General features: G+C 38.6%; 7 protein-coding genes, 3 long non-coding RNA genes and 3 other non-coding genes across 26 annotated transcripts; 6 read left to right on the top strand and 7 right to left on the bottom strand.

The window, feature by feature from the left end:
* Positions 1 to 3,623: 3,623 nt before the first annotated feature.
* cartl (cocaine- and amphetamine-regulated transcript-like) lies at positions 3,624 to 6,625 on the top strand. Its single transcript, XM_023285367.3, has 3 exons — positions 3,624 to 3,932; positions 5,650 to 5,727; positions 6,279 to 6,625. The coding sequence occupies exons 1-3, from the start codon at positions 3,792 to 3,794 to the stop codon at positions 6,384 to 6,386; spliced, it is 327 nt and encodes a 108-aa protein (XP_023141135.2). The 5' UTR covers positions 3,624 to 3,791; the 3' UTR covers positions 6,387 to 6,625.
* A 21,111-nt stretch (positions 6,626 to 27,736) lies between these two features.
* On the bottom strand, positions 27,737 to 27,818 carry trnas-gcu (transfer RNA serine (anticodon GCU)). Its single transcript has one exon. It is a non-coding gene; the product is annotated as a tRNA-Ser (tRNA).
* A 544-nt stretch (positions 27,819 to 28,362) lies between these two features.
* On the bottom strand, positions 28,363 to 28,444 carry trnas-gcu (transfer RNA serine (anticodon GCU)). The gene has a single exon. It is a non-coding gene; the product is annotated as a tRNA-Ser (tRNA).
* Positions 28,445 to 31,949: 3,505 nt separating this feature from the next.
* trnas-gcu (transfer RNA serine (anticodon GCU)) lies at positions 31,950 to 32,031 on the top strand. Its single transcript has one exon. It is a non-coding gene; the product is annotated as a tRNA-Ser (tRNA).
* A 21,712-nt stretch (positions 32,032 to 53,743) lies between these two features.
* On the top strand, positions 53,744 to 55,391 carry cart3 (cocaine- and amphetamine-regulated transcript 3). Its single transcript, XM_023285366.3, has 3 exons — positions 53,744 to 53,979; positions 54,596 to 54,679; positions 54,780 to 55,391. Exons 1-3 carry the CDS (start codon positions 53,791 to 53,793, stop codon positions 54,885 to 54,887), a joined length of 381 nt encoding a protein of 126 aa, XP_023141134.2. The 5' UTR covers positions 53,744 to 53,790; the 3' UTR covers positions 54,888 to 55,391.
* A 10,647-nt stretch (positions 55,392 to 66,038) lies between these two features.
* LOC129347464 (uncharacterized) lies at positions 66,039 to 69,152 on the bottom strand. The gene is made up of 2 exons (XR_008599584.1): positions 67,932 to 69,152; positions 66,039 to 67,812 (listed from the first exon to the last, which is right to left on the bottom strand). It is a non-coding gene; the product is annotated as an uncharacterized LOC129347464 (long non-coding RNA).
* Positions 69,153 to 74,836: 5,684 nt separating this feature from the next.
* On the bottom strand, positions 74,837 to 79,327 carry cdkn2aip (CDKN2A interacting protein). 2 transcript variants are annotated; one of them, XM_023285360.3, is made up of 4 exons: positions 79,173 to 79,327; positions 78,097 to 78,346; positions 77,883 to 78,001; positions 74,837 to 76,849 (listed from the first exon to the last, which is right to left on the bottom strand). In XM_023285360.3, exons 2-4 carry the CDS (start codon positions 78,342 to 78,344, stop codon positions 76,260 to 76,262), a joined length of 957 nt encoding a protein of 318 aa, XP_023141128.2. In that variant the 5' UTR covers positions 78,345 to 78,346; positions 79,173 to 79,327; the 3' UTR covers positions 74,837 to 76,259. The 2 variants fall into 2 exon arrangements, with proteins under 2 accessions (XP_023141128.2, XP_035811023.2); XM_035955130.2 differs by having other exon boundaries at positions 79,155 to 79,203.
* A 173-nt stretch (positions 79,328 to 79,500) lies between these two features.
* tubgcp4 (tubulin, gamma complex associated protein 4) lies at positions 79,501 to 92,688 on the top strand. The gene is made up of 18 exons (XM_023285358.3): positions 79,501 to 79,683; positions 80,351 to 80,479; positions 81,029 to 81,151; positions 81,228 to 81,281; positions 81,418 to 81,474; positions 81,671 to 81,750; positions 84,823 to 85,024; positions 85,120 to 85,285; positions 85,368 to 85,492; positions 85,600 to 85,650; positions 85,729 to 85,834; positions 86,897 to 87,004; positions 88,766 to 88,910; positions 89,008 to 89,185; positions 91,135 to 91,269; positions 91,358 to 91,474; positions 91,560 to 91,699; positions 91,810 to 92,688. The coding sequence occupies exons 1-18, from the start codon at positions 79,606 to 79,608 to the stop codon at positions 91,814 to 91,816; spliced, it is 2,001 nt and encodes a 666-aa protein (XP_023141126.2). The 5' UTR covers positions 79,501 to 79,605; the 3' UTR covers positions 91,817 to 92,688.
* A 541-nt stretch (positions 92,689 to 93,229) lies between these two features.
* On the bottom strand, positions 93,230 to 136,716 carry tp53bp1 (tumor protein p53 binding protein, 1). Of its 5 annotated transcripts, none has more exons than XM_055010379.1 (29): positions 136,551 to 136,715; positions 132,863 to 133,107; positions 130,583 to 130,661; positions 130,410 to 130,494; positions 130,256 to 130,323; positions 129,131 to 129,238; positions 128,181 to 128,226; positions 127,934 to 128,100; positions 126,286 to 126,412; positions 126,097 to 126,191; positions 124,059 to 124,243; positions 121,560 to 122,583; positions 120,706 to 120,822; positions 120,431 to 120,622; positions 119,821 to 119,887; positions 117,878 to 117,967; positions 113,333 to 113,609; positions 111,322 to 111,390; positions 111,082 to 111,234; positions 108,589 to 108,809; positions 108,147 to 108,317; positions 106,347 to 106,744; positions 105,532 to 105,723; positions 104,056 to 104,235; positions 103,165 to 103,353; positions 101,247 to 101,341; positions 99,941 to 100,137; positions 93,650 to 93,786; positions 93,230 to 93,555 (listed from the first exon to the last, which is right to left on the bottom strand). In XM_055010379.1, the coding sequence occupies exons 2-29, from the start codon at positions 133,040 to 133,042 to the stop codon at positions 93,371 to 93,373; spliced, it is 5,094 nt and encodes a 1,697-aa protein (XP_054866354.1). In that variant the 5' UTR covers positions 133,043 to 133,107; positions 136,551 to 136,715; the 3' UTR covers positions 93,230 to 93,370. The 5 variants fall into 5 exon arrangements, with proteins under 5 accessions (XP_054866354.1, XP_054866348.1, XP_054866356.1 ...); XM_055010373.1 differs by having other exon boundaries at positions 117,878 to 117,970; positions 136,551 to 136,713; XM_055010381.1 differs by lacking the exon at positions 111,322 to 111,390 and having other exon boundaries at positions 117,878 to 117,970; positions 136,551 to 136,716.
* Positions 136,717 to 141,639: 4,923 nt separating this feature from the next.
* Positions 141,640 to 214,054, top strand: map1aa (microtubule-associated protein 1Aa). The gene is made up of 7 exons (XM_023292904.3): positions 141,640 to 141,825; positions 142,941 to 143,042; positions 200,487 to 200,569; positions 202,555 to 202,695; positions 202,798 to 209,689; positions 209,793 to 210,019; positions 211,289 to 214,054. Exons 1-7 carry the CDS (start codon positions 141,675 to 141,677, stop codon positions 211,442 to 211,444), a joined length of 7,752 nt encoding a protein of 2,583 aa, XP_023148672.3. The 5' UTR covers positions 141,640 to 141,674; the 3' UTR covers positions 211,445 to 214,054.
* LOC111583699 (uncharacterized) lies at positions 175,245 to 196,710 on the bottom strand. Its single transcript, XR_002747447.3, has 4 exons — positions 196,562 to 196,710; positions 192,355 to 192,391; positions 192,141 to 192,266; positions 175,245 to 176,640 (listed from the first exon to the last, which is right to left on the bottom strand). It is a non-coding gene; the product is annotated as an uncharacterized LOC111583699 (long non-coding RNA).
* Positions 214,055 to 220,210: 6,156 nt separating the features above from the next.
* Positions 220,211 to 262,995, bottom strand: ppip5k1a (diphosphoinositol pentakisphosphate kinase 1a). 9 transcript variants are annotated; one of them, XM_023273612.3, is made up of 32 exons: positions 262,842 to 262,995; positions 256,439 to 256,971; positions 254,541 to 254,736; positions 254,115 to 254,205; positions 253,913 to 253,998; positions 252,990 to 253,144; positions 251,662 to 251,763; positions 250,412 to 250,573; positions 250,191 to 250,312; positions 250,000 to 250,101; positions 249,716 to 249,802; positions 249,550 to 249,625; positions 249,318 to 249,427; positions 248,553 to 248,638; positions 248,324 to 248,449; positions 245,685 to 245,806; positions 244,740 to 244,922; positions 242,966 to 243,107; positions 242,557 to 242,780; positions 241,949 to 242,076; positions 241,724 to 241,838; positions 241,518 to 241,625; positions 240,092 to 240,220; positions 239,870 to 240,010; positions 239,435 to 239,528; positions 237,310 to 237,435; positions 234,483 to 234,545; positions 229,267 to 229,326; positions 227,249 to 227,428; positions 223,514 to 223,651; positions 223,309 to 223,422; positions 220,211 to 222,352 (listed from the first exon to the last, which is right to left on the bottom strand). In XM_023273612.3, the coding sequence occupies exons 2-32, from the start codon at positions 256,580 to 256,582 to the stop codon at positions 221,721 to 221,723; spliced, it is 4,344 nt and encodes a 1,447-aa protein (XP_023129380.3). In that variant the 5' UTR covers positions 256,583 to 256,971; positions 262,842 to 262,995; the 3' UTR covers positions 220,211 to 221,720. The 9 variants fall into 9 exon arrangements, with proteins under 9 accessions (XP_023129380.3, XP_054866082.1, XP_054866086.1 ...); XM_055010107.1 differs by lacking the exon at positions 229,267 to 229,326; XM_055010111.1 differs by lacking the exon at positions 234,483 to 234,545.
* On the top strand, positions 256,885 to 260,356 carry LOC129348777 (uncharacterized). Its single transcript, XR_008601471.1, has 2 exons — positions 256,885 to 257,002; positions 259,988 to 260,356. It is a non-coding gene; the product is annotated as an uncharacterized LOC129348777 (long non-coding RNA).
* Positions 262,996 to 274,324: the final 11,329 nt, after the last annotated feature.

Genomic DNA, 274,324 nt, shown 5'->3' with positions numbered 1-274,324 from the left:
GCCTTTTTATCCACTGACATGTAGTCAAAAATTTAAAGGGGGTCAAAATGAAGTCCTTGTGCCTCCAATGGTCGACATAGATCAATTGCATTCATTTACAGAAAAATAATCTGAGTTCCAGATAAAACTATATTTAAAATATTTTGTTTGATTTTGTTGAAATATTGGAGTCTAAATTTTGTTTTTGTTTTTTTTATATCTATACAGAGGACATTTTATTAGATGCCTCTTTTTGTCACTAAATCCATTTCTACCAGGTTTTTAGGAATAAAATGTTCCAAAAGTCAGACTTGGAAAGATATAAACAAATGTCTCTGTAAAAATGTTTTGTAATGTATAGACAGGAATAAAACTGGAAACTGTATGTATGGTGTATTTAAAAATGGAGATTTCTGATTCAGATAGTGAGAAAACAGCTTTTAAAGCCCTGTATTGTAAAATTCTATATATATTTTCTATTGGGAACTCATTACAGGCGTTTGTTTTTGACAAAAGGATATTATTATGAAACTTCCCCAGTTGACACATATTTTTTGAGTTCCAATTTTTTTTATGATGTCTAAATATGCAAATGAGTCATTAATATGTCATTAATTATGTGCTAATTTGCTACAAAGTGCAGTAAATTAACACTTAAATGTGTGTTTTGAAAGTTTTACTTCTGGTTGTTCTAAAAGTAAACATGTCAAAAAACAACTGAAAATTGACCATGGACATGAAAAATTCCATAAAACCCGTCTTATTTAAGTCGTAAAGCTGCTCAGTAACTTGTAAATCCTTTCATTAATAAACATCTTATAGTTGCATAAAACAGCTGCAGTGAGCTGCTTTCAGCTGCTTCTTGTTCTGTGCAGTTTTTATTAGTTCATAGAGGACATCAGTGATTTCTGATCCTCTGAAGTGTGTCGACTGACTGCAGCTGATATTTTAAACTCTGCCGTCAGGCTTCAGTGATCTGCAGAGTTTCACTTTCCTCCAATCAGCTTCTTCAGCTTCTGCTTATTGATCAGTTCCTGATTTCTAAGATTCCCCACAAACACTCCGAGGAAGTTTCAACAATCGCTGCTGCTCTCGAGAACATTTAAGCTCAAAATCTTCAACGTTTAATAAATGTGAACGTCGTGTAACAGACCAGGAGACTTCATATCTGAATAAATCACCAAATGTTCTAATAATACATCATTCATTTCATCAGGGACCTCCGTCTTTAATCTTTTAACGGCTCAGATTTCAAACACAACATTTCAGATTCTTATTAATCACTTGTTGGGTTCTCAGTGGATTTATGTCTCTGTTTAATTTAAATAATCCTCATTAAAATGTGTCTAAAATGCTATTGTGAGCTCAAAACTGGAAATAAATGATATGAATCTGTTTGCCTCTTACAAATTCACTTCTTCCACTGGAGTCAGAATCAATTAATAGATTTGATGTCAGCTTTTAATTATTCACCAACTATTTTATCAAAGGATTAATCAGTTTGAGTAATTGTATTTAAATTCTAATCATTAAACCCTCACATGTAGCATAAATCAGCTGGAAATAACGTCATAGTCAAAGATTTTCTGCACTTATCAAACACAGTTGTGTGTTGTCAACTATTAAAGTAATTTTGATTGTAAATTAGTGTTAATTAGTGTTAATAATCAGTTTGAATAATATTTCTTTTGAAAAAAATAGAATGAAAAGCAGACAAAGTGTATCATGTTTTTGAGAATTTGATTTACAGTTTACTATATTTTATATTAATACAATAAAAAAAACTTTCAGTTTGAGTCGAATAATTAGAAATATGATTGATGTTTTCAATTGAACCTGGATTTCAATAAACTTGAACCGAAAAAAGTTTAAAATTAAATTGAAATGGAATACAGTTTTAAGTCAAGTCAAATTCAAATTATTGCCATAAATTCAGATTTCGTTGCCAATTATTCAAGCTGAGCAATAAAAACTCAAATCTAAATTCTTCAAATTCAGTTTCTGGTGGCACAGTTTTCAGCTGATATTTTGCAGCCATCACAGTAATAATGCTGTTTTGCTCTTGTATTGACTGTTAGTGGAGATTCATTTCTTCATGCTACTGTTGCATGAGGAAAACAGAAAGGACGATTCAAACTGGGCAAACAGCAAAAATTTTATTTACATTTTATGCAAAAACAGGCTTAGAGGGTGTTAGCAGGTGGAACAAACAGGAACCAGGAAAAACGAAACAAGAATGAAGATCAAACGTGTGAGAAAGAGGCGACTTTACAGGCAATAAAAGGATGATGGAATGTATAAATACCAGGTGGAAGTGATGGACGGTAACTTCGATGAACAGCATTAGTGATGTAGAAATTTGTGTTAATAGTTTTTTTAGTTTCATGGCCTCTTAACTTCTTATGAGTGATTGCAATTGACTACAGCTGGAGACTCCTCTGGGCCAATTTAAATGGAGCCCATTTGATCCACTGGTTGGACTTAAACACTACAGTAGGAAAGTCTGAGGAGCTCAGCAAAGATCAGAAAGAGCAAATCCTTGACTGAAACAAGTCAAGAAAGTCACTCAGAGCCATTTCAAAGCAGCTTCAGATCTCCAAATCATCTGTGCCAACAAAACTCAATCAACAAACTATCACCTTCTGCTGAGGGACCATTGGTCAGGATGGTCAAGAGTCTACCAAGAATCACCAAAAAGCAGCTCTGCAATGAATTAGGAGCTGCTGGAACACAGCTGTTAGTGTCCACAGTGTTTTACATCAACATGAGGAAGGAACTTCTTCCTCTAGAAGCCGAACCTTAAAGCTTCACTGAAGTTTGCTGCTGATCACATGGACAAAGAAAAGACCTTCTGGAGGAAAGTTCTGTGGTCAGATGGAACAAAAACTGAGCCATTTGTTTACAATGACCAGAAATATGTTTGAATGATAAATGTTGACACCTTTAACCCCAAGAACACCAAACCTACCATCAAGCATGGCGGTGGCAGTATCATGCTCTGGGGCTGTTCTGCCCCCAGTGGAACTGGAGCTTTACACAAAGTAAATGGAATAATGAAGAAGGAGGATTATCTCCACATTACTCAGGAAAGCCTAAAATTATGAACCAGAAGGTTGATTTGGGCACAGTTGGGTGTTTCAACAAGACAACGAGCCCAAAGACATATTAAAAGTGGTATATTAAAAAGAACAGACAGTTAAGGAAAAGCTAAAGCTAACTCCACTCAATATATTTTGTTGATGGAAACTAATTTCATGAGACGCTGCCATAACTCAAGAACACTGCAACATTTTTGGTGTTGTTGTTGAGCTCGATCATTATTTTTTAGAGTGTATTTGATGTCACATTTTACCAATTCCGCCTGTAATAAAGTGATCTCAGGATAGATGTTTTGAAATGGGCTCATCATTTTTTTCTTCTGTATCTTCTGGTAACGAGGTTGGTGTTTTTAGAACTGAGTCAATTTGGAAGCTGAGACACTGGATTAATTCTGTATAGTCTACCATTTTGCCAGCACTTGTTATAAATGAATAAGATCTGAATGCTGGTAGGTTTATCGTGCACTGATGCCAGACTCTCCTCGTGCACGTCGGTCCTCGGGGCCTCCGGGCGGGGCTTCAGACCCGCTATAAGAGAGCAGAAGGTCCGGGAGGTGCAGGGAGAAGCTCCTGCTGCGACCCTCCGCTCCTCCAGCCCTCATCTGCTACCTCCTGCAGGGACCTCCGCCCTTCTGCACCAGGACCTCCAACTTCCTCCACCGGGACCTCCGCCCTCCTCCGCCCTCCTCCGCCCTCCTCCACCGGACCAGCACCATGGAGAGCTCCGGGTCGCTCCTCGGGCTGCTGCTGCGGCTGCTCGGCCTGCTGTCGGTTTTGTGTCACGATCAAGTTTCTCAGGAGGTTTCCGAGGAGTTTGGAGAAGATAAACCAGAAGCAGCTGCAGACAGAGATCTGGTAAGTTTGTGGAGGAATCTTTGATGCTTCTGGATCCTAAAGTCGAAAGTTTTGTAGCGTTTATATCTTCATATTAGTCAGAAACCTGCTGGAAAAATCGTTATAAACCCTCCGATTTTGTCTGCAAAGTCCGTTGTGTGCATGTGTTTACAGGCCTGTGCATGACTTTTTTTAAAATTGATCTGGATTAACTACACTAAAAGTTTTTGAGTGCATCTTTTAAAAAGAAAAATACATGCAAATTGCAGGAAACACAAAAAAAATGTTCAACAAATTTTGGAAACTGCTCATTTTTGCATGTAGTCAATCTGAGTCTGGTTTTGTTTGATGCAGCTTTTTAAGTGCATCCTGGCTGTTAAATTTAGATTATTTTCAACATTTCCTAACCTCTTAAACCCCCACAGCATCATTTTAACTCCTAGTCAATGTGTCAGAGTTTCCAAATTTGTCTGACTTAATTTATGGAAAATTGTATAAAATGATGCACAAAGTATTTCCAGTTTGATGGAATATTGCAGCACCAAAAACTGCAGCATGTTGGGTTTTAACATTTCCTAGAAGCAAGAATACATAAGTTGTATTATCATACAATGTCTTCTCTAAATCAAAAGGAAGTCATTTTTTAAAAAAACGTTTGCTTTATGTTAATAGAATCCCTTTTAGCTGCAGCTTTGCAGAAGCTTTTCTTCCACACGAACACTGACAACTTTATAATCCAACAATGAAGCACAGAACATTACAAAATAAACCAGAAAGCTCCTGTCGATGCAATAATCTAGATTTATGAACATCATTTAAGGAGTCAGAGCACAAATACTTTTCTGATTTTTTTATCTTGACAGTTTACACTTACTGAAATGAGTCATCTCCAGTTGATTAATGACATAAAGACACATTGTTTTGCATGAAAATAGGGCATTATCTCATTAAATTTGCATTAATTTACAGAATATTAATCTGAAGTTGAAATAAAAACAGCTTTAAAATCTTTTGTTTGACTTTGTTGAGATATTGGAGTCTAAGTTTCCAATATTTTAGATGTCATTTTTTTTGTCACTAAATCCATTTCTACTACATTTTTAGGAGTAAAATGTTCAAAAAATCTGACTTTGGATGACATATGAACAAACCTCTGTGAAAATCCAGTTTTATTCCTGTCTATATTCTCAACAAAGTGTGTGTGTGGTGTACGTAAAAGTGAAGATTTCTGATTCAGATAGCGAGAAAACAGCTTTTAAAGCACTGTATTGTAAAAATTTTATATGTATTAATTGGAAACTCGTTACAGGTATTAATATAGAATTTCAAAAGAAGGATATTATTATGAAACTTCCCCAGTTGACACCTGTCTTCTGAGTTCCAATTTTTCTTTTAAATGTTTAAATAAGCAAATTAAGTCACTAATATGACATTATGTGTTTATTTGCTACAAAATGAAGGAAAATAAACACTTAAGTGTGTGATTTGGATTCTTTCTAAAAGTAAACATGTTATGGATGCAAAGCACCCCAAAAACAACAGAAAATTGGCCAGTGCATAAAAAAATTGTTTTTACTGTAGTATTTATCATTGTTATCATTTATATTTTTGGTCTCACTTCATGTTAATCCTTTAAACCCTCTTTAAGTCTACATATAGGATTGTGTTTATTCAGTTAACACGAGCAGATATTCTTCTTTTATCTAACTTTTGTATGATTTTTATTTCTTCTTTGCAGTTGGAGGCGCTGGAGGCTCTGCTGGGTCGGACGCAGAACCGAGTTCCCTCCACAGAGAAGCGAGGCAGCATTCCTCTGGTGACCGTCCTCACTTTAACATTACAGCAGCGCAGCTTTAATTCAGCCGTTTGTAAGACCAGTCAGAGCTGTGTGTTGCCAGCATCCCTCCAGTGCTGTTTAATTAAAGCCGTTAGTAAGAGATACCTGCCTCTAATTAAAAGATAACAAGAAAATGCAGTCGACAGCGTTTCACTCAGTGGAATTAACAGACTAATCAAAAATACTGCAATTAGCTGAAGGAGGGAAAGTTAAAAAAGCTGTGAATATAAATCAGCCCGTTAGCCACAGATTGAGCTAATGAACAGGATTTAATTAATTCTCTCTGCCTTGTTTTCATTCTCATTATTTCTGTTAAATCAGCCTGACAGCATTAATAGAAATAATTACACTCATTAATCAGAGTAAATGAAGCCGTGTGAAGGACTGTGCTGGTGTTTGCTCCATAATTTGGGGGAAAATTAAGAATTATGACGCTCTGTATTTTCATTTTTTACAACATTAGCACCAGATATTCTTTTATAAATGATTGTAGGTGTACTGAATAGATATAATTCCTCTTTTTTCCTCAGTGTGGGATGGGCGACCGCTGTGCCATGAAGTTCGGTCCTCGCATCGGGAAGCTCTGCGACTGCGGAAGAGCAGCAAACTGCAACTCCTACCTGCTGAAATGCATCTGAACCCCGGATTACTTCTGTTTTTCTCTTCTGCAGGAACAAACATCCTCCAGCAGGCAGCACAGCTTCCATAAACCAGCTCCACCCCTCAGTCACTGTCTGTGTCTAACATCATCATTCATCTTTTATTATTATTACTGTTGTTGCCTGAGGACAAGCATGAATTTTATACTGCTGACAGTTGTGGTGATGCTCTGTGGCATGTGGATGTTTCATGTTCAATAAACAGATACGTAAACTTAGATCTGTGTTATTGGATTCATTCACTCTACATTTCAAGTTTCAAGGTTTCAACTGGAATTTTATTACAGCTTCTTGTTGATGTTTGATATTTTGGCCATTAGTCCTCCAGTGGGATCATTTTTTATAATACTAGGTTTGAAAAGAGTGCAGTAATACAAATTAAATTGGTCATAATCTAGTCTGAAGCTGCAAAACATTCTTCTCAAGTCACACAAACATCATACGAGTGTCAGAAAATTCCATGAACGAATGAATTATTGTTTTTATTTTGGATATGTGAGAAAAAAAAAGCCACAAAATGAATCAAAATATTCAAAGCAACAAAACAAAATGAAACGCAACAAAAATAAAACAAAACAACAAATATTAACCCAACATATCTGAAAAGTGGAGCTTATTTACTCCTACCCCTTCTCTGCCTGGACCATCAGTCCCTCAGCACCCTCAGATATTATTTATAAATAATAGAAATATCATCCAGGGGAAAAAAACATAATTTTGAGTTTCTTGGTTTTTTTTTTGTTTTTTGTTTTTTTTTTACATAAATGAAGTGTTCGGGTAGTAAAGAACATATTGCAAAGATTTTTTTAACTTAATTTTATTAATATTTTATAACACGTGCACTGTAGTGCACAATATTGTGTCATTGATGTTGAATGTGAAACATTAACAAAGTAAATAAGCTGATCATGAAAATAGCTCATCTGGAATCTTCCATTTAATAAAACATGTATGAACATATTTGTTTTAAAACACACATTAACCTCTTGATGCCTGAATTTATTTAGTTTATTAAATAAAAAATATTTTTATGTGTTGTTTAAGCTTTCGAGCTCACGCTAAAATAAATGTAGGTTGTTAATTTATCGATTACACAAAGAACAGATATATAATAATAATAGCAGATATATAATAATTAGGTCCCAATCCGACAAGTCCTACAAGAAGCCAGTGCTTGCAAAAGCCTCCGAGGTACGTATTGAATATGCACAAACCGGCATTGGGGGAATGAATACTATCTCACTGCAGTCTGAATGAAAGTGGTATGTTGCAAATTTGCAACATTAGGCATCAAGGGGTTAAAACTTCATAGACACTTCAGAAAAACAATTCACATTGACTTTGCACCAGCCAAAAGGGTGTGTGGCAATGGGCGTGATCAGTCACAAGAAGGTGTGTAACTCCCTGATGGCTTCATGAAATACCACAGAACTTTGGGCCAAGGTTGGTCATAGGCTAATAAAGAACTGATGAAATGTCCACACCCACTGGTTGAAGAGGGGCAATAGTCTTAGTCATTCACAATAACACACCTAACTACTCATATGGCTTCATTGGATACTTCATCAGATACCATCAATGAGGTGTCTTCACTGATGGCATCTGATGAAGCAACTGAAGATCTGATCTTATAGACACGATCTGGTGTCATGGAGTCAGCTATGACCTGGACTGTGTTCAAGCTGCAACCTGAATCCTGCAGGAGGCGTTGGCTGGTGAAGAAGGACAGATCGTGAATTATTTTTTCATCGATATACTGCTGGAAGTAGCGCTGTGGGCTCCAGTCTCTGCAGCTTATAAGGCCACCATCATCTGCCACTCTATAGTCCTCCAACACAGGCGTGAATCTAAATGAAAGACAAACCACACAAACACGTTAGAATTCACTTAGACTCATCTCATCCCTGTTGGTTATCCTTCCATTTTTGCTCTATTTAAAACCATCCCCACGTGTTTTTTGGCCCGTAGAGGACGATGGTGCACTTCAGCTGGCCTTGAGTCTTGGTTAACTTAACTTGGGTCCTCACTGCTCTCACCCTCTCTTCATTTACACTTGTGCCAATCAGTTTACAAACCCTGGCAGAATTAGTAAAATATGTACCATTCTTTAATGAAAACATGAATGATCAGAGCAAATATTATTCAGTGATAATAAATAACTTTTTCTCACCACTAATCCTAAATGAAAGAAAAATTTTGCCATTTTCTAAAACAAAGTACAATATTTCACAAATTTTGCCAGGATATGTAAATTTATGAGCAAAACTGCATATTCTACATCCAGTTACAAATCTACAAACACGGAACAGTAAAACTACTGTTCTGATTGGACATGAGACAGTTTGACTTGTTATTCAGAGGATGTTTGCATGAACTCCTTCATTACAGTGTCCAGGATGTGTGCTCAGCTGTGTAAATGAAAGCTCTTCAGTGAAACCAGAGTCTGTCACATGGCAAAATGCTTTTTGTTCTTCTACAATAGATCAGCAGGTACTTCAGGTGACTGCTGGGCCACTAAAGATCAGCTACTGTTACACAATAAACACATTTAGAAGTCTGCACATCTGCTATTCTGACACAAAAAATCATTTCTGATTGAAAGCCAGACACTTGCAAATGGTATTTCAGTTCACTTTTTGTTCTCCACCAACTCCTGGGAGATGGATTTTTGTCTTTAGCTACTAGATGTTCCACTAATCTCACCAGTTAACTCCATCCATAAGTCCATCTGCAGGTAGTATTTGTATGAATCTACTTAAACTGAAAAGAAACTGTCTCAAAACCAAATCAATGATCTTGAAGAGGTTTAAAAGTTGTATAGTCCTCAGCTTACTATATTCAAGAAATCCATAAAGACACATCGTTTCAAGATTGCCTGTAACTCATACGTTTCTTCTTCTTCTCTACTACTTTTTTTACTTTCTCCTTCCATTCCACTAAACATATAACAGAAATGTTCTTTATTTTCTGCTCTGCTACATTTATCTGACAGCTTTAGAAATTTTTAAGATGATAATTTCCACCATATAGCAATTTATTTCTCTCCTACAAACTTCTCGCGTGGTTTTATTTCAATAAAATTATCCAATTTATCACCAAAAATCAAAGATTAAAGAACAACTGAACACAGATTTAAGTATCAGAACTAATTTTTCACTCTTTCTTTTGTCATTAATTATGTTTGGAGCCTCAGATTTATCTTCTGTCTGTATATAAAACTGGATATAAAGTAGTTCAAACTGCAGTAGCTACAACAGTAACCTGCTGCTGATGCACTGATTCTTCAGTGATAATGATATAATAATGTTAGATATAATAATATATCAATCACAGGGACTGAATCAAGACTTTCACTTTAATACTTTAACTATAACATGTTAATTCTTGTGTTCATGCAGGACTTTGATTTATTGGTACTTTTACATCATCAAAGGATCTGAATATTTCTTCCACCACCAGTGGCAGTTCAGACACTAAAGCAGAGTATTTTATCCATTCAAAAGGTAAAAGTAGTCACATAATCTCCTGCATGGACTTTTATTTGAGCTCTTTTTAAACCAAAGCCCTCCTTTGGAGCTTCTGTGTCCGACTGATGTCATTGCAGGTATTTGGTTTTTATTGCTGATGGAAACCAGCCACTGGGTCATTGCTGCTGGAGATGGAGCCAAATGCAATCAGTTTACAAAACCCGACGTCAAACAGGATGAATTTACCTTTTAGAAAGCAAACAAACAAACACGAGTCAGCGTGAGAGAGAAGCATGTGAGGAGACAGATTCAAAGCCGGGAGGCGATGGAGATGTTTTGCACTTCAGCTTGAATGATTTTAGAAACTGACCTTTTCTTAAAGTTTTACTCCGAGGTTGTACATCCTGCTGCTGCTCACATTCAACCACAGCTCACATGAATTAAGTCCATTCAGTGTTTTTACTGGATTTTACCACAAACTGTGACAAATGAAAGAAAAGTGTCTAGCTGTGACCAAACCCATGTTTGTTCCAAACGAACAAATATTTCTAAAAAGCAGATATGACTCTCTGACACATGTGGCCCACAGCAGCAGATACAAGCTTTTCATTTATCCTCAGAGTCTTAATCTGCAGAACCATAAAACACTGAGCAGCTCATTTAAGGTCCTTTGGCTGCTTCTGGCTGTGGAGAAAAGCTGTTGTACAAAGAGCAGCGTAATGTTTCCCTCCTTCAACGCCTCAAGCAGTTCAGTCTGTAATTAAAAAAAAAGAACAAGTCAATAGTAAATGAAAAACAACTTCACCTCAGGATTCTGCTTGGCTCGAGCCTTGTTGTTTGTTAATTTGTTTGCATTTGCTTGTTGCAAAAATGATACCAAGTGTTTTCTAGGACAGTAATAATCCCTAATATGTGCGTTTAATGGAAATATCCGATAAAATATTTGATATTTATATTGATAAACTACAGCTAGAAACATGTTTGCATTTCAGAAAACAAATGTAGTCTATATTTGAAAAGCATAAAAAACAAATGCATGCAGTATTAACTACATAATCTATTTAGCTTTAACATTATTGGATTTATTATGGGGCATTTTTAAGATGCATCCAAATCAGTTCAGCAGAAACACGACACTAAGAAACAAGCAATGCAGTGCAATAGTGTACATACAGTAGATAGATATTTACAGACTGTCTGTAAATATCTATCTACTTGCAGACCAGCCTGGTACTATTTTACTACATTATTGTACTATGCATTGCACTGCATTGCTTGTTTCTTAGTGTCTTGTTTCTTAGTGTCTTTGTCGTTTTTATTTTTTCCCACTGTGCCTTGCATGTTTGCACCGGGGTCTGAGAGAAACGTCATTTTAATCCCGTCTATTTCCTGTACATATGGCAGAATTGACAATAAAGTTGACTTTGAGAAACAGTTATTGTTTTGTTATTCCACACATTCTTGGTTTTTGTCAAAAAATAACACTTGCATTACTCACACTGCAACTCAGCAGATGTTCTGCTGATAATGTCTAATGTAGCCTCAAGATGTTTAGCCTCTTTAATAGAAGGTTGACAGTTGAATTCCACATTTATGTTGTGTAACTTCTAGAGTTTTGAGAGCAGGAATCAAACTCAGTATCAATTATTCCGTTACACAATTTCTATCTGACGTTTACTAAATTTAGCAAACTGAAGCTTTCATAAGCTGCTAAGCAAAACAGCAAAAATCAGCAAAACTCCTGCTTGTATTGAATTCACAAATGGTGCCTTTCTTTGCTTTTCATTAGTTTTTTTCTTCCTTTGAAAGTGACGTCATTGATCTTTAATGTGGGAGGAGAGAGTCGCTTTAAATTCCTCGTATTGTTAAAAACATCAATATCCATACAGGCCTGTAATCCTCCACCTCTGCAGTTTTTAAAACTATTGTCTGATCAACTGTATTGTCTTTACTGCTGCTGTCCTCAGAAGCCCTGCGATGCTTCTAACTGCGGTGTTTTATTTTACAAGTCTGGGTTCTTAACTAAAGAAGTCAGAGTCTATTAAGCACACTGACTCCATCCATCCATTATCTATACACCGCTTAATCCTCACTAGGTGCTAACCACTACGCCACTGTGCAGCCCGCACACTGACTCTTTCATGTTTATTTTGGGTGTTTTGACGTCATAGAGTGGCTCACCTGATCTTTCTCTTTTTACTGCTGTTGAAAATCTGTCATTATTAAACCAGCTGTGACCACCAACAGACAGATGTTCAGGCAACACAGACAGAATGTTCTTGTTTCCCATCTACACGCATTAAAAAAATAGATTTAAAGATACTAAACTGGCTGTTGTAGTAGCTCATTAGAAGCATTAAAACAAACACAACTCACACCAACGTTCCCCCCTTTTCCCCTTTACCAAACAATGGTATGGTCTCTAATGCCAAATCAAAACAAATTTCTGCACAATAATGTCAATTAATTAAAAACATAAAACACTAAAATAAGTGAATGTCTAAGTATTCTACTCATGCAAATCAGCATTTAGCTTCTGTGGATAGGTCTCAGTTAGCCAGAACATCTGGACGCTGCAATTTTATCCGACTCTTCTTTGCAAAATTGTTCAAGCTCCGCCAGGTTGCATAGGGATTGTGAGTAAACAGCTCTTTTCAAGTCCAGACACAAATTCTGAGTTAGATTGAGGTCTAAGTTCAGACTTGGCGACTCTAGAACATTCACTTTATTTTTAAACCATTTCTGTATAACTTTGTCTCGGTGGAAAACAAATCTTCTCCCAAATCCAGATCCAATTCTCTTGCAGACTGCATCAGGTTGTCCTCTGGGATTTCTCTATGCTTTGCTGCATTCATTTTACCTTCTACCTTTCAGAGTCTTTTACCAAGAAAATTCCGTACATCATGATGCTGCCACCGCCTTGCTTCATATCATGATGCTGCCACCACCATGCTTCACATCCTGATGCTGCCACCACCATGTTTCACATCTTGATGTTGCCACCACCATGCTTCACATCATGATGTTGCCACCACCATGCTCTATATCATGATGCTGCCACCGCCTTGCTTCATATCATGATGCTACCACCACCATGCTTCACATCCTGATGCTGCCACCACCATGTTTCACATCTTGATGTTGCCACCACCATGCTCTATATCATGATGCTGCCACCACCATGCTTCATATCATGATGCTACCACCACCGTGATTCACATCTTGATGTTGCCACCACCATGCTCTATATCATGATGCTGCCACCACCATGCTCTATATCATGATGCTGCCACCACCATGCTCTATATCAGGGGTCACTAACTGGCGGACCGTGGTCCGGATCCAGACCCAGATGCCGCCTTATACAGACCGGACCTGTAATGAGTAAACTGTAACGGGATTTTAAATTTGACCGGTCGCTTCTGTTTTACCGGCACAGCTTTCCCAGTGTTTATGGCATTAGTTATCAGCTCAGGAAACACACAGACCAATTACGTATGAGTTCAGTCATCGCATATGACGCTACTCAGCCAATGAAGTCTCTGCATTGCAGCTGCTAAACATCACAGCTCTGCATTCAGAAAACAGTTGAGAGGTGAGGGACAGACAAAAAAGGAAAATGAATAAAGCGACACCGAGAGGGAAATAGTCCTGCACATGCTGACCATGTTTGGCTCAACATACAGCTGGAGGCACCTTTCTCAACTATGAACATAACAAACATGACAAAACTGAATATGGTTCCAGACTGACCAATGAGCTCCAAATGTGTTTGAGAACGACCCTGACACCATTCAGACCACAATACACAATTCAAAAAGTAGTGGCAGGGCAAACTGCAGCTCAGTTCTCCCATTAAGCAGCAGGGATATAAGGGGAGTAACAAGACAGGAAAAAAAATGTAAAAGTGTTCAATTGTTTACATTTTTTGAGATTTAGGTATTGTTAAAGATGTATATAAGCTGGTTCGGGTTGTTTAGTCATTATTTTTTCAAGTTCTGCACTTAATTTTAAGATGTACAGTTATATCAAAAGTTAATTGTTAATAAATGTTGTCAAAATGTTTTTAAACCGTACTGAATTTATTTGATTTGATGGTCAGTTATTGATTACATGCACATGCTAATAAAACTTCTAGGTTACATCAACATATATCACTAGACTTTATCATATTCCGGACCTTTGCTTTAATACGTTTTCTCTGACTGGACCTCTTTGAATTTTAGTTGAACACCCCTGCTCTATATCATGATGCTGCCACCACCATGCTTCACATGATGCTGCCACCACCATGCTCTATATCATGATGCTGCCACCGCCTTGCTTCATATCATGATGCTACCACCACCATGCTTCACATCCTGATGCTGCCACCACCATGTTTCACATCTTGATGTTGCCACCACCATGCTCTATATCATGATGCTGCCACCACCATGCTTCATATCATGATGCTACCACCACCATGCTTCACATCATGATGCTGCCACCACCATGCTTCACATCATGATGCTGCCACCACCATGCTTCACGTCATGATGCTGCCACCACTGTGCTTCACATCATGATACTGCCACCACCATGCTTCACATCATGATGCTGCCACCACCGTGCTTCACATCATGATGCTGCCATCACCAAGCTTCATGTCATGATGCTGCCACCACCGTGCTTGACATCCTGATGCTGCCACCACCATGTTTACATCCTGATGCTGCCACCACCATGTTTCACATCTTGATGTTGCCACCACCATGCTCTATATCATGATGCTGCCACCACCATGCTTCATATCATGATGCTGCCACCACCATGCTTCACATCATGATGCTGCCACCACCATGCTTCACATCATGATGCTGCCACCACCATGCTTCACGTCATGATGCTGCCACCACTGTGCTTCACATCATGATACTGCCACCACCATGCTTCACATCATGATGCTGCCACCACCGTGCTTCACATCATGATGCTGCCATCACCAAGCTTCATGTCATGATGCTGCCACCACCGTGCTTGACATCCTGATGCTGCCACCACCATGTTTACATCCTGATGCTGCCACCACCATGCTTCACATCATGATGCTGCCACCACCATGCTTCACATTGTTTTTGTTTACTTAAATTTTGAAAGTAACTACAAAATGTCAGTTTTATGTGACATTTTTTCTGTACATCACCTTAATTGTTCCAAAGAAGATCAAATGTTTTGTTGTTCTAATTAAAAGACCACAGTTTTTATGTATTTTTAGCTTGACTACAGAAATTGATTATCCCACCTGGGTTTGTCAGTTCAAACCAAACAGGATGATAAAAAGCAATTTATGAAACTTCTGGACATTTAAACATTATTCACATCCAAAAGTGATCAGTAGGGATTTCTTTTGATCGCTTTCGGGTTGATATTGATCAGTGCAAGCGTCCTTTGTGAAAGATGGCATGTTTTAATGGTTCCCGCGAGATATAGAGATGTATGAAGCAATTATTGCTACAGGCTTTACATCACATTTACAACCTCTGATGTGAAAACAAAGACAGATGGAGTCATTCAGCGTTTGCCCAGAGGTGATGTTTGGAGATTCAGCTGTTAACCTTTAACCCTGTGATAAAACGGGCTGTAGGACTGATGCCGATGCTGTTGGCCTCCAATCTAACTGCATCACTTCTCATACGATTGATCAGAGATTTGCAAAATCCCCAAAGTGAGCTGCAGTGTCGTGTCAACAGCATAATCAAGCCGCCCTGGTGATGGAAAATCAGTGAGTCAATGCTGTACAAGTGTTAGCTTAAAATAAAAAAAATCACACTTCTAGCTCTTAGCAACTAATCCAAACTCTCACTGCAGCAAATTGACTCCTGCAGCCATTTATTTTCTGCACTATGATGTAGAGACACATTCATTTTAATCATTTTAGCTTGCTTTGAATGAGTTTTTATGATTAAATGTTGAAAAGAATGTAAGTCTGGAGAAGCACAATATGCTCAGTGATATAAAGTTAGTTCATAATTGAACAATGCATATAGACAGTGTTGGTTCTTCACATACAAATGACTTAACTCAGCTTGAACTGATTTTTTTTTTACCATTAGGGAGCATCGGAACAAGCTGTAAACACGACACTAACATGTTATCACCTTATAATGAGATGAACAAAGTGTTAGCAAACCATCGCCTATTAAATCCAACAGACAGCAGCATTCGTTTAGAGATGAGTGTCTGACTACACGACAAATGTAAATTCATTATTGTTTCCGTCTGAACAAACTCCAGAGGGAAATATGTGGTTCTTTAGCAGGTCGATCCTCCACCATGTTCACCAACTAGCTGCTAACTTTGTGTTTCTGCCATCTAGTGTTAAACAAGCAAAATGTAACGTAGTTCCACAGCATAATGTGTAAAAACTGCATTGGTCCACTGCATAAAACAGATTACTCTCACAATAAATGCTAGCATGCCTACATTTTTTGGCCATTTTTTTTCTACTGACAGAGTTAACATGACATGAAACATGAGTTTTATTTCACTTTGCACATTAGAAAAGCAACATTAACAAGTTAAACTAACACAGGACTTTCACTAAGGAGAGCAGAGTTCCAACCACAAGTGGATCTATTCTTTTATTATTTTATCATAATTTTATACTCTGCTGCATTTTCAGTTACTGTTTTCTTTTGCTTTTTGTCGCTGTTGTCTGTCGTTTTCAGTCGCTGTTTACTTACTCGTTTGACTGTTTACTGAGTCTCTGTTTTACCACTGTTTTCTGCTGTGTTCAGTTTATGCTTTATTTGTAGCTTTCTATATTTTTCAGTCACCGTTTTCCATAAATTTTCACTCGCTGTTTACTTTGTCTTCTGTTGCTGTTTCCTGGTGTTTTCAGTCACTGTTTCATTTTGTTTAGAGTTGTTGTTTGCTTTGTTTCATGCCACAAAACTACTTCGGTGTAGTTTGGGCACCAAACCGGTTAGTTACTTCTAGAAGGAGACCCTGTTTTGCGTTAGAATACACTTGAACACTTTCCACAAAGCTTCAGTTGTTTTCTAGGTTGCAAGGGTAATTAGTCTAACCACAAGAATAATCTCCAAAAGATACAAGCTTCTTTTGAAAGAATATTTTTGTGAAAATAATATATTTTGAACTGTGGACTAACTTAATAGCTTTTATAGATTCTTCTAAAATTAGGCTGTCACATAATATACAATGGCTTTATGAGAGTGTTTTTGTCAAAAACAGCCGCCTGTTGGTGCTAGAAATCAAGGTATTGAGCGAAAAGAGCAAACAAAGCAGCGAAATTGCGGGTCATAAATCAAAATAATGAGCTCAAAGCCACTAAAACACTCTGTAGATTTGGGTAATAACTCAAGTGGCCAATGTCACATTAGTCACTCGATCCGTTGTTGACATGAAAATATCGATTAGACTTAAATTTGCTTTTCTGAGAACGTGTGGGTTGAACTGCGAGCTGTGTAGTCGGGAGGAGACTAGAAGAACGACTAAAGAAAAATAAAACATTCTTGATCAGGACAATAAATGCAGTGTTTCTCAATTTGCAGTACACAGTAGAGCAAGTTATCATCAAGTTGTTGAAGGACACATTCAGCTTGGTGAAACATCTCTCTAGAGTTGGTCTGCAAAGAGGTGTGGAAAATGTAAGTGTAAATAGTTTATATCTGTAACATTCAACATACTACACTGAAGACATTTCTGACTTCTCTCTACTTCTAGTTATGGTTGTGTTGTTTCTATGGCGATGCAGGGCTTCACATTCCAGTAAAAAATGAGCCTACATTGTAATATAAATGTGACAGGAGCTAAAAACACCTACGAACTGCTGCTTGGATTGTAGACAGTTACAGTACGAAGGTGACATTACTTCATGGATCCATTATAATGTTCTCAGTGCATGCAATGATTTAATTACAGACGCACCAATTACCATAATCTGCGATAAGCTTCTCCTTTTCCTTAATGTTGCTTTAAACTTAGTGATCCACCAGTGCAGCCATGTCGCTGCACACAACACTAATTACTTCACTCAACACTTTTTTTTTTTTTTTTTTTTTAAAAATCAAAACACTGGCAGACAGAAAATGACATTTTTCTCCCGTGAAAAGTGTCATTCAATACTATGGATCCTGGGATGAATGGAGGAGGATGAGTCATGGAGGCAGAAGAATGTTTACATGTGATACAGAAACACTAATGACATTCGGCTGTTAGCACACACTGACTCATGATGACAGGTGATTTTTTTTTCTCCAATTAATTTTGTTCATTACAGTAAGATGAAAGCATCGCTCACCAGATATCACACCATAATTACAAAGCACAATAATAAACAATAACTTTATTGATAAATCTGCCCCTCAAGTAAAAGTCTGTGTGGCCTAATTGGAGATGCGGATGTGATTTATTATTCAAGCAGGTTATCAGTTTGCGAAACCAGACATCCACTTGTAGCAGCTGATAATGGTGTCACCTGAAATCTCGATGAATACATAATGGATATCTCAGGATTTTATCTGCATACAGGACTTTTTTTGCAGCTTTTCAGTGAAGTTTCAGGCACTACTGACAGAAATTTTAAAAGGAAAACCACCCACAAAATGAAAAGAATTGAGAATTTGAAGAAAACTACTTTTTAACAAGAGATTAGGGTTTTATTTATTCAAGAATAAGACACATTTTTGTTCACCAAATGGGCAGAAAGTACAGGAAAATGCACTGATTTCTGTATTTCTGCACAAACTGTTGTCACCTCTGGAAAAACTCTTGCTTATATGCATGTTATGTTCATTCTTGGGGTTGACTGATTTGGGTTTTTCAGGACCGATAGAGCTTAGAGCAGGGGTCACCAACCTGTTTGAACCTGAGAGCAACTTCAAGAATACTGAGTAGTACAAAGGGCACCTTGTTTGATACAAACTTCCTCAATAGCAAACTTGCGCCATCATCTTTAAACAATAATAATAATGAAGATAATATGTAAAAAGACTGTCTGATCACATCTATGTTAATTATTACTTACAATAATTATTAACGATTTCCACAACAATGACGGTAGGAAACACACACACACACACACACACACACACACACACACACACACACACACACACACACACACACACACACACACACATATATGGAAATCTGTTCCAATATTTAAAAGTCAGAGGTATCCCATCTCTGAAACTTTGGTAAATATCTTTCTTGGCAGTTTTGTATGAATCAGCATATTTGCAGCATTTTGTTCAAAATCACACCAGTTACATTTCTGTGCAAATTGTCACTTCTAACATTTTTAGGAAATCATTAACTGTCATCAAATCATGCTTCATTTGTGCAAACCACTACCTTTGTAATATTTTGAACAATTCATGAACTCTGTCCCATATTTGTACAAATTATCAGTTATGTAAGAAAAAAAATCAACTCTTTCACATTTGAAATGAATCCTATCACATTAGTACTAATCACCAGCATTTTTCACCAGCATTGCAACATTTTTAACAGATCATAACAACAAATCATTACGTTTTTAACAAATTATTTTTCAGATTTTTATGTAATGGCACGGTGTTTTGAATGACAACATATGTTACCTCTTTCTCTGTAAATGTGTATTAGTGGGAAGCCTGGCATTGCAGAGCTTATCATGTCTTACCTTTACCTTGCAGCTCACGGTTCAGATGGTTCAGTTTCCCAGTGATGTCCGTTGAAAATACAAGGTCAAGAATTCACTCAGTGTCCTCAAGCAGCAAGGTGTCTTCCCCTTTGGATTGCATCAACTCTTTGATTTTGGCCAACAGTGACAAAAAAACGCTGCAAAACTGGTCTCCTGCTGATCCATGGGGTTTCTGTGTGTAGTAACAGGTCACCATGTTCAGCTAACAGCTCCTCCAGCAGCACCTTCAATGTCCTGGTTGTTTGGCTTTGGAGCCATTTATGATCTTCACGACACGAGTCATCACATGATCAAATCCGGCCACTTTTGTACATACATATGTCCTGCTGGTGAATGATGCAGTGGTAATGTAGGAATGTTGGGAAGTCTGGATCACCTCTGCATCGTACAATGAAGCCTGCATGCCGACCCGTCATGGAGGGAGCCCCGTCAGTCGTTTTTCTGTCCATAGTGCGCATCCAGTCTATGTGCGCTAGCAGGTGGCTAGTTAGCATGGAAGCTTTGTAGCGGCTAAGTAGCGTCTCTCCACATTGTGCCGCTTTGCCGACGCAATAGTCGCCCCGCTAATAGGACACATACATTTATCTTTCACTGTCGTGAAAAAGAACTCTTCCTCCCAGTCATCGTGAAAATAGTGTTTTCTCTTTCACTTCTCTGTCATTATTTGGGGGTAAAAACCACATCTAGCTTCCCAAAGTGTCTACGTCCGGATGCTTCAGCAGTGACGTGGTGGTTTGACATGCGCAGTGAACTTTGACTCGGACAAGGTCAAAGTTAATTTACACCGAAGACATTTTTGTTTTTTAAAAAAATAAATTATAATAAATATTGTAATTTAAAATCTGCATTAATGTAAGTATTTTTGATTTAAAAAGAACAGCAACTATAATTTTTTATAAGGAATTTTATGGTGACTAGTGTTATTTTTAGAACGTGTGTCTGGGGCAACTCACATGGTCTCTGCGGGCAACCACGCGCCCACGGGCACCGTGTTGGTTAGCCCTGACTTAGAGTAAGTCGGGGAGAACAGCAACTAATACTTGAAACAGATACGTATTTGCAGTGAAAATCAAAATCTGTATAAAAAATATATAGAATACATCCCCTTTGTGCTCTACAAGTTGGGTCTTTTTCCACATTGTAAGCTGATCCGTTCCAACCCCACAGTGTTTGGAATAGCATCCCCATCTTCCAGGCATGATACCCGATTTTCCTGACTGGAATTATGAATGGATGGCTGGTTTTATATCTTTGGGAATCAAGGGAAAGAAAGACCTGACTGGCTCTACAGGCAGCCGAAAAACAAAACGTTCACGTCCGTCCTACATTTCTGCCCTCTGATTGGTTCCTTTGTCTCAACCAGCTGTATCCTTCTCTACCTCCACTTCTTCCTCCTCGTAATTCTCTTTCTCATTATCATTCATGCCATTTCTGTGATCTCCCTCCTTTCTTGGTCCTTCCTGGTGTTTTACTTCATGATGCTTAATATTCTCATTGTTATATGGGTCATCTCCTTCCTCTTCCACCCCCTCTCTCTTCTGCCAGCCAGCCACGTCCTCCTGGGCCTCATCTCCCTCTTGGTACTGGTCTTTCAGATTGTCTTCTTGTTGATGTTGAAAATTTAGTAACACAAAACTTCATTGGAAAGTCTATTTATGTTATACATGCCTATTTTAGTATTTTTTAAATGGTTAGATAATTTGATTTTTCTTTACTTTCAGTCAAAAATTTCAACTTCCCTCCCCTACCTTAGCTTGTCTGGACAATATCAAGATTGGTAATTAAAAAATACCTTTGATTGTAGAGAAAAAGCTAATTCCCTTACTCAGTAGAGGTTTTGGTTGAACATAATTTCATTAGAAGTTGTCAGAACTGATTTCTATTGAACTCTATTCCTTCGTCAACATTTAGAGATTATGTCACCTGGATTTTAGCAGCTCGAATTAAAAAGGAAGCTGTTTAAAGAGATGCTCATGGACAACGGGTCAGGGAAAAACTACATTTTTTCTTTTCAAAAGTGAGGAAAACATGAGTCCTGTGTTTCAAAGATGCTGCTCTGAAAGCTGTGAAGTGTTTCTACACAGATGTGTAATTTTTAAGGTTAAACATTAAATATAGTCTTCTTCACTGCATCTGTATTTCCTCTGAACACTCATGTAACAGGTGAAGGAAACACTGAACTTTACAAATGTAAAATTCTGCCTAATTTAGTCTCTACATCACATTAACGCTCCAGACATTCAGAAAAAATGAACAGTAACTCCATTCAGATTCTGTGGGCCGTGAAGCTTATGAAAAGGATCCATCACGCATATCTGTGGGCAAAATCTAAAATGAGTTTTTGTATATTCGATATGAACAGTTGGAGTATTGAACTAACACAGTACCACAAATGGAAATCCATTAGAATGAGATGTAATTTAAATAGAACTCAAGGCGTCTAACCTTCATTTTCATTTTTAGACCTTATACACTTTGGTTGAGTGTGTTTTATGGATGGATGAACACTGCATCAGAGCTGTGAACAAGAATGGAGACGCAATTACTGCGAGTTCCCGAGTGCACTGCGCAGATTGCAAATAATTTTACTGGGATGCCAATAAACTGCAGGGAAGGAGAACACGATCTGAGTGTGCCACCAACATCACTGCACAGAGCAGAGGGTGACAATGAGGAGATTACTGGAGAGAATAAAGCAACAGAAGAATCAGAAGAATGGCTGTCTGGACTCTCTGTAGAGGGATTATGAAGTCAAAACATAAAAATACTGCACTGCAAAAAGTGTTGCTGACATAAAGTACTATTTCGAATGAATCTCATTTATCTTTCTGGTATGAAGATGGCAGTTAATTTTTATGGATTCTATCTTTATAAAGTTAGATTTTGACCCCTTTAAACTGGTGTTCTAATGTCAGCGAATGTGTAAAAACGATCTCTACTGCTCCTTCAGCAATAAGGATCATTATGATGTCCAATTTTTTTCTAAATTTTCTGCTGAAATTCTTGTTGCCACTGTTTTCTTTAAGCAGGTCTAATTACAAAGTCATGTTTTACATTTAACACCAAGAACAACAAACCTACCATCAAGCTGTCAGTGTCCACAGTGTTTTACATCAAGAGGAAGAAGGAAGTTCTTCCTCTAGAGCAGAACCTTAAAACTCCACCAAAGTTTGCTGCTGATCACATGTACAAAGGAAATGTGTTCTGGAGGAAAGTTCTGTGGTCAGATGGAACAAAAACTGAGCAGCAATATGTTTGGAGGAGAGAAGGTGAGGTCTTTAACCCCAAGAACACCAAACCTACCAAGCATGGAGGTGGCAGTATCATGCTCTGGGTGTTTTACACAAAGTAAATGGAATCATTAAGGAGGAGGATTACCTCCACATTCTGCGCGAAAAACCAAAGATCATGAGCCAGAAGGTTGATTTGGACACAGTTAGTAGGTCCAGCAAGACAATGAGCCCAAACACACATCAAAGTAGTAAAGAAATGGCTAAATCAGGCTAGAATTAGGGTTTTAGACTGGTCTCCCAAGAGCACCACCCTTCCATTAAGCATGCTGGTGGCAGTATCATGCTCTGGGGTTGTTTTCATGCTTTACAAAAAGTAAATGAAATAATGAAGAAGGAGGATTATCCCCACATTGTTCAGGAAAACCTAAAATCATCAGCCAGAAGGTTGAGTCTTTGAAGCAGTCAGTTGAGTTTTCCAACAAGACGAGGACCCCAAACACACATCAAAAGTGGTACAGAAATGGTTAAATTGTGGTAGAATTAAGGTTTTAGCCTGGTCTACCATCAAGAACCAAATGAAGAAACAAGTCTGTCAGAAAGACAACACATTTAGTTGAACTGCACCATTTTTTTTTCAAGAGGAGGTCAAAGATAAAACCAGAAGTTTGTAGACGGAAACCAAAAGCACTTAGTTGAGGTGAAAAGGGCCAAAGCCAAAGTACATATAATTATATATTGTCATTACACTATGCATATTTCTGACCCAGCAGATATTATCGAGATATTATCCAGACCTGTGATAAATCTATGCAAAAACCATGGTTTATTTGTATGACAAAGATTCATGCGTTTCAATGATTTCATCATAAAAAAAAATTAACAGTTCTAGGAGTCACTGGAAACTCAAGACTGTCATGATGTGCATGATCTTTACGTAAACTTTTGTTCTTGACTGTACATCTAACTCAAAAAAAGTGACTTAACATTATCTGTTAGCTTAATTTGGATAAACTTTACTTAATTCTATGTTACCAGCCGAAACAGTTATACTAAGTTGATCCAACAGTTCTCCTTTTTCAGTGTATATTACCACTGAGAGATTTTTATGGCTGAGATAGTCATCCATCTCCACTTTGCAGACACAATTTGTTTGTAAAGCTCCATTGTTTTTTTTGTTTTTTTTTTTTTTTAAATCGACATAAGCATGACCAAGAATATTTAGATAATCCACTAATCTCCCTTAATTGAATCTCCTACCTTTATAAAGTCTCATTGTCTTGGGTACATCTGACTTAATTTCTACCCAAGAAATATCCAACAAAAACTGCTGACGGAGAAATCTGTGTGTTGATCAGAGTGCAGAGGTGTTGTTTGTGAAAAGACACATTGCTGTTGAGTTTTCAGAACAAATTCTATACACGTCCAGCCAATATTAAATCTCTTGTCTGTGTCAACATTCCCACCTCAGGGCTGTTTTTACGTCAGCCAGCAATGATTGGTTTTCCAGAGCTGAAGAGGGCAGTAACTATAGTGACGGAGACAGAGGAGTTACAGCAACTAGGAGTCTGGTGGAGGGTTGGACGTCGTCAGTGGTTTTATTTTGAATACTGTCACTGCTGGAAGTTCTGCATTGCAATTATAAGATGACAAAGGTGACAGGACTGGCTCAGTGTTGAAGGCATTCTGTAAGAAAGAAATCACAAAGAGCAAGTGTCCATCGAAGGTATTTATTGCAATGTACTGAGACGAAATGAGGTTACATCCAAACTTTATACATGGTCTCCTTCCTCTAACAGCAAAGAGAAACAGACAGCCTTAGTGACTCTTACAAGTTTTGAAACTTTGTCTATTGATAAACTGGGTCTGAGTGAACTGATTTAAACAGAAGGAGATCCAAACAAGCTGACTGTGCAAGAAGCAGACCAGAGACAGCTATAAAATACAGCATAAATGAATTAATTAATCACTGCATATGGATAATGATGTAAGAAATTAATATAAAATACCCAAAACATCCAGAGACAGAGAAAAAGAGTTCAAATCTGAGGGAGGAACACCTTCAGTCAGCTGATCTGAGACAGAGAATGTAACTTTACAGATAGTTTAAACACAAAATATTCTGGCTTTTAAGCTTCATTTGGGACATGCATATAATTTGAAACTGCATGGAAAAACCAATTTTCTGTAGTTTGAGAAAGAAAGATAAGCGACGTCTATCAGCTTGTATAAAATCTGACTGTTCTGAGAAAAGCTCTAATCAGCACCAGTCAGTGAAAATGCTTGTATGGTCACATTAAAGCTGTGTTGAGCCTTTAAATCAAGTTTTTTACAGTCCAAAAAATGCGCAAAATTCTTTCTGTTTTGTATATATATTTTTGAGCAAATGATTTGAGGGTTTTAAATGTGTCAATTGGCAGGAAAACTGCTTTTGCAGGCTTTAAAAGGAGACAAAAGCACACCGAATGAATTCATAGCATTTGATTGTGTTTGTTTTTTGGAAATTTGCTGTACTTGAACTGAGAAGTACCTTTGACAGCTGTATTTAGTTGGAATATGCACAGAAAAGCCCTTTCCTACTATAGAAAACTTCTCCCAAAGCATAACCTTCAGCAGAACAGAGTTTCTCCTGCTTACTGATCCTCATCTGACAGGATGAGATTGACTAGTTATTCCTTCACGCTTTGTATTGTTGCCTGGGTCCAAATGTAGCTTTTTGTTTATTTTTCTCTCATATTTTTCCTCCATAATGTCCTGAGTTTAGTTCAGTTTTGACAGCAGTTTAGATTGTTGGTGAATAGGAGGCCAATTTGCGACACTTTCAATTAGATTTGACTGTGAGCTCTGTGGGTTTAGTTTAGGCTGCATCTGATTCACTATACAGAAGCAACAACCCCTTCCTGGTGCAGACTATTGGCTTATTTGCAAACACTGAATGACCTAAAGTTCATTTAAGTGTCTGGTGAGTTAAGCTGCTCCTTAAAATGAGCCACAGAAAGCAGAACGTCTTCCTTAAACATCCCTGAAGACCAGGAGATGGCGCTGTTTCTTCACAAATGTCCAGTTTACACCACAGCAGGCATTAATCATCTGATCAGCGGGCTATAATCTGGAGAATCAGTGGAAACAGGATTGTGGACAAACAGTCTGAAACCAACAAGCAGCAGGAGGTTTGTTCCACCAGCAGGTGATTTCACTAATTAGCTCCCAATCTGTGTTTGAACACTTGTTTGTGAGTTAAATCAGATGTGAAAAGTGTCGGTTTTACATAAAACCTGCAGATTCACAGCAGTCAGTGGCCTTCAGTCTGAATCTGTATTTACCTCTGGGATGACTCACGTTAGTCACGAACAGTAGTGCTGCTGTACTTCAGTTGTGAGGTTCTGTACCTGAGTGTTTCCATTTTATGACACTTTATACTTCTGCTTTATAACATTTCAATGGTAAATATTCTACTTCTTGCTTCACTACTACTGCACTTTATAAATTAAGATTTCTGCAAATAAAACTTGGAGAAAATATGATTAGAATTACATCATAAATGAACAAGTATATACACTACGGTTTGGGGTCACCCAGAGAGTTCATGTTTTCCATGAAAACTCACACTTTTATTCATGTGCTAACATAACTGCACAAAGGTTTTCTAATCATCAATGAGCCTTTCAACACCATTAGCTAACACAATGTAGCATTAGAACACAGGAGTGATGGTTGCTGGAAATGTTCCTCTGTACCTCTATGGAGATATTCCATTAAAAATCAGCTGTTTCCAGCTAGAATAGTCATTTACCACATTAACAATATATTTCTGATTAATTCACTGTTTTCATTGAAAAAAAGTGCTTTCTTTCAAAATAAGGACATTTCCAAGTGATCCCAAACTTTTAAACGGTAGTGTATACAGAGAAAATTAACTTGATGACAGGAAAGAAAGACATTTTTATTTCAAAATTTATAGTTCAGTACCTCTGTTTAGTTTGATGTTATTTCTTTCATTCATAGATCCGGATATTTTTTAAAATTTAGATTTTTCTGGAAATTTTTAAAAGTTAAAGAACACAAATTAGTCTTAATTGAAAATCATTCCCAGTGAAGGCCTCATGAAGCGGGTTAACATGATGATCAGTGTGCAGAGCTGACTTCAGGTATAAGAATATAGTTATGAACACAATTTTACATGCACTTCTAAAGAACATACATATCATTGCAGTCTCAAGTTTCCAATGATGCCTACAGCTCTTAATTTTCCACAATGGAATCACTGAAGAACAGAATTTTCATAGATTAGTTATAGTTCTCCTGGGACAAAATCTGCTGAATCAAAAACATACATGCAACAATTTAAATGATCAGTTTTTTTGTGATGTAGAAAGTTGTGTCGACCAGCAATAAATCAATGACAGAACCAAAATGTGTCTGTTTATTTGTGACAAAGACTCATGTGTTTCAATGATTCCGTCATAGAAAATTCAGTGTTACAGGAGTCACTGGAAACACATGTTATGACCCAGCCACTAGGGTCACCCCAGTATAACAACCAGATGGCATTGGTCAGGTAAAGCAAATTATTGCTCAGTGGCAATGTGAACATAAAAGTGATCAAACAAAGGAAAACAGAGCTGGTGGATGTTACGAAAATCAAAGAACCTAATAAAACCAAACAAAGGCTAACAGAGTTCTCAACCTAGCTAAAGAAAAACAGAACTGATAAGTTCCTTAGCCAAACCTAAACACAATAGCAACACAACTTACAATTTCATTTAGCAGACACTTTTATCCAAAGCGACGTATATCTGAGAGCAGATACAACACAAGGTAGGTAGGCAGAGGACATTGCGCCTAAAGCTCCTACCTGGACAACTGTGCCCTGAACGGGGTTTAAATCTCCTGTGACAAAGTCATGTGCGCTGAACAATGAACTGCTCAAAACTTCCAGCTCGACGAGGATGGGATTCGAACCCACGCGTGCAGAGCACAATGGATTAGCAGTCCATCGCCTTAACCACTCGGCCACCTCGTCAGCTACCAACAAAACATACCAACACAACCAGATGTCATTGGTTAGGTGAAGCAATTTATTGCTCAGTGATAAAATGATACTAAAAGTTATCAAACAAAAAGGAAAACAGGGTGGATGTCGCGAAAATCAAAGAACCAAATAAAACCTAACGAAGGCTAACAGAGTTCTCAACCTAACTTAAGAAAAACAGAACAGTTACATTCCTTAGCCAAACGTAAGCACAACAGCAACACAACTTACAATTTCATTTAGCACACGCTTTTATCCAAAGCAACATACATTTGAGAGTAGATACAACCAGATGTCAACATATTATATAAGATGTTTTTTTTATATATATATATATATATATATATATATATATATATACACACACACACACACATATTAAGCTGTATTTATTATACAGTCTATGATACAACACAAGGTAGGGTAGGCAGGGCAACACTAAGCCTGAGGATCCTCACTGTGGCCTGACCAGGGTTTGAATCTCCTGTGACAAAGTCATGGGTGCTAAATACTGAACTGCTCAAAACTTCCAGCTCGACGAGGATGGGATTCGAACCCACGCGTGCAGAGCACAATGGATTAGCAGTCCATCGCCTTAACCACTCGGCCACCTCGTCAGCTACCAACACACCCCACTAACACCCACACCAGACAACAGAAATCTGTGCCGAGTGCACGGAGCTGACCAAATACAACTGGTGCCTCAAACACACGTTACCAACAACACATGTTCCGTGAATCACCACCGCTCAGTGGCTACAGGACACACACAGGACACGAGTAGCTCCTCACCGAACTAGCAGCTGCTAACAGAAGCTTTACTTCCGGGTAGCCGTCCCTCTGCTTCCGGGGTCACGTTAAACCCCAGCCGCCCTGGCTGAAAGTTTGGCTGTAGATTTATAGCAGGTGTGGTGATGGCTGGGGTCTTGTGGGAGGAAGAGTTGTAGATATTCCATTAAAAATCTGCCGTTTCCAGCTAGAATATTCATTTACCACATTGACAATGTCTAGATTGTATTTCTGGTTAATTTAATGCTATCTTCATTAAAAAAAAACGTTTTTCTTTCAAAAATAAGGACATTTCTAAGTGACCCCACACTTTTGAACAGTGGTGTATATAAATTATTAGTTAGGCAACTTGTTACAGTGTTTTCTTTAAAGAGGCTGAAAATTTCAAGGTCCTGCTTGCAAAATAACAATATTTGTTGCTTTATCTTTGAACGCATTCTTGTTTTTTAAAATATATTTTCAATAATTTTTTGGTTTAAAACTAATAACACTCAGAATTTTTGCAAAACAAACTTGTGAAATTCCACAGATGCATAAAACTTACTCAGATCCACTTAACTATTTGATTAAATTGCTATTTCTGTTTTTTTTTTCACATTCCCTATGGAGACTTGGGGGGAATCACTGCACTATGCCGCCAATGTTAACACTAACTTAATATGACTGTATTAATCCCCAGAGGAAGTTGTTACAGCAGCATGGATGTTCAATAAAGGTGTGAGAAAACACAGGGTTATAAAATGAAGGTCAAATAAAGTAAAATAAAATAAGTAAAATTAAATTAAATTTTCTTGGATGTGCAAATGGCATAAGAAGGTGCAGATGAGCTTATAGATATAATGAATGACGTTTAGAATGCAAAGTGTCCAGTATGTAAAGTGCTGTGATGAAACCAACCATTTGTGGAAGAAGAAAGCAGCTGAGGTTCTGTGAGTTTGTGGTTCTGGAGCTTTCTATCACGCCAAATGGTCCTCATTGTCATTTTGACCCATGACAGCTGGGCAAACTTTAACATGAAATTCACTGAAAAATCCAGAGCAGCCACTAAAATGAACTCTGTAGTGAGACTTCTCGCTCCTACGTCATAAAAATAGTTTTGGAAAACAACAATTTGAAACATACTCAACACGTAGTTGGTGGAGAAAGTTTTCACAAAGTGCAATTTGGACTGTATTTGGCTGGATACAGTATGAAAATAGGTCTAAATAATCAGCAAAATGTTCGTACTGGTACTTTTGACAGCCGTTATATAAAAAAGAAAGACAGGTGACAAATATGTTTTGAAAATCTTTTTAAAACCGCAACAGAAAGTTGTCACCTTGACATTAGAAAATGTAAATGTCAGTGTTTCTCCTGTCAAAGCTGCAGCTACCTGGTGAGCTTTTGTAAGAATTTCTTACATTCAGCAGCAATAATCATCACATGGGTCCATCTGACTAATAACTGGTTTATTCTGAGACTACAGGATGTGTTTTCTGGAGACTTCAACCTGCGTTTCCTCACATGAAGCTCTCATGTTGCTGCAGGTGACACGCTCCGACATGACTAATGTTATATCAGGAGATTAAAGCTGCTCGCTGCTGACCTTTGGGCCGCGCTGATTTCCCTAACCGAGACATTACTCAGGTTTGACTGTCAAACAGAAACACATTACTCCAGTCCGGCAGCAAACAGAGAAAACCTGAGTGACTAATGTGAGTCATTACAGCAGCTCTAATAACAGCTGCTGTCCAGGATTAATTATTCAGGCACTCTAATTAGTTTTGGCTGCCTGTTGGACGGCGTCCTTTTTGTGTTTTTATGCGTTAGTGTAAAAGATAGGAGGAGAATAAATGTTTAAATGACTCATGAAGAGAGAACAGATGATTGCGGAGCCTCTTACTGTCCTGTCACATTACTACACCACCTGCTTGGACTGAATTATGTTATTTATTAAAATTAAATCCTGTATGAAGATTAATTGGTCATGTACTGATGGCTACAAAGACCGAATACACTTGACCAGATGTTTGTGGACACTCAAACATTACTTTCTTCAAACAAACATTCACATTTTAGATCTTAAAAACTCCACCAGCTGCTGAATGTGTCTCCAGTGAATAAATAAATAAATTCTGTGGTGCTGAAAGAGTAAAATGCTGCCAACTGTTTGCAACCTGTTGCTTTTACTGTTTAAATTATATGTTGACAGTTAATAAGGAGTCCATAGATCCCCTGTTTAATGCAGATTATATATGTGCTTTCTGTGCATCTCTGCGGGTTCATCCTAGTTGTGTAGATTTAGCTCATTTGAATCACAGTTATTCTAGGCAAGACTAAAACTCATTGCATTTACTTTCTCTTTTCCCATTTGCACTTAATGGACCACCCTCTCCATCAGACTTTATAGGAGCAACTGCTGAGTCTGCTAATTATCTGGGGTAATCGGCCTGAATTATTTTGGGAAAATTGTGATTGGATTTGTGGTACATACGTTATTTTGAAGACAAGCTTTAGTTGTCTAAAGTCATTAGATCCCATCAAACACGTAGCTCTCACACAAAAAGTACAGCATACATTTTTTAAGTTGCATGAATTAGATGCACTGTACAACCTTTATTCTACATTGCAGTGCTTGCACTTTGCTAATGGGATTGTTTCATAGTGCAGTTTCAATTAAAACTGATAATTCAGTCACTGCCAAACTCGTTCTTTGTACATCAGAGCTAATACCATTTTAAACAAGTTCAGGTGAATCCAGCGCAGGTGGTTTAAGCTATATAGAAAAACAACTGTGGGCAGACTTTCAGCAGTGTCTACTGCATGTGTCAACAAAAGCTTTACATGCACTTGGAAATATGATTTATATCATGACAGTCTTGTGTTACGTCCTCTGGTGGTGATGTGGTTGGTAATGGACTTGTCCAGCCTCTGTGTGAGGAGATGGAGACTGTACTGATCACAGCTGGCTGAAGACCGAGCTCCAGACCTTCCGACCCGTCGGATCAGACCACAACCACAACTCTTCCTCCCACAAGACCCCAGCCATCACCACACCTGCTATAAATCTACAGCCAAACTTTCAGCCAGGGCGGCTGGGATTTAACGTGACCAGTTCACCCCGGAAGCAGAGGGACGGCTACCCGGAAGTAAAGCTTCTGTTAGCAGCTGCTAGTTCGGTGAGGAGCTACTCGTGTCCTGTGTGTGTCCTGTAGCCACTGAGCGGTGGTGATTCACGGAACATGTGTTGTTGGTAACGTGTGTTTGAAGCACCAGTTTCATGTAGTCAGCTCCGTGCACTCGGCACAGATTTCTGTTGTCTGGTGTGGGTGTTAGTGGGGTGTGTTGGTAGCTGACGAGGTGGCCGAGTGGTTAAGGCGATGGACTGCTAATCCATTGTGCTCTGCACGCGTGGGTTCGAATCCCATCCTCGTCGAGCTGGAAGTTTTGAGCAGTTCAGTATTTAGCACCCATGACTTTGTCACAGGAGAGTCAAACCCTGGTCAGGCCACAGTGAGGACCCTCAGGCTTAGTGTTGCCCTGCCTACCCTACCTTGTGTTGTATCATAGACTGTATAATAAATACAGCTTAATATGTGTCGAATTGTAGGTTTTGAGCAGTTCAGTGTTTAGCAACTGTTTGACTTGACAGATATACATCGCTTTGGATTAAAGTGTCTGCTAAATGAAATTGTAAGTTGTGTTGCCATTGTGTTTAGGTTTGGCTAAGGAACTTATCTGTTCCGTTTTTCTTTAGTTAGGTTGAGAACTCTGTTTGCTTTTGTTTGGTTTTATTAGGTTCTATATTTTAAAAAAAATATCCGGATCTATGAATGAAAGAAATAATATCAAACTAAACAGAGGTACTGAACTATAAATTTTGAAATAAAAATGTGTTTCTTTCCTGTCACCAAATTAATTTTCTCTGTGTACACTACCGTTTAAAAGTTTGGGGTCACTTGGAAATGTCCTTATTTTGAAAGAATAGCAGTTTTTTTTTGAATGAAGATAACAGTGAATTAATCAGAAATATATTGTTAATGTGGTAAATGACTATTGTAGCTGGAAACGGCTGATTTTTAATGGAATATCTCCATAGGGGTACAGAGGAACATTTCCAGCAACCATCACTCCTGTGTTCTAATGCAACATTGTGTTTGCTAATGGTGCTGAAAGGCTCATTGATGATTAGAAAACCCTTGTGCAATTATGTTAGCACATGACTAAAGGTGTGAGTTTTCATGTAAAGCATGAAACTGTCTGGATGACCCCAAACTTTGACATTAAAGAGTTTTCTCTTTTTGTAAATTCCTGTAAAAAAAAAAAGCCTAATTATACTGAGCAAGATTCATTCCTAAAAAGCAATAAAAAGGTGGTAGATACCATTTATTATTGGCACTCTAAGGTTTAGTCTTGATTTATGTTTTACAGTTGCAGAAAAATAACAATAAAAAAACATTATGAACAATGTGTCAATAAATAAATAGATAAATATACAGCCAAGCAGAGTAAAGAAAAAAGCACGTCGTCACCCAGTTCTTCAGCCACGAAATCAATGAGCTGTGTCACATTTAATTAGCAGGAACAAACCAAAACCAATGAAATATGTTTTAACGGCGCTGGTGTTCTAGTTTTTATGGGAGTAAAGTCTCTTTATGGCTGCAGCATTCGGATCCTTTTCACACTAAGGTTGATTACAGCCACAGATGACAGTAACTGGGTGACCTGAGAGGAAGATCAGTGTTTTGATCCATCCTGTGACATTTTGGATACCTGGAAGATTAAATATAAAACGCTCTCCAAACCTGCTGCACAACCTTCTACTCTCTCTGTGATGGATGAAACCTCTGAGGATCACCAGGAGCAGAAACAACCATCAGAGACGTTTAGGAGGCCGAACGAGCTAAAAGTGGAAAAGTGAACTTGGCTCAATCTCTGCTAAGTGTTTCCATTGTCTGAATGGAGAAATGCGTCAGCACATTTCCTCAGCTGAGATTACAGCTGGAAGCACTTTTGTCATAGAAAAGTCTATCAGCTGAGCTCAAGGGCTTCTATGCATTTTCTCACCAATCAGAAATAAAACTACTACTTCTTAACTGCAGGGAGAAAAATCTGAGTGCAACATTCGTTTGACATTTTGGCGATTGTCGTCTGTATGGAAGCATCTGCTGGTCACCAGTGATTAGATAAACCTGAGACTTGCTTTATTTCTACAAACTAATTGTCATGATCATTTTTAAACACACTGTTTATCTGCATGTCAGTGCAGAGATAAATCTTATCAAATCTCTGATCAGCAGCACCACTGTCAGATATTTTTAAGTATTATACACATACAGGCAGCAGCAACAAGGTGTTTCTGCTTGTTTAAAGGCTTACAACATCATGATTTACATCCAATTCTATACAGGACACAACAGTATTTGCTAAATCTGCCGGCACAATTTGCCTTTTTAACTGGAACAATGGTCTTTTTCCAAACTTTAATCTGGCATTTCTGTTGGAAGCGGTCAGTATTTTACTGCAAATGTACAGGAAAATGTGTTAAAGTGTGTTTATAATATTAACATTAGTCAGGTTAATCTCCCCAATTTACAAAAGTGAAGCATCTTAGCCTTATTATTTATTCAAACCAGGTAAAGTTGCATTCTATATATAGTTTTGTGGAATTTTTATTCTGAATATTTAAACTCTAAAGGTGACTTCACACCATAAATAACACTATAAGGTCTTAACCCCAATATATGCGCTTTATGCTAATTAGGTTAATTTGGAACAATGGCCTCTTTCCAAACTTTAACCCGGCACTTCTGTTTGCTCAACATATAATCTGTTCCCGAGCTTTAATGTGCCATAGCTGCCATGTGCAGATATTGCAAAAAGTGACAAACATGTTGGTTGTAACTGAATGTAACATCGTGGAGTGCAGCACACAGCTCTCAGTATTTTACTGTAAATGTACAAGAAAATGTGTAAAAGTGTGGCTATAATATTTAAGTTAGTCAGGTTTATCTCCTTAATTTAGAAAACTGTAGGGTCTTAGCCTTATTATTCATTTAAAACAGGTAATATATATCCTGGGAATACAATGAAGCTTAAGCATGTCAAATAGGACATAAAGTATTATGGAATCATCTGCATTTTTTGTCCTGTTCATTGTATTCTTCAGGTAATATACCTTTAGTGGTACTAGGCATTAAAATCAACAAGAAATTGAAGAAAACAAGGGAGGTCTAATAATTTCTTCCATGACTGTATATTTTGAATCTTGAATATTTAAACACTTAAAGTGAATTGACACCATAAATAACACTATAAGATCTTAACCCCAATATATAAATTTGTTATGTTGATTTGGAACAATGGTCTTTTCCAAACTTTAACCCAGCACTTCTGTTTTCCATAATTATAATCTGTCCTCAGCGATAAACATCCAATAGATGCCATGTGAAGATGTGTCAAAAAGTGACAAATATGCTGGTTGTACTTGAATGTAACATCAGAGTTGTGTGGTACACACCATGTCACCAAACAGCACAATGACTACTGTAACGCTATAAATAGTCCGACTGACTGATTACAAGTTTGTAGACACCTGTGATGCTAATTAGAGGACACACCTTGATTGAACATGTCCCTGTGGTCACATTATTTTCAGTCTTTTCTAGGGGTACCATCATTTTTGTCCAGGCCTGTTTGATGAGTTTATTTTTTAAATAATTCCGTTAAACCACGATTCAAAAGCAATGTCTGATTTTCATTGGTTAATTTTCATAGAATTTTTATTTATTATTACTTGTGTCAGATTTAAATTATTTCTGTGACCATTGTGGGTTTTTCTTTCATTAACTGAGGGGTACCAACAATTTTGTCCACGTGTGTATATATATAAACGAAACGATGCCATGGTGAATGTGTGTCGTTCTCAGAGCTAAAGGCAGTCCAATGAATTATTAGAGTGTGTGACTATTTTCTTTTTGGATGGGCAGTGTATTATAGTGAGCTCCTCCCTTCAGGCTGAGCAGCAGCTTCTTTGTCCTTCAGTCCGTTAAAGTTTCACACAACAAGTTGGCCAAAGGCTGCCTGTAATATTCATTTTAATCATTATCTATTTATGCTACAGTTTTAGGACATTTTCTCCATCGCAAGTCCTTAAACAACAAGTTGGCAGAGTTATGTAAGATGCTTGTTCAATATTTATTTGTTTCCTCATTTATTTCAAATGAAGATAAAAAAGAATGAAGGAAACGTGTCTGTCGGTGGCAGTCTTGGTGAAATGAAATAATTCTAATGTATAATCATGTATATTTTTCTAGGGTTATAATTTCAGTTCAAAATTAGTGCATTTATAATTAATAATATTTTAGGGTCTCACACTGTAATAAATTACTGTATAAAAAATACAGCCAGATTCCAATATATGGTTGAATACTGTGAAATTTGATGATTTTTAGACCAGATTATTCAGCTAAGATTAATATTAATAACTTTACACTGATGCCCTGAGATAAGCCATTTTTCTCTTTTTCTTTTTTGACATTAAGTTGTTTTTTTGTTTAGAAAATACAATTAACAGACTACAATTTGTCACACATTGCTGCCTTTGAATAATGTTCCTGATCTATCAAATGTGACTTGCCTTTCCTTCTTCCTGTATTGTTTAGGTGTGTCAACAGTATTATTTTTATTTTTATTTATATATGTATATATATATATATATATATATATATAGAGAGAGAGAGAGAGAGAGAGAGAGAGAGAGAGAGAGAGAGAGAGAGAGAGAGAGAGAGAGAGAGAGAGAGAGAGAGAGAGAGAGAGAGAGAGAGAGAGAGAGAGAGAGAGAGAGAGAGAGAGAGAGAGAGAGAGAGAGAGAGATAGATATTTGCATTTTTAAATGTTAAGCAAAGTTGGAAGATCTCAATTTTGGATTATAAATATTAAAGACACATTTACTATTTATGGTCTTGTCTTTAATTCACAGTAAAACATGCTGTAATTTACAGTCAACTACATATAAAGTCCACATTTTATTGTAAACTTTAAATAATCCTGCGGTAAATATACACAGTAATTAACAGTTTAAATAAATTACATCATTATTTGTTTGTTATTTATATGATTTTACAGTAATTTTACAGGAAAATATGTTAAAGTGTAGATATTTAAATTATTCAGGTTAATCTCAGTAATTTAGAAAATTGAAGCATCTTAGCCTTATTATGTATCCCAACTATATAAAGTTGCATTCTTTATATATTTTTGAAAATTTTTTAACCAGAATATTTAAACTATTGAGGGAAATTCACACCATAAATAACATTATAAGGTCTTAATCCTAATATATAAACTTGTTAGGGTTAATTTGTAAAGATAAAAACACAAGAAATCACAAAGCTGCTGTTTTAAATGTTCTATATAAACAACTTTACTTGATATGAGTGTGGATTTGCAGTGAATGTGGCTGACAGATGCAGTACAAGTCCAAGACTAATTTCCTTGGGAACAGTGATTTTCTCTTACGTCTCTTGTGCCTCGAACATACATTTTTGTGTTTATTGCAGCAGCTTCTCTGTCAGGAATCAAAGCTCAGATGGTGTTTTGTCCCTCAAAATGCTCTCCATGTAAACTTCAAATATTTGGTAGGATTTATTCAGCCTCTTTTTTGAATTATTTTGTTCTCAACTGTCTAAGAAAATTCAATTAATCTTAGAAACAGCAGCATTGGTTGTGGCTAACGGATTCGTTTTCTCTGCAGACTGTCTGACCCGACACACCAGGAGCTGAGCAGGTTTCCAAAAATCAAGCAGTCTTTAAAAAACCGTGAAATGAACACAGAATCTGAAATTCAAATTGAACGCTGCATTCATTACACGGTACAAACTGTGTGCCTCGTTGTCAGATATTTTATGTGTAAATGTTTCACGTTATTATTGGGGTGGGAAAAGTGGAAAACATGCTGGGATTAATGAATGGTAAGCAGCTAAAAAAGTGCTCCGAACTATTATTTTCCAATTTATGTTTGTGTTGCCTAAGCAGCTGGTCCAATTAAGATTTATTTTTATCCTTCAGCAGCTACATGAAAATGTGGAATCTGTGAGATATTTTCTTGTGTTTTGGATTCTTTTATGATCTTAAAAACAATCTGTGCTCAGTGATTATCAGTAGTTTGTGATTGTAATAGCACCACATCTTCATTTAGTGGCTTGGGGATGACAAAGAAATCTTAATTATACCATTTAAGCAGATTAAGTCCTTCACTGGCATCACTTTAAGAATGTTCTCATCCAATGAATGTGTAAGTCCAAACAGAGTTCAGCCTGTATTTCACTGAAGGATGCCATTATTGCCTCCCAGAGCTGCTGTTTCCATGTTTGCAAACAGAGATGTGTCCTCTCAGGTTTTTAAAAGTAATCAGCGCAAGAAGGCGACCAAATAAAAAGCAACAGGTGGCCATATATATTTACCAGAATCAATTAAATGTGATCATGCTGACTTGTTAAAATCTTGTTAGACATATTTGCACAAATAAGAAATAACAAATGAAGCAACATTAGTGTTTGTTGGTCATTTTCTTCCCTAACTGGCAATCTAGATCGAATATTCATTCTCAACTCACTGACTGAAACCAATTAAAAACAGGAACTGAAAAAAAATGAAAGCAATGACTAAAAAGGATTAAAAAGAGCAAATGAAAAACACTGAAAACAACTGTAAACAACAATTGAAAACAGCTGAAAAAGACTGAAAACAGTAACTGAAAATAACTGAAAACAGTAACTGAAAACAGTGACTTAAAACAAGCTAAAACAGCAACTGAAAACAGTGACTAAAAATGACAGAAAACAGAGACTAAAAACAAATTTTAGACTTAAAATAACTGATAACAGTTTCTGAAAACAGTGACTGAAAATGACTGAAATACGCAAATGAAAACTACTACATACTACATCTAAAAATGACTAAAAACAACTGAAAACAGCACCTGAAATCAACTGAAAGCTGTGACAGAAAATGACTGAGCACAGCTTCTAAAAACAACTGAAAAAAGCAGCTGAAAATGACTGAAAACAACAACTGAAAACTGCAACTGATTAAAAGCAACTGGAAACAACAACTGAAAATTAATGAAAAAAGCGACTGAAAACATCTGAAAAGAGTGATTGAAAGCAGGGTCTCAAAACAGCAACAACAAATGATCAAAAACAGCGATTGAAGTCAATGATAGAAAACATCATCAGCATCAGAAAACGACTGAAAACACTGACTGAAAATGACTGAACACAGCCTCTGAAAAGAATAGATTCACTTGGGGCTCAAACTCTCCAAAGAAAACACAAAACAGTGACTTAAAACAAGTAAAAACAGCAACTGCAAACAGTGAAAGAAAATGACTAAAAACACCACGACAGAAAACAGCAACCAAATACAAAACATTTAAAAATGATTAAAACAGCAACAGAAAACAACAGCTGAAAATGAATGAAAACAGCAATAGAAAACATGTGAAAACAGTGATTGAAAGCAGGGTCTCATAACAGCAACTGAAATCAACGATGGAAAACAACTGAAATAAAGCTGCAAATGAAAACAACTGAGCACTGTTTTTTAAGAAGTGACAACTGAAATGAATGAAAACAACTTTATTGTGAAAGTAATACATTTTGCCCTGTGGACTAACATAGCTATTACATATTTTGGTGTGCTGCTGTGTTTAAAGGTCAAATAAAGCCAGAAAAGATATACATTTGTGTAGAAAATTCATGCTTTTAATTCTGTTTTTAATCTCAAAGTGCCTTGGTTTTACTTTCTGACCCCCTTCCAGATGTCCTGACCTCCACTGTTTAATTTCATATGTAGCACTGTGAAGATCAGTAGATGCATCACTGAAGTGTTGCAAGATAAATATAAATGCCCGTTTGCTTTATATTGACTAAAAATGCTGCAGTTTCACCATCATCGATGCTGCTTCTGTTGATAAAGTTAATAGAAAGTCAGCACAGTGGAGTAATTATGTTGAAAATGGTTGAAAATCTGCTTTCTCAGAGGTTGAATGAATATTTTTCCTGTCAGTAACTGAGACAGCGGTTCATGTAAATGCCTCTCTGTGTTAAACATCATAAAAATGAGTGCGTCAGTCTGTACGACTCTGCAGCCCGTTTAGCTCTCTTCTTCCATGTGACCTCCCTTGTCACTTCGCGTTGCCACATTACGGCCGTGAAAAGCCTGGAATAGTTCAGACATTATTGATTTTTTTTTTCATTTCTCATCGTCAGTGGCGAGGAATGACTTTGTATCTACTGTCGACAATGACAGAAACTTCAGATTGGAATTGATTTAAGTCGCATGTCGAGCCCAGGTGAATTTAAGACACTGCAGAGATTAAATTGTTCATCTGTTAGTGATGGAACATGACTTTATCCATCAATAATATTGAATCTAATTCTGAAGCTTTGTTTCAGTCATGGAGGCAGAAACTGTATCTGACACATCTACTGCTGAGTTTAACACAAAATTTGATGTTTTAACTAAAAAAAAAAAAAAAACACGTACGATTAATATAAATTTAAACATTGACAGCAACTGCATTTTCATTGTGAAAATTTGTTTTTTTTGTCAAAACAATTGTTTTTGGCAAGCACAAGATGATCTCAATCAACAATATGAAATTCATTCAGTTCCAGTCAAAAGTTCGACTCATTCAAGGGTTGTTTTTCTTCACTTTGACTATATTCTGCAACATAGAACAAAACTGTAGACAACAAAATATGAAATAAGTCACATGTAGTAAGCAAAAAACTAAACTACACTAAGCAAAATATCTCCTGAATTAATGGTAGCTTTGCAGCATCTTAACCAGTTTCATGAGATTATGACCTGTACTGGTTTCCAGTTAACAGGTGACCCTCGTTAGAGTCAGCTGGTGAGACAGCTCACCGCCTTAATGACACCAACGGTTATGTTGTGTTCAGGTGCTTCATCAGGTTCAGTGTCACTAGTTGAGATGATTATGGTGACCTACTGACCTTTTCAATGGAGCCACCAACAGCTGAGATTTTTTTAACTGGTGGATTAAATGTGGTAACAATAAAGACACCTCCTTCAGGATAATTTATTAAAAAAATACTGATAATTCGTTAACTTTTCCTTTTGCACCATCATCACATGACAATAATTTGCCCAATATGTTGGTTTATGACTAAAACCTGCAAAACTAGCCTCAGCTGTACTTTTGTTTTGAGCTCATTTGCTAATGCTACCATGTTAGCATCTTGCACAGAAGTACCACAATACTTCAGTACAACATTTCATAGCTGCATTTTGCTTCCAGTTATGTTCTAACTACAATCGGGCTGTGGTGGTCGGCACATTTCCTCTCATATTGAACACAGTGAAACACAGGTTAATTTTTACAGGAAGCAGCAGCTACTTGCACATTGCGCTGTCAGTTAACATCGAGTACAGTGGACAGACAGATACGCACAAATCATGAACTGACCTTTAGAATATTAGTGTTGATTAGACTCCCTTGTGGATGTGCACACGGACACCACAGATGCTCAGTTGTGGCTATTAGTCAAGTCAACTTTACCAAAGTGCTTGATAAGCTCAAAATAAAACAAAATCTATGAAGAAAATACACTACCAATAACATATGTCAAAGTGTCAAAGCTCAACTTCAATTAAAAACTAGAGAGTGCATCCACTGATCAGGCATAACATTATAACCACCTGCCTGGTATTGTGTTAGTCCCCTTTATGTGGTCAAACTGCTCTGAACTACTTGGCCTGGACCAGAGAACCCCTCAGGGTGTCTTACTGGGTCTGGCACCAGGACGTTGGCAGTGGATCCTTTGGGTTCTCTGGATTGTGCAGTGGGGCCTCTGGGAATCAAACTTGTTCCACTGAATCCTGTTGATACTTGATCAGAATGAGATCTAGGAAGTTTGGAGGTCAAATCAACGTCTTGGGCAATTGTCATGTTCCTCAAGATGTTCCTGATTGTTTGATGTTTTTTGCGATGTGGTGGGGAGCATTTTCCTGTGGGGGTAGGCCAGTGATATTTGGGATTTCCATTTGCATGAAAGAGTGTGTTCTGGGACAACATTTATTTTGATGTCTCAGTCTCATCAACACAGATGCCAGAATCCAAAGTTTTCCAGCAGAACACCACATAGTACCAATATGATCAATGGTCACTTCACCTGTCAGTGGTCATAATGTTGTGACCCATTGGTGTATACATCTCCAGTATGCACTTAAAGGTATCAAGAGACTGAACAGTTCTAACTTGAACAGGTAAGTGATTCCACAGACTGCGTGCAGCCACAGAAAAGGCTTGGTTGCATCAGTTTCTGAGTCTGGATCTGGGAACTTCAAGGACCATCTGACTGGCTGACCTCAGCGCTAAGAAAGGAGCATGGATGTGTAAAAGCTCAGGTAAATAAGACAGTGCCAACCCATTTAACACCTGAAAACTATAGACTACTACACTACTTTTATAGCTTAATAGGGGGACTTTGTTTCATATCATACACTGCATGCCACTGACAAGAACACTATTGCCTTTGTAGCATGTTTGTGCTGCAAGCTGATGTTTGTGGTTCTGTCTGTGTGGACTTTGACAGACTTGTATAGATGACAAAATCTGCGTCACACAGACTCTAGCAGACCCTCATGTACTCGCTGTCTTAGAGAGTACAATGCTGGCCTCAGGCTTCACTTGTGCGTCATCTTCTCAAGTCTGGGAGACTCTGAGCAGACACCTCCACAGATGTCTCCACAGATGTCCCCACAGATGTCCACATGCAGCTCACATATTCGATCCGTGCAGACTGTCCGCTGTCCGCTGGGAAGCAGGTCATATCTCTTACTGCTGTGCATGCACACTACTGCTGAGCATGTGCACTAATGTACAAGTAGCACAGTCTACATGGACATATATCTTGGGTTGCATGCACAGATTATAGATGTTACAAAGACCACATAAATTTTCATCCCTATTGACTAAAGGGTTGTGGTCGCCAGGGGGCATTGGTGAGAATGTAAGACAAGGTGTTCCCTTTTTCTCTTTATTTGTAACAGAGGTTACACATATGCCAGCATCTGTTTGTGTGTGGTTCCATAAACAAGAAATAAATAGGAAGAAGTAAATAATAAGTATGCAGTATCACGACACTCTCTGACTCTACATTGCCATGACACTACAAACCAAAGAAATCAAACCACACAGCCCAACTGGCCATCTGCAGCAACAAAGGAAAACTACGCAAACATGTAACAGCAACTATCATTATAAACTTAAACAAAGAGCATATTCAACCTACCTGTAAAATGCACACACACTGATTCAAAGTGACAACCAGCACATCAAATATATATGTGAACAGTCTTAACAAATACTCTCCTCTGATTCAGAGGCTCTGAATCTTCCACGAACACGGAATGAGAGTTCTCCTCTGCAGAGTGTAGTGGCCGCTGATTGGCTAATTGCTTAATTGTCTATTTAGCTTGCCTGGTCCTGTCATCCAATAATAGTACAAAATTTTTGCAGACTCAAAAGCAGAACACCTCCATTATGGTAGGGTCAGCAGGAGTGTTTATGAGTGTAAGGGGTGCTGCCACGTTCAACACTGAGCTCTTGGGCATACGATGACTAGAAGGGGCTCTCCAACTCATTTTACATTGACAAAGGTTAGTTTAAAGATGTCAACTTTATGCAAGTGAGGAAGAGGCACCAAGACGGCCAGTTATTTGAAACACATCACAATGCTCCCAGAATGCACTGCATTGTTTACATAGCAAATATATAGGAAGTGTACAAAGGATGGAGTCTGTGGACAAGTAACATTAATGGCAGTTTACAAGACATCTATGCACCCGAGCATCATACACTGAGCAGCCACAACATGATGACCACGGACAGATGAAGTGAATAACATCGATCATCTGATATAATACAATGTTCTGCTGGGAAAACTTCAGTCCTGACATTCATGTGGATGTTTGACATGTACCACCCACCTAAACATTGTAGGTCAAGCAACCCTCCAACCCCCACCCCCCATGGCAACTATTTATTTTATTTATTTAACCTTTATTTTACCAGGTAAGTTAGTTGAGAACTAGTTCTCATTTTTGGTAACAACCTGGTCAAGAGGCAGCACACAACAAGATGAACAACGGGTTACATATACAGCAAATCAGACAGGATTACAAAAGCAAAATACACAAAGACTTTTAAAAAAAAAAAAAACAAAGGCTAAAAAGGACTGTTAAAATAGAAAGGCTAAAAAAAGGCTAAAAACAGGTGCAGTGGTCCTGAAGTATTACTCTAGCTGATTGTTTAAATGACAAGAGTGATATGTATGAGGAGAATTTTAGGGACTTTTGTAGAGAGTTCCAGTCGTTACCAGCAGAAAACTGAAATGAGGATCGACCGAGAGTGGTACCAAAGCAACAGCAGTCCTTGATGTCAGTTTCCACCCTCAGCAGGACAATGCACCCTGAAACACCACAAAACCTGCTCAGGAGTGTCCCAGGGAGCACGACAGAGCTAAGATGTTCATCCGGGTTCCACACTCCCCAGATCCAAATCTTATTGAACATCTGTGGGATGTGTCAGGATAAGTCTGATCTAGTTCGGTCCCACCCTGCAACCCACAGGATCCACAGAATTCACTGCCACCATCCCGGTGACACAGGACATCCCCAGAGGTCCTGGTTTCATGCCCCACTGGGTCAGAGGAGTTTCAGCAGCATAAAGGAGACCACCACAATATTAGGAAAAATGGTCATAATGTTACGCCTGATCGGTGTATAATAACAATTATGCATCCATGGTGTCTTTATTGGTCCATGTTCAAGTGAACCATGTTGAATAATCAAGACTTTAGAGTCAAGCAACTAAAAGTTTATTTTCGAAGTTTGCAACTTCAGTTGAATGAGCTGGAATAATATTTAGTTCTGTTATTAAAATAATTAATTACTTTTCTGTTGATTGACTAATGGATTCATGAGCTGATCGCTTCATCATTACTGCTGACAGATTGATGCAAACAAACAAATTACACAAATGTTAAGTCATTTGTTTCACGAGAACAAAATAAAACTCTGACATCAGCGTACTCCTTTAAAGACTAGATTATATGTGTGCGTTCCTGCTTGAGTGTCTTTGCACATTACTGTATGACTGCATGTGTTTCTGCACGTGGCCTTGCATTTGTGCAAACACACACACACACACACACATACAGACACACATGCAGAGGAGCAGCAGACATGAGGAAGATTCTTATCATTGCTGCAGAAACTGTCACCGGACTGTTTCTGTACACTGCAATTACAGACCAGAGAACAGTGTACATTATTTAAGGACAAATGCACGCCGAGTAGGCAGACAGGAGCAGAAAGGTCCCAAACCCACAACCCTTAATTACCTCACAGTGACGCACACGAGGGAATCTGAAGGATGCTGGGCTGACAGACTGAACTTGTCCAAGTGTATGTTATTTACCGATCCAGTGAACTCAGAGCTGCGTCTTTTGTCCGCTGGGTTCAAAAGGAAAGGGTGGAGTTCGGTGCTTTGCCTCATGAATACTGCATTATTCACACTGTGTCATTATTATTTCTCTCCTTTGATATTCTGCTCTTTAATATTCTTTTCTTTCAGTTCAAAAAAGTTGAAATATTAATCCCGGCGAGGGCAGATCAAAGCCGCTCCATCATCCCTTTAACACGCTTGAAATATTCTGCAACATGACAGACAGTTTAAAACTGACTTCTGCAGCCCACGCTGGAAACATCCTGTCTTCAGAGCACCGGGCAGCCTGTTAGGGACTTAGCATTATGATTTAATGGTGGGAACTGACAGCTTTTTGCATTAATCATCTCCTTCACCTACATAGGTTTGCAACAGATGCTTTTTCCTCCCCTAAGAGCTAATGATACGGATTATGTCAAATAAGGAGACATATGAAAAGACAAAATACACATCTGACAGAGCAAGTGAGGGGATTCATTGTGACAGGAGGCAATCAGCAGCTGCTTGAGCGCATAAATTGTGCCTGAGGGGATTCTGCAAAGCTGGTTACAAGCAAATAAAGAACCAGCGAAGGAGGGGAGCGGGGAGAGGTGAGAAAATGTGTTGGGGCGTGTTGTGGTCTTGAAAATTGGGCTTTTATTTTAGGATGACCTGCGCTTCTTGCTCCAGGACGCTCCAGATCCGACGTGTTCTTTCAGTCAAGTCTAATTGGGCCGGTGTTGTTGGCTGTTCAAGGTCAGTGATACAGAAAATTGAAAAGCTGCTGACTGTCTGTCAGACAATAATGACAGCGGTGTGAACGGAGGAGCTGCCTCCTGCTGCGTTAAACACACCTCGTCACACCTGGATGCTCTGCTGATTGACTCGTGGAAGCTTCCCTCCGATGCTGCAATTTATCTGCAATCAATGTCATAAGTGGCTCAGAGCGACTCCAAGAGGTCACACCTGTAATCAATACAGAAACCTGCTTATAACGGACTGCGAGGGTTATTGTTTTATCCTGAACTAATCTTCGCATCCATCCATCTTCTAACACACAAGGTTTGGGTTGCAGGAGCAGCAGTGATAAGTTTGATTCATGCTTCTGTGTGTAATCTAGATTGTAGGTGTCATGACGTGTACCTCACCTGAACTGTGATTGATTTCCTGGGTAGGAATAAGCCATGTTGACACTACATATTGATTTGTGCCAAGATAATCCTCCTGTGAACCAAAATGTGATGCGTATCAGGCCTATAATTCAAACTCAGGCGCCAGTGTTGCTCTAATGTGGACATGTTGTTTACTTGGTTTCATTACTATCAGTTCATGTATAGACCTAGCTGGTTCCAACATCTTCTCCCTTTTCTGCATTACAGTTATTATGGAAAACCTTAACTGCTGCTGAACATTTATTTGCTTCAATTCCAACATGATCTGCTCCGTTTCAGTTTCTATTGTTTGACATAAATGATGAAAATCAACACAGTAGCACAGAAACGCCACCATTAACTGGTTATTAGGAGGTGTAATTGCAGAGTGGCACAGACACACTAGGGTACAAGTGTACAGTGTAGGATAACTGAGTAATCTGCAGTTAAATATAGATTCAACATTGGGTTATTAATATCTTTCTGTCCAACTTGCCACCATATTTGTTAAATCCTGGTTCTAACTGTTAGAGTAAGATGACTATAGGATCTCTTTAAACCTTCAATATCTGATTTGTTGGTCACTTGGGAGAGGTAAAAACAAGCTGAAGACACAACTGGGGGGATACTGAGGTTGCTAAAGTAGCAAACATTTCCCTATTTCATGTTGACACGACTGTCATTTGTAGTTATGTTAGTTTTAAGTCTAAAGTCACTTTACTTTTGTTTCTGCTTTGGTCTCCACCGATCCCTGAGGGAACCGATCAGTCGCTACATTAAAACCAACTGCCCGATATTAAATGCTCCCACATTTCACCTGTTGGGCTGTGAATGCAGGACCTCTGGAGGAGTCCTGCAATGTCTGGGACCATCATGGATCACATGGATGTTCAATCAGATCGGACTCTGAGGAGTTTGGGGAGTGGATCAGCTGTTGGAGCTCCATGTTTGGGTCCATAAGAAATTTATGAAAGGTTTTTATGGTGTAGTGGGTTCCATTGTGCTGTTTGGAGGGTGCTGTTGGTTTTGGGAGGTGTGGTTTGTCTGCAACAGTGTTTAGGTGGGTGGTACATATCAGACTAACGCCCACTTGAAAGCCAGGAACCAAGATTTCCCAACAGGCCACTGTATTCTAGCAATAATCAATGTTGCTCACTTCATCTATCAGCGGTTTTAATATGGTTGCTGATTGGTGTTTGGGGTCCTTTAGCTGCTAAATTCTAAATTCAATGTCTACTAGTTAGCTAGCAGATAACTTTTTAACTGATTATTATAAGTAACTTTGTCACAAGTGACTCTTTTAATATTGCACATGGTTATCTGATTCATTTTCACTGATATAAATATAAAGGATTGCAGCTGTAATGTGGATAATCACACATCGGTGGTTACTCAATCCACCAGTATCTCAGAAGGTCCATAACAAAACAATATGAAATATTAATTTTACAACTTTTTCTTGGTTGCTAGAAACTAATGAGAAAATATAACTCATAACAGCCTTAGCAGCATTTTTCAGCTCTACAAGAGACGTAGCAACATTCTTTTGTCTTTTAAAATATAAGATTCTATCAGTTAGTAACATTTTTTAATAAGACATGGTAACAGGGATTTATACAAATTAAACTAAAGTTATGCAATCAGTAATACATTAATCATTTAATAAAGCATTAGCCATTATTAAGACTGATTTTTTGGCTCCATATTACCATGTACCTTCTGGAAAAATGACTGTAGGTGCTCCGTTGATGATCATGATGTTAACTTCTATTGTAATCCCAAATATATTTTAAACAGTCGCTTGTAACTGATCTAAAAAAAACAAAACATTAATGAATGATTTATTAGCATCTATATATATTTAACAGATGGACTCCATTAGTTACATCTTCTAAACTTATGTCATTGAACTGTTGCAGTTTTGACTGCAGTGACTTAAAACCTCTTCCATACGACCCAAAACACACCCACAAAATTGACAAAAAAAATCATGCAAAACTACTTAAATTTTATCAAAATGAGTCAAAAGTGTCCAAAGGGAGATAAAAACATGCAAAAAATGATTCAAAATCTTCCCAAAATAACACACCATTTCCCAAAATGAAATAAGAATGGTCCATTGACTCAAAATATGTCCATAATGGCTCTAAATTTGTCAATAATGACTTGAAAATTGTATAAAAATTACTCAGTAGTGTCCAATGTGAGATAAACCTGTCCATAATTGTTTGAAATCCTTGCCAAAATAACTAGCCTTGCCTAAAACAGCTCAAAAACTGTCCACTGACTCAAAATATGTCCATCAAGACTAAAAATTTGTCAATAAGGACTTGAAAATTGTACAAAAAATACAATTTTGAGTCACCAGCAGGTATTTGATTGACAGTATGTCTTTGCACTGGTTTGCAACCTAAAGTAGTTTGCATTGTCAGATTGAGCATAATTGAGTTACTTTAAAGCCCATCAAATGATTGTTTATGTTATTCTGTCTGTTCAACACCTGGAATGTCTGACTGTTCTTGAGTTACTCTGAGGTTCACTTAATTAATTTAATGTTAGCAAAACTACATGGAGCTCAGGTTGAAGAGGAGATGATCCCATGAAAGCAGACGACAGTTACATCGATGACTCACTCAGTCATGAAATTAGCCATGACAGCCGCTGGCAGAGTCAAACCCAAAGTGCCGGTTTGCGATTTAAAAACATGACTTTATATCACATTTGCTCGGCACCAGTACAGTAATGATGCTCATTAATCATGGTCTTATTTCACACTGATGACTTGTGAGACTCGAGATGCAGCAATTAGTGATGAGTCACTGCTGGAGTTAACACTCTACCTCAGTACCGAGTCTGATGACCAATCAGAAAGCACCAATGGGGAGCCATAGCGATGTGTGAGAGAGTTAGATGGATACAGAAAAGCTTTGACGTGACGCTCTTATGTCACCTTCTTTCAATCCTTCCCTGCTCCTCAGATCTCCATTTGAGGTGTTTTCCGGAGAGGAGATGCTTTTCACTAACAAGACGGCTCAGCGCCAGTCGGATTGCTGCGTGATTAAGGCTGTGAATGGAGACTCCGGCAGTCTGCCCTCCGTCTTTCCTTTGACATAAAACTCCCAATTTACCCAAAACAAACTTCTTTTTTGGAGGGGAACCAAACTAGAGCTAGTTGTTCTTCCGGGACGAACCGCTGCAACACAACAGAGGAGGAGATATATTATATAATCAGCATTTAGCCGCATGAGAAAGAAAAGAATCACTTAAGCTGGATCATCCCTACCTGAACAGACAGAAACGCCTCATTATGCCACCAAGGCCTATTTGTATGATTTTTCCTTTTTTCACCAGGCATCATTGCACACAGCTTTTTCAACTCTTTCTTTCTTTCTTTCTTTCTTTCTTTCTTTCTTTCTTTCTTTCTTTCTTTCTTTCTTTCTTTCGCACAGCATTCGGGCCAAAGCAAGCCAGGCTATTTTTAGCTCATGAATATTTGACATTTTAGAGATATGAGGCCATGATCAAAGGTTTTTATCTAGAGAACTGGGTGGGCGGTCAGGAGGGGACCAGAGAGGGAACAACAACAACATTTGACTTAATATAAGAAGAAGTAATGAGAGCTCAGCACTTAAATATATAAGTAATACACAAACACTGATTAATTGGATGCTTTCTGAATGCAAAATTAGACTCAATGTCAATTAATGTACCAAGTATAATAAATGTACACATCAGAGACACAGAGCAGTGTATAAACCACCAAAAATTAAAGGAAAAAGCAGAGAAATTGTTTTCATCCAGAACACAATGACTTAATTGGTGGTTTCATGCTGTTGTGTGTCACATGCTATGACATGACCTTCATAATCAGAGGATCTAGAATCAGCTTGTTAGACAGAGCTCTACATCACAGTTATCATTAAGTACAAGTCAAGGACTATCTTTCTGAAGGATGGTGTTTACCCCTTCAGCTGGGTTCACATAAGTGGAGAATCCATTACGAGGAGGATGCTATATCTTCCATGGTGGTGACTCTGGAGGGTGGTGTATCTGGATTATATCTGTAAATACACAAAGTGAATTTACAGATCTAGGGATACATGTAACTGATTTTTGGGATTTTCACATAAACGAAAATCACAAACTTGCCTCAAAATCCTTTAGCTGGGCTTGTAGCTGAATGCTAACATCATAATGCGGTCACAATAACGGTGCTAAAATGTTTAGCTGTTCAGGGAAAGAGGGCCAGTGTCCTACAACCACCATCTTTAGTGTTATTGAATTCTCCCATTGATTTTTATTAAGGATGCTCTAAATGAAGAGAATCTCCCTTATAGTATCATTGTGTAACTACTGTTTGCTAATTAGCACTAAAGCACAGCTGAGGCTGATGGGAATGGTGTTCGTTTGGCAGGTATTTGTTCATGAACTAAAGAATCAGAGTAACTGATTTTTTTAGGAAATGGTACTTCAGAGGAAATTCAAAGATTACTGCAATTCAGACTTAGAGGAACATAAACATCTCTCGCAATTTTCATGGCAATCGAACGGTTAGAAATATCCAGAGCAATTTCATGTTTTCCATGAAAATTCACACTTTTCAACCTGAGGAGGCATAACTTGGAGTACCAGCTGTTCCATGTTGGAACAGCTGCACTGTGGGGGTGTAGCTAGCAATGGTCACCATGACAAAGACTTCTGTGACACTTAATGACCTCTGTCCAGAGCTCATGTGTTTACAACAAGCCAATAGTGACAGGACAGCATTCCTAAATCTCAGTAGCATATGAACTGAAAACAGTATGAATTTATGTTATCAATTAATCAAACACTTATCAATAAAGCTGCCAGTTATTGTTTGACAATGATTAAAAATTTTCATCCCTAACATCCTGTTGTATTGAGCCTTCCTTTTACAAACATCTGTGTGACAGTAAATATTCATATTATGTCTGTATCATTCATATATAACCTCATATCTATATCTTATATCTATTAGCATAGCATGTTCATTGCACCTGTACAGTATATTTATAACATCCCAGTAATCTGTATGTCTACACCCTTTCATATATATCCCTATAATATTGTCTATGTTCATTGCACCTCCAGCTACATATTACAATCTGTAAATATGTGCATAGCATTGCAATAGTTGGTGCATTATGTCTATAACACACCATTCGTATTTCATTGTTATAATATATTAAGCTTCATTCACCTGTATATCTTTGTACATTTTGTAAATTTTGCACTTGCTGACTTTTGCACTTCTGGTTAGATGCTAAACTACATTTTGCTACCTGTACTTGTACATGTGTAATGACAATAAAGTTAAATCTAATCTAACCTAAGGCCCCTTTTGGCCAAGATATCTTTCAATTTTGGTTAAGACATTTCACTAAATTGCATCAAATGTCACCTCCATTGTGACGCTATAAGAAAGGTCAGTGGATAACTCCTCTGGGGACCATGAATGTCATTCCTAAATGTCATGGCCATCCATCCAGAGGTTGCTGACATATTTTCTACGGACCATCAGAGGACAGATCAGTAGATGTTTTATGAGTAATCAGAAATAACAAGGAAATTACACTTTAGAGAGAAAAAATTACAATACTTGTTAGATAGACTGCAAACATGCAAGACAAATGTGGATGATGAGAAATGCCTCTGGAGCACACTGCATACTCCAGCTTTAACATATTTATCTGTGTTTAAATGTTAGTGTTGCGTTCACAGCTTGTTGTAATGTCTTCAGATGTCCAAAACCAAAATCAGTGAACATGAGTTTAAAACATATACAAGAAAAACTGTATAAAGAGGAGATAAGATGATCCTTTACTGGTCCCACAGCGTAATGTTGATATTTTAAAGATGCTTTCACTTGTACAAATGTTGCTACTGAACAGATTTAATGAGCAGAAAATAATGATAAGACCCATTTTTGATCTCACTCTTACTGTTTTTCTCCCACCAGTTTGTGGTTTCTTGGTTTTTACAAAACTCTGCACAGTATGTATTTCAAATTACACCATTTATCAGACAATTGCAAATATAATTTATTCTTCTAAATGTTTGTTATTCATGCTTGAGAGCCCACAATCACCTAATGACCACAGAAACCAGCAGAGAAACACAGTGAGGAAGTGGCTCCTGAACAACTGTCAGGGATCCGGCACAAAGACTAATGAACTCGTGGTTGTGAATGAAGCCGGCTGGTTGTTGTGAATGAAATGTTAAATTGGCGTCTCTGTCATTAAAACCGGGGGAAGAGGGAGACATGAGTCATGCAGCTTGGAGCACAATCAAAGCTTCCTGCTCCTCCATCTCCATCTCTTCTGATGGACCCCAAACAGGCGATGATCAATGCAGCGAACTGGGATAAACTCAAGCACAGGATCAACAGCAACAATGGCAGCAGCAACAGCAGCCCATATTCTGAGCAAACACTCATCCGCTGCATTCAGTGGTTGCATAAGAGATGAAATGATATCATACAGTGGCCGCAGGTTATAGGACATGCTGGGTGGATTAAAAAGCATTTTGTGAAGCTGTTTACTTGTTATTTTCACAGTAAAATGTGGGATTTTACTCAGCATTTACAGTGTAGTTCTATCTGTTCGATTGGAAGAGAGGTTTATGTTCTCATTCCTGATTTCCGGCTTCTGTTTCTGTTAGTCATTTATCCTTGGGACCAATTTCAAAGTAATTATTCTTTTAATTTACAGGTTAATTGTGACACAATTAGAGCCTAACTGCACAGACAAACACAATGACATACCTTGTTGTGACTCAGCACCATGCTGTGTGTTACAGCACACAAATTAAAAGCACATTTTTATCCAAATATGCGTAAAAATGTTGCACAAAAAGGACCAGACTCCTTTCAGTATGATATTGATTACTGCTGATAATCAAAACTCAGCTCATCTGTTGGATCTTTATTCCACTCACATCAGATTGAAGGTGAATTATTAAAGTTACAGCAACTTTCAAAGTCAAGAAATTGTGTTTTCTTCACCATTTGTGGGATAAAAGACTGACTGAGTCACCAGGTTTAAATAATGGAGGCGCCAAATGTCATTCTGAGGTAATAATAGAAAAGAAACAGTCTGCATTGCTTTATATTGATCCAGTGTTGTTTGACTTGCTGCATAACTGAAGCACAGTTCTCCTAAATGAAGGCAACTGGTGATTAACTTAGAACTAAACTGTAGATGCAAACACCAAAGTCTAATGGGCTAATAAATAGAAATAATACTCTTCTTATAGGTAAGGAGTAATCCATTACTGCCAGTAACGACTCCAAGCTGCTGCTATTGTTGTTGACTTTTTGATGCATATTTTGCCCAGCAACTTTTACAGGATGACTCACCCAACGCGGCTGTTACGCATGACAAACAGCAAAAAAACAGAAAATCAAAGGATAAGGTGGGGCGAGCAGATGGTTCGGACGCAGATAAAAAGGTGTTTGGTGCGGAGGGAGTGACTATTGGAGAGAAAGCAGAGGGGAAGGCCACACATGCTGCCGCGCACCGGGACCATGCATAGCTCCAGGCTGATCAGCGGGGCGCTTCTCTGCGCGCTGCTGGTGCTCTCCAGCGTCGCTGGAGCCGAGATGTTGGACAGCGAGTCCGAGGAGGAGCTGAGCCCCAGAGCCCTGCGGGACTTCTACCCCAAAGGTCCGAACCTGACCAGCGAGAAGCAGCTGGTAAGGTCAAGTTTGGCATTTTTGTGTCTGCACGCAGAAAGGCGATGTAACTTTCGTTATTTTATCAAGTCAATTTGTAATTTCTGATGCTTTTTACGTCCTTAAAACGAATCAAATTCTATTCAAAAACTATTGCATTTGAGTTTTTCTGTCATACAACTTCCAGCTGGTGCAATTAATCACATAATTATTCTCTTTTCCCCGTTCAGTTTGTGTCATTTTAGACAAAATATCACTTTTACGCATGACTATATTGTGCAAATAATCTTTAAATACTCTAATACCCAACAGTTTACAAATGCATTTTCTTATAAGCTATAATCACTTTGCATGTTTGATACATATGACGATTTTTCTGTTATTTAACTTCTAGCTGGTGTAATTGCCTACACATTTACCATCTTTTTCATCAATTTGCGTAATTTTAGACACTATCACTTTTACGCATGGATGTATTTAGTCAAAAATCGTTAAATATGTGAATTCCTAGATGCCTTTTCTTATTATAAGCTATAATCACTTTGTATTTTCGACACATGTGCCGTAACAATAGGTATTACATGTTTCTATGCCTATTGCTGAGCTGTTCCTTGTTTCCAATTCTGCTTTCTGGCAGCTCGGAGCTCTCCAAGAAGTTCTGGAAAAGCTGCAGGCTAAACGACTGCCTTTATGGGAAAAGAAATTCGGCCAAGTCCCAACGGTAGAGCGCACACTTAAACACGTTTCATTGACTGAGATTTTTTCGGTGCATGTAGTGGCGGGTGGAAGTTAAACCTCTGCTTTACGCTTCTCTCCCTCAGTGTGATGTCGGGGAGCAGTGCGCCGTGAGAAAAGGCGCTCGGATCGGGAAGATGTGCGACTGTCCCCGGGGAGCCTTCTGCAACTTCTTCCTGCTGAAGTGCTTATGAGCCTGAATGTAGCATTGAGATGTGGAAAAATGAAAAACTCTCACTCGATTCCTTTGTAATTACTGTCATATTTTTTATGATACAGCTGAGGAGGAGGTGGGGTGACTGCAACCAGCACGAAAAAGAACTATAGTAGTTCTATGGTGTATATTTTGGAAAAGTATATTATATCACAGAAAAGCTGTATGTTGCTTTAAGGATGCTGATGAGCAGGAGATGAGAACACCGTAAATATTCAGAACCACTTTATGTCTGTAAAAAACCCCACTTTGGATCATTGTTGTGAGAAATAACCTACTAACTGCACGATACAACTCACCCGAGGACCACAAACACACTGTAAACCTCCTAACAGCAATATTATGGGAATATTATAGTGATTCTTCGTCTGGCTGGATCCAACCTGTCTTTGGAACTTGAAATATTTTGTTTCCGATGAATGTTTTGTGTATGAATAATAATAACAATGGTAATAATAAACTGTGGATCATGTTGTTTTGTAAAGCAGTGGAGTGGCTGCATGTTCTTCTGAAACACGCATGTTTAGCTTTTCATTAATGATTTAGAGGCGTCAGTGTTTGGACAGTGATGTTTGCACTCCGTCACACCTCCAGGCTACTGCACAGAACACAATAGAGAGGATTAAAACTAAATTCAGCTGCAGATGAAGCAGAGATCGACTGTCGCTGCACCAACACTCTGATCCTCCCATTGATTATCAGTGGAGCAGCTCTTATGTTGCTGATGACGTTAGAGACACAGATGTAAACAATCTAGTGGCCTCATATCTAAACATATCCACACAAATTTGGCAGTTTCAGGATGTAACTGTGCACAAACTGTACACCTGAGTTTACGGTTTGTGCACGACACTGTGCAAAGGCTTGAGTATATGGAATTAAAACCTGAAGTAGAAAGCTTCCAAAAATGATACCATGAATGAGTTTTACCAATTGGTGAAGTGCAGAAAAAAGAACAAATCTAAACGAAATTAATTATTTTTGCATTTAAAACAGCACCAGATCTCCTCAGTGCGCAGTTTTTAAGGTACCTGGCAGGTTAGTTGTGAAGTTCTTCTATGGGATCCCAGACTGACGTCAAAATGATGAGATCAGAGCTGTGTAGTGGTCAGAAACAGACGGATGAAGCCTCCATGATGTCAGCCATAGGTGTCCTGAACAGCAGTTTTGAAGTTCAGTGTGGTGTCTTTGGCAGTCTCCACCTCAGCAGGACCAGACTCCTTACAACTTCTGGTTGATTTAAAAAAAAAAAAACACAAAAGCAAAGAGTTGCAGCGAGAGTAGAGTTGATGTGGCTATGATCTGTTCTATTACATCCACCTGTCATGGTAATTATGCAGAACTTTAAGCCTTAATACAATTCTAACTGGTGAGTTATTTATAAATTCACCACCAGTACTGTTGTCGTCACTAAAAAATACAGCTATAGTGACTAAAACCATTCATTATTTCAGGCTGTAAACATGTTTATTCCTGCTGTAAAGTTGGACATTTTAATATGGGAGTCTATGGGGACTGACTCATTTTTGGAACCAGCCTCAAGAGGCCATTCGAGGAACTGCAGATCTGCATTGGCTTCATTTTCATTTTTTAACCTCGAAGGTTACAATTTGGTTGTTCAGCGTTTCAAAGAAATTAAACCATGTGAAGGATATTGATAAAGCAGGTTTTAAAACAATAAAAGTTGACTGAAATGCTAAAACAAGATAAAAGCTTGTAATACCAGAACAATAAAAAATAAATAAGCCAAGTCATCTATACATTGTAGTCTCAAGGTGGCGATAACTGTTTATTTAAATTATGATGTGTCCTCTATCATATAAAAATACCATATGGACATAATAACAAGGTAAAAACTTGATTTTCATCAGAGGGGTGTTTTTAGATTAGGATTTTACTGACAAAACATGATACAATCATAGAATAAGATAGCTAAACATCAAACTAACAGAAAAAGTAATAACTCCTCAACCTTTACCATGATTAAAATGCTGTTTACCTATTATTGCACCTATAAGAATTATTCAGTAACTACAAATAACATTGAGAATGACTGCTAATACTTCTGCTATTTAACCTAAGTAAATTTTGGACTTATAAAGGACCATTTTTAGTGCATACTCCTTTATCCATCAGCATCACGTATGAGAAATAAAATGCTAACCGGTAAAGAGATGTTTGATGTTTGAAGTGATCTGTCTCAATCTGAAAAGTCAGCTTTTTTGAAAGCCAACATGGCTCAGTTCAAAAATTTATCTCAAAACAGAACTTATCATTTCTCTGGTATGATTTCCTCAACTGATGGTTTGTTCTTGCTGTGTTTCGTAGAGAGAAACTAACATCTCATCTGTTCAGGATTTAAATTAATGCCTCTGCAGCAAATAAAATAACATAATGTCTTGGTTCTAACTTATGACATTTAAGGAATGTATAAAAATAAGACATGTCTTTCTGATTCATCTAAAAGTCAGGAGAAATTTGTAGCTTTGTGCGGTATATCTCACCTTTAATCACATTTAATCATTTAGGTACATCCTCCTTCATAGCCATCTTACAGCTTCACAGTACATTGACTTGTTGACTTAGTTTCACAGTTTTTAGTTAATTTTGGCTCATAGACAAACAAAATAAGAGCTGGAAGGGGTTAATCGCTTACTGTATTTAACTAATAAATGCTTGATAATGTGGCCACTGAATGAAATAATCAACTTATGTTCATTCTAATTATATTTTTCTTGACTTCCCACTGATGATGTCAAATTTTGCGCTTTCTTTGTTCATATTCCACATCACTGTACTCATCTCATGTCCACCTTTTCTCTCTGTTAGCTGTCATCAATAATGCAGACAGCTGACTTTTTCGTGTCTGTTTTTTTTGCTTGGTTGTGTAGAAGTCAACATGCAGTGATCAGATTACCTGCTCACTTTTTCATGTTTGTCCTCTTATTTCCTGGAGAAGCTAGTATTAATATTTCATTGACTCTCAGACAGAACAGAAAGGCAGATCTACTTCACTAAGGTCTGTTTTTAGTGTTAAGAACACTCATTGGAAATTATTTCTTAGAGAGCATCATGATATTATCTCAAGTGATCACGCATGAATTAAAAAAACCATAGTTGTTTGGTTTTACTTAGAAAATGTCACCTCACTAGCTGACACGTTTATTCACCAGTCAAACACTTTTCAAACAATAAATCAAATGTGAAAGAGTCTTACTGGTTGAAGACATGTTCAGATACTTTAAGTAAAAGTACTTTTACAGCAATGTAAAAGAACTCCTTCATGCCTGAAAATCCTGCTTATGCAAAAATAATTAGCATTAGCAGCAAAGTCCAGATTTAATCCCTGTGACTGATACATTAGAAGAAGAAGCCTTTATTTGTCACAAATACATTTTTACAGCACTGTGAAATGTTGTTTTCATATATCCCAATGAGGTCAACCATGGTACAGCGCCCCTGGAGCAGGAAGGGTTAAGGGCGTTGCTCAAGGGCCCAATCGGGGTTTCAACCTCTGACCTTCTGATCAGTAGCCCAGAAACTTAACCATTGCACCACCACTGCCCCTTTATTTACATTTTTTTAAATTCTATATTCTTTATTATTATATCTGACATTATTAGATTATGAATAGTGAAGCATCAGTATATCAGCAGCAGGTTACTGTTGGAGCTCCAGCTATTTTTTAACCAGTTTATATCCAGTTTTATATACAGAGACAGCAGATAAACCTGAGGCCTTCAAATTAATTTGAGAAGAAACAAGAAAATCCAAAGTTCTTACTCACAAATTTGTTTCATTTGAAGTAATTGAAATGAAACCACGTGAGAAGTTTAGAGGGATAAATCATTAAATGACACTCAAAAAAGTGCTTAAACACAAATCTGTTTTCAGTTTTTCCTCTAATCTTTGATTTTTGCTGAGATTTTGGACCATTTCATTGAAATGAAGCCATGTGAGAAATTTAAAAGCTCATTATTCAATTCAAATCAATTTTATTCATATAGCACAGATTCACAGCACTTAGCATAGTAACATACAGACCTTATGAATTATAAACAGAGAACAGAAACCCCAACAATTCAAAGTTGCCTTCGGATTCCCTATGAGCAACAGTGGAAAGGAACAAAAATACTCCTAGAACTAGAATAATGAGGGGAAAACACCTCAGACAGAACCAATTAGAGGCCTGGCAGGGTTACAACTGCCTAGATTTCACAAGAAAAAGAAACAAAACAAAGTGGTAAAAGTACATACACAGACAGTTCAAAAGTTTGGGGTCACCCAGACAATTTTATGTTTTCCATGAAAACTCACACTTTTATTCATGTGCTAACATAACTGCACAAGGGTTTTCTAATCATCAGTTAGTCTTTCAACACCATTAGCTAACACAATGCAGCATTAGAACACAGGAGTGATGGTTGCTGGAAATGTTCCTCTGTACTCCTATGGAGATATTCCATTAAAAATCAGCTGTTTCCAGCTACAATAGTCATTTACCACATTAACAATGTCTACACTGGATTTATGATTCATTTAAGGTGATCTTCATTGAAAAAAAACTGCTCTTCTTTCAAAAATATGGACATTTCTAAGTGACCCTAAACTTTTGCACGGTATATATTGTACTTCATAAACATGTAAATAATCTGTGGCTGTTGCTGTCATTTGTAGCGCTCATAAACTGCATTGTGTTTCTGATAGAGTTAAACCTGAACATTATGAAGGAATTTTTGATGGGATTTACTCCAAGAATGTTGGAATAGACTGCACTGTTTTTTGGGGGTTTTTTTTAGCAAGGTGTGGCTCAAACTATGACTGAAGGGATATAAATAAAATCTCTCTACTTTACATTGACCATTGTGTCAAATCCACATCTTTGAAGTAAGTTGGGGAGTCAAAAGTACAATACTTCCCTCTGAATGGCAGTGGAGTGGTGGAAGAAGCAGCATAAATTAGACATACTAGAGGAAAGTATCTTCAAATTGCACTTCACTGCTGTACTTGTGTAAATACACTTAGTTACTTTGCACTACTGGTCTAGATTAAACTAACTATCAAGGCATCGTGGGCCTCAAGAGAATGAATCTTAATTATTTTTGTGCCCTTCTGCACAAGAAACCTAGCAACTATAACTGAGAACATTCATGCTCCACAGACCCTGAAGCTCTGCGGCGCTCATTGACCTTTCCTCTAGTGCTGCCATCAGACAAACTCGTACAGCTCTCATGGCTGGATTACCAAGCGATCTGTCACAGAAATTCTCCTCCATAATTATAGAAATCATATTAATTATGCTGACCTTTGCTCTATGACCACCACTGGGCAAAATCCTCCTCTTGTTCATGCAGTTAAAAATGTGAATTTTCATTTCCATTTGTTGCCGGTTTTTGAGTTCCCCCCTCACCTTCCTCTGAACAAGCAATCAGCTTTACACACACAGTAACTAATGGTTGTATTGCCGTCAAATTTTCTGAGAATATTCGTCATCCTAAAGAGGCTGAATCATTTTCACTTTGATCATTCTGTGGTCTGACGTCTAATACCACTTTGAACCCCTCATGTCGCTATTTTGTTAAATTTCCAAATGAAAAAACCTCCGTAGCTCCACAACTGTGAGAACAAAATGAAAAACCTTGAGCTCTGTTGATAAGAAAGACGTGGAAGAAATATTTAAATCCCATAACTTTGTGTCCCCATAACAGGGGAGACTGGAAAAACTCACTTATTCATCAATTAACTGGAATCCTAACATCTTTAATGCAAATAGACTGTATATAATGCACATGATACCACGTATTAGTTTGTGGAACACCTTTTTAAAGCCTCAGATTTGGAGTTTGGCTGTCACCATTTTAATTTTTTCCAAACCATACACTGATTAGTTGTCCATTTTCCACTAAATAGGACCATAAATGACAAAATGAACAGCATTCTGTATTGAAGGAGACTTGAAACTAGCAATTAAGACCATAAACATAATAGGAAAATGATTACTGAGGAAATAAGCTGCTGTTATTAGAATTATTTAGTGAATCTGAATAGAAAAGTTTAGCGAAGCATTAGAAACAGCAACAGAATGAGAATTTTTGTAGGACTTTGTATTACTCACATCTATTACTCAACTAATATCTTGTTAATTTATTTTTTAGTGACTTATGTTTATAATTTGCTTATGCCAACATGAATGCCATGTACAAGTAAAACACAAGCACTTATATCAGCTTTTTTATATACCAATGAAATCAATTTTAAAAATCTGTAATGGTTGTTCCAAGCTATCCGTTTTAACTGGTGATATATAGGTTAGGATTTAATTCCAGTTCTATGTGTTATTGTGTAGCCCTCTAACAGACTATACTACTAGTTGTAAGTGGTGGCCATATTTCAGTCTGGTGGCTAAAAACACCCCAAATTTAGTTTATTCAATAAGATCTGAGACCAAAAAAGTCTAAATTCTCTGATTCCAGTGTTTAAATTTGAGTATTTTCAGGTTTTGTTCCTCCTCTATAATAGTAAGCTGAATATCTTTGTGTTATGGGCAAAAGAAGATGTCATTTTTTTGGGCTCTGGAAAAATAACTTTTTCACCATTTTCTGACATTCTATAGACCAAACCTCTAATCGACTAATTGGTAACACACCAGAGAGATTAATCGACAATTGACATGAATGTCGCGGTCTCACCAACATGCTCCCATTAGATAAATCGCTTCATGTCCATGTGAGGTAATTACTTGTGTGCAACAGGGTCAAATCTAATTCCCAAAAGAAAAATGTAAGTTTTGAATCCATGAAGAAGGAAGCCGTCTAGAAATTTAGCTTTTGTTTTGCATGCAGTTGAATGGATCGAGAAACAAGGCCAGGACAGTCAAAACCATTCACTGTAAACAAGACTGTTCATCTTACTTCCTGAACTGCAGTATTTTCTGCAGACAGTGAGGATTTCTTATTGATTCCTCTGGGAATTACCTCCAATTCCGATACTGATTGCATGTGTGGATAAGAGCTTCTCCTTCTTCACACACCGAGACGGTTCCAACCTGCAGCGATTACCCATCGAGGGGAACGTTTGTTTGTTTGTTTGTGAGTGATAATTTGACAGAAAGACAGATGAAGATGGAAGCGGTTGGAGAGAAAGAGGCAGAGGATGATTGAGAGAATGACTGATGGAGATGCTGACCAGCTGATGAATGATACAGTCTGAATCAGAGACTACTCCCCCAGAATGACATTGTTGGGCGTAAAGTGCTCGATACATCAACACCAGGCAATGCTGGCAGCCACAAGTTGATTTATAATGTGTGAACGCTGACATGTGAACACCTGATCTGGTTCTGTCCTTGTTGCGTGTCACTACAAACCTCAGGTCATGTAGCGGCTCTGATTAATAGCATCATGTGTGGCAATCGAAGTCCACCACCCATGTGAATGTCGGTCATATTGAACACCCAAACAACTTCAAAATCATCACCCCACAGTCTTTTCAATTCATGGGAGTTTGTTTTCTAATTTAGATGCACATATTTCAGCATTTTAGCTAAACATTCAGTATCATGGTTCTTTAATTTCCTTTAGTCTTACTTTTACTTTTTAACCAAACAGAGCCTGCCAACGCAGCAAAGAATAACCTACAGGGAGTCTAACTTCAAGGTTCTTGTCTTCCAATTTCTCAAACAAACAGTATCCTTCAGGGAACCTTCAGATAGTGCACCTTGGAGGTTAGTTTTTGCTGGTTCCGTGAACAAATGGTTTAGGTAGGGTTTCCTGAGGGTTTGGCAAACAGTAACCTTCAGGAAAAGTTCCTTAAAGATTGTTTGTTTGCTGGTTCCCTAAACAACCAAACAATAATCTTTGAGGAACCTTTAGGGAGCATGACTTAAATGTTACTGTTTGCTGATTCTCTGAACATAAAAACAATAATCTTCAGGGGAACATTGGAGATCATTCATGGAATGTTCCCTGAAACTTTTTCAAACATTAATCTTTAGGGAACTTTTAGGGAGCATTACCTGAATGTTACAGTTTGCTGGTTCCCTGAACAAAAAAACAGTAATCTTCAGGGAACTTTCAGAGAATGTTTATTGATCGTTATCTGAAGTTTTGGGAAATGATAACCTTCAGGGAACATTCCTTGGAAGTTACGGTTTGCTGGTTCCCTGAACAAACAAACTATAAGCTTCAGGGAACCTTCAGGGAATGTTCATGGAATAGTCTCTGAAGGTTTTACTCAACAGTAACCTTCAAGGAACCTTTAGGGGAAATTTCTTGAAGGTTACTGTTTGCCGGTTCCCTGAAGCTTCTTAAAATTGGCAAACAGTAACCTTCAAGGAACTTTCTTTGAAGGTTACTATTTTCTGGTTCTCTGAACAAACAAATAGTAACCTTCAGAGAACATTCAAGGAACATTCATAGGATGCTCTCTGAAGAGTTTGACACATAGTAACCTTCAAGGAGTGCTTCTTGAGGGTAACTCATTGCTGGTTCCTTGAACAAACAATCATCAGGGGACAGTAAAGGAATATTCCTTTAACGTTATAAAAATAGTAACCTTCAGAAAACATTCCTTGAAAGTTACTGTTTGCCGATTCCCATAACAAACAAACTGTCATCTTCAGAGAACTTTTAAGGAACATTCATGAAATGAAAGATGTAGCAAACAATAACCTTTGGGGAACCTTAAGGAAATGTTCCATGAATGTTACGATTTGCTGGTTCCCCAAACAAACAAACACCCATCTTCAGGCAACGTTCATGGAATATTCCCTGAAGTTTTGACAAACAGTAACATTCTCAACACCCAGTGGTAATTTCACTGGAGACGCAGTTGCAAAGTTTTAGTGTTCAGTTTGTCAACTTTTACCTTGATGTGACTCTCGACAGCGTTTGTGTGTCTGTAGTATCTGTGGTGAAACTTTTCTCCATGTTTCAAGCAGCAAAGCTTTCAGTTCATCTGCACAACAGCACAGATGAGCTGACATTTAAATTCATTAACAGCATCCAACAGGTGTTTTGTGGGATTTAGACCAAGTCTGTAGGCGGAACAAGACTTTCTGTTGGGATAATTATTCTTCTCAGCCTCTGGTATGTTAAAGATCACCAGCCTACTGAAATGTTCTGTCATTTGAAGTTTTTTTTTTGTTGGTTTGTTTCCTCAAGTTTGCATCTAAAATTCCTCTGAAACTGCCCCAGACTTTGACTTCTTCACCTCCATACTGTACCGTATCTTTAGGGAAGTCTTTCTCTACACAAGTTCTCCACCAACATTTGTTTAAATTACAAATTCTCCAGAAGTTTAAGACACTGTGCATGTTCTTTGCATACTTAATCCAAACTGTCTCATTCTTTCTGTTTATGAACAGTTTCTGTTGTATCATCCTCTTTCTGTATCCAAACTCATTGATCTCTGAAGAGTCTTTCTTGATTTTATTCACAATTATTTGGTGTAATTTTCTTCTTGTCTTTCTGGTTCTGTCTTCTTTCATCAGTCATGACTCTTCAATTTTTTAATCAACCAGTTTCAAGACAGTTTATATATTAAATCAGTTACCTCTAAGTCTACTCAGATATCTCAAGCAGAGTAACAACAATTGGAGTTAATTGTTGCTATTTAATAGTTAATGTTTATGCTTTAAGAAACAATTCTATCAATTTAGTTGTAGTCAGTGGTGGAAAATAACTAAGTCCACCATTGAAGCATTTGTACTTTTTATGATTATTTCCATTTTATGCTTTGCTTTCCTTCCACTCCACTAAATTTTAGAGGAAAATATTGTGCTTTCTACTCCACTACATTTATCTGACCGTTTTAGTTACTTTAGATGTACATATTTGACACAATGGTTATTATAGCGGGCTTTTAAAATATAACACATACAGATTAAACCGGTGATTTCCAACATTTTTGGCTTCTTCCAGTGAAGCAGTATGAAGTCAGGTTCACATTTCAGATGTCTATGAGTTACTAGCAGCTCCACCAAGTGATTTTTCCCTCTAAAATGCTCACTTTTCAATAAATCCACACATGATCCAATATCTCAGCAGAAATTAAACATTAGAGATGCCTTCCTTTCTCTCCAGTCAATCGTGTTTTGAGCTCTACCTGCTGTAAATGGATATGAAGTAGTTCAACCTGCAGCAGCTCCAACAGTAACATGCTGCTGACACACTGATGCTTCAATATTAGTAACACAATGATGGCAGATATAACAATATATCGGTTACAGAGACTGAACTAGGACTTTTGCTGGTAATATTTATGCACTTTTACTCAAGTAAGATATTCTATGCAAGGCTTCTACTTGAATGGAGCATTTCTTGGTACTTTTACTTAAGTAAAAGATCTAAAAACTTGTTTTGCCACTAAGTTAAGTAGAAATTACTGGCTTCGAGTAAACTGTATTTGTGTTGTTTATTGTTAGGAAGATCCACATGCAGAGCTTTTGTGCAGAGAGGTGGATGTGAACCACACATCATTTTATTTTTCTGTTTACTGTATTTACTCCAGTGGCTACAAGAAAATCTCCTTTTTAAAGTTAAGTTTACTTGTCTGATTAAAGCTAGTGATGGTCCTCTGATACCCGAGGCTTCGACACATGCGCTGTAGCTCATGAAGCAAACGTATCGAGCCACTGTGCCGAGGCGTGGTTTGGTCACGTGACTCGTGACGTTTGAATCACTTCAGTGACGTTTGAAGCACTCAACTGCTTCGAATCATCTGATTGGTTCGGTTTGTTATGTGAATCACTCAGCGGGATCGAGTGTTCCGGGATAGGAGATCCCTATTTAGTGTTGTTCATTTGAATTGTTTTTCGCAGAATAGATTGTTTTTTTTGCTGTTGTTTTTGCTTTGAGAGTTAGTAGTATGTCAGATTTCGTATTTCGTAGAGAATAGATAGATAGATAGATAGATAGATAGATAGATAGATAGATAGATAGATAGATATATATATATATATATATATATATATTCCCAACTCACCACCCCCATGCCACAACACCTGGCACAGAACCTTGTCAGGTGCTTAGCTGACAGACTACAAACCAAAGAAAAGAACAGTTCACTGACTGTTGCTACACTTGTGGCTCTGCAGTTCAAAACTTTTGGATTCACCAATCAGAGTGGCAGCCAGTGTGAAAGAACGTTTAATAACAGAATGCACAACAATTAACATAAAGAATACCAAGCAGCAGTCATCTACGTCACAAGCACCACCACAGCCTCGTCCTCCACCACCAGCAGCACCTTCCACAGGTATTCTTTTTCTCTTCTGAATAGGGAATGACTGACATTTCTGGTGATGATGATGATGATCTTCAATATTTTTCAGTTCAACTGTGGAGCCTATTAGACGAAGACGCAAGTAGAGCCTGGCAAATGCAAAGCGCCACAGCGAATGCAATTGTAGAAAGAACGGCAGACCCACTGGCTTACTGGGCAACCCACAAAACTGTTTACCCAAACTTGTACAATGGAGCCAAACATTTCCTGTGTACCTCAGCCTCATCTGTGCCGTGTGAACAGGTTTTTTTTTTTCTAAGGCTGGGGAGATAGTGAGTAAAAGAAGGAACTGCTTGAGTCCCAAACAATGTTCCCTGTAATTTTTCATGAGTCTGAGCAAACACACAAACTCCCTGAGCGTCCCTTGGACCACTGTGAGCAACATCAGACGTGTGCACTGTGGTCACACCAGCATCACATCCATTCAAGTTACATGGTTCATTAAAAGAATCAAATTACAGCATTTACATTTCTGTTAAAACACTTTGTCAACAGGAGCCAGTTGAAGGCTGCAGTGATTTTAGTGACACTACAATGTATAAGAGTGAAGTTATTGAATATTTGTCTCTCTTTACTGTTGCAGTGGTTTTGCAAATTGCAGACGGACCCTGTTCACTCCATAGACACCAATGTTATTCCTGTAGCTTGAAAGACAGCTACTTTTGATAAAACTGGGCTTGTAGCACATTGTCTGCCTTGCAACAATGGGAAAGAGGCACCGTTTATGTTTTGACAACCTATATCTAATGAGTTATTGATGCTGGAAGTCCGAATCTGTGAATATCTTTCCAACTTTACTGAACTTGGGGCCACTACCACCTAAGGAGTGATATATTTAATTTGAAAAAAGCATTTAGCCATACTTAAAGCTTTAAGTGCTTTATTAACACGGAACTAAAAATTTTGTATTGTTTTATTATCACAGGTTCTGTCTGAAAAGAGGTGGCATCATTTTAAACAGTGAAATCAAACTAATAAAATGTAATGACCAACCAGTGAGCAATACTGGATTCTGCAAAAACATAAACAACTTTTTTAAAAATCTAAATCTTATCTTAACACAGTTAATGTATTAACTTATTTTTGTGTGTATGCATGTATTTATTGATTTATTTAGTACTGTTAACATATCAGAGTTCTGAGTGAATTTTTCTTAAGATAGGCAAAGGCCATTTATTGATTACATATAGGCTGTTAAATGTTTATTAAAAACTAAAAAGCATTTAAAAAAAACAACTTAGGCATTTATTGAGTCACTAAAATACTGTAGAGTACAGACCACATCAGCATGATTATAAGCATCCTCTGGTAAATTAACAACCAGATACTGATGTCTCTCACCATATGGACTTCAGGAGATGACTGGGGGATGATAAACTGTGACCTACTGGTTGGGTTCTCTCTGTTCTCATGTTTCTTACATGTTTGTCCCCTGACAGCCGGGTCCTAATGTTTTTTGAGCAACACACCATACTATGACGTTTTTACAATGATGGTTCTACTATGGAACCAGTTTGACATGTTCAGGTGTTCTTTGTGTGAAAACTCAGAGATTTCAGGTATCAGAAGGTGGTTTTCAACTTTCTTTGTTAACTTTCTGCTTCAACTTTAAACTAAATTTCCTTCACTAACCCAGCCCTCTGGACTTCCAGGAAGCTGTGTTCCTATTGGCTGTCCAGGTGGCTGTGTTCCTATTGGCTGTCCAGGTGGCTGCTTGGTGTTATCAGGAACACCTGAGCACCTTCACTAACCCAGCCCTCTGGACTTCCAGTAAGCTGTGTTCCTATTGGCTGTCCAGGTGGCTGCTTGGTGTTATCAGGAACACCTGAGCAGCTCAGTGTCTTCCTGCTTTATTTAGCTGCAGTCAAACATTTCCTCTGCTTCTCTTCACCAGTGAACTGGGTTTGGCTCCTTTGCTTTAGGTTGTTCTTTAGGCGTTGGCTTGCAGCTTCCAGCAGTAAAATCGTCTTTAATGTGTTTCTTGGTGTGTTTTAGGGCTTTGTACTGGATAGTTGTCTTGGTAAATGTGGTTCTTTAGCCACAGTGAGCACATGGTGCTAATGTGTGTAGTGATTAGTGGATTTGGTCCAGCTGAGTTGTGTCTTTATCTTGGCTGTAGTGAGTCTTCAGAGGTTTTTGGTCAGACACATTCTGTATTCTTGTTTATGAACCAACGTTGGTTGTCCAGAAGGTAAGAGTTCCTGTCCTGATTCTCTGTTCTCAGAGGTTCTCTGGTAGGCTGCAGGAGACTTTAGTGTTTGTGTTGTGCTAGTTTGGTTTTTGTATGGTTTCATTTGGACGACTATCTTGAGGCCCCTCCATGTGGTTTAGTGAGGTTTTCTGGAACAGTTCTACAAAGCAACCTGCAGCAGAAGAGACTTTGAGAGTTTTTAGGAAGTTCTGGAGACCAGACTTTAGAGCAGCAGAAACATTTGTCAGCAGTTTGAGCAGGAGAAGGTGAGCTTCAGAGTAGAAATGAGACAGAAACCTTCTTGACCCGTGTGGTGAGGTCCTGTACCAAGAGTTTGAGCAGGTTGTGAAGAGTCTGTAGTTCTTTGGTCTGAAAGTACAAGAAGAATCGACTCATTAAAGGAGAAAACAGGAGATATTGTTGGTTCTTCTGTCGCTCTGCAGTTTCCAGTTTCCTTAGACTGAATATCAAGTTTATATTTTAAATGATTTCCCATGTGAGCCCAAGAAGACTTCAATAAACTCCCTCCATCCCCTGGACACAACATATTTTATTACCATGTTAAATCTTTTTTTTTTTTTTTTTTTTTTAAATTGTTTTTGAGTTTTAATCATAGTTTTTTCTCTTTGCTTGTTTAGTTTTGTCATCTGTGTAAAAGGTGCTAAACAAATAAAGTTGAATTGATAAACTGAATAATTGACTAACTCATGATTGTGACAACAGAAGTATTTTAATTGTGATTTAAGGGTTTATTTCATTTTTAAGGTTGGGGTTAAAATCTTGACAGAAAAAGAAGATTAAAGAAATAAACTACATAACAAAAAGCAATTAAATCAAACAAAAAAAATAATACAATAAAACTTTTAAAAAGTTTTATTGTTAAAAAGATTTAAGAAATTTAAGATGTAATTTTCTAATTAAACATTTAATTTTTAAATTAAATGTTTTGTCTTTTTAAAGGTTTAATAATCTAATTAAATGTTTTGCATTTTTTTAAATGTTTAATATTCTTGTTTAATTTTATTTTTTAAATGTTTAATTATGGAAAATATTTTATCTGTAATTTTTAATATTTGTATTTTAAAAATTTTGTTTAATTTCATAATGACATGTATTGTATGTTGTTGAATTATCTAATTCAATATTTTGTCTGTTTAATAGTTAAACATTAAATACAATTAAATTATATGTACATATACCACCTTTTAATGTTTATTTTTCTTTTTAAATGCTTCATTGTATTTTCTGTTTAATTCCTATTTGAAGTTTTATTGTCTTTATGATGTAATTTTCTAATTAAACATTTAATTTTTTAATTAAATGTTTTGTCTTTTTAAGGGTTTAATAATCTGATTAAATGTTTTGCATTTTTGAAAATGTTTAACATTCTTCTTGTTTAATTGTATTTTTTAAATGTTTAATGATGGAAAATACTTTATCTGTAATTTCTAATATTTGTATTTTAAAAATTTTGTTTAATTTCATACTGACATGTATTGTATCGTGTTGAATGATCTCATTCCATATTTTGTCTGTTTAATAGAGTTAAACATTAAATTACATTAAATTATATTAAACAGACAAAATATGGAATGAGATCATTCAACACGATACAATACATGTCAGTATGAAATTAAACAAAATTTTTAAAATACAAATATTAGAAATTACAGATAAAGTATTTTCCATCATTAAACATTTAAAAAATACAATTAAACAAGAAGAATGTTAAACATTTTCAAAAATGCAAAACATTTAATCAGATTATTAGAACCTTAAAAAGACAAAACACGGGTGCCCATATAGCTCAACAGGTTAAGCGGGTGACCAATGTACAGGGGCTGGTCCCTGACGCAGCGTCCCGGGTTCGAGTCCCACTAGTGGCCCTTTGTAACAAGTCTTCCCCCGACTCTTCTCCCCCGTTTTCTGTTTGTCTCTCACTACACCTATCCAATAAAAGACAAAACATTTAATTAAAAAATTAAATGTTTAATTAGAAAATTATATCTTAAAGACAATAAAAGTTCAAATAGGAATTACACTGAAAATACAATGAAGGATTTAAAAAGAAAATTAAACATTAAAAGGTGGTAAAATATTTAAAAAGAAAAACCTTAAAGATTTAATCGAAACATTAACAGACTGTGTGAAGGTTCAAACTAACAGAGAACTACTCAGGAACTTAGAAAGTATCAGTCCTTGGACTGTCTGGAAGTTCAATCTAACAGAGAACTACTGTGGGACTTAGAAAATTTCAGCCCTCAGACAGTGTGAAAGCTCAGGTCCTGAGGACTCGGGAGGTCTGGAGGCTTTGAAAGTCTTGGAACTGAGGGTTCCACCCTCCAGCACAAAGGCTAAAGTCCAACCTCCTGAGAAAAACGATCGAGTTGAGACTCAAGTTAAAAAAAACTCGAAAATGGCAAAAAAAAATAGATGATAAATGCGCAAAAAAAAAAAAAAAAAGTATTGCGCGCAGCTTAGAGGGAACAGTGGTCCCAAAACTGTTGATAAATTATTTCTCAATAAAACCTCATAACCAGTTACATAAGCACACCCTCTTTATTGACCTCTTTACCAATAAACCCCAAGACATATACTTTGCCAAAATCCATAATAATCCATAAAATCTTCATTTGCACCAGCCCCATGTGAAAATGACATCAGTCTGTATTTGTAGAGCACCGTTTAAATGTTTCATAACACAGAATATAAGCAAAGAGTATATAGGGATACAGACAAACATGGGAAATAAGAAACGTGCTCTTCAATAGTTATTGTCATTATTATTACTAGTAATATTATTTTTGTGTCCACTACAACCCATACAATCATCTAGTGTAGTCAAACAGGAATGTGTGCATGGCGAATCAAATCCAAAACAATCCATGAACCAACGACCACGTCTTGATTGCACTTCATATTATTGACCACTAGATGTCCTACTCGAGCACTGTGTGTCATTGAGGCCTCGAGTAATGAACCATGTTTTGAATGAAGTGTCGAAGCTTCAACAAAGCCTCGATCAGCCATCACTAATTAAAGCAAGCAGCCTGTTAAAAAGACACTGTTTACAAAAGTCGTCACCTGAGTTTCTTGCTTGCGGAGGCCATTTTGTCCTGGAGTTTAAAGAGGAGCCGCCTCTGGAGAAGTTATTTTATTGGTTCACTGAGTGGGCGGGACATGAAGGATCTGTCCTGATTGGCCGGTTTAAACTTAATCTTTCCCTATATATATGTGCATGAACGTACTAGGAGAGAACAATGCAGAACCAGAATCAGAAATACTTTTTTGAGGGGAAATTGCTTATGTTACAGCTGCTCCTTTTCAAAGTCTAAGAAATTTAATCAGTACAAAAAAATATGTAGATAAACATAAGTAGAAAATATGTTCTAAAATATGAACATAAGTAGAAAAATGACATTAAATATAAGCATAAGTAGAAAAATATGTCTTAAAATATCAACATAAGTCCAAAAACATGCGCTAAAATAAAAACATAAGTAGAAAAATATGTCCTAAAATATGAACAATAGTAGAAAAATATGTCCTAGAACATGAACATAAATAGAAAATATGTCCTAAAATATAAACAACAGTGGAAAAACATGTCCTAAAATGTGAACATAAATAGAAAAATGTGTCCTAAGATATGAAAAACAGTAGAAAGATATGTAAAATATGAACACAAATAGAAAAATATATCCTAAAATATAAAAAATAGTAGAAAAAGACTAAGCATAAAATGTAAAATGTGCATTGTTCCAAGAAAAATAAAATTAGAAGCAATTTGTGAGTTTTTTTTTTCTCTTCCTCTTTTTTCTTCTCACTTTTCATTTAAAAATTACAAATAAGTAGCTTCCGATGTTCAGGCATTTGTTTTTTTTTTTTAAATAATAATGTTTGACCTCCAGATTCACTAGTCCTTGCAACATTTATTATCTAACATCTTTAAAACTACAAAAGACAAGCAAAAAAATACCAAAAAGTAAATGTTTAATCAAACATACCACAGAGATCTGTTAACACCTTCTCACTGACAAGTTTTTGTGGAATTTTAATATTCAGTAGACCCAAATGATTACGGCAGAAGAATTCAACAGTCAAAATGCAAGTACGAGGCTTCATTTGAAAGGTAATAAATTCTAGTTTCTGAAAATGTATTTGTTTCTCAAATGGTTAACTAGCAACAAGATGGCTGCTAAGAGGTCAGGTTCCCTAAAATATTCCACAAGATGCAACAAAATGCACCAGAAAGACCAACAGAATCACAAAGCACCACACAAAGAACTGATGTACTTTCAATGTTTTTAATGACTTAAATTACTTTGAGTGGTTTAAAATCAATAACAGCCTTCCAAAACTTAGAGTAAAACATTTGATATAAACACTGCACTCTAGTGGTGCTTCTTGAGATTTTACACTAAAATAAACTCAATTAAATGTTTATCTGCTGTATGTTTAGGTGTGAAAACATACAAATGCTGCATATGAACCACAACTAATGGCAGCAGGGTTAATGTTAATAATAATATTTATCCTATTTGTGACTTTCTGACATAGCTCAGCCCGTTTGAATCATCCTCTGCATCATATCAGAGCTCATATTCACATTTCTAATGAAGCAGAAACAACACAGTGTGTTCATGTGAGTTCAGTTGGCTCCGCTGTGCTGATGAGGCCTGAAGGCGACGTCCTGCTTATATAAACAGCAGGTCAAAGGAGGGACGAGTTCAAGCATGAATGTCACTCAAATCACTGAGAGTTCATAATTATGTGATGCAGCGCTGCTAAAATCTAACTGACCGTCTCTAATGAGCAGCTGACTCATTGTCTGAACTAATGAGAGGCCACATGTGGCACAATTCAACATGAGGACTCCACATTTAAAATAACTGTATTTGTCAGAAATTGTCAAATGAGATCATTAAATTGGTGATGGAGAGAACCACTGGCTGATATACAAAAATCTATTAAGCTGCAACAGGTAGAAACCAAAAAGCACACAAGGAGGATCTGTTTTATACAAAATTCCCTGTGAAGAAAAAAAATCAGTTAATACATAGTAATTTTCTGGTAGTTGGGCACCAAAATATGTACAAATATTGGCTAAATTTGCCCCAACTAGGTGCTTTTAGTAGCTGTCCTAAAACTACTGGTTGTATCTTTGACCTTCCTTTTGACAGAATTGGTCCAGTTCATCTGAATTTGTTGTCTTTCTGACATAGATTTGTTTCTTTAGTCCACAGGTTCTTGATAGAGTTTAAGTCAGGACTTTGAGGAGACCAGTCTAAACCTTAATTCCAGCCTGATTTATCCATTTCTTTACCACTTTTTTACGCACTTTTGTGTAGCTGGGGTCATCGTCTTGTTGAAACAACCAGCTGCATCCAAGATCATTCTTTTGGCTGATAATTTCAGGTTTTCCTTAAGAATGTGAGGGTAATCTTCCTCCTTCATTATTCCATTTACGTTGTGTAAAGCTCCAGTTACACAGACCATGATACTGCCACCACCATGCTTGATGGTAGGTTTGGTGTTCTTGGGGTTAAAGACCTCACCTTCTCTCCTCCAAACATATTTCTGCTTGGTTTTTGTTTCTAACCACACTTTCCCGCTGTAGTGTTTGTGATAAAGATGTATGTCTTTCAATGATTCCATCATAGCAAATGAGTTCTAGGAGTCATTGGAAACTTAACACTGCCATGATACATAGAGATACATGGTCTCTACAAGTGCATGTAAACTTTACTTCACAACTGTACATAATGCTTTTATTCAAGACTTTTAGATTTTATATTTTATCACTATTATTTGTATTTTGTTTCATTGTATTTCATTTTTTTTGTTGAAATAAACCACTTTGAGTTGCACTTACTGTGATGCAATGCATTATTATTACTTAAACTGATGTGTAACACTGTTTTTGTGTGCCATTTCTATCTCAGCTGACTGAGATACAACTAAAAGATGGACTCTCTGAATATAAGTATGTAAACAGCAAAACAAACTTGGCTAAACCCTTTTATAATGTACATAACTGCAATCCAGACGGCCTCATAATTGTAGGCTTAAAAACCATCAAAAAGAATATTTGGTCTAGTGACTGTCTAAAATGAGTAATAAAACAAATGAAGCAAATGCAGGCTTCAGCTTATCCAACAATAAATTAAGAAGCTGGTTTCAGTCCCTTTTTGTTTTTCTCCTGATGCACTGATGTCCCTGTCAACAGTTAAACATTGTAAACTGTCCATTATCACCGTTTATTATATTTTTTCCCCATTCTGTAGCGCCATCTAGTGGGCATTAGGTGCACTTATCACCTATGAGTTTATCAGCTTCCAAATAAGGCCTTTACAGTCAACCTGCATTGACTAAAAGGGAATTAACTTTGTTTCTTCCCCCAGAAAAGGGCCTTGGATGCTTTTAAAAATCAGTTTAGAAATGAGAAAAAAAACTTTTCTTTGTTAAATTTACTTTATTTAAAAATATATAGAAACAGGACCACTAGTGTAAACGTAACATGGAACAGTGTAGATACTCAACACTTTAATGCAACTTCAACCCAGATTGGATAACCAAAAAAAAAAAAAAAAAAAAAGAAGAAACACAAATCACACTTCACAGCAGCACTTTACCCTCAAACACATCAGAAATGTACACACTGATTCAGTTAACCAATTAATATGAACACCCCAGTATTTTAAACAAAGTGTGGTTGTCAGTGTTTCTTAATCGGTCGAATTATAGAATGAAAAAAAAAAAGCAGTAGCATTTAGTTCTTCTGTGTACAGTAAAATGACTACTGTAACCGGCCAGCTTCTCTCTGAATAAACTAAGAAAAAAACCTTCATTCCTTGTAGTATTACTTTGATCAGCCATCATAGTAACCATGTTAAGAGAAGTTTTTTTTTTTTTTAAACTTAGAGACATTTTAAGTTATTTAATTCTGACTAAATACTCATAAAAAAAGACAGTTAAACTTGAGTGGCACCAAATTACTTCAGCGAGGTTCAGTCCTGCTCTAAAACAACTAAAGTGCAGGTCATTAGGGAATGCAGTTACAAGCTTTAACGAGAAACAACCCGAAAATTCAAGGGTTAATGGGAACAATTCGAAAAAAAATATCAATATCTGATATTTATGCTTCAAAAAAATTCCATGACAAAATGAATTCTGGATTTAAGCTTTCTAATCTGCTGTTTTTATGTTCTCAGCTGGTATAAACACTAAAGTCGAGCCTGTTGTGTTCAGAAAAAAGTTATTGTATTAGTTTAGACTGCTTAAGGGCTTAGCAAAACTGTAAAAAACAAGTTCCCTTGTAAGTCAACAGCTGAAATCCAAAATATAAGTCAACTCATGTGAGGACAAAATAAAATAGGTCACGGCAGGAAAGAGCGAAACTATAACTACGCTACTCCTAATAAGAGGTAACAGCCGAAACACACATTTGTTAATTTTGTCGGAACAAATAGCCACATCATAATAATGCAAAATGTTCTCCAATGTGGCTTTTTTATTGTTACCATTCCTTATTTTGGCTGTTCAACTGTTTTTCTTCCAGGCAGTAGAGCTGCTTGACTTGAAAATGATGGCACACATGCTCCAACTCCACACTTTGCTGTCTATGAAACTCTGTAAAACTGAAATGAACAGTGTAATAAATTTTTTGCAGATTTAAAGACTAACTTTGTTTTCCTGTTGTGTTGATCTAGCACAGATCTAGGGATACCAGAGTATTGAGGGAAATGAATCATGACGGTTAATGCACTACGTTACGCAATGAATCTCAGGTTTGATGGTCAGCTGCATAACAGACTGGTCCCGACGCTCATGAATGCCTTCAGTAGCTCTTGTTGATGCTCCAGCAGTCCGGCTTCTCTACGAGGAACCGTCTTCCAGCTGCTCTGCCTGAAAAGGGTAGCTGAGCGCTGGAGGAAAGCCCTGACTCCGAGGCTGCTCGTCCAGCAGCATCAAATCCTCCACGTCCTTCCCTTTGTACCTCCGCCTGCAGATCTTTACAGTCACTTTTCGCCCCTGAAAGACTTTGAGGGCCTCTTTGGAAGCCATGGCTCTGGCGGCAGACTCGTCGCGGCCGTATCCGGTGCCCATGTAGACAGTCTGACAGCGGATTTCGCACACGTGGCCTTCCTTCTGAGTGCGACCTGCTGGGAGGCCTGTGATGTCCTTCAGCGGCACAAACACGCAGGACAGGGTTTGCTTACATGACTCCACGCAGCTGCGGAGGATTTCAAAATGGTCCAAGTTGGGGCCGAAGCCGCCCGCCGACACCAGCTTCCACGCCACGGCCTTGTAGAGGCGGTTGAAGAAGGGCTGCTGCTCTGCTGGAGCTTGAGGAGGAGGTCCCGACTTCTGAGTCACAGCCCGGGCGTTCGTCCTTCCAGCAGGCCGACCGTCGAGCTCATTAGGTCCAAGTTTGGCTCTTTTCGCACAGCTGTCAGCGTCGCTCTCTGCAGGTGACAAAAACAGCAAATGACATCTAATGAGGAAACAGACTCAAGCCTCGTGTGTGTGTGTGCAAAAAAAATATAATAATATGTAGAAGTAATTACAGTGAACCCCTGCTGCAATAGGAAACAGCACTGAAAGGTTTTGTTGGCTGTCGAGTTGCTTTTCAAGGCTATTCAAGGTAACCGGATTTTGGTATTTCACTCATAATCTATCTATATACAATACAATAAATGTATTTTTATTACGTATTATGCATTATTATGTATATATATTATTTATCCCATCCCAAATTTTTTAGGACAATTATTTATGCTTTAATGAGGGATTTGTTAATATGTTACATGGAAGTTAGTTCAACTGCACTGTAATTTTTAAGGCAGAAATGTGTTGCAATTTGTGACTTCATCACATTGAAAGTAGGGCTGCAACTTACAGTTATTCTCATTGTCAAGAAATCTGCCAATTGTTTTCTTGATAAACTGATTAGTTGTGTAGTCTATAAAATTTAAGAAAACTAAGAAAAATATTAATTGGTGTTTCTAAAAGCCCAAAATGATGTCCTCAAATGTCTTCCTTTGTCAATAATCTAAATATATTCCGTTTACTGACATTAAGGATTGAAGAAACCAAAAAATACTGAACTTGACCAAACTGGAATCATATGATTAAGGTTTTTTTTCTTAAAAAGACATCAAACTGATCATAATAACAGCTGACAAATTAGTGATTAATCAACTAATCATTGCAGCTGCAAGTGAAATATGATTCTAATAGTGTCTGTCTCCCTACATTTACATATCAAAGAAAAGAAAATATTTCAAATACCTTTTAGCGTAATGTTAGTTAGTAAATAAATCACCAAAGTTCTATTTCTTTTTTTTAATCACTGTGTATTCCCAGGTAGCTAAAATTGTATGGTAGTTGTCATGACTTTCCCAATGTAATTTAGTGAATTTAAAAAAAGCAACTGTGAAAAAGACATCATGAACAAATTGTGAATGTGACTTGACTGTAAATGTGTTTTTGCATTACCAGCTGCGCTCTGCTTTCCTCTTGTCATGATTTCTTTCATCGTTTTGTGAACAGGAGCATCTTGGACAACTATCCCCTCACCCATCTCGGTGATCTTGTCCATCACAGCCTGTGGATAGCTGAAGGGATGCAGAGAACAACGGTTAATATTCATCTGAGGACTTCGCTCTTGGCATTCTTTGGTTTTTCATTCTGCTAGATCGGTGTGTCCTACCTGCAGCCGAGGAATACATGATTGACCCAGACCATGGACAGAGACAGCAGCCGGTCCAGACTGCTGCTGGGGACCCCCACCTTCACGGTGGGAAACGCCTCCATGTTCCTCAGGATGAACTCTCTGCGAGCGACCCACTGCTTGTTGGTCTCGCAGTAGGTCCTGAATGTGTCGACCCACTGGGCCAGTTCTGGGTTCTGGCCCAGGTACTCTGAAACTATGTCGTCTCCGCTCCTCTCCCCCGCCATCCCTGCAATAAAACACAACATATACGGTTAAAAGAACAAAGTAAAGCTCTGCACTTTATTTATTTAGCATTGGCAGCTTGTATTAAGTCTGCAGTAGACTTCATATGGCTGTGTAGCTCCACCATAGATAGATAGATAGATAGATAGATAGATAGATAGATAGATAGATAGATAGATAGATAGATAGATAGATAGATAGACACGTAAAGTTTGTAAATAAAAAATATAAAAAATTATCAATATTAACGGAAATTACACATTTTATGTTAACAAAATTTTCGTCTATATCGCCTAGTCCTATTACAACATTTAACCATTCATACAAAAACGTACCTAATTTCACACAAACAATAGTTACAGTTCATAAAACACTGCATAATCGATCAGCAGTTTGTCTAGAACTAAAAACAAGTAATAAGACTGCAATTTTAAACAGTAGAAAAGCAGCTATAATCAGATCAGCAATTCTGGTAAGTAAGAGCTAATACCACATACTAATAGCAACAGACAGGCGCAAAAAATATTTTAAAATGATAAAACTCAATAACAAATACGTTAACGTTTTACACTGCGTGCGTTTTTTCAAACTTGCCTGGCTGTAGTCGCACGTTAATTAAGCTAACTAGTAAATGTTTACCCCTGACAAACTGACTCTGGTAACTAACGTTAAGTTAAACCAAAAAGCAAGTCGAGTCGCAATAGCCACACCATAAGACAAGCTAATAATTACAACACGGCATCAAGCTTGATCATAATGACAACAACTAGCAACCATTTGCTTGCACAGTTTGTATTAAGTAATTATTTCACCTAGTGACTACGACATACCAAGCTGTCTCCGTTGCGATGTGTTGCTAGCTAGCTACATGACCGACTGATGACGCAAAATTGGCGACGCTTCCTTTTTGCGGGAGATACTACATTTCCCATGAGCATACTAAAAGGTTGTTATGCTAAACGAGCGCTTATTTATGCTTTCATATCACTCATAACTCATTTAGGCCCCCCATAAGAATACATCACTTTAATAAAGCCCATTAGTCCATAAAAATCGAACTATAGAACATTTTTGATAGTTTAAAATGCAAGTAGACGTTATAAGTGAAAACTACGTAGCGCAAGGATGTAGTAGCATCCATCCCGTGATGCTTTGCGTGCTGACGTCGAACCCAGCGACAGTCCGGGCGGCAGTTTGTTTTGGTGGATGAATGAGGAGCTCGCAGCTTCGTTTACAGTTTTAATCAACTGGGGGTGAATTAACATGATTCACGAACTGTTACTGGCTTTGAGTGGATACCCAGGAACCATTTTCACCTGGAACAAACGGACAGGTTTGCAGGTAAAACCGAAATGCACCTCAGCTCCTTGATACGGTAACGGTTCTGATTCAACACAGACATGCTAGCTTAAAATTTTTTGCATTTGTATTTTTATCTCCATCATTATTATTTCTAAACGAACCTAAGTGGCTTTGTTGGCTGCACAGTTACATGTTTTTGCTAGCATTATTTAGCTTAACGAAACAGATTGAAATTGTCAAACTGTTCGTAGATTATATCAGATTTTTTAATACTTGTAACTAATGTCTCCCCGACGTTAGCCATGTTTTTCGCATCTTTTTTTCTATTTGTCTGTCTAGCCATTCAATCCATATATCTGTGTTGATCAGACACGTTGCAAAATGTACGAGATGTAGCCATTAAACAATGAAATTATCGAAGATGCCTGAACCACTGATCATGGTAGTACACACCTGTGCAAGTCAGTGTCTGCCCTAAAAAATAAAAGTCAGACCACATGCTGGCTTCACCTAAACAGTTCTACGTCGTTAATCCTGACTAAATTAGTTTCAGCAGTAAAGTCAGAATACAGGACATGTTTTAACTTGTGCAGTAATGTCACCTTTAAGCATTAAAGGCATGTGGTGTTTAAGCGATTTCCAATCAGGGATTAATAGAGTATTTCTAATTCTGTTTCTTTTTCAAAATGCTGTCTCTCACTCACAGGTGTCCCAGGACCTGCCCTTTCTTCACCCCAGTGAGACCAGTGTCCTCAACCGGCTCTGTAAACTGGGCTCAGATTACATACGCTTTACAGAGTTCATAGAACAACACACTGGACATGTTCATCCACAAGTGAGTCCTAACGCCTCATAAGAACATTTTACACAAATTAACCCTCTGAACCCGAAGTATTTTCTGGCCATTTTTTGCTCAGGTCACATTTTTACTCACTGTGGGCTCATTTTTCACTGCAAATAAAGTCCTGCACCTCCCTGTAAGCGGCACAACCAGGACTAGAAATAGAGAGAACTTAAAATGGCTGCTGTGCTGTAACATAAGATTATAACGCCATAGATCAACAATGAGGAAAAAAAATATTATGTCAGTTTTTTTTTTAATTATTTGTTTTGCAGATTGTTCCCATACTAGTCTCCTCACTGCTCTGTGTAAACACAGCCTGCAGTTTAGTCAGAGTCCCTGAATTTTTGTTTCATTATGTATTTATATACATAAATTAAAAATACAGTTTTTTGCAATAGAACTCAATAAAAACCAATCATAAATCTTCCAGTGGCTTCTTTTCAGCTTTGACATTTTTTTTTGCTTTGTTTGTGAGTCTTGATTAAATTTACAAACAATATTTTTTAAATCATACATGAATATTCTCAATCTGTTCTGTAGGAGCATCACACCAACCAGCCCAACCAGACTGGACTTCATGGAATTTACTTGCGAGCTTTCTGTACAGGCCTGGACTCCATGCTGCAGCCCTACAGACAAGCCCTGCTGGACCTCGAACAAGAGGTAAAATGGTGATACAACCAGCAAAAATGAGCAGAGTAGCATGTGAGATGATACTAAGGTAATTTGTGTGTTTCAGTTCCTTGGAGACCCACATCTGACAATATCCCATGTGAATTATAAGCTCGATCAGGTAAAGAATTGACAAAACTTCTAAAACGATCATTTTAAGATTAAGTTTTTTACTGAAAACATCATGAAGTTACTCTCTTTGGAATATTTTTAAGCCTCAATTTGTTTAACGCTGTATTTTTTTTTTTTTTTTAAAGTTCCAGTTGCTATTTCCCTCTGTGATGGTGGTTGTGGAGACGATAAAGTCACAAAAGGTAAGGTTAGTTTTTAGAAGTGGTTCACCAGATGGCTGTACAATGAAGCAAGATTAATATGTTAGCGAGGTATAGAAAAATGAAATTTATAGACTTTTGGACAGATAGTTTGTTATTGTACATCAGGCAACAAAAGGTTTTGTCCTATGAAAGTAATTAGCACCACATGCTAACAGAGCTGTCTGCGTTGTTTTAGATCCACGGCTGTCAGATCCTGGAGACGGTGTACAAGCACAGCTGTGGGGGGCTTCCTCCTGTTCGCATGGCTTTAGAAAAGTAAGTCTCCTCTTTTTGGAGTTTCAGAGTTGTGTTTATATAATTTTTAGATATTTCAATAAAGAATTTCAAATGCTTTACTGCATTTTGTACTATTTATGCTTCAGCTTTTTTGCATACTATCTTATACTACAATGCATGTCATAGAGAAATCCTACAATTTTACAATTTTGTTTAGCAGATGCTCTTATCCAAAGTGCCGTACATCTGAGAGCAGATGCAATACAAGCAATGATCTAGTCAGGAGCAAACAACCTGGATAAGCACCATAAAACAAGTTCAAATTCTTATTATCTATCCTGTCACATACCTCTGTATTGATTGCCACTCATCCTGGGCATGGTAATCGTAGGAGCTGCAGGATAAATCCGTTGGACTTCTCTTGTAGGCTGTTGAAGATGTTTCACCTCACATTCAAGAGGCTTCTTCAGTTCTAAGTGACTTATGGGGAGTTACAGAGTTTATAATCTCTCCAGGTCACATGACTGATGGCTGATTAACAACTCGCATGCTTCAAGGTGTGATTGTTGTGAAACCAGAGGGTCCACCCCACCAACGACACCAATCATGGTGATGAAGCTGCTAGTTTACACAACAAAGGATGTGAATCTGCTAAGTCAGGAGTGAGTCAAGATGTTAACAATGGAGAAACTTTCTGTGGAGAGATCTAATCACTGCTTGATAAGAGATGTGGCAAACCCCCTCCTCTGTCTAGAGATGGCTGTTCCAGTTTTCTTTACTCCTCTCTCAAACCATCTGCCCTCTCTGTTCAAAATGTGGACATTGCTGTCCTCAAAGGAATGTCTTTTATCCTTCAGATGCAGATGAACTGCTGAGTCTTGTCCTGAGGAGATGCTCTCCTGTGTGAAGCTGTTGTTTAGTCTCTCCTGTGTACAAATCAGTGCACCCTTTACTGCTTTGACTGCATTTACAATGTTGCTCCACTTGTGTGTTGGTGTTTTATCCTTGGGGTGAACCCGTCTCTGTCTTAGAGTGTTGCTGGGTCTGAAGTGCACCAGGATGTTATGTTTGGAGAAAATCCTCCTGAGTTTTTCGGAGACTCCAGCTACATGTGGTATAACAAGGCTGTTCCTCCTGTTTTCTGTGCTCTGTGTTGTGGAATTGCGTTTCCAACATCTTTGTGTAGATTTGATGGATAGCCACAGTTTCTCAGTGATTTTCTAATGTGTGTGTGTTCCTTCTTCTTTCCCTCTGTGTTGAAAGGAACATTCTCAGCCCAGTGCTTTCAATTCAATTCAGTTTTATTTATATAGCGCCAATTACAGGTCAGATAGTCTGAAGACGCTTTACAAAACACATATGCCTGAACCTATAAATGAAGAGCTTTAAGGTTCTGATGACCTCCAGTTTATGTTCCAGTGGATTTAAAAAAAAAAAACCATTTATACTGACAAATAAGAAAATAGCAATTGGCATCTGTATGAGGACTCTCAGCTGTTACATCCTAACAGTTTTGATGTACGGATGTTTATGCGACCCATGAACGGGGGCTATAGTCCCCGATGCAGCGGCCTGGGTTTGGTTCCAGCTCACAGCCCTTTGCTGCTGGTCATCCTCCCCATTCTTCTCCCCTATTTTCCTGTCTGCCTCTCAACTTAACATGACAAATAAAGCCAAAAATGGCCAAAAAATAAATCAAACAAATCACTGCAGCAGAGATGCGGTTTTACAGATGCATGCTATGTATATCTTGTATGGACAGAATAAACAATGAAGACATTTTAAAATTACTAAACACAAATTATATGCTATTGAACAAAATTAGGAAACGAGAATCAACATTTTCTGTACACATAAGGAAAGAGACGTTGGAATATATCGTCACAGCTGGAAAAATGAATGGAAGGAGAGGCTGAGGCAGACAGAATGAAAATGATAGACGGACTGATATCATGGCTACACATGGAACAGGCAACAGTCACAATTCAGATAGCAAAAGATTAGATGGAGGGAAATGATCGCCTACGCTGAATGGCACTTGATTGATTGTTTGAGTGAATGGTGGCAATCAAACAGCACATATTGGTCTGTATGTGAAGGTTTCCTGTAGACTTCAGTGTTGAGGCCTTCATTCTTCTCAACAAGCACCGCGCAGTCCAAAAAAAGGCAGCTGGCCATCATTCATGTCTTCCCAAGTGAGCTTGATGTTGCTGTCCACTGAGCTGATGTGCTCTGTGAAGGCTTCTACTTCTTGGGCTTTGATGTTGACCAAAGTGTGAAAAAACAGTATGAATTCAGTGGATTTTGGGATGCATTTCCTGCATGATCAGACTTGGCTTTCATTGATTTGCACCATTTTCCTCAATTGCTGAATAAATCTTAACAAAAGAAAATAAGGGCTTAGTTTTAGGGCTGAGAAGATTTACAACAAAGGTAAAAAAAACAAATCACAGTTTGCATTATTCACTTCAGCTCTTTGGCTTTTTCAAGTTTGCATACAAAAATCTAAATAAATCTCAACTGTGTCCATATCTCTATGACTACCACAGAGATGACTAGAAAGAAACAGCTGAGTAAAGAAACAGGAGTACAGATACAAATACCTGATAAGTATAGTAAAAATTTATTCTGATGAGTGACTATCTAGTAATCATGTTTATTTTGTGTTACAGTGCACCAATGAAACTGTGATCTTTTTTGTACAAATTTGATCTTGCTTCAGAACTTTTGGCCTGTAGTGTATTTGAAATAGGTGGTGATCAGGCAGAGATCCAGCAGGGTGCATATCTGGTTGGGGGTGAGGTCGGTTCTGCCTTGCAGGAGGCATTTTCTGACAGTTTCCACTGCCTCTGATGTAGGAATACGTGAAGAATGATGTGACATCAAATGAAACCATGCATTCATTCTGGGCTAGTTTCACTCTCTGAATGTTGTTTGCGAAATCAGTGGAGTTCTGTATGTGTTGCATGGTTTTACCTACAAGCGGTGCCAGACGTTTTGCAATTTTATAGGTGACCGAGTTGATGCTGTTGATGAAGGGTCCCTCCTTGTGCACACCAAGGTACAAAATACTATATTTGTGTTAATTTTTTTGTGTTTTTTCGTCTGCAGGATTTTGGCTGTGTGCCACGGTGTGATGTACAAGCAGCTAGCGGCTTGGATGTTGCACGGTTTGCTGCTGGACCAGAGCGAGGAGTTTTTCGTGAAGCAGGGTCCCAGTGCAGGAGGAGCTGGAGCCAACCAGGAGGAGGAGGAGGAAGATCTGGGGCTGGGAGGTCTGAGTGGGAAACAGCTCAGAGAGTTACAGGACCTGGTGAGAGCTGCGGTTTAAACACAGGCCTGCACCCATCTCTGGACAAGAGCTCAGGGATTGTTTTTGTAATATTTGTGATTGCGTTTGTCGTGCAGAGGCTGATCGAGGAGGAGAACATGCTGGCTCCGTCTCTGCAGCAGTTCTCCCTGCGAACAGAGATGCTGCCTTCTTACATCCCCATCAGAGTGGCTGAGAAGATCCTCTTTGTTGGAGAATCTGTTCAGATGTTTGAAAACCACAACCACAGCCCGTCTAGAGCTGGTATTTCCTGCTGATCTAAGAGAAGTCTGGTTGTGGCCTTACTTTAAAACAATAAAGCACAATATTGTTCTGTTAATTTTAGGCTCCATACTGAAGCACCAGGAGGACCTGTTTGCTGCTGAGCTGCATAGACTCAAACAGCAGCCGCTTTTCAGTCTGGTGGATTTTGAAAATATGATTGATCGTATCAGGAGCACAGTAGCAGAGGTGAACTCTCATTCTTTTTTCATTCAGCAGCTAAATAAGGATCAGTGTGAGCTACAATGAACACTGCTGCAAAAATTCATTCCTTGTAATATTTTACTGACTTGCAGCATCTCTGGACGTTGATGGTGGAAGAGTCGGATCTGCTGGAGCAGCTGAAGGTTTGTACTCCTCACACCTGGTTCTGCTTCATAAATCAGTGGAACGTGAACTGGACTGATGGTTGTGTTTTCCTCCAGATCATTAAAGATTTCTACTTGTTGGGTCGTGGAGAGCTCTACCAGGTTTTCATTGATCTTGCACAGCAGATGCTGAAGACGCCTCCAACAGCCGTCACTGAACACGGTAAATATCAACATGCAGATACTAAGATCTCTGTAACAGATGTTTGGGGGTTTTTTGCATCATGATGGAGAATTGATGCAGTGTTCATTTCATGCTACATATAAACATATAAAAGAATAGTGTAATTGATGTTTGATCAACCAGAAATAAAGGCATCCACAGCTGAGATGAGACTTGGTTTCATCTCACTGAATCACTGTGTTACTGTTAACCTCGTTGTGGTTGTTTATTAAAAGACAAATGTAAGAATTGTTTTCTGAGTGTAATAATACTTTGATTTCATATTACTTAGTGAAAAAATTCTGAGTCATAGACTTAAACAGTGACTCACATTGTTGAAAAGTAAAGCAAAAATTGAGATACAGCAGGTTTAAGACTGTGCTGCTAATAAGATACTGGTTTCATTGGCTTGCTTTTTGTGGTTGAATGATATAAAATTGGAAATTCATCCTGTGGTTCTTTTTTGCAGTCAAATTTAACCCTTTGATGCCTGAATTTATTTACAATTATTTAGAAAAAAAAATTTGTGTTTTTACTTTCAAGCTGATGCTAAATTAAGTGGAGAATGTTAATTTGTCTACAGCACATAGAAGAGATGTATAATAATATTAATGTAGGTCCCACTGTGATTGGTCCTACGAGAAACCCGTGCTTGCAAAAGGTTCCGGGGTACGTACTGAATGTGCACACGGCGGCACTGGGGGAATGGATACGCTGTCTCTGCTGCAGTCTGAATGCAAGCGGTATGATGCGAATTTGTGACGATCAGCATTAAAGGGTTAAAAATGCAAACCTGCTGAATTTACATAAACATTTGAATTGTCTCTGTTTGCTTGAGTAGACCTGCATGTAATTTGAATATAATTTGAGTAATAAATGCAGTAACGAAATGCAGTACAGAAGGAAACTTTTCAATAGAAAATAAAAAAAATTGTGGACATAACAAATTTTTTTGCAGAAGCAGCATCTTGAAAGATTATTTTTTTAAATCATTAAAGTGTCATCTTATGTCTTGCCAGTGAGCTACATGTTTGATGTCGTGTGTTTGTTTTTTTTCCTCAGATGTAAATGTGGCCTTTCAGCAGGCAGCTCATAAGGTTCTACTGGACGACGACAACCTGCTGCCTCTGCTGCACCTCACAGTCGACTACCAGGGCAAAGACAGCAAAGGTGAGTTCACATGTTCACACTGGAAAGTTCATTTAGGTGACTGAAGGTTTCTTTTGTACTTGGTATAACTCTTCTTTTTCTTGTGCTCAGCTCCAATCTTTGACTTTATGATCAAACTATTTAAAAATCAGTAGAGCAGCGACCGGCTACTCAGCAACTCATCACTCCTAAAGATGTACCCTTCCATTTACTGTTCATTCTGACAATAGAAACTGACTTTGACTTCACACCAAATCTTCTGACTTTATCTGAATAGTTATTATACACGTCACTCAAGAGAAATTCACTAAACATCAATTGAAATTATTATTGAAGTTATTTTTTAACATAAACACATACCATTTTTCTATTTATTGCTCTGGAAACGTGAGAATTTGCAGCCGTAAAGTAACAAAACACTCTGATGTGAAACTAGTGGTGCATGTTTCACTATTTTATTTAGCGTGAAACGACATTTAGCAGTAGCATTAAAGTTTATGAGTAATTGTTTAATTAACTAAATCAAATCAAAACAAGGCTGTGGGTACAAGCGGCCGAAATGAGCTTCCTCTGCAGGGCGGCTGGTCTCGAGATAAGGTGAGAAGCTCGACATCCGGAGGGAGTTCAGAGTAGAGAAGCTGCTCCTAAGCATCTAAAGGTGCCATTTGAGGTGGTTTGAACATCTGATTTTTATGCCTCCGAGGAGACTTCCTTTGGAGGTTTTCCGAGCACGTCCACCTGGGAGGAGACCTCAGGGTAGACCCAGAACTTGCTGGAGGGATTATATATCTCATCTGGCCTGGGAACGCCTCGGGATCCTCCAGGAAGAGCTATAAAGCATTGCTGGGGGGAGGGACGTCTAGAACGAACTGCTTCGTCTGCCGCCTCCACGACCCAACCCCGGATAAGCAGAGGAAACTGGATGGATGGATGGATGGATGGATGGAAATCAAAAAATGTTCCTCCTCTTGATGTTGAGCTCAAAAATAATATTCAGATTTTGAAACTAGAGTGTTTCTCAAGTTGTTTAGTGGGAGTTTAAAGTTGTTGGTGGCCAGCTACAATTGTAAGTGTTAAGATGTGATGTCACAATTACTTTGCGGGTATCTGTAAGTCACCACAACTAATTGAGAGGCCTGTGTTACAAAGCAGGATTTGAGGTTAGGGGAGTAACTTAAGTGCAACTCTGTTTTTTCAGGAGTACGACAGTGATTTGCTTCTTACTGGAGTACACCACCATGATAAGGATTTTATTAGAAGCTTCGTTTCTAAAGCACTTTTCATAGTCATAGTTACAAAGTGCTTCACAAGACAAGAAAATAAAACAGACAAGTCAGAAAAATCATCAGGTTTTGAAACACAGTTGTTGTCTACAAACTAACAGCAATGGAAAGAGTAAGAATGTTTTTGAATTTCAATTAAATGTATTTTCAAGGAAGTTAAACCTCAAGTAAAATCAGAATGATCTCTCCAGTATAAGTATGCTGTATGAAGGGACAGTGACCAGATTTCCTTGCATAGATTGCTGCTCAGACATGACTGGAGGATATTTCAGGCACCATCTCTGACATATTCACTATGTTCCTGCAGAAGGGAGATCAATTTTAATGAAAACAAATGCTTCAGATGAGTCCAGTTTAGTTGGTGAATCCTCCTCGCATGCTGATGGATGATTATCTGACTGGTTCAGCGCTGCTCACTGAATGAGGCCCATTATTCACCCTGACGGCTCATTCTCCTTATCTCTGTAATTGGAAAGGACGATAATTGATTATTTTCCAGATGCGTCGGGCCCCAGAGACGGAGCCACTCCTCCACAGGACACTTCCCCTCGAGAGGTTCCTCCCACCGGCTGGGCGGCTCTCGGTCTCACCTACAAGGTCCAGTGGCCGCTGCACATCCTCTTCACTCCTGCCGTCCTGGAGAAGTGCGTTCATCTTCTCTCCTTGTTCAAGCTTTTATTCTTGTATTTAGAGCACACCTGGTCACATCCTGTCCTCCTGTTTGTCCTCCGCTGTGTTCAGGTACAACGTTGTGTTCAGGTACCTGCTGAGTGTTCGGAGGGTTCAGTCGCAGCTGCAGCACTGTTGGGCTCTACAGATGCAGAGGAAACACTTAAAATCCAGCCAGACAGATGCTGTGAAGTGGAGGCTACGCAACCACATGGCCTTCCTGATTGACAACCTGCAGTACTACTTGCAGGTAACAGTGCTTAAAATACATACTCAAAACTACAAGGACACTCCATTATCCAAGCTGTGCCTCTCATTAACACATGCAATTCACAGAGGTAAACACCATTTTTTGGGAAAATAAAAGTACATACCAGATAATTTTTCAATAATATAGTCAATGTACAGAGATTTAGTGCAGTTTTTACAGGATTTTCAGAATCCTTCAAGAATTTTCTCTTAATCTGGATGGGGAAAAAAAACTACTGCGTGTTTTTCTTTCAGATTTTTCTTACCAGTTTTTCCAAGTTCCAAATCCAAAAAATAGTCATTGGCAGTTGAAAGTGACATTTCTGGTCTACTTTTTGTTGGTTATGGTAAAATCAGTAAGAATGAAAATACAATATTTGTGGAAATAATAGTAATACAGAAGAGTATGCCTGCTAAAAAATGTGTTTGGACTTCTACAATTTAAGCAATCAACGTGTGACACTGGGATTATTTAAAAAAAGGTGAGACATAGCTTAATAATAAAATAATATTTGTTAAGGTCAAGTAAGATAATTTTAAGTAAAAATGCATACCTATAACATGCTAATCAGGTACATTCCAAAACATTTTACATAATTGCATTTATGTGCCAAATGTGATTATTTTTAGCTTGTTTTTATGTTTTCTAATTCATTTTATTGATTCATGATTTATTTAAAAACACCTTATGAATTTTTTTTAAGTTGCTATTAACAGAATCACTGGATTACTTTTATCAAGGTTGCTGTTGAGAATTGAGGTTTCACTGCCGATGATGGTTAAAAATTACGTGAAGAATTACTGATGTTTTGTGTGTTAAACAGTCAACGTAATGGTTGTTTCCAGGGACGACTGCTGTAGCGTTGAAGGCCTTCAATAATGCGACAAAGAATCAAATAGGGAAACATGATATTGGATTTTCTCTGAAATATATATAATGTGATGTGTTGATATTCTCCAACAACGTATTCAACCAGATACCAACATATTTTTTCCATTTATTTGTAGAATTAATATAAAGGTGTGTCTACTTTTATTGCAATGGCCGATTGGCAGATGCAGACATAAAATATAATGATTTCAAATGTTCACATTCATTGGACAAAATAATAAAACTACTTTGTCTTGCATGTAAAGCATTAATGTTTATGTAGCAATATCAAACTAAACTGTAAAGCTTTTTAGTCTAACAGACATCTGCAAGTTACAAGTTATTTGGAGCCAATGTTGATGTTTAGTTTTAAGACATTATGATAATAAGGCCAGAATCGTGCATCCCTTGTCCTTCTTCTTAGCCTTTCTTTCATAGATTTTAAGACTATGGGTGTATCTAGATCCTTCAATGGACTGCACTACTGTTCAAAAGTTTGGGGTCACCCAGACAATTTCATGTTTTACATGAAAACTCACACTTTTATTCATGTGCTAACACAACTGCACAAGGGTTTTCTAATCATCAATGAGCCTTTCAACACCATTAGCTAACACAATGTAGCATTAGAACACAGGAGTGATGGTTGCTGGAAATGTTCCTCTGTACCCCTATGGAGATATTCCATTAAAAATCAGCTGTTTCCAGCTAGAATAGTCATTTACCACATAAACAAGGTCTAGACTGTATTTCTGATTAATTTAATGTTATCTTCATTAAAAAAATGCTTTCCTTTCAAAAATATGGACATTTCTAAGTGACCCCAAACATTTGAACAGTAGTGTATGTGTGGGAGCAGAAATCAAACTTGTGTAAATGTACAACTTCACAACTCCTGATAGGTGTAAACCCTGTAAACTATGCACTTGTATGTGTGGCTTTAGAAATCTCATATCTGCACGTTTGCAGGTTCATGCATCTGACACCAGATATGGTTTCATGCATTTATCTTTTAATCGTGTACAGTTTAAATTCAAGCCTGTGAACTTGATTTGTGTCATTTATTTTCTTGTCTCCAGGTGGATGTACTCGAGTCTCAGTTCTCTCAGCTGCTGCAGCAGATCAACTCCACCAGAGACTTTGAGAGCATCAGATTGGCCCACGATCACTTCCTCAGTAACCTGCTGGCCCAGTCCTTCATCCTCCTGAAGCCGGTATGAACCACTAACGGAGCTTAATTTGCAGCTAAACCTCATCCTGACTATTAATAAGAAAATCCTCGATAAATGCTTCTCTCCTCAGGTGTTCCACTGCCTGAACGAGATCCTGGAGCTCTGCCTCAACTTCTGCTCTCTGGTCAGTCAGACTGTAGCTGCTCTGGATGAGAGAGGAACTGCTCAGCTGGACATCCTGGTCAAGGTAGCGGTCAATGACACTTTCATATATTTATCTGATGTTAGGGAATGGAAAGTCATCTTCAATAATACTGCCTCTGAAATTTCAGGGCTTCAGACGCCAGTCGTCCCTCCTGTTCAAAATCCTTTCGAGTGTGAGGAACCATCAGATAAACTCTGATCTGGCTCAGCTGTTACTGCGACTGGACTACAACAAATACTACACACAAGCTGGAGGCACGCTGGGCAGGTAGGACACAGTGCAATCACACACACTGGTATCTTTTAAGTTATTTCTGCAAACCTGAGATAGTCGTTAAGATGTGCTATAGCTAATATAAAAATAATCTTTCTTTTCAGTGTTTAAGAAGATCACAAAGGATTAAGATTCGGCCGTCAGTGCTGAACTGAACAGAAGAAACTCTCCTAACTTTTGCCTTCAACAAATTACAGCTAGTGTGGCATGCCTGGTTAAAACAATCTTTAAAGACTTAGAACACCCAAATTACAAACAATATTTTCTGACTTTACTGTATTGGTATCCAGTTATGTGCAGAGACGATCTAATATCTGTCTGTGAACAAGCTTCAGTTTGTAGAGCTCACAGCACTTCAAAATAACTGGAAATGTTTACTAAAAGAACGGTTATTTGCTTTCTTGCTGAAGTAAATGAGAACAGAGATACCACACTCATGTCTGAGAGATACTTAGCTCAGTTTAGTATAAACACCTTTCAACAGAGCCGGCTAGGCTAACTGTTTCTACAGCTGTAACCATTAATAAATTAGTTGTCAACTCTTAAAATAAGAACCAACTATTTTGATAATGGATTGACCAATGTCAGTCATTTTTTAACAACAGAGTCGTCTTAAATTCAAATATCTTCTGGTTTCTTTCATTTTTTATGACAGTTAAGTAAAGATTTTTGAGGGTTTTTTTTTTCGCAATTTTCTTACAACTGATCAATTAATTTAAAACTTAACAATGAACATAATCCTCAGTTGCAGCTTTACCTGTTTTCAGACTTTATGGTTACATGAAGCTGGTGTCAATTTTCTCATCTGACTCTACCAGAAAGTGCATAAAATGTCTCATGACTTTTTTTAAGTTCTGAAATAGCTACTGGAAATGTTACCATGTGTGGTACTGTAGGTCAGAATGATTTAAATCTACTTTATGAAACAAACCTCAGATTACAGTTTCTGCACAGACAAAATGCTGTACAATTTAAGATTTAAATTTTTAAAAAATAATTCACTATCAGTGCTGTGAATTATTCAAAAAAAAATCACTCACTTCTGCAATTTGAGGCTGAAAGCAGAATTCTCAGGTCATTTGTGCTAATTTGTTTTAAAAGGCATGACTTCTGCAAACAGTGATAGAAACAATCATGTTTGCGTTCTCACTGGGCCTTAACTGTGTCCTTCCCCAACATGTTTTGGAAGAAAACATCTTTGCTTTGACTCCCCAAGGTTAGTTCATTAGACGCTACTGACCTTGTTGTCTATGCTAGCAGCTGTTGTGCAATTAAATCCTACATTTTCTGATTGCTGCTGCTGCCTACATGTGCAGAAGGCATTATTTGAGTGAATGGCCCTGTGATGTCATTTCCAGGTGTGAGATCGCTGTTCTTTTAAAACACCACTAGAATTAAATGGGAAAACCTTGCTTGTAGTTTGGGTGAGCTGCCCCTTTGCCTGTGAAACTCCTTGTATATACTGTAAATATTCTAACCTTAAAGCATGTAACATTTTCTGTCAACAAAATAAACCAACATCTGTTAAAATGAAACAAGGATCACAATTTATTATCCCATAAAAACAGACAGGATAAAGTTATATACAGCAGAGGCATGCAACAGAAGTAACGCTCAACATTTAACTTGGTCGAAGGCATTTTGCACATTGTGGAGTCTGATTGATTATGAGGAGTAGTCGTGGCGATACTGAGGCTTGCTATGGAAACCGAGGCGCTCCCCGCAGATGATGCTCTGGATGAGCCACTCGGGAGACACTAGAGGGACTTCCTGTGATGTCACGCTTTTCTCTACCAATGGCGGACAGGCAGCTTCTGTCACCACGATGTCATATTTGCCAGCAGGAATGTCTACAGATGGAGGAGAAAACGGATTGTGAGTAATTATTTTGTGTAATGTTTCTACAGTGAGCATTATTTGGATGTGATGTTGTGGATTGTGTACCAGAGCTGTCCTTTTCTGCCTGGAAGTGCCGGACAGAAGAACCTCCTCCTAAAGTGATCAGCTGGGCCCAAAGCTCCACCGGCTTCTCAAACACCAGAAGGACTCGCAGGGTCTTGAACGGGCTGCAGCGAGGATGCCTGAAGAAAAAAATAATCGGAAATGAAGAAGCAGCAAGTCAAGTTCCATTCTGCAAGAGACTTCCTTGATTCTAACAGACTGGTAGGAAGTTCCAGTTATTGATTCTCACATGACTGAAGGTGTGAATGGTGGTGAAGCTACCTGGGTTTGGATGTTAGGACTGCATCAGAAGTGGCGTCATGAACCCTCTACTGTTTAGAGATGACAGCTCCAGTTTATCATAGACAGCTTCCTACAGTTCTCTCTCAAACCATCTGTCTTCTCTGTCCAGAATCTGGACATTGCTGCCCTCAAAGTAGAGTCCTTTATATGCAGACTGAACGCTGCACATCTCTCAGCTGATTTCATGAAGAGCCATTTGGGGTAGCCACACGTTAGAAGTATATTTTTTGATGTTGTGTCCTTTTGTCTGCAGGACATTGTGTGACCGACCGACCGACCCACCCACACACATACATACAACCACACACACACACATGCATACAACCATACATACATACATACATACATACAACCAACCACACATACAACACAACCACACATAAATACATACAACCAACCACACGTACAACCAACCACACATACATACATACATACATACATACAACCAACCACACATACATACATACATACATACATACAACCACACACATACATACATACATACATACAACCACACATACATACATACATACATACAACCGCACATACATACATACATGCAACCAACCACACATACATACATACGACCAACCACACAACCACACATACATACATACATACATACATACATACATACATACATACATACATACATACAACCACACATACATACATACATACATACATACATACATACATACATACATACATACATACATACATACAACCACACAAATACATACATACAACCACACACATACAACCACACACACACATACAATCACACATACAACCACACATACATACATACATACAACCAACCACACATACAACCAACCACACATACATACAACCACACACATACATACAACCACACACATACAACCACACATACATACATACATACAACCAACCACACAACCACACATACATACATACATACATACGTCCAACCACACATACATACATATGACCAACCACGCAACCACACACACATACATACAACCACACACATACATACAACCACACACATACATACAACCACACATACATACATACATACATACATACATACATACAACCACACACATACATACATACATACATACGACCAACCACACAACCACACATACATACATACATACATACATACATACATACATACATACAACCGCACATACATACATACATGCAACCAACCACACATACATACATACGACCAACCACACAACCACACAACCACACATACATACATACATACATACATACATACATACATACATACAACCACACATACATACATACATACATACATACATACATACATACATACATACATACAACCACACAAATACATACATACAACCACACACATACAACCACACACACACATACAATCACACATACAACCACACATACATACATACATACAACCAACCACACATACAACCAACCACACATACATACAACCACACACATACATACAACCACACACATACAACCACACATACATACATACATACAACCAACCACACAACCACACATACATACATACATACATACGTCCAACCACACATACATACATACGACCACACACATACATACAACCACACACATACATACAACCACACACATACATACAACCACACATACATACAACCACACACATACAACCACATACATACATACAACCACACACATACATACAACCACACACATACATACAACCACACACATACATACAACCACACACATACATACAACCACACATACATACAACCACACACATACATACAAACATACATACAACCACACACATGCATACAACCACACACACACACACACACATACATACAACCACACACATACATACATACAACCACACACACACACACACACACACATACATACAACCACACATACATACAACCACACATACATACAACCACACACATACATACAACCACACACATACATACAACCACACACACACACACACACATACATACAACCACACACATACATACATACAACCACACACACACACACACACACACACACATACATACAACCACACATACATACAACCACACACATACATACAACCACACACATACATACAACCACACATACAAGCACACATACATACATACAACCAACCACACAACCGCACATACATACATACTACATACATAGAACCAACCACACATAGAACCAACCACATGTACAACCACACAACTACACATACATACATACATACAACCAACCACACAACCACACATACATACATACGTCCAATCACACATACATACAACCAACCACACATACATACAACCACACATACATACAACCACACACATGCATACATACATACATACAACCACACATACAACCACACATAGATACATACATACAACCAACCACACATACAACCAACCACACATACAACCAACCACACATACAACCAACCACACATACATACATACAACCAACCACACATAGATACATACATACAACCACACAAATACATACAACCACACAAATACATACAACCACATACATACATACAACCAACCACACATACAACCACACATACAACCACATACATACATACAACCACACAAATACATACATGCAACCACACACATACAACCACACACACACATACAATCACACATACAACCACACATACATACATACAACCACATACATACATACATACTACATACATAGAACCAACCACACATAGAACCAACCACATGTACAACCACACAACCACACATACATGCAACCAACCACACATACATACAACCAACCACACATACATACATACGTCCAACCACACATACATACATGCAACCAACCACACATACATACAACCACACATACATACATACAACCACACACATGCATACATACATACATACAACCACACATACAACCACACATAGATACATACATACAACCAACCACACATACAACCACACATACAACCACATACATACATACAACCACACAAATACATACATACAACCACACACACACATAAAATCACACATACAATCACACATACATACATACAACCAACCACACATACAACCAACCACACACATACATACATACATACAACCACACATACAACCAACCACACACATACATACATACATACAACCACACATACAACCACACATACATACACACACACAACCAACCACACATACAACCACACACATACATACAACCACACACATACATACATACATACAACCAACCACACATACAACCAACCACACATACATACAACCACACACATACATACACACATACAACCACACATACATACATACAACCAACCACACAACCACACATACATACATACAACCAACCACACATACAACCAACCACACATACATACATACGTCCAACCACACATACATACATGCAACCAACCACACATACATACATACAACCACACATACATACATACGACCAACCACGCAACCACACATACATACATACAACCACACACATACATACAACCACACACATGCATACATACATACAACCACACATACATACATACATACAACCACACATACAACCACACATAGATACATACATACATACAACCACACAAATACATACATACAACCAACCACACATACAACCACACATACATACATACAACCAACCACACATACAACCAACCACACATACATACATACATACAACCACACATACAACCACACATAGATACATACATACATACAACCACACAAATACATACATACAACCAACCACACATACAACCACACACACATACATACATACAACCAACCACACATACAACCAACCACACATACATACAACCACACACATACATACATACAACCACACACATACATACACACATACAACCACACATACAACCACACATACATACATACAACCACACAAATACATACATACAACCAACCACACATACATACAACCACACACATACATACATACATACATACAACCAACCACACATAGAACCAACCACACATACATACATACAACCAACCACACATACAACCAACCACACATACATACAACCACACACATACATACACACATACAACCACACATACATACATACAACCAACCACACATACAACCAACCACACATACATACATACGTCCAACCACACATACATACATGCAACCAACCACACATACATACATACAACCACACATACATACATACGACCAACCACGCAACCACACATACATACATACAACCACACACATACATACAACCACACACATACATACAACCACACACATGCATACATACATACATACAACCACACATACAACCACACATCGATACATACATACGTACAACGACACAAATACATACATACAACCAACCACACATACAACCACACATACATACATACAACCAACCACACATACATACAACCACACACATACATACATACAACCACACACATACATACATACAACCAACCACACATACAACCACACACACACACACATACAACCACACACACACACAACCACACACACACATACAACCACACATACATACATCCAACCACACATACAACCACACACACACATACAACCACACATACATACAACCAACCACACATACAACCACACATACATACATACAACCAACCACACATACAACCACACATACATACATACAACCAACCACACATACAACCACACATACATACATACATACAACCAAACATACATACAACCAAACATACATACAAAAGCAGGTGTTGGTCTGAATGTCAAGGTTACCTGTTACAGTTAAATGTTGACACTTCAGGCCTCCATGCTGTTCAAAAAACACCGCACAGAGAGGGGAGGAATAAGCTGAGCTTTATCAGAATCCTACAGCCATCAAACTGAGAATGTCCTCAAATGAAAAGCATACACATCTTAAAAAAGCCCTTATTCTTATCCAAACTGGTCCTTCATTACCTCAGTATACAGATTTAGATAGAGGGGAAAAGAAGAACAGACAGAACAACATTGCCATTCTGTATGTAAGCTGAAGTGTCTCAGAAACACAGGATTCTATCCAAAGACAAAATACCAAACCCTTCCAGCAACACTCAGACACAAAAACTGCTTCACCCCAAACTCAAAATGAATGACACTGTACATTGCTGCCCAGTGCAGTGAGTACACAGACCTAAATATATATAGGAGAGACAAAAACAACCACTCAGTACAGGAGAGCAGCTCCTAAGAACAAGACTCAGTCCACCTGCATCTAATGGATAAAGGACTTTGAGGATGGTTTGACAGGAGTGAAGGAAGCCATCTATGATAAACTGGAACAACCTTCTCTTAAAAGCAGAAGGGATCGATGACACCACTTGTAAGATACTTACAACGCAGTCCTGACATCTCCTTCCAGGCACTATTCACACACTGACTCATGTAACTTGGGGGTGAGATTAAAGATGTGAAACATCTGTGAAGTTCTCGGTCAGCTAGGTCATGAGAATCCTCAGTGCTTCACTAGAAGTTTTTTTTCATTCTTAAAGACAGTCATTCACCTCTTATCCAAGAGGCTTCCTTATTTCTGATGGTTGTTTTAGGTAGGTGTCATCATCCCCAACTGTCATGACTCAAGGTGTGAACAGTGGTGAAACTGCCTGGGTATGGATGTCAGGACTTTATTGTAACAGTTTTAAAACCGTTCACACCTTGAGTCATGAGAGTTGAGGGTGACAATAAATACATGGAATCCTCATCAGCCATAGAAGTCAGCAAGTCTCTTAGGTGAGGGGCCTTCAACAACCAAAACGTAACTCTACTAAAACACCTAGGATCACCATGACCTGGATGACTGAGAATCTACACAGAGAAAAGTGGTTGTTGCTTCAAAGTACTGGTCACCATCATGATAATGAATCCATACCTCACATCAAACCTGAGGTGAAGCTTCAGACTCACCACTCTACGATGGCATCGTCCGGCCCGATGCCGGCAGGCAGCAGGTAGTTCCTGTAGTTGAGCAGCTTGTTGTCTTTGCAGCAGTCTCTCACCCATATATGCGACACGCACGGCACTCCGCTGGCCAAACACAGCAGATACTTCCTGGTACGGCAGTGCTGGTCTGCAATGAGGAGGCTCTGGTACGCTGCTTTACACTGGAGGGAAGCAAACACGGACAGCTGAGTACAGACCTGCACTATTCTTCTATTGTAGCTTCAGCTGTGCCTTTACATGATATTAGTCACTGTGGATATGTGCACTGAAATAGGACCTCTGTATAGCTTTAGAAAAACAAAGACTCATCTCCACATACAGGTTAATAAATACAACTGAGGGCTGAAAAATGAAGTGAGATTAGTGGGTTAGCAGGTATGTTGAGTCCAAAGTCAGAGTTTTCAGCAGCATGAAGGTGGCTCTCGTTTAATCTGCTAGCTCTCCATGGCAACTGATGCTGTGGAGCTAACCTGGTTTCGGATTTAAATTGGCTTAAATTTACAGGTTTGGAGCTGCATGTTACTAAAACCAATGGACGAAACCGCAAAGTTACAGTATCCCACGCTGTATTCATTGCGTTGCGTAGATCACTGATTGGAAAATTGATTAGTGTATTAGTATTGATTACAAAGAATATTCAATCTGTAACATTAATTTCACTTTGATATGGTAACAAATTAAAGCAATTTCCTGCATTATGGGACAGCGTCAGACCTAAATGCACTTCAATACAACATCATGTTTAAATATATGAAGTTTAACAGTTTTCTTGTGCAGCTGCCTGTTAGAAATGATCAGCTGCACATTTACCAGTTCTCTACCAGCATGCCTGTCTTGGATCACAGCAGCAATTTCCAGGAACAGCACTTTTTATCATAAATGTTCTATTTCTCATTGTTCTCCATTAAAACAACTTGTTGACTGAAGGAGCTGCACACAATCATTTCATTCTGGGTGTAAGAAGAATCAAATGATGCGCTAAATGTCCTCTTTTATGTGAGTCTGAAGCAGAAAGTCTGAGTAAATGAAGAAAGAAGATAACCCTCCTCGTGATACCAGGGTTTTTAGTTGTTGTCGAACTGACTTACTCAAAGAAAGCCTGGCTATGTCTAACTCGCTTCATATTACAGCCCATCTAACTTTGCAGCTTCTACAGTTTATGTAGCTAATGTTGAAATGGCCCAGAAAGAGTCAGTTCTAAATACAGGGGGGACAATGTAGGCATTAATCTTGGATTCTGTATTTATGTTGTGATGTCTGTGGTGCTCACCTGTTCTTCATTGAAGTCCGGCAGGATGAAGCCTCCTCCTGCTTGCAGCTGGGATTCTGTGTACGATTTATTATATGGACCCGTCTGCACGTAATCTGTTGGAAATAAATCATAAATAATTATCAGAGCTATTAAAGGAACCAGGAAGGACGGCTTTAACTGTCTTAGCATGCTGCATTGCAATTATTTCAGGTTTCGATCATGCAGAGATAAATGTTAGCGTTTGTGCTTTTCCAGCAAATGTGTTGCATCTCTAACATTGAAAACTGCAATGATTAATTGATTAGTTGAGAATTAACAAACTTTTCTCTGATTCCTGCTTCTTAAATATGAATATTTTCTGGTTTCTTCCCTCCTCTATAATGGTACAGTGAATATCTTTAGGTTGTGGGCAAAACAAGACATTTGTCATCTTGAGTTTTGGGAAACAGTGATCAACATTTATCACCATATTCTGAAGAAGATGTCTGAGAATAAAAATAACCGTTAACTGTAACCCTAATGTTCTGTGTATGGTGAGGCAGACTCAGCATGTCTTATAAGGACTCAAAGGGTTAAACTTACAAACTACGGAATATCAACCAATGAAAAGGAATTTCTGACTGTTCACAGTTAAACCTCTTACATTTGTAATTCTCCTTGTACAATCTATTTTTCACTTTCTATATGATACCCAATATTAAATCTAAATCTCAAACAACCCAGCAGAGTGTTCTGTGTTTTTCCAAATTACTAACAATTCCAGCAACTTTCATGTATCACATGTAGCATCAAGAATATTAGCAGCGCTGGTGCCGATTACCAAATTTCTGGTTAATATGGCATCCCAACTTCACACAGTTTCACAATTTAAGGAGAAACAGCATTGCTCACTGTTTGAATGTAAAAGAAATTCAAATTTCCAGGATAAATTCTAAGAAACTCCTCATGCAACACTGGTATTTACACTACTGTTCAAAAGTTTGGGGTCACTTTGAAATGTCCTTATTTTTGAAAGAAAAGTAGTTTTTTCAATGAAGATAACATTAAATGAATCAGAAATACAGTCTAGACATTATTAATGTGGTAAATGACTATTGTAGCTGGAAACAGCTGATTTTTAATGGAATATCTCCATAGGGGTACAGAGGAACATTTCCAGCAACCATCACTCCTGTGTTCTAATGCTACATTGTGTTAGCTAATGGTGTTGAAAGGCTCATTGATGGTTAGAAAACCCTTGTGCAATTATGTTAGCACATGACTAAAAGTGTGAGTTCTCATGGAAAACATGAAATAGTCTGGGTGACCCTAAACTTTTGAATGGTAGTGTATATGAAAGTATACCAATCTGTTTTCACTTTGACATTAGAGTCTTTTTTTGATAAATTTTCCTGTCAAAAATGCCTTATTATACTGAGCATGATTCATTCCTGAAAATCAATTGTAAAAAAGGTGGTAAATACCTTTACTGGCACATAGTCTTGATTTTACAGTTACAGTAAAATAATAAAAAACATTATAAACAACATCCATAAATAAATATACAGTCGTGCAGAGTAAAGAAAAAACCTGTCATTACCCAGTTCTTCAGTCAGACGTGTTAATTTTCTACTCTGGGACAGAAATCAATGAACTGTGCCACATTTAATTAGCAGGAAGAAACCAAAACCAATGAAATACATTTTGACGGCGCTGGTGTTCTAGTTTTTATGGGAGGAAAGTCTCTTTATAGCCGCAGCATTTGGATCTTTTTCACACTGAGGTTAATTACAGCAAAAGTGTGAGTTTTTATGGAAACATGAAATTGTCTGGGTGACCCCAAACTACTGAACAGTAGTTTATGTGATCCAGATTAAACCTGTTAATTAAATTCCAATCAGAACATCACAAACATTAAGTCCTAATTGTAAAGCTCTTGTTCTACCATCTTCCTCACCTTCCTCATCATCGCTCGTGAGCTTGTTGGTCAGCCGGTCGACCTCAGACGAAGCCGTCAGCATGAAAGCGAAGCCCATGAACAGAGACGTGTTCTGGGGCAGCGGACCGTGAGACTCTGACACGTCACAGGACCGACCCGGTACGTCGGTACCGCTGCCAGAGGTGTTACACACTCCGACCCGCTGGGCTGTGGACACAAACACGCACATATGTGGTAAAACAGAAACTGCTGCAATGGGAGGAAGTTGTTAAAAAAAAGGACTAGTTCACCCAAATCACAAATGTAATCATATTAAACTTTATGGACCCATGCAGACAGGATCACTGAAGTTGTTTGTATGACAGAGGGAAATAGTTTTGTGATTTGGCTGAACTAATCTTTTGAGCATCAGTCATGCACTAAACTGGATAAATCCACTTTTCATCTTCCCTCCACCTGTGGACCAACACCATGACAACATAGGTGGCACATTAATCATTACCAAGTCAGCCTCAGCAGCAGCAGCAGCAGCAGCAGCAGGATGGACTCAGGCCACATGGACGTCAAAATGTCTTAGTCATGCTCAGTACAAAAATCACACAATTTCACACATGAAATCATCACTTTATCAAACTGCTTAGAAAACTCTTAAAAATCAATTCAAAAAAGCACAATGACATTCGGGGTAAAAACATTTAAAAATGTGATTTCTTCTAAAATAATTCCTCTATAAAAGATCAAAAATAAAGTGCTACAACTCCCAACTAGTCCACTCACACCAGTCTGCATTCAAACATAACGACTTCAACTATATTGCAAACCCTGAACTCATGAAGCTAAAACCAAACTTTCGCCCTCCCACCCCACTGTTCAGACCCAGTCATGGTCCCGGTGTTCAGGACTCCATACCGGCTCTGGCTCCGCCCCCCCTGCGGCCTCTTTTAGCCGCCGACCGGTTGTCATCGGAGCCCAGCAGCTTCCTCTTGCCAGAGGGTCCGGGGGTCCGAGGGCTGCTGGAGGAGCTTCTGTTGGGGGTGTTCTGACCTCCGGGGGTCCCTCTGCGCCTCCTCTTCCCCTCCACCAAGTTATCTGAAAATGAAGTGAAATAAGACAGAAAATATATAAAATGTCATATAGGAAAAAATCTACAGAATATACAAGAGCAATACACAAAGCTGTAAATGACAGAAGAAGGTGCTGATAAGTTTACAGATATAATGAATGCGTTTAGAATATAAAGTGTCCAGTATGTAAAGCGGTTTAATGACCTTAGTTTACATTAGAGTTTTTGTCAATCTGTTCGAACAAAATGCAGCCACACCCACGACTTCTTTGACATGATGTCAGTTAGTTAGGAGCCGATTCTGAATAAATGTTGATGTAAACTTTAAATAAGTTGGACATAGTAGTTTTGTGGAATTTCTATGATATTTCTAAACACAGTTTTTATCCGAAATGTTTTTATACTAATTGCTTGCTTTTATAGACTCATATTGCTAATGTTTTACACTGTTTATGATGATGTTCTACATTGTCTATGATGATGGAAAAATAATGGATGAGGGAGGTATGAAGGAGTGGAAAAGTACTAGGTGAAAAGTTGTAATGGAGACTATGTTCCACAGATAAGAACAACTGCTGAGGTTTCATCCTTCCCCACAAAGAGGAACCATCTTCATGGCTGTGGGGCTCAGAGCACAGCTTCCAAAAATAAGACAAATGACATGAAACAAAACCAAAAAAAAAACAATTAGATAAAAAAGTTACAAAGCGACAAAAAATGGACAAACGAAAAAAATTAGACAGAAAAATTATGCAAATGACAAAAGCGAGAAACAAAGCAAAAAAGTAGACAACACAAGCGAGACAAAAAACTACAAAACAACACAAACGATACACAAAACAACAAATAAAGCGAAACACAAAATGACAAAAACGAGAAACAAACGACAAAAGTCAGTCTGTCAAAAAAACAAAACAAAATATTACAAAAATGAGACCCAAAATGACAAAAGAACAATGAACAATCTAGTATTTTACTTTATGATCAAAATTTTTTAAAAATTAAAAAAGAAAATTATTTAAAATTTACAGTTTTACAATTTGCAGTTAATGTCTTCTCTGTAATTTTTACATTTTTTAAAGTCACCTCGTGGGCCGCATTGGACCCTCTGGCGGGCCACTTTTGGCCCACGGGCCGCATGTTTGACACCTCTGCATTAGACGCTACTGGACTTTTGTGAGAATCATCCATCTCTCTCTCCTTGTTCCCTCTCAGTTCTAATCAAGTATTCCAACTTTTCATCACTTATTTAAAGTTTCAGCTCCTGATTAAAAAAAATAAAGTATGTGTGAAATCTGAGTCAAAATGTGTTTTGGTCTCACCCAGACTGATGTCGGAGGCCTTAGCTAGCGGGGTGGAGGGTTCGTAGGGCCCGAGGCTGTGCTGCTCCCTCAGCTTGTTTCCCTGCTCCAGTGACAGGATGATGGAGGTCCGGTTGTACCACTGCTTCTGACCCTCCTTCTCCACGTTGTAGAACAGCTCCTGGCCCTCCGTTTTATGGCCCTTCACAACACCTGCATACACAAAACAGACATCGACAGAGCTTTAAGAAACAATATCTGTATGCAACACAGAGAACAAGCACTCTGCTGGTAGAAAAATCCACCTTATTTCAGGGTTTTTTCCCCCAACTATTTTGTCATCACACACCTGTCTGAGTGAATTGCAGCCGCCTGACTAGTGTGTACAGCATCATGTATGTGATGTGTTTGGGGAATATTGGTAAATTGTTGTGTCCAGTGTTTCCTCTAGGATTTTTTCCTGCAGTGGCAGGACTGTGGGAGGAAGCCAGAGTACCTGGAGAAAACCCACGCATGCACAGGGAGAACATGAAGACTCCTTGCAGAAAGATCCCAGGCCCCGGATCTTCTAGCTGCAAGGCCACAGTGCTAACCGCCGAGCCACTGTGCAGCCTGCATGCAAGACTAATTAATAATAAGCCATGCTGAACCAAAAACAGGTGTGAAGGTGCGATCAAATCATGTACTGGTGCAACCAACTGGGAGAGTTGGTGTTAGTCTTGTAGTCTGAAGTCTTGTGATATTTCTATCAGTGTGGAAACTACTGAGAATCTGAGATCCAAACCTCTGCTGAGATCTTATTCTGGATGTAGTTTCATCTTTCCTCCCCTCCTCACCTATACTGAAGTACTCGTCCTCCAGCAGAGCCGTGACCTCCGTCTCCAGTGGGATCGGATCACACAGCAGGACGTCCTTCCCGGCCACCTCGCACTCGTAGCCGTCGTCGAACCGCAGGCGGAACCTCCCCTCGCCGGCGTCCTTCATGATGCGGCCCGAGTAGAAGTAGCCGTTGGACGACCACTTGGCCACCACCCGCAGGCCCACAAAGCTGCTGCCGGCCGAGCTCGCCTCCTCCGGAGACGACCTGAGGGAGTCGGAGTGGCTCGGCAGCTCATGGTCCGTGGGGCTGACGGGGAGGCGAGGAGGCAGCATCCGGCTGTAGGGTTCATCCTCTGAGTAGGACTGAGGCTGACCGTGAGTAGCGAACCTCTGCAGAGGGCCACAACCAGCTCCCCTTAGAGAGAGAAACAGTCTGTTTACACACAGAAACACTGATGTGCAGAACTGTTTTACCTCTTATATGCTCAAAGATGGAAGATTATTTTATTCTATGTTATCAAATCATTCTATCCCAAACATTAAAGCTAAAATGTAAGTTTATTCACACTTTCCTATTTAAATATGGGTTGGAATTTTTGGCTTGTCTATAAGGGGTTCAATTTAATCAGTAAATATTCTTCAGTTTAACAACAACCAGTCTGGTGGTTTGTTTTGCTCAATACTTCGGTTCTTTAGGCAATTTCAATAAATATGAATAGAGTTTCTGCTGCTACAGATCCTTAAACTGAGCACGTACTGGATTCTGCATATCAAATAACTTATTTAGAACTTTATCTACCATGTAAAAATAACATATTTAAATCTATTTTTTTCAAGCTGCAGTACAGTGCCAGATTTTCCCAGTTATCTCTGAGTACTAAACTAGTCCCTGATGAAAGTGCTTGTACATTTGCAGTGTGTTTTTGTGCTTTATATTAAAAAACAATATTTTTTCAAGACAAAAACACAGAAAATTTAGAGAGTTGAGCTTATAAAATGTGAGAATTTTTTTTGCATTTTTGTGTTTTACACGACTGTAAATTAATCACATTTGGGATTTGGGCTGATGTTTGAAGTAAAAAAGCAACATAAAGACAAACATTTGGTTCTGTTTAGACTGCTGGCAAATCGGATCAGATTCTTCTGTTAGATTTTGAGGACAAAAAGTCATATTTTTTAAAGTGATCATATTAGATTTGTATGGGCTGCAGTCTCCAGGTCGATTGTTTGGTAGATCTTTGTCGTGGTAACGACACTGACATCATGAAAGATCGTGATCCTGTCAGCTCTGCCCAGAAGCATGACTGTTCAGCGACTCTCCCGGTCGCAGAACTTCGGTCGCTCTCGACTTGACATCTGAACTTGCTACACGACCACAACCAATCCACTTGAAAGACATTTTGAAATCCAATTTGAGCTGCCAGAGTATGTTGTCTTGGATGCATCTGTAGAAATCTGATTGGAAGCACACCTCAAACCACCAGTGTGTTTGAAACTGACTAGCAAAAACTGCATTTCATATGTTTTTTTCCAGATGTGTCAAAGACAGGTCTTCACTGGCAGTCTGGCAGCCTTTGAACTCTGGGAAATTAACTTCTAAGAACCAAAGAGCAAACTTACCAACTGACAAACACAATCAACAAATAAGATCACAGCTAGAATTATACATTAGTTGCAGGTCTAAGTGAGACGATTAGTGATCAGAATATTAGTGAAAAGAGGAAAAGTAAAGTGAGTAGTGTGGATTGAAGCTGGTTTTTAGTATTTTTGCCGTCCGTGGTTTCTTTGAGCACAGCATGAGCCTCAGGGAGACTCACCTGGACAGGGAGGAGCGGGACGGGGGTCGGCCCCTTCGAGCTCTTCCTCTGGTGGTCGGCAGGACGAACCCCCGGGACCCCAGGGTGCCGTAGCCTCTGTTCACTGTGACCACTGACCCTGCCCTGTGACCCCTGTGACCCCTCTGTTGATGCCCACCTCCCCTTCTGGGACTGCAGACACACAGAGGGGACGAACGGAGCCGGTCAGGCTGCACAGGCACTGATCTGGAGTCAGTCTTTAAGTGAAAAGAGCTCTAGTGACTCCAGACCGATGCCTGTGACAACATGCACCTGAAGCAGGCAGGAATCAGTGAATCACTGAGAAATTAGGGTGTTAGAAAGTCAAAGAAGGCGAAGGAGGGACACATGAATCAGCACGCAGCAGCACAGAGAGCTGAGGCAGAGAGGCTGGAAGAACCAGGGAGGGTCTGACCGACGGTACCTCATGGATTTGGCTCCTCTTCTGGTCGGGATGATGAACTCGGGCCTGCTGAGGCCGGTGCTGCTGCTGGTTCCACTGGAACTGTGCTGCAGGCTGGACGCCTTCGACGACAGAGAGCTGATGTCACCGAGGTCACCGGAGGTCAACGAGCTGCTTCCTGTGCGGCACGGCGAGATGTCGCTGTCCAAGACCTGACAGTCCACCACCGGCTCCTCGCTCTCCTGGCACCAGCAGAACAGGACACAGACATTCTTTTCATATGTGTAAATACCTCTATATAGTTTTTTAAATTTTATTTATCTGTATTACTACCATTACCTTTATTTTATTTTTTAATTCTAAAGAAATCTCTTCTTCTTGCTATAGTTATTTTATTCTTCTCTTTCCATATTCCTACGGTGACACCAACAGCCGAATCCAAATTCCTTGTATGTAGCCATTAAAGCTGACTCTGGTGATAAATATGGAGATTCACAACTTTCTCACGAAGTTACACATCATCTATAGACATTAGTTCAACCATAATTATCAGGAATAAGATAGTTCAACAACATTAGCAGCTCTGTGAGGCTATAAAGTTTGTAAGGAAAAGAAAACTGATCAATAACACTAAATATTGTATAAAATTACTTTTTTGATCAGGTGACAATCACCAAAGTTTAATAAGGACCAGGCTGTTGAACTAAACATATTAACTCTATGAAACCCAAGCAGTTTTTAGGTGTTTTTCATTTTTTCCTTACTGTGGGCTCATTTGTCACTGCAATATAAAGTCCTGCATCTCTGTGGAAACAGAACAACCATGACTACAAGTAGAGAGAATCAGAAATGTCTTCTGTGCAGGAGGACACAGTTATAATACCATACACCCTAAAAAACCTGCAGTCAACATGTATGACGCTTTTCCCAAGTATCCCCAGGTGATACCAACAATCTCTATGTACTATTTTCTCCAGCTCAGTGCAGACAAGACTGAAGTGATTGTATTTGGCCCCAAAAATGAAAGGTCAAAGATCAGGCCTCACCTTGACTCCATGTCACTAGAAGTTACAAATCAAGTCAGAAACCTCGCTGTCATTATTGACTCAGACCTGTTACTAAATCTGCCTATTACCACCTGAAGAACATCGCTAGAATCAAGGGTTTCCTGTCTAGAGAAGATGCAGAAACATTTGTTCATGCATTCATTTCCAGTAGGTTAGATTATGGTGTTTGTACAGGTCTTAACAAGAAATCGATCAAGCAGCTGCAGCTGATCCAGAACACTGCTGCCAGAGTCCGAACTAACACCAGGAAACCGGACTATAGTACACCGGTCCTCAGATCACTACACTGGATTCCTGTTAGTCAAAGGATAGAGTTCAAAATCTGACTCCTGGTCTACAAACCACTGAATGGTCTTGCACCAAAATACATCCTGGACTTATTAGCTCCATATGAAGCATCCAGAGCCCTCAGGTAGTCAGGGACAGGTTTACTGTGAGTTCCCAGAACCAGAACCAGAACCAAGCCTAGAGAAGCAGCATTCAGCTATTATGCTCCTCACCTGTGGAACAAACTTCCTGAACACCTGAGATCTGCTCAAACTGTCGGTTCTCGTAAATCAGGACTGAAAACCAGATAGTTTACTGTAGCTTTCTTTTACATTATAAAGCTATTTTCTTGACTTTCAATGCACTTTTATTTTTTATTTCTATTATTTTAATGTCTTAATGTCTACCATAAATCATCTTTATAATTAATTTAAAGTTCTGTGATGCATTTCTTTGCCGTTGTAAAGCACCTTGAATTGCCTTATGAATAAATTGCGCTATACAAATAAACTTGCCTTGCTGTTTACATTTCTAATTTGTTTCCATACGTGTCTGTTCTGGGTAAACACTGCCTGCAGTCTGGCTGAAAAGTCCGTGAATTTTGTCCCACATGGTCACTCATACCTTCTCAGTTGTGCCGATGACACTAAATCTTTATATATTGGGTGCAAACGGATTAATTTTAACAGATTTGAAATGAGAGAATATGAGAAAATAAAGAGATATTGATGAATTATCACAATTTTAAGCTTAGGTTTGCTAAATAAAAAAAAAATACACTATATTTCTGGTAACTGATTGAAAAATGAATGGAGGAGAATTCAGATAAAAAGCAGGCACATAATCCATCATATTATGTAACAGAGATGGAGTGAGTCTGAACTGCTCTGATTTAGGAAATTGTTTAAAAAGTTCATTTTCCAACACATTAATTCACTGAGATCAGAATCCACCTTTAAATTCCTTTCAGTGTGCATATTTACACTGAGCTTCCAGTTTATTAGTTCCACTGAGGAGAAGATAATGCAATCTTAAACAACAGCCTTGTGATAAATCCTCTTTTAATGAGGCTCCAGTTTGTGTTGCTGCTGAACGGATTTAGTTTGTACAATGAGACGTTTCTAATGTTTTCACAAACTACAGCCTCTAAAACCTCCAGTCAGAGCACACAGTCCGTTACCTCGGTGACTTTTCGATCCACCTCTTTGCCGTCCTCATAATAAACGTCCGTGATGATCCGTGTGACGGTGGTTCGGACTTCCTGGATGGTTCGTACGTGTCTGCGATGCGTCGGCACTGTGGTTCTCCTGAAGGATGGAGACTCTGGTTCTCCCTTTAAAGACAAAATCAGAGAGTGTCAGCCGGACGTTTGTCTCAGACTCGAGCTGTAATTCTTCCATGCATTCCCGACTCTGCGTACCCGGCCAGCTGGGGAGCGAAACCCCGGAGCATCGAAGCTGGTCTGCTGGGAAACTGTCCGCTGACGTAGCTGAGACACACAGGACAGAGATCAGCACCACCAAGACAAGTTTCAGACCGCAGCCTCATGCAGCATGCTGGATCACAGTTGCTTCTTCTCTTAAGGCAAGGCACTGAGTTTTATACAGCGCATTTAAAACAAAAGGAAGTTGTTTTTTTCTACTTCAAAGTCTGGATGTTTATGATAATCTGGTGATTCTGGGCTAAAATCACAAGCAGTCTTTATTGCTAAATCCAGTTGCAAAGCACATTTGATTAGGTCATCCACTGCAGCCTTAGTACACAAGCAGCGATGTCTGTAGCAGTTTACCAATCTGAACCCCTCATCTATTAATCCCATTTTAGGGTCAACTGGAGATACACTAAACGTTCAAAAGTTTGAAATGGTGTAAATCACATCGTTTGTAGAGCAGAGCAGCTCCATTGTGTACAATGCTGGTAGCACTATTTGCAGCACATGTAGCAGAGCTGAGCTAGGCTAAGCACATGGTAGTGTGTAGACAAGTGGTGTCTTTGGGGTAAGTTCCAACTAGTTTGTGCACTACATTCCTGAAAGGTTAATAAACAATAACTGCAGCATTTCATATTCTCAGTAAACTTTTACGTATGTCCACTACCGTTCAAAAGTTTGGGGTCACTTAAACATGTCCATATTTTTGAAAGACAAGCTTTTTTTTCAATGAAGAGAACATTAAATAAATCAGAAATATAGTCTAGATATTGTTAATGTGGTAAATGACTATTCTAGCTGGAAACAGCTGATTTTTAATGGAATATCTCCATAGAGGTACAGAGGAACATTTCCAGCAACCATCACTCCTGTGTTCTAATGCTACATTGTGTTAGCTAATGGTGTTGAAAGGCTAATTGATGATTAGAAAACACTTGTGCAGTTATATTAGCACATGAATGAAAATGTGAGTTTTCATGGAAAACATGATATACTCTGGGTGACCCCAAACTTTTGAACGGTTGTGAATCTGCTTTGGTTTTTGGACTGTGGTCATTTGCAATCCTTAACCCTTTGATGCACAACATGGGTCACAAGTGACCCAAATCCAGTGGAAAAGGGGTATCTCCCGACCCACACCGCACATCAAAGGGTTAATCTCCCTGATAGTGGGTCTAACATGGAGTCATGGGACTGACAAAACCTTGATGTGGTTCCTTGACAACAAAAACACATCTTTTTTCTTGCAAATTTATCTATTTATAATCTAAGAGAATAGTGAGTTATTCTTTGTGAGAGTTTCTCTTGTAAATTTACCTCTTTATCTCATAAATTCAGATTTTTGATTAAATACGTCTGGCTGTCTAATTTTATTTACCGGCAGTGGCACTAAAATAAACAAAAACATTTTAAAAATGTAATTAAAATACTGGATGATCACTATTAAGGGGTTAATGGGAAAAAAATTTATACATTTTCTGATGCTGTTGAAAATAAAATCCAGAGGTTTTACTCTAAAATGTGTCCTGATGTTGACTGTGTGAGTTCACGAGCTTAAACACAGGCATTAGTGCATCAAATATCCTAAACATTTTAATTATAAGACATCTGACAACATAATCAATGGTTATTTAGAAAGATTTTGTGCTCTTTCACAACCTGCAACTCTATAATCTGTAATTCTGTAACAGAACATCATCAAACTGCATATATTTGATGTTATGACGTGGTTATTCATGCAAAGAAATTGATTTAGTGAGATCAAGTTCCACTGAAATATAGACACATTTCAACAATATTTTGCTAAGTGTGAGCTTCAGCTATTATTTCAGTGTTTTCAACCAAATAAAAGAAGGTACTGCGGCTACAAAGCAGCTGCCGGCTTTCTGACATTCAGTACGTCTGAGCACAACAGATGCACAAATTTAATTTCCACCTCTACACTGGTGTTGTTAATCCTTTCTGTTCTGGCAGCACCAGATGTGTTCAGTGACTCACAAACCTTGTTGGACGGAGTGGAGGTGATGGTGTTGTCGAAGGCCTGCTGGGAAACCACCTTCTGCCTGCTGTCTGTGCTGTGAGGGGGTGTGGGCTCCGGAGCTCCAGGAGGTCCTCGCCTCTCCTCAGTCGGCTCAGTGGGGGTGACGGTGTCCTTGAGGTTCTGCTGCGGTGCTGAAGATACTTCCTGCTGTGAAGGCTCTGATTGGCTGTTCGGGAGGCTGTTGCAGCCCAGCGAGGATGCCTGAGAGCTCCTCTGAGGGGAGCCAAACAGTTCCCCCCTGGAAAACATGCACAGATGGAAAGCAAAACAAATATGCAACATCAATATTAGAAGCTAAAACCATATTTAAATTAATTAATTCATCATGGGTTTCTATTGTACCTGATACTTAAACTGAGGAAAGTTAAGTCAGATCTGGTGTAAACTCCTTTAATGTCTCTGTAAGGTGAAAATCCATTTTAATTATTCTGCCAAGGAACGCAGCGGAGTTATGTGACAATCGGTCTGTCTGTCTGTCTGTCTGTTAGCAACATTACTCAAAAACAGACTAACAGATTTGGATGAAATTTTCAGGGAAAGTCAGAAATGAAACAAGGGTTTTGGCAGTGATGCAGCTTATAGCCTTGATTCACAGATTTGTGAAAGATTTCTGTATCATTGTGAGATAGCGGCACAGCGTCACTGTAACTATGACGAGTGAACGCTACATCAGCTGCCTGCTGACGATCACATGATTGTGATCCAACTACAAATTGACTGCTGTGGACTTATCGGGACTTATCTGTCGGAAATTATATAAGGCACAACCGATTAAATTGTGGGGGTGTTTCCGAGTCCCATCAATTCCTGCCACCCGCTATATATTTAGGTCACACAATTCGGGATCCATCCATGATGTACACATGCATAACACACACTGTGCTCAGCGCAAGGTCATTTTGTTTGTGGGTACATCTATATTAAATGGCCACATTCTATGGTGCCATGATTTCTGATCATAAATAACTAATAAACAAATGCTGCATTTCTACAAAAAAATGCTGCATTCTGACAATGCCATATGAGGGAATGAGCAGCCTTGGTGGAGTACTGCGCTCTCTGAGTGCTGTTCTTGTTGTGTTTTGTGGTTGTTGTAAGCTCAGAGGTTTGAAAGTTATGAAGACTTCCGCCATTCCTCAGGTCCCCTCACGACTAAAGAGACTCCAAGTGTGACCACTGCTTCCAGGTGAGTCAGGTGACATTTGTTTACAGTCTGGATCTGCTTTCGCTAACTTTGAAATGTCTCAGCCATGAGAAAAGCACGACAAATCTTCTGCTGTTGGCTGCAAGAGTGAACACAAGCGTGTTCATGCACTACCAGCATCTGAGAACTGAACACCCAGAAAATAACTTGTATTTTTGATGGTAATGTCACAAGGACATTCTTAGTGTTAGCACGTTGTACGGCTAATGTGGCTAACGTTAGCATTAGTTTTGATGTTTTGCTCACAGGTCAAAGATCTGTGGAAACAGTAACACTGAGGGACATTTAATTTAAACCAATAAACAAGGACTGGGTGGGTAACCGTGTTTTCATGTCGCCTGTTGTGCTTAAGTTCAACCTAAACTCAGCTGCTGTTCACATCTGTTAGCTTCTCTCCTGCTCTCTGTGCTCACATAAACTGTGTTTTAATACAGTCGAATTCTCAACAAAACTGTTTACATAGTCTTCTATTTCTGTCATCAAATAAGGAAATCAGTATGAAATAGTGACTGAAATGCAGCTCATTAACACTATTTTTCACTTCATGGTCATTTCTAAGCTGCTACTCTATACCACTAAACTACTGATTTTATAACCGGAATGCTGTCTGCCAAACTCAGCAAATACACGAGTTAAAAACAACAGCTCTGGTTTGAATTCAGGGAGACTTTCATGTCAAATGATCACTCAGAGAGAAAGGTAAAAGTGACAGAAAGTTCTGTATGTCAGCTGCTAAGGTAAACTGATTTTCTCTGCATTGTTAATTAGATGCAGAGAGAGTTTTCTTCCTGAAAGGGTCCGGGAAAGCAACAGTTCAGCTGAATTTAAAGCTACAGACACTAAAACACCATGTGTAGAACAGGACTAAAACCAGAGATTATACAGTCATTGTGAAATTAACCATCTTCACAGTATTTTGAGCAGAAAATTTAAAAGACACACTGTGGGGACAAGTGAGACTTTAATTAATTTGCTCATAAATTATAATTCGCATAATTCGTGACTTTTACTGGCCACTGTACTTTCGAAAGCACCACTATCAGGCTAATTTTTTACATATTTCCACACTTGTGATAATGTTCATATGGTGAAAACAATTCTATATAAAATAAATGTGAATAAACAGTGTGGCTACATGCTTTGCACTACTACCAACGAGCAAACAGCATCATCCTTTCAACTATGAAGAGACTTCGGCAGCAGAGGTCATTCAGTAAAACGAGCAGAACAAGTGGAACAACACCTCACCACTCCTCACATCTCAGGAGAATACGCAATGAGAACAAAAAATAGCCAGAATTTAAAAGTAGGTCTCGCTCTCTCTCACACACACATGCAGTGTTACCCAGGAAGGCCTATTTCTGTCTACTAAAATACATTACAACAGGGGAGAGCTATTCATACCTTCCCAGGTCAAACATGAGAAGCAACAGCGAGAACAGCCGGAGGAAAACGTATGTAGCATGAAGAAAGTTAACATTAACCCCTGTGGAGAATATTATCATTGTAGTAACTTTTTAATTAGGTAAGGGGGACACAGCAGGGTCAACATAGACACTATCATGTGTTATTAACATGCATACATTTGTCACTTCTTCTGTTTTAGTTAGCTGTAGATCACAGAATGTAGTTCCTTCGTTGTCAGTTTTTATTTAATATTTAGAATATAGTCTAAAGTCTGCATTTTCATATTTTGCACAAATAACCATCCCATCTCATGCAGCGAGCAGCTCTTCGCTTTCTTTTGAAGCGTCTTACTGACAGCGTGTGACCTGTCAGCTGGCAGATTTTGACAGTCGGCACATACGCCACACCCAGTAGAGCCGCCGGGCCAGCCAAGCTGTAATGGCATGTCTTGCTGAGCCCAACGGACTTGACCGCCCCGCCAAGCACAGCGCGACCCCTGCCGTCCTATTTCCTCTGGAGTAGAGTGGCCTGGGCGTGCCGGCTGTCAAAATATCCCCGCTGACACGTCAACTAGCTGTCTGTGAGACGCTTCTGAAGAAGGCGAGAGCTGCTCGCCGAAACTGTCGAGGTAAAAAGCAACATCTTTATTTTCACCTTGTGTCTGAACAAAAGAACTTAAAATTTACAAAATTAAGTTTTTAAAAGCAAACAGTGCAAGTTAACCATATCAGGCACTAAAAAAGAGAGCACTGAGCTGCTGCAACTATGTGCGCAACCATCTTTCAAATGTGTAAATGAATCTCTGGTTTTTAGAGACTATAAACACCATGTAACAGACATGAAGGCATCAGAAGAAAAACCTGCTGTATGCTCACAGCAGCGTCGTCCTGCTTCTGTTAGCTTTGTAACCTCAGACATGAAGACATGATGAACATTTTTGAGCCTGCACTTAATTTCATTGCACTGGTTGCAATGACTTTAAAGATAGTGAATTGAATTGAACTGAACTGAATTGGACTGAATTGACACAACCAGGGACAACATTTGTCTAAAATGTGTCTGGTTCTTCTCCAGTCCTGTCACACACCGCTGGTATGTTCTACTGGAGACCTGATGTGATTAAGAACTTATCGCCAAACATCTGTGTTTTCTGTGGCATATTTCCACAGGATAAGTTTGTGTTTTACGCAAATGTACTAACATTTCTCCCAGATATGAAGATGTAGGCTACAACATATTTACATCTGAGCCTGCCTAAATGCAGAGAAATGTTCCGAAGAGCAGGCCGTCATACCATCTAATCATACTTTTGCAGTTTTGATCAATTTCGTGTTCTTGTGAATATGTCTCTGTGTGGTGCAGCGACTTCAACCTCCTGAATTTGCACCCAAAGTGTTTTCCAAACTTTCAATGTTACTTGTCAATGCAACTTCTATAATGCTCATGTGGGACAGAGGCGGTAAAAACGTGCAGAGAAAACATAAAAAAATGTAAATAAAATGTAAAAGCTGATCCCAACTCACAGAGATCAATTCACAAGAGACTAATATTATCACTGGACCTCTGTTTTGGTGAAATAAAGCAAGTTGCAGTTGATTTTTTCACATTACCAATTACAGACACGGCAGATTAGCAAAGGATTAAAACCAAATGTGACCTTTTTAATTATTGCAAATCCCATCAGGCACAGAAAATGCTAATCAGATGCAAACTGGCCTCATGACGCTGCAAGAAACTACAGGAAGGTTTCAAATGAAAAACCTTCCAGTGTATCTGTGACGGTGATGAATCGTCCAGTCACAGCCACATTCTGAATCAGTTCTCTGTAAGATGGTTTCATATCCAGTATTACAGCAGCAGCTGCAGTCCTGTACAGTAACAGCACACGTTGTTACCTGACAGGTGTAGAGTTGCCTCCAGGCTGACTGTCCTCCTCCGCCTCCTGCTGCCGGTGAACCTGCCTGACCCGACTGAACACCGACGGGCTGCTGCGACATCAAACACAAGAGCAGTGAATCAGCTGGAGTCAGAGAGGCGAAAAAGAACTGACGGTGCAATAAACTGAATCTAACAGGAGCCACAGATGCACCTCACTAGAGGGAAGTTTAGTTATTGAATTAGTTTGAAGTCTTTTTTGCAGAAAAAGGAACTCCGTGTGGCTGCACCAGTTTTAAAAACTAAAGAAATGGGCTTTAGTTGAGAAAATAAAGCATCTTTTAATCAGAAATACACAAAACTAATATCAAACTTCTGCACAACAAGAGGCTCTTGGATTTTTTATTTCCAGTAACTGCTCTCAGTGTAACGATATTATGCAAATGTCTGCACTAAGACACCAATATCTAATCAGATCATCTGCTCCCCATGTACCTGTAGTGTAAGAATGACATTCCTGCTATGTAGTTTTTGCACTTTTGTTCACAAATAAATGTGTTTCTGAGAAATCTGTCTGATCCCATTAATGCAAATGTACCCAACAGGGTGCAAACACTTACAACTTTATTTAGATCATCTACTCCATACGACTGTAGGGTAAACATACACTACCGTTCAAAAGTTTGGGGTCACCCAGACAATTTCATATTTCCATGAAAACTCACACTTTTATCCATGTGCTAACATAACTGTACAAAGGTTTTCTAATCATCAATTAGCCTTTCAACATCATTAGCTAACACAATGTAGCATTAGAACACAGGAGTGATGGTTGCTGGAAATGTTCCTCTGTACCCCTATGGAGATATTCCATTAAAAATCAGCTGTTTCCAGCTAGAATAGTCATTTACCACATTAACAATGTCTAGACTGGATTTATGATTAATATAATGTTACTTTCATTTTTATATTTCAACAATTAGGACACTTCTAAATGACCCCAAACTTTTGAACGGTAGCAAACATTTCTACAACATATTTTTCATCAGAAGATTGAAGCATGAAGCATCCTGCACACCATTCAACATTGATTGTATTGTCTTACATAGATCTTTTATCATCTTAACCACACAACTGTTATTTTGTCTTTTTTAACGGGTTCAAAGCTATTTTCACCATCCCATGTTTTGTCAGTTGCTTGTAAAGCACCTTAACGTGCATTTTATTTGTTTGAAAAATGATATATAAATAAAGTTTAATAGATTGATGCACCACTGTGGCAGGACATAAACATTTTAAAAATCGATGAGCTTTAAATTGAGTCATCAATGACTTACGGTGTTAATATTAGGGCCATTATTAGATATGAACATTTCTGCAAGTTCCTATTTCATATTTCTGTAAATTCAGCTGCAGGAAACAGCCGACTTTCACTTTGCCCTGTTGTCCATAGACTCATGAGTGTGCAACAAAAAATTAGACCACAAGTGCTAACAGAATCACAGAAAGAGGCAAATGATTGCGTGACTTTTTAAAAATTTAAATAACATCAAATCGTTTTGTTTCCCTAAGAATTGGAGATTGTCTATAAAATGTCAAAAAAAACCAAAACAAAACAGAAAATACTCAAATTTAACAAGCTGGAATTAGACCGTTTTAACATTTCTTCTTGAAAGCTCAAACGATTATCTGGTTAATTGGGGACAAATTTAATAGGAGGCAAACTACTTGATTAAGCTTTTAAGTGTTTTCTAGTTCACAAACAGTGGAACAACAACACTGTTTTTAAAAAGTCTCAAACTAATTTGGCATTTCTGGACTGCAGTTTCTTGTAACTCATGAACAACATGCACACAAATACCGCTATATGTGCAGCAAGCAACAGGAGGCAGCAGCACATGTATGAAATAATTCAGTTAATGAGCATGAAGAGATTAAAGATCACAGTTTAAAGATCATTTACCTGCTTACAGCCTTGGAAACAGTAGTAACCTTGACAACAGATCCATCCTCTTCTGATAGTGTTGGCTCTGAAGAAAGAAATGTATAAAAGTCAGCGTGATGAGAGCAACGTCTCCATGGATATCAGTACATGACCACAGTAGGACTGATCCAGTGTGATTGTAGAATGTCTATGCACCTTACATAGTTCTACTACAACTGTGTTTTTGCTACCTGTCTGAATCACTTTAAATCACTGTGCCTTGAAATGTGTAAATACTGTATATTGACCTTTGGGTTCACATTTAGTATCTGTACAGATATTAAAACCAGAAGTTTTTTTGTTTATAGTACTGTAGAGCATGTCCTTTAGAGTATATACTAATGTTTAATGTTAACCGTGTTACTAACCTGCCTTTTTTGTTGTATGTAAGCTGCTGAATACTTGAATTTCCCTCAGGATTGATAACGTATCTATCTATCTATCTATCTATCTATCTATCTATCTATCTATCTATTATCTATCTATCTATCTATCCATCCATCCATCCATCCATCCATCCATCCATCCAGTCACTCCCAGGAAGATGCAAAGGCCACAGGTTTTGTGTGAGCGTCAAACATGTTCTTACTCTGCAGGCTGAAGTGCTCTGAGCTGCCCTCTTCCACAGGAGTCACCAGCTTCATCCTCAGACTCAGCTTCCCGTCTCCCTTCTCAGCCGAGTCCTCCACACTCTCCCCCGACACGATGTCACTGGCAGCCATCGCCACATCCGCAGAGACGTCGGCCGCCACGTCGGACTTCTCGGAGAAGGAGGTGATCTCTGGGTGAAGAGAAAAACGCAGAAGCTCAGCAGCAGATCTTGCTGCACTACCTGGCTGACAGGTTTCTGGTAGAAGAACTCACCGATGGGAGTGCTGTGTCTCAGCGTCTGCTTCAGCTGGTTGATCAGAGGAGGCGTGGCGCCGACAGCAGGACCAATCAACTCGCCTTCTTTAGGGAGGGTGAAGTGGAAGGAGATTTCTGTAGAAGGAAAGCAGAACTGGAATCAGATTAAAGAGTTTTTCTTTCTAAAACCAGATGTCAACTCACAAACAAGTGTTTCTAACTTCTCTGACTTTCCACACTAATTTTTGGGCAGCTGATGAACGATCTATCTCACACCGACATCCATCTATCTTACACAAGTACAGCTGTGACGGTCACTACTTCTGTATTTAATAGGTTTTATTTATATTGGAGTAGCAATTTCAGTAAATTTTTTTAGTCTGCTGCTTGACTGCTACTGTTGGATTTAGTCTTGACACATGCAGATGAGAAGCAGAAGTGGATCTAGTCAGTCCCAGGGACCATTTATTGTTGTTGAATTACAGATAAGTTGGAATAAAATGAAAAAGCTTTAAACGAAAGAGTCTTTAAGAAGGCCTAGTTCCCTGATACAGCCACACGGTCAAAAAATTGTTTGCCTTCCTCAGGTCCAGCTAAATATTTTCTTAAATTCTATGTATTTGATTCCACTACAACTAATGCTGCTACTGTAAGAGACTGCAAACAGAATTTCATTGTATTTTTATGTACAATGATAATAAAGGCAACTTTAAAAGAGTTTTCACCTCTCATATTGATTTATCAGTAGAACTTTAAGGTGCCTGAAAAGGCATAGCTAGAGCATACATACATAATTCTGTATTAATGTGAATGTTTTCTTAGGTTGGGAACTTTTCCTTTAAAGATCTAACACCAACCCGCTAAGTTCTTACCTCCTGAACTGTCACTCAGACTCTTTTCTTTGAGTTCTTCTGCTTCACGTCCCGCCTTCTCCATCTGCAGCAGCCTATCAGGAGCCTCGTCCACCTCCTTCCCCTGAACCTGGGACTCGTGGCCGTTGGTGGAGATGGACTCTTTGACTGGCTGGTTGGACGCCAGCGGCGCGTCTTTTTGATGAAGCTGAGAGTCTCTCTCGCTGTCCGTTACCACGATGACACTGTCCTCCCCCCTGACCTCACTGTCCTCCTCCTCCATGGGCTCCGGAGACAGCAGCTGACTCTGGGACAGAGCCAGAGCCATTCCTGAGGTGTTCTCCTCCTCCATCACCACCTCCTCCTCCTGCTCCTCCATCATGTCTTTGTCTCTCTGGCTGTTACTGACCACCGAACGCTGCTGTGACTCTACAGACGGACTCTTTGCACTCACAGAGCTCTTCACCACATCCACAGCAGATGTCTGGTAGATCATGGACTGTGAAGGTAGGCTGCAGGGCGTCTCCTGCACACAGCTGTTAACAGTTAAACCAGAGGAGTCCAGCTTTGGCTGAGAGCAGGACACCACGGCAGCAGAACCCGCCTCCCTGCTGTCACTCTTAGCGGCTTTTACATTCACGTTTTGTACATTCAGAGTCTGTTTGTGCTGTTCGATCTCGGCACTTTTGCTGTGGTGCTTTGGTGATGCAGCAGAGGTGGAAGCTTTGGAGCTGGTGGCAGCTTGTGATTCCGAGGGGATGGCGTTGCTCTCCTGTTTCTGATCGCGACACGAACTCACGGAGTCGCTGGCGTCGACGTTGGGCTTCTCCTCCAGCTCTTCTATCTGCGTGGCCTGACTGTCCTCCTCAACTTGCTCTGAGGTCCGCTGATGTTGGCTGCTGTTCTGCGTATTCACAGAGAGCTGCAAAGGCAAAGTGAATTTAGCCGACTCCATGAGCTGAGACTGAGTTTCACAAGGCAAAGATGCTGACTTCCTGTCCGACTGCTGTGGTGCCTCCTGGCTCTGCGTCGGTACGAACACGTCCTGAAAGAACACAGAAACAAACCAGTGAAAATCGGAAACTAAAGCTGAATCCAAGGAAAAGATTCTGTATGAATTCTACACATTATGTGTTCTACAATTTGGGTGCATTATCCATCATGCCACATCCATACATGTCAAATGTGTACATAGTCTTTATTATGTTTTTATCCTTATTACTCCACCAAGGAATGCGGCGGAGTTATGTGACGATTGGCGTACATTTGTCTGTTTGTCTGTCTGTGCATAACAATACTCAAAAACAGACAAACAGATTTAGATGAAATTTTCAGGGAAGGTCAGAAATGAAACAAGGACCACCTCATTAGATTTTGGCAGTGATGCGGCTTATAGTCTGGATCCACGGATTTGGTAAAGATTTCTGTATCATTGTGAGATAGCGGCACGGCGTCACTGTAACCATGACAACAAGTGAACACTACGTCAGCTGCCTGCTGACGATCACATGATTGCGATCTTACTACAAATCGACCAACCGTCAGAAATGATACAAGAAACGATTAAACTGTGGGGGTGTTTCTGAGTCTCATCAATTCCTGCCACCCGCTACATATTTAGGTCACGCGATTCGGTATCTGTACATAACGCACACATGCATAACACACACCTGTGCTCAGCGCAAGGTCATTTTGTTTGTTGCTGTGATTTCTGATCATCAATAACTAATAAATAAAAAAAATGCCGCATTTCTGACAATGCCATATAGGGGAATGAACAGCCTTGGTGGAGTACTGAGCTCACTGAATGCTTTTCTATTTGCACTTCATGTTTCTTGTCTTGCTTTTAATGTTTTCATTTGTACCAAGCTGCTGTAACTATGAGGCTTTAATTAAGTTTATCTTGTTTTATAACAGATAAATTAATGGTTTACCTTAAAAAAAAATAAAAATTTAAACTGATCAACGTTTAAAAATTGAAGATACTGCACTGTAGTACCACTTAAACAGTAACTATATAGTACACAATATATATATATATTATAAAAACATGCACCCACTTTGCTTGGAAAACAGCTGCGACTGATCTGAATATTAAATAAAGCTTCAGGAGTAATAAACAGTTAAGGCAATTATTCATCAAAAAACATCATGTAGTTCAGTTTAATCATAATAATTTGTCAAAAGGTGCATCAAAGCCCTCAACATCTTCAACAAAATCTTAAAATATTCGCTGTTGATTGCTATCAAATCATCAGAAACCGGTATTTACAATCTTATTAATTAAACTGGCAGACAATGAATCAACAACACGATTTGCTGCCATTTTCTGATTAACATCAAAACTGATCTTTCTAGATTGAAACAACAAGAAAAGTGGCCTTGGACAACTGACAATCTCTGTTTCCAGTACCTCATAGACTAGATAATTAATACATTAATTTATCAACGGTGAGCTGCAGCCCGACAAATATCATTAATAAACCAGCCGGTTACACTGAAAAAGAATGAGGTACGTACATGAGAGAACTCAGGCTGGGAGGGTATGGAGAGACTTCCCTTCAATGCAAAACCAGGGGAATTCTGGGATACGGGAGTGGAGGCAGATGGGAGGGGCTTAGAGGCAGCCTCGGTCTCCATTGGTTCGTCCTTTTCTGACGCTCGCTCATCTGGAGGCAGCGAAGTGTCCATCGGTTCATCAGCACCTGAAGAAGCACAAGAAATTTTTAATCTTTATAGCGCTTCTAATGTAATGTTTTCAACAGTTTATTCTCCTTACAGATATTCTAGTACAACGTTGTAAACACAGTTTTTATCCTACAGCTCTTTAAATGCAACATTTTAACCGTTTCTTCTTTTTATAGCTCTCTTCTATCGCAGCAGCATCTTTTGACAGTTTTTTCTCAATATAGCTCTTCAAATGCAACACTTCAGCATCATTTTTACCTTCATAGCTCCTCTAATACAACATTTTTAACACAGTTTTTTGGGTACATCTCTTCCACTACAACAACCTCAAACATCATACAGCACTGTTTCTCTCCATACAACTCAACAACAAAATCAAACAGCTTTTTGTCTTCATAGCTCTTCCATTGCAAGAACATCTTTTAACAGTTATTTTATATCCCTATATCTCTTCCACTGCAGCATTTTCACCATGTTTTTTTTCTATATAGTTCTTCCATTGCAACACTTTTAACACTATCTCTTCCCCTTATATTTCAATGCAACATCTCTTAAAGACTATTTTCTCTTAGCAACCTTCACATGCAACAAAATTCACACAACACTGCTTTTCTCTCCAAAGCTCTTCAAGTGTAAAAACATCATGCAGCGCTGTTTGTCTCCGTACAGCTCAACAACAAAAGCTAACACTGTTTTTGTCTTCATAGCTCTTTCATTGCAAGTTCATCTTTTAACAGTTATTTTATCCTTAGAGCAGCTCTTCCAGTGCAACATTTTAAACATTGTTTCTTCTCCTAATAGCTCTTTCAGTGGAATAACCTTTCGAACATTGCTTTTCTCTTTATATCTCTTCCAGTGCAACAACCTCAAACATCACACAGCACTACACATATTGTGGGGATGCTCTGTTCTTAAACCCTTTTGGGACAGTGTTCATGGCACTCGGAAAAATCCTGTGAATTCCTGTGATACTGAATTCACTTGCATGTCATTATTTTGGGGGGATATGGACACAAGCTTACCTAAAGATGACCAGTATCTAATAAAAATCTTCATGGCAGCGAGTAAAAAGGCTGTAACAAGGCGATGGCTTTGTGGGGAGCCTCCTACTATCGACCAATGGGCAGCAATAATCACAAACATCCAGTGTACGGAACGCAAGACTTTCAGTTTAAGACTCCAAAAGGATAAACACGATGCTCTCTGGGAAAAATGGGACACGTACCTCACAACAAGAGGTGATAACCCACCTTGTTTCTGATTTATGGTCTATAAAAACAATATTATTATCTTATGGACTCCTGTACTGTGCTCCAGTCCTCTGTACCGTTGCTGCTCTCAGTACCGTTACACATTTGCTAATGTATTTGTATCATGTTTAGCTGTTTGTAAAAAAAAAAAAATGTTCTTTGAAAAAAATGGAAAAATAAAGTTTAAAAAAAAACAAAAAACAAACATCATTCAGCACTGGTTGTCTCCATACAGCTCAACAACAAAAGCGAACACAGTTTTTTGTCTTAATAGCACTTCTAGACCAACAACACACTATACCACTGATCTCTCACAATAACAGAAATGCAGTTCTACTATTCTGTATAAAAGTACAATTCTAAATGCCATATGTGTCAGTTCAGTTGGGTATATCATCAATCATATCATACCTGTAAATGTGAAAGGTATAAACAGGATTTATGATATCTTCATTTTCAGCTTTACAGCACTTTCCTTTTTCTTGTCTTGTTTCTTCCATACCTCATTTGTATGTAGCTGTTGTAACATGTAAATATATCCAGTAAGGGATAAATAAGTTTGACCTCATCATCTTTCAGCTCCATTCTCTGACTGACTGATTTAAAGTCAGCTGGTTTACCGTGTTCGTTCTCTGGTGCGGTCGGAGAGCTGGGAACAATCAGAGGGGTGTGGTGGAAGTTGTCTGGGGTGGGGGCAATGCAATCGACAGAACTCCTGGAAAAACAATGAGAGGAAAAACAACATCAGGTGTTTTTCTCGTGTTGTGTTTGTGGCTAAATGAAAAGTGTGGAAGCAGCGTGTGACTCACTGGGACAGACTCTCCTGCACCAGTGTTCCCTGTCCGGACAGATGCAGCAGTCGGAGGGAGTTGGCCGGCGTCGCTGTTGGGTGACCCTGTTGCTCCGGCTCTGATACTGTGCTGTCGACTGCAGCACCTGAAGGCAGCACAGAGGAAACACACGAGACGGTCACGTGAGGGGATAACGGAACACGGTTGGAACAGTGTTTTCTTACATTTAGACTTCACTAAATTTAAATTTCTGGTTACCTGAGTGGGAGATTCATGGCCGATATTTGACATTTTTTTGATTATCTGTATTTTTATTGACTGATTACTGCTAAAATAAATGTTTGTCATTACTTTGTGGTCTCAGAAATGTCTCTCAAAGAGAAACAGCAGCTGTTGCCACAAACCAGGAAATTAGCTCCTCTCACAGTGGCTAATGCTATGCTAACAGCTAGCAGGTAAGTTAGAAGGCAGCTGCAGAATATCCTGAAACAGAGTCTTCTCACATCACATCTCTTAACACATAAACTCACACTTCACCTTTGTAATAACTAAAAGAACCTTCAAAATCAACACCTTGTACTATTCTATCAACTAAAAGCCACTGGTTTCAGTGTTTTTTGTGTGGTAAGGAAATGTGCTTGCAGAGACTTGCTTCAGCTTAGTCAAAATCTGAATGATTTAGTATGAAACGGCAGCTGAATGAGCAATTACATTTGAAAAGTCTGCCCACTTTGTGCATTGATGTGCTGGCTGGACTCTATGCAAGCCAATACTTCAGAGCCAGCAGAGAAAAGTTAAAAAAAACAACCTTTTAATGCAAGAAATGGCCAAATCCACACTTATTCTCTCTCGTTTGATATCCTGTCAACGCTAAAGAAAGATTCTGCTTGATAAATGACTCTTGGGTCTTGGATTTTTAAGCTTCTCACACAGAAATGCATTGAACCAGCAAGTTATTCAAATCATTCTACCACAAATGTTTTCTTATTAAGGACATCGAGGAAATTAACAGCATACATCTCATTCTTATAATTGCAGATTCCTTCATTTCTTCCTCAGTGAATGAATGCGCAACTACAAAGACAAGTAAAGGGTGTTCCTAAAGTCTCATTAACTAGAATTTTTTTGCCTCCATGGATTAAATATGGCTTTGTCGAAAGAAGAAAGAGTTGAACTGGTACTTCTCAGTGGATGTGAAGGATGGACATATTGAAAGATACTGATTTCTATCTTTCAATATGTCCATCCTTCACATCCACTGAGAAGTACCAGTTTAACTCTTTCTTCTTTCGACAATGTATTTTTGCCTGAGTCCAGACTTTTGGGACACTCAGTAGAATGGAAAAAAGCAACGCACAGAAAACAATAATAAAACCTAAAAAATAAGAGCAACCCACCTACTGAAGATTAGGTAACGGTTTCAAATAAAAAGAATGACTCTGCTTGTAATATTGCATCTGTTTGGTTAGGAATGAAGCAGATTTTACATTGTAATGAAAAAAGTGGGGGGAAAGGGGGGTTACCTGGATAGTCGGAAACCAAATTTAAAACCAAAAAACACAGAAGTACACTTCAGAAAATCAGCGACATTGATATGAAAGTGTGTGTATTGAAGGTAAGGGGTTAAAACACAAGCATGATGAAGTCCCCATGTGCATGAACGTACCGGTCTTGTCACCGTCGAACAGATCCTCCTGTGACGACAGGATCTCACAGTCCTGGTTCTGCTCGTCAGAGTTCTGGAGGCTCTGTGAGTGCAGCAGAACCTGGACACTCAGCTGCCGACCCGACTGACCCAGAGACTCTGAGGAGCTGCTGGAACTGACCTCCGACCTGCAGGAGAACAGAGACATTAGTACGAGACAAGAACGCTCATCTTTAGTCAATGTTTAAAACAGTACATGTGTCTGTACCTCACTGCTTTGTTGTCCTGACTCTCTGAAGGCCTGATGTTCGGCTCTGCTCAGGAAGAAGAAAAAGTGGAAGCTAGATCAACATTTTTTTGTATTATTTTTTCATTGATGTCTCTTGTAATTGTGGGAACATTTTTATTTTTTTTTTGGACATGCATGCATTTAACCAGCAGTCTCGCAAAACACGGTCATTCAGAGGTGGAAAAGCAGGTAGAAAAATGAAGTGCTGTTGTTTCCATTGGTTGGTCAATGTGTGCTAATCGGACCAAATTCTCATTGCTCAGACAGTCATGGAGTTTCCTTTATAAGAATATATTCATAAGAAAAGCACTTCATCAACAGCCTTCCAGGACTAATTCCTGATTTTTTGTGGCAGAAGGAACAGACTAACTGTGAACACCCCCATGTTTTCCCAACTTTAAACTCGCCCAACCTGATGGAGACTACTGGTCAAACATATAAAGCATTTACTGAAGGTTTACTCAGAGTAGGCTGCACATTAACTGACAGCAAAAATAGCAGTTTGTATCTCACAGCTCAACAACCAACATGACAGATCATCCAGAAACAGCAGCTAACTTGTCTGTTTTATTCCTCAATGGTTTTTGTGCTGGAGTCACTTTTCTGTTTCATGATTCAATATGCAGCAAATATGAACTGTTTATTTATAATTAATTTAGGTGCACTCAGTTCACTTTAGCTTATTTAGTTCATCTAGAAATGACATGGCCAATTGTTTTCCTGTAACCAATCGATTGGGTGAAGAATTGGTGCGATTTCAGTTGACAGTTATTTTCTTTGGTTTACTACAAGCCCTAGAAACAAGGCTGTCTGCAGCCCTTTAATGTGAATTTCATGCTCTCTGTATCATCTCAGATTAGATCACATAACGTCAGACATCAGGTAAAATAAAACTAAACCACAGCATCTATAAATTAAAGTCTTGGTACCTAACTTGCTGCATTTCGCGCTGTCTGACTGAGGGACGACGTCTTCTCTCTGACTGTTCAGGTCTTGACTTTGAGAGAGCTCCAGAAATCCAAACTGAGAAGATCCTCCTGAAACACACACACATGCAGACGCTGTTAAACTTAGTGACACAAATGTTGGTATTCAGTCAGGAGAATCGTGGCTGAACCCTCCCACTCTGACTCTTCTCCTTTTAAGGTCTTCAATCCTTCATACGCCTCCTCTTCACTCAGATCAAAACATTATAAATAATCTCATTAACACATCACAGTCCTCTCCACTCTGTAATATTTAAACACTGCGTCATGTAAATATCCAGTCCAGTCGAGCCTATCTAGATTTAGAATTAGACAGACTTTACTAATCCCCAGAGGGAAATTCTGTTGATACAGCAGCTGGGTATTTAACAACAAGACGACACAGAATATTAGGGTCAGGTATAAAGTGAAGGTAACATAAAATAAAATAAGATAAAAGAAAAGAAAGAAAAAATGTAACAATACATACAAGAATATACAAGAGTGATATAGAAATGTGCAAATGAGGATGTGCTTTATTTTTCTATTTATTTTAACAATAATCATTCTTTTACAGTTAGCTGTAAAATTACATTATGTTTACTGTATTTAAATCTAAGAAAAAAATTATATAATTTTATAGATATTTGCAATAATTTAAAAAAAGTTTCCTAAGGATTGAAAAATGGTAAAATTAATAAATACATTTTAAAAATTGTTATTTTACAGCGTGTTTTTCAAAATTTTTTAAATAACACTGATACATTTTATTTATAGGCGCCTTTCAGAACACCCAAGGACATCATACAAAGTGAAAAAATTTAAAGCACATTTACAATATAAAATATATATATATTATTTTTGTTTGTTTGTTTGTTACTCGACTGATTCTATTAATATTTTGTGCTGCCCAAATAGTATTTTATTTTTCTAGTGTACATATGTTTCTTCTTTTACCTCCTGTTCTTAGTTTGTTGTCCTTTTCTGTTTAACTCTGACACCTGCCCTAATAAAACTCACTGCACATCCACACTTTGCCATGTATTTAACAGTACTGCACTGGAAGCAATATGTGAGAAGACAGCTCACCTTCAGACTGAACACAGTGTGTCGTAGAATCAGCTCCAGAATCCATCTCAGCATCCTCTGGTACACACCTGAAAAACAAAGAGAAAACACTTAATCAACACTTTATCAGACCCTCAGTACCATAAATCTGCAGAAATGTTTCCTCCAAACTCACTTCTTCTTGTTCGGAGGAGGGCAGATGTCTAAAACTTGACTCTCCTCCTGGAATGCTGAGCTGGGGTTGGTCGCTGCAAGGACATCTGAATGTAAAACACAGAAACATTTTAGATTGTTTTTACAAAAATAAAAGGAAAAGGGACATACTGGTGATTTTAGTGAAGCACTGACCAGGTTCAGCCTGGTCGTTGCTCTCTGATTGGCTGTCAGTCTGAGAGCATCTGCTTCCCAACGGTGATGAGATCAGCTCCTGGAAGAGTAAAAAAATAAAAATCACAAACTTCACAAAGCAACAAACTGTAAATTTTATTAGATTTAATACACAAATGAAGAGAATTGTTAGATTGGGGAATACATTTTTTTTTCTCAGGATGTCTGGGTGGTTTGTATTGGCCAACAAAAAATACATTCACTCACAAAAACATCAATCTTTGTTAAAGAGGGTAGTTTAGCATCTCTGCTTCATCATTAGCAGGTAGAACAACATTTAAATTCCACTGCTAAGCAAGAAGAAAAATTAAAAAGATTCACGTATGCAGGGTTTTGTGATTTTTGGATGGGTGTGGATGGACCTGTGGAGAGGTTATGCGCATTGTGCAGGAGTAAAATCTCAAATAAATCCTGTCATTTAGCAGCGGTGGACTGGAACTAAGCACTACGTGAATATAATTTTGTTCTACCTAATCAAAAAGCACCTCATGGACCAGAGCTGTACGTTGAGCTACACAACGACACCTCCATCTTCTGTAAACTGTTAAATTAACTTAGCTTAGTATAGTTAGTTTCAGTTGTTAAATATAATAATACTATGAAAAGCAACTTTCATGTAGCACCGGCTGCTCAGTTTACTTAAAATTTAAATATAAAATAAAAAAACTAAATAAGAAAAGAGTCATTTCATGCCAACCCATCTTGGCCCTCCCAGTTGAGGTCATGGATTTTTATTGAAAAAAAAAATCATGCAAAAAATTCTACAAAAACCATACAATCTTTCAAAATCCCACAGATCTACTCCAAATATGGTCTGACTTATGATTTTTTTTTTAACTTAATATCCCAGAAACCTCAAGAAAAAGTTGAAACTTGTAATCATGTCAGTAGCTTATGCTGAATTTTTTTCCCCAGACATTAAAATAATAGAAATCTATGATTTATCATCAAAATAAACCATCTTTAATTTTCAAAAAATCATATCTACATTAATTTTCACTCAATTCCAACCAAATTTTTGTTGTGGGTAAAAACTACTTTTTTGTGGTACGGTACTTGTTGAGTTATTTAGTCATTAGTTCTTTCTTTAGCAATTCTTACCTGAAAAAATACTGTTAAAATGTCCTAAAAAGTGGATTTTCCCGCACAAGGTTCATTTTAAACTTGTGGCAGTCAGTTTTTGATGCAGCATCAAACATCATTTAGATACAACAAAACAAGTTGTTTCTACTGACAACAAAAACTGGGTTGGAATTGAGTGAATACTAGTGGAGATATGAATTTTTGAAAAGCAAACATTGTTTGTTTTGATGATAAATTATATATATATATAAAATTTCTGTTAAAAAAAAAAACAACATAAGCTATTGATGACATTACATGAAGTTGCAACTTTTTCTGTTGGAACTTGTTTCTGGAATATTGCACTTTGAGATTTTTCCTACATGAAAAAGGCATTACAAATAAAATGTAGTATTATTATTATTATTATTATTCAGTAAAAAAAAAAATCTGCCAAATCCTGTGAAAAATAAACTGGTTTAAACATGCTTTAAAAGAATCACTGAAGCTCTAAAAATTTAACACAGAGGGCTTATTTTCAAAAATTCGTAACTCAAAGTATTTGGAGTAGAGCCGTGTGATTTTGAAAGATTCTATGGTTTAAGTAGACAATTTTGCATGATTATTTTTCAAGAAAATCCACGACCTCAACTGAGAGGTGAGTTGGCATGGAATGACTCAAAAATACCAACGTTAAAGCAGTGAATATAAATAACAAAATAAGCAAGTATAAATAAAAAGATATTGCATGTAGTGGAGTAGATGGTAGAAAAAGAGGTTTGGTTATAAATGTTTAACAACACCTGCATCTGCGATATCCTTTGGGGAGACTAAGCCCTCATTTTTGCTGAAAAAAAGAATGAATATCCAATTTTCAGATGTATTTTTTTAAATTTATGTCTGAAATTGGATGAAATGGAGCTTATACAAGAACATATCAGTACTGGTAACTTAACTATGTATAATATAATTAGAAATCATCAAAAGAGCCTATTTCTTCTGTCGTAGTACTATGTTGCTTTACTTGAGGAGTTTTTGGGTTGTTTTTGCAGGACTTTAGCCTGTACTGGTTTGTTTACTTCCTGCACCATGATCAGTAACTTTCAATTTGTTTCTCTCATATGACCAACATACATAACATCTGGGGTAAAGCTGGATGGTGATCAGTGTGCAGCTTACCAGCACCGGGCTGCGGGCGGTGGGCTGCAGGCTGGACAGGCGGCGGGCCAGCAGCGCTCGGTAGCTGCTCTCGGGATCGTCCTCCAGGGCGACGCTGTCCGGCTGGGAGTCCTCCACGATCAGACACGGGTTCTCTGGCTGAGGCAGGCTGGAGTCCAGTTCATTTTCACTGGGATCCATGAGGTCGGACCGAGGACTGGGGGTGGCGAGCTGCTGCTGCTGCTAGCTGTCCGGGCTGCTGTTAGCTGTCCGGGTAACAAGGAGAGAACGAGCCGGTTATTGTTACCTGGAGCTAGCCGCTGTTAGCATGTTAGCTAAAGTTAAAGGTTAGCATGCTAACGCTCCGCCCAATAACAGAGAGTGATGCTGCCGGTTGCTGCCCGATGAAGAGCTCTGAAGAAACCTCATCGCACTCCCGGTGCCGTATAAATTTACGTATAAGCCAGATAATTAGTCTGGTATTGATTAAAATATCGATTCTCTACATAAATGCAGCTACAGTCCGTTTCTCACAAACACACCCACTTCTGCCCACTTCCCTTTCTCGCGGCAAAACTTGTTGGAAGCGATATGATTGGTCCAGCTGAGCAGTGACGTCACAAAGTAGCGCCCATAGACTGTATGGTAGCGACGATTAGTTTGGTGGTTGTAGAAATCTTTAAAATTTAACTTATTGGTTATTCTGTATGTAATAAATATATAATTAACATGATACAATAATATAATACATTTCTATTTATATCATTTTGAAGGGTTTTAACCTTGATATTCAAATTACACAGGAAAAAGTAGAATAAACAATACTGTAAAGCTTTAACATTAATATTAATATAAGAAACTATAATAAATAATACTCTAGGGTCTTAATCTTATGTTTAAACTTGTTACGTAAATTTACTTTTATCTCAGCAGTAGTTGCATGTGCTGTATAAATAATGCTGACTGGACTCACCTTGATTATTAAAGTTTTACTTCTTAATAATTTTACTCATATTTAATATTATTGACAAATTGGTTTGGCATTACTTCGACTGTAGTCTTTTTGTTTTAACTTTATCCTAACTTGTTGTTATTTTGCCCTCTGGGTATCCTGATTTTGCAACGTCTGAGAAAACTCATTTTGAGGAAGCAGCCATTAAACACATGCATTTTAACTGAAATCTAGATGCACAAAATGCAGCAAAAATGCAGCAAAATTAATACCTAAATGTGTATTGCAGCTGTTTTCTTCCCGTTAGTGTGAAATAAATTATGGAAGCAAGATTTCACTCTTTTTGAGTTACATGTACTTCATTTGAATATTTCCATTCTCTGCTAGTTTGTACTTCTACTCCACTACAATTTGGAGACTCCTCTATATTCATTTGATAAATTCATTAACTTTAAATATTAAGATAAATAATACAAACATGATTGAAAGATAAATTAGGATGTATTGTTATTATTAGATGAAAATAAAAACATTATTCATCCAAAAGGGAACATGACAAACTAGCCAGAAGTAAATGAATTTGTTGAAATCAGCTTCATTTTTACTAGCTGCAACATTAAAGTGATTAATACATTAATTCATGAATAATTATGATTCAGTTGTGCAACATACTTTATTCTGAAATTATCCACTTTCACTTTTAATTTAGACCCTAGCACTTTTAAATGCATGATTTCTACTTGTAACAGAGAGTTTCTGCACTGGGGATTTATTCATTTTACTTCAGAACTGTGCAGTAGCGCTACTGCTGGGTTAATATATAGGATCCAGTTATTATAATTACATATAATTATATAATTACAGAATTTCCCTCTGGGGATTAACAAAGTCAATCTAAGTCAATTATTGTTAAATACTAATTCTATACTAAGCTAGATATTAAACATATAATGAACTTTACATAAAAGCAATTCATTTCATTAAAAATCTGTACTCTGTCATTTTAATTTTTGTAATTAAATTTTATTCACAGTTTGTAAATGTACATAGATACAGTACCATGTTACAGGTTTTGCTTCATATTCTTTCATTTTAAATACTGTACATGTCCTTCTGATACCTTGGACAAGAACACATAAATTGTAATTTCTTTCATGTAATATGTTTTACATGTGGCCTGTAATCCTGCTGAAAGCTGTATTTGGTGTAAATGCACCAACTACTGAGATCTTCTTGTGTTTTTGAGGAAGCTTCAAGGTTCCACGTTCTACATCCCGCAGTGATAAATGGTGTGAAAGACGGAAATCTGGGCCATGTCGTCCCTCAGTGGGATCTCTGAGACCTTCACTGGTCCTTGTGGGGCTTTCAGGGACTCCAGCAAAACAAGATATAGGTTAACTTTTTCACTCTATCCTCCCTGAGCTCAGAGTTTGTCTGCACAGACTATACCTCACTGTCTTTACCTCCACACTCCTGCATATTACCAGAGATCTGATTTCTACATTTTATTGTCATCATGGTTAATTTTAGAGACAGATTTTGAGAAAATTGGAAACTTGGAAGCAAGCCTGACAGCTTGGAGGTAATTAAAGCCACTCCATTCATCATGTGCTGTGTAAATATTCTGTTGAGTCCCTTCATTTTCTCCTCTTCAGTGTGGAAGATGTGCTCTGGAATCACCACAGATATTAATCTCCATCATTACCTGTGAGCAGGTGCAGATTCCGACTGATTAAAACTGCACAGAGACACATTTTGCGACTGGCTCTTAATCTCCTGCTGCGAGCTCACAGTTTTTGAAGATTAATCGACGGCCTTTCAAATATTAACACGACTTTGTCATTGTGGTTTGACAACCTCAGTTTCCATGGAGACGCCACATTTCCAGTAACGCCGCAGTCGGTAGCTAATATGGATCACAGAGGTGCTTTTGGCAGAGAAAGTACAAAAAAGAAACCAATCATGTGACTGATTGAGGGAAGCTGAGCTGCACATCTGGGCTTTTGGTGGAACAGCTGGAGGTTTGACTCCTCACCTCTGGACTCACCTGGATAGGAGAGTCAGCAGGAAATGCACCTATAAATACATTTTAGAGAAGCTTTAGAGGGATGCTTTGGGTGTCAGGTGACATCCTGGGGGAAATATAAGAAGGGAGAGGCAGAAAAAGGTCACTTTAGGTCACTAAAAACTTCATTTAGAAAGATAGAAGCTGCAGGCTGTGTGCAGAATCTAAAAATCATAGATTTTTTAATCTATTTTTGTGTTTGTATCTGCTCTTTCTCCAAGTCAGCTCAAGGTGCATCCTGCCAGAGAGGAGCTCTGGGCCTGGTCACAGCTCTGATTTACAGGAAAGCAGCAGCAGCAGCAGAAACACTGACCGGCATTTCAATGTGGAAACACCAAACTGGAGACATCCTGCTTGGCAACGGCGCATCTAAGAACACAGGATCCTGCTATACAGAGCCGGGTGTGCAGCTCTCAGCGGCTAATTATGACAATAAAAAAGAGGTAAAGGATGCTGAGAGATACGGATGCTGGCGGGCTTCATCCTCCCATGCAGCCGCCCTGACCGCCTGCCACCGCAAACTTCAGCGTCACGTCGTCATTTCTGCGGGTCGAGCTGACACCCACATGAAGAAATGCGCAGCCACAACCCAAAATGTCTAATCTGAGCCACCTCTGCCGGAGCTGAGACTCACAGACCGCTGCCGGATTCTCTGCTCTTTATGCGCGCAAAAACAAACAAAGAGCCTTTACCTTTCAGATCGGTGCGTCCTGCTCTGCTCCTGTCCTCCAATTTGTCTCACTGTCCCGCTGCTTGCGATAACAGCGCGTCCAACATCGCTCGGTCCTGCCTTGCCTCTGTTTTGCTGGGAGTCGGGGTGTGGGATACACACGCATGGCACGTAAAGATGCAAAGGCATTTTTCAATGTAGATCTCATGCTCAGCTGCTCACACAGACTCACACACGGCGAGGAGGCTTCACACTCTGCACATTCAGACACAAATGCCAAAAAAATGCAAGCTTTTTCCACATTTAGCTCTTGTTTAGAAGCATTTTTGCAAGTTTTCAGTGTTTCCAAGCACATTTGCAACTGAGTTTTGTCCAATTTATGGTGTAACTGGACGTCTTTGCAGATCCAATTAATCTAATTATATTGGAACTTTTAAAAAAATGATAAAAACAAATGGAAATCAAGACACAAATACACGTATGTTGCAATTTTGCACCAACAAATTTTAAAGTAAATATAATCATGCATGTTCTGTCTGTAGAAATTAAGCTTTATTAAAAGAAATCTGAATCTTTGCTCTCCTTTAGCACCACATACAGTCACTTTACTCAGAAGTATTCTTGCACAACATGAAAATCTTCTAAAATGAAAAATATTGGTGGCAATTTTTTTATGATACACAGTGCTTTATATAATGTAAAACACAAAAACACTTGTTTTCCTTCATTTTCCTCTCTGTTTCCCAGTTTCAAGTCTGGAATCAGACAATTTATGTATGATTAAAGTGCATTTTTTTGGATTTTTACCTGAAGTATGTGCATACTTTTTTGTTTGAGCATTAAATTCGGGGCATAAAGGTTCTTGTAAAGGAAATTTTGAGCTTTAAATACTGACTTTCCTGCATTCTAGTGATCCTTTTATGCACAGAATCTTTACCTTCGCTTCATGGGTTTCTATTTTGCATCTATGATTGATGCTATAGTTTATTTTTCAAAATAAAAGTCCCTTGCTTCTTTCATATTTATATTTATATGCTGATATTTCCATAAATTTTTATTTAACCAGAGATTAATTGCAATATTTACAACATTTTGCTGGACAATACATAATCATTACATTTTTACATGCTCTCTGTCCATAACTTTTTTTGTTGCTTTTATTACATTTCTTTGTCTTTATACCTTCCATTTTCTCCTTTCACATTCTTTTGCATCTTAAATAGCACCAAAACACATTCTATCTTTAATTGTTAACTGTATTTCTAAAGAAAGCTGATTTAATTTGCAGTATAATTGCAAAATGACTGAACTTACTGAAGTGTTCTTGGTTTGCCAGCAGCACAGATGTAATAAATGGACTAAATCCTGCTCCTGTAGCCCCGTTTGCTCCCAGCAGAGGCCAGCAGAAGCTCTGGAGTGTTTGACACACTGAACTGCTGACTCACTCCTGATAACACACATCTGCCTGAGCAGAGATTTACTGAGAGAGCAGCCAAATTAAACCTCACAGAGATCCATCACCAGGCAGGAGACGTCAGCACCGCTTCTGGACTGCAAATACATGCCCAGAAAAACAGCTTTTTAAGGATTAGAAACCAGAATTGTCATAATAAAATGACTGTTTCTCATGATTTTATTAAGCCAAGAGTGTAAAAATTGTTTTATCCAACTGCATTTATAAAGTAAGATGCTGAATTCTGTGTTGTGACCTTCCAGAGGAGGTCAGAGCATCAGATTCTGTTGAAAAGCATCTTTTAAAGCTTGCATCTATGCAGATTTTATGTAGTTTCATGTAATTTACAGACTTTTTTATTGTATTTTCTTCTGTTTTATTGATGTAAAAGACTTTGAGTTGCACTTGCTGTATGAACTGTGCTATACTTTATTATTTAAAGGTTCAACAAAGAGATTTCTGTATTGCATTTGTTTCTTTATTGTCAGGAGAAGTTGCAGCTTCCATGCAGAGATTCTCCAAAAACGTTTCAATAAAGTAAAAGTAGGTCAAGTGAAATATAATCTTAATTCTTTGCTTTGGAGCAGTTCAACACTTTTAATCTAGACAAGTAAAAACAGAAAAGACTAGTTGCCTTTCATACATTTTAAGAAAAATGAGAGCAGTACTTGTGACTATCATCCATTCAGTACTAATTTGCATTGTAACCGATAAATACATCCTCATTCATCACTTTTCTCAGAATAATTTGTCAGTTTTTTGACATTAACTCAAAATATCGAGCCAGTTATAAAATAAAAACAAGTTACCTAGCCCCGTTTTTCTTGTCCAGATTGTCCAACCAGCTCCAGTGTCATACACTTAAACCCTAATTTATTCAAAGCCAAGCCACATTTTGGCTTTATAGTGATATTTTTAATTGACCAGTAAGGTTTCTTCTGGCTGGAAATGACACAAACGGTTGACAGAGGACAGAAAAACGTGTTAGGTATTTAAATGATACATTTTAACTATTTTATGTTGTTTTTTTAAACATTTTTACTAAAAATGCCATGCTCTCAGTAATCAATAGTAACTAGAAACCCAGCAGGGTTCAGAGTTTATATCTCTGTGTCCCCCCAGCTGCTTATTTCACACCAGCAGATGTTCAGACATAAAAAGTGTTTGTGTTTCCTCCGAGTCTGTCTGCTGCCTCTTTCTGTTTCCCTTGCTCAGGTTTGGATGTTTGCCCAGAAAGCAGCGATATCTGCAGTGCAGGACACACATCATTCACCCCGCAGCCTTTTATAATAGAGTCCTGTGAAGTCTGAAGGGCAATATGAGCTTTACAAAGAGACACTTTATAGCATCAGTTCCTCATTCATTCATGTCATCTAAATAAAATTGCCAAAAAGAGAAGAACACAAAATAAATAAATAAAAATCTGGCAAAAAAAAATACAAAAATCTGGCAATAAAGGTGACAAAAAATAGGTTGAAATGGTGAACTACTGCAACATTCGAAAACCGTAAAAATAACTGCAAATATCTGAAAAATATGGATATTTTATCCATTTTTAAATACAGTAAAATTGGGTACTTTTATGAACACAGAATGAATGAATGAATGAATGAATGAATGAATAATTATTTGTGAAAATACAGATTTCTGATGTGGATGTTATTTATAATTTGGCCTTTTTTATAGTTAACAGGTAAATGATTTTTTTTTCTGTGATTGTCCTAGGAAAGATCAGTAATTTAACAAAATAGAGAATATATGTAAAACAACATTTAAAAATTTGATTTACCACTTTTCAACCGTGATTAAACAGAATTTTCCTTTCAAATGATGGCAAATATCTTCAAAATAATGATATTTTTGCTGATTTAAATACATTAATGGCACAGTCAAATGTAAATGAATGAGCTATCATTATGAAAATATTCATTTTTGATGTTATATAATGTACAGTTTTGTTCCGTTTTTGCTTGTTTGTTGGGAAAATTTGTAACATAATAGTTGAAAATTATTCACCATTTTCTATCCTGATTATACATATTGTATTACATAATGGCAAATATATGTAAAAAAATCCTATTCTGCAGATTTGCATTTTAAAAATGTGTAATTTAATGATCAAACATTGTAAAAGAATGAATTATCATTTTTATCAAACTACAAATTTCTGATGTGGATGTTGTTTACAGATTTGTCCTGTTTTTTTGTTTTTATTTTTTTCTTATAGTTAACTTGCAAATTAATCTTTATTTTCTCAGATTTTATCAGGTACCATGTGTAATTTAACAAAACAGTCAAAAATTGTAAAATAGCGGTAAATTGTTGAGAAATTACAAATAAAAACTGTGAAGTAACATTATTTTTTTTACAGTGTGCTGCCATGTACAGAGGAAAGAACATTGCATTCTTTTTCTAAAACAGCTTCTTCTGACTGGAGTATTTCTGGGCAACATATGAGCTTCTTTGCAATGTGAAATTATGATTTCTGATCTGGTGAAGATGCCTTGTGCTTTGAGCCTGTTGTCTCTGGTGAAACCTGACTAAAGTAATTAAATTAGAAAACATTAGGTTGTCTGTATTTGTCTGTACAGTTTCCACAAAAAAGAGAAAACACCAGAATACATTACAGCTACAGTTCCAAATCCACTAAAGAGGTAAATATCTAAGAACAGACCACTGATATTTGTTCTTTTTTTCAGCATTTTTGACCATTGTAGTACTAAAACTCAAACACATCTTAATATTGCATTTGTTAGGGATATTTTCAGATGTGGTTAACTCAGAATAAACCTGCTGTGGGTCTTCATGGTGACAGAAAAACAGGATTGTTCAGGCTTTAATTGCACATCATACTGGTAATGATAGTACATGATAAGAGCATCCATTTAATGCTCTTTTTTTTATCTGTTCTGGAATGTGTATAACATGTGTAAGACATGGCTTAGGCTATAAGAAAGACATAAAATATCAGCACACACTTCCTTTAAGAAGGCTAATAGATTTCATTGTTCTTACACCATCTCGTTTCTTGTCATTGTGATGCCACCTTGTATCTTTTTTTTGTTGCAGAACGAGCTCATTGTAGAGTCTGGTGCAGCCTAAAATAACTGTTTTTCTGCTGTGACTGTGAACCTTTGTTGTCAGTGCACAGATGAAGCTCTGTTTTGTTCACGTTGGGAACAAAGAGGCGTCAGTTTGGTAATCAAAGCACATTGCCTGGTACTTGCTGTGACACCGATATAAATAGAACCTTTGTGTGTATTTCCAGCCTCCTTTTGTCTGGAAGTTTAATATAAAACACATGGAGGGAGACTGGAAGTGGCTCTGATTACACTCAGTAACCCCCCAAAGTTTAAAAACACTCATTTGGTTTCATCACACACTGACAGCGAATGTGTGGATGTTTTATCATGTGAACAATATAATAAATAATATCCCCAATTCCCATCAGTGTACCTTTCATACAGGAAATATGATCAACATAAATTCTCGTATTCCTCTTTTCCTTTTACCCAATAAAACGCTGTGACATCATATAGCCACATAACTTGCCATCCAATCAAACGTCCACGCTTTGCCAAGCCACGCCCCCGACTCCTCCCACCAGCATCCTGCACTGTCATGGTGCCTGCTCCGGATGCAGTTGTCATGGAGATGGAAAAGGGCTCAGCGTCCGCTGGTGGCACTGTTACCATGGAGATCCCCATCTCAGCGGCCGCCTGTGAGCAGCGAGCAGAGCCAGAGGAGCAGCATGGACAGCAGAGGAACTACCGCATGCTCATAGTGATCGGAGAGGTTTCCACCAGCCATCACCTGGAAGCTGCCAGGAAACAGATCTCACAAGGTGAGCCGGCCGAGCGGCGGTCAGAGGAGGAGGATCAGGCTGCAGCTGTAAACATCCTGGTGGTAAATTCAACCTAAACAGGAGCTGTTTTACTGTTTCTATCCTCCAAACTGTCTTTAAATCTTCACTCTGGGGTGTAAAAACAAGCCGATCGCTCAGTAACTGTCAAATCTGGAAATGCAATTTGATCAGAAACAGGCTTCAGTTTCTTATTTGCCATCAAACAGTGGAAAAAGTTTTGTTACTCATCTTTCAGTAAAGTAAAAGAGCAAATAATATCGTCTAAAAACAGGTATAATACAGTATTATCAGCAAAAGTAGTAATTGTGCAGAATGGCTGTTTTCTGGTTTATGTTGAATAATGCAAATATTTTCCTGATTAAACGCCATGTCAATGTGGAGTAAGTTCTAGATATTTTGCACACTATTACATGGTGCTACATCAAGTTTTATACACTCAGCACAAGTTTTGCATGTACAAATCTTAATCTAGTACAATATGTGACCCTAAAATGTGTGTGAGTATTGGTAAAATAAAAAGGAGAAGAGTCAGTTAAAGTACCTAAATGTGCATCTGTAAGTGTTAGATTCCACTTCTGTGGCTAATGTTATGATACTGCAGGTGCTACATGTACAAGTAAATATCTTGGTTTCACAACTTTAATTTAAGAAAGCTATAATTAGCAAATGCAGAATGGCTCCTTTCTGTCCTACATTAGAGCATGTACAGCATATTATTGCAGATTAATACATGTAAGCTGCATTTTATGCTTGCAGTTTGTCAATGCAAAGGCAGTTCTAGATGCACTATTAAGTGATGCTACATGAAGTTTTATAGGCTCAGCACAAGTTGAAGGAAGCTCAGCACTGTGGAAGGAATATGCTAACCAGTTATATCATTATGATTTCCATTTGTCACTAGACTATTTTTCTACATCTGCTGCATCTAAATTCTTAGTTTTTTCATTTCTTATTGATTTTTTTAGTGTAAAACTAGCCAGAAATGACTTTGTTCCTTATTTTCACTGTCAGATGATAAAATAAACATCTGTGCATCATCTTTTTTTTTTTTTTTTTAATATGTATTTTTAATGTCATCTTCTCTCTTGGAACAGGTTTGCGCTCCTGGAACATTGATCTGACTGTTTTCGACCTGAACAAGGAGCTGCAGCTGTTTGAGACGCGACACACGGCTCAGTTTTCATCGCAGCTCAAAGGTCAGCCTGAGTTTTTATAGAAATTTGTTCAGCAGCGGTTATTCAGTGGCGTTTGTGTGGCATGTGTGGTTTCCACTTTTATCGACCTTTATTGTTGTGATGCTCGGCTGGTAGCTGCCGTCTCTGAGCTGTGATGGTATCAGGAGTTGAATTTGTTGCTCCTTCTGCACGTAGACGCTCAGTTTGACGTGAAGATTCCAGTTCTTCCCTCTTTTGATCGCTTTTCTGCACATGTGCAACCGATGCAGCTCTTATTGACCAGGCTGCATGTCAGGATCGATGAGACCGATTGCTGCCTGCTGGGGGAGACGTAAGATCAGGAGATGGATGGCGACAGTGTTGATGTAGATCTGACTGGGATGTTTGTGGTTGTCACACTCGTGTACAGAAGCTATGGCAGATTCAGCATCTCATTGTGGCTTTGTAGGGTCAGAGGAGCAGCTCAGAGGAGACTGGATGGAAATGAGTGTTCAAGGATTGTAAAAAAGCCGTCAGACCTCAGTGTGCATCCGTCCTCCCACACAGTGTTTAGAAGAACTACACAGATGAGTTGAACAGGACTCAAAATTGCAGCAACAGAGGCTGAGAAATGTTGATTTTTGGTCTGCACAGTTCTTCAAGTTCTACAAAACGTGACCCGACATCAACACATTTAATTATACGACTTGCACGGTTAAATGGTCATGACTTCCCACTGTTGAGCGAGCTGCTCCACATGATGAGTATGTCGCTGGATAAAAGGCGACTGATGGCTACTGAAAGAGTGAACGTTGCAGTATTCCATTGAGGTTTTAAAGGATTAGTTTGATGTCAGAAAAGTTACAGTCAAGTCCATAAATATTTGACACAATTTTCAGCATTTGGGCTCTGTACACCACCACAATGGATTTGAACTGAAACAATCCAGATGTCCTTTAAGTGCAGACTTTCAGCTTTAACTTGAGGGTACTTACGTCCAAATCAGGTGAACGCTGTAGGAATTACAACATATTTTAAGGGACCAAAACTAATCGGACAGCTGGCTGCTCGGCTGTTCCATGGCCAGGTGTGTGTTATTCCCTCAGTATTTCATTTACAAGGAGCAGATAAAAGGTCTAGAGTTCATTTCAAGTGTGGTATTTGGAATCAGGTGAAATAATGTCTTCTGATTCCCTACAATCTTGGTGACATCTAGATTTATCTGCTAGCCAAAGACTCATTCATCCCTGTGAAATGTATCTTTAAAATATAGTCACACATGTCAGAGTCATCATCGTACACTCAGTACATATGATTATTTCTTCAGCATATACACTAAAAGCCACTTTTACAAACATTTTAATTGACATCTTGGCACAATTCTAACAAGAAAAGCACACCAAATCTGCTCAATTGTTTGATTTCCGACGGATGAAATCTTTTAAAAAGTTGTAGTCTGCAGCAGTGGATTTGTAGTAGGATCACAATCATGTGATTGTCAGCAGACAGCTAACATAGAGTTCACTTGTAGTCAGCGTTACAGCGGCCATTTAATATGTAATATGATGTACCCACAAACAAAATGACCTTGCACTGAGCACAGGTGTGTGTTATGCATGTGTACATTATGTACGGATACCGAATCATCTGACCTAAATATGTAGCAGGTGGTGGGAATTGATGGGAGTCAGAAACACCCTCACAATTTAATCAGTTGTTCCTTGTATCACTTCCGATGGATAAGTCCTGATAAGTCCACAGTGGTGGATTTGTAGTAGGATAACAATCATGTGATCATCAGCAGGCAGCAGACGTAGTGTTCACTTGTCATAGTTACAGTGATGCCATGCTGCTATCTTGCCATGATACAGAAATCTTTAACAAATCCATAGATCCAGACTTTAAGCCGCATCACTGTCAAAATCTAATCACTTGGTCCTTGTGTCATTTCTGACCTTCCCTGAAAATTTCATCCAAATCCATCAGTCCGTTTTTGAGTAATGTTGCTAACAGACAGAGAAACAGACAAACAAACGGACAAACCAATGCTGATTGTCACATAATTCTGTTGAGGCTCCGCCTCCTTGGCAGAGTAATAACCCTCACCTACCCCAGATCTGTCTTTAGGTTTGACTTAGATTTAAGATCAGATAAGATCAACTTTATTGATCCCTCACTGGGGAACTTTACATGTTACAGCAGCTGGATACAGATGAGGCAAAAGGAAGCACAAGAATTACAAAAAGTACAACAGGACTAAAAAATAAAGATGTAATAATAAAAAAAGAGCAGAGACAATATACCAGGCATGATGAATCTACATATGGATAAGTACAGGTATGACTTGATGAGTTTACATATAGACATCCACATCCTAGTGCCAACCATGTGTGTGTTAGGAAAAGTTTGCACCTCAAATAATTCTCCAAAATCTGAATTCAAATACACATATTGCATCATAGACGTTCAGAAAAATACATTATTTGCTTTTAAGAATTAAATCAAACAATATGTAACCTCTTAACCAGAATAATACCTGTAAAACTAAAGCTACAGAGTGTCTTTATTTAGCTTTAAGTTAAGCTATAGAGTGTCTTCGTTTGATTTGATTTTAAGTTCTTTCTTCCATTGTTTCCTGTGTTTATGCTAAGCTAAAGCTACAGGTGCACTAAAAACAATCTTATTTTAAAACTTGTGCTACGTTTACGTCTGAGAAGCTTCCTTTAAAGTTAGCTCGGAGATCAAAATTTTGCTGTCTGTGACTTGCAAGTTATTTGAAGCCTCTCAGTCAGGCACGGCTCTGCATAATGTGACGTTAGGTCAGTCAGTCGATGATAATAAACTCAGGATGCAGAAACTCACAGCCTCGCATTTCACCGACATGTTTCCCTCTGGAGACGTGCAGCTGGAAGCAGGAATATTTAACAACTTCTCTGAAATAAAAACAGCCCTTAGAGCCTGATTTTTTTTCACCCTCATTGTCCTGCTGGGTTTTAGCTTCATGAATAATCCAACAACAAGTTTTAATTATTCTTTTCTGATAAATAACAATTATCACCAACAGGCTTTTCTTCTGTCTCACCTCCGGCAGAGATTCAGTCTTTCCCCCAGACGATATGCTTATTATTATTTTTCGCTTATCTCCCTTGTGGTCTTGTTTCTTTCCTTTCTGATGTGATGGTTTTACAGAAAGAAGCTCAGTGCTGCCACAGATCAAGATTTTTAGACCCTGTGAGCAATTTTAGACGTTTATGAACTTTATTATTATGATTTTTAGTATTTTAAGGTTTTACTATTATGTAATAATAAAGTTTATTTACAGAGGATGTTTCTTTAAGTTATAAGATAAGATCAGATAAGATTTTATTAATCCTGAAGGAAATTCTAGTCCCAGATATTTCGTCTAATTCTAATTAGAACATTTAAAATGTTCTAATTAATAACATTTCAAATCCTCTCAATTAATCTGGATACTGTCTTCTGTCTGCAGTAACCTGAAATGTAATTTAAATGAGATGCCTGCAGTCGGAGCAGCCCAGTTTCAGCAGACAAGATGTATGTCCAGGTTCTAAATTCACTTTAACAGAGAGTCTGTGGGGGTTTACATGCAAGTATTTGCATGACAAAGATGTTACGTGTGCAAAGAGTCGTCGTGGCAGAATGAGGGAATAATCTGGGCTTCCGGGACGTCGTGATATCCAAGCAGGCTGATTCAGTTCAAAGAAAAACAGAAAAGGAAATCAGTTTAAAGCTCAGTTTACATGGCTGAATACAAGACTAACTGTAAAAATGTGGAGCCTAAAATAAAACCTTCAGAAATACGTTTATAATATGATAAATCCTATTACTGCTGACGTGCTCTACTGGAGAGATTTTCACAGTAACTTAGTTATTGCAGCACACATGAACAATTGTTTTGATTTCCGGCCTTGATCTGATTTATTGGTGTTTCTGTGTTCATGTATTCATGGTAAAAATAACCTCAGAAAAAAAAATTGAGGATGAAAACCATTTCTGCAGTATAGGTGATATTGTTAAGGCTTAGAAGAGGTTAATTAAAACAGTAGTTTTTAATAAACATCACTCAAAATGGCAACAATGATACTAATGATGTTTTTGGGGACTATTTTAGCTGCATTTATGGCAGCGGAGTCTAAATAATCTACAATGTCTGTGCTTTATTCTTTAAAATAACAAAAAAGTGAAGTTTCAGTTGAATATTGGTCATTTTATCTGATTTTCCTGCCTTATTTTGATTTGTTGGTCTTTTTGTGTGTATGTACTCACAGTAAAAATGGTCTCAGAAATTAAAAAACAGATGATGAAAACCATTTTAAGTGCAGAAAGTGAAAAACTCTGCAGTACAAGTGACATTTTTAATTGATAAAACTGTTTATTAGAGTGGCTGGAAACAACATTTTCACAAAACAGTTATGTTTATATATACATGTTATACATGTATATATATATATATATATATATATATATATATATATATATATATATATATATATATATATATATATATATATATATATATATATATATATATATATATATATATATGCACAAACACACACACACACACACACACACATTAGTTAAAATAATTAAAACAGGTGGACACTAGTTTTTTTGGAAATGTTATTCATAATGCAAACAGTGGAATTACGTTGTTGTCGGGGACAATTTTTAGTGGTGGATTAATACACATTTGATGCTCTAGTGAGTAGCAGGAAGACATAAGTGAGTGTAAATAAACATCAGTGTCTGTGTTCACAGCACTTTTTTCAATATAGCAAGAAAAAAGTAGTTTTTCTCTTATATTAGTTATTTTAAGTGATTTTTTTTTCTATTAATCTACTTTATTGGTGTTTTTGAGAGCATGTGATCATGGTAAAAACTACCTCAAGTATAAAAAAAACAGACGAAACTCGTTTCTAAAGCAAAAAGCGAGAAATTCAGCAGTACAGCTGACATTTTTTCATGTATAAACACTGTTAATTAAAACAGCTGGAAACTATTTTTTCACAAACATTATTCAGAACACAAACAGCTGGAATAATGTTGTTGTTAGGGACTACTATTAGTGGTGGATTAATACACATATGGTGTTCTAGTGAGTTTTTGTGGCAGCAGGACGACGTACATGTACAATCTACAGTGTCTGTGTTCATGGTAGTGCAGTCTTATTCTGGAAAATAAGCAAAAAGTGGGGCGTTTTTCAAAAATTAGCCATTTTTGTCGATATTTCTGCTTTAATTCTGATTTACTGGATTGTAATGAGCATGTAAACACAATAAATGGTGTGCAGAAAGTCTGAAACTCTGCAGGAGAGCTGGAATGTTGCACACATTTGCATGATGTTCTGCCTGATCGGCTCCACTCAGACTTTATTGATTACTTTGTCTTTGATTGCTGCTTCTAAAGGCTCAGTCTGCCGCTCTGCTCACACTGATTGAAATCTTATCCAGCTGCAGTCACTGCAGTAAAGGACAGGAAGACATGGAGGTATCACATGTACACGCAGGGACGAGTTGGCAACATAAAGCCCACACAAACACACAAACACAGCCATGTTTCCATCATAATATACTGACTTACATTCACTAAACATAACTTCTGTTCATCTAACACATAACTGAACCTTAAACCACCTAATATGTTAATTATTTACAGTTTAGATATTGTTTTTCGTCCACTAAAGGAAGGTAAATCCTTACATTGTGACTCTGCAAACACATCTACGTCCCCACAACATGAGTAATACAGCAACACACACACACACACACACACACACACACACACAGAGGATTATATTTCAGTAATTTACAGGATTTGTCTAGACGGTCTATGAAAGAAAATCAACCTGCTGAGATCTGAGTAATTTATTATGGAGATTATTAATGCATGCAGTCTTTCACAGAGCTACATTATGACACATTAGAGAACCTAGTCTGCTGCATTCTAGGTTTTTACTCATAAAATTACAATATTAAAGTGGTTTAAAATTAGAACTTTTATTAACCCCTGTTTATGCTTTATTGGTTTATTTTCTTCATAGCACTGAAAAATGAAGGGATTTTAACCCATTGGTGCATATTTATCATCTGTTTATTCTTTGTGTCTCATTTAAAAATTGGTCAGATCCTATAAAAAAAAGCAAAAAAAAGAAAAATTCTTTGCTGCTCAGAGTAAATGTGAAAGTTTTGTATGATAAAAATTCAGAGACTTTTTGGCTGAACTGCAGGCGGTGTTTCCACAGTGCAGAGAGGAGAGGAAAATAAAATATAAATAAAATATACTGGATCAGTACAAAAATGCAGAATGGCTCAGAAATACTAAACAGAGGAGCAAGTTGTTGGAGATACATTCAGCATGGTGAAACATCTTTCTACAGCTGATGCAGAGAGAAAAACGCCTGGTTAGCTGAGGTTATAAAAATGTAAACAGTAAAATATCTGTGACAAAAAACAAAGAAAACAAGCAAATGTACATTGTACATGCTGATCCTAGTTTTTTTTTTGTAAATGAAATTATGCAAGAAATGTAACTTTTGGTTTTACTCTTTTAGGATTTGCAGCATTATTATTAGTTCACACTTAATAGATTATTGATTAAGGAATGCTAAACGAGGGCTGCTTTAATCATGAACTGATGCATATTAGATGGATTTCAGTTTCATAAAACTGCATTTAACTACCATGTATGTGCTCAGCTTCTCATAAAGCAAAACAGCATCTGTTATAAGAGAACTATAATACAGTTTTTTTTTTAAAAACATGCAAAAATTTGCTCATTTTCTGTATCAATTAATAGTGAAAATGTCTTTATTTATGTAAAAAAGAACACAAAATTAAGACACCAGATGACACTCCAAAATATAATAGAATACATTTGGATTTAATTATGTTTATGTCCTTATTTGTGCCTCGTCTGCAACAGTTAATGGCATAAACGTCTTTATTTATGTAAAGAGAAACCCAAAATTGAGGCACCAGGTGACGATCCAAAATATAATAGAATACAAATGGATCTAATTGTGTCTTTTTGCTAAAGATTCAGTGGTTGTTTGTGCTCATAATTCATATTTTGAGATTACAGTGCTGAAGAAAAACACACACACTTGTCTGAGGCGTCTAAAAAAAAAAGTTTTTATTTATGTAAAGAAAACTCCAAATCAAGGCACTGAATCACAATTCAAGATATGATGGAATGCATATGGATTTAATTATGTTTAGGTCCTTATTTGTGCCTTTTCTGCATCAATCAATGGTATAAATGTCTTTATTTTTGTAAAGAACAACCCAAAGTTGAGGCAATAGGTGATAATTCAAAACATAAAGGAATACAAATGGATGAAATTATGTTTTTACCAAAGATTCAGTGGTTGTTTGTGCTGGTAGTTCATATTTTGAGATTACTGTGCTGAAGAAAAACACTCACGCTTGTCTGAGGCATCGAGAAGATCTAAAAACTTGCTTCTTAAGACGACTAGAAACTGTAGTATTTTAACAAGCGCTACTTGAAATAGAAACAGTAGAAGTAGTTGCATTTGTTGGCAGCTATTTTCAGCTGTGGATTAACACACATTTGCTGCTCCAGTGAATATCTATGGCAGCAGGACGATTCATAAATAAAATACAGTCAGTGTGTTCATGGTAGTAAAAGATGCATGTCAGCTTTAGACTATAATATGAAAATGAAGGGTTTTTTTAGGATTATTGTGATGATTGGTCTTATTGATATGAGATGTTTGAGTAAAAATAAGTGAACAGAGGAGAAGGTGGATGTGAAGAGAGAAGAAGCTCAATAACTGAAAAGGTGCCATTAAAGCACTCGTCGTCCATTTACAGATATTAAAACCCTTTTCCAAGAAACGTCTCTGCAGCCTGACTGGATTCATCCTCGAGCCTTGAGGAGGATGAGGTGGGATGAAGAAACCCGCCTGTGCTGCTCGCTGCCTCTCAAAGGTCACATTGGAAAATTGATCAGATCCAGGCAGTAGAAAAAAACAAAGGGCACCTTCAAATCGAAGGTCAGAGCTTTTAACCCTCCTCCTCTTCCTCCTCACGAGGCTTTAGAGTCGCCCTCCCGGTTCGTGTTTACCTTTCAGGAGAATCTCTGGCAGCAGCCTGGCGAGGTGTTTGCAGGATTTTCTTCCTCGGTGTGTGTGTTGTGAATATTAAAACACAGCTGCTGCACAGTCATCATGGCTGCTCAGAGGAAAATCTACCAGCAGAAGGACTCAGTTGGTCCAAACAGCTTCAGCTTAGATGAGAAAATGGCTTTCATGCTTTTATGAATTGAATGAAACGATCATGTTTGTTATTTTCAGACTAACTTAATTTTGTAATCATAACAGCAGCAAGGCTCTCTGAAATATTTATACAGATATTTATGGTTCCCAGAGGATGAACTCGATGATTCTTGGTTTTCCTTTGACATTTCCAGTAGTGACACCACGAGGTCGACATCTGTAGCTGTGAGTAGGACTGAGACACACAGCTGAACAATTCATCATGAAATGTTTCATTTCTGGTACTCTCCATATTTATTTGTTGAATAAAGAAATGCCTTTCTTATTTATTGATTTATTTATTTATGCATTTGCAATTTGCATGGTGAATTTATTCAACATTTTTGTTGAATAAATCATTAAAGAAATAAACCTCAGTGAAATTAAATTAAATTAATTAAATACGTGTGTGTGTGTGTATATATATATATATATATATATATATATATATATATATATATATATATATACACACACACGTATCTAATATTTAAAAATAAGTGGGGAAAAAAATGTAAAAGAAAAAAGAAAAAAATCCGTAAAAATACAGATTTTGGAAGACAAAACTTTTTAGTTTGAATCTGAAGCATTTAAATGAAACTATCAAATTATTTTTTAATTTCTATTAATGAAGAGTCTATTGCTAATACATGTTACAGTTGTTTTACCATCCAGGCCTGATTGTCAGTGAAATATGTCAGTAACTTCTCGATCGACGCCATTAAATTTGCTGCATATTTTCACTTCCCTGTCAGGATGAAACGAAATGGATTTGATGCTTCTCATCTGGCGCCATCTCTGTCAGCGTGATCATGTTGACATTAGCATTTAGATGGTGAGATACGAGTCTTATTTCTTCTATTTGACATAGATCTGCACGTAAAAAATGAACAATCTTTCCAGACAGACGGATTTAGATGCAGGATGTATGATCATTCCAAGAAACCTCTCCGGGACGAGGCGTGCAATCAGTCTGTAAGCTGCAGAAATTGAGACAGTTTTTCATCAGCATCTGATTAGAGCAGAAATATGTGTTGCAGGGAAATAACATCATCCTCTGGTAGCGTCTCCCGGCAGACTCGAGGAAATGCTCCGGCAGCCAAGATGGCAGTGACCTCCCTGATGGGTGGCATATGTGCTGAAGGACAGCCAGAGCCCTCGAGCCTCTCAGGCCGGTCGGAAGGCCCTGATCTGTCTCCCCGGAGCTACAGCAGCCGCAGGACTGACACAAACATGCACTGTGTGGGAAGAAAAGGCTTTAAGAGCTGAGAGGAGCAGCTGATGTCGTCTGACAAAGGTTTAACCGAGCGGCGGTTAAAGATAAAACCCTCCAACAAACACCGTAGATGTGTAGATTAGTGGAAAATGCTTTGGAATTTAGAATAAACACCAGGATTTTGGTTGTTAAATTAATGCTATTTTACCGAAGATGCAATTTCAAATCACTGCCAGAACCCAGATTAAACAAATACTGGATTTCAGTGGCAACCAGCATCATCTAATATATGAGTTTCCATTATATTTCTTGTTCCTGTATTGGTTAATGTTGGAAATATCTTAATGAAGCTGTAAAAGTATGTAAATAAAACTGCTTTCAGTACCTGGAAGTGGGAAGTCAGACCACAAAAAAGGTCATTTTCAACTAAAGGCAGAATAAAACAAGAAAAGCACTCAGAGAACGCAGTACTCCTTCAAGGCTGCTCTATCGTATCATTTCTGAGGGCTGAAATCTTGAAAAAATTTGTGGCAGAAATCCCGACACTATAGAATGCTGCCATTTAATATAGATGTACCCACAAACAAAATGACCTTGCGCTGAGCACAGGTGTGTGTTATGCATGTGTATGTTATGTATGGATACTGAATTGTATGACCTGAATATGTAGCAGGCGGCGGGAATTGATGGGACTCAGAAACACCCCCACAGTTTAATCAATTGTTCCTTGTATAATTCCCAACGAATAAGTCCTGATAAGTCCTCAACAGTCGATTTGTAGTAGGATCACAATCATGTGATCATCAGCAGGCAGCTGATGTAGTGTTCACTTGTTGCCATAGTTACAGTGACGCCATGCCGCTCTCTCGTAATAACACAGAAATCTTTAACAAATACGTGGATCCAGACTATAAGTCGCATCGCTGCCAAAATCTAATCATTCGGTCCTTGTGTCATTTCTGACCTTCACTGAAAATTTCATCCAAATCCGTCTGTGAGTAATGTTGCTAATAGATGGACAAACCAATGCTGATCGTCACACAACTCTGCCGAGGCTCCGCCTTCTTGGTGGAGTAAAAACAGGTATTTTAACTTAGATGACATTTAAAACCACTCCAATCATGCAGGGAGACATCCAGCAACAAAACAGAATTCAAAGAGGCTCAAACATATGTTGGATTTCAGGCTTAAATTTTTTGCAACTAGCATCATCTAGAATATCTGTTTCTCTTATACTTCCTGTTCTGTTATGTTAGGGTTGGAAACAGATTAAATAAACTGTATAATACTGCTTTTATTATTCAGAAGTGGGAAGTCAGACCTCAAATGAAGAAAATTTGTTGACTAAATGCAAAAGGTGCATACAGAGGAGCAAATTGCTGGAAGATACATTCAGCACGAAGAAACATCTTCTGACTTTCATCAGCGGGGAATAAAAAAACAAGGCTGCCTCCAGATTTGCTTTGCCACTTGCCTTGTTGCTTCTGAAAAGATAAATTGTTCATTTAACTGAAGAAATAGATGAGGAGAAGAGCTGTAGTTATATAATACAAGGTTGAGAAACATTACTCAAGTAGGTAATCTGACTTGTAGTGGTGTTTTCCTTGTTGAAAATTGAAAATTCTGACTTCAAATGTGCCACTGAGTGCAGCATTTTAAACTGGGAGGCCAGAATCTCCTCGTTGCTGGTAGCAAATTTAAATTTAAATGTGACTCAGTGTAACTGAAAACTCAACACTCACATACTGTATTGACTTCTAAACTAAATAATGTAGCTCTGCTGTAAAACATACCCTGATTTATTTTGCATTTTCTTCATAATCATAATTTACAAAATGAACATCATTTTGTATTAAAGGAGGCTTGAAACTAGCAACTGAGACCATAAACTCCTGAGAAAAATGATTACTGAGGTAACAGATCAGTTGAGAAGTAGAGTCATTTTCTCATAGACTTCTATACAACCAGACTTTTGGAGGCATCGCCCCCTGCTGGCTGTTGGAGAGAAAGCAGGTTTAAGGCACTTAGCTTCACCTGTTCCACCTTAAGGCTGAACTATGAAACAAGTTCGACATAGCCGGGCTGTCTTTGTGTAAGTCAGCTCAACAAAAACTAAAGCTTCAGTCAGAGTTAATGGACATCACAAAGGTATTCATCAACTTTCTGTGCTAACTCTGGTTTTCTGCTTCAGATTCTGTGCGCGTTCACATAAAAGGAGGCGTTTAACGCTTCATTTGATTCTTCTTCCACACAAAATGAACCGATTGTGTACACCTTCTTTAGTCAACAGGTTGTTTTAATGGAGAACTATGAGGAATATGAAAATTTATGATGGTAAAAAGCTGCTTCTGCAAATGATACAAGACAGGAATGCTGGTAGAAAACTGGCAAACGTGCGTAATGTATTTATTTACAGCTGCACATTAAAGCTGTGAAACTTTAAACTGCCTATTTAAACATGATGTTGCATTGAAGTGCATTTAGGTCTGACTCTGTCCCAGAATTCAGGATATTATTGTAATTTTTGGCCAAATCAAAGTGGAATTAATATTACTGATTGAATATTCTCTGTAATAAATGCTAGTAAACTAATCAATGTTCCAATCTGAGTTATATCAGCTGCAGTCCCAGCAGTTTAAACGGACCAAACATAAAAACATATTTATGCTATTTCTGCATCACCAACTAAATACATACGTTTCCATGGCAACACGATACATATAGTGTGCAATAGTGTAATTGTGTGATTTCATTCATTGGTTTTTAGTAACGTACAGATCAACGTTGGCAAATAAAACCATTTCCCTCAGCTGACAATCTGTATCGTTCTTAAATAATTGTCAGGAATAGCTTTGGTTAAAGGGAGACGCTTCTTACAAACAATTTAAATCTGAAACCAGGTTGGCTCCACTGCATCAGTTACCATGGAGATATGGCAGGTTAAAAGAGAACCATCTTCATGATCCTGAAAATCCCTCACTAAACTAGTAATCTCGCCGCCCACAAGAGGCTGAACTCTTTCAGAAATGCAAAAGAAGAAGAGCAACCGGTGGATCTGTTGTTTTTTTTGTTTTTTTGTTTGTTTGTTTTTTTTTACAGCAAAAGCATGTTAATTTTAACTATGTAAAGCCTGAACCATCAAAAAATAGCCATAAAATTAAATTTTTTTGGAGCTGAGATGCTTATTAGCCCTTTTAACAAAATCCACAAAAAACAAAAGAAAAAATTGCCATATCATTTCGTTTATGATATTTTTTTTGTATCACATCTGATGCATTGGGCAGTTTTTGCTCACAACAATGTTGATTTTCTAAACAAAAAGTAGTTTTGTTCTATTTATTTAACTCTTTATCATGTTGATGAGATAGAGGTCTCAGAAACTCATGTAGTAAATATGAATATCAAATAGTTAAATAGGGTTAAGATTAAATGAGTCAAATGGTAAATACTATCTTTTGTACCATGTAAGAAAATAAATTGCCTACTCTAAGCATGTTATGTGCTGATATATGTAATTTGGACCCCACACAGATTAGCCCAATACCTCCCCAGTCACAATGAATATCGCTACATATATAGAGTAGTTTTGACTAATTTTGAAAAATAAATGAGCGTTAACAGTGTAAAAAAAAAAGGGCTATATTTAATTCAAACAGCTATATTGCATCTAAAACCCTCTGAGGCCTCATTTTAGCTGCTTAAAGACACTCCCAGACTCCCCATGGAGGCGTTCAGTATCGACACGCCGTCGAGCCTCTTACGTCATGATGAAATGGAAATAATAGAACATGCAGGCGATCGGTGCATCCATCACTGTACGTCCATTAGTGTCTCAGTGGTCAGCGTCACATCTCACTGTTTCCTGACTGACTGATGAGGCTCAGGGACAGTCTGGCAACATGAGAGATCACTTTCCATCCCGAGAGAGGAGGAAGATGAGGAGGAGGAGAAAGAGGAGGACGGCAGTAATGGTCTCCATGAATGCAGCTGTCGCCCACACGGTGCAATTAATAAAGACTCAGTGGACCCACAGTGGAGACTGATAGCTGGTAAACAGGAGCTGGTGGCATCACAGAGCCTCGGGGGAAGTCTGGTCAATAGAAGGCGATACAGGGAGTGTAGGAACACATAAATACTGAATAACTGAGTTTTAAAGCCACACATTCATCCTGCTGCTGGTACACTGTAAACATTTTTCTCTGTAATGTTATGAATAATTATTTGGTCCTTTCCTCTTTTTCCTTTTGTATGAATGTAGATGGACATATTGGTGCATATTTATTATAAATCATGTTCACTAATGTTATTATGTTGTTGTTGTTATAATTGTTTATAAATGGTAGTATTTTGAAAAAGCAGGATGAATAGATTTACAATCATTTGTGTGAGGAGAAGGGGTTGGATTAGATAAGCTTCAACTTCTTCCCACTCCTTTTATAGCAAGTTATTCATTCCTTATCTTGTTCTTTTATGTCGAAATATTCAAAATAAACTTTCCAAAAAAAATCCAAAAATAAAAAATGTACTGTTCCTTTACAGATTTCCCCTGTTTTGCAAAGTTACAATCAATGATAATGGCAAAAGCATAGAAAAAAATTATTAATTTGCACGACAAAATTTTAAATCTTCACATCAAATATCTGTATTTTTACAAATGTTAGTTAGGACTTTTACAAAATTTGACCATAAAATTACACTACAGATTTTAATTTTTTTTTTTTTACTGCTTTGAAATTAGAAAAAGAAAAAGTGTGTATATTAAGGACTGAAAAATTTCAACAAAAAAAAAAATACTGCTATTTTACAGATTTTCTCTGTTTTGGTAAATTACATTTAATATCTGATAAAATCACAGAAAAAATGTCAGTATTATGTGCTAGCTGTCAAAAACATCAAAAATTGCAAATGTCAACAAAAAAATCTGAATTTTTAATTTGCTCTTTAACACTTAACTGTAAAATTACATTCCTTTTTTTACTGCATATAAATCAGAAAAAAATAATGCTATTTTACTGATATTTGCTGTTATTTGAAAGACAAAAAATATAAGTTAAGGACTGAAAAATGGTAAATAATTTCTAAATTGTTCATTCATACATTTTCCCTATTTTGTTAAATCACATATATCTAGGGAGAAGAAACAACAGTTTTCACAGCAGAAGAGGACATGACGCATCACAAAAAGAACATGCATGTTGTTTGTTGCCCTTTAGACTGAGCCCAGAAAAACACACGTGATATAGTGCAGGATTTCTGGAGATTTTAGGACTTCCTACTGTGTTTGAGCACCATCAGTGAAAGACCAAAGGCTGGTAGCTATAACATAAATTACAGCTTTTTTACTGATGAATTATAAAGATGGTAATAACAGAGAAACATCTTGTAAAGCTTCTACTCATACCAAACATTACGTTTAAGCACCACTTGTTTTCCTGGTGCATTAACAGTCAGCATAGTTGTTGTGCAGACAGTCTGTTTGGTCGCAAAGTTTGAGCTGCACTGACCCTCACTGACTTGGATGGAGGACTTAAATAACGTCATGGGTTCCCTTGCAAACGTAGGAAACATGAATTGGCCTTTACAAGCATTGCAGAAGCGGTGGGAGCAGTATATCATCATACAGGGAGACTACTTCGACAGGAATGGTGGCCAAATTTAACATCTTTTACACTTTTTTTGGTCGCATCTTGTAGCAGTATCAGAAGTGGGAGTGTCTTGGATGCCTAGTTTGTTCAACTGTTTCTTCAACTGTTCAAAAGTTTGGGTCACCCAGACAATATCATGTTTTCCATGAAAACTCACACTTTTATTCATGGCTAACATAACTGCACAAGGGTTTTCTAATCATCAATTATCCTTTCAACACCATTAGCTAACACAATGTAGCATTAGAACACAGGAGTGATGGTTGCTGGAAATGTTCCTCTGTACCTCTATGGAGATATTCCATTAAAAATCAGCTGTTTCCAGCTAGAATAGTCATTTAACACATTAACAATGTCTAGACTGTATTTCTGATTAATTTGGTGTTATTTTTATTGAAAAACAAAATACTATTCTTTCAAAAATGAGGACATTTCCAAGTGACATAGTGTATGTGTAGTAGGCTTTTGCTTCCGTTCGGCAGCTGAGTGAGAGAAGTGGAATTGATGAGTTTCAGGTTGACGTCATCTCTAAAATGAAAGAAAATGCAGCTTTATTAATGGCAACAATATTGTTGATTGTACATCCTGGTGGAGTCACAGGTCGGCCCAGCTGGTAATCATAGAGTCGGAGGTTACTTCACCCATAAACAAGGGTCATGACTCCAATTTTGGGGCATAACTGTGTACTATGAAGCCTTATATCAGTGTCCACATCGACTCAAATGTTGGTTATCATTTCTTTGCAAGCAGAGGAAAGCTTCTGTCGTTCCAGAGCCATTAGTCCGTCCATAAATACAGGGGGTCCTTGACTTAAATCGGAATTCCGTTCCTACAGCGTGACTCAATTTTCGCTGTAAGTCGGAACTCACATCCTTTGACGTATGTGGTGTACAACCTGCAAATGTAAAACAAAGCCGTCTTCCTAGTATAGCACTGCATGACGATGTATTCACCTGCTCTGTTCACCAACTAGTTCCCGTGCAAAATTTGTTTTAATGTCGCAAACGGCATTTGTTGGAATGATGGAACAAGACTTTCTTAATAAATTTAAGGGGCATGGCGACATAACCACGAAACTCCGTAGGCCGAGAACGTCGTAAACCGAGGACCTGGTGTACAGGTGGCAGAAGCAGGAAATATGGCTTTGAATCGTTGATGACGTCATGCACGCCGTTGGAGACTTAAGATGTGTCCTTCTTCTGCGAAGGGATAATGAACATCTGTGGACCGTTGAAGTTAAAGGAGAACGTGATGAAAAATAACGACGAACAATTTCCTTTTGTGGCATTTCCTGGACTTTCTGAAGCAACCGTTGAGAAAACAATACCTCTGATCACTGCAAGGTTTTCATGTGGGAGTTCATAAAGCAGCAGCCTGTGAATGAAGGCAGCATCACACGTGACACGCTACTCGATTTCCCTACAAACACACAACGCCGGGGCCGAGTGGGTGTTCGGGGAGCGTGACGGACGAAGCAGCAGGCCGAAGCCGACAGCAGCAGACGGAGATGAGTGATGGCTGCAACGGAGGAGGGCTTGTCCGGGGAGGCGAGCAGCGATATTAAACACCCGTCACACGTGCGCGCGCACACATGCACGCAGGTATTACACCGTCTGCTTCCACATTCGACTCACGTGCACACAGCAGAAAGGCTGGCAGGGCAGACAGAGAGGGGAAAAGGGCAGCGTAAACAACATTCAGAGCAGAGGATGCATCATGAGTGGCAGTAATATAATACTGCGGTGTCAGCAAGTGTACGTCCTGTGTGTGACAACTGCGTTACTATATTATTAAATACTCTCACGGCTCATCTCATGGCCTTTTTTTATGCTCTCTTCTATATAATCTGTAAAGGTTTCCCTCGAGGATGCTGAAACAACAAACAGGGCTGGTTATGAGTTTCTCCTGGAAAACAGCGATCTGTTTCCGCATTGATTTCTGGGATTGAACGTGCAGCAAATCACAGCTCTGAAAGGCAACACAGGCAGGAAACTGACCGAGAGGAAAACCTCCAGGGACGGAGCGCAATTTGCGACGATGTCAGCCACCTAATGAGTAGTTTGAGTTTTAATGGCACACCTTGAAAATCTCCATCCTCGGTAAACAGCGTCGATGGTGGGCGCGGTTCGGGAGAACGTGCGCTGATTAATAATTCAGCCGTTATTGATCGGCCCCTCGGCCTCTCTGCAGTCAGGGATGTACATCAACGCTGAGCTGAGTCTTTCATCACCCTCCCACATGCTGACACACATGTTTTATATGAGCTAAACTGCCATTTCAATGCAAACTACACACATTGCAATAAATATAAAGATGACGTAGTTTGGTTTTTGAGTATTTGAGCATCTGTTAATTGAAAGACAGATGACAGTAATGTGAAAGCCGAGCGCCTACAGGGATGTTTGTAATGTCCTTGGGGTGGAGGACGAATACAATGTGTTACCAGTTAATTAGGTATAGCGGTCCTGCAGGGAAGTCCATCTTTTAGAAGCTTATAAGGTTCAGTTTATGTTGAGGGAAAAGTGTGGTCACAGAGGAGCTGGTTAAAGCCGTAGTCACCAGGTTTTATTACGTTGCAGTGTTTCTAATATTCCATCCAACACATTTACAGTACACACGGAAGGGAGAAGTGAAGTAATAATTACCATACATTTTAAGAATGCCAAAATCAAGCTTATTTTTTTCTTTTTGGTCCCAGATTTGATTTTAGTAATTAAATATTTTGCACCTGCCAATACAGAGACTCAATCCCTTCTCCTGAATAATACAGATTTCGAGTATTGTAAATGAACTGTAGTACCTGGTAGTATATTTTGAGATTTGGTATTAAAGTATAAAATTAATTACCAAATATTTATGTAATATTTAGTGTACTAGTTGTTTAATACTGTCATGCTCAAAGGAGGTGGGCAATTTATTGTTGGCAAGATGAGAGCATTGTGGGGGTTAAGCTAGTGAAGGGGCACCATGACAAAGTACTCTGTGGTGCTTAATGACTTCCAGCCAGTTTGCACGTGTTAAATCAAGCCAGGATCAGCTAGCATAATGTTTTTAAATACCAGTGGCAAATATGAGAGCTGCCCTTGTGTATCCATGGCTTGAAATAACAAAATCAACACAATGCAAAAGTCCAGCATATTCAATTTGGAATACAAATTAAGCACATTTTGATTGATAATGTAAAATTTATTAGGAAAGTGTGGTCACAGAGGAACTTGTTAAAGCTGTAGTCACCAGGTTTTATCACACTGAAGTATTTCTAATATCCCATCCACCACATTTACAGTACACACAGTAAGGCCAGGTTAAGTAATAATTACCATAGATTAAGGATGTCCCAGTCAAGGTTGTTTTATTGCCCTGGATCCGATTCGAGTTAGATAATATTTAGTATCTGCCCAAGCAGAGTCCCAATCCAGTTTCCTAGATAATACACACTTATTGTAAATTAGCTTGAGCACCTAGTAGTATAATTTGGTTTTGAATAGTTTAAGTATCAAAGTATAAAGTTAGGATCAGGCCGATCAAGTTTTTTTGGCTCAGATTTCAGATACTACTACTAATTACTTAATTACTGCCAATCTGATACCATTTTCCAAGATAATATGCATGTAGTAGTATTGTAGAGCAGCTGTAGTACCTGGTTGTGTCATCAGGTGGAACCTCTTACTGCTTTTTTGCTGTAGGAGACCGGAGTCACTAGAACTACACAGTTCATGTTGGCAAGCAGAGAGCATTGTGGGAGTTTAGGTAGTGAAGGGGCACCATGACAAAGTATTCTGTGGTGCTTAATGGCCTCCAGCCAATGCGTGTGTGTTAAATATGACAGCTTCCTTTGCATATTGTGTTTAAATCAATCAAAATCATGTTTTAAATAGCAAAATCAGCACAAAGCAACAGTCCAGTGTACTCAGTGTGGAATGCAAGTTAATCAAATCTTGATTGATGATGCCAGATTTTTAGGAAAGTTTTTATATTTATGTCTTGGTTTTATGTTTGTGCCGGTACTGAGCTGTTTAAAATTGCATGATCAGCCCCAAGATTAGGATCTGGAAATCCCTACTATAAATATCAGTTTGTCATCTTATGTGGGTTGCAGTAATGTATGTATCGTCTAATGCTAGTTTTAGAAGATAGCATACCAAGGTACAACTATATGTTTCAGTTCTCAAGCCATCCCAAACATGTAATCTCTCCAGAACGTCCTGGATCTGCCCCGGAGTCTCCTCCTATGGGTCGGTGATCAAGATGCATTTAATACAGACGCCTGAACCGCAACAACTGGTCTTTTCATTTCAGCAGAACCTCTGAACCCTGAGAGCCTCCTGAATGACTGAATACCTCACCTTATCTTTTGGAGTGAGCTTTGACAACCATTAGAGGAAACTCATTTCAGACCAAATTATCCGCCTCACAATAACACTAAACTGAGAAAAGCAGCAAATTTTAGCTTGTTAGAAAGTCAAACTAGTAACTGTTCTGCAGTTTTGCTCAACATAATTACGCTAATTAATTATAATGGCATCTGTGCAGGTTAAGACAATAATTTACTTTGCTTCAATGGAGCTGATGGATGAAATGTTCAGTTTTTAGACAGCAGCTTTTAAGGAGACAATGGCCACGTGTACTTTAATGGACTTTTTTGGTTTACAGTGAAATTCAAAGACACAAAGAGCTGTGAGCATGTTCCAGTTTGCTGCATTACATGAAAACCACAGCTAAGCTTGTAATTTTTGATTTAAAGCCTCAATATACTTATGTTATTGGTGTTCATTTTGCAGTGTTTGGGAGAAATATCATTAAAAGAACCCTGTGGACTTTTTTTAACACTAGTATCGCACTGGAGCAAGTTGATAATGTTTGAATGATCCAGTTTCACTATCTGACCAAATGACATGAACAGATGTTAAAAAATATATAGGAAGAAGAAGACTTGGATGCAAACAAAGATTTTAAATATTCAAGTGATCGAGGTTGCAAATATTTCATGAGGATGGAAATGCATTCAGGATGTAAACAGAAATGTGTTTGTTTACCAGAAAACTCCGCCGGGAACCTTTAAAAGAAACAAGGGATCACAGTATCCCCATGAACTCTGGGGAATCTGTTATTTTCTACTAAACCACAGCTGGGATTCCAGCTAAATGCTGCCACTAATGACAATGTAAACTGCTGCAAGCATGTTTACATAGTTTTAGTTTACCATGTTACACTCACATTCACACCTACAGACAATTTAGAGTTGCCATTTAACCTCAGCATGTTTTTGGACTGTGGGAGGAAGCCAGAGTACTGGGAGAAAACCCAACATGCACAGGAGAACATGTACAGAAAGATCCCAAGCCAGGATGCAAACCGGGGATCTTCAAGGAGATTTAAGCCTTAATTGTACTGACTGGTGGCTGCTTAATTGTTTTTATTACACTACTTTTTAGTCCACTGGGGTCTGGTTGAAGAACTTTTTACCATGCATGGTATGCAGAAGGTTGCATCTACATTGTCTGTACTAGTGCTCTCGTAGTGTTGTCACCGTGTGACCGCAAATGTTGAAGGAATGGTTCCTGTGGACTCTTGCAGACTTGGATGGTCAGCAAAATTTACATCATATGGACAAAGCCCCTCCAAAGTCCTGCAGCAACTACTTTAATTACAGCTCTTTCAATGATGACTTACAAAGGTGTGGATAGATGAAAATCTCCTTCTACAGTCTTTGCTCATAGCAAACTTTTTACTCCATCAAGGAACAGTGGAGTTATGTGACAATCAGTGTATTTGTGTCCATCTGTCTGTTAGCAACGTTACTCAAAAACGGATTAACAGGTTTAGACAAAATTTTCAGGGAAGGTCAGAAATGACACAAGGCCCAAGTGATTAGATTTTGGCAGTGATTCAGCTTATAGTCTGGATCCATGGATTTGTTAAGATTTCTCTATCACTACGAGATAGCGGCACTGTAACCATGACAACTGAACACTACATCAGCTGCCTGTCGATGATCACATGATTGTGATCCTACTACAAATCCACTGCTGTGGATTTATCGGGACTTGTCTGTCGGAAATGCTACAAGGAACAATTGATTAAATTGCGGGGGTGTTTCTGAGTCCCATCAATTCCTGCCGCCCGCTACGTATTTAGCTCACGCGATTCGATATCCGTACAAAATGTACACATGTATAACACACGCCTGTGCTCAGCGCAAGGTGATTTCGTTTGTGGGTTCATCTATATTAAATGGCCACATTCTATTGTGCCATGATTTCTGCCACGAATTTTTTCAAGATTTCAGCCATCAGAAATGATACGACTGAGCAGCCTTGGTGGAGTACTGCACTCTCTGAGTGCTTGTCTTGTTTTTAAAGTGCTGCTTGTTTTTCTGTACTGTTCTCTTTGCGTGTTTGCACCATTGGACGGTCAAACATTTAAGAATTTTGTGCTGCATGTGGACACAGAAAGCATGAAATAATGATAATTCATGGCTTCAAATGTAATGTAATGTCTTGGCAGTCTATCCAATAGTAGAAAACAAAGTACAAAAGACGCTGGTGCTGGAGGAAGAATCAGGATGTTTGTCTCACTTCACTAATTTCGGCCTCCTCATCTCCGGAAATCAATCCTGGTGCATCATCACAAAGGACGTATCAGTTTCTAAAATGCATCTCAGGGACAGAAGATCAGGTGTTTGATCAGTTTAGGCTTTTCTGACATAAAAGAAGCGCAAACTAAAATGCAAGATGTGTGTACATAATATTTAGTACGATTCAAGACTTGTTCTGTAAACCTTCCTCCACTGGATGTTTTCAGATCTGCAGTGGAAAGTTTGACTGAAATGACCACAGTGAGTCAGTTTTCATGTGTTAATGTTCCTCTGGGATCTAATCAGACAACACCTTCTTATTTTAGGATGTTTAAAATGCAAATTGCAGCTCCTCCAAAAGAGCAAAGCCTCCATGTATCTCTGCTCCCTCGGGCCTCTTTAACTAGAAGAGGGTGTTGTCTACAGCAGCTTTTGTATTTTAAACGCCTCTGCAGGAGCCTGTTAGTGGACGTGTGTTGCAGCAGCACTGATGCAGCATCTTCTCAGATGACCGTCGGTTTCCTTTAAATGTCAGGCAGCTGTTAGCGGCCGCGCCCTTCTTCCAGCTTCTCCCTGAATGTCTCGGATATTCCAGCCTCCTTCCTCCTGACGTCGCCTCACACACGGCAGCCGGGCAGGTCACATGGCTGCTCACTGTTTGTGTTTCTGAGGAGGTTTTCATGACGGGAGGCTTTAAACCTCTATTGTTTGAGCTCTGTGGTTCATTTAAAGGGCAGCAGTTCAGTTCACTGAGCCTGAGGGCAGCCTGGACGTGAGACGACGCCTGTAAACTCTCTGTAGCACCTTTTTAATAAAGAGAATCCATGAAATAATCATCTGCAATAGACGCCCTCCTCTACAGGTATCATCAGTCTGGTGGAAATGATGGAAAAATCACTCTGACCTGTCAAATTTTTCCAGAACCTGCACCAGCCAGTGCTCAATTTGGTAAACCTTTTCCTTCATCTCACTTCACTGACTTTAGATGCTTCAGTCGACTCTTCTCATCACATTTTAGTCCCAATCAGCAGAGATGCGAGACGAGAGGTGTCATGGCAACATGTATTTACCAAGGTGAGACATCCTGACCTTGTTTAAAGTAACGGAAATTAAATATGACTTGTTTCAAAGCTGCATCGCCAGTGCTTTATTTTCTTATAACTGTATTTTATGATCTCTGTCAGATGAGCTGAGCAGAATGTCATCAGAATCAGGAAGCTTTGTTGTTTTGTACCAAACAGTGCAACCAGATTGCCTTGCAACATTTAAAAAAACACTCTTTTATGCACTCACATTTAAACATAAATAGTAGGATTTTAAAAAACAACAACAACATAATAATAATAAGCAGAATGTCTCAAAAAGGCACAGATGTCACACATTTCATATTTCTTTAGACAGCTGCAGTATGAAGTTTTAAAATGTTCAAGCACACAAAATAGTATATTATAGTGTATTATAGTAGTATTGTGTGCATATACACTACCACTCAAAAGTTAAGGTCACTTAGAAATGTCTTTATTTTTGAAAGAAAATTAGTTTTTTTTTTCAATGAAGATAACATTAAATTAATCAGAAATCCAGTCTAGACATTGTTAATGTGGTAAATGACTATTCTATCTGGAAACGGCTGATTTTTAATGGAATATCTACATAGAGGTACAGAGGAACATTTCCAGCAACCATCACTCCTGTGTTCTAATGCTACATTGTGTTAGCTAATGGTGTTGAAAGGCTGATTGATGATTAGAAAACCCTTGTGGCATTATGCTAGCACATGAATAAAAGTGTGAGTTTTCATGGAAAACATGGCAACCCCAAACTTCTGAACAGTAGTGTAAAGACTACGCTAGGGCAATAGTAATAATAGTAACAAGAAAAGGACTCAGAGAGCGCAGTACTCCCCCAAGGCTGCTTAGTCGTATCATTTCCGATGGATGAAATCTTGAAAAAATTTGTGGCAGAAATCGTGGCACCATATAACGTGTCCATTTAATACAGATGTATCCACAAACAAAATGACCTTGCGTTGAGCATATGTGTGTGTTATGCATGTGTACGTAATGTAGGGATACCAAATCATGTGACCTAAATATGTAGCGGGTGGCAGGAATTGATGAGACTCAGAAATACCCCCACAATTTAATCAATTGTTTCTTGTATCATTTCCGATCGATAAGTCCCAATAAGTCCACAATGGTTGATTTGTAGTAGGATCACAATCATGTGATTGTCAGCAGGCAGCTGACGTAGTGTTCACTTGTTGTCATAGTTACAGTGACGCTGTGCTGCTATCTGGCAATGATAAAGAAATCTTTAACAAATCCATGGATCCAGACTATAAGCTGCATCACTGCCAAAATCTAATCAGTTGGTCCTTGAGTCATTTCTGACCTTCCCTGAAAATTTCATCCAAATCCGTTAGTCTGTTTTTGAGTAATGTTGCCAACAGACAGACAGACAGACAGACAGACAGACAGACAGACAGACAGACAGACAGACAGACAGACAGACGCCGATCATCACATAACTCCGTCGAGGATCCACCTCCTTGGCTGATTAATAAGTGCAATAAGCCTATGCCCTGAAGCACACTAATTATAAGTTACTTATGTATTACTTATTTATAGCTAAGGCAACAATAACTCATTTTTTGACAGGTGCTTTTGAGATATTCCAGCATTTGCAGCTTTCATTCAACAGATATTGCTAAAATTTTATCAGAAGTTGCTTCGGTTCATGTAAAATAAAGTGAAAAGTTCACCAGATACAATCCTGACACAATAACTGCAGCTTAAACAGCTGAAACTAACATTGCTGATGCAATGTCACATCATCTCCTATCAGTCACATGTGATGCAACCTGTAAGAAATATTGCCATAAACTGAGGCAATTCGGAGGACAAATGCAGTTTTAAGAGGTTAAACTATTTCTTTGAGCACATAGAGCACAAGTCACATCTACGATCTACAAAGTGTTTCCTATCCTGGTATAAAATGTGGTGAATTTTAGGTCTTTTTCACACTAAATAAACATTTCTGTTCCTTAATTTAATCTGATCTCTCAAAATTCACCTCATACTGACAAAACGGAGAAATTCACAAAGCGACAAGTACTTCTGACTATTATAGTTTTATGAATATGCACTAAATGTCAATGCAGAAGGATCCTTGAAGTATTTTTCACAATCTGAAGAGACCCTGGGAGGTGAATCTTAGAGTCAGCAGCATCGTATTTAGCTTTGTGCACATTTTATTTCTGTGTCAAAGAAATTAATTTGTCTGTGTGATCCGAAGCAGCACAGATGTTATTTATGAGAAAAAGAAACGTTTCGACTAACTTTTGTCTGACTGAATCTCTGACATCCGGCTTTCTGAATTAGCATCAGTGTCTGAGTGAGTCAAATGTTATGATTCAGAGTTTGCAGAGGGTCAGAGTCTATTTCAGTTCATCTCAGTTCCACCCAGCAGCTGCTGTTTGAGTCACAGCTGTTTGAAAAGTCCCTCCACAGCTCACACAGTCCCTCTGCTTCCTACTGATAAAACCCGACTGGAGATATATTTATTCATCTAACTACATTTGTGCATCGTCCATCTACTCAGCAAACCCTGAGGATGTGTTTCGATGACAAGCAGGTTTCTGGAGGAGAAAAATCTGCTAAAACAAACATTTTTAAAATTAACTTTGACACAAGTACCTTACATTCAGTGATAATTATTATGATGGATGATGATGTCTCATTCAGGAGACAGCGACGGTTTCTGAATGAGACATTTCTGCAGCAACTATTGTTGTTATTTGTCACCTTAGTTTCATTTCAGATGAGGGCAAAAGTACAAGAAAAAAATTGTGGATTTCCGTAACATTAAAAAATCAACAGTAATGGCAAATATCTGTAGAATAATGACATTTTTTAAAGATTTTTTTTACAATCACATAATGTAAAGGAACAAATTACTATTTGTAAAAATACAGATTTTAGATGTGAACAATATGTACGAAACAGCAAATCTGCAAAATAACAGTTTAAAATTATTATTAACCACTTTTAATATAAATATAAAAATCATAATAATAATTTTGCTGCTCTAAATACAGTAAAAATAAGAGTAATTTTAAAATTAAAAAATACAAAAATGCAGATTTTATTATGTCAACATTATTTACAGCTTGTTTTTATTTTTACCGTTAACCTCTAAATAATTTTTAAAAAATTTTCCAAGTTAATATCAACAAATTAACGAAACAGGGAAAATCTGTAAAATAACAGGAAATTCCTTAAAAAAATAGAGTTAAAAACAGTCTTAAAAACTTCCATTCTTTACAGTGTAAGCTATAAGAAAATTTGTTTTAAAAACTTTATACTTAGGTAATAACTCATTGTGCATATCTGCATGAGTTTTTGCACATTATATTGTGATAACTTTTAGTGTAATAATGCTGAGAACAGATGAATTGAGAAAAATGATCATTTGATGATTTGATGATTTGATGAAGTTCTCCTTCATCCATGTTGAGTCATGGAAACATTCTGCTGTTATTGATCACAGTGGAGGATATTGTGATAAATCATGAATCCATGGAGGCTTCAGAGTCACTTTGACTGATGAATAAGAAAACAACAAACTCATTCTTCCTTCTGTGCAGCTCTGTGCGTTTTAAAATCCTTACATGTGAATTCAAACTCATCACAGAATCATCCACTGTGTTCAAGAACAGCAGAATCTCACCATGTCTGAACCAAAGCATAAAGGAGTGAACACAGAATGAGCAGAAAGTCTCATTCTGGCTGCAGGATTTTACAAATGCAGAGGTCATGAGTCACTAATCAGAGCTCAACTGCAGGTGGTTAAAGCCAAATATATTTTTAGACTTCAGATATCATGTAAATCCTGGAATATTTGTCTAATGTAAATGTTGTCTACTCGCTGGTTGGTTCAAAGGATATTTTAAAGACATTTTTCACACATCCAAGGATATAATTGTGGTAAAGATACAGAAAATTCCTGTAGTTTATCTTGTGTTTTGGCCTCAAAATAGTCAAATATGAGCCTAAAACCAATCATGTGTCCAGTTGAGAATAAAAACAGTCGAATACAAGAAGAAAAGCTCAAAGTGTTAGACAACTTTATTAATACCCAGAGGGGAAATTAAATTGTTACAGCAGCATGGATATTCAGTAAAGGAGTAAACAATAAGACAACACAGAATATTAGGGAATAAAATGAAAATAAAACAAAAAAAAAATAAAGTGAAATCAGATAAAAATATATAGAACACTTAATATAGAAAAAAATCTACAGAATATACAAGAGTGACGAGGGTACTTTTTAATTTTAGTTTTTTGTTTGTCTTTTAAAGTTTTTTTTAAAGAGTATACAGAAATGTGTCTAGTATAAATGTGTGTACAGCTCAAACTCGATTGTTGAAGCCAAAAATCACCCAAATTATACCAAGGCTACAGCTGCTGTGCCCTTATTGTGTAACAACGTTTAATTTTAATTAAGAAACATGAAAATCTGACATTTCAGTTTTTGGCTTTAACTAGTCAAATGTCAGAAATAAACACTCATAAAATAGAATTGCATATGCAGTTATTCCGTGTAAACTTAGGTTGTCAAAGCCAATATTGAGGCTATGACTTCTGCATCCTTAATGTAATTAATCAGATGTAAACAATCAGTTTCCTTAATTTATCTGTTCTCTACACATTGTTTCCTCATTCAAATGAGAGTTCAATGTAATGACAAGATAAATAGTATTTTGTTGAATTTTTATAAGATGGTGGCTTTTCTACATCCATTTCTGCTGGAAATGTCCTTATTTACATGAAGGAGAACACAAATTTCATGCATCAGGTGACAATTCAACTCATAGTTGAGTATATATGATTTTCCACAACAGATTCAGTGGTTCAGTGAGATTATAATTCATGTTTTAAAGTTAAAAAATAAAAGAAAGGGGCATCATTCCCCTTGAAATCTCCGTCCGTGTAAAGTGGGTCGTGGTTTTACTTCAGGAGATAACACAGGGAGGAAACTGTGAATGCAGCTAGGTCACTTTGCATCGGAGCTGCAGTGTCCGACGGGTCCATGAACGCCTCCTGAGCAGCAGCTAGTCGGTGTAGGTGTAGAAGAGCAGCAGGCCGATCAGCTCCATCCTCCTCCTGCAGCAGCAGCAGCAGCATCCCGCCCTCCCTCCATCCATCACCCGCTGAAGGAGCCCTCAATCCCCGCAGACAAGGCGGCGGATCTCTCCGCTTCTCGGTCGCTCCGGGGTTTTTTCTTTTCCTTCTTCTGCTGAACATCCATCCAGACAGAAAAAAGGCAGGCGGAGGCTGGTTTCAGATTGTGACTGACTGGTGGGCTGAGCCGGTTTTATAACAGCAGCGGCTGCAGACGGTGGAGGAATCTGAGCGCATCCACGGAGGAATTTACTTCGACAGTTCGTGAACGTGGAGGACACGCTGCGTGTTTTAAGAGGCCGTGGACTGCCGCGTGGAACGTGAGTAAAAGCGACCACCCAGATCATCCATCTGCAGCATTAATGCATCATCTGCATTCACTTGTTTACATGAAATCCGAGCAGCAAACAGCAGCTGCATGCGGATGGTGCATTTTAGTCTCATTCTGGCTGCAGGATTTTACAAACGCAGAGGTCATGAGTCAGGAATTAGAGCTCAAATGACAAAGGAGTCTCAAACATCTTCATATGCCATCTAGGTCCTAAAATATCTGTCTAATGTAAATGCTGCTTACTTGTTAGTTGGTCTAAATACTATTTTAAAGACATTTTTCTCACATCCAGGGATATAATTCCAGAAGCAACACCGAAAACCCCTCTATTTTATTTTATTTTGTGGCTTGAAATAGTCAAATGTGAGAATAATGCCATCTACGTGGGCAGTTATGAATAGAAACAGTCAAATACAAGAAGAAAAGCTGAAAGGGTACAGCTCAAGCTCGATTTTTAAAGCCAAAAATCAACAAAATTATACTGAGGCTACAGCTTCTGTGCTATTATTGTGAAATAATGTTTAATTCTAATTTAGAAATGCTAAAATCCTACATTTTATTTCAGCTGTTGGCTTTAACTAGTCAAATGTAAGAAATACACACTCATAAAATTGAATTATATATGCAATAATTCAGTGTAAACTCAGGTTGTCAAAGCCAAAATCCACCAAAGCAATACTGAGGCCATGACTTCTGCACCCTTAATGTAAAATAATGTTTAACTCTAGTGGAGAAACACAAAAATCTTGTATTTTATTTCATTTTTTGGCCTTAACTAGTCAAATTTGAGAAGAAACACTATTCAATAACTATTTATGTGGGCAAATGTGCAACTTAAGCTGTAAAAGATTTACAATAATGCGACAGTTTCTATTTTTAATGTATGGCACTATTCAATTCTGGTAGAGGAACACAAAAATCCTGTATTTTATTCGATGTTTTGGCCTTAACTAGCAAAATTTGAGAGGAAATACTAAGTGAAAACTAATTCTGTGTGCAAAACTGCAATGTAAAGGTTAAGAAAACCAAAATTCACCAAAGCAACACTGAAGATATAGTGGAGAGACATGGAGAGACATAGGAAATCTTTATGTTTAATAAAATCTTTTGGCCTAAAATAGTCAGATATGAGAATTAAGACTCAAAAATGTAATTCTGTGTGCAATTGTACAATATAAACATGGTCTGTCTAAGTGAAAATTCACCAAAAACAATAGATATTCCACGACTTCTATGTATTTATTGTATCACATTGTTTAATTCTGGTAGAAAAACAACAAAAACGCTGATGTTTCATTTAAGTTTTTGGCCAAAAATAGTCAATTTTGAGAGTAAACACTCAAAAAATCTAATTGCGTGTGCATCTGTGCAATGTAAACTCAAGCTACATGCACAACAGCATTTAGGCTACTGTTATTGTGTCTTTGTTGTTTAATTATGGTAGAAAAATGTTAAATCCTTACATTTTATTTCATTTTTTGATCAAAAATAGTCAGATATGAGATGAAAGACTTTAAAAATACTGATTATGTACATTTGTACATTACAAAGTCAAGATTCAGCAAAACAACATTGAGGCTACAGTTTCTATGTTTAATTGTATATCATTGTTTAATTCTTGTACAAAAATGCTAAATCCTTACATTTTATTTAATTTATTTGATGAAAAATAGTCAGATATGAGAAGAAAGAATCCAAAACTACTGATTATATGTGCAGTTGTACATTCAAAACTCAGGTTTATAAAGTCAAAATTCACCAAAATAACATTAAGGCTACAGTTTCTATGTTTAATTCTTGTAGAAAAATACAAAAATCCTTACATTTTATTTTATTTTAGACCAAAAATGGTCAAGTTAGAAAAGAAAGACTCAAAAATACCACCATATGTGCAGTTGTACAGCACAAACTGAGGTTGTCAGGGTAAAAATTCACTAAAACGATGCTGAGGCTGTGGCTTCTATGTATTTTTCGGATGGCATAGATCAATTCTGGTAGAGCAACACAAAAACCTGGATATTATATGTAAATTTTTGACTTAAAATAGTCAAATTTTAGAAGAAAGACTCAAAAATGTCACTATATGTGCAGTTGTACAGCACAAATGCATGTGTACAAAGTCAAAATTATTCAAAACAACATGGAGGCTCAGTTTATATGTTTAATTCCCTTACATTTTGTTTCATTTTTGACCTGAAATAGTCAAATTTGACAAGAAAGACTCAAAAAATGTCATCATGTGTGCAGTTGTACAACACAAATTTCGGCTTTCAAGATTAAAATTCACCAAAACGATGCTGAGGCTGTGGCTTCTGGGTATTTTTTGGATGACATTGCTCAATTTGAGTAGAGCAACACAAAAATCTGGATATTTTATTACAATTTTTTGATGTAAAATAGTCCAATTTGAGAAGAAAGACTCAAAAAATGTCACTATATGTGCAGTTTTACAATACAAAGCTGGTTAAATTCACTAAACAATGCTTAGTCTGTGGATTTTTTGGTTATTTGTCATATTATTCTACAAGAAAATAGTATTTTATAGTGATTTTGGCGCAGGCCTTCAGCCTTTCTCAGTGCAAACAGCCAGAGTGACTCATGTTGTCGACAGTTTATGATCATTTCTCAGCTGCTCTCGGTGCAGTCGAGTAAATTCGGGTGACCTGATTTTTTAAGGTGGGAAAAACATCAGCGGATCTTCTGACCTGAAGGCAGCAGCTGAGCGTCGACTCTGGTCAGCAGCTGATGGGAAAACTGTGGATTAGACTTCACTCTCCGAATAACCCCCAAGTTATGCAACAGACGAGACAAAAAGAACGTCTAAAAATAGGAAGGTACAGGCAGACGAGCTGACAGCTGATTTAATCCAGAAACAGGCAAGGAAGAGGAGGGTTATTACTCAGAGTAATGGGGTATTTACATAACAGAAATTAGAGCTTTTCTGAGGATTCTGGTAAAGATCACGCATATTTTTAGCAGTGTAATACATTAGTCGACATATTTACACTAGATTAATAATTGAGGTCTTTTATCCGGCAAAAATGCCAGTATTTAAAATACCAAAGTATAGTACTAAAGTACTAAAGTATTTAAAATGTGATTATTAGGGCTTTGCTGTGAATTATTCCACCTGCATCAATTTTTCATTGTCAGTTATTTTCTTCATGGATCGATTAGATCTTGGTGTCAAAGATATTCAGAATATCGGCCTTTTCTTTCTTTAAAAAAATGACTCAAACCATTTAACTTGATTTTAGAATAGCTGATGATTAATTTAGTACTTAATTTAGCTTTATCATCTAAAGACAGCAACTAGCAGTGTTTTATTATTATTACTTCCAATATTACTGATTAATCATTTCACCGTCAGAAAATAGTCAGAAATGTTATAATATTCCAGACACTCAAGGTGACGTCTTCAGTAGAGCCGAAACATTTTATCAATTAATCAACTAGTCAGTCAGTAAATGCAAAAAATAACTGTCAGTATTTTTTATAGTCAAATCAGTGTAATTTATACAGCATATTTAACTGTTTTCCAATAGAGAAATTAGATTAATGGGACAAATTTACCTGTCAAGTTTAAAAATTAAAGTTAAGACCTTACAGTAGCATTTATTGTTAAAAAGAAATACCTCAATAATTATTAATTGAGTAGTTTTTAAGGCAAAAATACCAAAAACAAATGTTGTTTCTGGCTTCTAAAATGTGAATATTTGCTGGACTAAAAAAAAATTTATCTGTGATAGCATCATGAATATCTTTTAGTTTTTTGCTGCTGGTCAGACAAACCAAATAATCTGAAGGTCGGGTTGCCATGACAATTATTTTCCAAATTAACTGATTTCTCATTTACTCTATAACATGTCAGCAAACAGTGAAAAATAACAGTGCAGACTTTCAAGGTTTATTTTGAAATAATATCTTTATTTTTCATGTGAATCGTAAAATATTGATCTAATCTAAATGTTGTCTGCTTGCTGGTTTGTCTAAATTATATTTTAAAGTCATTTCTACATATCCAGGGATATATAATTCTGATAGAGACACAAAAAAATCCACATATTGAATTTTATTTCTTTTGGCTTAAAACAGGTAGATGCAAGAATAAAACCCATCGTGTGTGCAGTTGTGAATAAAAATAGTCAAATCTGAGAGTAAAATCTAATTATATGTGCAGTTTTACAGTGAAAATTCAGGTTGTTAAAGCCTAAATTTACTGAAAATATACAGAGGATATGGCAGTATTGTTTTACAAAGGTTCATTTTTCATGTATTTCATATTAATGTTGTCTACTTGCTGGATTGTCTAAATTATCTAAAGTCATTTCCACATATTGAGGAATATAATTATGGTAGAAACAGAGAAAATCCTAATATTGTGTTTTTTTGGGGGGGGGGTTTGGCTTAAAACAGTCAAATATAAGAATAAAATCAATTATGTGTGCAGTCGTGAAAAATTCACTCAAAAAATCTAACAATGTGCAGTTTTACAGTGAAACTCAGGCTGTTAATGCCAAAACTGACCAAAACTCTACTGATGCTATAGCAGTACAGTTTTACAAAGGTTAATTTCTCACAATATGTGAAGGAAGTACATAAATTGTGATATTTGAGAAATTGGAAGTAGTGAATGTTTGATATTTTTGCTTGGAAAATGATGAAATGACGTTTAACTTGCTCTCGATTGATCGACTGAACTCATTTTAATCGCACAGAAGAAGCAGTTTGTATCGAAAAAGATGCAAAGTTCCATCTGTAGTCAGGTTATAAGTGTGTCATCTGTGAAGTGGTTCTCTTGTCTGCATCCCTGACTGTCTTTGAAACGACCTTGAGCTTCGTGTTTCACACTGAAGAGCTGAAGGTCAAACAGGAGAGCGGAGCAGCTCGAGGAGTGAAGGTCGCCGTTTCATAACCGACTGAATGAGATCAGGTTCTGGTCTTTGTATTAGCAGAGTCTCCGGCAGACAGAACCTGCTTGCCTTCCCCTCTGTAGTGTTGCTGTGTGAACTCCCAGCATGCCTCGGGGTGGGCGAGGCGGCGTGCTGAGCTTGCAGGACGAGGCGGGGTGTGGAGAGTCGCTGCTGCTGCTGCTGTGATGGAGGTGTGGCTGCTGTTACATGAAGGAAAAGAAGGAGCTCAGCGCCTTTCAACAGCAGATGCCGTTTGTCCTCAGTTTCCGCTCCTGTAGGTTTCGCTGTCGGTGTTTCGGAATCAGCGTGTCTTTCTTTAGCTGCTGTTTCGCTCCGGCGTTCAACAGTTCAACAGAAATCTGCTGAGACCAATTTGTACGCCCACAAGACGCCTTCAAAACACCAGAATGCTCTGCAGCCAGAGGAGGGCAAGACTTGCTTTGTGGCTTTACAAACTGCACAGATCTGCCAAACCTGCATGGAACCAACAGCACAGGGACGGTTGTTGTAGGCAATTATTAGGGCTGTAGTCTCCAGGTCAACTGGTCGATTGTTGGTGGATTTACTGTCATTAAAACAATTTCTCATAGATTGGATGATCCCTGTTGTTGCTTTAATCAGGAGAAAATCCCAACATCAACAATCTTCCGGGATTAATCCATTAGCTTTAACAACAGGAGGAACACCCCCATGTTTGTACAACTTGAAGTCACCCAACCTTAATGGAGATTACAACATCTATCGTTTACTGTAACAAATCAACATAAAAAGCTAGCGTTTGCAGCATATTAAATCATTCGAACCTGATTATTTTCCACTTAAATGCTATTAACAGACTCAGAACAGACCAGCTGCACATATTTTTATGATTTCTGATAACAGAACTGAATCAACTGGTGATTCAGCACAAGAACTGTACAAACAGCTACTGGCAGAGTATGCAAAATGTAGCTTTTTGGACATCATGCAGCCACATTGATGACTTTATTGACAGGGTGTCAGTCAGTTTGGAGCTGACAGCGACTAAAGGGTCATCAATCCATCCGTTATCTACACCACTTAATCCTCATTAGGGTCGCTGTCCCACCTGATTTAAGGCAGGGAACACCTTGGACAGGTCACCAGTCTATCACAGGGCTACATACAGAGACAAACAATCACACTCACATTCACACCTATGAACAATTTAGAGTCACCAATTAACCTCAGCATGTTTTTGGACTGTTGGAGGAAGCTGGAGAACCTGGAGAAAACCCACACATGTACAGGAAGAACGTACAAACGCCATGCAGAATGATCCCGGGAAGGCGGGGATCTTGTAGCTGCAAGGCGATAGTGCTAACCACAAAGCCACTGTGGAGCCACTAAAGGTTCAGTAAACATTAAATAAGCTGGACCAATCAGTCTCATTAGGTTGGGCCAGTTCAAAATTGTGAAAACGTGGAGATGTTCACAGGTTCCTCCTGCCAAAAACAATGAATGGATTAATCCTGGAAGGTTATTGATGTAGAACTATTCTACTTCTGAATCGAACACTGGCGACTGCCTGATTTTCCAACCAATGAGAATTTAGTAGATAGGTAAGTTATTGACAACTCAACATGGACATTATAGCATGTTCTTGTTATTTTTCTCACAATTTTTAGACCAACAATCTTTAAACTTAAGAATATTTGACAGATTTAGCAATGATGAAGAGTCTAATTAATTTGCAGCACCGATTTACTCCTTCCATTAGCCAGCCTCTATTTAGCTTGCCAGTGCTGTAATGTAATATGTTTGACCTTCAGTGGTCTAACTGATGGTATAAGCCTGCAATTTCTGCAGCATAATCTCCTCCTCTTCCACGGTCAGCATATTACTGTTTTCAGAATATCCTTTGCTACAGGAAACAACAACAACCTCCAAGCAGCAACTTGCACATGGAAAGTCGTGTGAGAAGTCAGGCCTATTTTGTTATTTAGGTGACTCAGGCAATTTAATGACAGTTCTTGCTTTCCTGTGAGCAAACGTTCCTCCAGAACAATCCCCCCATCACTATTTTAAGGGGACACCACCCCTGCATCCTGGGCTTAGCTCCGTCTAAGATGATTATGATTGGTTTAAAAAGATGAAACAAGCCAGAATTTTTTCCTGAATGGTAATGAGGTGCAGTCAGACCATTCTACAGCACAGACACAGCACTGTGAAGATAGATCTGGCCACGTAAGACTAAACTGGGTGTAGTTATATACATTTAGCACATTTATGGCCACACCCACGCATGAAGCAAAGCATCTAAAGATCAAAACCAGCCGCGAATGAGCTGCACTCATGCTGGGTGACATTTTTCTACTCACCACAACACCAGATGGTAATTACCTTAACTATCCAAAAGGTGGAAATATATATTTATTTACATGTGCTGTTTACATTTTCAGTCAACAGCTTACAGTTGAGTGTCACAGACAAGGTGGGGAGGTGATAGACAGACTAAGACGTTTTTTTCATCCGTTTTTTGTCTATAAGAAATATATATAATAACATAAGCATCGATGGGTAACTGTACATACTGTCTGTACGATACTGGGATTAATCCATACAGATCCATTGAGGCAAAAAGGAGGAGCATTCTAAACTGATTTCACTATCGAATGCTGCAGACTGTTTACCGTGTCTGGAAGTGAGAAGATTCTTTGTTGGCAGTGAAAATTGGTTTCTGCCGCTGCTAACAAGATCTACTTCTCGGTTACCTGAGGCAGGATTTTCCTTTCAGCAGGTGACAAGTGAAAGAGGTGAAATATCTCATTTTGACGCCATGCAGCTGTAAGATAAGGTGGAGGGCTTAATGGCATTTATTGAAACTCTTCCCATCTTGCAGCAGGCCGGATGCCGCCAGACTGACTGTGGTTGGAGAGCAGCTCGGTTTAGTGCTTGGTCATGCTGTGAGCTGCAGCTACGCTCATATCTGCACACTGCTGCCTTTAAAAGATCACCTTCACGTCGACACGGACACCTCCAAATGAAGCACAGCATAAACGCTCATTGAAGTAGAGTCTTTAAGTGTTTTAAAGTGTTTTGAAATTATGGCAGAATTACGACAACTTAATTAGCAAAATATGAAATTATGCAAATTAGGAATTAGCAGAATTAAATTAGTTAAATTGAGTAAAGCTGCTAGAAAGTCTTAAATTAAATGTGAGCACGTATATTTATGAACATAGGACCAAAAGGTTTCAGTAGATAATTTAGCTATAGAGGTCATACTCAGACAACCCATCATGAATTAACATCACATCTTTCCCTGAGGAGTTATTTGCTGTTTCTCAGATGACGGATGACAAAATACCAGAAATTTAGTAGCTGATGTTAATACAACTCTCACCTTCAAGAAAATAAAACATCTGTAAATATAACTTGAGAGTAAATCAGTCAACAAAGGAAACGGAATCCGAAGCTGCAATGTTAAAGATGAATTGAGCCCAATTTAACAGAAGTAAAAAGAACAGGCTGCTTCATATAACTGAGACCACGTTTCCAAGCTAACGGATGTTTTCAATATCGCTACAACTACTGCACTGTAATTGACATCAGCCGCTTCTGAGCCTGAAATGAAGTATACAAGGTGCGATAAAAAAGTTCAGAGACAATGCCTATAAAAGTCAAAAACCAACTGTGATTTAAAACTGGCCAACCACGCTGAAGGACTGTCCTCGTGCAGCGACACACAGCTCCCAGCGCTCCTGCAACACTTTGGAAGTTGCTCTATATTTACATGTGCAGCACCATCAGTAATGAGAGCAGAATCTCCTAAACTGTGTGTCAAAACAACAGGTTTACAACTTGAATTTCACTTTCGACAAGAACAAGAAGTCACGGGGAGCAAAAAGAAACTATAATTATGACGCTTAGAAGTTGCACGTGACCATGACGCACCACCAACAGAATTGGATTTTTTTGATGACCAGTCATTCCCTGGAACTTTGAAACTTTCCACTTAAACATATATAAGCCTAACTGGCCCAAAGAGAGTAAATCAGGATCCTGTACAGTCAGGATTAATGGAATTACGTTGCCTGACGATCAGATGAATGTGGGAGCTCATGTTTCATTTGCCTGCTTCCGTTTAAACAGTGTCAGAACCGTTTATCTAACATTTGATACAATGACTGTTCAGAGCAGCGCTGAGTAATGTTTGTAAACAACCAAGATGGCTGACACAGACGTGAAACAGACTTTTGAATACACGATTGTGCCAGTATGAATAATAAGTACACCTATAATAAAACCGGGCACTACATTTGCTGCTCTGATTGGTTGTAGGTCTATCCAAATGTTCGGAGGTATTTTGGTCTGTGCCTGCTGATCACACCCCTGGGAAATTGAAAATGAACTAAGAAGTAATGAACTCACTCGCTTTTGTCCATCACTGCCAGGCTTGGAATTATTCTCCAAGAGCTTGGAATTAATGTTGGGCTTTAGATAAATTGGAGAGATCAGGATTGGGGCCGATCAGGGCAATTTCTAACTGATAGGTATTGGCAGCAATCTAAGCCCAATTATTGTTTATGTTCGCTGTCACACAGGTGTTGTAAATGTGATTAATTTTCTTAATATCAGCAGCATTGTCAATCAATTATTAATTCATGACACAAACTGGGCAAAATGGCTGTGCTGATATTGTTGTTTAGTAAACCCCATAGGCCATTAAAAATGTCATTCGGTTAGAGCAACATGGCCACAGTTAATCTCAGCTCAACTTAAACACATGAGCTCTGGGTGGAGGTCATTAAGCATCACATGAGTCTTTGTCATGATGGTCTTTTACTAGCTAAACCCCCACAATGCTCTCTGTTTTCCAACATGGAACTGCCTGAAGTCTGAGTGACCACCTCCTCTGGTTGATACAGTGACTAGAAAAGCACACAGAGAGTGCAGTACTTCTCCAAGGCTGTTCATTCCACCATATGGCATTGTCAGAAATGCAGCATTTTTTTTGAGAAATGCAGCACTTGTTAATTAGTTACTGATGATCAGAAATCACGGCAACATAGAATGGAGCCATTTAATATAGATGCACCCACAAACAAAATGACCTTACGCTGAGCACAGGTGTGTGTTATGCATGTGTACATTATGTACGGATACCGAATTGTGAGACTTACACATGTAGTGGGCGGCGGGAATTGATGGGACTCAGAAACACCCCCACATCCTTATATCATTTCCAACGATTAAGTCCCGATACGTCAGCAACGGTCCATTTGTAGTAGGATCGCAATCATGTGATCGTCAGCAGGCAGCTGATATAGTGTTCACTTGTTGTCGTAGTTACAGTGACGCTGTGCCGCTATCTCGCAGTGATACAGAAATCTTTATCAAATCCGTGGATCCAGACTATAAGCTGCATCATCAGTTGGTCCTTGTGTCATTTCTGACCTTCCCTGAAAATTTCATCCAAATCTGTTAATATGTCCTTGAGTAATGTTGCGAACATTCAGACAGACAGACAGACGGACAAACGCCGATCGTTACATAACAATAATAATAATGAACAGTGAGAGGCTTCACCTGGTGGTGCATCCAGGTACTACAGCTAATCTATAAGGCTAAAAGCATGCATGATCTGGTGAAATGGTATCGAATCAGCAGACTTCATTAATTTTTGGCTCAATATAATTTCAAATACTACCAAACTACTCAAATAAAGCCAAAATAAATGACATTATTAAACATCTTTGGTTATATAAGCTGAAATTAAACCTCTGTACAGTAAATCCTTCATTACTGGACCTTTATATGAGCCAGTCAGCCACACAGCCAGGCAGCTTTTAATATAATGAAGACTGCTGCTGTTGGGCCACAGGCTCTAATTCAGCCCTTTGATTATTTCCCTCGGCGCTCACCTGAAAACTGCATCAGTGTTAATACACATGGCAGCAAAAGCAGCAGGTACAAATCACCTGCATGTCACACTCACGTCCCTCTAAGGAAATGTTCACTGGAGTGCTTTTTTATAACACTCTGTCCCTGTAGCTTTGACTCATGATTCACTTTAATATTTCATTCCCTGTGGTTACTGTATTACATCGGTGCTCCGCTCTCGTCTTCGTTTACGTGCTCTGCACAGACTGACGGACGACGGGTAAAGTGATGAATCAGGACAAAACAGTGATTTACTGATCAGTCATGTTCCCTCTAAAACTGCAAATTGCTCCACGACAAAATGGCTCTTTAAAAACACTTCATGTATTTCCCAAGTTCCCCCTCATGGTGAAGATTTTATCCATCGTGTGCTTTTAAAATATGGCACTCTGTTAAAAAATCAAAGCTTAGAGAAAAACGAATAACTGCTTTGTGAATCAGAATAACAGTTTTTTCCTCTCAATCATGTCCAATCTACCGTCCCTGTATATAAAACTGGATGTTAAGTTGTTAAAGCCTGCAGCAGCTACAAGCTAACATGATGCTGACACGCTGAAGCTTCACTATCAGTCAGAGGAAGCAAACTGTGGTTTATCTGGGTTTATCAAACATCATCTATTAATTAACTTGTACACAAACTGATTTATAACTTTGTGACCCCAATTTATGCTGACACACGAGGGACACAAACTGGAGCTTAAGGTTTTTCAAAGTCACCAAGATTGATCCCAACAGAGCTGCAAAGATTAATCAGATAGTCAGCGACTATTCTGATAATCCAGTAATTGGTTTGTGTACATTTTTAAAGACCTTCTCTGGCAAAAAACCCCAAACATTTCTTTGTCCATATGGCACATTTTATATACCAGAAGACACATCATGAGCAAAATTAGCAGTCAGCACCATGACTGAGCATTTCTACTTTGAAACTGCAGTATACTAATCGATGACAGACTTCCATGATTTCATACATAATTAACCAAAGGAACCAACTAGAGATGCAACGATTAATCTTATTCGATTAGTTGCTGGTAAAAATTTAACTAATTAAAAATGTATTGACCAGCAAGTCAGAAGACAGACATGTACGTAAAAAATGTATAGTAGATTAGTTGTAGTTCTTGCTTTTTGACAGTGAAAACGACGAGAAGAGGAGGTCACTCACGTTATCGGTAAGCAGAGAGCATTGTGGAATTTTAGCTAGCAACTGGCACAATGACACAGACTTCTGTGGTGGTTAATGGGTTCCGCCTTAGAGCTCTTATACACTATCATTCAAAAGTTTGGGGTCACCCAGACAATTTCATGTTTTCCATGAAAACTCACACTTTTATCCATGTGCTAACATAACTGCACAAGGGTTTTCTAATCATCAATTAGCCTTTCAACACCATTAGCTAACACAATGTAGCATTAGAACACAGGAGTGATGGTTGCTGGAAATGTTCCTGGAAATGTTTAGACTGTATTTCTGGTTAATTTAATGCTATCCTCATTGAAAAAAAATGCTTTTCTTTCAAAAATAAGGACATTTCTAAGTGACCCCAAACTTTTGAATGGTACTGTATATAAAACACAAAATGAGCAATAGTCTATTAACACAACGTTCTTATAGCCGAGTAGCTATTGAAATCAAGACACTTTTGCGGTGATAAAAAATAGCTCGGTGTGCATATGGAATAACATCCACTAGACTTTATATGTCTTAGCAATGAACTGAATATTCAATGATAACGCTGCCCACTATTGGTGAAGAAAATTGTTTAATATTTGCATACCTAGAACCTGTCAACTTGCACGGTGGAGCTTTCTGTATAATTATCACTCCAATATTACAATTTGCCGTTACATAGCATCGAGTGGTTTTACAGTGTCATAGGTGAGCTTGTGTGCTACAGCTGCAGTGACAGGTGGAGGGTTGAGTAAAAAGAGAGGCAGTAACTTCATAGATCTGCACAATCTAGAGCAAGCAACAGTATAAAGTTACATGTAAGACATTTTAAGGTGATAAGAAACAGTTTTCATGGACAAAACTTAAAGAAATGCAACTTTGATACACAGAAATGAGTATATAGGGGTTTAAATCAATGGCTGGAGAGCGACTTTAAGCGAAAAAAGTTGAAATTTATTACTCCAGCTTCTTAAATACAAATATTTTATGGTTGTTGTATTCTTCTCTGACAGTAAATTGAATACCTTTGTGGAGATTTGAGGGAACCGGGTTGGATTTTGGGAAACTCTGATCAACAGTGGAAATAATCAGTTACAGTCCAACTGGAAAACATAAATGCTTTCACTAAAGCTGTTTGGGAATCCATCAAAGTGTTGTTGAGATATTTCATTGCTGGTTTGTTGATTTCATAGACTGACTAACAGTTGCATAGCGAGGATGGCAACAGTGTAAGCAGCAGCAGCTTTGGACCTCTGAATACATTATAAACTGATTAGGTCTGACAGTGACAGAGTGTTTCTATAACACAAAGTAATAATTACCACTTTTATGTGCTAATAATTACAGCATGATAGTAAGTCCACTCATCATCCTCCCATCCAGCTCTGACTAATAACCTCTCAGATGCTCTGACTGGTCACCACCAGCCGGCAGCTCATTGCTTTTGTTATTTAGGGACAGAATCATTCATCAGCCTTCAGAATGAACCAACTCAGAGGTTATAAACAAAAGCTGCTGCCAGCCGAGAAGCAGCGACCTGCCAGACAATTTAGCAGCAGTTAATTGGTTTGTTCTTTGGAGCTTCTGAGGCGGAAAAAGTCTTTAATGGCTGGACATTTTGTTGGTGGAAATTTTGAAAACAACCTGAACTCCTGCCGGATAAACAGAAAGATGAGTTGCAGTTGGCAAAATGTCAACGTGAAAACAGCATCACGGGCACTGGAAAAAACTAATTACTGAACAATTTACTGGGATTTTACACATACCTAGTAAAATCACTGGGAAAGATAATTTAAAAGTTAACTATGAAAAAATAAAATACAATCAGGCCAATAATGTAAATATCATCCACATTAAAAATGATATTTTGACAAAAGGTAATTCTTTAGCAACATTTGACCATGAATTATACTATTTTTGACTGCATTTAAATCAGCAATAAAATGATTATTTTAGAAAAAAATTGCTGGCTACTGAAAGAAAAATTATGCATATTAAGGCATATTGCAATAAAAAAAAATGGTAATTTTTTTTTGTCATTTTGTTGTTAAACTGTTATTGTGCAGATTGTACCTGTTTGTTGAATTACAGATATCTAGTAAAATCACAGAAAAAAATAATCTAAATTTACATGCTGACTGGAAAAGAAACAGACAAACTGTGTATGATGACTACATTAAAAATATATATTTCAATAAATGATATTATTATTATTTACAGTATGTGAATGGTTAATATAAAAATGAATGGAAAATGGTTAATAGTTCAATCAGTTTCCCCTTTGTTAAATTGCAGATAATATCAAGTAAAGTCCCAGAGAAAAATATTAATTTATGTGTTAATTTGTATAGATACATTTTTAAAAAAGGAAACAAAAGATGAACAGGCCAAAACTGTGCATAATGTTCACATGAAAAATCTGTATTTTTGTATTTTTATTATTAACATTTGCATTTTACAATGTGACACCCCCTAATTTGACTATTTAAATATTTTTAAAAAATCTATAATTATTTTGAAGATGTTTGCTGATATTTTCAAATTTTATCTTTTTTTATATAGTTTTTTAACATGACAGTATTTATACAGTGCATAATATAGTATACCATAATGTTTTTAACCTAATTGTTGGTACCCTTGCTGTCAGAGTTTCACAGTTTGTTTTTTTTACTGGATGATTTTTCACAGTGTGGCACATCAACTACTAAATGGAGCCACATCTTACACTCTCACAGTGGAATAAGCCTTTACATATCAGTGGTGATTTTTTTTCCCTGTGTGATTTCTCAGCAGTGCAAACGATGAAGCACCACAGCCAACACTTTCCTGCTGTATTTTTAACCCCTGTGGCTCCGAACTGAGTGACATATATGGGCCACGATCCACTTTGGTTAATAAACACCATATGAACACACAGCTGACATCTCTGCTGGCCTGATGTGGCGTTTCAGAGCGTGAAACTGTGGCCTTTACTTGGCAGTGAGTTGGCAGAAAACGTGCCGCTGAACAGAGCGGCTGCAGAAAGTCGCTTCCCACCATGCACCGGGGCAGGAGGAGTGTGTAGGCTGCAGCTCTGGATTTATTCTGTCATGCTGTAAACACCCACTCACTGCCACAGCTCAGATTTTCAAGTGAAGGGAAGCTTTTCTTCTGCACCATCTTATATTGCAGAGTGAAACTACTTCCTCCAGGATGTGTCTGCAGCAGAGAGGCTGCGAGTTTAAAAATATGAATATACGAGGCTTCATAGCTGCTCATACAATATGGATGATCTTAAAAAGTGTTGACAGAATTCAGCACAATGTTGGAATATTTTCAGGAAGATCTGAGGAAATAGGAAACATCCTCAACTAATAACAGATGCAAAGAAAATCCACAAATCCACACAAGCTTGTAGCTGATTTTCTTTCCATGTTCAAGCATTTCTGGGCCTTTTTTGCTCCTGTCACCGTCTTTTAATCATTGTGGGCTCATAATTTACTACAATATAAAGTCCTGCACCTCTATGGGAACAGAGGAACCGTGACTAGAAGAAGAGAAAAGTCTAAAATGTCTTCACAGTTAGAATCATTAAAAGGAGGAAAATGAAAGTTGAGTAGTTTTTAAAAATTGAGAAAACTTGAAATTCACATGTACAACATTTTGTGCCCACATGTGTTACCAATACTGGAAAAAAATAGTGTCTCTACAAATCCTAGATATTTTACAAGTTGTATTTTTTCATTTGTTCCCACATTTGCCTCCTCTCTGCTCTGTGGAAACGCTGCAGCTCAGCAGAATAGTTGATGAGTTTTTGTCACGAGACTGTTGGTCGCAGCTGAGTCACTTATGGAGAAAAAGCAGCGGAAAAACGTTTTCTTTTTGTCACAAATACATCACAACACTGTGGTATTCAATAAATCTATTAAATCCCTGTCACGATCAGTCGTCAAGCCACTAATTTATTCTAATTGCTTTCAATTGCACCGAGGTATGTAGAAGTTGCCAATTTAAAAAAAAAAAAAAAAAGACAGAGAATAAAGTGATTTCAATGAAATTTTAAGCTTAGATTTGAGTAATTTTCCCGACAGATCACACAAGAGTCTTTCAGGAATCATGACAAAGTTCAAAACCTGACCATTTTTTCTATTTTGACAGTTTCTGGCTCTGATATATGGTGTAATTTTTGGCAGTTTTTTTTCAAAGATTTAAACAACATTTTCCTAAATGTTTGGTTTCATTTGCAGTAACTAAAATGGCAAGACAGAGGAAACTGGCCATAAAGTTAAACAGCATGATTTTGTTCTTAAGCTTCTCAAAGCAAGCAAAATTATTCAGGCTTTGCTGTACTTTTCCTGTTATTTTTTTTCACCCTACGATGGCAGGTTTGGGATTCTGAAGAAAAAAAAAAACACTGATAAGTACAGAAAGCTTGAAAAATAATGTTACAATTTTCCCATTTACACATTCTGAAATCTGAGAACAATCACAGAAATGAAAGTGCAAACAAGCCAAATAAAGACACAATAAATGAGTACAGGAGGTCCTCAGTTTACCGCGTCCTCAACCTACGGTGTTTCAGTTGGAACGCCGTAGGTTCTGACTAGTAGGCGAGTGGAGCAAACGAATACGTCACAAGTCGTCACGCATCTGAAAACTGTATGTACAGTAGTGGCGCAGCGCTGTAAGACGGCCTTGCTTACATTTTCATCAGTATTTTCCTACCGAGTTGTGCTTCAGTGTGAGCTAAGGACTGTTTTCATTACTGTAGCTGTACAAGTAAACTGATTGATATCATGATGCACGTAACTGCTTTGTTTACATTTTCACCAGAGTTCTGGCTTAAGGCGAAAATCGACTTACGTCACACCGTAGGAACGGAACTCCCTGTAATTCAGAGTAATTCCTAGCCTGCCGTTATTCTGGAACCTTTCAGTCGTTAATAACGGCCACAAACCAAAATGCTTCCGGATACAAGTGGACAAACCTGCAGTAAAACCAATGAGAGCAAAAAAATCTGCAACGTAGCGCAGAACAATGAACAAATATATCATTCGGTTCTTAAAAGTAGCGATGCAAAATCACAAAATCTGACAAGTTTGTAGCAGATTATCTTTAAATTATAATAAAAAAGCTTATAAATAAAGAAAACATGAAATATTTCACTTTCATTTTCCCAGAGACACTCAACCTGCAACTGAAAGCGACTGAAGAAAGACATGTTAAGAAGTTAGAGAAGACAAATTAAATCTATCTTAATTCTTAACCTGGCACTGGCAAATAAATGCAAATTAGCTTGGAACCTTTCGGTACATTCAGTTCCATTTTCAATATATATTGTTGAGTTTTTAAAAATACCAACACGAAACCTCAAACTCAGAGATGTTTATAGCTCATTAACCTCCCAAATAATAATTTTAAAAACTTAGAAATAAAGAAAACATGAACTACAGCATTACAGTTTCCCAGAATTACTGAAAATCACTAATAAGCAACAAAAATAAGCACCAATAAGCTGAAGAAATAGCCAAGAAGTGACCAGATTTGAAGCTATTCTTTCACTCCATCACATCCACCAGCTGTTCTCCAGATGTTACTACGGAAACAACACAGCGATGATAAAGCAGCAACACCACAATCTGATTCTCCTCCAGCCTCAGTTAATGTGCAGTTATTAGAGCTGCTCGGCATGATAACAGTGTGGATGATGAGTGGGAGCACGAGTGGCTTTACAGGAGATTGTCCTTGGACGCTTTGGAAACAGGAAAGAGCAGAGCGAGGCGTTAATGGGCTTCTCAGACATGCAGAGCATTTTTATTAGCAGGCTGGAGTGGAAGCGTTGTGTTGCTCGCGGGGAGGAACCGTCGGTCGAGTCTGCAGGAGACGGCTGCTAATTTTATCGTTACACATTATTAGTATTAACCGGAATAATCAAACTCCTACGTGGTTCTTGGTCATCAAATTACCTGGATTCCTGAGACACACTCCGTTTTCAGCTTCTATTTCATTAAAATGATGTTCCACCTTCAACATAAGTAGTAATCCTGCAGCTGTCATAGAAAATATTTAGTTTTTAGTCTGCAACAAATAGTCAATTAATCAAATAGCCAATCAGAAAACACCATCTGTGCAACTATCATGATAATAAATTGATCATTTTTAAGGGAAACAGTCAGTAGTCCACTGGTTGCAGCTTCTACAGAGTGAACATTTGAGCTTTTCTTGTTTTGTTTTGTTTTTTTAGCACCATTAAGAGAATATTTACATCTGAAGACCTTGAAGTCGAACATTTTTCATTTACCAAACACCAACCTCATTGATTTACTGAGAAAATATGTAAAAGTTGTAAAATAGCATTTGGCTAATTTTGCTCCATTTATGGTCACATTCATTAATGTTCAATAAACCAGTAAATGAAGAGGTTTCAGCCTTAAACTGGCTAAAATGTGATTTGTCACGCAGCATAAAGTGGTCATAGGTCTAAACTGAAGCTTTTCCTTTTGTCTTGGTGGAGATTTGGTTTGGATTTTTTTCTGCAGAGGAAGTTTTAACCAGCCCCAAAAGCACAAAAATGAACGGAAAGAATGGAAAATAACACTTTTAAAAATCAGAGTAAGAAATAAGATGGAAAACGAATGAATTTCTGTCAAATACAGCAACACAGACTCAGTCACCCCTTAAACACCTTTTTTGAGAAACCTTTACATCTGCCTGTCTGTCTGTTGGCAAGATTATTCAAAAACTACTGAAGCACATTTCGTCAAACTTGGTGGAGAGTCGAAGTCTGAACACTGGAAGAACTGGTTAAATTCTGGTGCAGGTTTGGAGCACTTTCATTAAAACTGTGAGGTAGAAGATTGTCCTTGGTGGAGGACTGAGCGCTCTGAGTGCTTGTCCAGGTTTTATGATTATTTTTATGGCATTTCTTTCATTTGACCATTGAGACAGAGAGAAGAGTCTGACAGGCAGCAGTGGTTTAATGTTAGGTACATTAACCTGGTCGCCTCCACTAGACTCCATCTTTGGGTTTTAGGTGCTAATAATTCAAGCTACCTGCGAATATCGAAATTTAAACTTCACTGGATTCAAAAAGATTTGAAGAAAGAAAGAGTCTGAGGAGAATTTAGGTTTAAAAACACGCTTTCAGATCAGACGAACCTGAACCTGTTCTGCAGAAGCCTATAGTAAATACATTCTATTGGAAAACACTGGCACAGATCCTTCCTTTTATTTGTACTACTTCCGATTCCAGCTGCTCTTTTCATGATATAAATACCTGAAATAACCTCTTCATCCTGGAGGTTCTTGTAGAGTAAAACCGCAATAAGTAATTTTAATTTTTTTAAGAAAAAAATGTCTAAATGTTCTCATTCTGGCTTCTGAAATGTGAATATTTTCCAGTTTCTTCCCTCTTCTATAACAGTAAACTGAATATCTTTGGGTTGTGGACAACGTGAGAGATTTTATGGCATGTTCTTGGGCTTTGGGAATCATTTTTCATCATTTTCTGACATTTAATAGACAAAACAACTAATTAATTAATAAATACCTTTCAAACCAGATGGCAGATTTGGAATTCAGAAGAAAAAAATGCTTATGAAGACAGAGAGTTTGAAAAACAATATTACAATTTTCACAGTATTACTGAGACAAAAAACTGAAACTGAAATCTGAGAACAACCAGAGGAATGAAAGTGCAAACAAGCCAAATAAAAACAGAGTAATTCATAGCAGTTCCTATCCTGGCGTTAGTCTGGTACATTTCAGTTTCCAGGATGCGTTCATAACAGGCTCAAACCAAAATGCTTCAGGTGGACAAACCTGCAGTAAAAGCAATGGGCGCAACAAAATCTGCAACGTAGCGCAGAACGACGGACACATGTATCATTCAGTTCTTAAAAGTAGTGACGCAAAATCATATAATCCGACAAGTTTGTCGCAGATTAAATAATAAAAATAATACTTTTTAAAAGCGTGTTAATAAAGAAAACATGAAATATAAGATTCGCTTTCCCAGGGATAGCCAGCAAAAAAAATCTGAAACTAAAATTGACTAAGGTAAAAAAAAATTCATTTAGCAGACACTTTTATCCAAAGCGACGTACATTTGAGAGTAGATACAACACAAGCAAGGATCTAGTCAGGAGAAAACAACCTGGATGAATTAATAAGATTATAAGATATTTTGTTTCCCCAACACATTCAGTAGCTTCAGTCTTTTCTTCTCTAATGTTAGAACCAAACCTAACTAATGCTTTTTGATCAGGACGAGGAGGTTTATTGTATTTCTAAATACCCACAGAGTGCAGGGTTGGGCTTGTGTTTGTATTTTCAAGTGGAAATTAGAACAGAAAGGGTTTAATGGAATTATTATTGTGGCAAGGAACGTGTCAGAGTTATGTGACAGTCGGCGTTGGCTTGTCTGTCTGTCTGTCTGTTACCAACATTATTCAAAAACAGATTAATGTTGTATATATTGTAAATAAAGGTGCTGTAACAATGTAAATTTCCCCTGGAGTGGGGAGAAATAAAGAACTTTATCTTTATCTTATCTTATCTTATCTTAATGGATCTGGATGAAATTTTCAGGGAAGGTCAGAAATGACACAAGGACCAAGTGATTAGATTTTGGCAGTGATGCAGCTTATAGTCTGGATCCATTGATTTGTTAAAAATTTCTGTATTATTGTGAGATAGCAGCACGGCGTCACTGTAACCATGACAACAAGTGAAAACTATCAGCTGCCTGCTGATGATCACATGATTGTGATCCTACTACAAATCCACCCCTGCAGACCACAAATTTTCTAAAGATTTCATCCGTCAGAAATGATACAACAACTGAGCAGCGTTGGTGGAGTACTGCGCTCTCTGAATGCTTTTCTTGTTCTGGATTTCTGTTGGATAAAAGAGTTCTCACCTGTTTCTCCATCCTGGCGGGACGACATAAAGGTTGTAGAAACAGCTCAGCCCACTTTGTCTTTGAGATTCCTCCTCTGGTGTCACGCAGCAGCTCAGATTAATGCGGCGATCTACCGGTTAGAGGCTGGAAGAAATGAGATAATGATGGATGATAACTGTGTGGTCGGTCAGCTGGAAACATGAATGTTATTAGAAAAAAGCCATGGACTGACTTTTTGTCCTTAATCTTTGTGGCCATTAGTTTCCCTGCTGAAAGAAAAGATAACAGAGACTTCAGATAAGAGTTGTTGCAGACAGACTTAATCAACCTTCGCTGTTAAACTCATCATTTTCCTGACATAAAATGAAGCTAAATTATACAAGATTTGGCTGAACTTCTAGTCTGCTGAGCTCCTAAACTGAACCAGAGGGAGAGGAAGATGGGAAAGTGGTGAGCAGACAGTGAAACAAGACATCAGCACAAAAAGAGAACAGAACATCGTGTTCCCTCCGATTGCTTCATTTAAATGCCACGTTTAAACAGCAGCTTGTGCAACATTAAAGTAAATGTCTCTGCTTATACAAAGTCTCCGAGGAGGGCGACACCTGAGCGGCTGCCAGGCTTTAATAACACAGCAGATTAAAGAATGAGGCGCGTTATTAGTGAGATTTGACTCCTGGATTTGTTAGAGGTTCCAGTTAAATGCCATCAATCAACACTGTGAGCTGCAGAACGTCTCTAAAAGTCTCTCAGTCTTACAAAAATGTTATTTTCTAGAAATACAAGATGAGTTGGTGTGAAGATCTCGTGTACATATGAGTGATTTCCCCAAAAGCCTCTGGGTTGTTCGAGGGTTTTGGATTAGAGACATGAAATGGTGAAACCATCTCATATTTCACAAGAGAGAAGCAAAGATATTGTACATCAGTTTCCCAGTTAAATCATTCAGATTTATCGTACAGCTCCCTATAGGGGAATCGACAGAAAACTGGTGCTTTAAATCAAAAGAAATACCACAATTCAGCCCAGAATTATTGATTTATAGTGATTATTTAATCTACCAAAAGGTTTCTTCTGCCTGGAAATGTTATAAATAAGTGACAGACGACAGTAAGACTCTGTGGTAGAGATAGTAATGATAAATTTGACTAGTTTTTACTAAAAATCTCATGTCCAAAATCATTTAGACCCTGCAGAAAATGCAGATTCTGTAACATTGTTCAGTCCAAGTGCACCTTAAATTACATCTCATGTTAATACTGTAGTTCCTTTATTTAACCTCACACCTCTGCACTGTTTTAGGACCATATGTACATTGATATCATTACGATATTTTACCTTTTCTTCTTTTTCCCAGCATATTTTATTTTTAACCATTTTAACCACCACATGGCTGCTACTGCTTTTGTACAGTGTTTGCTACCGTTCCACATCTAACTGCTTTTAATTGACCGCAGGGGGACAAATAAAGTTTTTTACTGAGTCCAGACCTGAATCCAAATGAAAATCTGTGGAGGAACTAAAGACCAGAGTGATGATTAGGAAGCTTTAACCTTAAAAACCTGGAGATTATCAGAAAAACAGCAAAAAAAAAAAAAAATCCTAGTGGATACATGCAGAAGATTGATTAACAATTATAAATGAAAATACTGAAAAACATACATAGAAACAGTTCAAACTCATCTCCTGCACAAGGTCTTGCTGCCTTTTGTTACTTGTTGATGTCATTTCCAGTCAGAAGAAGCATATTGTTCATATCAATGCCAAATTTTGATTTATAGTGATTTTTTCATTTGGTTTCTTCTGTCTGTAGATGTTATAAATAAGTGACAGAAGATAATAAGACATTGTGGTAGAGATGTCAGCAATAAATTTGAACAATTTCTACATTTTTACTAAAAATCTAATGCCCAGAATCATTCACACCCTGGAAAATGTTGCAAATTCTGGAGAAAATCCAGTTTTTATAACGTCGTTCGATCAATCTGCACCTTAAATTACACCTCAGGTAAAGAAAACTTGCATCTCTGTACCGTTTTAGGACCATATGTACATTGATATCTGTACCCTATTTTGCTTCATGTTCTTTTTCCAGCATATTCTATTTTATTTTATACTATTTTAACCACCACATGGCTGCTAGGACTATTCTACAGCTGTTGCTTCTGTTCTGCGCCTAACTGCTTTTAATTGACCACATGGGCACAAATACAGTTTATTTTTTTAAATTGTAGATAGTCTTGGTGATCTCCACCATGTTCCACAGCGTTCTACTACACTTTAAACTGAGAAAAGCTGATGCAGTAGTTCTCCAGTCAGTTACTTGTCCATCCAACCAAAGAGTTCAGTGAGTTTTTATTACATGAGACCATCACAGACGCAGAGTTGCGCATTGCAGTTGCTTACAAGACGAGGAGAAGCTATAAAATCATAGATAAGTGGTTTGAAGAGCCACTCAGTGTTCTTGCCAAAGTGCAAAGGAGAATAAAGAAGTACAAAGAGTTCCTCTCTGTTGAAACCTCAAAGGGCTGCTGGGAAGACAAGAGCGATCCATGAGCTGCAAAGAATGTTAGAGGCCAGGAAGAATCCAAGAATCAGCAGCAAGATGATGAATGGGACCAGTGCTGGTTATACCGTCTCAATCAGACACTGAAGAAGGCTTGCGTCTAAATAGGACATCACAGTACAGACACTCAAAAGCTCAACTGGACTACAGAGAAAGCATCAAAGAAAGTCATCACTTCTGTGGTTGGTTGGATGAAAATTGAGTTTTTTGGACATAGAGATGAAAGAAAGGAGAAGATTTCAACTCCAAGAAAAACTATCCAAATCATCAAACATGGTGAAAATGAGATGCTTTGGGGGACAGAAAATACATTTTTTCATAATCATAGTCTCTAATGTGTCCATGATAAGCACCAACATTGATCCTAATGCTTCATTATTTTATTTTTTTTAATAAAAACTCACACTTTGGAACTGAGAGGACCATAAAGACCTTATATATTATTATTATTTTCCACTTTCATAGAGTAAGAATTTTTAAGCAACATCAGTCCTGGTCATAACAACCAAACATTTTTTCCCTTTTAGAATATCAACCCGTTAAATGCCAGTTTGTTTACATAATGCCTCTATTGTTTTTTATAGAAAAAAAAATAAAGAATTAAGTTATTTCGTAATCATAGTATCTAATGTGTCTATGATAAGCCCCAACATTGATCCTAATGCATTATTTTTTTTTTTTTTTTTTTAATTAAAACCCACACTTTGGAAGACAAAAGAAGCTGAAGATGTCAAAAGCACAGCCATAAAAATCCTATTTATTATTATTATTATTATTATTATTATTATTATTATTATTATTATTATTATTATTATTATTATTAACCATTTCTAAGCATCAGTCCTGATCATGACTACCAAATATTTATTCACTTGTAGAATGCCAACCCTATAAATCCCAGTTTGTTTACATAATGCCACTATTGTTTTTTTAAAAATAAAAATACATAAAGAATAGAGTTTTTTTTCCATACACCAAATGCAGAGATAAAGGAAAGAAGAAACATTCGACCCCTAGAACACAATCACTTCGATCAAACATGGTGCTATACAGGTTTACTGTTTGTCAGAGTAAACAGCATCACGGGAAAAGAAAACTACATGAAGATTGTGGAGGAAAACATCGAGCAGTCTGCAAAAAAATAAAAACGTGTCCTTGAGCTTCCAACAAGACAAAGATCTGAAACACACAGTCATGTTGTGAAAAAACATAAAACTGAAAAAAATGTCAACAAGTTGAGTCCAGACCTGAATCCAAATAAGAATCTGTGGAGGAACTAAATACCAGAGTCATGAGGAGGAAGTTTTAAGATCAAAAACCTGGAGATGATGACAAAGGTAGCAAAAAAAATCCCAGTGGATGCATGCAGAAGATTTATCATAAGAAGAGTTCGACTGATGTAGTGGCAACTAAATGCTTTGACTGAGACTAATATTGGTAAAAATACTCAAAAACACACATAGAAACAGTTCAAATTCATCTCTAGCATGAGGTCTTACTGTCTTTTGTTATTTGTTAATGTAATTTCCAGCCAGAAGAAGCACATTGGTTGAATAAAAAGTGACTATAAATAAAAATATGGCATCAATATGAACAATTTTGGATGTAACTTTACTGTAAGTTGAGTAATTTCCATTGCAGCCGTCAGATTGTGTGATTTCAGTAAATATTAGACCTGAAATGGTGAAACAGTCCAACATTTCAGAGGAGAGGGGCCCGTTAATGCATTTGTATTTACTTTACAATCTGCAGGATACTATTGCTGTAAATCAAAAACTACTATATGTACAGCATGTTAACAAAACTTCAGCCAAAAACGGTTAATGCTACATGCATCTCTAGATAAAATAATCCAGGTAGTTAGTCCTCCTACCTTCAGATCAGTCCAGGAGTCTAACATCTTCAGAAATGGCTCCAACAATCAACAATATTCCATTAATTAGCTTTTTTTTGGCAGCATTTCCCCAAAGGTAATGCTGACAGCCTGTGCAGATATTTAATTAACCCAGTTATTAACTGTTGTCAGCATTGTTGGTAAAACTCAGCTCCAGTTTGTGTGACTTTGTGTTTGAGCAAACACAGCTGCCGGTGGCTCACAATCACACAGAGCCAATCAGCCGACAGCGTTAGGTCTGTACAATACCTGTAGTGGTTTGGATTAAAGCCATAAAACTCACAAAGAAAGTACTGAAACATGCAGCCAAATGTTTGACTTTCTTGAGGCTGACAGGAGAAAATATAAGATATATGTATAATCCTGGCTTTCTTGGTAGTTAATGAGCTTCTGTGAGTGAAAAAAGCAAACAAAAAAGGTCAATATTGTCTCAGTTTGTTCCACCAGCTCTTGTTTATTCATTAAAAATACAGTGTTCATGCTGCACGCAGTAAATAAAGTCCTTTGCTGTGGTGTTTTTGCATTCAAACATTCACCCACTGGTTCATCTCGACTGGTTAGATCAGAAGCTGAGCAAATGCAGCTTGTTAACCTGTTTCAGAGTGAAAAAAAAAAACTTGGACCTCAGTGTGTTTAATCACTAAACAAGCTGTTGGTTTGCACAGATTTCCTGCAGTTTTACTGTAAAAAAACCCAAAGGGCTGGTGGGAAGACAAAAGTGACCCCTGAGCTTCAAATACTGTCAGAGGCCAAGAAGAATCCAATGATTATCCTGATAAATGTGAGCAACATGTCAATCAGACACCGAAAAAGGCTGGTTTCCATTGAAACAGACCAAGAAGGACTTCACTTCTCCAAGACAGACACACAGAAGCTCTGCTGGACAATAAAAATAAGCTTTTGGTCACCAGTTCTTTGATTGGGTGAGAAGAAAATGGATTTTTTGGACACAGAGGTGAAAAAAGGGGGAAATGTCCAACCAAAAACCACATAAAAAGTTTAATATTGTGTCCCTTTATTCCGCCAGCTCTTGTTTATTCATTAAAAATACAGTGTTCATGCTGCACGCAGTAAATAAAGTCCTTTGCCGTGGTTCCTCTCTACTGGTTAGATCAGCAGCTGAGCAAATGCAGCTTGTTAACCTGTTCCAGAGTGAAAAAAAACCTGGACTTCAGGGTGTTTAATCACCGAACAAGCTGTTGGTTTGCATTTGTTGGTTTGCACAGATTTCCTGCTAAAACTGCATCACTGCAAAGGTGCACCCTGTATCTGCAAATTGTTTATGACAGATTCGCCGACCTGACATTCAACCCCTGAGTATTAACTCATTTTTTCACCCCTTCTGTGCTCCGTCAGCAGCGATAAATGGCCCGTGTCAGCTGCTTCACATTCCTAAAGGTGGAGAAGCAACATCTTTCATGCTAAATATAGATTCGTGCATGCTCATAAAGCTGCTGCTGCTTCGGCCCTCTGCCTCCCTGTACGATGCGATGCTGCCTGGATGCCGCTCTCATGCAGCCTCCCCTCCCTCCCTCCCTCCCTCCCTCCCTCCCGCAGAAATGCTGCAATGCGTCTCCCTCAGCCAAGACTGGGTCAGTGTAACTCGGCTAGCAGCAGCAGCCGGCGAGGCGTCCCCATAGCAACAGCCAATCAGGCTCATGGCTTCAGATTTCTTTATTTTTTTGTGCATTATTGTATATGATAAGAGCAGGCTTAAGCTCGTCATGGGGGCTTCAGTTAGTGGACGTGGAGAGATGAGAAGTCTAGTGAGCAGAACGGGAGGCTGGGCGGGGCTCACGATGCTCTGACATACGTTCTGGGTTATTTTTGAGACAAATGCTGGAAGACATGAAGATGTATTATCAGGAAATTAATCTGTATGAGGCGTAGTGCAGCAAGAGTTGGGTCTGGACTGAAATATTCCATCTTATATTGGATTGGATCCTCTTACAACTTTAGTGATCCAAACTCTTCATCCAGCTCCATCATCGGCTCAGAATGTCTTCAGGTTTATGATCCAGCAGAAATAATTACTTTCCCATCAGCCTCAGCTGGGCTATAAATGCCATCATGCAAAACTAAGATTGCTTTGTGATAATGTCAGCAAGCGGTGTCAGGGGTCTCATTTTTCACTGCGATATGAAGTCCTGTACCTCTACAGATGCCATGGGTAGAAGTAGAGAGAACTCAAACATGTCTTCTGTTCAGTGTGACAGACTTAGAATGCCATATAAAGAGGGAAATAGTGACTCCCCATGCTGTAGATGCTTTACTATTTACATTTTTACAAGCTCTACTCTGCACATCAACTCTACAAAGATGTTTCACCATGCACATTGTATCTTCCAACAACTTGCTCCTCTGTTTACCATTTTTGATCCATGCTGCATTTATGTTATTGATCCAGTATGCTATATTTTGCTCTCTGCTTTGTGTAAACACTGGCTGCAGTTCAGCTGCAAAGCCTCTGCATGGTTGTCACATATCTGTTTAGTTAGTTATGGCCTCTAATTTGCAGAGGAGCCCAGATTATGTTGTGTTTTTAACAGAATCTGTTGTGGACAGGCTTATTTTTGGCAAAAACACCTGTAGAATTAAGTGATTTTGATTTGATATCAAGATCTCAAGCTCAGATTTGGGTGTTTTTCCTGATGTGTCTCACATGATAAGCTCAAGTCTGAACGAATCTCTCTGCTTTTACAGTTTCTGTCTCTGATAAATGTGTAATTTTGGCGATTTAATTAAGATATCATGCACGTTTTGGGATTCGGATGGTTAAAGCACCACTGTGCCAAACTGCAACTAAAGCCTGCAGTTTCCACCAATAAATGGTACAGATGAACTACTGGTTACTGTTACAGTGGAATAAACAGGACTATGAGGAATAGGGGAGCAACAATATGTAATTTTGAAGAACAGCAAATTGAAATATACTATATAATCTAAATATTTTAAAAAATAGTGCAAGAAAATGGTGCCAACAGTCTTTTTCTTGCAGTGCTGCTTACTGCTTGCCCATGTTTACATGCTTATACACTGTTTTTTTTTAGAGTTTTAGTCATTTATTTGTACATATTTGTTTGCACATTGTGCTTCATTTGCACATTTTTGCCCCTTGTATTTTCTTTTAGTGTAGTATATTACTGTATTTCAGATTCAGAAAGATTTTATTTGTCTCTAGGCGGCAATTAAGAGGCACCTAGAGCAGACAGTTCAACAGTGATGCAATTTTAAAAAAAGAAATTAAGATAAAGTTACATAAAATAAACAAATAGGAATGAATATAAATATAAATACATGTAGCGCGAGTAAGATAATAAGGATAAAATAGAATGAAAAGAAACACGGACTTGGTAATACACATGCCTACATTAGTATGTATATTTGTTTCCTTTAGGTTAACATGTCACTATGGTGTGTTTTTTTGTGCTGGAAGACATGACATGGGTGAAATATACAGTCTACACCAAGACTGAGTGTTTTCACCAGATTCATACCTCCAGCGTTTTATACATAACAAATGGAAGCTCTGTGCAGATGTGTTAAATCATTCAGCAGGAACAGTACAGATTTTCATGGACCCATAGACAACTAGTTGGCTTTGTGTTTTCACCATGTTTACATGTTGTTTCTCCACTGTGAGGGATATTGTGATTCCTTTTGTCTATCAAATGGTCAGAAATAGCAAGAATAAGATTTCTGTCAAAAAAGGTCACATGGGCTGACTGCATTTGCTGCGTGTGGACTAATCATGCTTACAGTCATGACTAGTCTCTCATTATGAACCAGAAAAATGCCCTGCGTCCCACCAGTGACTGTTTTTCATTAGTGTTGTGTATCCATTAATCTCTCTGTTAACTGACCTTTTGGTAGCTATAAGCTTGTTTTCTTGTGTTTCCTGCAGGCCAGCGAATCCTCCAGTATCAGAGTGATGTCCTGGAGACAGTGGTGTTGGTGAACCCGTCAGAGGAAACCGCTGCTTCAGAGGTGAGTCACATCCGGACGGCGCAGACAAATCAGCCGCAGGGTGGTGATGAAAACATGTCGGATGAGTCTGAGGCCAGAGCGTTCAGTCTGAGCTGGACTCAGTTTCATTTATAAGGAACACGGCACTTCATCATTCGTCCACAGTGGGAGATCCACGTCTCTGCTGGTAGTGATCAGCACTCCTTTGATTAATATGAGAACACGTCGTCACTCTCGCCTGAAGCCTCGCTGTGCACTGTAAAAAAACAAAACAAAAATGCATAAAAAATAGGTACAATCTGGCAGCAAGAGTGCCATGAAGATAATGGGGGGTTTTTCTTTGTTTTTTTTTTAAACAGGAAAGTGACAGCAGATATCTATAAAATAAAGACATTTTTTGTCTGATTTCTCTCTTTTTTAAATTTGTATTCCCATATTACTTGCTATAGACATGTATATATATTTATTCCTATTTGTTAAAATATTACACCACTGTTGCACTGCCTGCTCTACGTGCCTTTTTAATTGCCCCCTGGGGACAAATAAAGTTTTCTGAATCTGAATTTTTGCAGATTTACAATCAGTAAAACAGTATAGGTTTCACAATTGTCACAAATAACCATTTATAAAAATACAGACTTTTTTTGTGGACATTATGAACAGTCTTGGTTTCTTTCTTCTACAGTCAATGTGTAAATCATTATTTTTTCCTTCTTCTACTTTACTTGATATTTTCTGTAATTTACTAAAACAGGGAAAATCTATAAAATAAATGATTGAACAAAACATTTACCATTATTCAATGCCCAATATACATATTTTTGTTCATATAATGTTTTTTCCTGATTTAAAATACAGTAGAAAAGAGTGTCATTTTTTAAACATAAAAAATCATAATTACCATTTGTAAAAATGCAAATTTTTGATGGTGACATTATTTACAGTTTTGCCCTGTTTGCTTATGTTTAACATGTAAATTAATACTTTTTTCTGTAACTTTACTCGACATCATCTGTAATCACAACACACAACAGGGAAAGCTGTACAACAGTTTAACAAATATTTACCATTTTTCAGTCTATCTTATATTTTTTTCAAACAATGACAAATATCTGTAAGATCATTATATTTTTGCTCATTCAAACACAGTAAATAAAAGAGTGTAATATTACGGTAAAACGTTGTACTAGGTCGAATTAACCATTTGTAAAACTACATTATTTTTCTGTGATTTCACCAGCTACGATCTGTAATTTAACAAAACACGAAAATCTGTACAATAATAGTAAGTTGTTTAAAATAACTGCAGTTGAAAACTTTTTAAAAACGTTTCATTTTTTACAGTATGCGATACAGACTTAAATGGTTAAACACAAAAACATGCACCTGTTCCCAGAAATTGCCTGAAAACACATTGCTCTGTGCATTTATTCTCCATTTAATATTTATTCTTAATGCTACAGCCGCTACAGCTACTCAGTGACTAAATCAGGATTTTCAAAAACATTTATCCAAAATAAACAAATCTTGTATTTCTTTGTCTCCTCTGCTGGGTAAAAATAGAAGAGACATTTTCAAACAGCCTATTTTGGGTACAGAGCAACAATGATTGCTTTAGGACACAAACTGACAGACAGTAAGAGTAATTTTAGACAGCTGCATTTATATTTGGTGTGCAGGATGAGTAGTTCATACTGAAAATTTGACCTTTTGTCTCACACTCATGGTGCTGGAGTGTCTGTTTTCTTCAGCTTGCCATTTATTTCTCACTTAGTGACTCAATGTTGCCTCGTTGAAATCAAACGGAAGAAATTTAACACCAATAAAACTCAATAGCTCTGAAATTAATAAGGAAAAATAGGTCAATACTATGCAGACCGTTAACTATCTTTGTTTGCATTTGGCCATCACCTTCCCAGTACAGAGCCATGTGACTGTAATTGTTTTGATGTTAACAAAGGTTTATTATTCTGTCAGCAGTTGTGATCATTCTGTCCTCTGCACAGACTCGCTCTCTCATCACTGACTCCGCTGCAAATAAATTGCTGATACTGAGCGGTCAAAGCTCTGAACAGGGAGGCGACATCCTACTGCAAGGTGGAGCCTTCACCTGGCAACACTTCTCCGATATTGTCTCCAACCCTCAAGTAAGTGGAGCGAGCTTTCAAACTAAAAACTTCTAGCTCTGTTTAGACAGATTTGATAAGCACATTTATTTAAGGTTGTTCTTTCCTGTTCTTGTGTTTTAGGTGATTGAAGTCCTGTCCAGGGCCTCTTCACAGCAGCCGTCCAAGCTTACTGTTTCCTGTCAGGGAGACGGGGGCTGGAGCTCCCTGGGCCAAAGCCAGGAGCAGCAGCCGCTACAAAATCTTTTGGAATACCGTCTGAACCCCGAACCTCACCTTTCCGACATGGACGGAGTCACGGAGTTCACAGAGTACGTCTCGGAGACAGTGGATGTGCCGTCACCCTTTGACCTCCTGGAGCCGCCGACCTCCGGTGGGTTTCTGAAGCTGTCCAAACCCTGCTGCTACATCTTCCCTGGAGGTAGGGGGGACTCTGCTCTGTTCGCCGTCAACGGATTCAACATCCTGGTGGATGGAGGGTCTGACCGCAAGTCCTGCTTTTGGAAGCTGGTTCGCCACCTGGACAGGATCGACTCTGTTCTGCTCACCCATATCGGGGCAGACAACCTCCCAGGAATCAATGGGTTGTTCCAGAGGAAGATTGCTGAGCAGGACGAAGAACGTAACCAAGGATCTGGTTCCAGCAGCAATGGTGACTGGATGAAGAACCTCATCTCCCCTGAACTTGGGATTGTGTTCTTCAATGTCCCAGAGAAGCTGAGGATGCCCGAGTCCACACTGAAGGTAAAGCGAAGCATTGAAGAAGCATCTCTGACACTGCAGTACCTCAACAAGCTTGGCATCACACCAGAGCCTCTTCACAGGGTAGTCAGCAACACCATTGAGCCCATCACGCTGTTCCACAAACTCGGTGTGGGAAAGTTAGACATGTATGTCTTAAACCCTGTGAAAGAAAGCAAAGAGATGCAGTTTCTAATGCAAAAATGGGCTGGGAACAGCAAAGCCAAGACTGGGATAATGATGCCAAATGGAAAAGAAGGAGAAATATCTGTCCCCTACCTGACATCAGTTACTGCTCTCATTGTTTGGATTCCACATCGTCCTACAGAAAAGATCGTCCGGGTGCTTTTCCCAGGAAATGCACCGCAGAATAAAATCTTTGAGGGGCTTGAGAAACTGAAACACCTGGACTTCCTGCGATACCCAGTGGCTACTCAGAAAGACATATCATCTGGGGCACTTCCTCCTATCATCAAACAAACTAAAATAAGATCAAGAACTGACAGTAAAGAGAGCCTCAAGTCTTCACCCAAACCACACGCTAAAACCACTAAGAAGGAAACCAGTGGGCAAGAGGACGAGTCAAAAAGTGACACCACTAAAGAGAATAAAGCAGAAAAGAAAGAAGAGAAGAAGCTCAAAAGTGAGAGTCTAAAAGCCACCAAGCAACAGAAGAACAGTGAGGTGGCCCCCGGAGCAGACAAGAAAGAGAAGAAGAAAATACCCAAAGAAAAATCTGCTAAAGAGAAAGCTGCCAAGATGGATGAAAAGAAAGACAAAGAGAAAAAAGAAATTAAGAAAGAAAAAGTAAAGAAAGATGAGAATATAAGAAAAGAGGAGAAAAAAGAAAGTAAAGCCAAGGAGGACAAAAAGAAGGACCCAAGTAAACCTGAGCTGAGAAAAATCACCAAACCTGACCTGAAGCCGCTCACCCCTGAGGTGAGGAAAACTCTGCACAAGGCCAAGACTCAGGCTAAACCCAAGACAGACAAAAATAAAGCAGTTAAAGAGGAAGCAAATGAGAAAAAGCCAGTTCCAAAGAACATCCCTGAGGAGGTTGCAGCAGCAGCTCTGGCTGACAGGTCCATCGTGTCCTCCCCTGAAGACCTCACCGAAGACTTTGAGGCTCTAAAACAAGAGGAGCTATCCAAAAATAAGACTGAGCCAATACAGAATGATGTGATGTCTGGGCACTCAGTGTTTGCAGATACTAAAGTTTCCGCCTTAGTCTTCCCTGATGAGAAAGCCACATTGCCCGCCACTGAGGTAAAGTCTGCTTCACCTAAATCTCCTGTCAAACCGGAAGAAAACAATAAAGACACGGGTGCATCAGAACAGGTTGCAGCTACTCTAAAGAAAGATGCAAGTGATGGTTTTGATAAGAAGTATGAAGAGGAGAAAATGGAGAAACATGACAAATACTCTGTAAAAGACAGATCAAAAAAGAGTGACAGCTCAGAAGAGGAGGGTGACGTGATTGAAAAGGCTGAACTTGAAGGGACAGAAGATGATGAGGTTCTAAAATACAAAACGGAGGAGGTCAAAAAAAGTGGGAAGGAGTGGGACACAAAGCCCACTGAGCAAAAGCCAGTCACAGCCCTGTCTGGACAAGCTTTTGCAGCTTCTGCCGCTTCGGAGCAATTCTCCTTCATCCAAGATGAGACCATCCCTGGTTACTCCGAGACCGAACAAACAATCTCTGATGAGGAGATCCATGAGGAAACAGAGGACAGGATCCCACAACTGCGCTATGACGTGGGCTCCTATGACATTTCTGTCCCTGATGTCCCTGGGACCTTTGACTCCATGCATGGTATCAAAGAGATGAAAAGCGCCACAGATGTTGCAGATGTCAAGCCCAAAGCCTTCACAGGAGGTCATGAGCCTGAGCTTGCACCTTACCCTGCCATCATTGCCGCTCCTCTTGCAGAAGAGGAGCATATCTCCTCGGCAACATCTATCACAGACTACGATAAGCTGTCATCGTTTGCAACATCTGTAGCTGAAGACCAGTCGATTGCCTCGGTGACTGCGCCTCAAACTGAGGATGTTGGGAGGAACTCTCTAATGCTGGACACCATCAACAATGTCCCTTCACGTCCAGAGGTCGCCCAGGGGAAGGACTATCTCCACTCAGCTGGAACCATCTCACCCACCTCCTCTCTAGAAGATGACAAGTGCTTCAAGTCTCCTTCCTCCGATGAGTACCAGCCTAACATTGCTGAGCTGGATGGTAATGCAAAGATCAAAGCGGCTCCTGAAGAAGAAGATGATGAGGATGATGAGGATGAGGACCAGACCCCAAATGTTGACATCCCTCTGGGTAAATTGCAAGAGGGCTATGAACACGCCACCTCCGTGATGCTCCAGGAGAAGGAGAAATCCCCATCTGCCACTTTTTCTTCAAGTCCTTTCTCCACCACACCGGCTTTCAAAGACAACCAGACTCTCCTCAGTACAGATGGATTTAAGACTGAAACAAAGCCTGTTTCACCGCCTCCATCTTTCTCTCCTGGATTAGAGTCCCACTCCAGGCAGGAGAGTGAGGAAAGATGCCTGAGTCCAGATGACAGCACTATGAAACTGGCCTCACCAACGCAATCTGTGCCAACAAGCAGTGGCTATTCACCGACTGAAGATAAACCCTTCAAGACAGAAGACAAAGATGAGACAGTGAGCAATGTGAAAGCTGACCTCCAGAAAAGTGAGAAATCAGTCACCATCTCCGACAACACTTCCTTTATCGGCCTGCCAGGTGACAAGACAGCACTTGAAGCTTCTGAAGAATCCGAGGAAGACAATGAGGATGACTACTATGCCAAAAAGGATCTACAGCCTACTGTTAAGGCTAAACTCATGGAAGCAAAGGAAGGTTGCTTCTTGGATGATGACTTCACCTTTGAGAAAAAGTCTGCTGCAAAGATAGAAACAGAAGTAAAGAGCTCAGAAAAGACAGCAGTGTCCTTTAGCACAGAGGAGAAACCAAAACCCCAAGTAATGTTCTCTGATGAGGAACATGAGGAAGATGAAAAAGATGATGATTTCCCAAGTGCGGTTGGGCCCAAGCCCTTCACGACTGGTCAAGGAAAAGTTGACTTTAAAGATGATCACACAGAGAAAACAGATATTACTGTAAAAGAGCCTGAGAAGAGTGTTCACTTCAGTTTGTATGATTTTCCAGAGAAGCAGGGCAAAGAAAAGGCTGTATATATAAGACAGGACACGCCTTATGTGCATGGCAAAACATTCTCCTATGGCGATGTTTATGATACCAAAACAAGCTCGATGGACTCTGATTCATATCATCAGGAGTCCATAGAGAAGGTGGACAAAGACACATTAAAGACTGAAGTGAAAGGTGAAGATTTGCAGAAACACGAACCACCCTCACCAGTCACTGTTGCTTTCGAAAAAGAGTCGTCGACCTCATCATGGCTGGACTCCAAGAGCTCCTCAGCTTTGTCTCCATTTGACAAAGATGTCAAGCCAAAGGAGACAATTGAATTCAGCGATGGCAGTCGATTCCCTTCAGTGGCTGACAGACCTGAAGCCTCAACCACTTCTTTATCATCAGAAAAGGACACTTTTAAAAGCCCGACTGAAAGTGCAAAGCCTCCGTCATACTCCTTGATGACGGCATTCGACAAACCTGCTGCCACAGGCTACAGCGAGAAAGGAGCGTGTCTGGAGATCGATATGCGAAAACTAACAGCAAGGGACGAGGAGGACTATGATGATGATGAAGTTCTTGATGACGATGAGGAGGAAGAAGATGATGAAGAAGATGAGGAGGAGGAGGAGGAGGAGGGTGCTGTTGATTCTGATACGGAAAAAGGGGCCAAAGAGAAGTCTGAGAAGGAGGTAAAAAGTCCAATAACTGAGATGTTTGGCTCAAATAGGCCTGAGTTTATGGTATCTATGGCCGGATATGGGTACAACAGTCAAGGAAAGCCGGGTGTAAAAGAAAGCAGCCCTATATCACCAACAAAGGCTGAAGATGACACCAAGACTGAATCCTCGTCCTTCAGTGGAAAGGCAATGGATTTAGGGGCTACAGGATTCTCTGGTTACTCTTCAGGGTTTGAATACTCGTATAGAGGCGGCGAGAAAGAGTCGTTCTTATCGAGTCAGACCACAGACAAAGGACGAGAAGATTTCACTTTGAAATCAACAGAGGACAGTTATTACCAGAATGACAGAGCTGATCCTGACTTTGAGAAACAGATGACACCAGACCTTCTTAGTAAGAAATCACTGGACACAAGCTTCCAGTACACAACCACCGCTGGCCCCGGTTACTCCTCCTCTTCAGCCTACAGCTACTCCTCCTCCACCTCAGGATCCCTCTCCACCAGCCGTCAGTTCGGTGAGGAGCTAGAAACACCTGCCTCTGCCGAGCCTCTCTTCGAGTACTCCTCCTTTAAAGATGAACACTCCCTTGTTATGGATTCTCCCTTCTCAAGCTCAGCTGGCGCCAAAGACGACTACTTGGAAGTTTCTGAGAAACAAATCACAGCTACAACCACGGCTGAGTCTACTTCCAGTTTAGCTCGCTTCTCACCCCTCAGCCCATTTGAAGAAGTCAAAATGTTCCCCTCACTCTCATCCACTGCTGAAGACAAGAAGGAGCATACAGCTTCATTAGGTGGAGTTATAGACAAGGGCCCTCAGTCCGAATGCTTCTATAAGCCTGAGTGGCCTGAAGGGACCAAGCTGGACACAGCTGCTGGCTATGGGGCCTCAGCAGGGCCATTTTCTCAACTCTCAGACTTCTCCAAGGACAAAGAGGCAGCCAGTGCTGCTCTGTTTGGTGTCACCTCCTCACCTCGACCAGACATAGAAGGCAAACACTACTTTGAGGAGACTGACAGCAGTGAAGAGGAGGATGAAGAGGCTTACATGCGTGAGATGACCCGGAGGTCTCCTTCTGGTGGCCTGGCTGGCAGTCTGTCATTCTCTGACAAGCCTGCTGCTCCACCTGTCAGTGAAAAGACAGCTGGAGCTCTTCCAGATGTTCTGGGCACCTACATGCCCACACCTCTCCAGGCCAGCAAGCCAGACACAGCAAATGGCCCCACAGAGGTTGGAGCAGCTGCCACCCTCCCTGCTGGAGCAGCAGCCAGTGGTGGTGCAGCATCAGGCCCAGCCGAGGTAGAGTCCAGAGAGGGAGCAACCGGTCATGTCAGGAGTTCTTACGAATGGGAAATCCCAAAGCCTCAGATGGGCATGGTGCCTGGAGACTCCCCTCCTCATTACCGTCATGATGATGAGTTTGAAGAGGAATGTGAGATGGAGCCAGAGCACCCCGCCCGCCCACTTTCACTCTCTTCAACCGACCAGCCGTTCCGCTCACCATTCTACGCTGAGGAGTGCAGCCGAGGAGGGCAGGATGATGATGACGATGACAGTGATCAGGATGCACCCATGGGAGCCACCTCTTCCTACACCAGCCGCACCTCTCCTGGATATTCATCCTCTGAGTTCAGGCAGCGCAAAGAGGACCTCTCGCCTTCCTTTATCAATCCCTGCACACGGCAGCTGTCCAGCGACGAGGATGATGATGAACAAGGCCGCAGGAGTGATCAGTCGCAGGAGGGTGATGAACACGACCTCTCGGTCAAGAGAAGGGCTCACAAACAGCCCCATCATCACCAGTCCCACAGCAGGGACAGCAGCTCACTACACCAGGCTGGTGGGATGTCGGCAGGTCTGGGTCTGGCCACAGAGGACACTCCGCCGACCTCCGTCAGTGAGTCTCTAGCCTCTCAGTCAGATTCAGATTTGCCCCCAGGTACTGAGGAATACCCTTCAGCCACTGGCGAAGGCAACATGGACTCAGATGAGGATGCAGACTACATGCCCATTGATAAATCAGCTGTGGGAGGAGGCAGCCATCACTCTGCCTCCAGGAGGAGCCACGACCCTCCTCCTGCTCCCCTCATGGACCCTTACCCTCATGCCCCACGCCCAGATGTCTGCATGGTGGATCCTGACTCTTTGAATAATGGCTCTCTCAAGAAAGAGCCAAAAGCCAAGGGCTTAAAGAAAGCTTCGAGTAAAACCAAATCAGCATCCCCAGCAAGGCGCAAGAAGTCTCCAATGCCTGTCAAACAGATGCCATCGCCTCGCAGTGCCTCACTGAAGAAGAAGGATGCAGACAAGAGCTCACGTATGTCTCGTTTGTCAGATGGACAAGGCTCCAAAGATGATGACCTCTCCAGATCAAGCTACAACCCTGGCAAAGGGCTGACTAATGGCGTCAAGAGCAGTTCAGGTGAGGATATGGATGAAATTAACTGTTTGATCTCACTAAAGACATTTTGTAAGACAACTGTTTATGCATGATAGTGATTGTTTTGTTTTGTTCTCCTACCAAGGTTCTCAGAAGTCTTCATCTGCAGCTGCTCCTGGCCTCCCCATTTATGTGGACTTGGCCTACATTCCCAACCACTGCAGTGCCAAGAACGTGGACCAAGAGTTTTTCAAACGCATTCGCTCTGCGTACTACGTGGTGAGCGGGAACGACGGAGCCAGTGGTGAACCAAGCCGAGGAGTCCTTGATGCTCTGCTGGACGGCAAGGCTCAGTGGGGATCAAACCTACAGGTATTATTTACATATGGACTGGAGATAACTTGTAAAATATTGTCTACATATTGAAGTTGCGTGTTGTGGTTTCAAATACACTCTATCATATAATAAAGATTATGTTTTTAAGACTATAAACTTTGACTGTAGGGTTGGGTATGTTCAGAGCACTGTTCCTATAGATCTCCATACACTCCAACTGTAGTCAACCTTAATCAATGTGAAGTCAATGAACCTACTAGAATGCTTGCCAGAGCAGAAAAAATATGATTTGGGGCATCTACAAGAATTTGAATGAATTACCACTCACAGAAAACACAGTCACTATGCTGTGTTACGTCTAACTAATAGTCATCCAGCTTCAACTGTGACTGACAGCTCTGACTGTTCTTCCTGACACAGGTGGGAACAGCAGCAGCTCATTGGTTTTCAGAACAAAACAGCTCATGTAGAACAATCACAAAACCAGGCATTATGCAGTCATTATGAAATGAACCATATTTACAGTACTACAGACTGTGGGGACAAGTGAGACTTTAATTTGCTGAAAATGAGCGCACTAAGCGACCCTTGAAGACAGCCTTATTGAGAAAAATGTAAACATTTTCAGAATCCACCTTGCCTAGGTAAACAACAACATCCTCTGCACAGCAACCTAAATGCTGAAAGTTGCAAAATTTGAAGATTTGGATCATGCAGTAAAGCAGCACTGCTTGGTTCTGTCACTGAATTAGCCATTTCAATGACAGTGCTCACTTCCTGCTTGTAAATGTTCAATCAAGGCAGCTCCCCTGTCAATATTTTGTAGGGGCACCATTGCTGCATCCTGGGCTTAGAACCACTCAAGATGATGGTGATTGGTTCAAAGAAATACAAACAAGCCAGAGTGTTTTTTCCAATGTAGAAAAATGATAATGAAATAACAGTGCTGTGGCGACAGGTTTGCTCATGTAAGGTTCGGACGGTATTACCCACTGCATACTGGGAGCACCTATTACACCTGCTGCTTTGCAATGCATCATGTAGTTATTTAGCCATGAATTGTTTTCCATCTTGTCAAAGCTGCTCAGATTTTTCCTGCTTTCAATGCATCAACTTCAAGAACCGACTCTTAACTTACTGCCTGATGTATCCCACCTCTTTACAGGTGCCTTTGTAGCCAGACAATCAATGTTATTCACTTCACCCATCACTGGTTTTACTGTTGTAGCTGATCAGTGTAGATTCTAAATGTCACCCATCTTCCTTCACTTCATGACATTTCCTGTTTTCTCGCCTGCCCCTCAGGTGACGCTGATCCCCACCCACGACACCGAGGTGACCCGCGACTGGTACCAGCAGACGCACGAGCGGCAGCAGGAGCTCAACATCATGGTTCTGGCCTCCAGCAGCACCGTCGTCATGCAGGACGAGTCTTTCCCAGCTTGCAAGATTGAGTTTTAAGACCCTCTCTCCTCTCTCCCTCCTACTGGCCTCCCCGGCGTAGATCTGTTTTTAATTCCTCCTTTCTATAGCCTGATATGCAAATTTGTCTCTGCTCTGGGCATCGTGGTGTGGACAGCAGAAACAGATCTGGATAACTGTCTATTTTTTTCTAGATTTTTATTCATTTATAAGCTTGTTGTGGCCCTCACCATTTGTATTACAAGGTAGTTTTTAATTATTCACTACATTATTAATATTCAGTCCTGAAAAGGGGAAAAAAAATGTTTTTCCTGTTAATTTTTTTTCCTCCACACCCTGTGAAGCAAAGGCTTCTTTGTTTATGAGACAACATGCCCGTTGTATTGTAAAAACAATTCATGAAAGCGGATGCTTGGCTGCTCATCTACTAATTGGCCTAAAATGAAGCACAAGTTTGCGCACATTAAAGCCAGCAACAAGCCACAAAATGACCTTCTCCCACTGCTCCAGATGATCAATTTAAAGCATTTTGCTGATAGAAAACTTTACTTTCTTCTTCTGTCTTTTTAAAAAAAAAAAAAAACATTGACAGTGTTGAACTTTGTGCCTCCCACTGACATAGTGAAATAGAAGAAGTAGATCCCAGCGGTCCTCGCAATATGTCTTTTGAGTATATTTTCCGTAGCATAGGGGAGCTCATATTCAAAAATCTGTATTGTAAGTGAATTCTGATATTTCTACACTTCTCTCAAAGTGAAAATCAATCGTTACTGTGAGGATTTCTCAGTGGCTGTTATTTCTTACAGTGAATTTGACAGATAAGTTCTCTATAATGTAGTCTTTGATGTATTTTTTCAATGTATTTCCAGTTAACATATCGTCACAGAGGTCATGTAGAGAGCTGCAGGCAGAGGCGGCGCTTCAGAAAAAGAGAAAATCATCATCCGATGTTTGGATTCTACCTGTTTATATCTTTACATACAGAAGAGCAAACCTCATATCTGCGTCTATACAAAAGCTGTGTTAAAGAATGTATTCCACTACAACGACAGGAACATGTGGTTGCGAGGAGAGATTGATTGGTGAGTGAAGAGATGTGGGCAGGTTCGACTGATGGTAGACTGTCACCCACATGTGCCTTTCTGTCCTGCTACGCTGGAAAGGAAAAGAATCGCGTATTAGTTGTCGAAAAGTCGCGGCTCAGTTGAGCTGGTCTCCTTTGAAGTTTATTTGTTGGCGTCAGCGCACAAAAACAAGGTCTGAGTTGTACATAGTGAGCATAAAACGGCACTTTTAAAGCACCGACTCAGTATTTCAGCTGCCACTCAAAGAAGCACAAGTGTGCAAAACTTCAATCGCTATTTGCAGATTTCGCCCTGATTGCGTCGACTTTACTGGGAAATTTATTTACTTTCAGGTGTTCTTGAGTGGTTGTTTTCACTTTATCACTTAAAATTTTATGTGTAGATGTGTTTTAATTCGATTGACTGATCGATGATTTTTATATTTTGATAAGTTTGAGATTTTAACCAGGAACCAAACCGATAATCTCACAAATATAAGGACCAACAATCCTCACCAGGGTTGCTATTTTATGATCCACAATCCAGATCTACGTTTAGTTTAACTTCCTCGACTCATCTAGCGATGCATGTGCAACAGATGCATGCACATAAAGGCTCTTTAATGAAAAACAAGAAAGAAAAGTGGAGCCCGAAACTCCAACTGATTTGAATGTGAAGATGCAGATTACCTTTACGTTCTCCGTGGAGGACTCTTTGATCTCCTGGTTGCCTTGGTTACTGAGCATCTACGGTACATCTGACTCATCGATCACAGCGACAACCTGAAGTACATCACACAGCTCTGTGCAGGGTCACGTCTGCACTTGGTCCCGTTATGATTTCTGTGCAACAAAAATCACAAACTGATGTTTGAATTAAGGTTCATATTTCCTGCCGAGCTTCTTGGATTTTAGATGAACAGGGTGTTTACTTGCTAACACGACAGCGTAATCTGCATTCCTATTAAATACTGCATCACTGTAAAGGATAATAACAATATCAGCAGCACTCAAAACCCAAACTGCCAGACATGAGGGACACTCAGTCAGTACATTTTTATCTATCTCCTCTTATTCACTCTTTTTTCCAGACAATGCTTACTCAACACAAACACACACCTATTAACTGCTGCATTTTACGTATTGTGCAAAAAAACAATAACAAAAAAAGAGTAAAAAATAAAATATCTGTGGCATTCAGACTGCCGTGAAACAAATCATCATACAGACTGTTGGTTTCCAGTGAGCCCTGCTTGTATGTGCATGTGTAACCTTTTAAGTTCTCCTGTATTGTAAGAGCTGAAGACTTAACATAGAAATGCTATTTTAAAAGATGTATATTTAAGAAGCTAAGCTGAGGAGGCACATGTAACCTGGCTGTGCTGTGCTGTAAAAGAAAGCCTTGTGATCGTTTTTTCTCCTCCTTTTTCTGCTTCATGGTTCTACTTTCATCTCTTGTTTTAAGTGCAATATTCTCTTTATCTCTCTTTAAAATTGCTTAAAAAGGTAAAATAGAAAACAGATTTATTGTTAAAAGGGACAAAGTGTGGTGAAGACCAATAAAGACATCATTTACGCAAGAAAAATGTCTCCCTCTTCTTTGCCTTTTTAAATCATTAATGTGTTCTTTATGAAAGCCAGTGAATGTTTCCACTTTATGCTACTTTACACCTCCACTCCTCTTCGTTTCAAAGGGAAATATTGTGTGTTTCCTCCTCCACTACATTCATCTCACAGCTTTAGACACTTTTAAGATGTAGATTTTACACAAACAAGCTTGAAAAACACAACAGTTAAATATTGAACCAGTGTTTTTCAACCTGTTTTGCATTCTTCCAAAAATCAGTGTGTAGTCAGGGTCACATTTCAGATATATATGAATTGGCATAAAAACACTTTGATTCTTATATGGGCCATTTTTGACCCCCTTATGGAAGAGTGTAGGGTCCAATCACTGGAGCATCTAAGGGTTAAGAGAAATTATGTTTGATTCAGTTTAGAAATTTGAATTCTTTTAACACAGCATGTCAGAATGGCTGACATCAGCGTCTCAGTTTAACATTACACAACTGGCAAAATGGGACACCAATCAAAAAAATAGCATTTTTCAAAAGGCAAAAAACTGAATATATTATTATAATTAAGTCTTGGTCATTTTTAGACATAATTAAATCACATTACAGTATGAGCTGGAATTAAGCAGTGGATATTTGTTTTTAGATTTTTATAAGCTCAACAGTTTTAATCATACCTATGTCAACTTTCTTTCTTCGTCCAGCAACACATAAGCATTGCTTTGGGGTTATTTTATGTATTCCTTGAAAATATTTTAAAAGTGAAGCCATCTCCATTTGCCAGGTGTCCCATTTTTACAAAACTCACCCCTATCAAAATCAGCACAATAAAAGCCTTGGCAAACGAACAGCTGTTGCAGTCATACAAGACTGTTTGAGTTTTTTTAGGTGCGCAGGTGAAGGACCTTAAACAGAAGTAAAAGAAATCCTACAGTCCAAACAAACTAGTTCCCAGCTTTACACATTTTCTTTTTCACACAACAAACCTAAAAAGGGGTGAAATGGGTTAAAAATGTTTGTCGAGCCACATCCCCAGCAGTAACAATCCCTCTCATTCTTCTATCTTCTGTATCCTCTAACAAACCCTCAGGCTTTTTCTCCAAGCCCTCTGGTGGTCCAGAAGCCCACCTAAAGGCCTCACAGACACCAGTTTTGGGGGTGATGTAATGGGTCGAACCCCACAGAGATTTCCAGACATAGCAACAGTGTGTTCTTTGTCCTGTCTCCTTTCACTGGACTGTCTGAGAGCTCAGAGACGTGCAGGGCGGCAGCGTCGATATGAGCCGTTTGTCATGTAAAACAAGGCGAACAGAGACGCCAGTGATCCGCGGAGCTTCAGCTGGTGAGAGTTTGTGAGGCTGATACTGTCTGGAAGCTGCAGGACAAACCCCACTGTGAAGCTGCTGAATGGATGCTGCAATGACATCACCTCCCGGGTCACATGATCAGGGTGGAGAACAGCAGGAACAACAGATGTGACAGTTTCCCTTTTCTTCAGAGGTGGAAAACATACACGTACATCTAGTCTAATACGATGCCGGCTAACGACGTTGTGCTTTGCAGCATCTTACTTGTAATCAAACATATTTACTCAACTACAATTTCTATTCATTACTACTTTATACTTTTATGCTACACTTTACAGGCAAATATCACATTTTACTCCACTACATTAATTCAACAACTGCTTACACTGAACTAATGAACTGCACAACAGTATATGAAGTGCAAAAATCTGTCATGTTATCATATAATTTTGGAAATATTTAGGAAGTGTAAGGGTTTGGAAATATTTTAAAAGTTCTGACATGTAAAATGAAGGACAAATATTGTAGATTCTAGTCTGCTAATAGTGCTGACATCCACTGGTAACTCATTTGTAAAAAAAAATTCAGGTTTCAAGTTAAGGCACCAAAACTACTTGGTTAGATTTAGAAATCCCACCCTGTTGCTACATTTACCGCATGTTCCCTTTTGCTACATGCAGTTCATCATACAACTGCAAGACATCGGCAACACTGTCTTGGTCATTTTGTGTTTAGAAATGTTCAGAATAGACACTAAAACACTGAACGCACTAGAATGTGAAGGAGGACCCTGCTAGTCCATGATAGCACCTGTGTCTAGTAGATGAAGAGTCCTATCAGTTGAAGTCATTTTCAAAGAAGGCCATCTCATGCCTCAGAGGAAGAAGAGTGTCTGCAAGGTCTTTGTTAGGAGGAGAAACTAGGAAAATGCTTCAGGTGGGCTGAAACAAAGCAGCATTCACAGTGGAGGATGAAAAAAAGTCCTCTTTACTGATAAATCCCAGTTATAGATTAGTGGCAGTAAGAGGAAGGTGCAGATGCGGAGACAAAAAGCAGAGAAAACTGAAAAAGTGGTTTTCCTGAAATTGACTTCACCCTGACCGAGAAAACGTCCATTCTGAAGAGACATTCTCCATCCTCTAGTTTGAATCTCCAGCAGGATAATGAGCCCAAACACACCTCAAGGCTTCGACCTGAAGGCCGAAGAGGACCGACTGTCGTTGACTTTCCTCCACAGTCAGCTGACCTCAGTCCTGCAGGACATTTAAGAGAAAAATGAACATTCCCGACTCGACAAGAAGCTCTGAGAAATATTCCTCTCTTTGCTCTGCTACATTTATCAGACTGCTGAAGTTCCTGGTTAACCTGCAGAAATATCAGCTTCCCCTCCCCTACTCGGCCTCAGCATCACTCTCGCTGCTCAGTTGTGGTCTTTACAGTGACAGAACACAGTGATGACGCTGAGTCCAGGCGTCGAGGCACATTTACCTTTGACAGATTTCCTTGGCTGAGTCATACTGACTTCAGCTGCTGAGTAGTCCTACCATAAGGAAGATGTACGCCTCTGTTCACATTCAGTCATGTACTTTCCTGGTTCAGGCTTCTTCATGCTGCAGCAGAGACACTTCAGACAACAATTTATGTTCATCCCTTCCCTCTTTTACCACTGTTACACAAAGCCACATTCCTGGTTAACTGTGGGAAAACTTAACTGGCCTGCAGAGTCTTAATCAGAATCAGCTTTAATGGCAACGTACATACGCAACATACAAGGTGTGAAGGAAAAATTACTCTTTCTCCTTCCTAAGGTCATAATGGCCTTTGGACAGACAGACGCTGCAGGAGGTTAGATATTGTCTATTCTGACGTGACTAAGCAGACTAGTTGTCTCCATATTGGTTTGTAGTCTAAATCTGATCTTCTCCCAACTACATTATTTACCCAGAGATCAGAGAGAATCCTCAGAACTGATGCTGGCGTTGCTCACATGTGCTGCTGCTCTGTTGGTGTCACTTCTATCTGATATCAGCAAACCTTTACTCATAAGTCATCTGTCTCCAGTGTGTCTCTGTGTCTGCCTCCTCATCCTCTCTTGACATTGCTGAACTTTCACAACACAAGGAATTTGGATTCAGCTGGTGGTGCTTGTGTGGCTGCATGGGAGCAAATCCCTGCAGCCAGAAAGAAAACCTTCTACCGAATATTGTGAAGGTCCTCGGCTCCGACTTGTCAAGGTCTGGACTCCAAAGACCTCTAAAGATTTCCTGTGCTTCCACGCTTCAAGATATCAGCAGAAAATTCTCCAACTCCTAGAAGTCAACTTGTTTTTCCAACATCACACAGATGCTTAATTGGACTAAGATCTAGGGAACTGGGAGGCTGGATCAACACTTATAGCTCAAACCACTCCAGAACAATGCTTGCAGTCTGGTAGGGACCATTATTCTGCTGAAAGACGCCATCGGTGAACACAGCTGCCATAAACGAGTGTACAACAACGTTTAGGTATGTGTGAAAGTAACGTCTACATGTACATACGACTAAAAGGTTTCCCAGCAGAACACTGCCTCTGCTGGACCGACTTCCTCCGATCCTGTTGCCATCTCCTCTCCAAGAAACAACATTCATACAGCTTCAGACCTTCTTCCATTGGAAATGTGTCTAGATTTTCAGTCATCCAAATCATAGTTTTCCGAGGAGCTTCATTTAAAAGCAACGGGAGTTCTCTTTTAGGTTTCTGACATTTCATGAGGTTAACTGTCTTTAAGGACCTAAAGCAGAAGTCTAGAAGCTTTTAACTGAAGCTCCTAGGATTACCAACTAAAGCACCTTTCTAATTTTACTTTTCAACACAGTACAAAGAATTTGAAAACTTGTGGAACAACTTTGTAGGTGCTAAATTCTGCCTACATGAAAACCACATGTTAAGGTTGCACCAATGCTTTCAAAATATTTGGAAATTTTACTTCAAATCTTTAGTTTTTCTTTTAAATTTGATCACTTTATTTTGAGGCCAGAAAATAAAATCCGAAACAACAAAGTAGACTCATAACTAGAAAGTACATTCAAATATCAGCATCTGAAGTTTTAACTTCAATGGGAGTAGTACATCCTGTACAAAATGACCCGTTTCATAAAGAAAACATTACTCCAGGTGGACATTTCTCCCTAGGACATCATTTCTCGAAAAGGTATAGATTTCAGTAGTATGTGCCCAACCCAAAGCTCTTTCATGCAACAGTGCCAAATATTCCACAAGAGAGAATTTAAGATTCTCAAAGCGTTCAATCTGCCAAATCTCAGCAGGGAGGTCTTTATTGGATTACTGAGCAGTCTAGGAGACGATTCACCTCAATGATTAAAAGGCTTTAAAGGATCAGTTCACCCAAATTACATTTAACACCTCCAGGTATCCAGTCATAGAGATAGTTAGGGTTTTATTTGTCCAGGTTTTGCAGTTTTCTTACTCAATTATGAGGCACAAAATGTGGTTTGTGGTGCTGATCCACTTTGGATTAATCAGTTCTACTAAGTTTAGAGGAGTTATGTCATTAGATGCAGGTAGATTCTAGTGTTGCTGCTGTTTGGGGAAGTTCAACTTGCCCATTCACTTACACATGAATGAAGACACCAATTCTGGAACACTGGATGGAATTCTTCTTGATACATCCAGGACTTAACACCACCTAAATATGTTGCTTATTGTGGGTTAACGTCTCACCTTTTTTTGGCAGTGACACCATTATAGATGTGTACTATCGGACCTAGACAAACACTAGGTGAGTTTTCATACAAATGGTGAGCTGACAAAAATATGCCTTTCCAGCTGTTGCTGTTGGGTGAATATGAGGAGTTTTTGCATCAAGATAAACAGCTGGTGGCCCTAAATCTTAGTTGCATGGCTTAGATTACTGCAGAAGTAGAGGTGTCAGCTACCATCCAAAACACAGGAGGAATTTAGCATTTCTGTGTTTAATGTATTAGTATTAGAAACCTTGGTTACAGACTGTAACCTCAGTACATGTATGCAGTTCTAGTGAGGAGGCTGCAAATGACTTACATGGTGATGCAGATAACAGAAGAAATGCCTGGACTTTAAATGAGGTGTTTCAGGCAGGGAGTTGAGTTTTCTGTCAGAGAGAACAGTTGCGTTTCCATAATCCACAATATTACTATCTACATTTTCAACTCTCCAGATTTTACCCTGTTGTTTTTTTAAAAAAAACTTTTTTAAAGAAGAGTTCCTGCATGTGAGATGGAAACACCATTTTTGAATAAGTTGTTTGATTTAACTCACATGATTGAACAGCTGTTTCCACTTCTTTGGTCATCTTCATCTCCAACATTATGAAACCTTTCTGATTCCAATTGACCTGAAAGAATAATTACAACTTTCCCAAGTAAAATAAATTACTGTAGACTTTTCTCCATTTCTCTCTTGTATATCACCAAAATTCAGCTTGTTTTCTCTAGTTTTTAAATTTTTTAGGCAATTTGCAAGCTGCTTTTATTTCCAGCTTCTTCTACTCTGTTTATTATGGTCATGAAACATATACTGCCTCCTAGTTCATTCACTCCAAAACTCTTAATGGAAACAATCCTACTTCACATTTAGTTTTTTCTTTTTTGTAACATTTCAAAATTTCTCTTCAAATTTGCTTTATAGCTATACAGGTTTGGCTTTTTTAAGTTTGAACAAAAATCATACAACACACAAAAGGAAATGGAGAAAGTCAAAAAGCATCATAAGTGCTTTTATATCCATGTGCAACATTCAAAACGTACATATGAGGTGTTGAACTATGAGTGACGGTGGTGAATAATTCTGAACAATACAAAAAAACCCTACATGGCTGCTGCAACTAGTCTAAGAAATTTATTTGAATTTACTCTTTAAGCAAGAAGCAATGGTACTGATCTCAAGAAGACAACATACAATCATACTGGTGTCACTTTTTTATCTGTACACACACAGACAGGTCAGTCGTGTATTTCACCTCTACAGTACATTGCAGTGTAACATGAAACCTCGCTGATTTAACACAGAATTGCACATCAGCATCAACCTGAATAGCTTCTGGAGCATGTGTGCACCTCCCTCCCACACATACACACTCCTGCTACATAACTGCTCGCCACAACGAAAGCAAGTCGACTGTAAAATGCCCCACCGGTTTGTTCAGAGATAAAACAAGAGATTAGCTTTTAGATTTTTTTCCCCACATCTTGATGCTGATTTTACAAAAAATATACACAACAGCTATGGTACAATTAAATATCTGATGTGTGTGTAGTAAAAATACAGACTTCTTTTTTTTTTAATGTGATTTCAAAATAAATATTACTTTGTCTATAGTTTCCTACTGATTATATTAAATCTTCGATGAGGCTTAAGGACTTTGGCAGTAAGCAGTGCACACATGGTTTGACCTGCAGATCCAACATTTACATTTAACTGGCAGTAATGAAGATTCAGCTGCTGTCCTTTACCTTTTTAAATGCAGGATCTAAGCATGCAGCACCGGACGAGCATGAGATCAGCTGATTATGTTCTCTCTGACTGCCGTCTCGTGCTGCCAGTCATGTCCTGTTTCTCATAAAAGCAGTGAGTCTATGAGTTTCTGTAACAAACAAAGAAAACAGGAAAGCTTGTGCTCATGTAGCAGCGATGAAGCACAGCTGCCACAATACAACAAAATCTGTCACCTGACTGTGACAGACGATATGACAGAAGGTACTATAAAGACTAAAACTTCACTACTGCAGCTGTCCAAGAGGAGACGATGTAACACAACAGCCTTTAAAGCTCCATTAATCGATTTCTTTATGGCCACAATAAATCTGCTAAATATATGAAATCTGAAAACACACAAGTCTACACACAAGTCACTAGCCTCATTTAGCTCACTGTTTTAGCTTAATGACTGTGTAGTTGTGCTCTAACCAGCGTTTGTTTTGGAGTTTTCTGCTCCCTAGTGGCCTCCATCAATTAATGCAGCTTTAAGGAAATGTCTATAAATGTCAGTAACTCACTAAATAAACTCGACAATAAAGCTTCACTTTACAACCTGCGGTTTGTCGTTACAGTTTTACAGAGAGATGGGCTGAACCAGTGGACTGTCAGGAGGCTCAGTGGTGTCACTGGTGAGATTTTCAAAGGCAATGAACAGCACAAATATACTGTCGTATGATTGTCCAACACAGAGCCAAGTGTAAGGATCAGCTGCCCAGAGGAGATGGAAGAGCAGGAGGAGGAGGAGGAGGAGGATGATAAGAGGCCTGGTTGGCTGTAGCTCTGTACACTATTGAATCAAGCTCGTACAATGTGAGATGTTTGCAGCAGTCTGTGATGTTCTGAAGCTCTCCTCTCTTTACTGCTCTGCTGTGTGAGAAGCTCCGACCTCCAGAGGGGTGTCAGGATGGGGGAGGCTTTCCGGACTGTCCATCCACAGCTCCATGGACTCCTGGGTGTCGAAGAACTCGTCGGGCCCCTCAGGAGACTGGGGCGTCTGGGAGCTGGATCCTGCCTCGCTGCTGCTCTCTCTGAGCTCGAGCAGCACCGGCAGAGAGCCGGGGAGGCAGTAGCCCTCCATCCGACTCAGAGCGAGTTCGGCTAAGGCAGAGCAGGGCGGCCTCAGGTCTGAAACTGCACCGCTGGAAGGATCCATAGCTGCAGAATTCACGTCCTGCCCTTCCAGCGTGGCCTCGGGATTGTCAGACCGATGATCGGCAGCAGTGTAGAGCTCAGGATCGTCCTCTGGTGAGTTCTTTGGAGTCAGAGGGACTTCGGTGGGATTTGAACCAGCACTGCAGGTCAGGTCGAGGCCTTGGGACCCAGCAGGAGGCGCCGCCTGAGCTGCAATGTTCTGAGAGGAGTGGGTTTCCTCGCTGCTCTGAGGGGTCAGAGAGATCTTATCGCTGAAGCTGAACCGTGGGGACGTATCAGCCGTGGTGGGAGAGGACGGTCCAGCGCTGGAGACTGTGCTGGATGGACCGCTGCTGTCTGCAGGGACACAAGACAAACCCACAGAACTAGTATAAGAGAGGAAAAAACACTTAGAAGAAAATAGCAAAGTTAGGCCTGGGTGATGAAGTGATAGTGATATGAAGGTGTGGTAGACATCGATAAGAAAATTGTCAAGGATGTCCGACAGTTTCTCTGAAATGCATCAGATGAAGGCACCTAACAGAAACACAGAGTTGGGCTGTATGAACAAACCCAAACATGCTCTCTCTCTCCTTCAGAAACAGTTCATAAAGTCTACTATATCCCTTATAATTTACCCCCGTCGCCATCCATTACTGCCGATGTGCACTGGTCACCTCGCCTCTGTTTGCTCTTGCAAGACTTTACAGACTAAAATCACTCACACCCTGTGTTTCTCACCACCTCCACCTTAGAGAGGCCCTAACAGTCATCTTTTCCAGATACTGACAGATTTGATGTTGGGTGCATGCAGAGGCTGCTGTAGGGTCTCTGTGTGGTGACACCTGGTCCACAGCCGCAGTGTTACTTGTTTTCTTTATTTAACGTGTATCACAGTGAAATCATTCATTTAACCTTTTTTTATTACCTATTTTTATGTTTTCCATTGTTGTATTAGCACTGAAACTATCATTCGCATGCCCTGAGATAAATAGGCAGAATTCAAAATAAGCTTTTTATTAAAAATAGGTCATAAAAATGATCATTAATTAGCAATACTGATTTATACTGTGATGTATTTTTTAGTTATGTAGCCCAGCCCTAACTAAAGAGCTGTGTGTCAGTTCACTGGGTTCTCCAGAGCAATGAGTCTGAAAAGATGACAGACTGAGACCGAGAGCTTTTCATGAAGAAGAAAAGATAGTAATGGACAACTTGCATTCCATAAATAACCCCCAGACATCTGAAACTGAGGAAGGCCAACCTAGAAATGTCAAATCCCAGTGTGAATGAGGATGTGCTGTGATACTCACACCAAGGAGGTCTGTCAGAACGAGATCTGAGGGAGATGGAGGAAGAGAGGACTCTCTGAGGGATGTACGAGTCTACAGACGGCTGGTTGTGCGTGTCGAACATGGCTGACAGAGCTGCAGGGACGAAGACAGAGACAGATTCAGTTGCGTTGATGGTTGTGATGTCAACAAATACAAACATGAGCTCTGTGTGTTTGTTTCTGACCTCTGGTGGTCCTGGTGTGAGGATCCACGGCGCTCTGGCACACGCCGGTGAGGAACTCGTTGACCTGTTTCAGGGACAGCGAGTTGTGCAGCGTCTCCAGAGGATAGATGGACGGCACCATGGAGCAGCCTTCGAAGCCTGCGGCAGAAGAGACACGACGCCCGCAGGCACATCAGTCCTCAGTTAGCAAAGAGAGTCAGCAGAGGAGCAGGCAGAACCACTTCAACTGCAGCCCAGCACTACAGCGCCGATGCCACCCGAACACGACACCTCAACACGGTGCTCTGAAGACCTGGCTCTAACCCGCTGTCAACTCCTGCCAGCCTCTATGGTTCATTTCCACGCAGGCAAGTTGCAAAAAACCATGCTGGACGCCAAGACATGACACCATTCCAAACACGTCTACACATCTCAGACGTCTCGCCCTATTTGCAAAAGCAAGCAGATCTCAAATGAAACTTCACCGCTCGACACACAGACGCTGCAGCTCTGCCAGCGGCGCTCAAAGCTGCCCAGCTCAGGTCCGTTATCCAAAGCACTTCATCCACTGTTAGTTCACCAGAGCCGTTCACAATCACAAAGCATCAAACCGCAGCTCCCCTCCAACTCCCAAAACCTCAGAGGAGGACGTTTCTACTGTGTTTACCTGCACAGGGTGTGAGTTTACGCCACATGTACAGCAAACAAGCAGGAATCACATGCTGGTTAAGGTCAAGTAGGAGGACAACTGGCATTTAAAGTCAACTTAAAGTCAACTTGACTGGTAGATGTGAAGTCCAGTAATGTAGGTGCAAACCAGAGATGATAGGTTGTCTGTTTTGATCTGATAGATGTAAAAATGGTGCTGAAACAATGTGTTGCGTCGTTTAAACATGTAAATATGTTGTAAACATTTATAGTCATCACAACCCACTGCAGTAAGATGCTATGTGCTACATTATAAATGGTTTGTGGAAGAATGTGCTGATAATGTTTACATTTTACTTCTATCAGTACTGTCTATAGAGGGAGAAACACCTGAAAGATTTGGTATAAATGCGAAAATTAATTATATTTTTCAATGTTTTGATGTATTTGAGGAAGCAAGAGCACAAAAGGTCTCATAATATCGGTATCTGATGTTGACTTAACATAAACAGCCGTGCATGAAACAGCATCAAATTAGAAAAAAATCCTGATTTGGATCAGGCAGATCTAAGAAGACGACTGAGAATCTGACCAAGTCTTAAATGATACCTGACCGTTTGATACTCTGAGTTGCAAACAATACTGAGGTTTGAGGCTCGACTCAGATATTCTCAGTTTCTTGCTCCTGTACGTGTGAAGTATTGATGTAAGAAAAATCGATAAACAGGAAAGTTCAGAAAGTGAGGCATTTTGGGTCTAAAAAGTACATAAATCATGTAAAATGAATATTTTATATTTTGCCTCTAGGAGATTCACTGAGTTCAGGTAGAGAATATTTTATTTGGTACAAATATTTGTGCGTTAGCAGGAACGCAACACAACATGGGAGTAAAATCGGTGCTCTGTTTGATGTGAAAGTGCAGTAACAATATTTTGGCTGTAAAACCAATGAATAATTTTGCTAATCATGTTCTCCATGCTAAACAAATAATCTTGATTATCATAATTATGCAGCCCAACTCTCCTCCTATTCTCTTTGTAGCTTTAATTAGTTTTTATCTTGTTTGCAATTCTGTCAAAATAATCATCAAACTCTTCTTTATTCCGGCTGTTGCAATTAAGAATAATTTACCTTATCTACAACTGAAGCGAAGGTGAAAATGTTTTCTGCTGTGACAGTGTGCCAGAGCTGCCACTATTAATCACCTACATTAATTGACAATTATTTTGATAATTGATTAATCGGTCTGAGTGACTTCTTTTTCTTTTTTTGTTGGTTTTAAAGGACATTCGCTGTTTCGATTCTCTCTCTCTCTGACCTTGTTTGTAGAAGCAGGCAGCAACTCGTCATATACCTGAATAGTCAGATATTTTCTCAGGAGTTAGTGTGAACAAACTAGAGCTAAGATGACAATACAGTCTAGTTTATTCTCTCCAATTAGTGAAAACTGGACACAAATTTTAATGGTGTTTGATGTCTGCTAATGCAGCTTTAAAGTAATCTCACTGTTGGCAATTCCTAACCCTGTCCCTCCAACAAAATTTACAAAAGTACATGTGGTATACCACCTGGATCTAGTGGCGTTTATTGCAGTGAATTATAACAGAGGTTTGCCACATTTACAACAAAGACTGCTAGCCCAATGTCAGATTTTTTTTTTAAACAGTACCCTACCGACTTAGTATTGCATTTTTTTTAGTATAAAATGAACAAAAAAATGAATAAAAATCTCAACAAAAACTGACACCTACAACACCAAAACTGCAACTCAACTGTTATGCTAACAGCTGCTAATGTAGCTTGATGCTACCAGGAACAGATTTTTGGTTTTAACTTTTGAAACTAATGGTGCTTCAATTAATTAATTAATTAGTTGTCAAATATTTAATTAAATTGTAAACAATTTTGATAGTCAATTGATTATTTTTGTACAATAAAAGGGGCTAAATTCTCCGATTCACATTTTTAAAATGTAAATATTTTCTTGTTTTTTTTCCTCCTCTGTGTCAGTAAACTGAATATCTTTGGGTTGTGGACAAAACAAGACATTTGCCATTTTGGACTTTGGAAAACACTGATCTACATTTTTCACCATTTTCTGACATTTTATAGTGCAAACAATTAATTAATGAGAAAATAATCAATAATGAAAACAGTCAGTAGTTACAGCCCTATGGTGTGCAGAATCACCACAGTGATGCCAGTTTGTCTTGCCCTGGTATATTAGAGGGAACTGCTTTGATTAATGCACAATACACAAGCCACTGTTAAGGAGCTTGTTAATTCTGAGTCCGGAGTGTTTGTCTTCTTTTTAAACAATAAACGAAGAAAAGGAAGTGGGACAGCCAGATTATAGTTAATATTTGCTGTTCTCTTACATACGTTTCAAAATCTATATTTTAAGTCTTCACCTCATGATAAATTGTATATGGTTTGTTGTATAAGAAAAGTGTTACACACTGTGCTGTGAACATGAGGATACTAAATGTGGTGATCTGGAAATAAAATCTATACAAAACTATAGAAACTATTTTGATGATTGATAAATGTCTTAGGTGAGCAAAAGTCACAAATTTATGGGTTCAAGTTGGAAAACTTGTAATATTTACTGATTTTCTGAGGCGCCTGTGATATTAAACTCAATATCTATGGGTTTTGGTCTGTTAAGTTGGAAACATAAGACATCTGAAAACACCAGATTAGGATTGGGGAAATGGTGACGGGTATTTTCTGTTAATTTCTAGACTATAATAAATCACAGATTTAGCAAACATTTAAATCATCGTTGATTCTTGTTACTGATAAATTGTAAGGAAGATGACACCAAACTCCTTGGGCTCATGAACTGTAGAATAAGAAGGGAAAAATGCCAAGTCCACTGCAGAAAGAAAGGATAGTAGTCGCAAAAATGGCCCCAAAAATCCCAAACAGCTCACACCACTCCAGCTTGCAATCTGCATAACCACAGAAACAGGCAAGCATGCAGCAACACCAAGAGGCCAAGCATGAGAGTCAACCACAGAACAAGCACAGTCCCAACTAAACCGTGAGCAGTGGGGTGAACAGAGCGTGAGGCTGGGGGATGGAGGGCGGGGCCTGGGGCTGACCGTGGAGGTACTCTAGGGGGTCCTGGCCGGAGATGAGCCAGTTTCGGAAGAGGCGGAGGTGGTAGGAGCACTGGTGGAGGTGGTGGGCCAGCGCCCGGTCCAGAGACAGGTGGCGGCCCAGGCTGAGGTCGGTGGAGAAACACCTCAACAACTGGGCCACATGGTGCTCCTCCAAGGGCTCTGAGGAAGAAGAGGGAGAGCGAGGAAGGACAGAGGAGTGGACGAGGAAGAGGAGGAGGAGGAGGAGCAGTACAAAAGACATGAAACAAAAGGTTTTAAGCCGGGAAGGAGGGACAGAGAAGGACTGACACAGCTGAGAAGGGAAATAAGTAGGGTTGTAGTAAAAAAAAAAAGTCCTGGTCGACTGGTTGAAGAGTAGGTTTGAGTCTTATCAGGTGGTTGCAGCTAATAAACAACGAATTATCTGTGGATGAACTAAATGGGCCACAGCGGACTGAGGGCACTCTACCTGCAGCCTTATTCTAAATCATCATAGAAAGCTATCATTTGGAGTATATTAAATAATTTTAACTGGTTAAACCTAAAATGATAAGAATCGGAGCAGAACAGCTGCTCATTTTCAGATGATTTGTAACTGGTGAATCAGCACAAGAACCATTGAGGAATATTACACAGACAAGTTAGTCGTCGTTTTTAGATGATGTGACTTGGTGGTTGTTGACCTGTGATATGCAAAAACTGCTATTTGCAAAATTTACATTCAACTTTTCTGTCTAACTGCTGGAATAAAACACAGCCAAACCAAGAACTTCGAAGACATGGTAATGACAGTAGCTGGGTTATCACATAACTGTGAAGTAAATTTAAAGCACACTTTGGAAATGTCTCATATTAGGCTTTGAAAAGAATAAACTAACCTGTATTATGTCATTAGAAAGTGGCTGAATAGGCTACATTATGCAGGGCTGTAATTAAAAAAAAGCTGAAGAAATCGGAGAAAAAACTGTTGTTTGCCAACTTCTACAAAAAAAAAAGACAAAACTTTTCTTTTTCGTCTACAAAAGAAATATGGCAAGAAGTCTTCAGGAATTGTTTTCAGTCAGGAAATTTGCAATTATTTTCTCGTATCAGCTGATATATGTCACGTTTCATGCTGTACGAACCAAAGACAACAAAAAAAAAGCAAAAAAGTGGTTTCCATCTCCCCTGAAGTATGAACTCTATTTAAAAAAAAAAAAAAAAGTTTAAATGGGGAAGTCGTCTTTTCCAAATTCGTCACTTCTATTACCTTTTTCAAATACACCACTTCAAAATGGCAAGACAATACACTGTGGGAACTAGTTTGGAACTGACCTGGAGTTCAGTAAACAACAAATAAGTTAGATTTTGCCGCTTCCAGTTCAAAGTGGTGAAAACATATTGATGTTTGCAGGTAGTCTATGGATTAACAGACTAATCCTGGACGTCTGTTGATGTAGCGCTTTGCTCCAAATGAAAGGAACACCAGGGTTTGTCTAATCAATGGGAATTTGGTCAGATGGGATCATATCGACCAGTCGACCTGGACGCTACAGCCCTAGAAATAGGAGCTTGTAGAGACAGGGAGGGTTACAGAAGAGGAGGAAGGAGGAGACATGTCGTGTTTGTGTGTATGAAGCTCTGACCAAAAGCAGCAGCCAGCAGCTTATCCTGGCTGCCCGACAGCCGACCATCATTAAAAGCAGCAAATCATCAAGCAGAGAGACATCACCCAGCACTGCATTGAAGCTCAGAGCAAGACATTGAAAAAAAACAAAAACAAAAAACACCATGTTGCTCCTCTGCAGAATCTCAACATCAGTTTAAAACAAGTGGTATCCAATTTACAATGAGAACCTACGAAGGAGCAAGTGTGACAAAGGACATTCACAGGAAGCTCAAATAAAATTAACAGCATCTCTCTGAAGAAGATAACTCTACTGTCAGCATTAACACCTTGGACACCATCCTATTAAAACAACGCTGCAGCCAGACACGGGGAACCAACACAAAACGGCAACACTGGGAGGTCGTCGTACCTGTCGCAGTGCACCAGTGAGATGGAGTCACTGCTACAGCTGAAGTGTCATCTTGTGTTCCTGTGGTGAATGATATATGTAAATAACAGTAAAACATACTAATGTGGGGTTGTGGGGAATTTATTTCAAGGTGTCATTCTTCCAAGAAGTATGGGCATGTTCGCACTTCATGGCCTGAAAGTTATCACCAAAACATCAACATATTCAGCAGTCACACAAGCTGCACGGCCGCAAAGAAAGAAAACGCTCCAGATTCATCCAAAGCAACCCAACACAACTTCTGAATCCATATCCAGAGACAAGAGGACTCACAAAATCCACCACAACTTGCCTATTCAGCCCATTCAAGCCAGTCTTTTTTCCACATCGACCTGAAAATTCAGATAAATGGTCTTCAGCACTATAATACCTGCAGTTACTGTAACATCTTCTTGTCCATCTCATCATCCATTATCAAGGGGTGAAAAAAAATTCAATGAAAATTGCAAAGCAGCGACACTCAGTTGTAGCCACAACCCCTGTTGTTACACTTAGCCATTGATAATAGAATACTTGCTCTTTGTAACATCCGTACAACCACATCTGTGCACCAAAAACACTGAAAATATGTGCGCACTTGTGAATAAAAACAAAACTGACCAATGTTTCTTTGAAAACAGACACAGGAGATGGGATGAACAATGCTTTAACCCTTCCCCTGTTTGCCAATAACGTCTGCTCCTGGTTCAATCAACTGTGTGATCCTTTAATCCACATGACACAGGCAGCCTTCACAGATAAATCACAGGTTTAAAACACAGAGGGATGGAGCTGAGGTCAGAGGAAAACATTAGGAGGGTTAAAAACATTGATTTGCTGTCAATGAGCTGAATTCACATCCGCTACAATGACGACAACAGGTGTGTACGTCATATAATTACTGTGTACACATGCACGCACACACAACTACCCACTGGAAATAAAAACAAAAACAAAAAACACTGAATTACTGGGTAATGGTGACCAATTCACAAACTGTATGCAGGATGTTAAACAGGGTTCCCACCCTTGGCTGACGAGGCTCGATACTGTTCTGTGAAGGAGGGATGAAGATTTACAGGTCTAAAAAATGAATAATGAAGCCGTTTGCTATGACAGGCCAAAACAGATCACTTTTAAAATGAAACTCCACCTATTTCAAGTCATATTTTGGGGATTTCCAGTCACGGAGTTCCACTCTGCCTGTAACAGCTGTATAACGTATCCTGTGGCTCTAGAGGACCACAGTTATCTCAGCCTGAAGACTCAACAGAAAGGCTGTAATACAAGCTGTCAGCTTTGACAGACAGGACTCTGAGATGCATTGAATGCAGATTTTCTGCAACCTAACACACACGAAACATTGAAATATCTCAGTCTCTGCTGCTTCAATTCATCCTTTGTCTTTTCCAAGTCCCCAAACTTTATAAATCAAGTGGCCCTTTAATAAATCAGGGTTGATATTTTAAAAATCTTTGACCTTCAGAGTGTGTTTTTCTTAACTGGCCCTGTAAAAAACCTAGTGAGTCTCCTGATCCTGGACAACTTGACTGCACGTCTGTGTATGGAGACATTACTACCATTTAAATATGGCATTTCTGAGGTTTGATGTCTAAAGACTTTTTCCTTTCTTCATTAACTGTAGAAGAAAATGTAGCTGTGGCAGAAATTCCAGAAATTCTACTTGACAGTTTGTGTCAACATGACAAAGAAACACCAAGCCTGACTCTCCTTTGGCAGGACCAGAACACGGATATAATCAGTGTTCAGTCAGGCACATGCACGGTGAGGGCACAGTAACCATCACAGCCACTGTGCACCAAGTTAGTTCCTCTGTAAAGGCCAATTCACAGTTCCCACATCTCTGTGCACTTCTCAGTGTGCAAGTGGCCCTGCTCATGCTACAACTGGTACATGACGCCCTCCTGCAGACGGTCACAGCGACCCTCATACTGAACCTGAAAAAAAGCACACAGCGCTTCTGTGGGTGTTTCTGAAAGGGTGTGACTTTGCACAGCTGGTTACAGGTTTAACTGTAGCACCGTGTCAGTAATTATTTCTGTGCCGAGCAGTGGGGCGACAAAGCACAGGTTATTGGGAGAATTCACAATGTTCTACTGTGAAGAAAGCAGCAGCTACTTCAATAAGTGGTGACGGCCATGAATCTCCATTTACTTTCATTCCTTTTCCTGGTTCATGCTGGTCGGTGCTGTTGCAGTACGTAAAGTTTGTACGGTCACAAATTTTGGTCTTCAGTGTGTCCATGCAGACTCTACTGGACTTGGGCAGACGATGAAATTTACATCATGTGGATGCCTTAATTGACACCTAAGTGAAAGACGGTCACAGCAGTAATGAAGCAGTGGGAGGTAGTCACTAATGCTGCCGCAGACATAGGGATGCACAGTGATATTGGCTTGAGCTGCAACGACTAGTCTAATAATCGATTAGTTAAATATTAAATTAATCACCTGCTTCTTAATAATCAATTAATCAGTTAAAGTAAATAAAAATTCTGTTAAAATACAAGAAGCTGTCTCTTATCTGCAGGAGCCACATTTAAACACTTGTAAGACAACACAACACGCGTAAATGTAGAATAGTTTGCTTTCCTGAAGAGAAACTGTGTTTCTTTGATTCTGCATTGTAATTACTTGTCTTGTTTTTGAAATTTTGCCAGAGTATGTCATCTATCACACGTCTGCAACTGGCCTAAAGCCACATTAATCAAATTTTAGCCTCGCTTCACTGGTTGGTTGTTTGTACAGAAATGATCTAAAGGTGTGATGATTTGTACACAAGCCTTTCAGTGGTAAATGTCCAACACATCTCACTAAACTCTTGTATTTCCAGGTCCTGGCTTAGGATTTTGATCACTTGATCAAACTACACATTTCTGTTGCCCCAAAGCTTGAGAACGCCTTCCCATCAGATTGGCCCGAATGTTAGCTGCTTTTAAATCTTTGTTAGATACAAATCCAACTTATTTCGTATGCTTGATTCTTTTATTTGACCGTCTGGTTGTCTATTTTCCAGTTTCTGTTCAGTCTACATATTTTTAAATATCTTGTTTTTATTGTATCTACACATGCAAACATCAGATCCCGATTTCAGAATCCTGGGTAAACCCTTATTATGGTTTTGAGAAGCCAAATTATGCAACTCGGAGAACTATCAAAAACATGGAATACTGATGCATTTATAAATCCCAGTTTCTGACTGCTTTCAGGTACCTGCACAGGCATGACTTTAGCCATGTGACGTAACAGAAACACAAACAAAGCGATATTCCTCACAACTGTCTAGTGGTACAACACTATGACTACTCTTGTTGGTAACAGAACTGATGCTTGTACTTTTGTTTCCACTGGATAAATGAACAGTTCCACTGTGTGACACAGCTGATAAACAGATGATCTAAATATTCTTTCCACTCGGGGTCACTGAACTCCATCATGAAGATCCTATCCCATCAGTTACGCCTATGTATGGTCAATCACTGTTATTTTATCCTAACTTATCCAATTTTGCAGCAGTGATATCCTGACTCGGCTCACATTTGAGGACATGTATAAAATTTCCTGTCCTTCTCATCTCCATGCTGGTAATAATGCGGATTGGACAAATCTGCAATGCAATACTGGCATTTAATAATAGCCCACAATAAGCTAAACTGACCTCATTTTTTTACAGTCACAGTCAAATTAAAGTAAGGTTATGTTAACAGGTACAGGAATGTCAAATGAAATGGTTAGTTTGTGTTGGAAACATCACAGGCAGGAATCCATAACTGAAATACTAATATTTATCATATATATGAGAATACGGATAACCATATTTCTCTGTGCTCTATGTAAAGGCATATAGAAAATATAAACAAAACCAGGATAAAGCTCATTAACGGGGACACTGGTGTGTATTTAAACACAATTTACACTACTCTTCAAAAGTTTGGAGTCACTCAGAAATTATTTTTGAAAGAAAATCATTTTGTTTCCAATGAAGATAACATTAAATGAATCAGAAATCCAGTGTAGACATTGTTAATGTGGTAAATGACTATTCTAGCTGGAAACGACCGATTTTTAATGGAATATCTCCATAGGAGTACAGAGGAACATTTCCAGCTACCATCACTCCTGTGTTCTAATGCTACATTGTGTTAGCTAATGGTGTTGAAAGGCTAACTGGTGATTAGAAAACCCTTGTGCAATTATGTTAGCACATGGATAAAAGTGGGAGTTTTCATGGAAGACATGGAATTGCCTGGACCCCAAACATTTGAACAGTAGTGTATGTTTCTGTTCCTAAAATACTGAGAAGCACTTTAATGCTTGTTCAGCTTCACTTTATGCACAAAGAAGGTTCATCATTTCAACTATGTTGAAGAAATCTGATTACTGCAGAAATATGACTGTAACCTGGACACTAAAAAAACAAATTCCTGTATATTTTAACCTGCTGTACTTCCCATAAATGTGAAATGTGGTGATTAGTGTGGCAAATTGGCTTTCTGTGGAAAGCTGCAAAGAGTTCTGCTGAACTGTTTCCCCAATGAGGTGAAGAGTGCAAAGTAAGCATGAGATTTGGAGCCACGACAGTGCCCATAATAGGAGATACATGAGGTATAAATATGCCAGAATTGTCCTTTAGGTGCTAGTAAATGCACCAGCTGAGTCATTCTACAGATCACAGGAACCCAGAGGGAAGGAGACCAGCGCTGAGAGGTAAGAAAACTGTAGCTATCACTTACTGTAAAGGAGAGATCGGTAGTTTCAGTTTATCACAATGATTTGGTGAATCGTCCATTGCTTTTTCTAAGAACTGTGCAGATATCATGTAAAAAGGATATGATTCCCATTTATCAGTGCTGGTATCTGGTGGGTTTTTTGTGCTAAACTCCAACGCAGACTATGTAAACTTTGCTGACAGTTCCTGTCTCAACAACTCCTGATATTTCACAAATTCAAGGACCAGTGGGAACCCTGGTTAGAAAGAGAATTTCAGGTAGTGTTAGAAAAGTAAGAGTCCAAAGCGTATGGTTAAACAAAAAACTGAAACAATTAGGAAAAAATAACAGAAACCTGGAATGCTGAAGGGCCATGTGAAAAAAAACCCAAGGTCAAAAAACAAAAGTTTGAAGACATGCAAGACAAAGGGAGGTGAAGTGGAAAAATACTTGAAAGAAGCAGACGTACCATTAGTCGGATGCTTTGCAAACGACACAGAAAATCGTTTTACTGCCGGCATAGACAACAACTCTGAGGAAATAAAAAAAAAATTCACTAGTGTTACTATGAGCCACAGTAACTTATATATCATGTTTATCATCCCCTGTTCTTTTCTAATGTGGACGCAGTAAAGAAAAGATTAACCTATTCAAATGAGTGGTTTAAGAATCAGAGCTATTGTCCCAGTTGATGAGCTAAAGTTGCTGTTAAAACAGAGATATTTGATGTTTGAAGATGTTGGAAGATGGCTGTGGGCCAACATGTCGATGGAACATCTTCTGATAAAGTGAGATGATATGATTTTAACTTAGGAGGTGACAAGTACACAGCAAAAAAATAGAAAACTTCAAAAGAAAAAACAAGCCCAAAATTCAGGTCCAATTTCTGTTTTTCCTTCTAACCGTGACGAGCTAAACAACAACCCCAGTGACTCTGTCATGAGCAGAGACAACAATGAAGAATATCAACTGGTGAACCCGAGCAGGATTAAGATGTCTCAGCATGGGAAAAAATAAAAATGTGAAACCAACACTACACTCACAGAGGAGCATGCAATGATGCATCACAATTTGGGTGCAACGAAACTAGAATGGTTCCTTTGATTCTGGAAAATGAGGCGTAACAAGATGGATGACAAAGATCAACAGCAAGTCTACATGTGAGACAACCGGGAGGATGGAGGCTGAGAGGAGACGAGAATCTGTATGAAACCACACTGACACCTACTGGACGACATGACAACAGACATCCATGTCAGCTACACCATGATGACCAAGCAGAGTGGCCATGTTTTGATGCATCACGGAGGCCTGGATTTAATCTGGAGCCTTTACAATTTACTTTCACAAACAATATTATTCAAAAACAGGTTTGAATAATATGTGCACACAGGTGCACCAAATTCAATCAGCAGAGGGCTGAAATCCACGTGCAAAAACTTGGATGATGTGGAGGTAAAATGGCTGTATGACTAATCCATCACATAGCAATATTCGTCAAATAATCCATCATTTCAATGTATATAGCCCAGCACTAATAAATTCTGGGTTCATTTGGACACGTAACAGACTGTCTTAAGTCGGTGCATGGATCATGCAAAGAAAACATGGGAAGGTCATGATTTTTTGAACGAGGGGAAGTTAATGGATGCTTACTGATGAACTGTTTTATGCTGCTTCAAACATGCAGTAGCTCTAATAGGAAAAAATACTGTATGGTTTTTAGGATGAAAGAATAAGCTTTTCGTACCATCTCAGACTAACAAACTCTCAAAAAAAAAAACTGATGAGTGGTCTTAAAATGAAGGGTGTGATCTCCACTGCATCTGTGTAGATTCTCAATTATCCAGGTTATGGTAATGCTAAATGCTTCAGTAGAAGGACTTCGTTTTTGGTGCTTTGATATGTTTCATCTTCATCCAAGAGGCTTCCTAAGTTTTAACTAACTGGCGTGGAGTCTCAGGTATTTATTCTCACACCAAACGTACAACTTAAGGTTTGTCAATGCCCCTAAAAATACATGACTTTAAGATTGTTGATGTCTTCACATCATATGACTCAAGGCTCACCAATGGCCCCAGATCATATGACTTAAAGCTTGTTGACAGATCAAAATGTCCATGAGTGAAAAGCTTGCTGACAATGTCAAACTCACACGATTTAAGGCCTGTTAGGAGCCCCAAGTCCCATGACTTTGGCTCATCAACGCCCCTAAATTACATGACTAAAAGCTTGTTGACAAACCCAAATGTCCATGACTGAAGGCTTGTTGAAATCACACGATTTAGGGCTCATCCATAACCTCAAACTCAGGATTTAAGGCTCATCGATGACCTCAAACTCACAGGATTTAAGGCTCATTGACGTCCCTAAAATACATTAATAAAACGGCGTCAACGACCCAAACTTCCATGACTGAAGGCTCATCAAAGACCACAAACCCACATAAATAAAGGCTCGTTTACAATCGTAGGCTCATGACTTGAAGTGGCTTGTACCAAGAGTCACGTGAGTTGCTAACACGTTGAACTTTTTGATTTGGTGTCACTGATGAACCTTCGAGTCATTTAAGCTCACGGTGACGATAAATACCTGGGACTCCTTTCCATTCTGTTAGAATTTATGATGCCTCTGGGATGAGAAAGTGAAATATGTTCAAGAACCAAACAGAGGTGCAGTTGCCTTTAACCTCAGCACTTAACATCTCAATGCACTTGACAAAACAAAATAATCATGTCCAAATGTTTATGTAACTCAGCTAGAAATATGTATTATATTTGGAAGCACAATTTGAAGAAGCTATTGTTAAATGTCCTCCTTCTGGTAGTATCTTGTGCTTCTGTCCCATTTCCTGTTGTGGGCTTCACACATATTAGTGTTACAGTCTATATTCTGTTTGAAAGTTTGAATTGGGCCTTACACTGCATGTACACAAACTACTAAAAACAAACACACCAATTTTGCTCAAAGTGGTGTGGAGAAATAAAATTATGGAAAAATTTAGTGGATGAATATGGAATTAAAAAATAGAAAACTATAAAAACTGTATGTGTATGCATGTATGGGCATACATGATAGTTGTTAATAAATTCTACTGATTATTTTGCACGTTGCCTATCTATCCATGCTAAATCTAACTATACAACTTTATATGTTGAAGCTCCCAGTTTTCCAACAGGGCATTGCTCAGGATGTCAAACATAAATAATTTACAAATCAGGACTATGGGAGATGTGTAAGACACTGATCTGCTGTCCTGTGCAGGTTTGTGAAGGAGCGCGGTCTCAAACACGTACCGTCTTTGTAGGACAGACTGCCGGTGGAGAATTTTTTGCGATGTGCGCGTGCGTAGTCCTGCAGATTAGGGGCGCTAGAGGACCCACCTAGGACAGTGGTGCTGAAGAGGCCGGCGCACTGAGAGCCTGCGAGGGGGGCGGGGTGGGTTAGTCACCACTACATTACATGCTGTTACTCAAACAACTGACCAGAAAGAGACAGAGAAAGAGAGAAAAAAAGAGACAGAAAAAAGAGACAGACAAGCAGACACAAGGCCCCAGGAAGACTACGCAACTGGTACCAAGCTTCAACTCCACTGCTGTATTCCTCATAAGAGGTACAAGATCATTTTTATCAACAGCTTCTGAGTCAAAATAAAAAAATTCACCATGACATCCAATCACAGTTTTGCAAAACAATGAAGTAACCCTCTGAACCTAAAGCAGTTTGCTGATGTTTTTTTGATCCTGTTACATTTTTACTGTTACGCTGAGGACTAATTTTTCACTGCATAAAGTCTCACAGCTCTATAGAACCAGCACAATAATGGCTAGAAGTAGTGAGAACTCAAAATATAATTTTCCCAACTGCCCATATGTGCTACCAATACTGGAGAGAAATGGGATCTCAACATGCTATACATATTATACTAAATACATTTTTTCAACCTCCACAAACTAGAATTAGAAAGAAATCTTCCAACAGCTTGTTGAAGTTTTCCTCTGTATACCATTTTTGAGACACGCTGCATTCATTTTAGTGATAATGTTTTATTTCCCTCAGTCTATCTTGTCTTCTCCCTGTTCTGTATATTAAAAAAAACTGCAGCTTATCCAAAAATTTACAGATTTTTTTTGTCACTAAATTGTTGGTTGCAGTTAAGTCATTCCTGGATTCTCAGTTGTGATTAAGAGTGCAGAACATTTTGGTTTTTACAGATCTCTTCAGTAGAAACATTTTCTCTTTGAATTGCACATGCAGATAAAGTGACTTGAGGAAATGTCACAGTTTAAAGGTTATGTTTGGTTACTGTGGCTCATGAAACCACACATCACCAATGATACGGTCACAAAGTTAAAATCCTAAGACTGTTTCTGTTTTTTGTTTTTTTTGATAATTTCTGGCTCTGTAAAACTGTGTCATTTTTTCAAATCTTTAAAGAAAACATGCCTTTACCACTAGCAGGTTCTGGTGTTCTGAGGGTTAAGCGCAACTTTGCTTCTCTCTACTTAAATTTTTCTTTCATTTTAGAGAACAATTTTCAACATGAATATCCAAACAGAGATATACAGAATATACAGAAGCATTGTAGAGAAAGAGAAAATATTTAGTCGATCATTTCGAGGAACAGACTCCAAAACCTGATGTTTATCTATAATGTATTGACCTCTGTATGTGTGCCGAAAGTAATTAAACACATCATCAATGCCAAACAAATAGTGACACAGAGGTGCAACATGGGGTGGATTATTCTTTTAACAGGGCTTAACAGCTGCAGAATCAATCATTCTAGTAAGCTTATGTTGAAGGTGGATCAGATCTGAGGCTTACTGTGATGAAAAGTGCAGGCAGTGAAATTTCATTCTCTGTAGACCTACATTAAGGTTGACATTTTACTCTCAGTAATGTAGCTGTAGGTACTACTGGTATGCATTTGACCAATGGTTTTCATCACATTTAGCTCAGTTAAACAGACCAGAAACACTCACAATCACTGTAACTTCCCAATGTAAAACAGCTGTATGTTGAAATATATAAAAAAACAATGGCCTCGTCTTACAGAAACAGATTCATGACAGTAAGAAATGAGACGCTTTCTGAATTCTCTGTACAGAATAAATTTTCATATAGGGTGAGAGTAAGCTTTGTTCTTGAAACACTACTTGAAAATTTTGGTAAAAGTAAAAAACTGGAAAAGTTTTTCATTCAAAAACAAGCAAATGCAATAACAAACACATTTTTATCTTCATCTGCAGACCAGCTGCTTTCATGCACTTTCCAGTATGGTGGAAACTGCCCTCAGAGTGTTTTATTTCCATTAATGATCATTTAATGAAACCTGCACACATCCCTCCCACTCTGAGCCATCTCACACTGGCATCTATACACACGGTTGCCACGGCAACGCAGCATTACGACACCTACCTAATCCACTTTGTTTCATCTCAGGGGACTGACGCGAGCAGAACGAGAAGAGGCGGTAACTGCCGACTTTGGAGGATGATGTTTCCGACAGGACCTGATGGAAAACACACACAGACACACACACAGTTCAGATGGTGCTAACAGGGAAATGTCATATAACCTCTGCTAGTCTGCAGACTGAAATATGACCTTGAACAAGAGGAGCAGCCGTAAGAACAGAGGAGAAGCTCTCAGCCTATAAATTACACCGATAATGTAAGCAACATCAAAAGTACACCATTTCAGTGGAGGTTAAGAGCGTGACTTCCTGTTTGACAGTATTTTGATGGATGATACTATAATTATAACTAAGTGTGCAGTCAAAAATAAAACGGTTACAGAAGCGTAATTCAGTGCTTCCGCCTATGACTCAGGGCATTAACTTGTGAGTCTCACCTCCATGGATCCAGTCTTATGATTGCGGATGAGTGGGGACCTCCTCTGAATAGTGATTGGCTCAGACAGCGGCACGGCACGGTCAGTTTCATCTCGTGACAGGTCCTCCAGGCTGCCAGGGTCTGGCTGCTTTTGCCCGTTCTCAACAAGCCAAGAAATAAAAACAAGTTGCTAAATGTGCAACAGTAACAAGGAAGATAAAATGTTTGGATGTGGCTCTACCTGCCGTGCAACCTCTGCAGAAGCAGGCCTGAAACCAAAGCCAGTTGGTGCGTTCTCTTCCTCCTCGACTCCTTTGACACCAGGACTGAAGTGAAGCTCTACGTGGAAGCGTTCCTCAGAGGTGAGGTCCTTTAGGAAGACAATGCCAGAGATATTTAATTGAACCCGTTTGTTAATGCTCCCCACATATTATCTTAACAGCTTACTTTGAAAACAACATTTTATGTCAATTGTTTAATTACAAGCAACATACAGGAAGTATGTGTAAAACAATGCACTTTAAAATTGGCAAAATTATGATCTCAATCAGAATTGGTCAGATCAAACAATGTGCTTAGAAAGGTACTAAGGGTCAGCTTTTGCTACTTGTAACTTTCAATTCTCAGTGCTAAAGACACATGCAGACAGAACAATCTGAGGTTTAATATTGTGGATGATCTAGGTTTGGCATATAGTCTGATTTCATAGAAATTTCCATTAAAGGTGCTATAGGTACTTTCTTTTGAAAGTTCACTTGCTGCTAACCAGTTAGCCCTGGTCTGTCCCATCTCGTTTTTTTCCACTTGCAGACTGGCCAGGTGCTGTTTTGTGGTCCATGACCTCTTCAGTGAGTCTCATTATGCAAACAGACTCCAACTGTACCGCCTTGGGCTGCAGCTGGAGATGGAAGTCTTGTCACTGTCCCGGAGAGCTGCTGCGCACCTGAGAACCACCTGCAGCTGGCAGAGGACTAGCTCATGTGCTGCTAATCTACGCTCACCAAGGCTGCAGAATGAGGACAACATAAAGTCTGTCTGTGATTAGACAGCTGACGATCATCACCAGCTGCAGTCCAAGTCAGGGTTGGAGTTGATCCACAGGACCAGAGACTCACTGGGGAGGCAGCTGAATGACATCAAGGACAACAACAACAACAACAGTGACCTGGCCAGCCTACAGGCAGGTAAACATGAGACAGGACAGGTTGAGGTGTGTTGGCTTGCAGCAAATGAACTTTTCAAAGAAGTCTGAAAGCAGTGAAGATACAAAGTCAGAACTTTTCCAATAAAGTCAGAGTGAAAACAGAATGCAGAGATTCTTGAGTTGTTCCTTTAGCCTTAAGGTGAAGTGACAAATGCTTCTAGTTGCCTTAAGCTGAAGGGGCTTTGTATCCAGGCAACCATATACGCAACTAATGAGGTGATCACATGTATTCAAATAAATCATGTGATTACACAAGTTCAACTAAACCTGTGGCAAGAATTAAGATTCAGATTGTGCACCCCAAAACAGTCACATTTTAGTGTGCACAGTGTGTACTTAAACGAGCATATTTTACAAATCAGAAAGATAGTTAGGTGCTACCACATGATACAATGTTGTGGACATCTTGTCTCAAAGCAGCGGTAAATAACGTAAACAAACAAACCAACCAACAAAACACTACCTTATTGTTGTCCTCATAAAGCATGATGACAATCTGAGTCATGTAGTTGAGTTCAGAGACAGCGCTGAGGTAATCCATGGCACGTTTCCACTGCTGGTCCTTCTCCTCCTGTCGCAAACACATGCACACACAGAAAACATGACCTTCAGCTTTCAGCCCCATTTAGAAAAACATTTAAAAGCTCTGCAGGACTGATGTTTACTTACATCGAGCAAGCCCCCGTAGCGGAAAATGCTGAGCAGAGAGTGGACGTGACTCTCACTAGTGAAATATAAACGTGTCCTGACATGCCGCCCAGGAGACATCACTCCTCGAGAGTACCTGCAAACATGCCACTGAGGTCAAAACTAAAATACTCCCCACAGTCAGTCGAGACACTGTGTGCTCCTGGAATGTAAATGTATCCCTGTAAATCTTCATCTTAGACTCACAGAGGGTGTAGCTTGTTGACAGACTCGTCCTCGTGGGTCCTCTGCAGGTCAAGCTGTATTTTTCTGACCAGAGGGAGGCAGTAGGCGTATGCTATGTCCAATTTCTCCACTTTATTTATGCCATATTCCTGCAAAAACAGGGAAAAAATGTGCTAAAAATACCAAACCACTGTTGAAGTGGTCAACTTCTCATTCACAGTGTATCAGAACAGCCCAATGGTTCACATGACTGTCTTAACAAAAAGATAATGGTCATAAAACAACAAGTTCAAACAAATGCAATATAATCTACATTATAACCAAAAGTTTAATTTAAAAAGTACAGAGATCAGAACTTGAAGTCCATCTAGTTTGAAAAATATTTGGTTAAAAAAAAAAAAAAGAAACAAAACTTTGAATCCTCACAATGTTTTTGTGCAGAATTCAAGTTTAAAACTGTGCACTCATGGTGCACAGTTTTAAACTGTGCAACTCTATGGAACTCTGGTTCTCTAAGGTTAGCTTGGGTTCTCAGGAAATAAACAGAAACAAATCCCTAAACACAATATGCTCAAGAATAAACATATTTTGCAGTGCCTGTGTGGCCTCCTTTGCCTCCCCTCTCTCACCTGAGGGATGACGATGTCGGCCAAAGCTCGAGAGAGTCTGAACAGCTCCAGCGTGTCCTCCAGGCCGAGTGTAGCGTTGTGGATGACATCGTACTTGACGCAGTCGTAAATATCGGGTATTTTACTGATGTCATAACGGCCGTTCTTCATGCGGAAGTCTCTCTCTAGTTTGGACCATCGCTGCAGCATCAGCTCCAGAGTCTCACTGTGGTACAGCTGCAGGTCTGAGGAGCGAGAAAAGATGACTTTAGTCTTTTCACTGCATGCCATGCTGATGAATCTAACTCAATTTGACTTAGAATGAGAATAATCTGAAAGATACTGCTGCACAATACCAGTATGCCAATTGTGGAAAGTGTTAAAAATAGCAATTCCATTCATTCTTAGGCTGACAGAGAATGTGGCTCACCAGCAGACTTGGGGTCTTCCATCCTTTTGCGTATCTGGGAGGTGAGGCTCTGAATGAGGGCGTAGACCTGGTCACATGTGGCCACTGGGTTCTCGACTATCTTCATTGAATTCACCAAAGAGGCACTACAGGTTGGTGCCAACTGTTACACACACAAGAAGAAAAAATAAGTTTTTGTTATAAAGCCAATAACTGAACACTGACTACTTTCATGTTAAAAAGGTCTCAGACGTCCCAAGCTGTGAAGCAACTTCATTTAGTTTAATAGAACAACATGAAGAAATAAATTTAATCTGCAAAATGCTAGCTAATGAAATACAATTCTTTCTGCTTTCATTATGGCAAGTTAGTAATCCTCTGAGTGATCAAAGGACATCTGGTCACAGACAATCAGGAACATGGTTTGAAAGTTAATCTCAGCCACGACAAATCCTCTTCTCAGTCCAACAATTACTGTGGGAACATCTGTCAAGCTACAAGTATACATCCATGTCTATGCAGACTCATATAACACATGTAGTGAAGACTTTGAAGAGTTTAAGATCACTGAGAGAAACATAGGTTTATATATCTGGCTAATAAATCTGACTCTGATAGACTGCAGAGTTACAGCCATGACAGTAAATGATGCTTGAAATACGGACGCTACTGTAAAGAAGGTACAAAAGCCTAAAATGTTTAAGACACAGACGCGTCCATCTTCAGCTTGGCAGCACGTAAAATCTGCACAGTCACCAGTTTGAAGGTGGGCACCAAACGTTAATGTCATCAATTTAGTGTTAAGCCAAGCATGAACAAACTGGTGGTGTTGAGCAATGGCCATAAAAGTGTTTTCAAAGGTCATTCGTTGGCATTTCAACTTTTTGAGATGACATTTCTACACTATCAGTTTTCCTATTAGACATTTGTGTGAAGTTTCACTATAATTACCAATGAATTGTTGACTTATGGCCAGAACTGTGCTTTGTGAGGTTACAGTGACCATTATTGACCAAAATCTTACGACTTCATCCTCACGTCTAAGTAAATTAATTTCCTAAATTTGACAATATTTCCTCAAGCTGTTCCTGAGATTTCTTGTTCTCAAGATAACCAGGAAACATAATGTCTCTGTCCACAGCTGTACCTTGTGAGGTGTGAGATTGGTTAAGAAAAGGTTAAGAATGTCAAGGTAAGCAGATAAGAAGCAGAGTGAAGCTGGTCATGAATTTGCCACCTTGCAAAATAAAAAAAAAAATGCTGTCACTGCAAAGGCATTAACATGTTGTTAAAGTAGTAGATTAAGTAGAGAAGCAAAATGCATTTCAGTTTAAAGCCACAGATGCAGATGAGTAGCTGTGGTGGGTAAAAATTTGGAGCATGCATAACATGTATAACCACAAAGCTGTCTTTGTTAACTATGAGCAGCTCCATTCCAGCAGTAAAGCAATAGGAGACTGCATGACAGATTACTGCGGAGGGAATTTCTCCAGACAAATGGAGATATTGTATAACTTTTTATTAATATTTTTAGTTTTATTCATATTTCTGGTTTATGTGTTCTCATTCAATGTTGAATATCCCAAAAATTTGTAGCAACCTTTTAAAAATGTAACTGTGCCTACAAATCAGGCTCTGAACTTACATGTGAGTCCTGTATTAAAACTACTGGGTGCACAAATGGTCCACAGGTTTGCTGAATTAAAACAGTGTTTCTCAGAGGTGTTTTCCTCCCTCCTCACAGTACAGATAAATATTTAGCTCAGACTCAGTGGTAAACACAGTTGCTAATCACCCTATCGTAGTCCTCGTCGGTGAACTCTCTGTCCTTCTGCAGGATTTCATGGAGTCGTGCTTTGACGCGGTGCTGGCAGCTGCTCAGCGAGTCGCTGTCGTTGTCCAGCAGCCCGTTCATGTTGGCACTTTTCACCATCTGCACCAGGATGGGTGTCAGCTCGCCCTCCAGAGCCAGCAGCCCCTGTACACACACACACGCACGCACACACACACACACACACACACACACACACAACACACACACACAACACACACACACAACACACACACACACACACACACACACACACACACACACACACACACACACACACACACACACAACACACAACACACAGACACACCATGAAGCAGTAATCTGTGAGCTGTTTTAACATCATCTCTAATGCAAAGTGATAATTAGATCATCTGTTAACAATGCAGCCAAAGATTTGAGGCCTCACACATCCATGTCACTACTATGAAGGACACAAGTAGTGCCATTCTGTAACAGAAGTGATTTTGCTGACACTGACAGTACTTTATACTCAACGTACATATTTTACAACATATGTATGGTACAGTTAAGTTCCACAGCTATAAAAGCCAACATCACTCAGCACTTCTTTCTCATATTACCAATTCCAAGACTGTTTAATTTATTAGAACAAGTGTCAGTTCTGTTACTATTTGAGATTTTGCAGGTGGAGCTTTTTTCTTTCTATTCAGCTGAAATCACAATTCCGGCTTCTTTTAACTACACAGATTTTCCTTCTATCAATTCCAAACTCACACAGGTGTTGATATTTCTGAAAAGAAATGATATTTACCTCCAACGTTTTATGCAATCATTTGCTTCTTATTAATGCTTACAACTGGTTATAATTTGGCTCCTATTTTGTCTGTAAGAAGATACAGAAGGTATAGAGCGTTATGAGTCATAGAGTAGAAGCAGAAGCAGTACCTTTGCAAAAGCTGCAGCCGTCATCTGCACCCTGCCTTCATCAGACGCATATATCTTCAGGTCGTGTCTGTAGGTGCTGTGTAACCGCAATAATCCACAGCCTGGAAAACCAGCATAGTCTCCTACGAAAATCAAAGAGTCAACAATAACACTAGTGTAAACAAAAACACTGCAGGTTTAAAAATCACTGTAAACTTGCCTTAGGAAACAAGCTTGGCAGATTTATCCTGACAAAAGGTCATTATAGTGCATAGCAAGGATAGTCTGTAAATATAATAAGAGCTAATAGGATGTCACCACCTTGGTGTTAACTAACTCCGACTGATCTCTTCTTTGTTAAATCAACACAAACTTTATCCTTCACCTAACTGAACCTTTTGTACCTGGTCTACCACACTGTGATCCATCCTGCGATTGTCTGCGTTGTCTTACTGAACAAGTGCCACTTTCTTTGTCCAGGTTTTCTTTGTTTACATCTATGTCCTAACATCTCATGTTCTCCGGCAACCAGTCCAAACAACCTTTGTGTGTTACAAGATAAATGTGCCGATGTAACTTTTAAATCCTCATATTCCCTTTGCTTTGTTCCTTTTGTCTTTCAGCCGGGGTCTCTGCAGTGTCTTATTTCTTTTTGTCAGAGTCATTTCCCTGATCTATGATATGCGCAGACCTACTGTCCTCGAACTGCCACACTGTGTTAAACCAGATTAGCTTGTTTATACGCATTAATAGCGCAGGAGGGTTAGATGAGGTAGAGTAAGTAATGATAGGACTTCCGCAGGAGGAGGACACCCCGGACTGCACCGGTGAACATCCAGGGTTTGGACATTGACATGGTGGACACATACAAATACCTGGGTGTTCACCTCAACAACAAACTGGACTGGACACACAATACAGAGGTCCTGTACAAGAAGGGCCAAAGTCGTCTCCACCTGCTGAGGAGACTGAGGTCCTTTGGAGTGTGCAGGACTCTGCTCAGGACATTTTATGACTCTGTGGTAGCGTCTGCTATTTTCTATGCAGTGGTCTGCTGGGGAGCAGGGAGCAGTGAAAGGGACAGAAAGAGACTAAACAGAAGGTCAGGAGGGCTGGTTCTGTCCTGGACTGTTCCCTGGACTCCATAGAGGAGGTGGGTGAGAGGAGGATGTTGTCAAAGCTCACATCCATCATGGACAATCCCTCTCACCCACTGCATGACACTGTGGGGTCTTTAAGCAGCTCCTTCAGCAGCAGACTGAGACATCCACCCTGCAAGAAAGAGCGCTATCGCAGGTCCTTCATCCTATCTGCTATAAGACTTTACAACATCAGCATCACTGGCTGATGTTGACATAAACTGGACTATATCATTACCACCCCAAACCATAAAATTTGCACAGACATTCTTGCACTGCACATCTTTGCACTTTTAAACTTTATTTTTATTTTTATTTTTTCTGTTAAAAATTTTGCCACCCTTGTATATATTGTAAATAAAACTGCTGTAACAATGTAAATTTCCCCTGGAGTGGGGAGAAATAAAGAACTTTATCTTATCTTTATCTTTAGCAGACGGAGACAGAGCTGCACCAAGAATCAACCTTTGGTTTACACATATGATGCTTTAGGCTTGGTAATTATGGAGACCGTATGTAACAATTAATCATTTTTATAATATGTATAAATGGGGCTCTCACACTCTGTAATGTAGATGAAACAAAAAAAAAAAAACATATTTTAACATCTGGTCTGATTTCATGTCCCTCCTTCTACCTCTCATTCTGACTATATATATATATATATGAATCAGTGGCTGCTGACTGTGGGACCAATGACAGAGTTTGTATATGGCAGCTGTTTCAGAGACTTCTGTAAATATGTGTGTTGCTGGTTTAACTATTTCAACACCTTCTTAATTATTAACCATCTTTGATAACAGCAAGTTTATTTTTTCATCTCTAGCTTGGTACTTATCTATTAATGTATGCTCTAGGGCTGCATTATGGCCAAAATTACTATTTATCATGATTATTTATTTCTGTCAGGGAAAAAAAATATTTCACTTACTTTACTTATATATATTCTAATAAACATAGTACTGCTTTTACTTCCATGTTGAGCTAAATTCCTGTTGATGCACAAATCATCACATCAAAGTAAGACTTCAAAGACTTCTTAACCTGAATTCAGTTCATCTTCTACAGGCAAAATAGAAACCAAGTTTTACCACAGTAAATCATTGTTAAACATCTGAATATCGATAAACACAACAATTTATGGATTAAGATAAACCTCTGTGCACAGAGAAGCCTCTAGTCTCCATTCAGTTACCCCAGCAGAGCAGCTCTGACAGTTACGTAACCAAAAATGACCTCAAAATGAATAAATTTGTCCGATTTACCGAAGCTAAAAACAAGTTATTTTATTTACATGGGCAGTTTTCAATCACCGGGGCATTTTAAGTAACTATATTACAGTTGATTGTGTTCATTTATTTGTTGGGTTGTGAATAATACTATTTATGCAATATAATATTAATCATGCAAAATAACTACGTATTTGGCAATGGAATTGTAGGATGTAGTAACAGGAAGAAGAATAAAATACTACACAATATTTTTGGAATGGAATGGAAAACAGTGCTGTGCGAATCTCACCTTGTCCTCCAGGGTACATACAGCGAAAAGCCCGTCCCAGTTCCTCAGCCTGAACTCTGCCAGCAGGAGTCAGCTCTCCTCCCCACTTCAGCACCAGCAGCAGAGACGGACCTTCTTTACGTGTATCTACAGATGAATCCAGAGGCAGCAGGGTAACTACCAGCTTGAGCTTGTACATAAACTACTTTAAGAAAGAAGTTTTAAAAAAAATGCAGTTTTATCGTCCTACCTTCTTCCTCACTTGAGGTTTTGGGCTGCCCATGGGGCAGGTAAGTTAGTTGCACTTTTCTGTTGATCCCCGAGAAGTGGCCATACCTGTAGTAGCAGGAAAATAAATCACAATCATTTGAATCACAAAATAATCTATGCTATTAGAAATTAGTTGTTGATTAATGCAGAAACAAGGCCAGTGCTTCTACATTCTTATCAAATAAAGAAAATGTCATATTCAGCCTTAAAAATAAATATGTTGAACAGGGTTTTTAGGAAAGCATAACCAAAGCTGCACAAAATTCTTTGTCTGGTCATATAGTAGTCTGAGAAAAACAACTGCGTTATTTTTTGTGTCGAGAAATGTAGGTTATCAGCCACTGCTCAACAACTACTGTTGGAGTTGTGTAAAGCAGTTGTGACCTTTTAACCCTTTGATGCACAAAAGTGACCCAAACTCCATGGAAAATGGGTATCTCCTGACCCACACCGCACATCAAAGGGTTAAATATTCATTTGTCATAAACACAGGAAGAAGACAAAACACATTGTGGACATACTTTTATGACCATTTTTTGGAAATTCAAGGACACGCTTTAAAAAGCACAATGAATCTATGAATTTCATTTGTCAAACTAATATCAATTCTCTACTTATTTTCTAGTTTTTAGAGCACACACTGTCCATCGTGGTTTGAAACAATTAGCTGAGATGACACAGAAATTTTAAAAAAAAAGAATATGACACGTGGTTAATAAAGTGACCCAGTTTCCTGGTCACTTACATTTCTAGAACAGTCTTCAGCTGCTCCAGTTTGGACTTCTTCTCTTCTATCTCACAATCATTGTGTTGCCCCAGATCTGCTAACAACTGCCGTGTGATGTCCAGCACCTCCTGTTGATGTTCACAGTACCAGGTTGTCAGACGCATTACAAATGTTCACATAAAGAGAACCACACACAGGCTGAGAAATATGTGTGTTCAGTATCACAACTTAAAACCTGATTTATTTTTACCTGCAGCTGTTTTGGCTTCTTGAGTTTTAGTTTCCCAGTTTTGTATCCTCCATATTTCTCAAATAGATCAAAGAACCTGGGCGTATCAAGGACAGTGAAATCATTCAAAAGTCTTTCACTTGGATTTTCAGCAAACACGAAGGTGTCAATCACAGAGACAACCTACATCGGGTTGCGAACTTCCATCTTCATTTTCTGTTTGGGCGTTCTGTCTCCATGTCGGATGACAGCGATGACACATCGTAGCTCCATCCTGAAGAATGAAATCGGATTCATTTTAAGAGCAAGTTTTAAAACAAGTGCTTTACATGCTATAAGGCAGGCAACAACAAACATGATGATGGCGAGGATTAAGAACCACTCAAATAAATTTGAAGTCCACTGCACACCTCTACTGCAGACATGTTTCTACAGTGGTTTTGCTGTTATCATTCTACTGTTTTGACTCACATGGTCCCTGAAGTGGTGGGAACAATGGGGATGTCTTCTGCTTCTGTAGGGATGGACCAAGGAATTTGAAACTGAGGAGCCAGCTCACGCATCACAATATTCCTGAAGAGACACAGGTTTAAACAATAGATCAGATCTAGAAATAACCCACAAAAAAGCGGAAAAGAAATGGCAAAAACAAAAGCTGGTACCCGAGGATCTTGGCACAGTCGTCATAGTACTTCATTGAGTTCTTCACAAAACTGAAACCGTTGACGTCACACACATACGAGTGTCCGTTGGCTCTCAGAAGGTCAAAGCCACACACAGTTTGCTGCAGTGAAGAGAGAAGAAAGCAATGTTTGTACTCAACAACAACAAAAACATATACTGAACATATATCAACTGTATCAATTTCACCAGCTTTGCTTACCTTGAATGCCAGGCACACCTTACGGGCCACAAGTTTCTCCATAGCTGAGAGCATGACAGGATAGCGGACCTCTTTACCCTCGCTGTCTCTTTCTACCTTCCCGTCCAAAGCTGGAGACTTTCGAGCCTCTGCATGAGCATAGTCCGGTCCCACAGTGTAGACCTGAGGTCACATGGAACACGCAACCACGATATCTTTAGTTTTATTCAAGATACACGGTGCAATCAAAAAGTTCTCAGACTGTCTGCAGTGCACAAAGCGTGTTAAAGTCACACACGTGCAAAATGGTCAAGCAGTCCCAAGTCAGCATAACACTTAATTTTACGCTATTAATATCAGAACCTGTGTTACACGCTTTTGTGTCCCTGACAGGTGTACATTTGAGATTTCTGCACAGAGCTCAAACTAGAGAAGAGACCAACCACTGAGAGAAGAAATGGCAGCTTTCATAGTGGAAGAGCTACAGTTCCCAAAACCAGACAAAGCATGAAAATGCCCCCTAACAGCCTGATGTATCTGAGGGAGAACATTTGGCACAAACAACCCAAACTGTGATGGGTTGGCATGCCGGTGCTCCAATGCACTGTGTGCCCAGTCTGAGCACAGTGACTACACACAGGTTTTTTTTGGCCACAACAACATAACTGTCACTTTCCATCTGCCCTACTTGCCAGATTTGGCTCCCTATGACATGTTCTTCTGTCCCAAAATTAATTTTAGGGTGAAGAGTTGCTGTTTTGAACACGGCTGGTTTACATAATCAGACTTCCAGAGAGTGTTACAAGCATTGCAGTAGTTTTATCAGTGTTGAATTGCTGCACAAGGAGAATACTTCAACAGAGATGGAGGGCAAATTCAATTACGTGAAGTTTTTGAATTTTATATACAGTCAGTCAAATTTTTCAGTGCACCTCGTAGAAACATAAATGTCTCCCATATAAAATCAGGACCACATAGCCTGAAGATGACATGGCCCGTTTTTTTTTTTTTTTTAAATAGTTAATGTTGATATATTTAGGACAGTGACTTTACCAGCTACGAGTAAGACATACAGCAGATCTTTTATCTGTTCTGTAAGTTTTTTTTTATGTATACAGACTTACACTGTCAACTTTGTGTTAAAGAACAAATATTATAATGCCATTATCCACTTTTTATCCTGAGTTTTAATGCTCCAGTCACATAACAAAATTCTATATTAAAAAGCAATACAAAAGCATTCAACAATAAATACTAGATCCATACTCTACCTTAACATCAGTGCCATCTGTTGGCATGAACTCTTCATAGATGTAGGAGCCCGTCTTCCTCACGCTGCTCTCTGGGGAGTAAACACTGCTTCGACTCCCAATCTATAAAAACAGCGCACATCTCAGCCATTAGTTCATCTATGTACTCTGCATAGTCTCTGCAAGATCCACCACAAACAGAATTAAAGCCTGCAGATCCATGGTTGACGAAAGCATCGTAGATTTATGACAATGCATTTCTCTGAGACAGCGAAAGAAGCTGTTAAGAGGTGCAAGTTAATACCCGAGGAGTGTTCCAGTGTTTTCAGTGGCTCAACAGTTCCCATTATGACTAAACGCATAAAACAAAGGTGTACATTCAAAATACCAAGACCAGCCTTGGACCTGTAACTCTTTCCAAATATAACAAGAGTGTTGTTACTTAAAGCGCACAAGAACACTTGGATAAGGCAAAGGCGGGCTTGAAGTTAAAAGCTTATGAGTTACAGCTATGCATTAGCCAGAAAACATGCACTAGAATGTCACTGTAACTCTGTGCAAGACAATCCATTAGTGACCAGCCTGTTTCTGACCTGCAGGCTTCTACATAATGGAAAACATGAGCTGGTGTTCTGGACAGGATAGTTTTAGGATGTTGCAGGTCATAAATGTGTATATCTTTGGACTGCTTTTTACAAACTCTGCTGCTGGATTTGTGCTAATAAGATATTAAAGACCATAAAGGAAATATTTTCTGTATGCTCTCCTGACTAGGATGGGGATTTGTCTTTACGTGTGGGCAGCTGTAAGGTTTAATGTTATACTGTTAACTGCTAATTGCATTTGACCCACTGTTGCAAGTAGTATAACAAATTACAAGTAGTGAACTACTTCAATCTGTCGAATTATGACTGAACTCTTCCAAGTCAGAATCTGACCAACATGAGATGATTTTGTAGCAGTGATGAACTTTTGTTGGTCGTATATAGAGGTGTTTGTGACGAGTCTATGGTGTGGTTTGACGATTGTTGCACCTTTCACATCTCACATTACATGTTTGTGGAGAACTTGGTGCTAAATAACTTTCAGACAACTTGATTTGCCCTTTTTTTTTTTTAACTTTTTTGTTTCTTTAGCTGAATTATATTTACATTTTAAGGAAATTCACTGAGAAAAATACTCTTTAGAATCTCAAAAAATGCATGATGCTTACAAAAGCCAATGAGTAATTGTGATGTCAGTAATAACCAAAATAATCATGATTGATTTTTTGCCATAATCTAGCAGCCCAACGTGACAGGGAGGATTCATAGAATAAAGAAATAAGCCACAAAGGCCAAAGCAGGGACCTTTCTGAAGAGTCGCTGGCTGCCACCGCCAGCAGAGGTGGGATAGTAGATGTAGACGTTGTGGTCCTCAGCACAGACAGGCTTCTCCACAAAAGGCTTCTGGAATATCTCTCCGTTCACTTCCACATGGTCCTCTCCTTCTACCAGGTTACACTCTGAGACACACAGACAGAGCAAATGTTTCTGTTTGCTAGGCAGCCCCTCCTCACCGCCTCTGATAATATATACCCATGACGCTCGACCCCACAGTGTTTACTCTCGAGCCCTGTGAAGCAGCTCTGCACTCTGAACCATGAGCAGCCATTGCTGTCAAGATGGCAGACACTTTAAATGTCTCATCGATGACTGAGGTTGTGTCACTGCATAAAAACAGGATTTGAATGTCAGACCCATCAAATCACAGCACTTAAGCATGGGACACTTGTGACTGCTTCACATTTGATTCTATATTTATCCACGAGCTGAAATAAAACCAAAGCCGTCTTAAATGAGTGGTCTTCTGATGCAGCAGGGACATGGGCTTCGGGGGTGTTTTTCTCAGCTATTAACTGGAGCTGCAATGAGTAATCCATAGTTAGTTTACAACTATTTAATGCTTTGCCAACTATTTCAGTTTTTTGTAATTTTCTTTAGGAAAAAAAGCTCAAATTCTCTGATTCTAGCTTTCTGAATATGAATATTTAGCAGTTTCTTTTCCAAACTGAACATCTTTGGGTTGTGGATGGAATAAGACATTCCAAGAAGTCTTCATTGTCTTTGGAAAACACTGATAGCACTGCTCACCCTTTTCTGACATTTTATATAACAATAAATAGATTAATTGACAATACAATTGACTTATTTTTAAACCGTTAACCTTTAACTGCTGTAAAGTAAACAGCTACATACAATAAAAAGTGACTTATTATCAGCAGCAGACTGACCTTCAGGTTTATCAGGGTCACGGTTGAGCACAGCATAGCGTGGTAGATCAATCCCTTCCTCCTGCAGGATGCGATACACCTCTCTCCTGTTAGAAAATATATGCTATGATGAGTCACTGCAGCATTCTCAAGCCTTACTTTACTTTGCGTGAATTTATTTGAACAAACACTGGAAATGTAGAGTTTCAATAAATGGATGCACCTGTCCTGTATGTAGTACTGCATGTTCAGGTCGTTGATGTGCAGAGGGTTTCTCAGTTTGGCGTAGCTCACTGCCTTATCCAGTGGGAATCCTGGTTTACACACACATGCAGAGAAATTGTTCAATAAATCAGACATTTGCAGAGAACACGCAAACACAATAAACAGACTGACATAGACAGATAGACTCTGCTGGACTTTATATAATGCAGACATTGCACTACTAGACAGACACTCTGTTTAGTGTGTAAATGGGCATAAGTCAGTGGTGCAATAGACGGTAACATGAGCGTGTGTGTAGATTTACAGATATCCCATGTTTAGGAATTATAAGCAGAATTCCTATATGGTAAATGAAGAGGCACAACAAGCACAATGCGGCAATTTGTCTGTGTCCATACATGCATGAGTGTTTTGTGTGTTGTACCCTTGGAGTGGAAGGAGATGAGGCAGTCGCACAGAGGCCATTTGTCCACGGGCTCGTTGAGGATGACGTCCTCTGGGAAGATGACCACAGTGATGTACTCGAACCTGCACAGCCTCTCCAGGATCTGGGTCATTGGCTTGGACTTGGACTTCTTCATCATGCAACAGATTCCCACCACAATCTGTCGCTCCGGGGGCTGAATGAGGGAGAGGGTAAACACAGCAGCAATTACAAAGACAGCTTTGTCCCATAAATCTCCCACAAACCTCACAGGGAAGACGTACAATGTATGACAAATGTCTACACATTTTATCAACTGAAATCAGTGCAAAATTCTTTGAAAATCTCAAATTTACTTGAAAAAACATTTCAAACTGAAATTCTTTTGATACTACCAAATATACCTGTTCTAAACCTTACACTGCCATGATTAAATTGTTGTCTGTTAACTAGTATCTGACTAACTAACTCATGAAAGGAACCAATGTCATGGCCACAGACAAATAATCTGTGTGTGGGATAATAGAAACTCCATTCCTCAGCTAGACTTCTCCTGACAAAATATGATCCATTGGTCATGTATACATATAATCAAGGTTTTCAATCTTCTTTTTACATGATTTATGTTAACACTGAGCAAATACTACTGACAATAGCACAGAGGGATGAAAGAGGTGATGTTTATATGTAATGATCTATCCTTGTATTTAAAAAAAAATGTGACTACAACTGAATCTAACACAATTAAGCTTTAAGAATTCTAAATAAGTCGCTGCTTCACTGCTGAAAATTCCATTGTTTGGAAAATACAAAAAAAAGCTTTTCTATCACTATTAGCTAAAGAAAGAAAATTCTCATGTCCAACACAGGTGACAAATCTGACATGGGAACTGCTGCACGTACACATAGTTTACAATGCCCAGGTTCATAATTCAGTTCATGTAAATTTTTTCTGTGTAACACAGTTACTAAAGTGTATGTAAATATTTTTGAATATCTACATACAAAATTCACAGCAGCTAACAGAGGTAAAATAATCTGGTCGTGGTCAACAACACTTTAGATATTAATTATAAGTAAAGTTTTTCCAGTAGAAAAAAATCATTAATGTTACATATTTATCCTGACTAATTTAAAGATGAAATTAAATACTTGCAGAGCTCTTGAGAAACCAGTTTGGATTTGTAAAAATTCTTTAAGTTGTGCACAGACACTTTCTTCGAAACACTTTGGCTACATTGAGCACGTATACGGACTGTTTGTGGAGCGACTGCAAATTAATGAAGGGTGTACAGTTGTGGCAAAACACGTTTTGTTTTAGGATTGTTATCTTCTACAGTTTCTGAATCCAGCACAACGCTGTCAAACTTTAAGTTTTACACAAAGCATGTGCAATATGGCTAAGTTGACATTTACAGACTACAGTCGACACTGTAAGCAATAAAGTTAATAATCAACCATCAGCTGGTATTGGCAAAATAAAGGCTGGCAGGTGATCAAGACCCAGAAGTAGAAGCCCTATTTGATACACATTCCCTGTATAGCGGTAGTTAAAGACATTTTTGTGATGCATTTCTGCATGAAAGGGGTGCAAACACCTTGTGCAAAAAATAGAAAAAGATAACTGATCTATTTTAATATTTGCAGCATGGACCTAATATGCACTACTTAGACACTGCTCTCATGCCTAGTGCAGCCACTTTCACTGACTATAGTGGAAGTGTAGAGTTGCAGCAGCTGCTCCATAAACAGTCCACAAAGGTTACATGGTCAGTGTAGCCGCGGCGTAAAAGTGAGAAATTCCACTATGGCTGTCAGAGATGCACAATGTTAACTGAGAACCCTCCACTGCCGACTGATCTGTCGTACCAACAGCTAACAGAGGAAGATTTTCCCACCGAGTCTGTGTCTTCGTCGTCCTCATACAGCTCCATGTCTGTCCTTATGCTGTCTTCCAGGACCTCGCTCTCATCGTCCTCGCAGCCCACGAAGAATCTGGGAGCGCCACGCCGGCTCTCGCCCGGGCTGTTGGGCTCTGACATCACAGTCCCCCGCGGCAGCCCTCAGCGTCCCACCGCGCCATCGTACACCAACACACCGCCGGAGCGGGCCGCCGATGGGAGGGCACGAGGCCAGGGGAGAGGGACGAGTCCACTCTGCCTGGGCTACACTGCAGAGCAGGTAGAGGGAGGCGTGTGACGCAGAACAAGATGAGACTGAATGAGGAGCGCTTGAACATAAAACGTTATGTGAGAAATTATGGTGCTGCCCAGCGCTCTGCAATGACGTTACTCAAGTTTCTCATTCTTCATTCAGCAAATTCACATCTTAAATGACTGGCTTGGGTTTCTCAGGAGTCTTCAGCAACAAGTTGAAGATCCAGTTATCTGAAGACAGTCCTTTCCTCCATTTGTGCTCAAGACCAACAGTCCTACGAGGAAGCAAAACACAAAAATGAAAAGGTATTTATGAAGGTATGCCACAAGGTGTTTCGTTTGTATTGCTGTGTTACATGATACCTCTACGCTTCTTAACAAGTACAGCTATTGTTAACTCTTGATTAGAACGGGCTTTTACATGACAAAAAGAACAACTGATCCCCATAGGGTAAAAGCAATGAGGTACAAAGGCATTTTTCTGTTATTTCTGACCATTTGATAAACACAAATGTCTATTATGCTTAAGATTATTCAATCTCAATTAACAATCTGGCTAAAAAAAACAAAAAGCATTTTTTCACATTTTCAGTTTCAACCATTTCAGCACAGGTGATCTTGCTAAAATGTCTTTCCAAGCACCAAAAAATTAATCTCTGCAGGAAAAATCCTAACTATGTCTTTCTTCTCATTTCATTTAAACACTTTGGTGCAAACTGTGTTCTTACATGTTAATCTATTTTGTGTGTAACGATGCAACAGACTGAAACAAATCTTTTTTAAAAGATCTATGAATCAATAAGAACATTCACACTGATGTTTATCTTAGCACAAGAACGTCTGATGTTTTTTTTCTCCTTTAAACATCCTATTATGGAAGCAATGTGGGTAATTTTGGTCTTTTCTCATTGATATTAAGCAGAAACTCCTATACACTTGACCAATAATCACCTCCAGCATTTACTCTTCTGTTATACATTTAACTCTGACGATGCAGTCTGGGGCTCTAAAGCAGCAGAGCACCGACTGATCTGCATTTCCACCCCTAAACATTAGCCAGTCATGGAGACAAGAAAGTCAGCAGAGAACATCATAATGGAAACAAACCGTAATCACTTATTACTCTCTGGCACACTCTAAGACACTCAGCAAACCTCTCCACCATCAGGCACGGTCACTCAAGTGTCCACCCTGACTCTTATTATTAGTATAAGCAGCCTAGAAGGGGTCCAGATGCAATAATAAACAAACGCACATCTGTGCAAACCCTCAGGGATCTTAAAGTCAGAGAACAAACAGTTCAGCTAAAAAGGCCCAATTCCCTCTGCAGCATTTGTTTTTTTGTTTTTTTTTGTATCTAAAACGTCCATGATCTAAAAACTCTGTGCTTTTATTTCATTTTTAATGTTTTTCAATCTATGCAACATTTTAGTTTGAGTAGAACAGATTAGTCCATTAATCTACAGATTATTCAGCAGAAGGTTAATTCTTCATTAAATTTTGTCCTTTTTAAAAGGAGAAAAAGGGCATTCACATATTCACAAAAATTTGCATATTTCTGCTTTTCTTTGTCTTCAGTTATAGCAAATAAGTCTAGTTACGAATATTTATACAGCACATTAATCAAAAGACATAGTTTTCTTATGAAGAAATAAGACTGACTTTACAAATTTAGCTCAAAGTTTAAATATTACAGTTAAGATGAGTATTTATGATTCTGCTTTACCAGACAAACTTAAGTTTTAGGATAAGAACTTACAAAATTCTAAAATGCAAATTGACCAGACTAACTTCATTATTAAGGTCAAGACTCTCCAACAGTGTATAAAAAGCAAAATCACCTAACTAAAATGAATATCAAGATTAAAACCTAACATTGTATATAAAGCAATTTATGTCACTAATTTAAAAATTAAGTTTAAGACCCTGCAAAATTCTACATGGAAAACCCGACAAATCCAAACGCATCCTAAGAACAAGCACATTGGTGACAGAGTTTTAGACAAACCTACGTAGGAAATTTGGGAAAAGTCAAAGGTCTCACAACCTGTAGATATTATTATAACATCTTCTATTTGTGTTGGTTACGTCTGTGTGTGTACACTTTAGGCAGCTGAAATAACAGTAAGAAAAGGGTTCACTGTGGTGAAGTATTACTGTTTCATAAATATTTAACTGTTGCTTGGGCAGCAAGATGATTTAAAATAAACTCCTTCCGTGCCTAAGTGGATTACCGTTTCAGATCTTGAGCATAACAGTTAATCTCTTCCACTACACCTGCTTAGTCAGGCTACCAGCAGGGCCACAGCTCCCACTGAGGACACCGAGGTCACACACACTTCATTTTTTTTAAGGGACTTTGGGGGTGGAGGTGACCGGGTGAACGTTATAGTCTACATTTTAATAGGGTGAAACTCTGTAGCCTTGTGTCAACTTTTAACAAGCTTAAATAATAGCCTTGTTTTAGCCCTGATGAAAACGCTTCTTTTGAACAGTTAAATCTAAACAAATAAATCTAAGATAATGGGAAATTTTGACTACCCAAAGAGGCCAATGTAACCTTTCAACTGGTCTGACAACATCGAAGCCAAAACTGATGATATTTTTGGATCAATGAGTTCATTTTTTAGTCAGAAAAAAAATAAATAAATAAATAAATTCCGCCTCGCCCAAAAATATGTACAAAAACCTTGTATTTAGTAGAGCTGCAACAATTAATTGATTACTGGTTAACTATTTAATTAACTAAACAAGTGTTATGATAATCAATTGATCAGATTGATCAAATTGAATTTTTAAAGAAAAAGGGCTAATTTCTCTGACTGCAGCTTCTTAAATACAAATATTTTGTGGTTTCTTCGCTTCTTTATGACAGTAAACGGAATATATATATATTTAGTCTGTGTAGAAGAAAAGACATTTAAGGATGCAATGTTGACATTTTTATCATTTGGCTGAGCTTTTACAGAACAACTAATGGACTAATCAAAAAAATATCATAAAGACAATGAAAATATTCAGCAGGTACAGTTCATAATTCAAATATGTGACATTTATAAAAGGTATAAAAAATGGCAATAATAAAATCTCAGAAGCTGAAATCAGACAATATCTTAAATTTTTACTTTTAAAAAAAAGCCTACAGTTTCCTTTTATGTCAAATCAATTAATCTACTTTTTATTACAACTCCAAAGCCATTAAAGCTGAAGCTGCAGCTGAACAGTAACAGCACTGTGTGTCTTCTAAAGGGTCATATGACAACATAGTAAAACACCGAATTTGATCCACAGGAGGAAGCTTGGTGAAAGTTCAACAAAGGGACGGAGACAAGACTACATTTGCATAAACCAATCCAATGCAGCCTCTTTTCTTTCCTTTGCCTTCACATTTCATCTCATGTATCACTGCCTGAGATCAACTTTGCACCTCTTTCCATTCAGAGACTTAAAGTTTTCAGATTTTTTTTTCTTTTTTTGAAATCTAACAAACGCTGACTTTCAACCCAACCCTGAACGAGATGACTCAGGACTCCTTGCTGGCCAGACACAGACGCTTCCTGCTGAGCGCTCAGCAAGGATCTACACTAACCTTTAATCTGCACACCAGAAGAGCCTGAATCTGCTCCAGAACTCATTTCAATAAAACTATTTTTCATCTCATTAACGGGGGTCATGTCCTTGTTTATTTTAAGTGCATCAAGGGAACAAAGTTTCAAATATCCTAGACCTGACTGTTGGGGAAACGTTGCTACATAAACAGACTTGCAGACTGAAGAGTGTGGGGAGACACTGACATATTACCCAAACTTGATTTCTAAAAGCTGCATGCCAATGACGCCAATACTTTCTACACTCAGTGACCTAAGATTTGATTATTTCCAGACAGAACATAATGAATAAAGAATTCAACAGTTCCCCACTGACATTTTCTTTCCTGCAGTGAGCAGACACTGATTAGAAAGCAGCGTCTGGACTATTTATACAAGTACAGAAAAAAATACATTAAAAAGAAATAAAAAGTGCAGAAAATATTGTCTTTTGCTTCCTTTTTTTTCCAAGTTCAAAGTTGCTGCTACCACCAAAATCTATTATCATTAGCCATTTTTTTTGATAAACTGACTAAATGGGTTGATTCAGAATTTCTTTAACAACTGACAGTTTAAAATCTCTGACTACAGCTACAGTATTAACTGACTGAAGGTAAATTTTGCCTAATTTTTGATGGCTAAATAATAATTTTTCAACAAATACATATCAGGTTTAATCTCACATCAGACAAATACAAGCAGAAAATCCTCACCAGTTTGAAGCTTCAACTTCAAATGTCTGATGTTTGCTTGAATGCAATAACTCAACTGTTAAACAAGTTGTTGAATAATAAGGTGTTGATGGATTACTCAGTTAATTGATCAGTCATGTCAGCTATAAACGTAACAATAATAATAAATTAAAATTATGTCTAATTTATTCAAAATGGTAAGGAAGGTTTTGAATTATCAATTTAAGTACTTTTTTCAGAGGAAAAAATGCCAAACATTTTCTGATTTATGGTTTTCTTTGTCTTCTATGACAGTAAGTCAACTGAGGCTTAAGAGAAAACAATTTTGGACATTTGGAAATTATTTATCTTTGGACATTTTATACATAATTGATAAAGAGAATCTACACAATTATCAGGTGCACACACATTAAATAAACATTTGGGGCACCCGATTATCAGCCTTGCTGACTATTGGATCTGAAATTCAGCAATTGTGTTTAATATTGCGAATTTTGTTGAGACAATTTTTTAATTTCTAAATTAAGTCATTATTTTTTGTAATTTAATTCATGATTTACTGGCAAAAAGTGAACATTAAGTGTCAGTGGTTAAAAATTGTTTAGTCACTATATGGAAAAATATCCACAGTATCAGTTTCCTTAATTTACTGATTGATTATTGATTGTTAATTTGAATGACAATCAGTTTAGGTAATTACTTAAAATCTGCATCTTCAAATTAAATATAAACTATAACTACACAAAGGCATTTCAAAATAAATTTTGAACTGGAATTTAGGTTATTATAAATTTAGAAACTATTATTTTATATTTTTTATTGCAAATGTATATATCAAATCCAATTATTAGTAATTAGGTTATATTAGGTTTCCCTCATTAATGAGAACTGTATTAGTTTTGAAAAAAAACATATTGGTAGAATATGCATGAATAAGTCCACTGCTGTCTTCCACCAATTCTTTGAAATCACTTAAAGGGGGAAAGGATGTGTAGTGCACAGAAGCAGCAGCTGGTTTTCTAATGTTTATGAGTGTGTCATCTTCCAATTTAAACAGAAGTGAACAAATAAATGGGTTAAATAGAAGTCATGCATTAATGACCTCAGTATTTCTAAAACGCACCATGCAACACAGTGCAGTGAACATGGGTATTCCCAACACAAATTTGACTGTAAAAAGCACATACATGTTAAGTAAATATGTACAGTGTCTCCTCTGCAGGTTCTACTTTGACAGACTGTGGATGGTCTGCATAATAGCCTTGGGCCAACTACGTGCAGAAATTCCATTTTTTTGCATGCAGGAAAAAAAAATATGATCGCTAGCTGCACCTGATGTTCCAGTTGGACGGCGGCCTGACAGGTTTAACTACATGAATTTAAGACACGTGGCGGGATGCTAACATGAACCAAAAATAATCAGACAGCCAAGCACGGTTCCCATTTACCGATACCAGAGATTTATGGCTGCTGCCGCCGTTAATTCACTAACCGTCCAATGTACAGTACAGGGACGTTGTATGCGCAGAAAAACAACTATCAACCGAAATAACAAAACGACTCAATGATGCCATTTGCATGCACACACACCTAAATATGTGGTTGAGTTAAAGAACAACGTCAAATGGAGAAGAAATTAATGCTAGCCGCCCTTAATTTTGGCAACGTTTAGCTAACGTTAGCTAGTGTTAGCATTCAGCTAACCACCCGGCTAGACGGCAATGTAAACAAGCTATCCAAGGCCATTTTGTTCGCATTCGAAACAGAAGCCAAATACCTGTGCTACTAGATTTATAAACGCTAAACTTCGGAGACCTGACAGTCATAAATCCGTTATCAGCGGCTGAGATAAGATAGTGGACTCACGGTTTGGGTGGACGGTTTGCACCGCTGCCATCAGCTCGCTTCCTTCACTCTTTGACAGTTTGCATGTGAAACCAATCTTATTTTTTCCAGTTTGACGCACTGGATGATCGACGTCTAGAACAGCCAATAAGAATTGAGAATTGTTTTAGAAAGGCGGAACATAAGAATCGAATGAGCCAATAAACAGCAGCCAAAGTCAAACTCACAAACAGCTGAATCCCCCAGAGAAGAAGACTGTTAGCGGCCTCTAGTGGTCAGAGGGAAATATTCTGCTCTTTTAAAGCGTATGAGCCTAACGTCTCCTGATTACTGCTGCAACCTTGTTTCACTAATTTTGAGTTGGTCACTGATCTTCATGTATTTGTTTACAGTCAGATTTTTAAATTTCTCCAATAATTCTTTTCCACATGGAGCCATGATGCAGACATGCGGATAGACGTATGCCATACTTACAAAACGGAGAAAGTTCTGGTGTTCAAAGCTCATTTTAAAACCATGTCTATACAGGTAGACCGTAAATCACCGGAAAACTAAATTTAGTATCAGTTTCTACTTTTCTACCTTAGGGTCTGTTATTTGATTGTTCACCATAGAAAATGCCCTGTTCAACTTAGAAATAATGCAATTCTTAAGAGGTGTTAGAATTTTGAATCATTTGCCATTGAAATGATATTGCTCATGTCTGTTGTGTACTGGTAAATGTACTTTATCTCCAGACTACCTCAAAATCACATGCCAGAGTCCATTAAGCTGGCAGAATACAGCAACTTACATTCTGTTCTTAAGCAGCAGTGATGCGTGTGAACGGATCGCCGTTTACTTTTTTTATATATATATATATATATATATATATATATATATATATATATATAAGTAAATAGAAACAAATATTTAGAAAAAAAGTGTAAAAGTGTGATAATGCAATGAGGTGTAACATCTGCTTTAAAGTGTCTGATGTGAGAAAAATGCCCAGTTTGAAATGGTTATTGCACATCAAAATGATTATTGTCCATCAGTGAGTCTCTGCTTGAGAGCAGGGGGGTGGGGGGGTGGGGTAAGTGTTCCAGCCATAGACAGTCTATGGTCCAGCTCTGGGTTGTGCATGTTTGTGGGCAGGGGAGAGGGAGGGAGGTGGTATAAATGTGTAATGGAGGCAACAGCTCTGGGGAAAAAGCTGTTCCTCAGCCTGGTAGTTCGTGTTTTGATGGCACGGTACCTCCTCTCTGACGGCAGTGAGACAAACACAGTGTGTCCTGGGTGGCTGACGTCCATGCAGATGGCCTGTGTTCTTCTCTGCATGCACTTAAAATACACAGAGTCCAGGTCAGGGAGCTCAGCTCCCACGATCCTCTGTGCCACCTTTACCACCCAGGACAGATCCTGTCTGTCTTTTGCTGTGCAGGAACTGTACCACACTGTGCAGCCCTGGCAGAGGATGCTCTCCATGGTGCTTCTGTAGAAGTTTCTGAGCAGTTGTGGAGCCAGACCAGCCTGCTTCAGCTTCCTCAGGAAGAATATCCTCTGCTGGGCTTTTTTCACCAGTTTGAAGGTGTCTAGTGTCCATGTCAGATCCTTGGTAATGTGCATGCCAAGGAATCTGACTGAGTTCATCCTCTCTACCTCTTCTCCACTGATATGGAGTGGGGACTGCATGACTCTTCTGGTCCTCCTGAAGTCTATGATGACCTCCTTTGTTTTGGTGGTGTTGAGGACCAGGTCATTGTCTGCACACCAGCCTACCAGATGTTGGACCTCCTGCCTGTACCAGGTGTCCTTGTTGTTCCTGGTAAGGCCTACCACCGTGGTATCATCAGCAAACTTTATCAGGGTGTTGGAGGAGTGGGTGGGGTGGGAGTGGGGTGTATAGATAATGAATGGATGGATGCTCCCTGCTCTCGCTACAGATATTTCACTACTGCTTCCAAAATCACCTTTTACCACGACCACGTCTGCCGGTGCATCTCCAGGAATAAATTGCATTTCATTAATCCAGTGACAGTACGGTTGGTTCCTGCTCCTCCTCTCTAACTCAGCATTTTTTAAAAGGTTGCCCTGCCCTCCTTTAGAGAGACTCAGCAAACCTGCATGTTGCTGTTGATGTTCTGGCTAAAGTTGACGTCAGTGTGTCTCTGAGCCGCCTTGTGCAGACCAGCTCCTGTTTGATCACCTCACCGCCGGGTTACCTGTGTTCAGGCCAACTGGGGCGGTTGAGGTGGGCCGTTACGCTGCTTATGAAAAGAGCATTTTACAAACAGCAGCCTGCTAACAAGGCTCCTCTGTAAGCAGCCTGAACAGGGAGACGAGAGGGGGCACCCACTTGCACAAATATTGTCAGTTTAAAAATAAAAATACCTTTCAGCTCTCTATGCTCCTTTTTTAAAAGCTGTAATTTACACCGAAACATAAATACGGTGTTTGTGTTGCGTCACCTTTGATATCGAAGCAAGTATAGCTTGTGGTATGTGAGGAAAAGAGGCAGCTTTTGTCACGTTTTCAGTGAAATGTGTCTAAATATGAGCAGCTCCTGCCACAAAGAGCCTCTGTGAGGAGCCTTGACTGCCCACTGCCCTCATATGGCTTCCATTTGCGGTGTTACACTCTGTGTGACTTACAGGTCAGACCAGGACAAGGAGACTCATTATAAATGCACTTCCAGTCGCTGCACCTCTGGACTCCAGGCTGCTGCTGCTTCAGTCTCTGGGCTCCTGTATGAGAAGGTGGATTTCCACTATTTATCAGTAAAACATGCTCTGCTAATCCCTCTTTTGGCTGTCTGTTCATTACCGGTGAATGCAGATGAGGCAACCATCAGCTCTCAGGTTAAGGTGTGGCACGATGTGGAAATTTCCAAGTGAGAGTTTAGTAAGAGCTTCAGGTAATTCTCTGTGGGCGGCAGCTTCGACAACAAATCCCAGAGATATTCTGTATTATTCTTACTGTAAATAAACCCCACGCAAAGAAGAAACATTTAGATCCTTCACTTAAGTAAAATAACTAATAACAGACATGCAAAAATATTCCATTACAAGTACAAGTCCTGCATGAAAAACCTAGTATTAGCAGCAAAATATAGTTAAAGTATTGCAGTTAAAGGCCTGGTTTGTAGATAATATATAAATATAACATAATTAGATTATTAATAGTGAAGCATCAATGTGTTAGCAGAATCTTAGTGTTGTAGCTGTTGCAGTTTAAACTACTTTATATTCAGGGACAGATGATAAATCTGAGGCTCCAAACAATATTAACAGAAAAGGAAAAAAAGAAAAATTAATTTTTGGACTTTTTCTCTGATCTTTGATTTTTTGCTGAGATATTAGATAATTTGAATATTTATTCAAATGAAATCATTTAAGAAGTTTAGAGAGAACAACAGCTATTTAGTAAAGATGGTGACAATTTATAAGTATCTAAAATGTGAGTCTGACTGCAGAATAAGCCATAAAGGCTGGAAACCACTAGTACATTCTTTAACAGTGTTATTTTAACAGTGTTTTACCAACCGCTGTGCTAAAATTTCATCTTTAAAGTGACTAAAGCTGTCAGATAAATGTGGTGGATGATAAAGTACAATATTTCCTTCTTAAATGTACTAGAGTGTAAGTTTAAAGTAGCTTAAAATGGATATGCTCAAGTAAAACACCTCAGAATTGTACTTTCCACCACTAAGCCTGATCAAACTTCCTCCTCTAAGTTGCCCAGAAACTAATAAGACATTATTGAGCTGAACTGTTGCTGTTTATTTACCAGGAATGTGGACACTGCAGTTTCTTTGGAGCCTCTCCCACTTGAACCATCCTCACTATCTCTGTAGTGTACCGGTGGAAACGTACTGTTCATTTATGTCTGAGAGATTATTTAGTGACGGTTCGTTCACTTCTTTGCAAGAACATTTGCTTCTCAGAAATGTCACAGAGTTCCTCAGAAATGATCCTAAACAGTGGAGACTTCTATAAAGTGTAAATATGATGGCAGAAAAATGTACTTTTCTCACAAAAAACTTTTTTCAGTGCATCTAAATTGCTTTTCATTGTTGAACTCACAATCACAAACCAAAAAAACAAAAAGAAGATCCTTAAAACAGCAAATGATTGATTGATTGATTGATTGATTGATTGATTGATTGATTGATTGATTGATTGATTGATTGATTGATTGATTGGTTGATTGATTGATTGATTGATTGATTGATTGATTGATTGATTGATTGATTGATTGATTGATTGATTGAACAAATGAAAATTATGTGGTGATAAACGTGCCAGAAAAAAGATAAAAATATGGTGAAAAATGCTGAAATACTGTTAAGTTCAAAAACTGTCAAAAAAATTAAAAATAACAATAATGTTTTTTATTAATTTATTTTTATTATCACTATTATATAATTATTTTTATTACTATTATCAATAATATTAAATAAATGAATACATAAATAAATAGACATATTTTAATGGCTACAAAAACACTCCATAAAAATGTGTCATTGTATGGTCAAATGAACAATCATTATTTGTAAAAACACAGGGACTAGAGGCTGAGATAGTTTTTAAAAATTAGTTGCCATTTTTGGCCATAAATATACATTTTTTTTCTTTCAAATAACAGTAAAAAGTTATAAAAATAGTGATACTTTTGCTGTTTAGTGAAAACATGAGAAAACAACACAATATCTGTAAAATAATTATTATTCTATTGGCTTTAAATGCAGTTAAAACTGTGTAACTTTACAGTCATACACATGTATGATGAATTGTAAAAACACAGGGGATGGAGGTTAAGACAATTAAAACTAATATTTACCATTTTTCAAATCCTTAATATACAGATTTAAAAACAATAACAGCAAATATCTGTAAAATAATGACATTGTTACTGATTTAAACACAGTAAAAATAGTGTTATTTGTGGTTAAAGAACAAATTTGTTAATTGTTGATTTTATGTAATCATCACAGCTGCTCAAGCAGCCATAGAAGTCATATGTGGTCATAAATCTTCAAATTGCTTCTTTCAGTTACAGTTTTGCTTCTTTAGCAGTAAATGGTGCAAACTATAACAGCTGTCTATGAAACTCTGTTTACTGAGTGACTTTGAGTTATTTTAACACCACATGTGAACACGTCCTGTTTGACCCACACAGCGGTGTTAGAAAGTCTCATAAAACATGTACAAGACTTCTTTGAAAGAGGGAAGGCACGTGTCCGACGCCCTGCAGGTATGTGGGTGACGCAGCGGTTAAAGCAGCCTGGCGGCGTTCTGGCTGCAGAAGGACGTCGTCTTTTATCAGCTGTGCTTTCCAGATCTGCTCCAAGAGAAGAACGTCTGGTCTGTACTCAACCAGAACGAGCTCAGTGTTCTGGAGGAAACACCCTCAACACATTAACTGTTGATTCTCATTTGCACACAGGAAAGGCCACGAACTCCCACAGAAACCTCCTACTGTACATTCAGGGGCTTTCATGCTTTCTGGAAGAACCAGATTTCAAAGCGAAATGGAAAAACCCTCCAAAAAATTAGAAATACTTTGTGGAATCATCAAGGTACTAAAATTGTGGTTTTTACTTTTGTTTTTGTATTGAGGAAACAACAATCACTCAAGAATAAAGATGGACTTTATAGGAAACTAGCACAAAATAAATGTGCAGTTTTCACAACAAGAAAAGCACTCAGAGAATGCAGCACTTCACCAAGGATGGTCAGTTGTTATATCATTTCTGATGGATGAAATCTTGAAAAAAGTCATGGCAGTCACGGCACCACAGAATGTGGCCATTTGATATAGATGTACCCACAAACAAAATGACCTTGTGCTGAGCACAGGCGTGTGTTATGCATGTGTACTTTATGTACGAATACAGAATCACATGACCTAAACATGTAGTGGGCGATGGGAACTGACTGGACTCGGAAACATCCCCATAATTTAATCAATTGTTCCTTGTATCATTTCTGATGGATAAGTCCTGATAAGTCCACAATGGTCGATTTGTAGTAGTATCGCAATCATATGATCATCAGCAGACAGATGACGTCGTGTTCACTTGTTGTCATAGTTACAGTGATGCAGTGTCACTATCTCACGATGATACAGAAATCTTTAAGAAATGTGTGGATCCAGACTATAAGCTGCATCACTGTCAAAATCTAATCACTTGGTCCTTGTGTCATTTCTGACCTTCCCTGAAAATTTCATCCAAATCCGTTGGTCTGTTTTGAGTAATGTTGCTGACAGACAGACAGACAGACAGACAGACAGACAGACAGACAGACAGACAGACAGACAGACAGACAGACAGACAGACAGACAGACAGACAGACAGATGCCAATCGTCACATAACTCTCCTGAGGCTCTGCCTCCTTAGCGGAGTATTAAGCAAGTGCATTAATGTAAAAATGCTTAATAACATGAACTATACATTTATTCATCCAGATGTGACAGCATCAAAATGAGAATTATTTAATAAATATGTACATTTCCTTCAGCTATTTTAGCAAAATATGATAAAAACAGGCTCCATGCAGATGTAATTCTGACCCAAAAGATACGATTTTTATTCAAAATCTTTTAAATGTATGAATAAAGTGAGTTTTCGTCACCTGTATTAAAAGAGTTTGGACGTATGTGGCAGTATTACATCATTGTGCAACCTTGTTTGGCTCATTTTCTAGAGAATTTAAACACATAATAAAAATAAAAAATGCTCAATGGACACTTTATACATGCACCTTACTGTTCACTACATCCTTTCTGCTACTTGTGTACATATGCACATATTTGTTAGATTTTATTTATATACATATATATATACCCTATATTGTGATTTCCAGTGACCACTACAACTCCTGTAAGAGATTGTAGGCAGAATTTTGCTGTATTTTCATTTACACTGATAATAAAGGCATCTTATCTAAATTCACAGCAAGTCAGGAAACAATTGTGGAGAAATTTCAATCATCCCTAAAGGAATGCTGCTAAGAATTTGTGCTTTTCTTGGTTTTCTGTTGAGAAACAAAACACTTTTCCAAATAGCTTCTATTTTTTCCTATTTTTCTCCAAACAAACTGACTGAACGCTTCTGCCTGTCTTGATCATGATGGATTTGGTGCCCGAGGGCTAAAATCTGCCAAAGTCAATCAAATACTATACTTTTTTGATTCCTACATTCTCGAACAGAACCACCAAACATCAGGTTTATCTTCTTTCATTGGTCCTGTGTACATTTTATCCTCCAGCAGGAGAAGTCTGATAGATGCTGTAAGTCTTGAGTTTAACAGGAATCAAGATTTCTTGTCTGATTTTCACCAGATGAAGCCATTTGTATGAACACAGCAGAAGAAAATAAACACACCGAGCATCCACCAGAAGTTCTCCTGAGAGCTTTCTCAGAAAATCCTTTCAGCCAACTTCTTGCTTGCAAGGAAACTTCTCAAGTCTCAGAGGTTCAACTGAAAGGTGTTGGAAATCTCAGAAGAAGCTTAGAAAGTCAACCGACGGAACATTTGTCGAACACGTCCAAGCAGAAATGACTGCATGACATGTTGGACAGTTTAGGTTTTTCTCTTTTCTTTGTTGAAATAAATGAAATGTAACCACAAATGTTTATGCAGAAACAAGCAAACAGCACAATGATGGTGATAAAGCTTCAACATGAGGGCTTTAAATACAGTAAACCATAGTGTAATTTTGCAATCAAACATAGTAAATTAACATGTTGCTAATGATGTTGACATTATTTACAGTTTTGGCCTGGTTTTGTCTGTGATTTTATCAAATATTATTCATACTTTAACAAAATAGGGAAAATATGTACAAAAAAACCCAACATTCTTCAATCTTTAATATACATTTGAAATATAATTTGTAAAAACCCAGGGGCTGATGGTTCCTTATCCATAATATAAATAATTTTTCTTAAAAATAAAGGCAGATTATTGAAAAATAATAACGTTTTTGCTGATTTAAATACACTAAAAATAGTGTAATTTTATGGAAAAACAGAGTAAAAGAACAAGTTATGATCATGATATGCTTTGTTTTGGCCTATTTTTTATGGTTAACATTTAAATTAATACTTTTTTTTTTTCACTGTGATTTTACTTGTTCTAATCTGTAATTTAGCTAAAGTAAAAAATCTGTAAAGTGACAACAATTTTTTTTAGACATCGTTATTAAAACATGTTTTAATGTTGGGTGTTTTTGTTTTACATATTTTTTTCATATTTTTCAGTGAACATATGCTAAGTGGACCAAAAAACAAAGAATTTCCAGGTATTATTCATTATGATGTACTTTACTTACAATAATCATATTTCATATGTCTGGGTTTGTGTTTCAAATAAGTGATCATCTGTTAGAGAAGTAGTTTGCTGTGTTGCAAGAAATAGATGAAAATATTACTGCATCTGTTGTGTCTTTGGTAAAGTATGGAAGTAAAGAGGTAGGAGGTAATTAGCTTAGATTAGCATAAAGACTAGAATCTGACTTGTTATAGAGTCTCTGCCTTCAGATATTCCAGTTGGTCTTCAGTGTGCAGGTGCACTGTTACAAGAAATAGGCCATATACAGAGTTCTAGAGATATTACTCCCCCAAGGAACATGGTGGAGTTATGTGACGATCAGCGTATGCTTGTCCGTCTGTTTGTCTGTCTGGTAGCCACATTACTCAAAAACAGACTAAGGGATTTGGATGAAATTTTCAGGGAAGGTCAGAAATGTCACAATGAGCAACTGATTAGATTTTGGCAGTGATGCGGCTTATAGTCTGGATCCATGGATTAGTTAAAGATTTCTGTATCATTGCAAGATAGCGGCACGGCGTTACTGTAACCATGACAACAAGTGAACACTACGTCAGCTGCCTGCTGATGATCACATGATTGTGATCCTACTACAAATCAACCATTGCAGACTTATCAGGACTTATCCATCAATAATGGTACAAGGAACAATTGATTAAATTGTGGGGGTGTTTCCATCAATTCCCGCCACCCGCGACATATTTGGGTCACGCCATTCAGTATCTGTACATAACGTACACATACATAACACACACCTGTGCTCAGCACAAGGTCATTTTGTTTGTGGTACATCTATAGTAAATGGCCACATTCTATGTTGCCGTCATTTCTGATCATCAATAACTAATAAATAAATGCTGTATTTGTCACAATGCCATATGGGGGAATGCGCAGCCTTGGCGGAGTACTGCGCTCTCTGAGTGGTTTTCTAGTTTTGACTGCAGATTACAGAATACGTGTCTTTAAATGTCATCTGCCACATATTTCTCACATTTATATGCAGCCCTGTTTAAAAAAAAACTGGTATAAAGGAGTTTAAACTGCAGCAGCTCCAACAGTAACCTGCTGCTGACACACTGATGCTTCACTGTTAATAATCTCATGATGTTTTATATATTGATATATATGGCAGAGGGCCCAAACTAGTATTTTTGCTATAATACTTGTAGGATTTGTCATGCAGGACATTTTATTGCAGTGGACTATTTCTAATTTGTTGGTACTTTTGTTTAAGTAAATAAAGGATGTGAATCCTTCTTCCATCACTGAGCTCTGCTATAAAAGATCAGTTCTTGTAGACGCTGTCAGAGAGGTGATGACTCTCTCCTCATCAGGATCTTTATCACCTGGACAAACCCACTGACAGCCTGTAAATCTGCTCTGTAGCACCACTGAAGACACACATAAACAGAGAAGCGAAGACAAAGAGAGTCTTCATCATTGTGAGACAACAGGTCTGTTCAGAGAGCAGACCTGCTGTCAAAGGAGCTTATGAATAAAGCTAAATGTCTGCTGATCCCAGAGGACTTAACCCAAACTCTGTCATCGATCCAACATGTGACCCGTTTGTGCCTCAACACACTCACACTTTACCGTTATTCATATTCCACCGCTGAACAGTTTGTCTCATGTTGACAGTTTAACTATTTTTCTCCCAACACACCCTGTTTCACTATAAATAGCTTCGTAGACACACCTCGGCTCACACAAATATCCTAAAAGTGGAAAAATCGAAACATTGCAGAGGAACTATGGGACAATTGCTGACACAATGTCACCATGCAGGAGCAGTGAGCAAAGCCAAGGCCTTACAGTCTAGGTTTCAAAGACTGTAAGGCAGTTACTGTTTGCTGTTCACGTTTAAATCCAGCGAGAGAACAACACTTCTCAGATTTAACATTTTCTCCATTCCTGCGTCACAAACTAAAAAGCACAAAAAGTCAACAAAGAAAGAAGCTGTGTAGCGTCGTAGCGCAATTTAAATACATGCTGCTGTTGGAAATAGAGTTTTACCGTCATTATGTCCCACTTAAATCCAATTATCGTATAAGTGGGCTTCACTTGTATCTGCAGCAGCAACATATTTGGAAATGTGAAGGTGCTGTAATTGGTGTTTCCTGTTCAGTGGCTCAAAGAGCAGCTTTGTCCCCAGTTTGGAGCCCCTTTTTTCATTTTAAGGAATCAATTCAAGTGGCTGGAGAGACGTTAAAGGGGTGAGAAACATTTTCCATTAATGAGTCTAAAGGGGAGAGCAGGACAGCAGAGAAACATGAGATCTTTGGCATTTTGGTTCCAAATCATCATGAGCCACTTCACTGGATTGATTTTTTACTGGTTCTGTGTAGTTTGAGATGACTTAAGAGGTTATGTTTGACTCAAAAGCTCAAAACAAGCCAATTTTAGCCTCAGTTCACCTGGAAAAAGTCAGATTTCCATGAACAACTGTGATTATTTAACATCGGCTGACTCCCCCTGAAGAGGATCATTACCTCACTTCAACCGAGTAGGTGGGACGGTGAACACCCTCTTACCTCCACCCCTCTTTTTTCCCCTCCACCCCATCGCATGAGTCAGGAGTGCAAGAAAACCCCTGTTTCCTTCAAAATAAAAGCATATCATTTCATTTTTTTGCTGAAATGGACAAATGGGACATCATAAAAACCATCGTTACCCCCAAAAATACATATTAATAAATGAAAATGGCAGTGGAAATTATAGACATCATAAGAATATACATGATATTAAGCTGAAATGTGATTAAAATTATAGAAATATTTACTTGAGATGAAGAAACACATGCAGAAACAGACACAATTTTAAAAGAAATAAGAGAAAATTCAAAAGCAAGAGAAAGTCTAAAAACCCTTAAAGAGAAATCAAGGTAAGCCCTCTATTTTGCAGATATGGACAAATAGGAGAGCATAAAAATCATTGTTACAGAAATAAATACAAACAACAAACTTCAGAGAAAGAATATACGTGACGTGATAAAAGTATGTAAATATTTATTTAATATAAAGCAAAAGTATGAAGACGAAATGCTATTATAATGACAAATTTCCCCAATAAATGTGAAGCAAAGTAAAATTCAGAACATTAAATTAAAAATCAACCAAGATGAAGTCTAAAAAAAGCCCTCAAGTGAAATCAAGGACAGTTCTCCACGTTGTTTGAAAGAACAAAAC

This window comes from Amphiprion ocellaris, chromosome 1 (assembly GCF_022539595.1).
Source record: "Amphiprion ocellaris isolate individual 3 ecotype Okinawa chromosome 1, ASM2253959v1, whole genome shotgun sequence".
NCBI lineage: Eukaryota > Metazoa > Chordata > Actinopteri > Pomacentridae > Amphiprion > Amphiprion ocellaris.
Note: the sequence above shows the minus strand (reverse complement) of the source record. Positions and strands in the feature narration are given on the sequence as shown.

Coding starts and splice junctions, on each gene's coding strand:
- map1aa (XM_023292904.3), top strand. CDS start 141,675: ATGGAGATCCCCATCTCAGCGGCCGCCTGTGAGCAGCGAGCAGAGCCA. Junction 143,043..200,486: donor GTTTTCATCGCAGCTCAAAG/GTCAGCCTGAGT, acceptor TGTTTCCTGCAG/GCCAGCGAATCCTCCAGTAT. Junction 209,690..209,792: donor TGGCGTCAAGAGCAGTTCAG/GTGAGGATATGG, acceptor TCTCCTACCAAG/GTTCTCAGAAGTCTTCATCT.
- tp53bp1 (XM_055010373.1), bottom strand. CDS start 133,042: ATGGATCCCAGTGAAAATGAACTGGACTCCAGCCTGCCTCAGCCAGAG. Junction 119,888..120,430: donor AGAGCACTTCAGCCTGCAGA/GTAAGAACATGT, acceptor TTCTTTCTTCAG/AGCCAACACTATCAGAAGAG. Junction 93,556..93,649: donor GGCAGAAAAGGACAGCTCTG/GTACACAATCCA, acceptor CTCCATCTGTAG/ACATTCCTGCTGGCAAATAT.
- cart3 (XM_023285366.3), top strand. CDS start 53,791: ATGCTGCCGCGCACCGGGACCATGCATAGCTCCAGGCTGATCAGCGGG. Junction 53,980..54,595: donor TGACCAGCGAGAAGCAGCTG/GTAAGGTCAAGT, acceptor GCTTTCTGGCAG/CTCGGAGCTCTCCAAGAAGT. Junction 54,680..54,779: donor AATTCGGCCAAGTCCCAACG/GTAGAGCGCACA, acceptor TCTCTCCCTCAG/TGTGATGTCGGGGAGCAGTG.
- ppip5k1a (XM_023273612.3), bottom strand. CDS start 256,582: ATGTCAGAGCCCAACAGCCCGGGCGAGAGCCGGCGTGGCGCTCCCAGA. Junction 254,737..256,438: donor ACGACGAAGACACAGACTCG/GTGGGAAAATCT, acceptor TCCCTCATTCAG/CCCCCGGAGCGACAGATTGT. Junction 242,781..242,965: donor GGAAGACCCCAAGTCTGCTG/GTGAGCCACATT, acceptor CTCGCTCCTCAG/ACCTGCAGCTGTACCACAGT.
- tubgcp4 (XM_023285358.3), top strand. CDS start 79,606: ATGATTCACGAACTGTTACTGGCTTTGAGTGGATACCCAGGAACCATT. Junction 89,186..91,134: donor ACCTGCAGTACTACTTGCAG/GTAACAGTGCTT, acceptor TCTTGTCTCCAG/GTGGATGTACTCGAGTCTCA. Junction 91,475..91,559: donor AGCTGGACATCCTGGTCAAG/GTAGCGGTCAAT, acceptor CTGAAATTTCAG/GGCTTCAGACGCCAGTCGTC.
- cdkn2aip (XM_023285360.3), bottom strand. CDS start 78,344: ATGGCGGGGGAGAGGAGCGGAGACGACATAGTTTCAGAGTACCTGGGC. Junction 78,002..78,096: donor CATGTATTCCTCGGCTGCAG/GTAGGACACACC, acceptor GCATCCCTTCAG/CTATCCACAGGCTGTGATGG. Junction 76,850..77,882: donor AGGAAAGCAGAGCGCAGCTG/GTAATGCAAAAA, acceptor TGTCACCTGCAG/AGAGCGACGCTGACAGCTGT.
- cartl (XM_023285367.3), top strand. CDS start 3,792: ATGGAGAGCTCCGGGTCGCTCCTCGGGCTGCTGCTGCGGCTGCTCGGC. Junction 3,933..5,649: donor CAGCTGCAGACAGAGATCTG/GTAAGTTTGTGG, acceptor TCTTCTTTGCAG/TTGGAGGCGCTGGAGGCTCT. Junction 5,728..6,278: donor AGCGAGGCAGCATTCCTCTG/GTGACCGTCCTC, acceptor TTTTTTCCTCAG/TGTGGGATGGGCGACCGCTG.